This window comes from Fringilla coelebs (genome assembly GCF_963513975.1).
Source record: "Fringilla coelebs genome assembly, chromosome: 12".
NCBI classification, from domain to species: domain Eukaryota; kingdom Metazoa; phylum Chordata; class Aves; order Passeriformes; family Fringillidae; genus Fringilla; species Fringilla coelebs.
In genome coordinates, this window is record NC_140038.1 from 16,124,996 (window position 1) to 16,368,657 (window position 243,662).

General features: G+C 45.3%; 1 protein-coding gene across 1 annotated transcript; it reads left to right on the forward strand.

Moving 5' to 3' along the window:
• Window positions 1-70,447: 70,447 nt before the first annotated feature.
• Window positions 70,448-200,247, forward strand: SLCO3A1 (solute carrier organic anion transporter family member 3A1; the record flags this gene model as incomplete). The annotated part of the gene is made up of 10 exons (XM_084213540.1): window positions 70,448-70,621; window positions 92,940-93,405; window positions 170,823-170,921; window positions 173,646-173,909; window positions 183,411-183,575; window positions 185,450-185,648; window positions 186,521-186,659; window positions 190,903-191,078; window positions 194,269-194,333; window positions 198,741-200,247. The coding sequence occupies 10 exons, from the start codon at window positions 70,448-70,450 to the stop codon at window positions 199,118-199,120; spliced, it is 2,127 nt and encodes a 708-aa protein (XP_084069666.1). The 3' UTR covers window positions 199,121-200,247.
• Between the last annotated feature and the right edge of the window lie 43,415 nt (window positions 200,248-243,662).

Here is a 243,662-nt window from a genome sequence, read left to right on the forward strand (position 1 = left end):
AACTGGACACTTTTGGAGGTGGGAAGTCAGGAGACAAAGTCTCACTGAAGCACAGGCACATTTTGGCAAGTTCTGTTAAAGGAAAAACACTCCTTGCCTGTAGCTGCTTATGTCTCTTGAATAATTCTCTGCAAACTCATCACCATTTATCAACAGTACTTCAGCTGAAATAATGCATGACCCTCGTGCATTGATCCACTGGCTTGGCCAGGGTAAGCCCACAGCAGCAAGTTAAATTTCAATCATTAAAGTCTTAAATACAATCTATCTCTTGATCTTATGTAGGCAGCCTTTTAGAGCCCCTATCCATGCAAACTGGCTGCTTGCTCTCAGAACAAGAAAAGGGTAACAACTTATTTAACACCCTCTCAATCTGTCTTCTCAAAGGCCTTTTCTTTTTGTATTTACTGCAGATAAAAGGCCCTGGGATAACCAAACAAACTGTTAGTACTTATCCAAATTGAATGAAATCTTAGGAGCTTTCCCCTCTTTTCTTACAAGTAAATCCTGGCCACAGTAAAATGCAAGGCAGAATTCCTGTCACTTTAGTCATTCAATGCCCATGTCCCCAGCAATTACTCCTGAGAGTGGGCTTGACTCCTTTCTACTCCACATGATGAATTGATCCTTGTTCAGGACACAGAGGATCCCTTGCCAAGTGTGTGGAGTGAAGGGGTGAGCAGGGCTGAAACAAGACAACATGCTGTGCCAAGAGAGATGGTTTCTGTCCAGCTGCCCTGCACTCTGACTGAGCAAGCAATCAGGGTTGGGTTTCCCTTTTTGGGTTTTTTTGGGGTTTGTTTTTGTTTTTGTTTCTGCAGCTTCTTTTTAATTTTTTTCAGAAACTACTGGGTCTGAACAAAATTATTTGCAGGCTGGGTTGGCAAAATGCTTGTCTGCATATCACTCCTGGAGGGGCTGGCATCCTGCCTCTCCTAACCATGCTCCAGTGGATCACTCCCTGTGTAGGTACCAGCAACAAATTCACAATGGTCTGGGGAGAAGCACCTTCCTTTCACAGATAAACTCCAGCATTTATCACCAAACCAAGTGAAACAACCTAAAAAAGGTATCTAATAAATAGTGGTGTGTCCTATCTTCATAACATTTCATGAGCAGTAATTATTGATTCATTACAATAACACGTGCCTCTTGTTTTTCTGCACAGTGCCACGTGTGAAAGCAGCATCCACCTTGAATATTAATGGATGAATCATTTAACAGTTTACAGCCTCAGTTCAGATAAACAATTAAGCGCAATCCACGTCTTGTTAGAGTAAATGGAATATTTGGGGAGGAAAGAAAGCCTGCATTTACAGCAATGACTAAAATGCAGTCGTGTATGGGAATAAGAAGATGGGAAAAGGGTTTTAGGAGCTTTCAGAGTCAATCTGGGTCCTCAGCATCCAGATCAGCTGGGTGAGAGACAGTCATCAGCCTCTGCTTTTTCCTGGGTCCTTCAGTATGTGCCAGTTGCAGATCAGAGTCTGACCATCAGCATCCTCAGCATGGCTATCCCAGGTGCACCAGGACAAGGCTGCCAGAGGACACCTACCCCAAGGCAGCTCCCACAGTCAGGGAGATTCCAAGAGAACTGAGAGCCAGTGAAGTCCCACAGGATGAAGAGAAAGGACCATTTCTAAGTACCTGAGACAATATTGGTGTCAGCAGCAGAAAGGCCTCCACACAGATCAAGCTGTGATGATAAAATCTAGGGCATGCTACCCTGGAATCTTTTTTTTGCTCTCCCAGGTTACAGGCATTTTGAGCACATGCCAAAAGGAAAAACACTCTGATTGGTGACACAAATCCTGTCTTTCCAAGAAGTCCAGCCCCAGTCCTTTATCTGGACAGAGCAGCTTGAAGCACCACTATGTTCCCCAGCCCTACAAAAATTCAGCCTGAAGATAAAGAGCTCTGCTGTAATATAAAGGCACATGCAGCAACGAGCTGTGCTGGGGAAACCTTGGGAACAGACTCATAGCTCAGTGGATGGGATTAGTGAGGGCTGGAACTGCTTTTACAGCCTGGCTTCTGGTTAACCCTGTAGTGCACAAGGGGCTGCAGGTCTGTGGGAGCAGTGCGAGGCTGGAGGCAGCTTTGGAGATGGAGAACCAGCCTGCAAAAACTTCCTGCTTATTGGGAGTGAGGAGGCAGGAAATGCCAGCTGGGGTTTTCCTAAGGTAAAGTATTTGCCCAGCTGTCTGGTCACAATGTTGTGTCTTATCCAAACTAAGTTGTTAAGTGTCTCCCAGTAAAAGCTGCACAGCTGTGGCTCCAATTTAATGCAAGTAAAGGTGCTGCAGTAGCAGCATGGAAAATGGGGTGGCCACAAACCCTTTCATTCCACTGAAGCTGCAAGGTTAGAAGGTCAGGCAGCTTACTTCTTCTCTCTGCAACTCAAATGGGTCAGGAAAGAGGGACAGGGATGGTACCAATCCCAAAAAACTGTCCTAGCAATGCCTGTTAGGATCCTTTTCCCTATTTCCAGGCTATTTTATTTCTTGAACTCATTTTACTGTGTTTTGACATTTTCATTGGACATCATCCCTCCTGCAGAGAACAAATTCAGTGTTTAATGTGTTCCCTAATGGAATAACTCAGACCATCACCCTGGACATTCCTTCCCTATAACCCATTGGTCACGGCCTGGCTGAAAACTATGTTTTCCCTCTACTTCTGTTGTCCCCAGTAATAAACCATAGAAGATTTATTACCAGATCAAATGATGACCTGCTGTGAAACTTCAGACCCTGGCTATTGATTTGTGTGTGCTGCCTGCCTGTGTTAACAAGCCCAGGACAGGCTGAGTGGTGTGCTTAGACCCCCTGATGCTGCTGGGTGCAGCTTGCCCCTGGCAAATTACACCAAAGCAGCTCCAGAGAATGGATATTTTTTAGAGTGGAGAGCCAAGGATTGGGAAGGGGATTTCTGCCTCTCTGGGCTGTCTTGCTATTGGGGCAGATTTTTTGTGAAGCCATTTTAACTGTCACTTGTACTTTCTTGTCCTTCCTGTGAGTAGAAATGAGCTATGAGCTGGTGCCAGGACCATGTTTTTCCCATCTCCCCATCTATCATAATGCTCTAAAGAACTGGGATCAGGTCTCATGTCCATAGTGTGTGCCTGCTGCTACAAGGCAATGCAGAAAAGCCTCTTTCCCCTTCCTTTTGCCCTCTCTGCCTTCCTAGCACCAAAGTGCTGAACTTAACCTCTTTTCTTCAGTGTGAGAAAGCTCTTTTAGATTTCTTTATGGAAGCCCTCATCGCTCTTTTGACTTGTCAGGAATAATTAAGAAAAATGAGAATATGAGATTTGGCAAAAAGGATAAATCAATGTAATGGGAAATACCTAATCTGAGGGAAAAGTAGAGACCTTTGCCCAAGTTATTCTTATGCTGTAGCTGTTGAGCATCAATATTTCTTTCCTCCTAAGAAGCTGCACTTCCCTGAGGATAGAGACAGGAAGGCAGGATTCTCCTGGGGCTGGTTGGTAACTGATATACTGTCTGCTTTTTGGGAACTTGAGAGGAGGGAAGAGAAAATCTGTTTCTTTGCTAAACCTAGGCTTGACCAACTTCTCTGCTGGGCAGCTGCTTCCTGTTTACCCCTTGGAAATTTGCTTGCTCCCCAAGACTGTGACTTCAGCCCTCAAAGGGGTGATCCTCACAGAGCAGAGAGCAGATCCTGTGCTTTGCTTGCCCTACATGTGGAGTTGACACAAAGCAGTGCCAGAATTCTCAGCTGTGTTTCACATCAGGAAAATGACCCCATTTTCCATCCTGAGTAATGAAGTCTAGAGGAAGAATGGTGTCACACAGGTTTACTCTGCCCTGCAGAGCACCCTGTTGCCTGCTGTACAATGGCTCTGCTGCCCCTGGACCAGGAAAATCCTGCAGCTGTTCTCTGAAGACATGCTGCCCTCAAAGCTGTCTCTGGGTGTGGTTGGTCTCCTGACACCAGAGCCAAGAGTTCTGCTCCATGTGTGCAATTTCCAATGAGGTTGGGAGCTCTTCAGAGAGCACTGAGGAGGAATAAAGCATCAGATATTATTTTGCTTAGCTTTTTTCTCTCCCTCCCTCTGAGAATGAGGTTTTGGCAGTGTAAATTTGTGGCAGTAGGCTCCTTTAAAGCACATATTGCTCTATCCTTACACCAGGTATAATAACAAAAGGAAAGATGGACCAGTGTGAGAGGCTTTATTTGTGCATGCAATGTGGATGTGACAATAGAGAGTACTGACAAAGATTTTATCTGAGCAATTGTGCAAGTCTTGTACAAACAGATCTATCCATCTCTGCAGCACCAGGCAGCTCACTTTCTGTGGTCTGGTGAGGGGCTTAAATCAAACACAGAGCAAAATAAGACTGAGAGCATCTTGAGTTACACATCTCTGAAGAGAGTTTATCCTTTTACTGCTCATATTCCTAAGGACCAAGTATTTAAATGCTGTGTGAGCTTTGAGCACATAAAGATATGCAGTAAAAGGTGAAAAGAAGGTAGGATTACTGCTTCTGTGGGGAAAAAAAACACCATAAGGCTTTGTGGGAGAGCATCTCAGCTGGGTGAGTAACTGCAAACTGAGAAAAAGGCAGCTTGAATTCAGATACAAGTTCAGATCTTGCTGTTGAATGGACTAGAGGAGGTCCAGTTGATGAGCCACCACACTGATGTACCATTTCTGATGGGGGATGGCTCTTGTACAGTTCTGGCCACTTGCAAGGCCATGGTCCAGAGGTCCCCTCAGGTGCAAAGTGGACTAGAGATCAAAAGCTATGCCTTGAATCATGCAACATCACCTTTTACCACCAGCACAAAATTCTTCCTTTCTCTCCCCCTTTATTTCAGCAAAGGTTTAATATTTTTTGAAGGGAGTTGGGCATTAATTCCCTATTCCAGTGCCTAAATGCTTTACCTGATCCTTGGTGCCTAAACCCAGTAGAGATGTCTCTATGCCTTAGCCCTGCCTACATCCTTCTCTCAGATTGGCCTGGCTGCTCATTTTGTTCTCCTTCCTTTAACAATTGCCCACCCATCTGAGCTGTAATCTTTTGTCTTACTGCAAAGGTGTGCAGAGAGATAAAACAAAAGCACTCTAGTGAGACACAGAAAAGCCTGGCTGTGAGCAAGGCTCTGTTCTGTGTTTGCAGTGCATCCATCAGACATGCTTGGCAGGCCAAGAAAATCAGTCCCTGGCCTGTATAAATATGAATGATGCAAAAGGAGGATTAGATGCAATAAAAATGCCCTGGTTGTTTCTCCTGCCTTATTTACTTGGTTTTGTTGCTATTAATAAGAATTTTGTGCAGAAGATTGAAGTGTTGCTATTGTTCTACAAAAGTACATAAACGGGTTTAATAAAAATAAGGGCTGTTTATCCTAAAGTCTAATTTGCTTTGGCTAAAGGCACATATTAATGGTGTGGTGACAGAGTGGGTGTGCATTCGGTGTGCTATCCAGACATGAAAACAGACACTGGCAGAGGTTGAAGATGTGAATTGATGCTGCATCTAACCAGGACCCTGCTACAGAAAAGTGCAGCCATCAGAAGTGCAGCCCTATCACCCTCCCCCTGCTTCTCCTTCATCCACTCAGTGCAAACCAGATCAAGAAATGGATTCTCTGTAAGATTTCTTTCATTTTTTCTTCCTCCTCTTGTCAGCTCAGCTCACTGAACTGCCTCTGACTCAGGGGCTGCAGGTCCTGCAGTGCTGAAGAGCCTAAAACAGCTCAGTCTCTCCCAGCCCAGTGCCCTGCTGCAGGTGCAATGTGTGCTGAGAGCCCTGGAACATCCTGAGCTGGAGCAGGGTACTCACAAATGAGCACCAGCCAAGGCAGGAGCTGCACCAGCAGCTTCTCTGGAGCTGACAGGGACAGCGTGGCGAGGCTTGGATCAGGGTGCAGAGATGTGCTTGGAGGGAAGCACAGATTCCCCTTGCTCCCAACATTCACCAGGGAATCTGATGTCCTAAGCATGGGCATTATAATGTACAATTCCTTGTTAGAACTGATGCACCTCCTGGGAACCTCCTTTTGCAGCAGGGTGGAACCCATGAAGGAACTCAAAGCATGGGCTCAGTAACCCCCTTGTCACAGAAAAATCCTTTCTTTAGGATTTTTCCTCTTGAGAAGTTGAGAGGCCTCAGGAACAAAATGTACACAATGATTGTCTGCTGCTGTGGAATGCAACAGGTGGATCTGGGATTGTTCATTTTGTGTGCTGGGGGGGCTGTGCCTGGTAAATAAACAGGTTCTTTCCACTTCTCTCCAGGAATCCTTCCTGAACCGGCTGGGGGGAGAGGCCCTGTGGGTTTGCTTTCTGGAGGGGACCCCTCTGGAGGTTTTCTCCCAAATTTGCCCTAAACCAGGACACCCCCATGCTGGGGGAGTGGGGGCCATCAAGGTGATGGAGAGGGAAAAGCAGGACTGGCTGGCTGCGAAATTTTCCCTGGCCACAAGAGGGTGGCCTAAGGTGGCACTTATTCTGACAAGTATCATGTTTTGAGCTTACAAAAAGCTCTGTTTATGTGCATTTTTCTAATTCCAGCCAGAAGCACAAGCGCTGGAATAGAAGAAAAACTGATTTCGCTGTGATTTTCCTGCTGTGGCTTGCAGATCAAAGGAGTTTAAATAGTTTGCTTGGGCAAGTTTTGCATAAGCTTTCAAACTTTCTTGGTGCTTATCAGCATGATATGAACTCCAGCAGGAATGAAGGATGCTCCAAATCCTAAACAGCTGTTGAGTTGTTCTTAACCTCCAGCTGAGAAACAGTGCCTAAGAAGCTGCATTTGTGAAATGCAGAGCTCCAGAAACTGGGATGGTTTTTTATTACTTCCACATCTGGAAAAGAGGAAGCATAATAGAGTAGCTTACTTTCTCTTCTTTGTTTCCAATGAACTAAACTTCCTCAAAACACTTCTGTCTTCTCTGCCTGTATTTGGTTATTATCTTTGTTACCATACTTTTCAGGCCTCATGAAATAAATCATTTTCACATGGCAGAACAGTGAGATTTTGTACACTTCTCTGAGCTGGTACAGGCATAGCTGCAATTAGAGATTACTTGTTTTTGTGCTGAACCAGGGGTTGAAAAAACTCCTTTTAATGGGTACTCTCTCCAAGATAACTAATGTCAATCACATCATTACTGTGGCTTTGCTACTGTTCCATAGCAAAACATCCTATTTTCCCAAGGGGTTTTGTGATGGATTGGTTGAGTAGCAATGAGGGGAGGGATGTGCTGCATTTTGCATTGAAGTTGTAATTTTTAGTTTATATTTATCCTGGATTCTTTTCTCATGAAGAACAGTTATTATAGCTGATGGGAAGATCTGCAGAGATGCAGTTTAGCAGCAGGCAGCCTAGAGGTGAGGTGGCTGGGCAGGGAAGGGAGCTCTGCCTGGAATCCTCGTTTCAAAGGGGCTTTAACAGGTGGTGTGGGATGTCTAAGGGTGCCTCAGGTAGGAGGCAACAGTCCTGGAGGGGAAATGGGATCAGGTGGGAACTGAACTGAGCCCTTGGGAAAAGACCAATGGGAAGTGCTGGTGGATGGGGAGCAAGATGGGAAGAGACAGTAACACATTCAAAAAGGGTTCTAATGTGAGCTTTGGGGGTCTCATGGAGAGTTCAAGTCAAGCAGATTCACCCTACAAAGCTTCTGAGGCTGATTATGCTCATAATAGTACTTGGCTGCTTCACAAAGCATCCAAGGCAGATGTTCAGGCCCATGAACACAGATTTTTCCTGCAGGGGGTTAATTTACCTTCTTATTGCTTTATTTTTTTACTTTGCTAGAAAGGTGTTTTGCTTTGCAAAGCAGAAAAGCCATCACCTGCTATTGAAAGGACAGTCCTAGGGAGTGCAGGCTTCACAAAACTGCTCCCCACAAGCAGCTGCAGCCTGCCTGGGATTTCCATGCCTGCCTGGAGATTAGGGGAGCAGGGATGAAAAGAAGCTGAAGAGAATCTGGGTAGCCATTGTATCAGGGAGTTGAGCACAGATGACTGAAGCAGAATGGGTTCTGTTTCTGATTTCCCCCTTCAGTGCTTAATGATTACTAATGGAGAGGTTTTCCCTTGGAGCCTGGGCTGGGAGCACCTTCCCTGCAGCTTGCTGGGTTTTTTCTCTTTGAGTTGAGCTCTGTTACTGCAGCTGCAGTCAAGCTTTGCAAGCTGAACACTCTCATTAGTGGGGGTAATTTTGATGAGGAAGATGCCTCAGCTTTTCATTGCTCGTGGGTTTCTTCTCTGGCAAACTGAAAGAGGGATGTACTGAGCTTGCATCCACATCTTGCCAGCCCTGCCTCACACCCTGTGGTGGGATGCAGCATGTGAGAGGTGCTCATTTCACCCTCCTCACTGCACATCCCGTGCAGGCTGCAGGACCCAGCTCCAGGGCAGGCAGAAAAGGGGCGAGGGGCTGATCCTCCACTTGCAAATGGACACACAGCTCCTGTCCTGCATTGCACTGACAGCTGTACGCAGGTAAATGGACTCCTAAGACCCTTGGAATGATGCTTTATGTTCACTCTTGTAGGCTCTTTGTATTCTGTTACAGGGGCAGGTTCCATTTTTAGGAGGAAAGGGAGACATTGTCATTAGGAAGAATGAAAAAAAAAAAAAAAAGGGGGGGGGGGGGGGAAAGAATTACCAAAATAAAAAACCTTGCCCATTTTGCTTTTTTGTCTGGGTGTCACCATCACTGCTGCTGTTCTTGTATTCCAATGCGTGTTCATGCCCTACGCTTCTGTTTCAAAGTAACAAATTCAAACCAGCTGTAAGTGTGGCTATTGCTCTGAATTTCATTTGTTTCCATGTACTTGTTTCAACTGTGAATTCGTGTTGAGACAAGTGGATTTTTTACTCAAATGATTATTAAATACCTCTGTGCTGCAAATGCTGGGTTTTTTTTCAGGCATCTTTTTAAAATTATTGCCACTATCTCATTAATTTTATTCAAATTTCACATAATTACCTCTTCCTATCCTATTAGTGAATGTATAACAGCAAGAAAAAATCATGAGATGACAAAAAAATGTCAGTACCCAGCAGTCTCTACTTCTCCAGCACAAAAGTTCCTGCCTTTTTTAAGTAAAGCTTCTGTTTGTCTGTAAGTGAACCTGCTACAGGACTACAAGGATGGATTCTTTCAAGGGAAAACAATAAACGTGGTATCAGCTGACAGATGCTGTCCTTCCTGACTGCAGTGTTATATCCATTATTCAATAAGATGGACATGATGTTCAGGAGAGCAGGAGCAATGAGGTGTAACTGTATCTTTCTGCACCAGGAGGAACCTCCAAAGAGATTAATGGAGGAGGAAGGAAGGAGGGGAAGATTCTTCCCTTTGGGTTTCTGGTGTTTTATGAGTGCAGCTTTTGGTCTGCAGGCAGGACTCTGGAGGAGTCCTACTGGATGGAGACTGAGATACAGAAAGCTGCTTGTGAGTTGTGTTGGGTTTGGGGGTTTTTTACCACTTTAGCACCAAATGTGTTTTCTTTCTCAGTACTATTTTTTCAATTTTTTTTTTCTGCAAAAGTGAGGCCAATTCATGTTCAGTTCAGGTGTTCTTGATTCTGTGCATGAGCAAGAGGCACAGGGATAAATCTGTTAGAGATGAAGAAATAACCTTGGAGCAGCTCCATGCTGAAGGTTCAGCCTGAGGAGATGGATCAGCAAGTGAGACTCACACAAACATCAGCTGCTCTGGTACAATAGGGTTTCCTCAGTACTGACTGGAAAGTCTTGGAGAAAATGAATTTTTGAAGCCAGTATGCATATGAAATGGGAATATGTGTGCTCTGAAGTTGGTCTTAGTAGTTAATGAGTGGTGCAGGGACAATTAGAACAACAGGCAGAGTCTTTTTGACTAAAGAAGCTGCAGATCTTGGCTGTGCTGTTTTCAGCTAGATGGAATCTGGGAGGTTTCTAGCTCCTGGGGAAGTAGATCTAAGTCTCATCTCTAGGAATTGATCTGATACCAGTGAGTTTTTTCTAAGCAGTTTTCCAAAGTGCCTGCTAATAAATTCTATGGACAGGTGTAAAGTAGCTCTTAGATGTGAAAGATGATGATGCTCACATGAGAGACCAAACTTAGCAGGTAGCCCATATGTCTAGACTGGGACAAGAAATATATATACCAACCCCCTTGGTTCATGCAGGTCAGATCTATTTCAGAAGCAGGCTTTGTGCCTGCCGACTGGGATACAAAGCTGATTTGGCTCCCTGCCAGCAGAAAACAATCCCCAACCACCCCTGGCTTTCTTATCACAAGACAGCACACTCCAGGCATGCTGACTTCCTCTGATCTGGCTGTAGGTGCTCAACTGTCAGCAATTAGTCTCCCTGAATCTCATTTCTTGGGTATTACAGTTCTAAGGAAAGGGCTAGTGCCTGATCCTTAAGAGGGCAAGGGGTTAACAAGCTTAATAAAAATACCTTGACACTATAAAAAGCTGTATCCTTATCTCTGAAAGCAACATATTCTATTACCCTGGAAGTGACTGATTGGCCCTAATGAAGCTCCATGGGGAGAACACACAGCAATATGGCTGGCTCTGGTTACCTTAGCAACTCTCTCCTTGAGAATTTAGAGGCTAAATTTATATAAAATTGGAGATCTAAAAACACCTGACAATATTCCAACAGAGAAAAATGTTACCCTCTGAAATTAACCTTGATTAAGAAGGATGATGTTGCTGTAATTGACACTGTGTGCTCCTCCAGCAGAAGGGCTTTGAATGCTTTATTGTTGTTGTGAGGCAGGGAAAGCAACAGGCAGCTCTGAAAAGGGCCCAAAGGAATATCCAGGGGAAATCAGAGGGGAAGCTGTGGAGTGAAAATCAGTGAGAGGGGGAGAAGCTGGCTCCAAGTTCTGTGGAAGTGTCCAGCTGTGAGTGTTTTTGGTGCTTGCAATCCCCTATCACTGTTTGTATACAATTATTTAGCTTCAAAAAAAGACCCTTAAGATCAAGCCCAGCTGTGAACTTCCTATGATTTCTAGGACTGTTCTTCAGTTTAGAAATTCTCCAGCTCTCAGGCAAGGTCTACTCTGCTCTGCCTTGTGAAGCACCTACTTGGGTCTCCACCTAGAGCAGAACTGAAGTTTGTCAGTAGTGAATTTGTTATCATGGACCAGTTAAGTCAATACAAATATGACTGCTTGTATTACCAGAGTGCCTGGTCTTGTTTGTATTTCCCTGGATGTCAGTGCAGATCAAATCTTTTACATCAGCCCCAATAATACTGGATAACCCTTGAGAGTGCTTTTAATTCTTATGGTTTTACCAGAATTCTGCTTTCAAGCACGTGCAGTTTGTGATCATTTTAATGGTGCTGCTTATTGTCTTTAATAATTTTAATAATAGTCTGGACTGACTTCGCTTTTAAGGACTGAAAGGGAGTCTGAGGACTCAGTGGGGAAATGTAAAGTGGCCTGAGAAACCCTGAGCTCCTGTAGGTGAAGCTTAAAGAGATGCTCCTGGCTGGGATCAGGGACTGAGCCACTCTGGGCAGTGAAAGCTGTGGTTAATTTTACTTGTGGAATTTGTTGCTGGGGGAGGTCAGCAGGCCAAATACTCTGGTTGGATTTTAAATAGGGCTGGATAATTTCATGATGTCTAACAACATTTGCAGCTCTGCAAGGCAAGCTAACGAGGTTAATCAAATCTTATGCTTCAGGGAACTGCCTTGCCATGCAGGCCTGCTTCTCTGTAAACACTGCAAGATGGTGCATCATGGGTGTTTGACCAAAAATATCTGCATCAATGGGCCAGTTTCATCCTAAGCTAGAAAGATCAAGGATTTGATCTGAGATGGAAAAATGGCATAACCCTCGTTACTCTGCAGCTCTGCTGGCATATTATAAAAAATCACAGCATGTGTGCAGCCACAAAACCTTGAGGAATTATCAGTTACACTCCACTGCTGATGCAAGGCTCTTGGTGATTGTAGTCCCTGTAGTACTTCATGCTAATGCTCCTAGGACCCTGCTTTCCTGCTGTAGTGCAGCTTCTGCTGGGTCAGGAGCTCAGGAACAGATCAGGAAATGGTGCTAAAAACTGAAAGGCTTGCGCAGGTGAGGCAGGGCATGACTGCACAGTCTGTCCATTTCCTCCTCCTTCGCTTAGAAACCAGAATAGTTTCATTTAAATGGCTTCTCTGTGAGTCCTGCCAGTGACCCTGGCAGGCTCAGCTCAGCACAGGCAGTGGGGACCTCGGGGTGTCACAGAGCTTGGGAAAGTGGAGCAGATCCTCTGCTGTGTTAATGGGGAGCATCATTTTGATGAGCACCCAAGTTGTTTCTGATTTAGTGAGGAAATGGATGGAAGATCTCAGCCTTTTATTCCTATTTTGATCATTCACAAAGGGGTTATACTGGTATAAATCTATTGGCTCGTTTAGGATTTATGCTCTGAAAATTGGTGGCAGGGTTTGGCTGGCTGCTTTTGTTTTTGCTGCTACTTGGCTCTTGGATGTGATGCTTGTAATTGAGAGCTGAAAGCAAATGGAGTGAGCTTGGCCACTAAACAGCTTCACTTCTGGTCTCTTTATTTGCACAGTGTTTTCACTGTCTTGAAAGGAATACGGGGGGAAATGTTCCTGGCTTGATTGTGGCTTTAATCCAGGCTGAGCCAGGTGGGCTCCAGCTAAGTTTGGCTCTTCAGCTGTATCTAACAGGTCCAGAGCCATGGGAGAGAGCTGAGCTGGAAGGCAGAACACTTCTCTGCATATTTACTGGATGGTGTCCTTCCTTTGCCCTTGCTGCTTAAAGTCTCCTCAGTTACACTGAGAGTTAGGCTGGAGTGTGCTAGTGAAGGCTGGAAAAAGCTCAGGGTTTTCATGGGCTTTCCAATATTCTAACTGACATTTTTAAAGACCTGAAAACCTGAAGCAAAATCTTCTGGACTTCCCTAAATTGTCATTTCCTGAAAACTCACAACAAGCCAATATGTTTATAATTTCCATGTTTTTAAAGGGGGAACCAAAAGGAATTTAAAAGACACTTCCCATATATAGGTGAGGTCCAAGTTTCTCTGAACTAAATCAAAAAGGATTTCAGTTTTTGGGATGCAGATGTTTTCAGTATCACAATGATAAGTTCTTCACATATTCAATTATTGTTTAAACATAAACTAATAGATGCAATGTGTCCTCAAGTCATGGAAATATAATTTGATTGTAGCTCCCTTTTTTGTTTTACAAATAATTGCATGATGATCAGGCAACAAAAATTTTTGGAGAATTAATTATGGAAAGAACATTCAGTAAGAACCCCCCTCTGCATACTTATGCCATGCTTGTGAGCTTCTGGAGACAGCACATGATGCTGACTTCTGCTTAACTCAAGCCAACAGAGAAATACAATAACTCCCATAAAGTTACACTTTCATTGTGTGTGTATATATATACATGTGTATGTACGTATAAATGCATGTGTGTGTATATATATATTAAAATGTATATATATATATTTATATTTTATAATTGTTTTGCAGGATTGGACTATATTGTCCTTCCAAGTTAACACTGTCTCCAGTACTGGTTCTCAAGTGGTTCTATCCCAGCACTTGCATCTCAGCAGAGCATTGTCTGACAGTCAAAAGTTTCTAGCTATCCATTTTCCCACTTCAAAATAATCCTGAGAGTATTCCTCTTGAATGAAATAAATTACAAAGGTCCCTGATATATTAAAGGGAGGAAAAAGACCAAGCTCTCATTAGGGGCTAACTGATGATTAACCCAGCTGATAAGAGAAGGTGTTGCCAGTCTGATGGCTTGTGTGATATCTCATGGCATTGCTCTTCTGTCAACACCTCAGCTCAGAGCCAGGAGTCTGGCACAGGATTTCACAGAGGGAATCTTCTTGCTTGTCTTTGAGCCAAACACAGTCCTCAGGCTTGTCCTGCCTGGCCAATAATGGATTCAAGGATAGGTACACTGAGTTGTATTAATAAGGGTTGTTTTCCTCTTATGTAAATTATAATGGTGCTCCCTACAGAAAGGAAGGAAGTTGGTCCCTGCTGGGAAGGGATTCTGCAGCCTCCTGTGGGAGGGTCTGAAGTGCCTCAGCCAGGCTGTACCAGGAGCTAATGTAACTTTGGGACAATGTACACTTTGCTGAGATGGGTAGTCTGAAAAGGAAAATGCTCTGGAGAGGCAGATATCCAAGGAATGAATCCCCATATTCCCTTGCCCTGTCCTATCTAACCAGGTGATGGAAGTGAGAGGGTCATAAAGTCCCAGGAAGACCATCAGCAACATCAGCTCTGTTTTCTGTTTAATAAAGCCTGGTTACAGGGTGCTGCTAACCCCTCACCTGACCTCTAGCTACCCTTGATGCTTTTGAGTGATATTTTTAATCACATTTGACAGTGAGATGCCCAGCTGTACGGCTCAAAAAACACAAACTTCATCAGACAATCCAGAAACTCAACAAGATCTTTCCATTTGCAAAGGAGGTTTTGAGATGTTTCATTCTGCCACTGGCCACACATGTGGTGTCTGTCTGTCACCTTCCAGTGCAGGCTTGTCACTCAGGGAAGGGTGTTGAGTAGCAACCTGAATATAATAATAAAAGGGAATTGAAAATGAAAGTCCCTGGCCTTTGGGATTAAAGGATGAAGCAATCTCTGGTTAGCTCCTTCCCCCTAGGGACGTCCTCAAGCCTCTTGCAGCCTGCACTGTAAAGAAGCTTACAGTAAAATATGCATTTAATTTTATTTTGTTGAGAGGAAGAAGGGAAATGAATTGACCAGGGGAGAGATGGACAGAGTGGAGCAGAGTGGGCACTTTTCCATTATGTTTCATTTGTCAAGTCAGTTAGTCTTGCTGCAGGAATTATCTCAGGTTCTCTGCCTTTTCTCCTCTGGACATCTGCTGTCCTTTTGCAGTGATTTATCTCCTTGCCCCATTCCTCCTTTCTGGGAGGGCAGAGAAGATTGTTTGGGCTTGCCTCTTGTGCAAGCTCAGAGCCAAGATCTGCCCATGTTTTGATTGTGGATTGCTGCTTCTGTGAGGAACCTAAAGATTTCTCTTTTAGGGGGTTCTTGGCCAGCATCTAGGAAACACCTCCAGTTCTGTTTGCCTGGATTTGTCACAGCACATCTCCAAAGTACTGGGTGCATCCCCCAGAAACTGCTTTAGCAGTTAAATAACTGTGTGATGTTTCTTTATGATGGAGGTTGTGACAGAAGTGAGCTAAACCTCTTCCTTTCTCACTGATAACAGCATTTCCCCCCACATGCTGCCCTCTGCCCATAGAATGCAGCCTGTGGTTGGATTCTGTGAATTGCTGCACATCCTGTCTGATGCTACAGGCTCTGCAATCCATTCCCCAGCTGAACTTCATGCAGGTTCAATCCTCAGCAGTGCTGTGCTGCTGGGAGGGCTTAGAAGCTGTTGCTTACACAAAAGCTGGCAATTAGCAAATTTTGGTAGGGACATGAGGTAACAGTTGTACCTGTGCTCAACTCCCCTCAGGGGCCAGTTTACAGTCCAATTAAACAATTATAAGTCATTAAAGTGAATCTTCAGAATCCTCTGGGCTCTCTAAATTGCTATTTACATAATTCTACAGCTAAAAATAATGAAGATAAAGTAATCAGGTGGCAGTGGAACATCTTTTCAAGTATATGAGAAGTTAATTGCCTTCACTTTATTCCCAAGTGTGCAAACACTGTCTTGTTTGATAGTGACAAATATAATTTGGGGGGTATTTTACCCACCTGATATTTGCAGAGGGTATAGGCTGTGCTTAGTTGCAGAGTTATCATCTTGGAGAAAATAATATTACTCTATACAGGTCCATCACCCTGTGGTGTTTATTAAGGAAATATGAGATTGCTGAAAGATGTAATTTCTGAATTAGGCTCTGCCAGCCTTGACAGGAAAAGGAAAAGCTGGAGTGAACTTTCCAGGTTTAAAGCCTGGTAAAAAGGAGTTTTTCTTTTCCTTTTTCTTTCCTGTGTGGGGGCAGGAGTTGTATTTGATCCTCGTGGGTCCCTTCCAACTCAGGATATTTTATGATTCTAGGTTCTTGTCACCATTCAGATCAGAAAAAGCCCTTTGTACTCACGTGGATAGCAGACTTTCAACAGCTTGATTTGGAACTCTCTTGGTGTTCTTCCCTGCCCTCAAACTTTGCTAAACCCTGCTAGGCTTACCCTGCTTTCACCTATTTCCTTCCCTACAGTGGAAATACAAGGCTGGAAATAAAAAGATGACATTTATCTTAAAGGCCACACTTGACTTCAATTGGAGCTTCCCAAGTGCTCAGTGCTTTGGAAAATACATTCTTCAACTGACAATTTGATGGCTTATCCCATACAGGACATCTTAAATGCTTTATGAAACAGAATGGCTTAAGCTTCTCATTAAATGCCTTGCTGAACACAGAGTTAAATAGCAATTATTTTGCATGACTCAGTTTCTCTACCCACCCAGAAGGAAGTTTTTGAGCACTCAGTACAGCATTACAAGGAGATATGGTATAATGTAAGTGAACATTGTACAAAATCCGACACTCAGCTTTAGGTTTGCCTTGCTGTGGAAAGCTCAGATAATTGTTCTTTGCAGTCAGTTTTCGTGTTCCTTCAGAATGACACCAGTAAAACTGCAAAACAGAAGTGAGTGTTTGGAAAAGAAATTGCTGTGAACTGAAAAATAAATGCTTTTTTTCCCAAATACTTCTTGTCCAAAGCTTCAAGTACCTTTCATCATATTTTACAGAAACGAAAGCAAATTAACTCAAAGTAACTCTGAGTCCTCAGAGCTGAGGACTGGCACCTCAGCTGTGAGAATGATGTTTGTTCTCTTTTGCAAAGTGTTTCTAGAAAGGAAAAAAAAAAAGGCATTAGAAAAGTGATGTGGAAAGGAAAAGTCTCACAGTGTGCTTGTTCAGTACCTCAGCAATATCACGATGACTTACCTTTGTACCAAAGCTTTTTTAAACCTTTGGAGTCGTTCTTGGAGTCCCTGAGTTGTTCTGGATCTGTGACTCTGTTCCACAGCAAGGAGAAGGGATCCACTGCAGGGACCAAAGACAAAAGCCCCAGTTTTGAGGAAGAAGGAATTCTCTTCCCCCTATACAGATCTAGGGAAGGACTGACAGATACATTGCAGTGATATCTCTGTATTTCCCTGATTTCACAATAAGCTATGCCCTTGATGATAAAAAATTAAATTCAACCCTGATCTTAAAGCTCTTTGTTCCTTTAATCTGTATGTTAATTGATTGCTCACAGCATCCAAACTCTCCAGGGCAGCAGGGACCGAGGGCCAAAGACCCTGCCTGAGTTGTTTTGTTTACAACTGCTATCCAGTCTGGGCTGTGCAGGAAAAACATGTGGTACAGACCTGGATCTGACTCCTAATTTCCAACTCCTTCTACCAAGGGACACAAAAAGAGGCAGAGACATTATGTTAGAGAAAAGTGAGAGTGGCAGAGGTGGCCTCTGGAGATTCAGCACTGCACAATGTCTGTTCCCATCAAAGTGACACCCTGTGCAGGTGCCCCTGGGACACTGAACATCCCAGGAGCTGCTGGCAGCACAGAGACCTCGGTGCTGCTGGAGAGGGATGCCTGCAGGAGAAGTGCAGTGGCTGCACACAGCTCTGCTGACAGACAGATGGCACCTTCAAGAGGCACAAGCACCTGGATTTGGTGATGTTTCCTTATCCTGAGCTCACCTCTGCTCCTCCTCAAAAAGCACTGCTGCAATTAGAAGCACGTTTTCACTCCAAAGTGACCCTGACCTGTCACAGCCTGTGAGACACTTTATAAATCAAAAGGCACAGTAATTGCCAGCATTAGGCGAGTGATTTGGGATTGTTTTGGGTAACAGCATCGCTGCAGATTCTCCTAGGGATTTCTCAACTTCAGGAGAGTAAGACATAAGGTTCTCTCTGGTGTCCTTTGCTAAGCCTTTTATTGCATCTTTTGGGCACTTTTTATGATGATCCAGCTTTTCTCAGAGCTTGTAATGACCATTGCTGGCAGGGAATGGCATCAAGAGGCTTTTTTAGCTTGAACAATGTGACATTTTATTTACAGCATCCTTATGCTTGGCTATGATCTTGAGTGGAGGGACACATAACCTAGCAAGCTGGAGTAAGATATGATTTGAAAAATGTGAGGTTTTCCTGATTTCTGTACCTTTTCAGGAAGCATTGCTTACCTGACTTTAATTTTGCTATTCCTACAAACACTGGGATTATCCTTTAAAGGATAAAATTTTGCCATTTGGTGGAGTTGAGAAGCCCTTGAGAACAGAGATAAAGTGAGAAAAGCACCAGAATTGCTGGGCAGAAATGGAAACAGCACTTTGTATTTGACTGGTGTAATTCTGCTTGGTCTCACACTTCCAGGTGAATTAGAGCCCTTGAGACAGAATATTACTTGTCTTTTTAACTTATGGGGAATTTAACCTGCCTGTGGAAATTAACGTTTGCTCAGTCTCAGAGATGGAAATGCTGGGGATTCCCTGTGCAGAGATGAGTCAGCCATGGCCCCCAGCAGCCACTCCTTCAGAGCTCCAGCTCTCCTGTCATGTGCCTTCTGGCCTGACTAGGAGGATGAATTGACACCAGAACTAATAAATAGAGAAAAAAGTGAGTTGTCTGGAAGAGGAATGGGAAACCCCTGTAATCTCTGAAGCCCTGCTCCCCTGCTGAAATGCTATCCTTGTCTTCACCTGAGCTCCAAGACACTAAGGGCTTCCAACAGTCCTACATCATTTAAATCTCAAATGTCATCATTAGCAGTAGAAGATATTCTAGTAATAATTCAGAAATGGCTTAAGCCTTCCTGCCAAAAAACCTCCTCACCCTAAACCAGGTCTGTTAGAAACTCTTGAACTCATTCAACCTTGAAATCCCAAATTCTGTTTCAAAATCCTGTGCTCTGGGTTTTTTTTCTTCAGTGGCTCTGTCTGAAGCTGTTTATGCACCCCTGGAGGATGCTCACTCCCAGCTGGGGATGTCTGCACTGTGCTCCTGCCCTCTCTCATTTCAGGTGGAGGCTGGGGCAGCCCAAGTGACCCAGGCTGTGCCAGAAGACACTGCCTGAGCTGGGTTTTGTGTCTGAACCCACTGCCTGAGCTGGGGTTTGTGTCTGAGCCCACTGCCTGTGCAGAACATCACCTTGCAGAGTCCCTGCCTCTTGCTTAAGAGGCCAGGGTAAATCTCACATCCTGCTTTCTTGGATACAATAGCATCCTAAAAGAACAAAATCCTGAACTCTGTGCCTGACCTGCCTGACTCAGGATGTCTGTTGTAGAGGCCACTGGCTTTTTGAAGGGGTTTTCCTGACAATAGGGACAATAGGGCAGCCTCAAATAAAGCCCTTGCTCAGAGAGATGTGTGGCTGAAATTTCTCCAAACTGTTCAAGGAAGGAAGTTGAGTCTTAAGAAGAAGTCTGTCTTTGAGTCATGTTTCTTCTACTTCCTAGGGCTATTTTGGAATTAGACAGAAAGAAGGAAACAAAACAAAAAAAGCAAGGCTTAGGTTGATTTTTTTTCTGATTGAGCATGCCTTATGTCACCAGGAGCTTTGCAATTCATTTCAGTGGGAGCCCTTATCGCTGCCTTTCATTTCTCCAATTTCTCTCCAGCACTGCAAAGCAACCTGCAGTGTGTTTTGGCTTTCCTGGGGGGGTGTTCAACACCACATCCTCTTTTGCTGTTGTTCTCCCCAAGAACTGAACAGGGGTTTTTCAGTTATAAGCTGTTTTTTTACTGCATCAGTGAACAGGGCAATTCCCTGCAGTCCCTGGCCTCTGTATCCCCAGTCTTGTGTAGGAACAAAATGACGCTGTCTAAATGTGACAGATTCTCTGCATGGATGTAAAGGACCTCAAAATATTGTAGAGTCACTCCTGTGGTGGTGTGAGTGTTTTGCAGTAGTAATCCAAAATCTGTAGGAGTGTTACTAGTACAGGGAACCTGCAGTGGGATGCACGAGGTCTGTGTTTGAAAGGAAGAAAATTTGCAGTTGTAAATCTCAAGGTGGTTGTTCTTTCCTGCCAAGTGTCTCCTTGTAATTTCCAAAACCAAACTCTGTCTGCTCTGCATTGCTGCATGTCTCTAGGTCGTTCAGTGAGGGGTTTCTCTCTGATTGAGATTACCAGAGCTGGAAATCCACAACATTTTTAGTGGGATCCAGCTCCTGGAGCTATGATACATAAAGAAAAAATAAAATAAATAAATGAAAGGATATTTTGAGCCCTTTTGGCTAGGGGAAAAGCTCTCAGTGATCTCCTGAGGACTCCAAAGGAACAAACAGAACTTGGGAGTTGAATTATTTTTAAATTCCAAATTGGTAAGAACTGGAAAAAGAAACAAATCCCTGAAACTGCCTCAGAAATGCAGGGCACATAAGGAGAAATGCTGTGCCCAAGCAGCACCCTGATCCCATCTGTTCAACAGTGGCAGAGGCAGCTTTCCCATTTTACCTGTGGATAACTTCTTGCCCTCTTGATAATTTCCTGACCTGCTAAGGACAGGTTGGGAAAACTGCAGGAGTCAGCTCATTCCCATGGATCATCCAGCGCTGGTTTTTACCCTGCTGCAATATTTCTCACCTGTCCCATGCAGCAGATTCAAAGAAGTCATACAGGGGCCAGGTCTGCAGTTCCATTTATCATTCCAGACAATATAGAAAATTGTGTTGCAACAGAGCAAACTACTAAATCACACATAATTGCTCTGATAACGACTTAGGGAAGGTGGCAACAACTAGGGAACTCTTTCATCTTCCAAGGTTAAACATCTTAGAGGTATTTGATCAACTCTTCATGTGAAAACGGGTATTTTCAGCCCAGATCTTTTCTGCACAAAGCAACTCAGAGGAATAAAAAGAGGTTTGCTTATTTATCTGCATGTAACTAAGGGAGGACTGGCTGTCCTATGGGGTGTGTGTGACCCTGAGGTCACACTGTAGAAGGCAGGAGCACAGCAGTCACTGTCCCTGTGCTGCAAGCAGCAGTGTGGCACACTGAGAGGAAGGACCTTGCCCAAGAAGTCTTTGCCAGATGTCTTGGTTTGTGGCAGCAGCTCTCTGGCCACAGAGAGCAACAAAAAACTTTCTCAGGCCTTTCTGGGAAAGGCTGTGAGAAGATCAGAGAAAAGAATAATAAATAATTCTTATCTTCACTTGCTGCACCTGTTATTGTGAACAATGTGTTATGGAGATTTGTTTACCAAAAGGTGGTATCTTAATTAGCCAATAGTGATGGTGTTTGGATTAGAGGACCAGTTAGGTCTTGGTGTATCATAACTTCCTATAAAAGCAATGAGTTTGTTAATATAATAGAATAAGGAAATTCATCAACCTTCTGTAAATCATAAGGTCAATACTAATTGTTACTCAGCTAAGAACCTGCTATGACAATGGTTGGGTTCAGGCTGGTCCCAAAGCCCTGCTATGAGCCCCCTCATCCCTAAGACAGTCTGCCTCCTGGTTTGGTGTCACTGATTTCAAATCCAATGTTCTCAGTAACTGAAATCAGTTTGGTTCCTGGTGGGTGGAAAGTTACAAAGTTTTATCTGTGCAGGGCTCCAGGAAAAGGTTCCTCCAGCTGTTGACTGTTCCCCCACCCTCAAAATATCCTTTTTATTGCCCTGCAATATTGAAACTTCAGCAGCTAGAAGCTGTCATCAAGCTGCTAAGAAAATCAGAAGAATTTCACTGCTAGAGTTTTAACAAGGCTTTTTTTTTTTTTCCTGTGGCACTCCAGCTTGTAGCAGCCAAAAATAGAGCTGGCAATTGAGAAGCCTGCAAGGAACTTGCCTTGCTGCTCACTCCCTTTCCCCCGTGGCAGGGTGTGGGGTGCCCAGCAACCACCCATTCCCACAGGCAAAAGCTCATTGCTGGAAGGATTTCTCTCCCCCTGAACACTTAAAATCTTGTACAGCTTTCCCAGAGAGAGCTGTGTGCAATGGCATTGCAGCAGGGAGTGGGTTGGGTGTGCTGGTGCCTGGATTCTGGAATCACTCTGGGATAATGCCCTGGGCACTGGGGGCATCTGAGCATGTCCAAGTGGGGCAGTGGAGCCAGCCAGGGCTTTGCTCCCTTGGGAAATGCCTTCCCCAAAGGTCAGGACCGAGGGCAGGCGGAAGCCCCACCTCAGCCAGGCTGCTTTCCTTCATTGTGTCTGGCTCTGTGTCCAGCTGTGAGGCTTATCTTGGAGGAAAGGGAGGAGGTTTTCTAAACAGCTGATCCACTGCTGATTTTCTCACCCTTGGGAAGATGCCATGCTCCCTCACTGCCTCTTTGCAGCTCTGACTGCTCCAGCAATTTTCTAATTGCTCCTGAGAAAGCCTGCAGGAGGTTGGATGTGGCAGTGGTGGGAGCAGAGCTTTTAGGCACCTGCGGAGATCTGCTCCCTGTTTTTCCCAAAGAGGCACGGCCCAAAAGTAATTTGTCTCATATACACAACAAAAAAAAAAACCAAAAACAAAAAAAAAAACCAAAAACCCCCAAAACAAACAAACAACCACTACCACCAACACCACCACCAACAACAAAACACACAATCAAATGAAAGAAAAAAAAAAAGTACTTTAAGAAAGCAAAAAGATTGCAAGAAAGATAGAAAGGACGGCATGGAAAAAATCCCATCATAAATCGTTGCTAGGTGTAATGCAATGTCAACAGCCAAATCTGTCACTAAACCCAGGGACAAGGGTCTCCCCTCCACATATCCGTGGGTTTGGGAGGATGCTGAGCTCTGCAAAGGTGCTGCATTAGCAGTGACTTCCTCAGTGCAAAGGACAGATGAGATCCACACCATGATATTTTCCAAAAATGACAGCTAACACAATGCCTGGGTCACCACTGAGTGCTTCACCCTGTCAGGGGAAGGTCAGGTGGGGAGTGTGACTGCAGAGCCTCTGTGTTCTTGGGTTTGACTCACTCTCAATACCAAAAATGCAACACAGGCATGTCTGCAGAGGGTGTGAGCTGATGTGCCTCTTCTGCCACCCATGGGGAAGGTGTTCTCCCTTCATCTCATTCCCAGGTCACTAATTCAGCCAGCACAGCTTATTGGATCACCATGGTGTATTTGCAGCAAGCCCAGGATCTGTGCAATGCCACCAGGAATACCAGAGTGCCAGGTGGTGGCTGCATGAGCAGAAGTTGGCCTCACTTGGGAACACCTTGCCCTGGGTGTTTCTGCCCAGTTGAGGCAGTAGGGATGTCAGTCTGAATAGATCTGTTGCTGGCAGCACTGTCAGAGCAGATGGATTTGTTTTGGAGCAGTCTCAGCCACACAGCTCCTCAGAGGACACCTTTGCTTCTCCCCCAAGAAGCAGCATCACTACCCCAGCCATCATTATGACACCCACTTCTCACTGAATGTACCAGCAAACACCAGTGAGTTTTGTGTTATCCTCAACCAGGCTGCTGACCCTCAGGGTAGTTTTTCTGGACTCATTTTCCTGATATACAAAATAAAATTAATAACACTTCCTTCTCAAGCTGCTGCAAATCAGTTTTGCTTTGAAGATGCTGTGGCCCCTTTAGATTAAATCCATGGATCAGCTGCAGTAGCCTTCTTGGAGTTATTGTACCATTCTTTATTTTGATATTTGTTGTTGTATGGTAAGATGGTTCCTCAGGCCCTATAAAAAACAGGTGTGTCTGTGATAAAAGAATTTCCAGCAGTTATTTATCTCACCCTCTGGATTTTCATGGTTTATGTATGGGTGGGGAATATTTCTCTGTTTTTGCTCTGGGCTTCAAAGATGGGAACTGTGTTTTCCAAGACTTTAGTAAGAGTTAGTCTCAAGTCCTACTTCAGTCACAGTGGTAGAGCAGAGCAGGTTACTAAAATAGGGAATATTTAATGAATAGCTTCCAAAACAGACTGTGTAGATTTGTTCCACACCTAAAATAAGAAGTTCACAAAAGCAACAAAAACAGTCTTAGAAATAACCTTAGGTTTGCAAGACTGAAAGTCTCCGAAGTCAAGAAGTCACGTGTGGTAATTCAAAAATCTTTTCATCCATTTATCAAATCCACCATATATAAGTTGAAAGGGAGAGTTGGTTTTGATTGGCGGCTTTTCTGTATGTGAAATACCCCTTTTTTTAAATTTTAACCCTTTTGACTACCTAGGTTTCATTTAGGAGGTTGTCTGATAAGAGAAATTGGGCCCAAGACCTGCCACTTGTTTCCCTTTCCTTTCTCAGCCACCAAAGTCATTCCTGTGCTCAGTGGGGCTGGAGAGGTGAGAGGCACCTTCTGCTCCTGGAGCTCCTTCAGAAAGCAGCACAAATTTATACTAACAATGGTGGGGTTTAAATCCAGTGCAATTTGTAAATGTGCATTTCCATGGCAACACGTAGGTAGTGAAGTAATCCTCAATTCATCATCTTCCATGAAGTTCCAGCAACTATTCCTAAACATTCATCCTTTTCTAATCCCAGAGCTGTTGCCATGGAAATGATCAGATAAGATACAGGCCTTTAGGCAGATGGGTCTATAAAGGATGCTAAATCTTGGCCCATTGAAATCCTTATTTAAAAACAACATAGCTGGCAGTGATTTTTCTTTGGATTGTTTCAAGATTAATTAAATTAACTTCATATTACAAAAGGTTTCATTCCAAGTGACCCCTGGGAACTGAAAGTGTCTCTGGGCATAGAGACTCACCTCTTTGGTGTGGTGCCAGGGGCTTCTGCTGTCCCTGTTTCCTGCTCCCATGTTCCAGCACCTCTCTCCACACATGGAAAACTCAAATTCTCACTGGCTTTGCTTACAGTCTGGGGTTTAGGTCTGCTTTTCAGATATCTTGCTCTGCAAAGGAGCTTATTTTTATTTTTTGCCATTCATTGGAGCCGAGGACAGCATCCAGGAGATTACATCCAACACCCAGAGGATCTCTGCTTTCCAGTGCATTAAATTCCCCATTTCAAAAGCCATGCAGGATGAGAGGCTTGCACGTGCAGAGGCACCTTCTGAGCAGCTTTCCAAGCTGGACCTGGAGGTGTGTGGATGACTCTTAAAATGGGATTTGGTTTCTAAATCTCTATGTTCAGTGCTCCTAAGTCACAAAGGTGTGTTGAAAGTCTTCTGTCTTCACCAAGACATTTTAGTGCAGGAGGACACACTCACTTTTGCCTTCTCCTGAAATAAAAAGGAGAGAGTTTCAAAGACATGAACCACTCTTAGGCACCAGTTTTCCTGACTTTTAATAAGGGCTGGGGATCCAATTCCCTTATATACCTTAGGCATTTTTCTGCAATGTTTCTTTATCTCTCTGCACAGAAAAAAAAAAAAACAACATATGAATTAGTCTGAACAGAGAACATCTGAATGCAAAGTGGATTTCTTGTTATTTTATGAGACTTGAGGGACAAGAGTCAGAGGGTAAGAGGTACCCTAAACACTAAGACAAGCGCTATGGAGATAACAGTGGTGGTTAAAGAGCCCTCCCTCAAGCAGCCTGCTTGCTACCAGTTTTTGGTGGAGGTTTTCCACCCCCTGAAAGGTTGTGAGCTTGAAGGGGGGAGGCACCTGGTGAAAAGCCTGAGTTGAAGAACTGTGGGTGTTCCTCACCCCGAGCAAAGTCCACCAGTGTAGGCTGGCTCGTTAAGGAAGGGCTGGTGGATGTTCTCTGTGCTGAAGGACTCATGGAGATAGGATGTGAGAATCAGAAAGTGGAGGGCTGGAAACATCAGGCCAGCAGGGAGGATCTAAGAGGACAGGTAGAAAGTGAGAAAGGAAAGGAGAGAGATCACTGGGCCTGGAAAGCAGGCAGGAGGGAAGGAAGGGCTCTGCCAGAAGCTGCTCAGCACGTGAAACTCCAGGGAGAAGAGCAGACAATATTGCAGCATCCATCAGTGTCTGCACAGTCTGCTCCTCATCCCCTCCCAGGCTTTCCTCTCTGCTCCTTCCAGCAAGGCAGCAGTTTTGTTTTCATTATGGGGGGAAATTAGAGAAATTACACCCCCAGAGCCAGTGCCTCGTCCCTCCCAGTGCTGCTGGCAGAGGCAGCCCAGGGCATGGAGCCCCAAAAGAGCCTCTGCAAATCAAAAGCTTCACTATTTGCCTTCTTGCAGAGGGGTACTTTTGAAGATTCCCCCATGGATGACCTAATAATTCCCATTAAAAAAAAAAAACTCCATGCAATTCTTTATAGAGCTTAAAATAAATCAATATCAGCAGCTCTGCCTGTGTTCAAATCATTCATGGACACTGTTTATTGCATAATAATAATATTGCATGGATTGCAGCTCCTGTGCCAAGCACATCACATTCCCTGGGAGGGAAAAGGGGGGAATAAATTCAGGAAAAATGGCATGTTACAGCCAAGAAGGGCAGCCAATGGCCTCCACCAGAAAATCTGGCCAGTTCAATTTCTCCCAGAAGAGGTTAATAGCAATCACACCCTGGATTTATGTCATGCCCTGAACCCAAGGAACACATGGCCCCTATTGATATTTATTCCAGCTTTAACACACAGATGAGGAAGGAGCATCAGAAAGGGGCTGAGTCACAAAACTCATGAACACTGGCAGGAATCAGACACAGGTGGCTTGGGCTCTGGTCTGCAGCTGTAATTCAATATATGATATTTATCTAGACACCCAAGAGAGTTTGAATGGAAGAGGCTGATGTAAACAGGAAAGCAAAGGGTGATGAGTATGATGGGAAAGAAAGAGGAAGGGGCAGCAGAGGAGTGTGCAAGATTGGGAGATAATTTTCCAGTGTCTTCAATAGTAGGAGTCAGAGGAAGAAAGGAGGCTGGACCAGCAGTGGAGGAGAGATGGGCTAGAAGACAGAAGAACTACTGAGATGGTGTGTAGGAATGGTGCTGTACAGCAGAGCTAGCAAAGATTTCATGCTGTGGTAGCCAGTGGAGAGCTGCAGCCTTTGCATCTGCTCCTGGAGCTAAGATGTGAGCTGGGCACCATCAGAGCCTCTCACATTACTGCAGGAACATTGACTCTTCTGCATGGAAGCAAAACATCCATCTCCAGGGGGACAGCTTGGCTAAAGCCTCAGACAACATCTCAGTCCCCTTCCTTACGCCCTAAGTAGCAAACTGCTGTGATTTCAGCAAGACTTAATAAATTCCCTAAAATATCCCCTTGACCAGGCCTGGCCACAATTGCCTTGATTTGCAGATCTGCAAAAAATAGATGAAAACACAGGTATGAACCAGGTGCCGTCATGCAAATGAAAGGATGGAAATGCAGTGAAATTTTTGTCTGGCTCATCTACCTCCCTTTCCCTTTACCTGATTGCAGCAGTCCTGTCCAAATGCTGCTTGATGATCTGCTAGGACTTCCAAAGTGGCTGCTAGGACTTCTCCCAGTGACTTTTTACAGAAGAGTTTTTGTGAAGTGTTTCCCAGGTTTATCCTATTTTCCAATCATCATTCAAAAGCAGGGTACATTAAAGAGCCTCTGGTGCTCCTGATATCACAAAGACTGGTTGGGAATGTAGCAGCAAATGGCATCACCAGCAGGGTCTGAATCCAGAGCTTTTGGCACTATCTCTCCTGCCTGAGCACAGGGAACAGCATCTCATCTGGTAGCTGCTGGAAGTTATTTACTGTGTTTAAAAAATAACAAAAGTCCCGCTTTCTCCAAAAGTAAAACACTTTGAGAGTTTGATAGCAAGGTCTCACCACGTTATCTCTGCCTTCCAAAGCAATGCATCTGCGTGTGCTCCCAGCCAAGTGCACCAGGAGCTGCCTGGAGTATTTTACAAGCTGGGTCTGCAAGATGAAAACTCTGGAACAAGTAGCTTATCACTTAAGCTGCTTCGAGGATTTAGAGTGGTTTAAATTACTTAAAGTGCTCCAGGGACCCGATCCTGCACCCATTGAAACTCCTGGTGATTTTGCTGGAGACTTACAAGGGACAAGGATTTGGCACTAAAGGCTTAGAGAGCTGAAGTGGATAAACCCCTACAGCCCCTTAGAGATGGCTAAACCATTCCAAAGCCTCAGACCTGTTCACAGCACACCAGTGACAGAAAAGCCTTAGGAGTCCACCAAATGTCTCGCTGATGTTTACACCAGGCACATTTTCAAGCCCTGTAATTGCTGCAACTCATCTCTTTTACGTTTCCCATTGGCAGCTCTGGTCCCACCCTGCTCACAGCAGAGCCTGCAGCCCCACTGGGCACAGAGAAAAGGAGATGCCTTGTGCAGAGTATTGCAGAATCACTTTGGCATTTTGGCTGGTGACAACCAGGCAGGAGCAGAATCAGGCCCCAAGGTGGTAGCTCAATGTTTCCTCCTTTTGGTTTTTGCATAAGGACTCTTCTCTAGTCCTTTTTGTAGTCCATTTCAACACTTTATTGCCATTTGCTTTGATCCTGTCTTCCTTCCACATACCTCTTAGATTATTTTAAACTGTATTTAATACTGATCCTTCCCTTCTTGTCTGAGAAAGTACCAGCAGGCACCCTGGGGTTTAAGTTATTAGTTAATGTATTTCTCACAGGCAGAAGAAAAGAAAAATATGAAACCCTTCCAGCTTTTCACAATAGCAAGGAATAAAAAAAAAAAAAGTGTGTTTATTTATACCCATTGCAAACCTTGGAGGTTTATTGCTCTCCAGAGATCCAACCTTCCAGTTATGCTCAGGCCTATTCTGCTTTTTGTGCAGAGTGGAATATGTTCCCAACTACAGTGGCAGGGAATGTTAAGGGATCTTGGGAAATGCTGACATGGCCTTGCAGGCACAGATTATCATCTGCAGAGGACACATGAGACTGAGGGACTGAGCCAAACTCCTCCAGATCAACACCCAGGGACCCTCAGCAATGCCCAGAGCCATGTCATCCAACAGGATGTTTTTCCCTGTCTCTCCAGCTTTCTCCTACAGCCCATCCTCATGGGCAATGAGAGTGAAAATCTTAACTTCTTAAGGGGAATTCAGCCATCCACAAAATAATACACCAGGGGATGAATTCCTGAGAGAGACCCCTTTTGGTATAAAAACTAAGAGGATCTGGTGTTGTAGATGAGAGCATGGAGATAAGAAAAGTGTTTAAAACCTTCTTGTGCAGCCATTGCCTGATAAGGTGTTCCTCCTTTTCCAGTTGCTCTCACCATCTCAGCAATCCCCTGGGATTTGGGGTCTCATGCCAAAAAAAAAAAAAAAAAAAAAAGAGAAGAGCTCTAGGAAAACTAGAAAGAGAGGATTATATTCCCGGGATCTTCAGCAATTTTTTTCCCAGCAGTTTTCAGAATCTACTCAAATCCTGTCAGTGCAGTAAAAGCCAAAAGGGCTGTAGAGAAGCATCGAGGAACCATCACACCAATAGAAATGTTCTTGTGGTATTAAAGAAACAAAACATAGTTTAAACATTTTTCAGGTCAGGAGATTTTCCCTGGTAGAACAAACACAGTAATCTGGGCAGACTGACTAGAAAAATAAGTGAAAGAGACTAATCTATTTCCATATATATACCAACCTAGATGTATAGATTTTAGGTTTTATGGTGAATAGCTCAATAGTGTCCCCTGAAGGATGCACTGTAAATAAAAGAGGTTGGGAAAGAGGTAAAAGAAAACAACACCAAAAAAAAAAAAAAAAAAAACCCCAAAAAACCCCAAAAAACAGAGAGAGAAGAAAAGAATAGGGAGAAGTTTGTGAAAACCTTTCCAAGAAATAATTCCAGATACTTTTCTTGTAACATCCACACAATTCTGGAGTTTCCCAGACCAGTTAGTTGCTGCAGTGATGTCCAATTAGCTGGACTTCAGATAGCTGTGCCCAAGAAACCTGTCTGCCTTTTCAGAGGGCATTTCTGTCATGGCAAAGTGAGTCTGATGCATCTCCCTTTTCAGAGAAGCAACAGTTTTGGTCAAGTGGTCTCATTAAAACCCCATCTCAGTGTGCCCCAGGGATGCACTCAGTGACTTCCCATGGACACCACAACGCCAGCAGTTTTGCTGGATGGATGCTGAAGTCATCCAGGCATTGAGAGCCACGTCCCTCAGTGCCCCCAAGCTCCTGTCTGGGGGTTTCTTTGGAAAAGGAAGTTTCTGCAGCATCTTCCTCTGGGCACTGTGGAGACAGGACTGCTCTGTCCAGGTCGTGGCCATAATCCTGCAGCCAGCTCCCTGTGCACACTGTGAATTTCATGTGGGAATGCAGCTCTCAGTACCAGCCCCAGCAGGATTAGGAAGTTCCATCAATTCATTTAACACCAATGTGGGTTGTTTTTAAACAACAGCATCAATGAGGTTTTCCTTTTTTTTACTCAGAAGAGAAACTGACCACGAGTTCAGCTCTGTAGTTTTCTGTAGGGAATCCATTTGCTGAGCCACTGGCTTTGCAGTAACACCAGTGCTCAGTAAATATTGGCCACTGTGCTTCTAAGTACTATTAATGAAGTTAATTAGCAACAAAAGTTTCCAAATGTTAAAAAGCTACAGGCACAGCCACGGTTCATTAAGCTTCTTAGAAGCTTCAAACCAATCTTAACTGCATTTCTCAGGGGAAAAGAACACAACTTTTCCTAAAGAATTGAAATAATTTAGCAGGTCTTCTCTGCTTTATGAAAACAGCATTTGATTCCTGTGGGTATAAGGAAGATTGGTCCTGCTTTTCCTGGGAACACTTCCCTGCAAGTGGCCTTCATGAGTTACCTACAGAGATGGAGCTGATGGAGCGTTTAGGAAGGAAAGGAAACGATCATAACCTTTTTAATAAGCAGTTTGCCTTTGACAGTGCTGGCCTGTCCAGCACATCCCTCTCACATAATTAATCAAGACCAAGCATTAGACTTGCTATTGTCCCATTTCAGAGCATTATGGAAATCCAAGAGTTAAGCCAGTGCTTTGATGTCCCTGCCTCGTTTAGGACCATTACTGCATTATAGATTTAAGGTAGCTCTTAGGTGGTAAATTTTCAAAGCAGTGTGTGGGACTCAATGTCAACAGAAGTTCCATCACTAAGTCTTTTGCTCTGCTTTAAAAAATGTTCCTCTTAACCTCTCACCTGCAGCTTCATACCTGGGCTAAATGGGATACTTTTAGAGTACTGCTTATGTCAGTGTTTTCCCTGGTGAGCCACAGGCTCTGAGAGACAGATTTCAGCCTGATGGAGACATCCCCATGGTCCAGATCTGGGATGACAACTGATAAGCAAAGATACAATGCTCACCTATTAATTTTCTTTGAACTGCATGGCCTCTTTCTTGACCAGGAGAGAAGGGGGTTTGTGGCAGGCTGCAGGAAATGGGGAGAGGGAAATACCAGCTGCCTCTTCCCTTCCCCATCCAGGAGACACAAGCTTGCACAGAACTGGTGCTGTTGCTTCATGCCAGTGTTTGAAGTTTTTCTGATTCAGGTGTCAAGATCCCGCTGACAGCTACATGACAACATGTTTTCTCCTTGCTGCTTTCAAATAAAAAAGAAAATGAGATTTCCTTTGCTGCCCTGTAAGTCTGTTTTTCTCTATTTTTAAGTCTAAGCTGTATGCAATAATTAGTTCTTTAAAATCAAGTGTTATTGTACCACTTCCAGCTGTGTAGTTGAAATGTTACCTAAAACTCTTCAGCTGATAAGCTAGAATCAGCCTCTAACAAGGAGTGAGACTCAATTTCCCAAATAATATCCCTCCTTAAATAGAAACCTAATCAAACACATTCCACATTCTCAATGGTCACCTGAACCTATTTCCCAATAATCTGTCTTTCTCTGCCACAGTATTAAGTCTGGTAAAGTGAAAAAAGAAATTGTGGAGGAAATTAAAGTTGGTTTACTGTGGCAGCCATCACTTCTAGCTCAGCCAGCTGCATCACTCTTCACTGCTGTGAAATCAATTTTGGAAGCAAAGTTCTGTTATTGCACCCTGATATTTCCTCAGCAGTTCCCTGAAATATATGTGAATAAAACAGTGACAGGGAAGGCAGGGTCAAGCTAACATAACCAGAAAGAGTTAATATAAGAAGATATGCTATTCCATGGTCTATATCCCTGGAGCACTGCATGCACATGGAGCCTCCCAGCAAGTAAATTTTGATGCAGATGAAAATGTTTGTATGTGAAAGCAAAAAAATATACATATTTCTCAGCCAATTGAGAGATAAAGCCAGTATCCTGTTGTCTACAAATCTGGTAAGATTTAAAACCCATGCTGATCTCCTTGCAGATGCATCACAAATGGTTTTCTCACATATAATAAGAACAACACAAATCCTCCACCAGAATTATTTACTGAATTACTTTCCATGACCAGTTATCAAAGGAGAAAGCAAAGGAGTAAATGAATTGAGAAGGAGATGATGAGAAGCTAACAAAGTATTCATGTGGTTTTATTCCTTTGGGCAAAACCTTTATTCCACCAAAATCAATGAGAATAGAATAGGATGAGATATGATTTATTGCTACAGTCAGATCTCATTGTGCTGTATTAAAGAGGTTGTGATGATTACAGGTTTTCTCTGAACATGCCACAAACAGGGACATATTTAGAAAGCATCAGATGTCAAACACCAAACTGTTTCTGAGAGAACTTATAAAATGTCACATCACAAAATGGATCACAATAGTGCCTTTCCCAGTTTTTACTTTGTTTCCTTTTTGCAAGCACTAATTCCTCAATGTGCTAATCCAAATTATTTTTGATGTGTGGCCATTGTAAGTCATTTCTGAGGACAACACAGCCACACTAGCCTGAGCCTGGCAGAGTTTGGGGCATCTGGAGCACAAATCAACGTGGCTTTGCTTGTTTCCTTCCTTGATCATGCACCAGATAATCAGTGATGACTCAGAATTACTCAAAGAGTAGCCATTGCAAGTTCATTTTGTTCTCCTTGGTGCTGCCTTGTCTGTGTGTGCACTAATCATGCTCCAGGGTAGCTGGGTTTAATGACAGTGTCATCAGAAAGTGGAAGTGTCTTTTTTGAATTTTTTGTGACAATATAAACCCAGCTGATGTATTGTTAGTGATATTTTCCTGCTTATATCCTTAGCATGGATGGTACCAAGATGAAAGCAACACTGTCAAGCCTTTTTGGCTACAGCTAAAATTCCTATTTGCTATCAGAAGAGATTATGTTAAACCAGCCATAGAGGGGCCGGAGGTACCTCAAAGACATACTGCAGTGACAAAAAGCATTACCAACACAGAGATGCAATTGCCTTTCATGGGAGCTTAGCTCCCAGGTATGACTGATTGTTTTAGGGCAGCAGCACTGACAGGCTTGGCTAATTTTATCAGTTGGAAATTTCCCTCTATTTTTGATTTATTTTATTGGAAAATATTCTGAAAACGCTGGTGCAGGGATTTTGTATATTAAGTGTTTTTCTTTGCTGGAAGGGAAGTGTCAGGATGTTGAAGTCCATGTGGTTTTAAGAACCAGGCAGTGACTTTCCAAGGAAGAAAGAAGGAGCTGAGCGCTGTTCTCATCAGTTTTTCTTGTCACCAAGAAGCAAGGGAGTCTGCAGGGTGCTCACAGTGAGTGAACACTGGGAGCTTTGAGAGGAGCTTCCTCCAGGCTGGGAACCTCAAACCCTGGCTGCTGCCAATCACCTCTGCTGGTCTCTCCAGAGCACTTCAGCTCAGACCACCACCTGCTGCCCACGGTGCTCTGCTATCTCTGGAGAAGAGCTCAACAGCAGCAGAAAAGGAAAATGATCAGGAGCTGATGAGTAGCAGAAGTCCTGGATGTGAGCAGGGACTGCAGAGTAAGATCAGTGATGGTTTGTGAACCCTTTGGTGCAGGAGGAATTCCCTAGCACTGCTAGAAAAGTACCTCCTGTTAGCTGAGAACTGATGATGCTTGAAATGATTCTGTGAGGCAAAATAAGTGCATAAACTTGTATAGAGGTTCAACCTGAAATAAATTAATAAACAATTTCATTCTCTTAGCTGGTTATTTTATTTGAAGAGCTGAGTTCCCTTCTTTTATCCCTGTATTTACAGGGTCTTCTCAAGCATCTTCCTTCTCTGATTCACCCAGTAATGCCTGAGGAATATCCTTGGTGTGTGCATGGCTGGTGGGAGGCAGAGCAAGGGGCTGCTGGTGGGTTGGCAGGTGTGGGGAGCTTCTCTCTGCCCCTCTCTTCAGTTTGCTGCAAAGCAGTGGGCAAAGTTCTGTGAGTGATGCACAGTAAGGAAAGGAGGGGTCGAGCAGCTCTTGGCAGAGAGATGGACCCAAGTCCCACAGGTGTGCACACTGCTGTGTCACTAATGCTCTGGAGAGGCTGAAGGTGGAATGTTTCTCCTCTTCCCTGAAGAAATTCTTCCAGCTCTGGACTGGAACAGAGTGGACACAGTCCTGAGGATGCCATCCCAGCAATATCCACTTGCTGGAACTGAGGCCATGTCCCTGTTGATTGACCATCTTTGAAATGAAGGCAGTGTCTGTGCCTAGGGTGGAAAGAGAGCTGTCAAACAGAGAAACAGTGAGGTTATGTTTTATGATCATGGCACTACTTCCCTGATCTTACAGGAAAGTGTTCAGGCTGTGTTCCTCAAAGCAAGAGCTAATCTGCCAAAAGCATTTGGCATGGGCTCACTGACTGTCCTCCTCACATCAAATACTGATCTTCTGATGTGCTCATGCATTGTCTCTCCACAATGTATGGCAACACATTTCCCATCATTGGTAGGGAATATCTACTGATGTTGTGAAGGACACACACCCTTTGTGACCTTTCAAAGAGACCAAATATTCCATTGGTGCCTCCTGAGCAAAGAAAATAGGTAATGCTGGGACAACTCAATGCAAGGAAAGTTCACAGGTCTGCAGTCACATGAGGAAAGAATAGAGTGAGGAAAAAATTTGCTCATGCATTTAATTACCTGAGTCAGCCTAAATAAATTGGTCATCCTAGGAGACGGCAGGGATCCAGGAGCACAACCATCATCAGAGGTCCATCAGCAAACATTTGTCATCTTCCAATTAGTGCTGCTCTGCTGGCACAGATTCCCAGTCAGCCTGAGATGGGGCCCTCCCTGGAGAGCCAATGAAATATTGAACAGAGGGTTATAGGTTGTAGAAAAAGGAACACATGTGCAAGGGACTCAATTAGGATTGCTTAGGCAAGCTTAACTTGGGCATCTCTTACAGGTGGTGCACTTGACTGGACTGCATTAATGTCCTCTCAATGCTGTTTCTTTAAAGACAATTTCACAGATGAAGAACAGGGAGTATGAAGAGTTGTGCTCACAGAAGAACAAAGAGCAAGTCAGCAAGAAAGCAAATGAGACAGCCAGAGGCAAACTTTCTTAGTGAGAGAAGTCTCAGGATAAAGCCTGACACGGTTCAGCTGTAAAAGATATGTCTGCTGTGCTGAGAAGAAATGATAAACTTCTATGAGAAATGAGCTGGTTTTGCTCTGTATTGAGCTTGAGCTATTAAATACAGCACCAAATTCAGGTTAGACTGTGGAGAAAACATCCTTAGATCCTCAAATCCTTAGAAATCAATAATCTTGCTTTTTGGAGCAATCACTCAGATTAATATTGAGAAGTAGAAGAAAGACATTTGCACAAAATTTTAAGGAAGGAGATGGAGTTTGCTTTTCCTGAAAGCACTATCTTCCTTTTTGCAATCAAGAATAACCATCAAGAAGGCTGATGATTACCTCTGGTTTATAGTTCTCAAACTTTAGACAGCAAAGAAAGATTGACTTTGCTGCATGGTTATAGTTCCAAGACTTGGTGGCAGGTTGGTGAATTAAAAATTTTATTCTAAATTAACTGAACTATTTTAAGTATTGTGCACTTAGCTGTAAAGCTCTGAGGTAAAATTAACAGTTGAAAAGAGAAGTTATCTGACAAGTGTGGGAATGTAACAGGGGTGTGCATCTTCTCTGTCCTTGCTGGTTTGTTTCGTGAGTCATCGCTTTCTTCTTCCCTCTGCCAAGCCTGGTTATCTCAGGCTCTGATAACAGTGTGATTGCCATATTGCAGCCCTCAGCAAAGCCAGGCAGGATCCCCTGGGAGAATCTGGATGAGGGGGATCCTGCTGCTGCTGTTACAACCAACACCCAGCAATTGCTGGGGCTTTGGCTCTGATGTGGACACAGTCCCTGTACAAGGAGCCTTCTGCTGGGGAGATGGTTTGGAACAGGATGTCAGAACTTTTCTTTGCAGTTAGAGATCAAATACAGCAGTTTAGCTCAAGATTAGCACTGGCTCCCTGCAGCCTTCTGGATGGAAATGGGTATTTTGGCTTATTCCCCCTAGCAGCTGCCTAACCATAAATGAAGTCTTGCCAGTGGGGCAGGTTCTAATCCATGGCTCAGTGGCCAGAGCTCTCTGTGATTGTGTGTGTGTGAGTTCATGTCTGTGAAATGAGGAGCACATCATTTAATTTCCCTCTGTCTTGGGTCTCTATCACTAGGGAAGAGTTAACATTCCTTTTGCTTCTCTGGTAGAAATGCCATTCATTTTTAGGCTGATACCCTAAAGGCACCCAGACCTTGACTTTATAATTACATATGGCTAAAGGCAGCACTAAAATGTCATGTTCTCTCTCCAATTCTTGCAAGCTCTTCTGTGGAGGAAAATTCTAAGGGGGAAAAAAAAGTAATTCAGCTTATCTCTTTTTGTCTTTTCTTCACAGACATTTCCAACAATGGAAAGTTTCACAAGAGGTACACCCACAGGAGAGCAAGAAGGAAGGAGAATATTCTAAATACAACTTTTGCCAGCAAAAAAGAGAACTAAGTAAGTCTGTATTAAAAAAAGCTTGTATTACAAGTTTTCTTCTTGATCACACTGTAAAAATCTTATTCAGTTCAATGGAATTACCCAAGTGTAACTTCAAGGGGAATTTGGCTTACGTGGGATGAGGGCAGGAGGCTCAGGAGTAGAGGCTGGCAGGACTCCTCATTCCCTGTGGCTCCTTTTTCTGGGAAGGAGAGTGAAAGGGAGAAAACCCTACAGCACATGAACTCAAAACATTTCACCAAACAGATCACTCATCCCAGGCAGAGTCAAAAAGTCCATTCTCCAACTCCTATGATAAATACACAGAGCCCTGACTGAAGGGATACTCTGAGCAGGAAATCTGGGGCACCCCTCTCTGTAGTAAAATTAAGTCCAGTAGAGAGAGACAAGAAGGGGAATTTCAAGGAGGAACATTTCTTTGGATGCTGGGGGGGTCACAAAGGCAGCTGCTGGTGCTGCTGATGGCACACAAAGCATGGAGCCAGTGCTGCTCTCCAGCACAAAGCACAGCCTGAGCTGCTGGACCAGCTCTGCTCACGAGTGTGTCACCCTGTTCTTCTGAGTTCTTCTCAGCTTTTTGATGTTTACATTTTTGTAATGGAGTTCCTCACGCAGTTTTCATGTAAATAATGATTGTTTTGCATTCCATTCTGGAGGAGGAGAAATCTGATGAACTGGTGGTTTGACCAGTGTGGCTGGAGAGGTAGCAATTTCATCTTCCAATTCATGATCACTTTTGAAAGTCTATAAACATTGGAGTCAGAAATAAACTACTTTTTTTTTGCCTTAAACATTTCAACTGTGTGTATCGTTCATTTCATATCCTATAAGGACATCTGCAAAACAATCATTATTTACACAAAAACTGCATAAAAAACTCCATTACAAAAATGTAAACATCAAAAAAACTTTTAAAAAAACTTTAAAAAACCCCAAAACAACAAGAATAACTGCAATAAACCCCTGATCTCTGTACTGTGTATCAGCCAGTGGATTAAACACTCCCCACCAGTACCTAATATAGCTTGAAGTTATCACAGCATGGCTGCATATCTGGTTGACTAAACCTCTGCAGTGGTTTTGTCCAAAACTCCCACTGACAGCAGCCAGGCACAGTCTGGGTGGGGGGTCACTGGAATCCCCCTGAGGATGACAGATTACAACACTCCAAGGGATTAGAGCTAAACCGGTGGTGCTCATGGCCCTAGCTGTGTGGAAAGATTTATGAAGGGCTGGCAATTGCAGCCTGCCAGTGAAAATACATGTTTTAACAGTACAGTGACTAAAACTAATGTTGTATTTCTGCTAGCTGCTGCCTGGGAGTTTGCTGATGTACTTAGTTCACAGGTTCAGGGCTAGAAGACTTTACTCATCACAGCTCTTAATGCTCCTAGCCTACTGCAAAGCCTGGCACCTGATTTGATGAATAGCTGCTGGAATTAATTATCAGAGGAGACCAGTTTCTTCATCCTACATTTGTCTGAAAAATTGTTCTCTTTGTGGAAGCTTTTAATGGATTTCTCAAGTCTTTCTGAACCATGACACATAATTCCTGACATTCAATGGAAGAAACAAATGAAAGGGATGAAAACTGAGGTGGAAGCATAATTACTGCGTATCAAAATATGCTGTGGTAACTGAAATTCGTAGGTGATGTGGGACAGTTTAACACTGCCAGGGGCTGACAGTCCCCTTCTGCACAGCCATCCACGCTCCCACCCTGCTCTCCTTTCCCCAAACTTAATTGCCTTGCAATTATTGGCTAGGAAAAAACCTGTAATCACTAGTGATTAATGGCCCGTCCCTGGAACTGACAGGAAGAATGGTCTCAGGGCTTCTGTCCACAGCATCATTTAGCAGTGAAAATACAGCAAGTTGTTTTGGAAATGTCAGGGGGAAGTTGCCAGCTCTCCTCTTGGGCTTGGATGGCTGCTGGAGCACTTCGAGCTCTGCTATTTCCATTACAATGGGGCACGAATCATCTGATTTTCACAGACAACAATGAGAAACCATCTCCGGGCCTGAGAGAGATTCTGCAATGCATCTCCTCCTGCGGGGAAGCAGGAACAGAGCTCACCTTGCTCAGGTGATGCAGAGCATTGATCTGCAGTGGGACTCTGCCTTTTTTGGGGACCTTACTGAACCTGCTTTAGATTTTCTCACTTCCACCTTTTACACCCCGGCCTGCATCAAGACCCATGTGCCCTCGTGATCACAAGTGACAGCCCCACCTTTCTCTCCTGAGTGACAGGTTGTCACCATGAGCTCCGTTTGGTAGGATCAAAGCTGAGTCTTTCAGAACACCGTTATTTTATTTGTCATCCAGAAAAAAAGGGGAACAGGATTCCTTTCAGGTTATCATACCCACGTTATTTCTAATTCCAGCAGAGAGGAGCAGACCATATCTCTGCTGTATTTCCATGCCCATGTAGTTTCATTTCACACCTCACAAGCTCTCCTGTCTTGCTATATGTGGAGCAGTATCCAGGATATTGTCAACTACAATCAGGCACTTAGTAATACAGAAAAAAACCCCAACAAAACCACAAAAATACCCCAAAAACAACAACAAAAAAAGAGGGGCAGGAAAATCATGTATCCAGTTCTGAAATCTCAAGTGATTGGGGAAAATCTTTGCAAAAAATGTTACCAACCACATGTACAAGGATCCTGTTACTGGAGTTAGAAAAAAAGCAGCCACCACATCAGTGCAGAACCATAATTTAGAGGCTGAAATTCTCGTTCTGGGGTATGTGCCATAATTTTTAATAAAAACAAATCTAAAATAGAGCTGCTGCCAAGCAAAGCATTACCAGGGCTGCCAGAAGGCCTTCTGAGGAGCCAGCCCTACACAAAACCAGACACTGTTTGGACATGGCTGGTAAGAAAGGTTTATCTGGATAGTTTGTGGATTTGCAGGGGAGTTGCAGCAGATTGAGGTGCTTCTTTTTTTTGCTGAATTGGAAAATACTTGATGGAGAATGTGGTTTAACCGCCAAATGGCAACTAAACCCCACACAGCCTCTTGCTTCCACCCAGTGGGATGGAAGAGAGAATCAAAAGTGAGCAAACTTGTGGATTGAGATGAAGACAGGGAATTAGGTAAATCAGAAGCTGTGCATGCAAATAAAAAAGCAAAACAAGGAATTCACTTGCCACTTTCCAAGGGCTGGCTGGTGTTCAGCCATCCCCAGGAGTGCAGGGCTCCATCAGATGTAATGATGATGTGGGCAGACAAACAACATCACTTTGCCCTCCTTCCTCCCTCTTTCCCCAGCTCTATATGCTGACCATGACTCCACAAGGTCTGGGATACCCCTTGGGTCAGTTGGGGACAGCTGTCCTGGTTGTGTCCCCTCCTTGTACCCCAGTCCTGCTCACTGGTGGGGTAAAAGAAGAAAAGGCCTTGGCTGTGTTTAAGCACCATTCAGCAAGGAAAAAACACCCCAGAGTTATCAACAGCACAAATCCAAAGCAGCCTTACAGTGGCTACTGTGAAGAAAACAAATTTTACTCCAGCCAAAAGCAGCAGAGGGAAAAAAGTATTTCTGAAAATTCACAGCCTCTCCTACTGTGTTTTACACAGCAGCTGGGAACAGCTTTTCCAGATGGTTTGAGGTAGGAAAAGAAAAGCACATTTGCTATATGACACTGGAAAGTTCACAGAGCCAGATGACAGACATGAACCTGGTTTGGGGACAGGACTCAGCAATGACACATGGAAAACATGGCTTTTCCCACAGCACTTTCTGGATCTGTTCTTATATCTGTCTCTGTTGGGTACAAACTTTCCATGAGAGCCTGTTGTACCAAAAAATATCCAGTTAAAACCAGACTACTACAGCACAGAAAATATATAAGCCTTTTTTAAAAAAGGCAATAAGTGGGTTGTAAACCATTTAAGTTCTGCAGCCTTTGTTCATGCCAAGCCCTGAAGTAATGGAAACTGGATTCCAACTGACCAAAGCAAAATCTTGCCAAGAAATTTTTTGTCTAGTACATTTGCTGCTTTTATTAAACACAAAGTCCCTTCTGGAGAAGATCAAGCAGAGTAAGTGGCAGCAAATCCTGGCATCACCTTCTGAGATCTTAGTGCCCTCTTGCATTGCTTTGTGCACTGGATTTTTTCCTCACTTGCCAGAGCACCACTGAAGCTGAGTTATTAAATGACTGAGTCCCAAACACATGTGTGATAAGCTACTGGGCCCCCCTTCTGTCTTGATATTTGTTACATGACATGATTTTTTGTTTCTGCTCTGCATCTTGAAAAGGAAGTTCAGTGTTGGGGAGAATTCAAAATTGGCTCACACTGCAGAGGAGATTTCATTACCAACATATCAACCCTCCAGGTACGCAGCAATTCTCTCCTTTATATTACTGGAATTTTTTGTGTCTTTTCTAGGAACTAGGTATTGATCCCTGGAAAATGAAAAACCCTTAAAATAAAATAAAGATAACTGCAATCCCAGTGGCCCCATTAAAGGATGAAATGCTTCATTAACACCACATAAGAACATTTGGAACATGAGTGGACAGCAAGTTTCCTCTTTCATCACTGGGGCATGGTATCCACAAAGGAATGGCTTTTATACTTCCCAGGATTAGTCTACACACAAATTACTATAGTGTAACCCAGACAGATAGAACTTGCAGTGCTCTTTCCCACCATATCAAGATAGCTTTTCTGCTTAGAAATTATCACATTCCAGCCTAAATCAGCTACTTTGTAATTTAATCTTAAATGAAATAGAGGAAAAGTAAACCTTCACAGGAACCATAATTAGTTTGCCAAAACTAGGTTAAACTATCAATTAAACCAGCATAATTTCATATATCCACCTGCCCTTGAACTTCTTGACTGTGAAGAACCCATCTCAAATTGCTGGATGTGATCTCCCTTGAAGTTTCAGCTTGCAGGTTTTGGCTGGGAAAAAACTCTTCAATGTAGCAGAGGTAGCAAATCTGACTGACAATTAAGAAACATAGAAATGCTGAGTCTCTACATGTGACTACACAGTTTTCTTGTATTTATTTGAGCAATGACGTGAAGACAAAAAAGAGCAGTATGAGGTGTCCTGCTGATTTCCATGGCACAAAGGTACCTCTGAAAATTAAGTCCCCAAGCATTATGCAAGTCATAACTTGCACATCAGGTGGTGCCTGCCTGGAGTAGCTGGAAGCACATACTAAATTATCAGGCTTATGAGAGTATAATTAGTTTCCAGTGAGGGACCCAAGAGAATATGTCTCCAACATGATTTCAGGTGCTAAATAAAGCTTAATAAAGCCCAAGAGGTAAGTACTCAATATGGAGACTGGATCCACCTGAGCTAGAGTATCCTATATCTGCCAAGCCTACCAGAGGTCATAGGGGCTGTCCTAAATCCTCATCCATCCACCCAAACAATGCCTGGATCACAGCTGTCCTCCTGAGAGGGTGAGGGCCCTCTCAGAAACTCTGTCTCAGCCCAGAGAGACAGAAAATGGATCCACCCATGGGTCTGGCTTCCTAATGCCTGGAACAATCTCATTCTGCATTTTCTGCCAGCTTTCCTATCGATTATTTCATCCAGCTAGAGACTGATTATACCTGAGACATCAACGGTGTTATGTAAATATCTATCCTATATAATCAGTGTTATCTACCCAAGGCTTCTGAGGTTTCTAGTTCACTCCTGACAGGTTCATGAAGAGTAACTCAAGCTAATGATCCATGTCAGTTGGCTTAAATTCCTCAGCTGGAAAATGCTCAGGGGGGCTGCAAATCCAAAAAGGTTGAAAACCGAGGCAGTCAATAGACAGATAGTGTCAGTCAGTCTGATACTCTCAGTGTCTGACAGAAAAATATCAATAGCTGGCATGATTGATGGGGAATAAAGGAAATACCACCCACAAACAAAAAGTAAATAAACAGGATCTGAAAGGGCTGCATTGCCTTCATTTTGAGACTTCTTACTTTTTCCTTTTTAAGCTGATTCGATTTCACTCCTTGGAGTAATCCTTGGACCCAGGCATACTTTATAATGAAGAATTAAATAAATTCATACATACATAGTGGCCCTCATGGCAGCACCTTTGACATGGGCTCCACTCCCACCTGAGTGGAGCTTCTGTGAGCTGCCATGGAGAGGAATTCATCATCTTATATCGAGTGACCTCTGTGTAATCAATAGTGTGCTGCTCAATGCCTTGTAAACATGTAAGTAAAGAAATTAAAGAGAGGAAATTATGGGTAATTCAGTTGTTTTAAAAAAAACAACAAGGTCCTTCTTGAATGTGTCCACCTCCTCCTGGTGTTTGAAATTCTAGTGTTATGCCATTTGGAACCATAGATAGAACAGTTTTTGGCTGGAACCTGGGTGTTTGAGTTCTGCCAGGCTATAAATAAACATAGATTGATTTACATATCTGTTAATCTCATTTTGACAAGGTCACAAGCATTTCAGGTCTTTCACATACTGTGGTCAAAATGCCAACAAGGTCATTCTAGGAAATACAGAAATTCACCAACACATTTCCCAGTGTCAGAAATGCATCAGTTTAGGAGAAAGAAAAAGAGATGAGAGAAGGCACCACATGGGGTCTGTTATAGGAACAGTGGGGAGGATCTGAAGGAACTTCATGGAAGTGTAATATCATTAATAGGCAAGATACTGAGGGATACCTCAGTTGCTGGCACTGAGAGAGTGTGACCTAGATCACTTTGTGGAATAGCAGATCAAAGTACATGGAGGGCCATGCCTGCTCTCTCAAGGAAGCATGAAGGAATTTAGGGTGGAAAAGGAAGGAAAGAAAAGCATGTGAGCCCAAACATACACTGTGTTTGTTTAAAATGAGGCACTTCCAGGCACCTCTGAGAAAATAAAGCCCGGTGAACTGTGATCTCAGCTCTTGGCAGCAGCTCAGTCCCAGCCACACAGAGCATTTCAGCAGGAGCTCAAAGTGTGATTTCCAAGGAGCCTGGAGTCGCTTTTTCCAAGGAACTATATCTCCTCTCACATGGAACGAAGTGTTCTGATTTTTCAAGCACTACAGCCAGAGTCTTCTTGTACCTTTATCTGCCTTCCATCCAACAAGCCTTTTGGGGAATGTAAGACTCATCCTTTGCACCTGGAGCTTCAGCTGGCATTTGAGCCAGCCCTCAGCATTAACCACACTGTCTCCTCAGTGCCTTGCCCTAGGCTGGAGCAAACCACGTGGCTGGCACAAGTAAAAACAATCTGGGGTACCACAGGAGGAGGAAAAGCCTGGCTTCCCCCTGGCAGGACAGCTGTGAGCAGGTCGTGCCACAGGCTGTGACAAACTCAAGTACACCAGGACAGCACAAACACTGCCAACACGAGTTATGTTGGGAATGAGTGATGCAACTTCTTGTTGCTACTTCTCCTTCACACCTTCAAGCCTTTTGTCCAAGCTGCACCACAAAAAAAAAAAAAAGTGAGAAACATATCATTCTCTGGAGGGGTGAGGAAATACTGCTATTCTGAGCAGGAAAGAACAAAGTCAGTCCCTGAGCCAATATGTAGATCACTGAGGAGTTTACATATTGTCATCAAGAATAGATGCCAGAATCTGATGTCTTTGATGGCACATCAACAGTCTCATCAGCAACATAAAGCCATCTCAGAATGGAAATGATTTGTCACACTCTGAAAGACTGACATTTGACATCTGGTTTGACAGGTTACAAGGCACCCTTGTAAATTGAGAAATTCAGTTCTTTCATCAGAGTCTATAAATAACACCTCTGTCATCCTAGGGGTTCTGGGATTTTAAAAGGTGAATTTGGACAGTCACCCTCCAAGGCCACCTGGCATGCTGTACTCCTCCCTTCACATGAGGAAAGAGAATTTCTAATTGCCTCTCAACTCACACCTCTGAGAAGACCCTGAAGCCAAAGGATCAACACACATAGGAAATACAAGGGTGGACAGAAAATTGACTGAAATGTGCCCTGATTAACCTATCATACACAATGGTTGTGTGTTACAATGTTGGGACACCCCACTCACTGCAGGATGCTCTGAAATACTGAAAATTCAACAGCAGTCCTGGTGCAACTCTCCATTTCTCAGGGATGTAGGCACTGAGACAGAGTTTAGTATCTGGTACTACTGCAAAATGCAGAACAGTGAAGCACTTCACAACACTCATTAGAGATAAGGTACCCTGCTTAGAAGCTGTAACAGAGCAATATGACCATGCCAGCAAGCACCAGAACACCCTAATTGAATTATCTCTTAGAGAATGAAGCACTTGTGGCAGTCTCCTGGTTTTGTGTGCAGAGTTTCACAGCACTGCAATGTGCAGAAAAGGCTCCACCCTCAAGGTCACTGCTGATTTTATGCCCAGTGATGTTCAGGAGAGTTTTGAAAGGCAAAGACTGCAGAGATTTTTCCTCAAATCAATTGCCCTGATAAGAACTTGCACAAATGGCTGCATGGGATGAGAGCAGATGTCTGTCTAATCCTCTGTCCCCTTCCTCATCATGGTCAAAATCAACATATATGCTGGACTCCACCTGATAGCCTTCCTGGAACAGAGTCAAACTCAAATACATTTGCTTTGCACTTGTGCATCAACAGACTGAAATTCTGGAAAAATAACAGGGGACATGTATTAAAAGCTGGGGGTTTTCCAGCAATAACTCCTATAAACCAGTCACACCCATTGAAATCAACCAGGCATGCCATTTATTTGGTGCTTTGATAAATTACAGCCCTGGGGGGCACTGAGGGCCAGATTTTTAAAGCTGTTCAGCTGTTTAACTCTCATTGATTTCAGTGTAATTGATTTCAGTGGGAGTTAGGGGCTTGCATCGCTTCACACTTTGGGCCAGGCCCTCCTATGGTAACTGTACCAATTAGGCAGGAGAGCCATTTATCAGGAGCCCCATTAAACAGAATCAGAGGTGCCCAATTACATCTAAATTACCAGTTCAGCCCCCATGATGTTGGAAGGGAAGGGAAGGGAAGGGAAGGGAAGGGAAGGGAAGGGAAGGGAAGGGGTGGTTGTTGCTGCTGTGGCACAGGCACCACCACTGACAGGGGAGCATGTCTTCCACTGCATCCCACTTACAGCCAGCTCATCCAGGGAAAACATCCTGCTGCCTGCATTAACCCACGGGGTATTTTCACCCTCCCATCGGGTCACCCTGTCACTGCAACAGCCTAATGGTGTAATGGATACCAGGAAGAAAAGCAGCCTGAGTCCAAATCTAAATGAGTGGGGCTTACATAATTAGAGGGTGAGAGAAAGAGAAACTAGCATCAGAGACACGGCCTTTTCAGGGTTTCCAAGGCAGCGAGTGACTGCTTCTCACGCAGCACGCACCACAATCGTGTTTGCAATTCTAGGGCATCAGTTTCCCCTATGAGGAAGGGAAAAGAAATCCCCACTCTTTTGAAATGTGAGTGCTTTTGAAATAACAGAGAGAAGGTCTGGGACATTATGCTCCACATGAGTAGTTGTGGTGATATCTTCATTTATTTGGTATCATCTTCTGACATTTCATTCCATTTGCAGGAGAGTCATTTGTAACATTACATACAAAGGATTCTGGTGCCGTGATCTTTAGCTTTTGCCCTGCATTTAATACTAAAGATCACTCAACCATGATGAAACCAGCTGGATGAAATTCCTCTCCTGCAAGACACGAAGGCCAATGACAGTATGAAAGATGTGGGGCTGCTTCATATCCCATATGTTTGTCGGATTGGTGAAGGGAAAGGTCTGTTTATTAATGCAATAGCTCATGTGAATTGCAAGCAGCTGAATGGAAAAAGGAAAAAAGAAAAAAAAGGAGGGTTAAAAACCAGCCAGGAAGGCAATGCAATGACTGAGCAGGACAGCCTTAAGGGAGTTGCCAGGGAGCTGCTGAAATCCACAGAGAATGGCAAGTTTGGGTGGCTAAGCCTTCCCTAGCACCATGTTTTGAGAAATAATCTTGGTGAAAAGGCTTCTAGCAGGGGGGAGAAATATCCTTTTGGTGAAAACACTGAAAATTTCTGTTAGAACACCAACAGGTAAAGCAGGGGAAGAAGCTGAAGTATAGAGATATTCCCCTGGACAGATGGATCACTCTATATAGGTCAAAGTTTTGTTTTCTGCCAGCCTTCCTTCTCACTCCTAGGAAGACACCAGCTGCACCACATTGTACTGCTGGTTCCTCATTCCTGAAAGCAGCTTTTTCCCAGGTGCCAAACCAAGCAGAACAGTGTAGGCAGCTCAGGTGATGACAGGAACCCAGAGCCAATATATTGGGAAGAGTAAAATCCCTAGACATCATTCCTAGAATCAACACCATCAGGAGAGAGACCTCCTGGCCTGCCTGAACCACTCAGGACATCCCCCTCAGCTCAAACAAGCTGCCCTCCCTGGAGTGCCTGGAAAAGGTAAAATAAAAACAAACTAAAACAGCTTCCTTTTAAGATCAGCTGTTAATGAAAGCTCCTTGTAACCCAGAGCCTGGCTCTGCCATGAATGAGCCAGTTAACACACTGATGGTGTGTCAGTGCCTCACTCTAGTCCCAATTCAAAATTTAAGGCTTACTACTGTTAAGGGAAAAAATATGAATAACTCGTTTAGCTCGATTTAATTTCCTTACTCTCCGCAAAGTCTACAAATTAATTCCTCAGTGGATTTCTGTTCCAGCACTTAACCTGATCTTTTCAGACACAACAGTGATCATTTCTCACTTCCTGCCTCTTTCTGCAAGAAAATATCTCCACAATACCCTGCCTTCTCTGACCTACCCTTGGTAGAGCTCTCACACAGCTATGCCAGAGAGAACAAAAAATAATTTTATATATTTGGGTGGAATTTCCAATACTTGTTTTTAATCAGAAAAAAACCCCTTGTTCTTCATGGGACCAAGATCAAACACCACCTGGGGTTTTCCTTAGTGTGTACCCAATCCAAGCACTCATCTCATTTCAGCTAAGGCTGGGGGAAATAAATTCATTTTGCTTTCCTGCACCATATTATCCCAATCTATTTCTTCTCTGTTCTTTACCCAGCTAAATTGTTCATTCACTGTCGAGTCCAACTAACCCTTTTTACAATGTGCTGGTCTTCATAGGTGTGGGAAGGAGGGCATGGAGACTAATGAGACTCATAATAACTCCCAGCCTGTTACTTGTAGAATCTGGCACTTGGGAAAGGCTTCAATGGTATTTTTTCTTGCAATGATGAAAAAAAGGAAAAAAAAAAAAAAGAGAAGTGGTGCTGTTTGGCCAAAGGTTTCATGACTGAGGAAATCATCCATAGCTCAGGGTGAATGCTGGCTTTCTGCTTCCCTATGAGCTCATGTTTTCACACATTAGCCTGTAAAATTGTTATGTGGTGTTTTAGGGCCTCTGGTTTCTCACTGTGAATGCCACAGAAGGGCACCTCCATGCCATGGTAACAAGCCAAAAACACAGTGCTGTAGCCAGAGAGTGCACAGAAGGAAAAGTGTGGCAGAAACAGCAAAGGTGGTGGGATGTTCATCAGGAGGTTTTTAGAAAACCAGGTAGGGGTGATGGGAAAAAAGACAAAGTCATTGATATTGCCTGTTCACTGCAGAGAATGTGTCAGGACCTGGTGCTTCCACAGATGTTGGAGTGGATGCAAAGTGAGGCTGGGAATGCTGAGTGCTGCCACTGGGGCTATCTCAACCAGGAATCTTAAAGTCTTCTTTCTTCAGATGTTTTTTCAATATATTTTCTTTCACACTTGTAAAACCTCCCATCTATTATTCTTACTCATGGAATTTCTCCATTTCTCAAATAGTTTTTTCTACCCCATCCTTCTTAAGATTCTCTGGAGCCATAAATGCCCCTGCTTAGCTCTTTCTGAGATCAAACTCCTGTTGCAATTAATGAGTACCTGGCCCAAATCAGGAATGGTGCCAGGACCTCTGGCTCAGGAGATCTCTGAGCAAGCCTTCAGCCCAGGTTACCACTTTCATTTTTAAGTAAAACATATCTTCAGTGCCTCCAACAGAGAAGTGTGTGTTCTAGCCAAGAGTCTTAATCCTTCCCAGAGGCCTTTTGCAGTTTTTAGGCTGGCTAACAAGCCTAGAGCTTGTGCACAAGCTTTTAAACATCTGCTCTAAGAGCACAATTTTAGCCCTTTGAGTTTGGCCTTACACATGCTATTTTTGGCCTGTGCTAGTGACTGACATGCTGTCCTGCTGACTGTGTTATATCCTGGAAACACTGCAGGCTGTGAGCTGCAGGACTCTTGGTTTGGGAAAAACACAGGTTTCTTCTGTAAATCTCCAAAGTCTGAGTGTGTCTTAGCAATAAGAAGAAGGGAAAGAAATGAAATGGGTGGTGAAAAGCATTAATGCATAATAAACAAAACAGTGGCATAACAGATAGAATTTGATCAGCTGCAATCTCAAATATTGGTGTAGAAGTAGAGTATTTATAGAAAAAGGCTGCTCCAGCTCTATTTAAAAATACTGGCAGAACCTGGAGGGGAAACTCAGATTACTCTATAGGGTGGAAATGGCCAACCTAGTGTAACATTTACAAGTCTCTGGAAATGTTGGGGATTTCAAGCAGCTTGGGGCAAAGTGCAGTGCACACACATGGTGCCTGCCGTGTGTTCAGCCCTCTCCACTCACCAGACCCACTGCAGGATGTGCTTGGATGAAGCATTACTGGAAAGGGAACCTATGCAAACTTCCCTGAGCTCACCTGAAAAATTTCCACACACACCTCCAGCACAGTAGTTGTTTTATAACTCGAGCCCAAATGTTATCACTATAGAATTCTTAACTTTTGTGACTGTCCCTACATTTCCAGACAAGGGAGGGTGTTTTCCTGTACTTCACCAGCTCAAAGTTCATGCATCAAAAAGCTCAAACACCTCTGGCATCTCTTTCAGGTTCCCATTCAGGTGGCTTCAACCTAGAGCACACAAAGCCTGCAGCAGTGGTGGAGAGGTTGTGCCACGTGGCCACTCAATATTTCCCATTTCCTCACACCCAAGCGGAGGTAAAGTGCTCAGAATATTGGAAGGACAGCTGAGTTTGACACAGGTTTCATTAATTCAGTGGATAACAATCCTTCCTCTGGCAATGCAAATAGTCTTGGCAGTGCCCAAAATGTCTCTGTGAGGGCTGAGGAGGTGCCAGCTGCTGACATGGTGGGAGATTGAATTCAGCCTGGGGAAGGGGGAGGATCATTTCTGGTTGTAGCTGCAAAACAATAAGGGGTAAAAGGAGAAGGGCAGGAACATCACTTCAGTTATGTGGCTTTTCCCTAAGTTGACCCCTGTGGATACATTTATTCTGATTTCTTTGAATTTAGCACTTGTTTGCTGGCTGGCTTTTATTTATTTATTTTATCATGATTTTCTGTTTGCTTCTTGCAGAGCTTCTGAAGATTCTTGAGATCATCCTGTCTACATATCCTTACACCTACGTATCTCCCCCTAACCTGACCCCAAACTATCTCCAGGCTGGATGGGGCTCTGAGCAACCTGGCCTGCTGGAAGGTCTCTGGGGTACAACCAGATCTTTCAGGTCCCTTCTAATGATCAGTCTATGGGTCTGTCAAACCTTTGGGTCATGTTCTGCCAGATGTCAGCTAAATCCAAGTTTCAGATGAAGAAAATGCACAGCCATGGTTTTAATGTTTATTACAGCACTAGGGAGTGTGCTCAGAAGAGAGACAGCAATAGACTGGAGCAGGGTTCAAGTCTCTCAAAATACAACCAAATCCAACTGCTCAGCACACTGCTGTAGAAAGCCAAGCTCCACTTTACAGTGTTTGACTTTATTTAAAAATGCAAATGGCTGCAGCCCCCCATCCATCTGATCTGCCAGAGAAGAGGAGTTTGAGGAGGTACAGCAGAGCACACAAAAGTGATTTCAGTACATCTTGTTATGCTGCAGCAGAAAACTCCAAAATGAAGCCTGAAGACTTCATGTATCAATGAGCACTGATTTTGCCTTTCACTGAAGGTAGAGAAGAAGCTATAAACGCTTCTATAAACCCTGTAGAGAGTCCCTGCACGGTTGTTTGCAGACTCTGTCTCCCCAGATGATTAACAAACAGCAGTAATGGGTCTGTGTTTGAGCACAATGCTGCTGGAGTTAATATCCAAATCCTTCCCTGTTTGGGAAAGGCATTTTCTAGGTGGTTGAAAATGGGCTGGTTAATCATCAAAACTGGAGTCATTCAGGCAAGAGGTACTTCTGAGATGAGACAGCAGGGAAAAAAAAAAGGCTGCTCTGTTTGCTAAAGGTGACAGATTTGGCAATATTTTTTTTCTTCTGGAAGACAGATGCTTCATCTGTGTTGACATCAGGGAGTTTGGTCGTGTAAGATTGTGCAGACTATTTTATTCATACTGAATACAGGCAAAAAATGGTGGGATTTTTAATTGTAGTTTTTTAAACAGTCACATGTTGCAAGACATTGTCTATGGATAAAAAGAAACACTGCATAAGCAACTCTTAACAATTAACCAGAATTCTTGCACCAACAGTGCAAGAGGGCGCAAAATCTTCCCTCAATACACCCAGTTTAGATTTTCCATGCTTGATTTGGCTTTCTGCCAGCAAGAGCACTGGGCCAACACTATTTTCTTTCAACCTTTCCTACTAAAACTGCAAGACACAAATTTCTGTCAGAGAGCATTTGCTGGCCTGGAGAGGTGCTGTATGTTGGTGCTTGTGAAATGCCGTCAAGGTGCAGAACGCTCCGGGAGTGCTGCCTGCTCTGAAGGAGGACCAGGGCAGGTGGGGATGCACACCCAGAGCTCGGGGAGGAGGAGAGGTCGGCGTGCTGGCAGTGCTGAGGGTGGGGAACTGCAGGCAGAGCTCAAGGGCAGCGTGCTGAGGCGTTTGGGAGAGCAGAGCTGCTGTCAGCCCCCACCGAGATCTGAATGCATTTGTTACTGTGACGAGGCTAACACTTTCTCTTTTGTGCTAACTTTGGTTCCTTGCAGTGCACATCCTCCCCCTCTCCTTCTCGAGCATCTGCTGAGGTCACATCTTCTCCTCTGCTCCCCCCGCCTCCGCCTTTTGGGGATGAGCGCTCATTGTTGCTCACCCCATAAGCTCCCAGGACTCCCCCAGGACTGGGACACATGGCATTGCTGTCACAGAGGGGCACTTACTCTGGGGACGAGGACATTGTCAATCCCAGCACAGAAAGAGAGCTAAAGAAGCATCCACACTGTGCATGCTGAGAGGCTTGAGCTGTGCCCAGGCAGCAAGGCCAGCTCAGGACACCACAGTCCCTCCCTGGCTGTTTGCTCAGGGTCTGCAGCACATCCTCATGGCTTTGCTGCCACTGAACCCTCCTCAGCATCCCCCCAGGGGCAGGAAGACATTGGATCAAGAACTGCCCACCATTGCTGGGGTACACCCTATTTTTCTTCCAAATTCAGGATGAAGGGACAGAAATCAGATGAGAGCCAGAAGATACTGCATGTCTAATGGAACAACTGTCAGTATTTTTTCTCTGCTACAAGTTCTGGTCTGCTGGACATTGGGCCACCAGCCTTTCCCTGCTGCTTCATTTCAGATGCTTTATGTAAGCCATTTAAATTCCTTCCTTTGGCACCCATGCTGCAGGTTTCTTCTGTTGCTGCAGGCACCTCAGTTCAGTGACCAGGGTGGGATTTCTGTCCTGCACATCATTGCCTGGCTGGTACTTGCCATGGTCTGGATGTACCACCTGCAGACAGGGATGGGGAGCTGGCAGGCTGCTGAATCCTGCCCTGAGAGCAAAGAGAGCAGGAAGAATCTCCCCAACAGAAAATTCCCACTAGACTAAATCTAAATTAAATCCTTCTCTGTCCTTCCTAAGACCTAAGTAGCCCTTGCTGCAGCTTTTATTTTTCAGCTTAACTCCCCAGGTATTTTATATATTCTCTACCCAGGGAATATCCACTAATAAGGTCTGAGCATACTCTTGCAATTTCTTTCAAAGCTAACTAACACTGACCTATCCCTTCAGGACTCCACCTTAATTACTATAACTCCTACTCCTGGTTATGTATTGCTGGCCTGTGTTCCAGATTGATGCATTCTTTCCAGATGGGGCAGGTTCTGGGATTTGGGGGAGTAGAGATCATCTCTGAAGCAGGGGGAGGGGAGGAGGAGCAAGAAATGGTCAAACAAGTTTGAATTTCTCCAGTCTACCTACCCCAAAATTTCCAAAACAAGGGAATAAAAATGAAAACCAAACAAAATTGATATATTGGGTTTAAGGAGATCCAGAGAAGGATCCAGCTGATTCATTTTCTGCAAGAAAATTTCCCTAAAATATGGCAATTCAGATGGAGTGAGGCAATGCACGTGAGCTGACTTAGGCTAACATTACAGACTGGAAAAAGTGAGTGCAGCAGTTTTTGTGTATTAACTTTCATGTACACGTTGTTAAAACAATATATTTCAGTGCAGGCATGCCAGTTGCAGGGGTATGTTTTCAAGCTGAAAAGACTGGTCCCTTCACACTGAGACAGGAATTTTTACTGAAAAATTGACCTAGAAGTGATTTTCTAACAGAGAGAAAAGTTTATAATGGTGAATAATCCAAAGCTGAAGAAAACTATTTTTTTTTTGAAATATCCATTTTTACTTCCTCTGAACTGATTTTCTCCAACACTCTTATTTTCTGCTTCTGCCATTAAATCCTAAAGTCAGGTTTTTACTGTGCTTCAGCCCTTCAGGCCGTGCTGTTCTGACTCCTCAGCACTCCAAGAGCCTTGCAGGAATTAAGTGCCTCTCACAATAGGACACATTTCTAGGGTGAAGGTTTAATTTGGTTCTGGACTGTGTGACTAAGTGGATGAAAAAGCAAACAAGAACTTCCTCATGCCTCTCCATCAGTTCTGCTAATGGGAGCTCTAAGAGTAAATAGGCTGATTTGCTCAGTTATGGGTGGGAAATGAACTGAAGCAATCCTGCATCCACCACATGTCCAGCCAAAAGCAATTTAGCCAGCTAGGAGACAAGGAAAACTGGGATGTGCTGCTGGTCCAGGGCAGTCCTGTGCTGCTATCCTCCCCAGGTAGGAAGGCAATGCCATGAAAGTTCAGATCAGTGCCACTCCCTGGCACCACTTGTGCTAGAAGAGCTTTACAGTGAACAGGAGTGAGTTTCTGGGTTTAGACATTTGGGTTGGTCGTGGCTTTCTGGGGCAGCATATTCAATTTATCATTTGTTGAACACAGAGCAACAGTGAGCTATTTCAGCAGCTCAGTATCCCACAGACTTTGACTTTCCCTTCTGGGGAATCCTTCAGGGATCCTTCTTTATGGACCAGTGCAGTAATACCCTCCCAAATTCTCCCCCTGGATCACAGCAAAAGATGCCCAGAGTCTTTGCTGTCAGCTCTGCAGTGCCATGCACAGGTAAGGGGACACCAGGGAGGGATTGTATTGCCATCCTTCTCAGCTGCCTCACAACACCCACCTGAAGCAGGTAAACAGCTTTTTTATCAGAGAAGTGTGTTAGCTGGGTTGCTGTGGCCATCCCAGAGGCACATCCAGGCTGGGCTGCCCTGCTGCACAGAAGGCAGGGCAGAGCAGGGATGCAGGATGTGACTCCTGAATTTGTGCAATCACTTTGGTGTGTGCCATGCCCAGCCCACCCTGGGAACCAGCTTGGATAGAGCTTCCTTGGGGATCCCAACCAAGGCACGCCTGTCTGGGGCACACATTCCCTTAGATGTGAGCAGCACAGACAGGAGCACTGCATGAATTTCCTGCTTTTAGTCATCTTTGTCAGCAAAACTGTGCTTCTGTCCTGGGAATACCCCAGTGATGCTGATGAGCTGGGATTAGAAGGACTTTACATAAGGCTGTTTGATTAAGTGACTATTATCAACTAAAACTTGGTGCTTCCCATTAAGTGCTCTCAAATGGGTGTCCTCATTTTACTTATTTTGTGCTTGCATTATGCTTCAGAAGAGGCAGCCTGGCCTTTTTGCCTCGTCCAGGCCCTTTTGCCAACACTAATAAGATGTTCTCTCTTGTTCAGTGCTACTTTAAGGCATGCAATGCCCTGATGGAGCCCTTCCTTAAAGGTGCTTCTCTAAAACCAGCACATCACCCTGTAGTTTGCCATGCAGATTGGCCCAGCCCCTGTGAAATTTCTGCTCCCCACCAGATCCTTCAGCACCTCTCCCACGAGGCAGCTCTCTTCCTCCAGCAGATCAAAGCCTGCAGCACTGACAAAGGACTAAAACAATAAGGTTTTCACCTCTTGTCTTTGTTTCTCTTGCTGTGCCACTGCACTTTGATTTGCTCTTTTGCAGCATCTGTGCTCAGGCTGCAGTGATTTCCCATAATAGTCCAATATACTTTTCATGATCCATGTTCAATTTATACCCACACCCCACTTTAATCCTTCTGTCCAGATCACTTATTTCATACTTTTGTACATCAAATTGCTTTCACCATCTGTTGGCCCAGTTGCCCTGCATAAGCCAAACCCTCTGAAGGTATAATTGCAATATTGTTCATTATTTGCTCATTCCCCTTCCTCCCAATATACATAATGACAGCAAAATGAAGAAATAATTTAAATCTAATTTAAATTCCCTGCAGGTTTTTTACACTGTGCTGATCAAAATAGTAGCTAGGGTCTTCAAAAGAAGAAGCCATCCATCTCAGAAGAGCCTTGATGCCCTTGGATAGCTATCTGTGAAAATGAGTGAATTTTGTAGGACTGGAGCACCATGTACCAGCATTTAACTGAGCTGATGGCAAATGCTATCAGCACATCAGCATGCTGTTAAATCATTGCACAGAAGAATTCCAATCTGGTTAAACAGGATCTGATTTTATACTGCCGCTTCCATGAAATAAATGTACTAAAACAATTTTTTTTTCTTCTTGTCTTATCTATTTCCATCTCTGTTTCAGCCAAAGCTCGTTGTGCTGGGGCTGTGCACTGTGCATTGTGCTTGGGCAGTTTTTCAGGCATCCACAGAGAAAACCTGTAAGCACCAACCCTCTTCCCCAGGGAGAGCTATTCCTCGAGCTTTGATTTAATTTTTCCTACAGTCAGGAGGCCACCCACAGAGCTCCAGTTCTGCCTGACCTGCTTCATTTCTTCCCCAGCATCAACAGCAAGGGCGCAGAGGGGCATCAGTCTCTGGCAGGATTCACAGGTTAATTCAGACCTGGGTTTACACTCACCTTTAGGATTTCCAGTGGGGAGGAAACTGCTGCAGAGCTGGGGGAAGCACCCCTGCCCAGCATCAGAGGGAAACATTCCAGTGCAATTCCACCAGCACCCAGCTCCTGCAGGAGTAATGTCAGTGGAGATAAATAAGACATGTAATTTCTTGTCAGGCTGTTGCATTTCCCACCGCTCGTTTTAACAATTACACTCTGTGACTTTTTTTATTAAACAAGCGAAAAGAACAGATTTGTGTAACCCAGGAAGAAAAATTGCCTGGAGAAATGAAACATACCCAGACTTAATCTTCTCTCCTGCGCTTTTTGAGGTGTTTGAAATGAATGTGCTTTCAGTACAGCAGTCAGTAATGAGACCTGTGGTTTTGGCACTTCTCTGCCATGCTCCCTTCCTCGCCAGCCAATTTCATTACAGGCAAACCCAGGAGGAATAAAAGGGCCCATCCAAGCCATGCCACAACTTTCTCCTCCTGAAACCAGTGGAAACACTGCCACAGTTTACAACAGGGATTGCCAAAATCCCACCATTATTTCATATGCAGCTTCCTCCAAGCCTTATTTTTAAAGCAATTAATAGAAGGAGTGATTGACCTTTAGAGAGCCAGATCCCAGTGGGATTTGTAATCAATGCTTCTTCCGAGTGCTTCTTTGCACTGACATCTGTATCAATTAGTGGCTTCTTCTACAGAAAGGTTACACAAACACAGTTTTATTTCTTATTATTAATTATTTTTCAGACAGGTCCAAGTTTTAAGCAGCTGCCCGGACTTAACAGCTTCAATATTGGATTTACTCATGTGAGAAACAGGCTGCTTTTAAGACTGACCTGGAAAATAGATATTCAAGGAGCAGACAAGCTAAAAGAGGTGAAGCACTTCGTTTTGCTTTCGAGACCAGAAGGTTGCACATAAAACACACTCCAGTACTCATTACTACAACTTCAATGCTTTTTAAACAGTGATGATTCTGAACTCAAGAGCAGCCTGTTGTAAACAGATAATAAGATCAATCTGAAACCCTCTTTGTATGCTCAACTGGTGCACCTTTGAAACAAAAATAAAACATAGAAGAATAAAACTGAACTTTGAAGACCAAATAGAGAAGATACTGAGACATCAACCTTTCCTCTAGAAACATCTCTGTTTAATTCAAATTCAACAAAATGCAACATGATATCATGGTCTAGCCCCATCAGGACTGGGAGGAAGATTGAAAAAAAGTAAAGCTTGTAAGTTGAGAAAAAAACAGTTAAATAAGTGAAAGAAAATAAAATATACTAATAATCCTATCCACAATAATAACAATAATAATTGTAATGAACATATTAAAAATGGGGAAGACTGGGAAAGGAAAAAAGTTGGGGTAAAAGGCTTTTGTTCCACAGGATGTGCAAGTCATTAAAATGCATCTCATTGTACCTGGAATATTTCTCTTGTGAGGGACAGAATACAATCCCCTTGAAACAGCTGCAACAGTCCTGTTGGGTGTGTTTTTTCCCAGGCAGAACAAGCTGAATCTTCCCAAGTAGAGTTTGTTCTGCTGGAATTGGTAGAAGAGGTCCCTCCCCCATGGCTGGGGCAGGATGAGTCAAGACCTCCACAGAGATAACTGCTGCTTCAAAAATCAAGGATGTTGATGAAGTTGAAGAAGGGCTTGAAGGAATAAGTGCTCAGTCTTGCCACTACTACTGAGTTTCAGGGCAATTTTTAACGCAACATCTAGGTTATAAACATGAAAATATGGCACTCCAGACTCACAGCCATCTGAACGTGGCTGATGCTCATTTCTATCATTTCTCACCAGGGTGAGTATTGATTTCATTTCTCACACTACACCAGTCACTTGACCAAACTGCAATCCAATATTTAATGTGTTAGTCACACTGGCTTGTGGGGGCCTGTGGTCTGTAGTCTATCATATGGTGACCTTTATGGTGACTGGCATAGCCTTAATCATGATAGAAAATGCTGATATAGAGGTACTCACATCATTATTTCTAGCGCTGGAAATAGGATTGTTGAAGGAGTAAGGTATGAGCAGAGTAGCATTTACTGTTCCCTGTGGACAAGTGTAGTGATTTGTTGTACAGTTTAGTGTTGGGTGTTTTTTTTAAGGACAAGGACAAAAAGTTGGCTGCATAGGCAGCTGAGAGGAGGTAAATGATCAGTTTTAGGTGAAGGAGTGCTCAGAACAGAGGTATCAAGGCTGAAAGTCCTCACATTAACTGCTGGCACAGCTTTTTCCAGCCACCTCATTCCCCTCCAAAAGCACGGAGCAGAGTTTGAACCTCAAAATGAGGGATGAGCCAGTGACATTGTGAAGTCCTGTAAAGGCTTCATATTTTTTGTGCTGAAGATGGAAGATCCCAAATACTCTGGGAGCACACAGACATTAAAAATGGCCAGGAGAGCCCAGCCCACAGGGAGTTTGCAGCATTAACAGCTGACCTATGAGCTGGAAGGTCTCTGCTCCCTTCTGCTTCCCTGATAGCAGAAACTATTTTTCACTGAGACCAGTTTCACCCCTCAATGTCCTCTCCCTGTAAGAAATAAATGAAAGGGATCAATATTTTTCCATGCTAATTTTGCCATTTTCTAGGCTTGCTTGTAATCTTTGAGCTCTTTCCACCTTCCAAATTATCCTTCCCTTCCATAAACATTATCACCTGTCCAAAACATTTTGCAGTTATTACATGAGCAGTGTCAACAGCCTCCAAGAAGAGTAAGAAGCTTTGATTGATGGTGAAGGGTTAACCTGAATCTCAGGTGCTACTCAAGCTCCCAAGCTGACCCTCAGTGAAAATTAATAGCTTGTATCTGTTCAATATTCCTTTCCAGTACATTGTCAAATCATTTCATCTGTGCTTAAATGGATCAGTGGTTTTCAACCTCAGTGTTTCCTCATTCCTCTTTTGGGTTTTACTAATTCTTTGTTGATTGTAGGTATTTTTAAAATCAGAGAAGAAAGTTCATTGCTTTTATTTTTATTCCATAAGGTTTTCATACAGTTGGATGTAAAGGACAGACGTCACATTAACAGATCTATGTTGTCTTGCTCCAACTGAAAAAGTGGACCACATCTATGCCTTTTTTAAGTTGCATTACAGACATGGCAGTGTCATCATTTGCAGCTAATCAAATCATGCCAGTCAGGCACACATTTTCTAAACACATGTATCAGTCTTATTTGTCATGCAAGTCATAAATTTAAACTGATGCATCTGTTACAACCATTGGTGCAGGAGATGGAAAAGATCCATAGGGAGGCTTTCAGCTTTCCATTTAGTGCTAAAGTGGAACAGAACTCTATCAGATGTATTATTATTGCCATTATTATTTAATATCCCCCTCTGCCTCCCCCGTGCATTAGCCACTTAGCAGAAAGCATGAGTGCAGCCCTTGTCCCAGCCTGCTCCATCCAAGTGACAGACTGGTGTCCAAGGGACAATAAAACATATTTCAAAGAGGATGGCCAGGATCCTCCTGGAATGGCTGCATGGCTGCTCAGGAGAGGGGGCCAGCTGGCTGGTGGGCACAGAGGGATTTGGGGCTTGGATTTGCTGCTGAAGTGTAAACATGATGGTGCAGCCATGAGTTTTCCAGAATGGCACGACGGTGAATGAATTCAGGAGTGATTGTGAGCACTGGTACTTCATTAGCATGTACACCAAAGAGTGACAGAAAGAAAGAAGTATAAAGAAATATATTGCAGATGCTGAGTAACAGAGAGGTGATAAACTCACCCAAGTGCTGCTGTAAATCCAGTCCTTAGGACTGGGTTCAGATGCTCTGCAAGCACTGGGCAGGGTCTAAGCCTTGCATTAGCCATGCTTCCAAGCTCAAGAACTTTTTACTGTCAACAATGCTCTTGACAACTCCAGCTTGAGGTCTGTTCTTGTGCTGTTTCTGCAAGACTCACATGCCTGACTTGGAAAAAAAATCCTCCATTACACTTTGCAGGTCACAGAGTTAACAAGTTTCCAAGAAAACCTAATGTACATCAACCTTGGGCAAAGGCAGGGGACATTCTTTGTGCTTCCAGGAGACCCCTGGAGCCCAGTGATGGCCACATTCATCACCCAGATGAGCTTTCCCTGGGAAAGCATACTTTGAATTTGTTCAGACCTTAATGAGTTATCCAGGAACCATCAAATATTTCACATTCCATATGGATCATCCAGCTTTCCTAAATGACACCATCAGCTAGGGTGGCTGCAAGGAGGATCGTAAATAACTCCCTCACTTTAATGAGTTACAGTCTGAGGAAAGGCTGCTCTACCAGGTAATGAGTCACAGCTTCACTTTGCTGTAGATCAGCTGAGACACTTGATTTACTGTGAGGGTTGCCTGTATTAAAACTAATCAGGGGCTATCGTGGAAACCCAAACAGATCCAACCTACCACAATTTAATCTCCCCACAAATAAAACCTACTCATAAATCACAGATAGCATGTAAATGTGTCCCTCTAATGCTTCTTTTAGGAAACCTAAACCCACAAAAAGCTCAGAAGGATGTGAAAACTCTGGTCATGTCAGTGGTATCAGGTTAATTCATAGCACAGAAGATGTAAGATACATTCTGATGGCTAAATAATGCAGATAGAGAAAGCAATTTGACAGCTATCCTGAAGTCTGTTTTCCTTTTGAAATGTAAAATGGACACATTTTTACACTTTTATTGACTTTCCCAGAAAACCAGAAAAAATTATAGATAAAGGTATTAAATTTGGCATTGTAATTTTTACTTACTGATAGGAGAATTGTAATAGAAAATCCAGTAATCAAAACATGCTGCTTTTAATAAAAAATGGCATAAAAAGCTGAGTTTCACAGAAATACGTGTATTTATTGTGGTTGAAGCATCTCTCTTGATCAGCTCTGGTAATGAGCTTTTCTCAAGCAAACAACAGCAATAGTTCATGGAGGGTCTGTTCAGCTTGATTGAGAAAAGGCATGTTGATACAATGGAATGACTGGAGTGACAATCACTCTCTTGAATAATCATTATCACATTGTCTTGTCCAGGTGGTAAAAGAATCTCCATGTAGAGGAGAGCTGAGACTGAGCCTTTGCTCAGGAGAAAGCAGCACCTCCAGAACTTCAGTCCTCAACAAACCAGGTGGGCACTGCTGCCATTTATGTCAGTCAACAAAGCTGAATATTTTAAAAGCCATATCTTTTGTAAAGACCTTGATTCTCATCCTCTCAGTAGATGTACTACTTCAGTTCTCTGTTCCAGAAAGGCATTTTTAATTTTGTACAAAAGGAAAGAATTAAGATCCTTCTTGTCAAAAGATTAATGATACATGTCCACATGGAGGAAGTTTTGTTGAGTACAGTGGTTGTCTTAAAGTGCCCTGCTCCATCTTGCCTCAATGTGATGTGCACAGACTATTAATATTAGTAAATTATTGCATTTGGGACAAAAACTCAAGGAAATAATTCATAACAAAATCTGCATTCAAGCCATCTCTCAGCTTTCACATACTGGTCATAAATCACTGGAGAGACACTTATGATTGATTCACAGGAGAGTTTTATATTACCATAGAAAAATAAAAATAATAGTTGCCTTCTGAACAACTGTCCTTCATCCTAATTATGCACCCTAACATATCCTTCATAATTGACAGTTAGGATGTTTTTCTCAGAAAAGAGACTTTGAAAGTCAGAAAGGCAGCTAAGGTGGAGGTGCAAAGCTAGATCCTGAATGAAAGCTTCAATGTTTGCTAGGCAGTGGGAATTAGCTCCCACCCTCGTGGTGTCAGTATGGGTTGTGGTGTCTTTATGGCACCAGATCCCACTGAGCTCTAGGGAATATCCCTGGAAACAACATCTCAAGGTCACTTCCTCCTCTAGATTAGATCCTGTCTGTAACTTTCCTGGGTAGGTGCACATGGTCTCCTCTGGGAAAATGAACAATGTTAGTGGCAGGGTGAATCCCATCTCTTGATAAAAGGCTGGAGCTAGTTTCTTGATCTACAGGGGAAAGAAATTTAAATGAGCAGTAAGAGGTTTTTTTTTTAATCCAGTTGAACAAGCCATCCCATGCTCTGATGTGAGATAATAATTAGCATCCAAACCTCATTACTGCACCCTCAGCATTAGCAGAATGCCATTCTTGGCTTGTGGACAACCCTTCACAGCACAAAAATGTAGGAGATAGAAATTGTGTCTTTTTCTCAATGAAAAATACTTCCTTGAGGGCTTACCTGCAGGCCACTCTACCCAAACAGCAAACATTCATGTGAGAGCTTTCAGGATATTTCCTGTAACCCAATTATTTTCTTTTTAAAATAGCAATGAAAAGTGGAGCAGGAATGTAACGCTGTTAAGAACCTGTCAGGCTTTGCCTCTCCTTGTTGCTCCATTTTCTCCATGCTTATTGAGCATTCTAGAATTAGCATCAAGCCTCAAGATACCGAGCTCACAAATCTCCTCTAATGACACCTTCTTTTCCCTGACTTTTTTTTACAGGAGAGTTGTTCTGTTATGTCAACCAAACTATGGGCTCTGTTTGCTGCACGGTAAGCAAATGAATTGGACATTTTTTTCCTTGAGGGCCTTGCTTATTTCAAGTAGAGCAACTCTTTGCTGTCTTACTGAAGCACTCTCAAATAACTTGGTTTTTTTTCTTTGACTGCCCATTGCACTGCCCTGTTTTCATGTTGGAGGTCAGTAAGTGAATTCCCTTTATCTCTCACTGACTTAGCTAAGTTCCAGTGAGGTCAACAACTCCACTCTCTCCCCTGCATTCTTGGGTCCTGCATTTCTATCACTGCATTTCTATCATTGCTTCAGAGATATTAAACTCCTTCATACCAAACACTTCAAGGATCCTTCATAAGGGGAAGTTCAGCCTCTGGGGATGAAAAGATGCAGCAAGACTCCGGTGCTCTTTGGATGAAGTTTGCCTGCAGACCTCAGGAATGCTCTGCAAAGTCTTCTGCAGTGATTTCAGTAAAGGCTCCCCTCACAGCTGAGTTTTTATATCAGATGACCATTGCCTGAAATATCAGTTTGTTTACTCAGACATTAGGTACCACGAGAGGCTGTTATAGACATTTCATTTTCACAGACATGAAATAATGTAGGGATTCTCTTAATTCTAAAAGTTTGAACCAATAAAGCACAATAAACCACTAAACTCCCAATAAAAAAAAGTTTTTAAAAAAAATTCAATTCCATTCTTGAAGTTCCTACTTGCTTCCATTAGTCTCAGTGCAAACCTTTGAGGACCAAATGTTCTCAAGAATGCTGAAACTCAATTATAGAAGGCTATTACAGTAGAGTCCAAGACAAAAGAAAAACATTTAATTTTGGCCAAAATGCTCACTATATATTCATATTGCTGCCATTTTTCAAAGGCACATTGTTAGTTATCTACATGAACCTAAAAGATTACAGCTCAACTCAGGGTAATGTGTCCAGCCAAAACAGATTGTGACTGACCTTATGGTCCCCAGAGGCATTGGGACAGCTAAGGTGACAAAAGGGTGTTCTTTTACATCAAGCTCACCCAACTGAAATTACATAAGTATATAAAGTAACACCCAACAACACTGTTGGCTGCTCCTAAGATGAACCCATTGAATTGAACTGGGGTCGTGCATCAGTTGAGGGAGTGAGAGAACTCAGTTCTGGCCAAAAGAGAGAAAAAAAAAGAGGCAATAAAAGGCTGGCTTATGGGAGCTGGTTTTGTTTTGAGGAGCTGTTCCACAACATCAATGCCATCTGTGAAGTTCCTCCCTTTTCTGTCTGTACTGTCCTACTTCAAGGCTGATTGCCTTGGTTCTTTCATGGACAGCATAGGCCACTATTTTAATTATCATCTATAACTATTCAGCTTCACACTCTCTCATGAACACCTTTACCTCAGCCTGACAGGTTAAGGTGTTCATGACCCTAAGGTGTTCACCTGTTCTTAGTGGCTCACTTAATCTGTTACTACAGTGTGTCTCAGAGAGACCCTGCTACTACAGATTCACCTCAAAATCACACAGGAAACTCCTTTCCAGAGGCAAGAAACAGCTAATCCAGAAGAGCCCCAAGCCAGGTTTTTACCAGCTCAGAGATGTTAATGAATCTATTCTGCAAAGAGATACAACAGTCATTTCAATAAACCCAGGAACCAGTACAGTGAGACAAATACAAGGCTCTACATTATGTCTAGAGAAAAAAAATACGACTGGGCTGAAAGCAAGCAGTGTTTGATTGAAAGTGTTCACGCCAAGCTGCAAGATCCACTGAGAATGTGGTCATGGACAGTAAATAAAAGGCTCCAGGGGAAGTCAGCACATGCACCCGTGGCTGGATTTCAAGATGCCACTGAGCATCACTATAAACAACTTCTTCACTAAGGGGACAGTCTGATTTACAAGTATTGGGTCCATCAAGTCATTATCTAGCAAGAAGTGTCAGGGCACAACTGTTCAGTGTCTGGGTGGAACTCCACTTGCTTACCAAGTGTTTATAGCTCCCTTGGTCCAAAGGGCTTCACAAACTTTCATGTAGCTCTGCTACATTTTGCTATTAAAGGAAGTTACTCACAAGGTGGACACACAGAAGGGGCAAATTGTGTCCAGCTAACACTAAAAAAAACCCAAAGTAGGGGGCCAAAATGAAATCACAGCAATGAACTTTGAGCTGACCCACTAATATTAGTGCCCAGAACTGGGCAGAAGTGAGGATGTGTCACCAGCAACTGCGACTGTGTGAGAGCTTGGTGTGACTTCCCACACAAAAATGTCACCATCACTCCTCCTGTTACCCCACCACCTGGAAGATGAATTCTTGCAGACTCCAGGGAACATTGCCTTCTGCTGCATCATCAGCCACGGACAGGCCTGGCCAAGAATATTTTTCAGAGTGTGACAGTGACAGGAAAGCAGAACATTTGTAATAATGTGTTACTACAGTGAGTATCTTAGTTGTTTCACAACGCACATCAATGTATAAAATACAGATGACATTCCTTTTTTTGTCTAAATAGAATTATCTTCTAGAATTAGAGTTTCAAGGTCTCATCCTTACAAAAAGAAATTAAATATTTTTATTGTGTATTGACTTACAGTTTGGACAAGCATTGCTTTATGGGATGCTGATTAATAGTCAGGAAAGCAGCAGTCTATTGTCCAGTAATCTACTTTTCATTTTCTGATTCTGCAAATTAACTTTCCTACTAAATGAGGCGTTAGGCTGATGTCAATATTTGCAGGTACTTCACAATTATACTGTGTTTGCTAAATGACATTGCTTTAATTCAAAAGTCATTGGCATTTCCATTTAGACCATGATCCTGCTGGGTGCCTAGCTCTGCTGTAGAAGTGTTGCATGCCCTCAGGTCTCATGGAGTCGGTGGCACTGCAGATTACTCAGCTGCCTTCAGATGCAAGTCTCATTTATTCGGGAAACCGTAATTAGAGTTTAGGAGCCAGGTTTATGCAATGTAGATTGTAAACAAGACACCCAATTCTTGCATTCAGGAATCTCCTCTCTTTGTTAACTCTTTTTATAGGTGGAGATTTCAAGGTGAGCCTTGACCTCTTGTTAAACTAATGTGTCCTAATTTTTTGCATTTTTTAGCTTCAGTGAGGTGTTCTCCATCCTTTCATCATGTGGGGGAAGGAACAGCTATCTAATCTGCTTGTCGGAAGGAAATGCCTTTTTAATGAGTCCAAGTCTCCAGCAGGACTCAAAATAGCAAGGCAGCAAAGCCAGAAGTGTTTATAGAAAGAAATTGCTTTAAAACTGTTAGTGTCACGGTATCTCGGAAATGACAGCTGCTGATACATCCAAAAGCTGCCCCAGTCTCAGCTCTCCTTACTGCCACACACCCTTGGCTGCTGGGCACACCTACACCCCCACTCTACACTGGCAAGTGATTAAAATCCCTTCCTGTCTCCCCCCTCCTGTGCCAGCTGGTCCACAGGGGTTTGCACCAGAGAATCTCAAAACATCATTTCAAAGCCATCCCGAGGAAAAGCCTCTTGGCCAAAGCCCTGGGATCTCTTATTTATTTACATTTTCTTCCTTGTACTTTGAACATATCTGAAGTTATTCCTTATTGTCTTAATATGTAAGCCTTCCCCCAGACAAATGCACCAGGCAGGACCAGTCAGGGGTGCAGATCTGGTGCCAAGGGGATATGATTTACATTACATGCAGATCTGTTTTGGCAGCACATGAGCTCTCCTTTCATCCAAATGGCTTAAAGCAAATGAAAACTGGCCCAAACATGGATACACTGTCCTGGAAAGAAACCCAAATGCGTGTAGTCTGAGACAGCTGTGCCTGATTGTAACTTCACTGGTGGGATTTTGAACGGAGCAGAATGCAAACCTCTCAGGGACATTATTTTCCTGTACCTAATGCAGGGGTGTGACATCCTTGCAGCCAGGTGAGAGCATCTTCTCCTCCAGAGCCAGGGGCAGAACCAGTGTCAGGACCCGGCAGACTGAGGCAAGCATGCCCCCAGGGCGCTCTCACCGTGATGCTCCTCAGTCACCCTCGCAATTATCTCAGATTAGCAGCGATTTACAGCCGGGCTGGCACCCAGGGCCACCGGGCAGGAGAGCAGCCCCAACACGGCACAAACACCTGTCTGAAAGCATAGCCGTGGGCAGGGGTGAGGATGCAGGCACTGGGGGGAGTGTCAGGCTGCAATAGCTCCTCCTGACCTACAGCAGTGGAGAGGAGAGCAATGAAGTGCAGACGCCCTGTAGAGAGCATCCAGAGGAGTTTTGGTGGCAGAAGTCAACAGTTATGGTTGCAGCACTTCTTTGGTTGTTTTTTTCTTTTTTTTTTTGTAATATATATCACTGTTCTTCTGTAAGACCATAATTTTCTCTTAGCACCTGCTCTTGGTTTTCCCTGCTACATCCTCAGCAGGAACAGGTACAGTGCTGCAGCGGGGCTGTACTGGGTGAGGCACACATTAGCTCCCTGGACTGTAAAATATGTCTGGAAGGTTTGGGAATACGATTCCAATGGCAATTGTAGAGATGCCTAATGATACAGCTCAGCTGCTTGCTTTGGCACATTTCACAGGAGTGGTTTCCACCAGCTCTGCTGAAGGGAAATCATCCTCTCCTGTTCCTTCTCCTGTTACCCACACTGCTGATGGTCAAGCTTAGATTTTCAGTTTGCACTTTTGCCCCTTGAGGTGTAAGATACCAGTCAAGTACTTCACTAAGGTCCTCACCCTGCACAGCTCTCTCTCAGTTCTTCAGTGCCACACACTCCATATACCACAGGCAATGACTCTGCATATGGATCCAAAAAGTTGTGCCTGCCTAGTGCCAAGATTGCACAGCTAATTTGGAGTAATATTAACCATGAACAGGAAAAGTGAACTAAAGCAGAAATTGTTTCAGCATGGTGATGGGCCAAGAAAACTCTGCCTGCTAAGGTTACTCAGAGGTGAATGTTGACACAAGCCCAGGAGCAAGGAGATGTCCAGAGACAAGGTGTGATGAGATGGTCTCAGGAGAGCTGGCTTGTTTAAGATTGGAGTGCCCACCCTTATCTAGGGCAGCACGCTGCCTGCCAGCAATGAATGTCGGGGTGTTGATGAAAACCTGACAAGGTATCTGCAAGATGCTTTAGGAGAAATTACTGTGGGGGAAATGCTTGCTTTGGATGTGGAAAGAGCTGAGAATTGTGTTGGTAAAACTGCTGAGCCCTGAGGAGAAGGGACTATTCTAGCTGTAGAGTCATTTTTTATTCTAGGCTAATGATAATCCAAGAACATTAGTATTCCACACATTAGTAGTTAAAGCTGAGTCAATTTAGGCCAGAAAAGCTGTTTGGCTATAGCAATAATTAACTATTAAATCCAACTAGGTCACTTGTCCATCCCTGAAGCATTCTACTGAGATCTATCAGGAATGTGGTCTGTTCAGAAGGTGGCAAAAAGCAAACTCTGGTCTACCAATGTACCTCAAGGGGAGATGCAAGACCCTCACTCTTTCTTTCAGCAGAGCAACCCAGGAGGAATTTTTCTAGGGGAAATAAGTGTGAGTATACAACATAAATAAGAGAAAAAAAAAATCCAGGCATTCTGTCTCTTCTGGACAGAAACTGAATGGAAAATTGTATTCTGCTGCAATAAACCAAGCAACCAGATGTTTCAGATAATTAGTATTAGAGTCAAAATTTTCTAGCAGCTGTTTTCCTTATGAAAGACAAGCAGTGTATCAGCCTGAACAAACTCTTCCAAGAGGATGTCTAAGATGTGATCAAGACACATGATGCCATTTGCATATATTTTATGTATATATATATATATATTCTGAAGAGCTTTAAAGCATCAACTTGAATATTGGTAACTGCAGTAGCACATGCAGAAGTTTACTTCTGCCTCCAGATATATACTTGGTGAGTTAGATGAGTTTTTAGAACTCTGCTGTCTTTAGCATCTAACCTAGGGCAGGCAAAAGATGACTGGAAAGACTGGCATGCCCCAAAAATGTGTGTTGGTTCTGTTGGGTGGGGATTTTTTCAGGAAATTTTAAGACTTCCCCTGACATAACTCTGTATGTTCAAGTATTTTAAGAGACAACACTCTGGTTTCACCTATTTAAAAGTCTGTGAGCTTGTCCATCCTGTTTATCACGCACTACAGCATCCACCTGGAGCAAAGCATCTGTCTAGCCACACTAATTGAAATAGTCTGTGAATTCACCCATCTAGAGATAGAGACATTGCTAGCTTCCCAGCTTCAGGATTTTTACAGAAGAGGTGCCTAAATAAACATTTTAGGAAGGAGATGAGCACTTTTGTTGTCTAAAGAGATTTCCAGAACACTTGCCTCTTTGGGGTTTCTCTGGTGGAAGAACCAGTTTTTTCAGGATGGAAAACAAACACTTTATGAACTGGCAGAAACCTGTATGGAAGAGCCAGTTTCTCATGGGCTCATGCAAAAACCTTGGCAGTTGAGGCCTCAGGTAGCTTCGAATGTGCATCTTGTGAGGCTGGCAGTGTCTGGAGGACTGATCTGTATCTCATTAAAATTAAGACCACTCATCTACAAGCACCAGGCTGTTCTCCTCACTAATTATTTGATAACGATGCCTCAGGCCATTAATATTGGAGGCTGTGCCCCTGAGGTGGAGAGGACTATTGACTCCTGTCGATGTGGCACAGACCTGCTGGAAAAGCTGTGGCAAGACAAAGTTCGGCATGGGAGGGACCTGCTGGCAGCTGATGAGCGAAGGGCAGCGACTGAGCGTGCCAGGTCTCTCCCTTCTCTTTTCAGCAATGGTTTGCAGTTCTGCAATGTGCACCAGCTGGTCGGAGTAAAGATTCATCAGCCTGGGTGGAGACACCGCTCAGAGATTTTCAGCATCGCGTTTAATAAGGTTACTCACGTAAAAATAGGCCAAAATAAAAAGCCCCCAAGAGCTGAAAATATTTTTGGAGAAGAAACTCAAGAAGAGTACAGGGAGAAAAAAGGGCTCATTCAAAATATCAGTTCTCTTGACTTCCAGGTGCTGACTGGTTCATGCTCTGAAAATTAGAATGGTCGGTCATAAGTTCCATTTTCAGTGATAACTTCTGAGGTGTTCAGGAGGTTCAAGGCCTCAACTACCTTCGAAAATGAAATTACGGATGAAAATCATGGGATATTTCTGAAAAATATAACCTGTGTTTCCACAAAAAATTCTTCCTCTCAAAGGCCATGGGCATCCTAGTACTAAAGAAGTTGTGGACTTAAAGTTCCATATAACTTGGAAGTTTAATAAAGTTTAATAACACAAGCAAGTATAACAGCAGCCCCCAGCGTGGATCCAGAAATGAACAAGAAAAGTGCATCTCAAGAGTGAAACAGATCAGGTTTTGCAATTACGCCGACAAGGAATGTGATCTGTAATAGTAGAAGTGAAGATTAGTGGTTTTTAAGAGAAGATATCTCCTGAAATTAGAACTCGAGGTGGTGCTGACCACAAAGGGCACCACGGAAGGCAGGCGCCAGGGGCACCAAGCATGGCCAAGCCTGGCGCACATGGCAGCGGCAGTGCGACGCAAGTCACCTCCAGCCGCTCATTTCTTCTTACGTTTAATTTTTGTGGCGCCTCCGTTTCCCTTTGCAAAGGGGCCCCTACAACAGAACGGAACGGGGGACACAGGCCGGCAGGGAGCGGATGAGGGGGCATCCTGCCCTCCACCTGCGGGGAGAGCCCGCGCCGCCGGCGCCGTGCGGGAGCATCGCCGCTCGCTCCGATGGCGGGTGCGCGGGGCAGGGGCGCGGAGCTCGGCCCGGGCGCTGCCGCCGCTGCCCCCGCCGGGCCCGCAGCCCGGGACGGGGCCGCCCCGCCCGCCGCGGAGCCGCCGCCAGCCCCGGCCCCAGCCCCAGCCCCTCGCGTTCCCCGCCCCTCGCCGGCGGGGACGCGGATTCGGCCTGCGCGGAGCCGGCGGAGAGAGGGAGCGCGGCCGGGAGAGGGGAGGGGAGAAGCGAGGAGGCGGCGGCGGAGGCGGCGGCGAGCTGGCCATGGCAGCAGCCCGCGGGCGGAGAGGCAGCCGCGGGTTGCCGCTGTGATTGGCACCCCGAGGAGGAGGAGGAGGAGGCGGAGGAGGAGGAAGGCGCGGAGCAGCCGCGGGGCCCGCCATCCCGCGGCGGCGGAGCGGCGGTGCCCGGGAGGATGCCGGGGAAGCGGGACTCGGCGGGCGGCGGCGGCGGCAGCGAGCTCCCGGGGGCCGGCGCGCCGCGGCAGCGCAGGCGGCGGAGGAAGGTCTCCTGCTTCTCCAGCATCCAGCTCTTCCTGGTGTCCGAGTGCGCCCTGATGCTGGCCCAGGGCACGGTGGGAGCCTACCTGGTGAGTGCGGCCGGCCCGCAGCCCCCCGCGCCGGCGGGGCTGAGCCGCGGGCGGGGGTGCGCGGCGGAGCGCAGGGGAAGTTTCCCCGGCGCCGGGGCGGCTCTGCGAGCGGCCCCCCAGCCCGGAGGGGTCAGGGCAGCCCCGGCGTTGGGCGGCTGAAATGACTCAGCAGTGCCGAGGGGTCACCCACCCGCTGCCGCCCAAGTTGTGCGGCCGCTCCGCGGGACTCCCGAGCGCCCGGAGCGCGGCCGTGCCCGGGGCGGGCTGGCACCAACGCGGCTCTCCGGCTGGCCGGGCGCTCGGCTCCAGCGCCAGCCTTCCCGCTTCACACTGAATAAATACCGGCAAAAGCTAGTGGGGCGTTTATTTCGTGCCTCCCGCGTTACCGCTTTTCCTCATCCTCTTAAGTGATGCGGCGGTGCAAAGCGCAGCAGCCCCGAAAGTCTCGGTGTTGGGTACAGAACAATCCAAATAAGACTTTGGCACTCGATCTGCATAGTGAGATGTGGTGTCAGAGGCAGAAGTGTAGTAGAAGAGTTGGGAAGATGTCCATACGGCTGTGCTTGTGCCTTGAAGTGTACAGCCTGTGGAAATGTTCTGCTTCCAGCAGATATAAGTGTATAGTTGATTTAAATTTCTTAAAATAGCTTGCTGGATTTGAGAATTATAGTTTCCATGGAAAAGAAATGTATTCGTAATCTCTGAGGCTTTTTGAGGCCATACACATAATATATTCTACAGTAAATGTAAGAACTCTGCATTTGGTACTTGTATTCAGCATTTAGCATTGCTTCTTTCACATGCTCAAACTACTTATGCAAATTTGTACTGAACGTGATCTATAATTTTTCAAGGTATGTGACTAAACTAACCATGGTTAATATTCCCTCTTAATATGAAATGGAAATTAGAATTCATCTCCATATAATAAAGCATAAGTTTAGTTTGAAACATAGTTGTAATTCCAAAGGAAACTGCATCACATCTGATGAGATAAATTCAGCAGCTCTATACCCTAGGTGAGTATATGTGGATATAACTTAATATGTAGGAGCCTGACAGGAGCACGCCTGTTTTATGTGAGTAACACCTTAGTAAGTAAATATATTGTTTCCGATGAGCTACTTGCAAAATGAGCTGTCAGTGTGAATGAGTGTAGGATAATCCTTCCTCCCAGTAATAGCCAAGGAAGAGCCCACGGGTGATGTCACCCGGTGGGCACCGGTGTGCCAGGAATGCCTGGATCTGCTAGGGGGCTGTATATCAGCGTGCTTCGCTGGGGTGTTTCGAGCGTAGGATCAGCAGCATTCGTCCCTAGCGTGGCATTTCCCTCAAACTCCTTTGCATTGCTCACTCCTCGCCAGTTTCGCGTTTCTTTTCCTGTTTTCCCCAGCTCCTGGGGCGTGCTTTGTGGCGGAGTAGCGTTGCTGCTCCTTTGGAGTGTTCCACACACCCCAGCCCCACTGCCGGGAAAGGAGCGCTGCGATTCCCCTCCTCCAAGGGCTGAGCTCAGCTGAGGTGCTGCTGTCTCTCCTCTCTGCCTCTCTCCAGGTCTATGTCCTGAGCAGCATGGCCAGTGGGATCCACAGGCAGTAACAGACAACTGGGCAGTGGAGGGGAAAGGAAAAAAAAAGCAAACTAAACTCAAAACAATCCCTAGCATGCATAAGCAGTGGCCCAGCTGCACTGGGCAAGTGTTCCTCTGTTCCCCGTATAATTTCTCTGCCGTCACTGCAAATGCCATGAAGCTCTTCATACAATGAACAGATGCAAATGTGGAATTGCTGTTGCAGGGTGAATCTGTGCTTGAAGCAAATCTGCCCAGCACTGTGCTTACAGGTGCTGCAGGGGAGTGAGAGCAGGAGCAGCAAAGATGCTTGCTGGAAAGCACGGAGCACTTAATCATTTTTGCAGACTGAGTGTCCCACGGGGGCCAAGTGCTGTTCTCAGGTGCTGCCATGGGGTGGAATCAGCTGGAGGCACTGCACAGTTGCCCAGGTGTAGCTGCAAGTGGATATTCATTTGCTCGTGCTCCTGGGATGAGTGGGGCTCGGTGGTGGCTGCTTGGGCTGCTCCCCGAGGGACAAATTAGCAGGCGAGACAAAGTGGAGAGCAAACAGCAAGACTGGCAAATGGGGAGATGCTGCATAGGACAGGCACAGTGTGTAGTTCTGGACAGTTGAATAAACTACTAATTTTAGCCTGTCGGCAGTGAGGGAGTTCTGTATTGTAGTTCTGCTTTCCTTGGCCACATGTGTGACTTTCCCTAGTTATTTGTAACTCAGGAAGAGAAACCTTTTTTTGCCTTATACGGCGACAAGTTGGTTTCCTCAGATTTTTGTCTTGTTCGGTGCAGGGAGACCATGAGGGCAGAAACTCGGGCTTGTTAAGAAAACAAGCCAGGGGCTTGGCTTTTCAGGAGTGATTGAAGAGCTTAGTTTGGATTGGGCTTGGCTTTCATGTCAGTACATTTAGAAGTGGCTATTGTTATTTCTTTTTAGAGATGTAAGAAACCTCCCCTTTTCCATGTTCGCTATGCAATAGACTAGCAGCAACCACTTGTATATATATACAAAGTATACATTCATTCATTATGTGGTTTTTAAGCAAGGATCATTCACTTTTATTTGTTCATAAAACATTCTGCTTGCCAACAGGGTTTTATAAATAATAAATGCTGATAAAAATCTATATAAAGTCCAATTCTTTTCCCACAGAACTCAGCAGTGAAAATACCCCAGGATGCCAGCAGTAGATGTCTGTGTTTAAATAGTGCAGTGTCTCTGAGGTTCTTCTTGTGAAGTTTTAGGGAGTATTTGATCAATGTCACGTTCCAAAATATTTGTCTATTATTATGCTTGCTGTTTGCAAAATGCACATGTTCCAAAATTACTTGGTGCCATATCCTGCATAGTTTATGCAAATACAAGCCTGCGCTGCTGCTTTAATTTCTGGGGCTGCTGAATACACCCTATTATTTGCATATTCGTGTAAGGTTTTGTGTACACATTTATTTGGCTTCATCTAATTACTCCTGCATGCTTTTGGAAACTTGAATTTCCCAGCAACTGCAGTGGCAGTTGGGAAAATGCTGCTTGTAGTCTGCAGGCATCCCTGCTGCAGAAGTTACTCAGGATTTTTGCAGCAACTTTTAGCAGCCCAGCTGATTTCCACCTGCAGTCGCTCTCCTGCAGCGTTGGGCAGTGGATTAAAGAGCTGAGGGTGACTGGTGCAGATGGCACGAGGAGGGAAGGGCTGGAGCCTCTGTTCTCCAGCTGGAGCCTTGTGCCTTTTGGGTGGATGCAGCAGTGTGATCAGTGATGCCAGCCGTGCAGCGATGAGGATTTCGATAAGGCTGATTCACATACCTTGGCAGCACTTTCCTGCCTGTCTACCTCCCTCCCTCCCCATGAATTCCTTCATGCTCTATATTTTGGAATATTTTTGCTGGTAATAACGTTCCAAGTGCTCCTGATGGTTCATCTCTGAGGCATTTCATCACCCTGCCAGTCAGATCTTGTGCCTAGCCAGTGGTGAAATCACTGCTTGAGCAGAAGGCAAGGAGCTCTCTCTTTGACAGGCACAGTTTGTGGAGCAGGAGTGCAGTTTAATTTCTCTCCCTGGCCTTTAGCCTCGACTCACTCTGGTTCAAACTGACCTAGTTGCAAGCATCCAACATCTGCCAAAGTCATGGGCTCCTTTAGATAAAGGGCATGCATATGGGAAGCACGTTGGGAACCAGTTCTGTGGTGTGCTCTGGGGAGCTGTTTTTACAGAGCTTTACTGAGCTGTCTCTGTTTGCTACAGCTTTGAATGCAGCTATTCATGTGTTTTATCAAGTGATAGAGGATGACTGGCCTGAGCATGGGATGGAAAGGAAAATAATTGGTCCCTCCCAAGGAGGGTGCATTGGTGTTTGCGTGGGAATGAATGCCAAATTGTTTCTTGTTTTGCTGAATGAAAACTTTTGAGCCGTGCTTAACTTCCTAGGGAGAGCTTTGCCCATGCAGCAGTGTTCGACTGCAGCCTGCAAAAACTCTCTTAACTAAGTGTCTGCAGTAAAACTAGCGCTGTGTGACTCCAGGTGAGAGGGTGTGTATGTATGTGGTCTCTAAGACAGGCTCCTTCTGTGTGGGTTTATTGCTGCTGGGGTTTGAGATACAAATGAAAATCTTGAAATTCCATCTTCAGGAAAAAGATAAGTATCAAAGATAAATATAGAAGTTCATGACCAAAGGTTTCCTGGTGGAACAAACAGAAGTAGGGGCCCTGTGTGATGGACAGCTGGGAACTGAGGGGTTAACAGCAAAATGTGGCCTTTGGATTTTTTAAGTTGTTTTGCTATGCAGCCCTTTCCACTCTCATGTTAAATATAACAAATAGAATACTGTGTTCCGTGGTACAGACCTGATCAAACCCTCCTTGAAATCTGGCAGGATCTGCATGAAGGATGTCATTAAAGTCAGTTTTGGGAGTGCTGCAGTGCTTCAGAGCTTTCTGTTGTCCTTGGTGCTGCACAGTAGAATTTGCCTCTGTGTATTTGCAGTCTGAATGGATGGGGTGGGAGAAGTGTCACAGATGGGGAAACTGAGGCAGAGATTAAGAGCTTGATTCTGTTTCTGAAGCTATTGATAAAGCATTTGACTGGTTGGCAGCAGCAGAGTCTGAATGGCTTAGGCATGGGCAGACAACTACAAAAGTAGTTTTTCCTTTTTAATTTATTATTGGTTTTAATAAAGTATTTGTTTTTCTGGAGTAAGAATCAGCTTGAAAATATTGCTGCCTTTTTTTCCCTCTCCATCCTCAGCCGTGCTGAGTAATAAATTATCTGTAATGTTCATAATTTATTTGTCACTGGGGTAGTTAAAGGGGAAGAAACCCATGGAGTGAAAATAAACGTTTTAGTGGGGATGAATATTGCCAAGCATTGGCTAGTTATTGCTTACCATTCATTTTCCCTTGATATATCTTTGCTGGCAATGTTATTTCTGGAAAGTTGTTTCTAGTGTGCCTTTCCCATTAGAGAACATTGTCTGTTCTGCAGCTGAGTTGCACAGAAAGTTATTCTAAACTAGCTCTTTTGACTACATTCGTATTTCTTCTCAAAGAAGCCTTCTGATATTTTTGGGGGGTCTCTCACTGCAGGGTGGAGCAGAAACCAGATCCAGCTCTGGGTCCTGATGCTTTCAGGCTCCTGTGGGGGTGTGAGTTGGGAGTGTGGCATGGACACATTAACATAAAAACTTTATTGAAATGATAGAAACAAATTCCAATCCCAGTGTGGCTTTTTGAGTATCAAGAAAACTTGTAACTGGCATGTATGTGTTGATTAGGTGAAAAGGGTTTTTTTTTTCTCTGCTGCTAATAGATGAAACAGTGTAGAAGTAACATACTTATCTCTGACACTATGTATTATGTGTGACTTGCAACTTACAACCTGAAGTCTTCTTGGTTAAATCCATTTAAAGGCAAAATGCACTTGATGTCTAAATGTGGAATTTTAGTGTTTTTATTATTTTTTAGCAGAAAGTTTGGCAGTTCTTCAATTTCTCTGTGAGGGCCAAGTGATGTTCGTAGGCTCTGAAAGAAGGAACAGTTAGAAATGTTGTGGTCCACTGTAAAACCAATGTCCCATCTCTTGCAGAGTGCCTGTGTGACAGGCTCTGTGTGCTTTAATGGCCAGCAGTGTTCCTGCAGCTGAGCTTTAAAGGGATCTTGAGTTAGAGCAGAGAGTGCACTGGTCTGAAGGGCTGTGCCATTTGTGCTTGGGAATGTCATGCAGTGGGACTCTTTAGTGGTCCTGTAGCCCCTGTCCCAGAGAGGGCTCAGTGGGGCTGTGATCCCTCTGTTGCTCTGTGAGGCAGAGCAGATGCTCTCTGCTTCCCAGAAAGGGGAGTCTGTCAGGTTTGCATGGGTTTTTCATCCCTTCCTTTCAGGATGTTGTAAAGGACCAAAAGTCAACTTCTGTCCTGCTACAGCAGTGCACATTTATTGCTTCAGAAGGGTTATTCTGCAATTCATCAAGAAGAATTTGTCCTCTGTGTATTATAATCCTTACTTGTAGGCTGCTTGGTCTCCTGCTATTCCTGCACAGGAAGATCAAACAATGGCAAGCTGTTTAGTGGGTGAGGTTGCACCTTGGATGAATTAGTGTGGCTTTGTCTCCTGATCAACACCAGATGAAACTACAAGTGTTGCATTTTAAGCATCATCCAAAAGAGTTTAAATAAGCCTGATAGTACTTTGTGGAGTAACTCCTTTAAGTGCTCCGGTGGAGTTTGGAAGACTTAATTTTTCCTATTGCACAGAAAAATGGGCCACTGATTTTGATTTACAAGGCTTCATTATAGCTCTGCAGCGAAACCAGGACTAGAACCCCAAGAGTCCTGTCTCCAGGTCACCTTGGAGCAGCCACCAGAAGCTCTCTTTGTAGACAGGCAGTGCAAAGCAAACAGGGGTGCCTGCTCCACGGAGCAGAGATTTCTCACTGCCCTGCTCCATGTGCTGTCAATAGGATCAATAGTGATTGCAGGCTGGTGAGGAAGCTCCTGGAGTGTCTGGCACTCCTCCCATCCATGCTGGGAGGGCTCTGCCCTCTTATGGGAAGCATTCTGCAGTGTTCAGAGAGGTGATCCTGCATCCTTCTCCAGGGGCTGAAGGAATGTTCCTTTTTCCCAGATGTTAGGCAGGCATGCAGTCATAATCATACAGAGCTAAAGACTTAGAGCACAGGTCTGGATCTGCCCCTCCTCACTCAGCAAACCAGGAGACACCTCAGAACTAAAATCAGATTTCCTAAGCTCTCAAGTTAGCACCTTTTTTTCCCCCAGCCTAATTCTTGATTTGATGCGCTCCAGCATTTTGCCACCTGAGTATTCCTTGCTGAAGTGAGGCAGGCAGCCCCTCCTGCTCTTGCACAGTGCCCCCTGTATTGAAATTGAAGATCTTTTACTGAGCTTCTGTTGCAGCAGTGCCTGAACCCAGCCAGTTATTTTAGATGACTGGAGTGTAAAAGCAAAATATTTATTTCTGGTTTGCTGGAATGTTTATCATCATTGTGATTTTCAAGAAGAAAAGGAATGTGCTTTGGTTTCTGTTTTTCCCCTCTGCTGCCTCTCCCTTCATAGTAGCCTTTCCAAACCTCACCAGGCAGCCAGCTGATTTCTCTGTATTTTTTTAACACCATCTTGGTGTCTGCAGCTATCACTGGGATGGTTTCTGCGTGTTTGCAGGCACAGTGGCTGTGAGAGCACAGGGTGTGGGGGCACAGGAGTTGTTATTTCATGCTACGTCGGTTTCCTGGGCAAGGATTGCTGGAATTGGCTTATTTTTAATATTTAAGTGTCCTTTTGAAACACTTACCATGCTGTTCACTGGTATAATTCACAATTCCTTAGTTTACTGAAAGTGGAAAAAGACTTCACATTTAGTTTTGTGGTGATCCATCAAGTGACAGTGAAGTTTTTGACAGAACCTGGATAATTCAGTTGTATTGAGGTCTTCATGACTCACCCAGTTTCTGAAGCAACTATGGCAGATTTGTTTTTTGGTGCTTTGATGTTTGCATCCAAATCCAACATTGTCTTTAGTTGTTTGGGTTTTTTTAAAGGCAACTACAAACTCTCTTATTAGGAAACTGAAAGAAAGTTCTGCTGTTGAGAAGAGATGTGTGGTGTGGGTGTGGAAGAGTACAGAAACCTTTCAGAAATGTTTCACTTTTCATTTTCAGAGATGAATAGTGGTATATTTGTGGCATTTTTTTTTTTTTTTTTTTGTCTTCCACTGGCAGACCTTCTGGCTGAATTGAAATCAGCGTTGAGTTTGGGTCAATATAGAAGAAACAGCCTTGAAATGTGTGTTGCATGTGTGTATTTTAGGATGATACCTACCATTTTAATACCTGGAGAATTGCATGAAACAATGTGAAATCGCTTTAGTGACAGGTAGTGGTGTCCTCTGCATTCCTAAAACAGAGGAATCACTCTATGAATTCATGTTTAAGGTGAAAAGGAAATATTTTTCCTGGAGTCTTCTTGGAATATGTGTTAGATGGAGCACCTGTGTTCAAACACAGCAGGGCCAGAGGATAGCAGTGGTGGGCCCCTGTTTGCCATGGCAGGACAGAGTTCTGAGTGTTCTGTAGTTTCAGATTTATTTCATCCCTGTAATTCCCCAAAGCAATAGCAGGGAGTGAGAAAACATCATAACTTAATAGTTTTGCAGGCTGTCCTGTTAAACAATGAATGGTATTTGTTTTCTCTGGTGGAACTTTACCAGGAAGGGCTGCAGAAAGATTGTCTGGAGTTCTTGTTTTTCACTTCTGAAAAGGAGGATATGAAATAGTTGCTACCTCTTTCCACTTCTCAGCTTCATGCAAACGTGGTTTGGCACATCGTTAGCAGGAGACCAGAGATTTGCTGGGAATGTTTTGGTGCTGGGATGGACAAACCTTACACTTAAACTTGAAAGGAATCTCTGAAGGAAGATGCAGGAGGACTGGCATGTCCCCGTACCTCTGAAAAACACCACGTGTGCCTGTCTACACTGAGAAATGCCAAAACTTTCCAAGAGAGAAGCTAGAATACTGACTGAAAGAAAATTATTTTGAAAAACATGAAAGGGGAATGCCCCCAGTGGTGTCCTGCTGCTTCTTGTGCCCTGCTAATGAGTTTCATCTGCTGGAAACATGCTCACTTCTCATCCTGACATGGTCTGAGTGTTGTATGATAATGTATTGAGTTGCCATACTAGGGATGGATCCTTTGTTACCCAGTAATTTGGAAACAACAGGAAAATAACAGTATATAACTAAGATCTGATTTTTAAAGAGGAGAAGCTTAAGACTTTCAGTTTTACAATCCTACAGCTTGCTTCTCCTCATCTCACTGAGCTGCAGGAAGAGCTGTAATTGTGACTTAGGAAAGCTATTTTCTCCAAGTCATTCTTCAAGCTTTAACTCCTTTCTTGTTAAAGGGTGTCCACTTTGCTTGGTGAGATGTTATGGTGTGTTAACCTTGGTCTGCAGCCAGATCACCACCCAGCTTCTCTCTCACTCCCTCATCAACACAGTGGGGACAGAAAATGAGGTGAAAAAGCTTGTGGGTTGAGATAAAGCACTTACTGTCAGGGATAAAACAGACTTGACCTGGAAAAATTAATTTTCATCTCCCATTAAAATAGATTTTGATGTTTGAAACAAAGCCAAAAATCAAAACACCATATTCCCCCCATCCCACCCCTTTTTTTTCCCCCTAGGCTCTCTGGGAGTCTCTGTCAGATGCTCACTGTGCTCTGCTGGGAGAGAGCTAAGGTAAACCATTAATCATGTTTGGGCACTGATGTGCTCTTTGCAGAAATGTTGGCTGCCACTGGGTAAATGGTTTCCCTTGAGTTTGGGTCCTGTCTGCACTGGGTGATCAGTCACTGGTTTTTGTGGTGTCCCACTGGGCAGCAAGGTTCAGCCCAAGGAGAAGCATGTCTGTGTGACCAAAACCTGGTGGTGCTCTCTCTGTCCTGCAGGCACTGTCTGTAAAATGTGGTTTTTGTGGGAATTACCTTCCCATAGCCTATGCCAAATGCTCTAGCTTGTGATAGAGAAAGTGCTGGGTATACAGGCCCTTTATGAGAAATAGTGGGCAGTGTTTTAGGGCTTACCAGCAAAGGAAAACTGTGGGTTTTGTTTTTGTCCTGTCCAGCATACAGGGCTGAGAGTGGTTAATTACAATGGGCCTTTCAGCCCCTGCATGAGATGCACACTTTGTTTCCTGCTGCCTATAGCTAGTTATAATGCAGGTCCTTATGTCTGAAGTCAGTGCAGCTGCTGGCTGAGGGACAGGAGCTTCAGCTGAAGGGATGCCTTGTCCAGGGGTGCTTGTTTGTGAAGGGCAGTGGTGGCTGTTTGGGTGATCCTGCAGAGAGATGGTCTCATCCGGGGTGCTCAGTGCAAGGGGTGCCCACTGAGCTCAGCTGGAACCTGCCTTGTCTTCTGTTCTCCAACTTTGGTCCAAAGGGGGGTGCTTGGACCACAAGTTTCTATTTTTGATATCAAAATGTGACACTAAAACCACATGGCTGCTTGAGCTCTTGGGTCACAAGGTGCTAGTCTAGGTTGTGCTTTGGGTTTTGTTAGTTCTTATTCTGTAATCTGTGATATTTAATACTATTAAAAATTGTAACTCAAGGGAGATGTTCAGGGTTACTGAAAAGCTTTCCCTTAGTCTTTGGGATTCAAACCTACCAGCTTCAGACAGCTGGAGAGCAAAGGCTGCAAGTATTCAAGTATTGCATGGAGCTAGATAAACCATGCACTTCCATGAGTTAATTCACATAATTGAGGCCTCTTCTGCATTGACAGATCACTGTGTGAATGAATGGATTCCAAAATCAGCTTGGGAGTTATTTGATGGCTATTGAAGTTAAGCCACACTAGCAAGCCATGTGCTGGAGGCACAGTTTTGTGGGTTTGCTGTGTCATTTGGCACAGCTGCACAAGCTTTCTCAGATGCTGGCCCTGTACAGAAGTTCAGGGTTTTCCATGGATTAGGATGCGTCAAGGCTACTGCGCTGCACTTAATCTCAGTTCTTGCTCTTTCTTAGCAAGAAGGCAGAAGTTTCAAAGATCTTCTTGCTGTTTTTTGTGGAAGCATTTGAGCCTTATGGTGTAGCCTCCCTTATTTTAGATGGCATTTATTGATTGGAATTATTCAGCTTGATTCTATGCTGGACAAGCTTTTTGCCAGAATTTTTATTTTGCCTTCTTATTTAAACAGATCCCTAATGAATTGCTGTAGTTGTAAGATCCCTTATGAATTACTGTAGTTGTATATAATGACTCATGGGAAATACTGGATGCAGTCTCTAGAATCAGATCTGTGTGTTTTCAGATTGCAAACTTTTGAAGTCTATCCCTGAACAGTGCCCAGGGTCCCTTGTTATCTAAGTTTTCCAGATACTCCCACATTAATAGACTGCACCTCTGGTATCTATGGGCAGCTATCCAGTGAGCAGTTGGTTAGCAGGGTAAAAACTGGGAGGTAAATCTGGATGCAGAGTTCTTTCTGGGATTTGGTATAAGGTTGTATGGTCTCCTGTATGGAAGTTTTTTCTCCTACAATGTCTCCAGCTCAGTACTTCTGTATTTCCATGTTCAAACTGACTTACTCTGAGTTGGCATTGCAATTTGGGGGAGTGCTTGGCCAAAATGGACACAAATGTTCTGCAGATGTGTGGCAAAGTGTGGTCTTCTGGTTTAGCCAGGCAGGCCTTTTGGCATGAATGGGGTGTGTTACTCCAATAAGTGTACTCCAATACTTGTACTCAAGTTTCTGTGGATCAAGTCTTTATGGATTCCTGTTAGGCATCACACTGAGGCTTCAAGGAATGGGATCTTTAAGAGGTGCACGGAACTTTACTACACTGGAAGTGCAAATGAAACTAAAATGACATTTGGTTTTTTTCTTTATCTTCCTCCTGTACTTGATAGCGCATAGATTCAGACACTTTCAATTTGATTCTCAGCACCCTGATTGCATTCAGAACTCTTGGTATCCAGACAGTGTCACAAAATATTAGGTTCATGGAGTGTTTCCAGGAGTCCTGTCACTGTGCATTTCCCTGACCTCCTCCTCGCCACCACTATTCAGGCAAGTGAGAGATTAAATGATGGAGGAACAGCAGCTTGATTCCTCTGAACCAATACTGGCGAGGTAGATTTTGGTGATGGTGGCAGCTTGGCAGGAACAGAGGAACATTCCTGCCACATGTGGATAATGTTTTCAAGCCAAGCTCTTCCTCTGCAGCTGGCTGTCCAGACCTGTCACGCCCAACTGACTCCCTTCATCAGTCAAGGCTGATATTTGTGCCCAGAGAAATCTGGATTTATTTGCATTGGACAGTGTGACATGTGGCAGACTTGGGAGAGGACAGCTCAGCCCGTGGGGTAACTCTTGTTGGCTGAGGAACAGCTGCTATTTGTGTTCTGTGGTGAAGGTGCAGACCAGGCGTGCTTGGGCTCATTTCCTGGCTTTGTCATGGACCTCTCCAAGCCTTCTTTGGGCTTTCTCTCTCAATCAGCAAATGTGCTAGCTGTGTTATTGTCAGGTCCTGTGGTCATCTTGTGGCGTAGGATGGTGGGCACTGAGCTGCTCCAGTGATGGTAAATGGGATGAGAGTGCCTTGTGCCCTGAACCAGGTCTCTAGCAGTTATCAAAACAGGCTGAACTAAATTAATTAATGGGGTAGTAATTTTGTGCTATCCTACCTGTGATGATGCAGCCTTGTTGCTGAATGGCATCCCTGTCTCCTTCACACCTGCCTGAAATGTCAGGGCTGAAATGTTTGGCCTTTTGCTCTTTGAGGCTTCACTGGAAAAGGCTGCTTGGGGCTGCTTTACTCACTCTTTGGTAAGTGATGGATTTTAAAAGAGCCTGAGGGTGTTATTTTCAAGGATGTTTTCTGAGCCATACTGTCATTGACAGAAGTGACTTACTCCAAGTGTCTCTTTGAAAGTGGGACTCGTGTTCCAAAGCCACTGAAGTGCTTTTGAAAAATATCCTTCCCTGTTCCTGACTGCAGTGGACTGTCTCAGTGGTGTCTAGCTTCCTTTAAAGCAGGGCAAAATTAGAGACTAAGTGTTATGTGCCTGGCTAATAAACTGTATTGTAATTAGTACCTTGGGGAGGCAGGAACCAGGGAGAAGCTGAGTATAAAGAGAATTAACTTCATGTAGAAGCTGTCTGCAAAGGATGAGGGAAGAACTGGAAGGAGATGAAAACATGGGATTTGAATGGCTGTGGAGGTTGAGAGAACCCAGACTGGAAAAGTTCAAGCAGAGAAGAGAGAGTGCTCGTGTTGGCTGCAGTAACCATTCGTTAGTGGATGTCTCTGGCTTTGTCTTGAATGCTGAATCCAAAAGCATTCCCACTCTTTAGTGCCTGAATGATGGATTCTTACCAGAATTTGCCGTGTCCCTAGGAGCAGGGATCCTCTAGGGGAGCCCCTCTCCTGTTGTGCTTTGGCTCGTGTCAGACTCTGATGGGTGAATAGAAGAGGTGGGCACTTCTGTTTTCCTCGTGTGTGCTCATTAAAGTGTTTCAGGGTCTGGTGATTCTGCTGTGCATCGATTTAAGATCATCTTAAAGCCCTGACTCACCTGCTTACACCATGGCCCTCCTTGCTCACCTCCCAGCCTGCCTCTTCCTTTAGTGGGGAGTTTGGCAGCAGCCAACACATGGCTCCTGTTTGTACCCCTGGCACTGCACACAGACAAGGTGGAAGCAGAAACGAGTGGCTTGTGAGCAGCTTGGGAGGAGGGTGTTACTTAGCAAACAAGCAGGATGACAGGGACAGTGCTGGTGTGGGCTGCAGGGTGTGAGTCTCTGGGGCAAGCCTGGGGTGTGGCTGGTGAGACCTCAATTCCACATGCAGAAGTGTAATTTGTCGTTTCTTTTATGAGTTGCCCACAAGTGCTGTGGAATGGCACATTACAATGTGGCCATTTTGTTGTTTCCCTTTTAAATGGCTTCCTGTGTCCCAGGGCTTAATAAATTAAAGCATTTGATGCTCTGGTTGATGGGGAAAGCCTCAAACTTCTCCCTAAGCCGAGTTCCCATTTGCTGCAGCCAGGCATCCTTTCTGCTGGATAGGGAGTAGAGCAGGAGAGATATCAGCAGAGCCAGAGCAGAAGAGGAAAAAGGTAGCAGGACTTGTCAGAAAAGCTCCTCTCCCAGTATACAGCCTTTATATAATCACTGCTGTCCCCCAACCGTGAAAACTGAATTCAGCTTCCTTCAAAGCTTTTATTAATGCTGCCTCAGAGTGTCCTGCCTGTGTCACTTCTGCCCTGGGTCATGCCTGGCAGCTGGGAATGCTTCAGCACCCAGCTCCACAGGCCTTGCTTCTTCATCTGCACAACTCAGGTGCACCCTCAGCCCCGAGTGCAGCTCCTGATGATAAATTAAGCTAACATGAAGCCCTTCACGTGGCAGGTTTGCTGGGCAGGCTGGCTTCCTGGTTTCTGTGTTATAGCAGGAAGCCTTCTCTGCAGGCATGGAAGTGTTGTGTTAGGAAATGTTTTATTGGATGAACAAGCAAACCTGCGTTCAGGTGTGGAGGTGGAGAAAGGAGGGCATTGCAGTGGGACAGCTTGGGATTGTGCCTCTGCAGTGGTGCTACATAGTCCATGGGATAGTATATGGGAAGGGTTTTTTTCCTGTAAAGAATCCAACAGTGACATGAATTTCTTGAATTTCTTCTCCTCCTCTCAGCTGGAACCCAGCATGATGGTTCCCAGTTTTCAGAGTTCCAGACCCATGTATGCATCTTGCTGCCAGCTCTGTATGGGGCCAGGAGTGCTGCAGGAACCTAAATTTAAATTACACACTTTGAATTCCTCTTCATCTGGCTTTCTACACCTACTTGCTGCCCATGGAGGGAAAAAAAAAAAATCCATCTCTGAACATGTCAAAGATGTTCCAGCAGCTTTCCCTTGGCTGTTTACTTTGACAGAGAGATTGGCTGTCCCTGCTCACCAGCCCCTGCTGCTGTGCACTTATTCCACATGGAATTTTTCATCCTCCAGATCTGAAATGTGCCGGCAGCACTGTTCCATGCTGTTCCATGCTACAGTTTTTAAAGCATGCAGAAATGCAGCTACAGGCTTGAGGTTTGTGCCTCTTTGCGTGTTTGTGATGTGTTATTTGGCTGCCAGTGAAGATGACATAACATTTTAAAATAAGTAAGGATTCAAATACCTACTGGCTTTGTTGTAAGTGGGCTACTCAAGGAAAGTTTGTGCTAAAAATGGATTCTGGCACTGGGTGATTTTATGTAGATACCTTGTCAGGGACTAAAATACCACCTGCTTTCCCTCAGTGAGTTCAGTATTGAACAGCAGACCTGGAGGCAGAAAGCTTGTGTGGACACTAAGTCTGTGGTTGTGATTATAATATCACTGTAGGCTGGGGCTTTAAAAGGTTAAAAAACTAGATTTTGGCTGTGGTGTGCATCTGTTTCAGAGCAACAGAAAAGCCTTTCAGGCTCTGCTTAGGCAGTTCCCTGTGGCCTGGCTCTGTACCTGGGTCTGCCCCGAGCTGTTGGTGACTCAGGCTGGCTTTCCACGGTGGATGTGAGGGGGGAGCTGCAAGCAACCCCCCAGGGATGTTTCTGTTCACAGTGCTGTAAATGGGGCACTGCGCCTTCCCCTCCTCGGGGAGCTGGGAAAGGGGGTCAGCCCTTTGTGCCCCGTGCAGGATCTGCAGGAAGCCAAGCAGGGAGGTGCTGACAGCCCTGCCTGCCTCGCTGTTTGCTGCAGGGGCTGCCTGGGTTGGAAGTGAGGTTTTTATACAGCCTGTTTGGATCCCAGCTGCACTAGAGCAGTGGAAAGTGCACGTTTACCTCTGAGAGGCACGTGGCTTTTTTCTGGTTTAATCTATTTTGGAACAAATTGTGGCTTTGCACTGGTGTATCACTTCTGACCAAACAGGATATCTTCCATGGGTGCTGAGTGCTCTGTTTGCAGCGTGCAGCAGCCTGGAGCAGCTCTGTGTTTGTGGCACAGCTGTGAAACCCTGCGAGAGGTGCCCAGGTACGCTTGTTTTGTGCCTTGTGTGTTGGCCAAGGGCCAGGGGCACAGGATGCTGTGGCTGCTGAAATGTGGTGAGGAGATGCACAGTGGGCTACAGGAGGTGACAGGAAAGTTTTCTGCTTGATGCCAGAGAGAAGAAGGTTGCCAAAAATGTGTGCCTTGTCTCAGCTAGGAGTGTGATGTGCTGTTTCTCTTCCTGCATGGTGCAGTACCCTCTCTTTTCTCAGGCCCTGAAAATCCTGACCTTGAACGTGTGCTTAATTTGGACTGGGTCAGTAACCTCAGAGTTGGTCACTAGAATATAAAATGAATTTTTCACACCAATGAGGCACAGATCCAATCTGCAAGCTCCTCATGGCACCAGTACAGTAACTTGCAGATTTTTGGAGTGCTGGCCTAGAAACAGCGCAGGCACATGCAGCAAGAGCCAAGCTAATAACACCCTACTTTCAGCAGGGGTTCAGCTGTGGCATCTATTATCCCTGTCATGTGAATGCTAATTTCTCTGCAGAGATGATTTCCAGACCTTGAGCAGAGCCAGCTGGGTGTGTCCATATCACCACCTTTTTTTTGCTTTCCCTTATGTGCGTGTGCCCAAAGCCAGCACAGGTGTTGGCATCTGCAATGAAAATGTATTTTAAGTTTTGAATGACTTTGCTGGACCAGGAAAGGTGTTAAAACAAGTGATGAGCAGCCTGAGACAGGCAGTCCTGATGCCCTCACTACTTTGGTGGGGTGAGGAGCAGCAAGAAGAGCTGTTGCCTGCATTTGGGCAAAGGGTATTAAGGTTGTTGCCCTCTTCCCAACCATCCAGTGGGGAAGGAGTGTGCAAAATGCCAAGGATGTGGCTGCCTGTTGAAAAGTTTGGCTCAACCACAAGTGATCCATCTCAGCACTGGAAGTGTGGAGCAGGAGGATGTCAGAACAGAGGATCAGCACCATTCCCTTGGGCTTTGAAGCCTGGTGACAGTGGGAAGGAGGGGGACCAAGCCCCTGGGGACCAGCTCCACAGCAGGAGAGCTGTTAGGAGTCTCCCAGTGATGGGATCACATTTGCCCCATCCTGCACAGCTGCTGGAAGAGAGGATGAGGTGACACCTGAGGAGGTGGGTGGAGGCACCTGGAAGGAGTGGCACTTCTGGCAGGGTCCCTTTGGCTCTGCAAGGCACCTTGTGTTTCCCAGCTCTGTGATGGAGACTGCATTTGTTTTCCTTTGGGAACGTAGTTGCCAGGCAATTATTTTACACCCTGTAGCTCTGCAGACATGTCTCTTCAAGTCCAATCTCTTACCACATAACTGAGAAAATGTATTTTACATTAAAAAGAAGCCTTTTGAAAAGGCCCTTCAGGCATAAAGTCAATGTGTTTTCTATATATAACCCAGTATTATTAATACAATGAACTTAACTGGAGACTCTGTGCGTGAGTGACTTGATCATTGGAGATGGGAACAATATGATATTCATTTTCAATGTACTCTGGCTCTGCCTCCATAATGGTGCTCCCAGCCTTCAGTTCATTTCTTAGTGATAAAGTGGGGCAATAGGGTGAAGCAGGTCTGTGGATTGTATTTTTGCTGAGCACTAATATAAAATAAACAGCCTATAGAGAAAACAAATTTACTTTGGTTCAGAAAGGCCGAGGTCTGTAGATCCGGGACAGACAGGAATGATGAATGTGAATATGTATTACTGAAATAAGTCCAGAATGGCATGGCATGAGCTTCCCTGGATTTAGTTACAAAACTTGCAATACAAATTGCTTTGGCTGGAAAATTTTAAGGTGGTGATTGATTTCTTCTTTTTTTTTTTTTTTTTTTGATGTGGGTCATTTATCACTGTGTGAGTTACGTGAGACATTTTCCTTTTTCAATCATTGAAGAGTGTTTTAGAGTGCTGTTAGGAGGCCCCTTTAGCCCAGACCTGTTTGATGTCAGTCATCTGATCCAAATGTGTGTGTGCAGCCTGCTGTGGCTCACTAAGGGGAGACAGTGCAAGTTTTAATCACTTCTGGTTCCTGTATGTTGCAGTGTGCTCACAGAAAGCCAGAAGGCTGGGTTACGTGCTCTTTTCTGGATGCCCAGCCTGCTCTCTGCATGAGCAAGGTGTGCAGGTGCCAGACTGGTGTAGTTTTCAGTGCTCCAGTTGACTGTTCTGGTGTAGACCCAGTCTGGAGGAGCAGGAGCCTGTGGAGTAACAGCAGCCACGCAGCTGATCTGCCTCAGAGCTGCATCTTGGTGGAGCTGCTGTCAAAAACAGAGGGGGAGATGTCTGGGGTCGGTGAAACGGGAGTCATGCAAGAGGCAGCAAAGCTGGCACAACAGAAGGCTGAGTGCAGGGCTGCATTAAAGGACTGGCTGGTCAGAGCCCCAGTGCCCTGCTAAGGGGCAGCTGTGAGCACAGATGTGCACAGATGTGCACAGATGTGAGATGAGGGTGGCAGGCGGGCACACTGCCGCAGGAAGCTGTAGTTCCAGTGCTGTTCCCATTTTCCTGGGCACTGGCATGTGCCATGGATAGAGCACTGGCCCTGCCTCTGTCCTTGTGCCTGCTCTGGACCTGCCTGGTCCTGTGGGTTGTTTCACACCAGTGACTTCTCGGGCTCAGACTGCAATATCTGCTCTACCTTGTCTGCATGAGTTTTGCTGGCTGCTGTCTTTGCTTCCTGGTAACTGTTTTGATCTTGGGTTAGAAGCTTTTCTTAACTAAATACCCTCTTAGCTGATCCTTCCCATCCCTGGCTGAACAGCTGTGTAAGTTGACAGGAGTCAGGAGGCAGCAGCCTCACAGCTGTGGGCTCCTGGTGTTTCCCTGCTGTGTTTTAGCAGGAGGTTGTCCATCTGAGGCTGCTGTGAGGCTGCACCGTCCCATGGCCCACATCCCTGCTCCTGAACAGCATCCACGTGGGCTGTGCTCTGCAGTGATTGACCTGGCATCAGCACACAGGGACTTTTTATAATCCTCACAGCCTTTCCACATGACATCAGTATTTTACAGGGACCTGTGGTGTCTTTTACAACATTTTATGTAACTGTGGATAAACAGAGTTAGTGTCTGTGAGTGGTGATGGCTGGTCTGCTGGGAACAGGATTGTGAAAGCAAATATGGGCAATACAGTGTTTTTATCCCTCAGTGACAAGGGCACTGGAAACATCCCACACAGAAATGACAAGTTTAGTCAGGTTAAACCTTACATACAGAAAGTCCCATAAAAGTGGAGTATGAAGGGTGGGGAGATGATTTTAGCCATGAGCAGGGGTTTATTTTGCATAAATGCAGGTAACATCTGTGCTATGCTATTGCTGATTTTGTAGTTGGTCTTTGTAAGGTCACAGCCAATGTCACAGTAAGAGTTTGGGCTGTGCTGTCCAGGCTGCAGCCACCCTGGATAAAATGCACTTGTGTTCCTGTTGTTCTCTGGCTAAGAATCTGCATGTTGACAGTTTATTTCCCAGCCCTATTTTTATTTTGGGATTTTTTTTTTCCCCTCTCACTGTGACTGTCAGTTTTGGAGGCTACTCTGCTGCTGCTGGTCTCAGCATTTTGTACTTGGATGCTATTTTCTTCTGGATGCTCAAGGCTGGGATGATGGATTTGTTCTTTCACCATACCCCCTGCTCCTCATAACCCACTTAGCAAAGGCAGAGCTGGTAGCACTGGGCAGCAGTGCTGCAGCCAGAAGGAGCAGACTGGGAAATGCAGTGTGGTCTGGCCAGAGGAATAAGGAGAACTGACAGCTTTTATCAAGAGACTTGGAATTTGCCCTGTGTTGTTGTCCTCCTCCTGCTTTTGTTTCAGTATTTTCTCCAAAGTAAAGCAGGAAGGTATTAGGGGATGGTGAGACTCTTTTTCCCTGCTGTGAGTGGGTTAGTGTTTGTTAAAAGGAACAGAATGGCTGAAGTCCCACAGAAATAAGAGTGGAATGAGATTTGGGGCTCTGGTTTTAGTTCCCTGGTTTGTCACCAGTTTGCTGTCTGTCACTGTGAATTGCACCTGGAAATGGTGCAGTTTTCAATATCTGATATCCAGCTGTCCAAAATCTGACCCTTTTGAGATCTGGCACCCACATGTGTCTAAACACCATCCTGTTTTCTAGCCACTTGTATATATGTATGATAAAAGCCTAAAATGAGGCAGCCAGGTCGAAATGTGGGAGGCTTCCAAAACTAGTTAATACCAGTTGGCCTTGGGAAATCACTTCTGTTGGCTTTCAATCTTCCAGCCTAAATTATTCCATCAGAATTTAATTTTGTTGACTGTACTTGTCTCATTAATAGTTGGCTCTCTACCTCAGTTTACACAGCTGTAATGAGTAATCATGAGTTTCCCATCTAGGTACAGCTCAGAAATGAGCACCACAGACATAATTTTGCATGCTCAGAGCTACATATTGATCTTGGAGAGATTCCCCAGTCTGTCAGAATTGGTGTTCACAGGACCCCAACTCCAGCCCTGTCAGACCACACCTTGTAATAAAACCATGGATGATAAATCCTTATCCATGGTGAAAGGTTTGGCACTATAGATGGTCTTTAAGGCCTTTCCAATCCAAACCATTCCATGGTTCTCTCTGCCATGGGTGCCTGGTGGATCTGCCTGTGGCTATGGGATGTTTGTACCCCCTTCCTTGGCATTCCTTGCCCTGGAAACACCAGCATGATGTTTTATAGCAGTGTCTGTGCTCACCTGCTCAGCTCCCACAGAGAGAGGGCTGGGAGCAACAGTGTCCTTTAGATTGGGAGCTCCAGCCCTGCTGGGGCAGGGACAGGCTGTGCTGTGTCCTCTCACAGAGGACACCCTCGTCCCTCGTGAGTCACGGGGCTCTTTCATCCCAACAGGCACCTGCACCTGGTGCTGCAGGCAAAGGGGTGATCTCCTCTCCCTCTGACACACACACCTGGCTTTGGCATGGGAGGAATTACTGCTCTTGCACTGCCTTTATTCATGGGATTTGATTTAAAAGTTTCTTTCTCCTTGCCTTCCTCAGCTCTCTGCTCTTTAGTCAGGGAGGATTGCACTGGTGGTAGTATAAAATGAGAGCTGCCTGCATGAGAAGAGAGCTGGATTTTCAGAAAACATTAACACAGCCCAGGTTTGGAGATCTGACTTGGACATCACAGTCAGGTTTGGATGCTTTTGCTTATGCAAAGCAGCAGAAGTGGGTTGTTTCCATTTTCCATTTTGTTGCCAGTGGGGCTGTCTTTGTCCAACTGTGCCCTGGTGTACCCTGGCAGAGGCAAACTGCCCCTGGAGAAGAACTGCTGTCAGAATACTTTAAAGTCGGTCAGGCTGGCTCCTGCTTCGTGAGGTTTATCAGCAAAGATTTTCAGTGCCTCCAGTGGGAGGCTATTTTTATTCTATCCAGGGGCTACCTTCTGCTCTGAGGTCTTTATCACATTTTTTTGGAATAGAGAAACCTGCCTCTTTTAGGACAACCCTAAATACCTTCATCTTTTGCAGTCCATAAAAACTAGATAGTTTTTTATTCAAAGGTAAAAGTTTTTGGCATTTCTGTGACACATTCAAGATTTCTTTTGTTGCTTTTTTACTGTAGAAGAGGGACACTGCCGTAGACATGAGAATACTCAGTTTTCTCCATTGAGCAGAGCTGACAGCAAGTGAGGTACTTAATGGTTCATCCTTCATGCTCTGATCAGTGCTTGACTGTTGCAGAAAATCCACACTGTGTTCCACTGCCCATGCAACCAAGATTGGAAGAGCTCTCAAGAGATGATCTTGTTCATTTTCCTGTCCCATGGCAAGATCAGTCATACCTGTGTCTTTCCTGACAGATGCTGGTCTGTGCTCTGTTAAAGACCTCTGCAGCCTTTCCAGGCAGCATATTTCAGTGCCTCACAATCCCTACCAGAAAAATCTGGTTTCTCCCCACCTTGTATCTAATCTGAATTATCTCTGCTGCAGTTTAAACTTATCACTTCTTGTCCTGTCCATTTTTAATTCAAGGAACAGGTCATTCCTTTTTGCAGCAATGTTAAATATTTGAAGACTATTCATGTGCTTCTCTCTTCCTAGTGTTAAATACCCACAATTTGTTAAATCATCCCTTCTTCATGGTGGATTTAAATCTTCTATGTAAACCTTAATTGACCCGTCTTCTCAAAAATACTCTGTGACAATCCCAGTCATTAACTAATCCACAGTTTAAACCCTTTGATCAGCATTTTATTTATATACTTGAGTAAAAGCATTCAATGCCAGCTAAACTGCCTGTTTGTACATCACTGTCTCTTAGTGGCTCGATAGCCTTGTGCAGGCAAAGAACCTGCAGGTGTTCTGCTGCTCCCTAGCTGCATTTCATTCCAAGGGGAAGGCTGGGTGCCTGGCAGGGTGTGAAGCTCAGTGCCTTGGTTCCGTGGGACAGGGCACCGTGAGGGTTGTGCCTTCAGATAGAAAGGGAGCCCAGAGACAGAATCATGGAATCCTGGGTGTCTGCAGGCATCCAAAATGCACACTGATGGGCACAGGAATTCGGAAGTGACATGTGCTCAGACAGGTGGCAGGCTGTGAAATGTCACTTGGTATTAGGACCTTCTGGCCTGGCTCTATGTGAACAGTCAGGTCATGCTTGGAGCTCAGCTACTGTACTGTGATTTGGACGTCCTTGATGGCTTTGGCTTCAGCTCCAAGGAAAAGTCAAGGAAATTTGCATTTTAGCAGCAGGTACGGGTAGAATGGAAGGCATGGAATGTAATTTTCTCTGGATCTCTCTGTTGCAGGTGAGTGTTTTAACCACCTTGGAGCGGCGGTTCAACCTGCAGAGCGCTGACGTGGGCGTCATCGCCAGCAGCTTCGAGATCGGCAACCTGGCCCTCATCCTCTTCGTCAGCTACTTCGGAGCCCGAGGACACCGGCCACGCTTGATAGGATGTGGAGGGATAGTCATGGCCTTGGGTGCCCTCCTTTCTGCCTTGCCTGAATTCCTGACCCACCAGTACGAATACGAGTCGGGAGAGATCCGCTGGGGAGCTGAAGGGAGGGATGTGTGCGCTGCCAACGGGTCCAGCAGCGATGAGGGACCAGACCCAGACCTTATCTGCAGGAATAGGACTGCTACCAACATGATGTACTTGCTGCTCATCGGGGCACAGGTCCTCCTGGGCATTGGTGCTACCCCTGTCCAGCCCCTGGGAGTTTCCTACATCGATGACCACGTGAGGCGGAAAGATTCCTCCCTGTACATAGGTAAGGCTCTCGGAACCTCTCCTCCTGGAAGGCTTTCCTGGTGGGCTGGCATCTGGCTCCTGTTGCCTGTTTGATGCCAGTGGAAGGGATGCCTCAAGGCCTCTTTTCCATGTGCTGCTGTGCTTGTGGAAGTCAGTTGGCATGGCTCTCTACATCAAGCAGCAGGGAAGCACAGTAGTGCTTGCTTATATCGTACCAGTGGTAAAGGTTGGCAGCTGTGATGATAGGGCAGATGCTCATTCCTTCTCTTGTGTTTGCCCAGATTGCTTTTAGTTCTTATATTGGTGGCTTTTGGCTCACCTTTAGCAGAAGAATTTTCAAGTGGTGTGTGTGATGATGATTGACTTTTTTATTTATTTTGGTTTTTTTTCCCCCACATGATACCCTAGTTCTCTTCCTGTTCCAAAGCATGTGTCTGTGTGATCACTGCAGTCTGAGGAGACTGAGAGGACACACGTGTTGTCACTACCACCGTCACATTTTAGCAAGGAAGTGCCAGTTACAGAGTAGGTGCTGTGACCCAGGATGCTGTGGCAGGACCCTTGATAATATGATCCCTGTAACGGAATGGGATGTGGAAACTGGTGAGGGCTATTTTGAGATACAGTAGAACTCATGGTTCTGGTGATCATGTTGCAGAATTCTTTCGTATGGTTACACTGTGAAATTTGCCTTTGATTCCCCAGTGAAACATCTCAGTTATTGGGATAAAGTGCTTGTGGGTTTCAGCAGTAGATCCCCCCTCCCAGCAAGTTTAAAGAGGATGTTGTTGGCAAAGTTTTTTTTGAAAAAATGTACCAGCATGGCACATTTCCCCTTTCTGCAGGATTTGTCACTAGGTGAGCTGCTCCAATGGAATAAATCAGTGGAGTGTGTGCTGCCATTGTTAGTATAATCCTGTTAACCAAAACTGTGCACTTGTCCCATCATTCCCACCTTGATGTGACATTCAGCTGAATGGGTGATCCTGTTCCCCTTTAGGTTTTTTTTTTTCCCAAAGACATTTTTATCAAGTTTCCAAGCTGACTGTGGCCACTGACAGCAGAGCTGAGCAGTCCTGCTGACTTTCAGAGTGCTTTTTAATGTCTTGGGTAGTGCAGAAGCCTGGTGGAAGCTGCTTCACTTAGAGTTTTGTCTGTGTATTCAAAACATGTCCCTGCTTTTCTGTAGCTGGCCATAAAATCATAGTATTTCAGCATTTAGCTTTGTCCTTGGGTCATTACTCATCCTCACTTGATCCTGTGTTTGTGAGGGATCCACTGGACAAAGAAGGATGATGTATAAAATACAAGATAATGTACAACCCAAAGGTGAATAATGAGACTGAATTCACTGGAGCAACTGTGCCAACACCATAAATGATGAGCTGGAATTAAGAGTGATTCTAAGATTATCTATTATAAATAACTATATGGAGGAGCAGCAACTTCTTTCAGTCTGTTCTGTGGGCATTTTTTAAGCAATGCTTCATATCTTGAGAACAGGCTGGAGGAGGGTGCATGAGAGGAGGATTAGGAAGAGTGATTCTTCTTCTTCCTGAGCTACATTCATCTTGTATGCTAAAATAACGTGTTTAAAGTTGGCAGTTCAACTGTAGCTGGGAAAATGCTTCCAGAAAATTATTTCTGCTTACTATGTGCTGCTTTTTTATTTTTTCTGCAGAGATAAGGATGTTGTCTAACTGTATTTGTTACTACATGTGGAGTTTAAAAACAAACAAAGAAAAAAAGCCACACCAAAAAAAACTCACCACAAAACCCCAAGCGTTTTGGGGTTGTTTGCTTTCTGGCTTTAGCTATGGAAATCATAACCTGAATTTCTACATCTGAATTGTGGATTACAGAGGAGTGCCTGTGTATGCACACTCAACCAGCAATGAAGTTTAATTTCTGCCCTGTCCTAGCCTATCCATCACAAGTAGGGTTTCAGATATTGGATGATTAATTCATCTATCAACTTGCAATCAATTTTGCTAGTGAGAATAAAAGCTACCAGGAAACATATCTATTCCATGAATGAATATAAATGGAGAAGTAACAAGTGGAAGTGTCATCTTACATTGGTGGATACTTGAGAGGGAGTCAGATTGCTCGGTTTAAATGTTGAGAATTATTTGCTCAGATTTGTCTTTAACTGATTATTTTTGTTGATGTCATCAATGCAGTTTTCAGTGGCCTTAGAAGAAAGCTGGCTGAGCAGCTTACCCACTTCATTCTGCTCTGTTTCACAGAGGAAATAACTGCAGAGTGGATACTGTCACTGTGCTATATTTATATCAGTTTGCTTTCTCATAATAGCACACTCACTCAGTGGGGGATGTGTGTGACCAGATGAAATGTTTTTGGGTAAGTTCCCTTAGTTGAAATTAGGGGCAAATTGGCATAGATTGTTCTCTCAGGATAGGAACTAATTAATAACAGTGATAATAGTCTGGCTGAACTTTGTAGAATGACTGGCTGCTGCTGAGAAATGATCAGCTTGACCAGTTTGTGCTGTCCTTAGTGTATTGCTCATGTTGAGTCTGTGTGTGCTGCATTGGGCTGCACTGTTGCTGAGGGTTAGAAGCAGTCTCTCAACCTGACAGCTAAGCACTAGTCATTGTTCACCTCTGCAATAAAAATCCTCGTGTCCCAAGGCAGTGAATTAGATAGAAATAACCGTGTGCACTGAGAGGGTTTTTTTTTCCTTCCCTCTGAGTTGTATGAAAGTTAAGTGGAGTAATAATATAATATCTAATACAGTCACTTTGCAGTGAAATAACAATACAGGACAGCTTCTCTGGTTAGTTAAAAAAAAGTCCAAACCCCATGACCCCCTCCCAAACCTTCTTTTTTGTGTGTTAATACTCATGTGTACGCAGAAGAATGCAGATGTGATACCATATGGAGTTTAAAGTGATGCTTTGGCTTTAATCATTAGTGGAACTAATAGCATCTGGGGAGTGTAATATTCTCGTGGCTGTGAAGCCCATCAGATTTCTCCTGTGGTTTCTCTGCAGTGACAGGCACACAGGAGGTTGTGGGCACTGCACCTCTGCTGTGCATCCTTTGAAGTCAGGGGTTGCTCAGGCTTGTGCTCTGCCAAGGAGGTGGGGATGCTTAGAGTTTCTTAATTAGAGAGGCAGGGGTGAGCTGCTACAGGAATATTTCTCTTCATGGGCTGCTGACTTGCAGCTTCATGTTTCTTGCACTATTGGCAGATTTAATTTTTTTTTTGTTTGGTTTTTTTTTGGGTTTTTTTTGCTGCCTGCAGCGTGTTGCTACCAAACCCAAAAAGGTTCTGTTGCTGTAGTAACCAGGCCCAGGAAAAAGGGGCTGTTTTGGTAACCCAGGGCAAAGTCAACCCAAGAGATGAGTGTGTGAAAGTACACACCAAATTATGTTCCAAAGAAAACACATTTGTGCTGTAGCAGGGTTAAAAGGATCATAGCACCAGGCCTGCTCTGGTTAATCACAGAGTCCTAGAACAGTTTGGGCTGGAAGGGATCTCAGAGATCATCCAGCTCCTACCCTGCCATGGGCAGGGACACCTTTCACTGCAACAGGTTGCTGGTCAGGAAAAAACTCTCCTCCTGTTTTCAGCATCTGAGCACCTGCTTGACTCAAAGGTCATAATGCTGGCAGTGGCAGCCAGGAGATGGAAAAAAATAAAGGAATTTTCTTAGCAGTTTCAAATTGGGGAAAATGTTCTGGTTTGGTGCTGGTTTGCTTGCTTCTTTTGAGTCTGATCTTGTATTTAGTACTGGAAGTCCCATCTAGAGGTTTCCAGACAAGCAGATTAATTTTACCTGTGTGCTTATTTGCATCTGGCATTGGCACTCTCCCCTTTGAGTGGAGAAATTCATCATTCCTACAGACTATGCAGGGCTTGTTAGTGCTCCATCTTCACTAGTGTCAAAGGATTCCTTCAGTTTGTGGCACTATTTTAAAGGAGTAAAGACTACTTACTATACAGTTCTTTTCTCCACCCACTAATGACTCACTTGGCATTTCCTTTTTTAGTTCTTTTTCTGCTCAGTCTTGCTGAGTTCTCTTGAAATCAGTGAGGACTTTGTCATTGGGAGGGGGATCAGAGCTGATCCAAAAAGGGGAAAAAAGCCCTGACCTGACAGTGGTTGTATGGATTTGCTGCCTCTCAGATCAGCAGGAGCTTGCAAGTGTTTTCTGGTCACTGGAGTGCCCGTGCTGCTCCCAGCAGTGCTTTGTGTGTTCCCTCAGAGCCACTGCACTGATGTGGCTGGTTAATGTTTTTAGCAGCCTGAGACACACCTTCTGGCCTTCCTGCTGCATTTAACATTTGCTGATAAAAGTCCTTGCATCTTGTCTAGGACACAGTTACCTGTAGAGCAGAATGAATAGCTTCTGGGAGCCAGTATTTGATCTGGGACAATTAAGGGCAGTATTAAACAGAGGAAGTTGCTATTATTCTGTCTCCAGTTGACAGAGGAAATTGATATTGATGTTGGAAGGAGCCCTGCCAGATTGTGAGACCCATTCAGAAGAATGCTGTGCTGATCTTTTAATGCATTTCAGAGTGTCTCTGTGCATTTGTTGAAGTTTGGCATCGTGGGCACACACCCCACTTGTTCAGGCCCCATGACTTGGGGCTGCTCACTGAATTGCAGTAATGTGAAGAATGGCTTAAAGGAAAGCCCAGAAGGGACCAGTGTTGAGTGGAGAAGTTTGTGCTGTGGAGTGATGAGTGTGCTCCTTGATGTGCAAGGGTGTATCTGAGCACAGCATCCTCTGGGGCACAGAGCTGTCCTTGGCCTGCTTCATGACAGGGCAGAGGAATGCAAAAATGGATAACTCAGCTCTGCTGGATGTGTCTGCTTAGCTGCTTTCTTCTGTCTTACCTATTTGGCCTTTTCTGTGTGTATTTTGGTTTTATCATATGGTTGTTCCAGCTCTTACCTTGGTGTGAGAGGAGAACTGAACAGAATGGTGTGTTCTTACCACATCTGCCCTGACTAACCCTGTATGAGGGATGGGACCCTGCATTGCAGCTGCTGGCTTTGACCTTTGTATTAGTGTGGGGATATTTTGCATCAAATGTGTAGAAGCACTTTTTGTTTTGTGATGACAGAGAGAAAGCTCACTCTCGCTTCTGGTGCCTTCTGTCTTGCTTTAAGCACCAGCTCAAGATTTGCTGCAGAGGAAGACAAACATGCCCTAATTGGAATCTTGCTGTCTCCAGGGATAAATTTGTCCATTTGAAAAATCATTTATGGTAGCTTACGTCAGTCAAAATGATAGCAGCCATTGTGCTTTGGAGAAGGAGAAACATTTTCTCAACTGACAAGAATTAAATCTGAGAGTTGGTATCTATGCTGGTGAGTTAATGGCAAGTTATCAGCACAAGCTGCTGAAATCAGAGTTTGAGTCAACATTTTATATGTTTGAGGTTTGCTGGTTTTGTCTCTACCTGATGAGAAGTCTCTTACAAGGAGGATGAAAGTATTTTGATCAGTCTTAGCCTTTCCAAAGCTCTCAAATTTCTGGACATGTATGTCTGAACCTACATTTCTAAACCACAGGAAGTGGAAAAATAAACACAGAGTTTTTCCATACAGGTCATATCATCAGCCCTTTGAGGCTGTCTGTTGATGTCTATTGATGGGAAGGCCTTTAGGACCCACCTGAGAGGTCTGTACAGCTCTGCCCATCCTGGCTGCTTATCCTCTCACTCCTCACAGCATTTCCCACTCTCCTTCCTGTTGTGCTCATTTGTGGTCTGCCAGCAACACGGGTGCTTTATTCCCATTAGCCCTTCCTGCTGGAACACGCTTCTCTGAGCTCACCACCCAAGGCTCTGCCAGCCCTAAGCTTTCCTTACCCTTTTTCCTTTTAAAGCCTGCTTTATGGGGGCTTTTGTAGTGGATTGCAGCTGACTCCTATCTGTTGTATTTGCTCTGTGCCCACTCCATACCCATCAGCTGCCTGGTGAGTTTGTCCACCCCCACGTGGGCACAGAAGTGAGAATTGCTTTTCTCCTCGCTGCCAGAGGCAGCTTTATAGGTGTGTCATATTTTTAGCCCGGAGACGGAATTCTGCGATGCTTTTGTTCGGTAAATGCATCCTCCTACGGGTGATTTGGAGCGCCTTTCCTTCCTGTCACAGCCTCCCATGGGCTGGGAAAGGCACAGTATCAGCTCTGAGCTCGGAGCAGCGCTGCTGCCAGCTCCAGGGCTGTGATGCCTGTTCATTACTGAGAGGTGTCTGTGTGAAAGACTCCCCGGGCTGTCTCCCCCGTGGACTGGCTGTGATCAGGTGAAATTACACTGCTGCACACGAATATCCTGGTATTAACCCACTGATCCATCGATAGCCTGCAGCCTTTTATAATTACAGCTCTCTGGGGAGGGATGGCTGTTCTCATTTGCTGTGTGTCTCCCTTACACGTGTCCCCTTTTACAGTGCTGGTGGTAATACCCTGGAAAATTAAATGGAAACACAAACAAGTGTGCAGGGTGTATTAGAGCAGTAACAATAATCAATTAATGGGAATAACCTTTCCCACTGCAGGCGGGAAGGCTGGTGCAAAAAGCAGTAGCTGAATGGATGTATTTATTCAATTAAATAAATATATGCACCAAGTCCTAACTGTTGTGGGCTCCATTATTTTACAGCAATTGTTTCAGTTACCTTAACCTTCTGCTAAAAGCTTTTTTTTTTTGCTGTTGTTATGAGCTGAGTAAATAAAGCTTGGGCCCGAGCAAATGACTTTGTGTGGAGGCATATTGAGGGTGGGAGCTGTTTCCATGTTACTCTGTGCTCTCTGTGTACTCTGCAGCTGATTTTTGCCTTAACTGGGATTTGCTGACTCTGATGTCTTGTAAAAATCACTCCATTTGTTGAGTTTGTTGGGTTTTTTCCTGTGGTGTACTTTAAATAGCCATCAGCTGGGAGAGCCTAGTGAGGTACATCATTCCTGGGGCAGCCTGTCTGGTGCAGTGCCCTTGTCATTTAAATGGCACGTATGCAGAGGTCCTAAGGTTGACAAAATTAATTAAATAGATTGGAAGGTGGTGAGTTGCCCATGTCAAAAGCTGAGGGCTGTATTGTGCCTCCTTGATGGCACAGGCAGGAGTGCTGTGTGCCAATCTTGGCCCTTGCTCTGGGAACTTGACTGAGACTCCCCAGCTTACTGCACATAAAGAATGTCCAGATGTTTTGGTCGCAGTTTACAGCTGGCACTGAGGACAGCTGGGGCTCTGCTTCCTATGGTGGGACAAGGCTCAAAATTTTCCCCTTTGCCAGCACAATTCAGGGCACTGGCTGGGTGTTACTCACTTATCTGCAGGACAAGGTGCTTGTGTGTGTACAGGAGAGTGCAGAGCTCTTTCACACAGGTTCCTGCCTTCCCTCTTTCACAACTGCCTCTCCTGTGCCTGGGTGAGGTGCTCAACCGAGTTTTCCTGCACTTGGAGAAGTTGCTGCAGGTCTGAGCTGGGTTCTGGGTGAGCTGGCACTTACACCCTTTGGGTGCCAAAAAAGTGCTATTGGAGCAACCTCCTCAAGGTGTTTGCTTTTGCAAAGTCCCAGGCAGTGCCATGGCACAAACGTGCAGCTCTGCTGACCCACGGCGCCTGGCAGCACTCAGCTGCCAAAGCTGTCACAGTGTGGTTTTATCCTGGCTTTGCTGGGCACTGGGGACTGTGCAGGGCACCCCACCACCTCTCTGCCAATGTCCCATGTGCCACTGTTTGATGGCCCTCCTCATAATGCATTTCTTCTGTATATCTGCTTGGGATTGACCCTGCAGTAGTTTAAAATCTTTATCTCGTGTCCTATTGCCACAGGGAGGGCGTGTGATGGCCCAGCAGTGTGGGACATGGGGCAGAGCTGCTGTGGGGACATCAGTGCAGCCTCACTAACTTCAATTATCTAATTACCCCTCAGCCTGGAGGAAAAAATGTGGCCAAAAGTGATGGGTACCTTGTAAAACAAATATAAAAAAATTCCTCTGCATCCTTTGTGGTCATTTTAGCAGCCAGTGGAGTGGAAGCTCTTCCTTGGTTTGGTGAATGTTGAAAGTTTATAACTTTATGGATTTGTTTTGCATAAATGATAAGCTTGCATAAATCTGGGGTTGTTAAGCACTTTCTCGTTGTCTTTGGAGAAATTCTGGTTTTGCTTTCTCCGTATTTGGGTGTTTGGTTCAAAGCTGGAGTCTGCTCCCAAAACTGCTTCTTCAAACTTTGCTCTTTTGAAAGGACTCAGTCTGTTTTCAGATTTCTTTTTGCCAGGGTATGGCCATTCCATTAACTATGCTGCTAATGAGGTATTTGGCTTTTCCTAAGAGGGAGGCCTGCTCCTGCTAAGCCCCCTTTTGATTCCAGTAATAGGGATTTTGTATGGAGGAGACAATCCAAACTTGGCCCTTTATTAACCAGTTAAAATGTGAGGTTTAGTTTCTTGGATAGAAGTTAACAGCATGTGACTTTACTCTTTGACTTAATACCTCCGAGCTCTTGAGTGCAGCCAAACAAAGCTGTGTCCGTGACAAGGAGCAGGATCTGGCTAAAGGCAGCTGATCAAAGCAATAGTGAACATTCAATGTTCAAACTGGTAGAAGAGCAAGATGCTCTGTGCACCATTCTTTCCTCTCTGTGTCCTTCTGCTACCTCACTTTTCCCCTGTGGTATTCTGTACACTCCTGCCCTCAGTGTTAGACAAACCAGTCCCACTGTGCCTGTTTGTACAAGACATATTGATGTGATACTGCTTATTAGAGTTTGAAAGAAATAATATTAGGGGGGAGAAAAAGACAACTGGGACAACTTTGCTGTGTTAGTAATTGCTGCAGAGAGCAATTACCATGTGATGAAAAACCACCTCTATCTTGTTAGCCATCAGCTACAACATATGGATGTCCTAATCCAATCAGGCTGATCATCAAAAGAATAAGACTTGTTAGAGAGAGCTTTTTCTCAGCAGACAAAACTGTGTGCTGGGGTTAGAGACTGAAGGGGTGGTAGTATGTGAGAAGTGGGCTACCAAGTCCCCTGGTTGTGTTTCTGAGGTGTCTTGAGCGCTTTTTAATGCTTTACTGGCCTGAGCTGTCAGTTTTCTCTGAGCTTTCTGTTCATTCTGGGCACTCGTTGGTTTTGTGGTGTAGAGATGTGTGTGTGTGTGTGTTTTCAGTATTCCCCCCTCCCCATTTTACATAAAACTCCTGGAATGCAAGCATGCAGATGTTTTACTGCCGCTTGTGTTATCACATCCTCTGTAAATGTGCTGCTGTGGTGCTGGTGGGAGACAAGCACACTGTGTTGTAAACTACAGGAAGCAGCATTGCAGGAAACAAAATTATTTGCAGTGGTTCTGGGTGAGAGTTCTGAGATGAGTTTCCCACAAGTGCCAGAGGGTAAGAGGTTTGTAGGGAGAGATAACACCTATATAATACACACATGTTCGTGCTTGGTGGATCTTGTTCTGATCAGTGTGACTAATCATGCTCGAGAGTATTTACATTTTGTTTCTCTGTTGTTACCTGATCTGGTAAAATAACATCACTTCAAACCTTGCTTTGCTTCATGTGTTGGTGAGACTTCCCTGGGAAATGGAAACACTCTTCTGTAATTGTATACCCCCCCTCATTAGAGCTTAGAGTCCTGGAGGTACTTGATTTATAAGTAGGAGCAAAACTTTAATTAAGCTTAGGTTAAGCAAATACTCCTACTCAGCAACGTCTCAAGGGTTATAAAACAAGTTAGTAAGAGGGTGAGAATAGACCCCAGGAATTCTGACTCCAGTGCTCTGTAATTGCTCGGAGAACTAAAGCATTTCGCTACATTCCTGCAAAGCAATGCATCTTCCGTGGGTGCAGACATTCCTTTCTTTTCAGTGTCAGAGGGGTTACAAATCCTGGCTTTTTGTCTGCTAGCACTAGCCTGCTCCACCTCTGCAAACTATGTTTAACTTGCCTCCAAGAGCTGGATGATTAAATTGAGACCAACACTGTCTTTGCATAGTGGAGAGAGACTATTTACAAGAGCGTGTAGTGACAGGACAAGGCTTCAAACTGAGAGTAGGTTTAGATTAGATATTAGGAAAAAACTTGATTGTGAAGGTGGTGAGTCACGGGAACAGGTTGCACGGAGAACTGGTGGATGCCCAGTCCCTGGAAGTCTTCAGGGCCAGGCTGGATGGGGCTGTGAGCAGCCTGCTTTAGCAGAAGGTGTCCCTGCCCATGGCAGAGGTGCTGGAATTTGATGTCCCTTCCAGCACAAACCATCCTGTGGCTGGGGTTGGTGAGCTGCAAGAAGCATTTTGAGGACAGCCAGACACTCTCCTGTAACTCATTCCCAGGAGCCAGCAGCACAGGGATGAACATCCCCGACTTGTCCAGTCACCTCTGAAGCTCACTTACAGCCTGCACAACAAAAATGGGCAAATTCCACAGTTCCCTGTGGCTTTTCCCATCTCTGAGTTAGGTTGTGCATTTTTCTTCCCGAGATTGTTGCTTTCTTGAGTGGATGTTTAGGATTTTGGCTTTAAGGCTGTGGAGGTGTCGAATTGGGCACAGAACTTCTCTCGGAGTGAAGATATCTTAGAAGTGGCATCTGCCTATCAAAAATCTGCTGAATTGGCAGTCGTGCCATGGCCCTGCTCTTGCAACATCCTGCCACAGATAGGAGTGCACATGGAATTCCTTGGGCTGGTGAGAATGTGCACTGGGGCTGGGGAGATAAGGCACAGGCTGGCACAGCTGGCAAAAATCAGGGCAGGCAATCCCATTAGGTGAAAAATACAGGATTTAATGGGTTTTGCCCATGCATAAAAGACCTGTTGAAGTGAAAATTTCACATAAACAAGAGAAGTGAAAATGCAGCTGTGCTGCTCTGCAGATTGCTGTGCAAAATGCTCCCATGTGTAGCTCCCTGAGTTCATCTCACATTCTGCACCCCCCAAAACTGTGGTAGTGTGGAGATGAGAGCAGCTGAGTGAAGCTTTCTGAATAAATTAGTCTTGCTGTCCTGTGGTATTCTAAGTCTGAGTAAACAGAAGAGACACTCTGTGCCTTAAAATCAGCAAGTTTGGGTTTTATTAGCCCTGGAGGGGCAGTAAATTCTAGAGCTGAGCCAGAGGAGCAGAGGAATGAGAGTCAAGTCAGGAGGTGTAGGGCTGGCTAAGGATGTGCTCGAGAAAGTCCTTGCTGCTTCCTGCAGCCCAGGAAGGCAATTGGAAATTGAATCTACAGTGCACTGGGGAGCTCTTGGAGGTGGCTTAGGATGGGGTAAGGATTTGGGAAATCTGCTTGAGCAGAGGCAAGAATAAGGATGGTGGTGAAAGGCAGGTGGAGTGTTGATAACATATTAAACATTTTAAAGCTGGGGGTGGGGGGTCAGGTATTGAAGCAACCAGAGTTAAGACAGGAGCCCAGTCAATACAGCAGAAACATGGTATGGGCCATCTCCATTAAGTCTACAGAAGCCTGGATCCTCACATCCAAAGATTCCCATTTTTTATTAACATTCAGGCTCTTCAAATAATCGACACCCACCTGGGAATCAGGTGTCCAAGTGGAATCTGTGCTAAACAGATCCCAGACTCGGGGTCACAGCTGCTGCAGGGTGTTGGTGTGTGCCTCCTCCTGGACCACAGGGTGCTCACATCTCCCTTCTCTCACGAGGCAGGCTTGTTTTGTGAATAAACAGCGTGTTTTGATGGGGAGTGTGGGTGGTGTCAGGAAGCGAGTGTGCCAGAAGCCTTGTTCCCAGAGAGATCCAGTGTTTACTGAGGATGCTAATTGCTGCCTCCAACCCATCATTATTTGTCTTCTGCCCGCAGCACAGCGATCAAAGGTGCTGATAGTGCTTTTGCTGGGTAAAAGGGTTGTAAGAAGGAAAAGGGATGCTCTTGGATTTCAGGAGTACCACTGGCTGCTGCTTTACTTTTATTTTTTCTTTTTTTTCTTTTTTTCTTTTTTTTTTCTTTTTTACTTTTTCTTTCTTTTTTTTCTATCCTTTTTTCTTTTTTTCTTTTTTTTCCCTTTTTTCCTTTTCTTCTTTCTTCTTTTCTTTTTTTCTTTTTTTCTTTTTTTTTCTTTTTTCTTTTTTTTTCTTTTTTTTTCTTTTTTCTTTTTTTTTTCTTTTTTTTCTTTTTTTTCTTTTTTTTTCTTTTTTTCTTTTTTCTTTTTTCTTTTTTCTTTTTTCTTTTTTCTTTTTTCTTTTTTTTCTTTTTTTTCTTTTTTTTCTTTTTTTTCTTTTTTTTCTTTTTTTCTTTTTTCTTTTTTTCTTTTTTTCTTTTTTTCTTTTTTTTCTTTTTTTTCTTTTTTTTCTTTTTTTTCTTTTTCTTCTTTTTCTTCTTTTTCTTCTTTTTCTTCTTTTTCTTCTTTTTTTTCTTTTCTTTCCCCCCCTTTCCCCCCCTTTCCCCCCCTTTCCCCCCCTTTTCCCCCCTTTCCCCCCCTTCTTTCTTTTTTCTCTTTTTTTCTTTCTTTTTTCTTTTTTTTTCCAAGGGATTTTTGAGACTGAAGGTTGCAAAGGAAGGAAATGCTTTTGGTTTTTTGGTTTTGTTTTTTTTTAATGCCCCATATGGCCGTTTTATTAACTGGAAAACCTCCAGCTGAGAATTGGATGATGCTACAGAGCAAAACTCATTCCCAGCCGTGTGGCAGAGAGTACTTGTGCCTTTGAATGTGAGCCATGCCTCTCCCAGCTAGGGTTAGGGTGAAAAATAAAAGCTGCCTTTGCCCTGTTTTGCTGACCCAAGGAAAACATTGTTGTTTTTCATGCTGGGGATGTTGAGCTTTTCAAACTAAATGCAAACCTTGAACAAGTGAGTTGTCAGCACATCATCAAAGAGCACTTTGAGATGAGGCTGTGGGAGTGACAGGTACAGCAAAGCCCCAAGTTTGGGGGTTTTATGATTGCAGTGGGTTTATCCAGCACAAAGTTAGTAGCAGAACAGGTACATTTTGACATTATTCCCTGTTTGTATGAGTGGGTTTTTCTGCTATAATATGACAGAAGCATTGAGAACCAGATTTGTGTAACAGTGATCTGTGCTTTGCACTTCCCAAGGATTGACTCTTTGATTCCTGCCTGAGCAGCATTTCTTCACATTGTCTACAGATTTCTGCCCTGTCTCCCCTGCTGAGACAGAGAAATTACTTGCTGTCTGTAGCATCTCAGTTGGCAAATGAGACTGAGAATTTAGAAACAGCTTGTAGGTGTGTTTATCATCTTCTGTGAGTGTTGAAGTTACTACCTCAGTTTTCTGTCCAGGAGACTTGGAAACAGAGCATTTCTCCAGACCTGCATTTTCTGTCATGCCAAATGGGGAAAAGGAGGGCTGGGACCTCTTGATTTTTCCACAATATCCTGCAGACTTTCTGTCTCAGAGGGATGCAGGAGAGAGGAATGGAATTTGTTTAAGTGGATCTCTTTAGATTTTAGGATTTGCTTCCCTGTCAGTTGCGAGTGCAGAAATGGGTTTTGATGTTTGGGAGCAGACCTTTCCCACTGCACATCCCAGAAGCTGTGCCTGTGGTTCTGCTCCTCACAGCCTCCAGAGCTGGATCCAGCACAGCAGAGTCCACGCTCACACCCTCAGAGTTAAGGTTCAGCAGATGATTCATTGTTTTTGCTGCCAGCTTCCCTCTGGAGCTGTGCTAGGTAGCACAGAGCTGCTGCCTGCTTGCCAGAGGTGATGTCCAGGAGTGAAAGGGCTGCAGGAGGTTCCTCAGTGGGCAGGCAGAGCCCCCCATGCCTGCCAGCAGTGACTGGGGGCTTTTGCTTCTTTTCCCTGCAGATGGGAGACAGCCTGCCAGAGACAGAGTGAATAAATAAGCTGTGCTCTGGTTACAGCAGGTGGATAGTATATCAGCAGGGTCCTCACAGCAGTGTCCAGGGTGTGCTGCCAGCTGGGCCAGAAGCTGAGATAACCTTTTGCTGCAGGAGCAGGGTCAGGGCTGTGTGACACCAGGTGCCACTGGGGACAGTGAGTGTGCTGGGTGGCATCACTGGGGTGCTGCTGCCATGGGGAGCTGGCACAGAGCAGGCACAGGCTCAGTTCTGCAGGGTCTGCACCTTCTGCTCCTTGTGTAACCTATGGCAAGAAGGCTCTGGAAGAGAAGCAGGAGGTCCAGTGTTGGCCACTGAGGCTTACTGCCTCCAGCCCAGGTTATGGGCACCTTAGTCACAGCCTGTCTGTTCAGCACCAGGTGGCTTCAGCTGCCTGAAGGGACCTGTCCTTTGCTGCTGGTCACAAACATGTCATCTGGTAGAGGCTGTGTGTTGTAGCTCTGTGTTGCTCCAGGCTGTGTTGCTGCACGGGCATCAGTATCCCTTTTTCAGCCAGTTGTGTTCCTAACAGCTGTGCTACAGCTGGAGGGAAGGGGAGATGTGGAGGTGAGGCTTAAATTGTTGTTGAACAGACTCCTCTGTGCAGCAGGAGGATGAGGCACCTCCTGTACAGAGATTGCTCTCTCTGGGAGAGCTCAGATCTAACCCTGAGTGAGCATGGAGGGTCCATGTAGCTGAGCCTTCCTCCCCCATCAGGTGCAGGTTAGGGTTTGGCACCAGGCTTGTTTCTGGTGTCTCTTTCTGCTCTTTGTTAACGAGGCTTTTGGGGTTTAATTACAGTTACTGCCTAACTCCAGTCCCCAGTGCCCACAGGTTCTCAGTAGTCAGGGGAGAGACTGGCTGCTCTGGAGCTGAGCTTGGGGGCTTGGGGCTCCTCTCTGGAGATGCTGCTCTCCAGGAACTGCTCCTGCATCTAGGGATGCCATCGACTACCCAGGTCACTGGCTTTGATTTTGAGTATGGGTGGTTCGAGTGCACTCCTTACACACACACTTCAAACCCAGATTGTGCAGGATTACTGCTGGATAACAGCCAAATCCCAGGCAGTAGAGACTGTTTAATCACACTCCTCTGTCTCTGCTGGATTAACATAATTAATGTAAGCCCTTTTGGAGGGGCGACCTGTTATTTGTCTGGTGCAGTCCTTAATTTGTGTAGTGCTGTGCATATACCCAGCATGCTCTAGAAATGGTGATGAAGGTCTAATTCCACTTGTATACAACTGTTAACCAAGTAAATCTCCATTGACAACCAAAAAGTTTACAACCCAATGGTTAACCAAGTAAATCTCCACTGACAGACAAGAAGTTTACAATCCCTTCAGAGGAAGTTGTAGACTACTTAAAAAAAAAAAAAAAAACAGAATGCCAAAATTATATTGGAATGATCATTTTCCAAGTTTCTTCAAGGGAAATTAAAATGCTCTTTTTTATTTTTAGGGTAATTTCTTTAGGGAGCAGAAAAAATCATTAATAAAGCAAAGGTTCATCGGTGCTTTCTTATCCTGGCCAATTTCAAGGGTGACACAGAGCTTAATGTGCAGTGGAGATAATAGTGATTGTGTCCTTGCACATCCAGCCTGAGCACAGGGGGCAGGAGCTGTGCCTTTATCTTCTGCCTTCTGTGGTATCATGGCAAGAAGGCAAAAAGTGTTTCTCTAACATATGACATCCATTCCATGGGCCCAAAATCCTGTTGGCTGAGTTGTTCCCTCCTGTTTATCTATGTTCTTATGCAGCTGGACATGATCTAAACCTTAACAGGATATGCTGGCTGCCTTTTATTTCCACCGTTTCAGGGTTTTCTAGCAGCAAATTGGAGGGAGTTTATTTAAGAAAGGAAGAAAACCCAATAAAACAAGCCTTGCAAAAAATGAATCTAACTAGTCAAATGTTTGACTTGAATAATAATTTCTGAATTTCAGTAGTCTTTTTGTGTGGCAGAAGTAATTGCAACATTCTGAGTTAGTTTTTATTTTAATGCAAGTTGAGTTCTGCTTTCGTTGTCCCAAGTTTTAACTGTAACCTTTTATATTCAGAAAAATCACAGATACAATAATTTCACAAGGAGGAAAATCAAGTCTCATCAGTTCTGGTGGGTTGTTTTCTAGATCTTGGCTGTACCCATCTGTGCAGAAGGCGAAGGCTTTCTGGAGCATTCCCTGAAAAACAAACACTTGTGTCCAAGCTTGAAAATTAGTATGAAAGTGACATTTAATATTTGGCCATGAGCTACAAAGGCTGTTCTTGTCAGTGGGGCTCAAAGGACCCTCGGCTGGGCAGCTCTGCCCCCGGGGTCCCGGCGTGCTCGGGTCCCTGCTCCAGCCGTGGGAACTGGCAGCGTTCCTGCTGGGAGCTCTGCAGTGGGCAGCGTGTCCTGGGCTGCCCTTCTCCCCTCCTGCTCCTTCCACGTGCCCTTCCAGAGGCAAGAAGCTCTTTGCAGGGAGTGCAAGCAGGAGCTGATCACTTAACAGGCGATCCTTGGTTGTGTGTTGCCTCTGATTTGTATTCAGCGCTAGTGGAATGCTCTCATCACCCAGTCTGTGCTCACAAGCCTTTTTATAACTAATGTCGAGGCATTTTCCTATAATTTTTCTCCCTGGAGCCACATGGTGTAAAGAATTTGGGATCCTGTGCAAGTCCCAAATGCTCTGTGAGGGAGCACAGACTGGGGGAGCCGACAGCAGGAGCATCATTACACCTGGGCCAAAACCTGTGGGTGTCTGTGTGGAGCGTGGGGTGTCTTATTTTTCAGCTGCAAGAAGCCCAGTCTTTCAGGGTTCATGTGGAGCATCATTTGCAACAGAATAAATAGCTTGGCATGTCACGTTTTACGCAGCAGAAATGCTTCTGACTTTCCAGCCCTTGGTATCTGTAACTCGCTTGAAAGAATTGCTGACATCTGCCCAAATGCCAATATCTTCTCAGCTGTATGAACCTTAATATCACAGCTTAAGCTTTAGTCTTGGAGCTGTGCAGCACAGCTAAAATCAAACTGTGTTCCCAGCACTGAAGGAGATCCTGACTTTTAACCCACTGGCTTTTTTATTTATCTTCCTTCTGTGCTTGCTGTTGAATTGCAAAGTCAATTTAATTCCAGGGTTTCTAAATGGCATATGATTTCTACACCACGATGGCAAATCTCCTTTGGGCTGTTTATACCATCTGATGCTGGTGGCCTAAGCAGGGGCAGGTCAGCACAGCACGAAGCAGGGCACTGGTGTTGTATTTCCTTGTACCCTTTCTTTATTCATAATAAAACAGGCAGGTCACAGCAGCGCTTAATCTCCACCTTCCTGTTAATCTTTACATTGCTCTGGTTCAGTCTTCTTTCCTGTGCAGCTCCCTGCTGCCAAACTCTCTCCCTTTTCAGCCTGAGTGTGTTTTGTGTTCAGCCTCCTAGGCTTGGTGGCTTTGTCTTTGCCTTCCTGGAGAGATGCTCCTGAGCAAGGGTCTGGCTCTGTGTTTTTCTGGCTGGGGGTGGCTAATGGGGGCTGTCCCATCCCACCAGGACTCCCAGCAGACCTGCTGGTGTCAGCCTGTCTTATTCAGTCAAAAACACCCAGATTCAGAAGTTTAAAGTTGTTGAAAGCATTAAAGCTGGTATGGATTGGTTTGGGAGAGGCTCTGAATGCTGTAACCATTGCAATCAGACCTGTATTGGGGGCATGTGATGCTCAGCTCTTTTTTCTTTTTTTTCTTGCTTATGGTCATCAGAGATGCATCTTTTGGGACCCAACCCTTGACACTGGGCATACAATGGGAAATGTCAGCTTCACTTAGAGAGAGCAGAGGCACCTGATACCAATCACTGCAATTTATTCTCATTTTCCCCTCTTTTAAGTGGACAGTTTGTTTCTTGCGTTTTATTTCTAATGACTAAAGTACTTTTTAACCTAGTAATTAACCTCATTAAGCTCCTAAGCATTTTTAAGACTTCCTCAAGCCTTCTGCCAACACCCTCACATGTTGTGAACGTCAGTCACAGAAGTCTCCTGGCTGTGTCTTACAGGTATTCAGGAGTTTGGGATTTGGGGCTGACCAGTGTGCACCAGTTCACCCCAGAGTCCTTTGCCTGCCCTGGAGGAGAGGACAGAAGTGTTCTGTGGGGTTTGGTCCTTGTGCCTGAGGTGTAATTCCCCTGGAGTCATGCAAGGAACTGTTACTCCTGTTCCTTCCCATCCCACGCACTTTGTTCAGTGTCAAAAGTAAGGTCTCAGAAAATGAAATTAATTTCATCTTGGTGCAGCTATTAATGTTACACACTGCTGGAAAGCTCTTGAAGGAGGCCGCCGACCTTCATCCATGTGGAATAAGTGCTGAATAATGGAGAGCTTTCATATTTCCACAAAAAGAAAATAGCTTTTTAAGTCAACTAGAGATGTTACAGACGTGGAGGAGGGGAAAAAAAAAACCAACAAACTGCATTAGGGAATAGTGGGCAGAGTGTGCATGAGGACAGAGCAGCGGCTCCCTCCGTTGCTGCTCGCCTGGTACCTGCAGACTTTTATAAGTCAGTGTGTTCAGCTTTTCCTCCTCTCCAGCCCAGAGACCTGCTTGGTGTCTGCACTGCCAAGCCCTGCCCCAGGTTTTTCTCTCTTTCCTTGAACTGCTTCACATTTCATGTTTCTCTGATGTCCTCTGGTAACCTGTGGTGTGCTTCAGCCGTTTATTTAAGGAAAGAAATGCACCCTGAACAATTTATAGATGGCCTGTTTTGTCTCCCCACCTGTTCTTGCTGTGAAGAAATCACGTCCTGGGAGCAAAGTTCTTGTTCCCTGATGGTCTCTTAGTGAGGCTGTTTAGAATGGCTCAGGAGAAGGATCCTTCTCCCTCACCCTGTTTGTTTTGTGGGGTTTGCCTAAACTTCACCACCTTGTTGATAATTGGGATGCTCAAAGCCTGAGCTGCTCCCAAAGAGTCTTCCAGATTCAATCCCTGACTAATGCATATTCAGCTAAATAATTGGAAATATCCATTTGTGTCTCACTCCATAAGGTAGGAGCCTGTAAGAACTTAGGATCTTAGATGGAAGCTTTCAAGTGACTACACAGAAGAACCAAAATCCACTAAGAAAGGGTGGAAATTAAGACTCCCACCCATCCCTTTGAAGCCCTGTTACTGAATATGAGACAAGTTTGATTTTGGGACTATTATATTTAAACTTTGTGACATCATTTGGTCCTTAGGCACTTCTCTATATTTTGTAGTTGCCTTTCCTTTTCTAGCCGTATGTTGGATGCTGGGACTTGCCTTCAATCTAGGAAAAAATATGAAAGCCAGCAAACAAAAGGCAGTTGTGGTTTCTTCTGTGTGGCTTTTTGTAGTGTTTGCATGCTTTTGGCAGTGTGACAAGAGATCAAGCAGTTTCCCTAGCACACAGTTGTGCTGAAAAAGGTCTGAGAGAACATAACAGGCTTCCTTGAGAATGCTGAGTGAAGGTACAAGGAGAGGTTCTCATCACATGAGAAGAGGAGCTGATGTTTGGACCTTGGACAAAAGAAGCTATTAAAATTTTGGCTTCCTGACAAAGCAGCAACAGCTCCTGTGTCTTTGCAGTACTTGAGGACTAAGCAGCCACGTCCCAGTGCTTCAGAGGGCCACTTGTCAGTGTGGCTGTCCCCGAGCAGGGGGGACTGGGGGGGACTGGAACATGTCAGAGATTAGGAGGTCCTGGATGGACAGACAAATTCTGCATCACTAGCAAGGTAACCAGGAGCTGTTCCTGTGACTCTGCTTCCTTCCAGCAGCAGCAAAGCTGGGTTTGGCTCGCTTCCCACAAGTCACTGAACTTCATTTTGCATCTGTTTCCACAACGTGCAGAAAGGAAAGGCAATAAATATTTATTACTCTCTAGCCTGGATCCAGGTTTTATTCCCCTTACTGTTCTTCCCCTGCTCCTGTGACAGTTTATCTTGTGGCTTTGGACTGCTCCAGCTTGGGGAAAATTGAAGAAGGGTTTACAAGAGGTGTTGAAAGAGGCCACTGCCTCCCCAAGAAGCATTGCTCAATAAGCCTTTCTAATGTTTGTCTCCTGGAAGAGAGGCAATTATTTGCCTCTGCCTGCACGCTTTGCTGGTAATTACAAGCTCTCCTCTAGCATGTCAGATGCTAATCTGCCATTTATCATTGCACAGCTCTGCAAAGCACCTGGAAAGGATTTCTGAGATGGGAGCACTGCAGTCCAGCTGTGGCCCCTGTGCCCTCTGCAGTGAGTCACCCTGATCAGGCTCCTGAAAAACCCTCTCTTGCAGAAGTTTAAGTAGGGGGAAGAAAAACTTAATCTTTCATTACTTAGATAATGAGTCATTCTTATGAAATTCATGGTGCATTAGGAGCATCAGTGTTCTCAGGAGAGAAAACCAAGAGAAGTGGGACTTTTTATGCAGTATTGACCTTCTGTCTTTTGGGTTTTTTTTTTTTCATGGAATTCAAATGCAGTTTCTTTACATCACATGAAAAATAAGAAAATGAAATTGATTGCAATGAAAAGGAAAATAGAGAGTGCCATATAGCTACCTACCCTTTATCTGTGTATACCAGTGGGACTTATTAGTTTGGGTCCTGATCTCTGCTGGCTTACACTTTTCTTTCTAAGTTTAAAGAGAATGGGCACTATCTTTTGCTGAGCCACAGAAGCTGCTGCACACCAGTGTTTTATCGAAAAGCAGTCATTAGATTTTTGGCTCATCTTGATTTTTTTCCCTCTGGACGGCATCAACAGCAAGGAAATAATTAAATGGTGATTCTATTCCTTTAAATTGGGGGGAGTTTGTGTCCATCTTTCTCTGGTGTTTCTGAACTACCCTTCCTCTCACTTGTTTGTGCCATTGGTGCTGGCAGTAATTCAGGGATTTCTGTGCTGCATTAAACGTGGGGACACCTGTGGCCAAAGTCCCTCTTAGCCTGCATCCTGTCTCTCATAGTAACCAGCAGGAAATGTTCAAGTGTGGAAAAACACAGGGATGATCCTGTCCCAGTGTAACAGTGCTGGCTGGTCAGTGGTTTGGTTTTGGAGGCTCCATCTGGACCATTGCCATATTAAGTCAGTCTATACTTTCCAAACTCATCTAACCTGAATGTGGGCTGATTTGTATTTCAGGCCTTGCAATATCTTGCAGCAGCAAGTTCCACAAACTGAATTCTTCTTTTTAGATCTCTTTGACAGCTTCTGCCTGGGTACCCACGAGCCCTGACAAATTAGGAATGTTTTGTTCATCTCTTCCACACAATTCAGTCATATTAAGTTCCCAAAGCAATGGTTCTCTCCTTCCATGTTTCCATTCTATATTTCTAGTTTCCTTGTCTCTATTGTCTGTCTTTTCTAGTTTTTTCTATTGTTTCTAAAGCTGGATGGCCAGATGTTCACATTTGATATGATACAGGTTTGCTCTGGAGTTGGATGGTGACATCACAATGACTTCCTCCCTTCTTAATTGCCCTCCTCCTCCCTCAAGTTTTGCAGAACACATTCTGAGAGATTTTTTGGTATCAAGATGGATTTGTTTGTTTATTTGTTTCCTATGAGAATGCAATTAACAGCTTGAGCATTGTCTAGCACTGAGACATTCTGGCACATCTTCACAGCCCCTCAGTTGTGTCATTGGGTGGGGTTGGTTGACAGGATTCCAGGGATGTTGTCCTTCCTTCTAGGACCCAGGGCCTTCTACAGCATGACTCATTTCTTACTGAGACTATGATAAGTACTTATGAGTTGCTAAACTGGGATTTCTGAAGAAAGGAAGAGAAATGGAGAGGGAGAAGAATGCTGTAGGCAGAATCCTGGTCTCTGTGGAGGTGTGTCTCTGAATGGAGGTATTAAAGCATTGTACAGTATGAAATTGGTTATTATTTTGAAATCAATGCACTGAAAAGATAGAGCCTCAAAACTTAGCCTTACACCTGTATTCCTTCTGCAGTAAATATTTTTTTGTAAAAATCAATGGAGGGAGCCTACTCAGCAGTGTAAATTCTGTGTAATTATTGAGCAGAGAATTATGGTTGTCACGTATTGATTCCCCCCTGCTTGGTAAGAGCTTCCTCTATTTTCCAGGGCTGAATTGCAGTCAGTGTTGGCATTAAGGAGCTGGAGGAAGGACAGAACACGCTGCTGCTAATCAATATGTGAGCGAGGGGCTGCGTGTGAAAACGCACATGTGTACACAGATTGCTTCAAGAGCATCTGACTCACATAAACAAAACTGCTCAAGGACTGGAATTTCCTTCTGTGACCCCAGAAAGCTCAGCTGCTCCAGCGGTTCGCGTGAGCTAATCTTGAGCCATTGCTTCGGGGACAGCCCTAGAGATGGGCACTTGTGCAGTTCTACCCCCCTGTCAGAAATGTTAGAGCTGTGTTTTGTCCTCAGAGTCACGCTAGGATGGGATTTTAGTCTGCTGCTTCAATTCTTCTTGGAGGTGTTTGCAGGGCAGAAGTGAGCAAAACATTTCCTGCGCCGCGTGTGCGGAGGCTGGCGGAACCTGAAGGAGGGACGTCCCCTTTGTGCTTCAGTTTGCTTTTGTTTTAGAGCCAGAGGATTACATCTGTCATCTTGGGATGGGTTGTTAACATCACAGAATCACAGTTCCCAGTGATCCATCCTGAGGAGCTACACAGGATTTTTCTGCTTTTAAACAAGCAACTGCAGCTGCTCAGGGGAGCGTTTTTCCTTCAGCTGCGTTGTGTGCCAGAGCAGTTTAAGTCCACTAAAATGAAATACTGGCTAGGGATTTGTGATAGAGTAGCAAAGTCATCCTCATTTTCATATTCTCAGGAAAGGCAGGTGTGGCTTGCTCAGAGAGCACCCTGTCCTGAGATTCAGGTCACACCTTGGTTTTGCTCTGTTCCTTTGGAACATCCCAGAAACACTGGTGGAGTTTCAAACTGCTTGGGAGCACAGGGGTTGGGGATAAGGAAGGGCTATAGCTGGGGATATGTGCAAGATCAAGCATTCTTACTGAGCAGAAAGTATTTCAAGGGTTAAAAATAAGAAGGGGAGGAAGAAAGCTTTAAAAGGAAGTATGTCGAAGTTTTGTTGGCCTGGAACATCCCAAGGCAGCAGCAAGGGTTTTTCTGGGGTTTGTTCCAAAATTAAAGGCACTAAGAAAAGGGACACTCTCAGTTTGCTGCACACCTGTTCATGAGGTGTGTCTTTAGTCATGGGATGGAAGGGCTGCCTCGCTGCTGCTGCTCCTCACACCTGCACCATCCTTCACTTTGCAGAAACGTCACCATCCCCCAGCCCCATGGAGCTGGAGCTGGGGAGCTTTGCCTCCAACGCTGTCCCAGTGCCTCTTACTCTGCCTGCACGAGTTTGCTGTGCCTGCTGAGATGGGGACTCCCTGGGGCTCCAAACAGGTGCTGAGGTGACTTGTTGCAGAGCACAGCAGCACTGGGACTGCTCCAGTCTTACCCTGCTGGGATGCAGAGCCAGCAGGGGATCGGGATGGGGAAAGGAAAAGGAGTGCTGCCTGAGGCTTTCTGGTACGCCACAGCTTAAAAAAAACCCCAAACTTATCACTTGACCTTGCCAGTTTAACCTACTCTGAAGAAGTTTTGAAGTGGCTGCTGTCTCTGAGGCACTTGAAGCCAAACTGGTTTGTAGTTGAGAAGATCCACAGCTATTTTGGGCAAGCCTTGCTGGTGCAGGCTGCCAGCACAGGGTGGGCTGCAGGCTCTGCTGCCAGGATGAATGCTGCGGACGGGGGTTTCACTGAAAGGCACCTCCTGCCCACAGTGTCTCATCGTGGAGTGGAGGATGAAGTGGTTATTGATCCAGCTTCTGCCTCTGAAAAGGGGCTGGGGAAGGGAAAGCCTCCTGTTGTGAATGAAAGGATGGCAGCAAACTTCCTGGGGCTCGTTTCTGATTCGTGTGCGTGTTTCTGAAGTGGCTGAGAAGGAGAAGAAGAGAATCCTTCTCCATAGCACTTTCTGCAGCTCTTTGTTTTCAAATGTAAATCTTGCATTTGAAATCTTGGATTTGTGGACGATGTGAATTTCAAAAGGGAAACAAAAAAGAGAAATTTGTTCAGTTTCCTCTTTATTCCTGAGGAAGTGGAAGAAAACTTGTAGAGGACTTGGTATTGCTGCACGGGGTACTGCTAGGTGTTTCTGGGAAAGAAAGAAGGGCAGGCTTTTCTGTAACTGCAGGAAACTAATGTGTACCTTGTGTACAGTAAAGCATGGATAACTTCCTTCCTTCCTCTGATTGTGCCAGAGCAAAAATGTATCGCTTGTCTGCCGGGATCTCCTTAGCCAATGTGTTTGGGTGCAAGCTGTCTGCAAGGGAGAAAGCCAGGTCAAGGGTAAAAATCCCATGCTAATCCACTGTCTATTTAATTTCAGCTAAACCCTCGTGCTTTTCTGCCTTTTTACCTCTTTGGGGTCAGCAGGGTGGCTGCTGCTTTGTTGTGTGCTGCCTTCTGCATTTTCTAACCTGATAAAATACCCTGCATTTCTGTGACAATCTGGCCACAGCATCTCCCCATAACCTTCATTGCTGCTGGGCTCCTTCTGTAGGGTCACTCCAGGTAACTGCAGTGTTGCTGCACAGGCAAATCAAAGCAACATTTGTTGGGTATTTTTGCTTTGGCTCCACATTTAAATCCTTTTCTCCTTCTGTCTCCTGGCCTCAGCCTCAGGCTGCTTTGCAAGCCTACTGCAGTCTCACCTGTGGCAAGAGGGACACTTAGTCTTTTTTTAATTGTGATTCCTTTTTCTTCTGGAAATGTTATTTAGAGATCTTGTTCCAGTTTTTGAAATTACCCTTATATAAGGTCACACAGTTTCCAATCTTCTCTGTGTTTTGTACACACCAGTGGGACTTGCCACCTAAAAATCATTTATGCCCTATTAGCCCTTTCAGTTCTTAATGCACCTTTTATTGACTAGTAGAGAATACAGATTTTAATGGTGTCCAGGTCTGGAAACCTCCATTGCTATTTGATTAGAGGAAAGAAATAAAGATGGGAGGGTTTTGTTGTTACAGTAAGTAGAGCAAAGCAAGCCACTATATACACTGAGCATTAAGGGTTATTGCAAGAAATTACCTTTTTTCAGGTACAATACTTAAATGGGAAGAAATTCAGCTTTATGCTCTGAGAGCAGAGCAGGTGAAGCAGAGCTTTGCTGCCAGGCTTCCATCCCAGAGGACTCTGAGGCTCTGTCCAAACTGCTCAGCAAGAAAAGCGAAAACATGCTGATCTACGTGTGCCACCTTGCTACAAAATGTAAAGGAAAAATCTCAGAATAACACACTTGGTGCTCATTTACTGAGCTCTGCTTCCCACACAGACAGCCATAATGAGCTGAAACAAAAGGATCAGGTGAGTGGGAACAGGCTGGCAGGGAAGGAGCTGCCTCTCCATGGCCAGTGAGAATTGGACAGAGGAAAATTAAATAGCCAAGCTAATGTGTTTGGAGGACAGACCTGCTGCACTCCAGTGAAGGGAGAGGCAGGGAATTGGGCATGCAGGCTCTCCTCCTGCCTGGGAGCTGTTTTGTAGGGCCTCTGTAGCCTCAGGGCTCGGGAAGAACTTTGGCTTGTCAGTCAGGTGTTGTAGCTGGCAGGGCTGGTCTGCGGAGCTTTTACAAATTCAGGAAACTGTGGAGCCACAGGGCAGGTGTCCCCTGCAGCCCTGCCACATCATCCACAGGGCAGGTGTCCCTTGCAGCCCTGCCACATCATCCACAGGGCAGGTGTCCCCTGCAGCCCTGCCACATCATCCACAGGGCAGGTGTCCCTTGCAGCCCTGCCACATCATCCACAGGGCAGGTGTCCCCTGCAGCCCTGCCTCATCATCCACAGGACAGGTGTCCCCTGCAGCCCTGCCACATCATCCACAGGGCAGGTGTCCCCTGCAGCCCTGCCTCATCATCCCCCCATCTGGGCAGGGGAGCAGACCTGATCCAAGCCTTTCTTGCTCACAGACTGAACAGCAAAGCTTTTCCCCTGGCATCCATCAGCTTCTACAGTGGCCCCAGGGAGGCTTTCCTCACACAGGGACTGTGAAGCACTTGCTGCTTTCTCTCCCCCTGAGGTTCCCATCCTGCTTGCAGCATGTAAACTGAGTCAGAAGTGGCCCAGGCTGGGTGTGGAAATGCTCTCTGCATGGTAGCTGTTTAAAAGTGGCTGTTGCCTGAGCAACAGCTGAGATTTATGAAAATCTAGGTCTTGCTCTGTGTGCTTCTGACAGCAAATCAGTGTTTGTTACTTTGTGTCTTGACTCTCAAGATAAATGTCATTGTCATCAATTTAATATATCTAATCTGTTTCTATTTCAGCAGGAAAAGCATATAAGGTACTGGGCTCTTGCTTAGTAAAAATCAACCACATTTAATTTATTCTTCTCCTCCCTGTCACCGCAGTATGAAATTCTGGCCTAACTCAAAGCTTTGTGTAGTTGAAATGCAGTTTTTCTCTCTTGAAGATGTTTAACCTTTGGCCCTTCACCTGTGATTTTCTGCAGCACCCTCTTGTAGCCCACACCCGTGCCCTTGTGCTGTAATGCAAAGTCATGCTGGATAATCACACACCAGCCCAGGAAACACACTCAAACCTGTTTCACAGCTCTGTATACTCTGTACTAAAGGTTCTTGGCTCGTAGAAATTAGCCTGTGCTGCCTCTGGGGTACTGTTTATTTTGGGGTTTTATCCTTTCAGGCATTAAGGACTTTTGGACATGTTTTGAGGTCTTTAAAAAAAAAAAAAAGAAAACTATTATTTGCTCATGTTCGTATTTTTTAATAACTAAACCATTTTCTAGTGGGTGTGATGTTTACTTGGATTTATAAGAGCAAGACAGTAAAATGTCCAGCTCAATTACTTCAGTGCCCTTATAAATATATTCAAAACAACCCAGATAGGAAAACAGGACAGGTGACCACCTCCACTGTGTACAGCAACAGGAGAAGGAACCACTGGGGTCTGTCCTGAAGGAATCTCACCCTGCTGGGTGACAGTCACACATCCCAACCCAGCCAGAACTGGTGTGTCAACAGATAGGAGCTTTGGGGCTTGAGGGGTGAGCATCCCCAGGGAGATTTGAGGTGGTGCTCGTTGGAATAATTTTCAATATTTTCTGAAAGCAAGACCCACCTCTTGCTGTACTCACTAAGCAGCTTCTTGCTTAACGCCATCAAATCCAAGCAGAATTTACCTCTCACATGAAGCTGGGTGTAGGTACCACTCTGTGCATGAAGGTGTGCATGCCCTGCTCCTTCCAGGACACGAATATCTAACCCCACTTGCAAGTGATATGATTGTTTAGAGGAAGAGATCCCTTTCGAACTTTCAGGATGCTTGTTCACTTACTCACTCATTCATTCATTCACTCATTCTGCTCACCTGCTCATTTGGAAATAGTGGCTTTGACTTCCTTTACTTGTTTTAGCTTTGTCAATGAAATGGAAATGATAATACTCATTTGCTTACCTCACAAATTTGTTAAGAGGATTAGCTGATGTTTGGACAGAGTTTTGAAACCGTATGCAAATATTAAGGTTACTCTTAATAGGCCACGTGGAATAACAGAACTGTCAAAAAAAAAGAAAAGAAGCTTGAAGTTGAACTGTCTTCATGCTTTCCATCAGTCTGGATTTCCAGGTTCTCACTGTGTGTGCTGCTCTGGAGGTGGGATTTGTAGGGCTCCCATGTTCCTGTTCAAAGGTGTGCACCATGGGAGGCTCCTCTGCTTTAAAATACCCTTCACAACCCAGTTCTCATGTCTGTTGCCCAGCTTGTCAGCTTGGAAACAGCTGAGCTTTAGGCATTTTAAGGAGCTTCAGAAGTGTTTTGAAAATCCTCAGTTACAAGATTGTTTTCAGTTTTCCTAAATGAAATCTCAGACTGTACTTTTTAGGGATTTTCTTTCTAAGTATAGGTTCGAGGGGGTGAGTTTCCATTTCAGAATTCAAGTTAGCTTGAAACGTGGTGGCTCTTTGGAGAAGCCTTTCTATTTTTTCTCTCTAGCTCTGGTAATCTAGATGTGCCAGCCTTGAACCACTGGCAGTGTATGTAATTTTCTGTAAGATATTTCTGAAACCCAAGATGTGTTTTCAGCTTCCGTGCTTTTATCTTGGTGTGGTCCTTTCAGGGTGGAAGTTGTTCATCCTAAAGGAAGGAGCAGGCCAACATCTCTTCTGAAAATTACTTTATTGCCTTGTTGCAATGCTTCAAGAACTAATTTGAAGATGCATTTCAGGTCCCTGAAATGAGGCAGAGAGGCATATCTCTTTCCCTTCCAAACATGCATGGGGAAAATTTTTTTCTGGTTTTCTGTCTTTCTCTCTACTCTTGGCCTATTAAAATAGAAGTTGCTTCCACCCACCATGTTCTGGAAAAAGCTGTTGCTGTTCTAACCATAAGGCTCTCATTAGAGTCAATGGGAGGTATATGACTAACCCTTCATGTGAGCCACTTAAGGAAAAAATTGTAATTAATAACATGGCTTTTGTGTGGAAAACATTTTTGGTGTTAAAAAAGGACTCGTTTTTGTCCTTGATCTATAGCATATTTATGGAGGAGTTTGCATGCTTCAGAGTGCTCTGTATATCCTGTAAGGAACATACACAGATCTCCTCTTAGAATGGTGATGGAGTTTGGCCAAAGTGTGACAGCTCTGGAGCCTCCCATTCAGGATGTTCCAAGCAGAGCTTCCCTGGGCACTCCCTGCCTCCTGAGGTGATGGGATTGCTGGTTTCCACCTCCTGCTTGGGCTCCCTCTGCTCTTACTTTGGTGCCCCCAGGGAGAAACCCTCCCCTTGCCTGCAGGGTGTGAATGCTGCTTGTGGGTTTATGTTACTTCTCAAATTTCTGTCTCTTTATTACCCAGACAGGCTGATGATCTGTGAACAGACTTGCAGATGTTGGGGTTTTAGCACTGCTGGGTTTCTGCTGTTTTCTCGTGGAAGTTGGTGGCTGGCTGGCTTTTTAAATATCTCGGTGCATCAGTATCTGGCACTGTGGAGGGAAGAAATGAGGCTTTCTGTGAATGTGAAGTGTGCTGAACTAAAGCCAGCAATCTTCAGAGTCTTTAATTACCAAGCCATTCAAAACCTGCCACTTTTGAGAGAGATATTTTGACACCACTTGAAGGTTTTAACATCTGCTCTTTGTACGGAGCTGAAGGCATTTGGTAGAATCTGTTTAATTTTTCACTGGATATTTTCCTTTGCATTCCTACCACACTAATATAGCGTGCAGAATGGGAGCTCTGTCAGCAAAGACAGCTAGGTTTTTGTGGTGCAAAAATTAATTGTTATTGAACCCTCAGCAACCAAGTATGAGCTCATGTTTGGGGAGGAGGGTTAGAGAAGAATTGCTTGGATTGTAGTCCAATTGATGCACTGCTCCTCCAAAGCCCTGGCTGAAATATTTCAATTAGGCTTTCCCTCTTCATGAAACTTTACAGGGTGCTACAGGTTTTGAGTAATATTTTCAAAGAGGTAAAAGCAGGAGTTGGTACAAGGATGGAAATGTCTGTCAAACCACAGCTACTGGTTGTTTGCCATGCTGGACATTTCCTGTGTTCAGTGAAGGTTTTATTTGTGGTGGTGAAATGCTCCCATTTAGGATCCTGTCAGATGCTTTAATGGGCAGTGACTGGTATGCAGTTTATCCATGTGGTTTCTACTTTGCAATCAATGCAAAAAAGCTGAAGTGCTTCAACATGTGGCACTTCCTTGGAACCAGAGAGGTGTGCCACTTGGTGTGATTTGGAAGACTTGCAAAAGTGGGAGATGGACCCAAAAGTTCTTATTGAGATCCATGTTTTCAACCTGATTCTTCAGCTCATTTGGTGGAGGAAGCAGAAGGGAGATGCTCTGCTTTCTGCTGGGCTGTCCATGGTCCTACAGCCCTGAGGAGGAGGAGGGAGCAGTCAGTGCCTTCCCTGCTGTCACCTGCCCAAGAGTCACATGCCCTGGTGCCAAATGAGTTAGTGGCACAGTCCTCCAACTGGGCATCCTTCATGCCAAAGAGGCAGAGCAGTCATATTTACTGCTTGTAATTCTGTCTTTGTAGCACTGGCACAGAGGGTGAGGTTGGAGCAGAATTCCTGCATCCTGCCTGGGCTTAATCAGTTTCTCTGTGAAACTGTACTATGCTGTAGCTCTCCCCAAACAGGCTGTTTTATAAATGGCTTTTTTCTCTCCTTGGCTTCCTACAACTCTCCCCAGAGCTGCCAGCCAGTTTGGTTTCACACGTAGGAGGTCCAGCTGGGCTGTGGGGTGGGATCTGGGGGGGATTCTGCCATCCAGGCTGGAGCCTTCCTGTGGAGCTGCCTCCCTGTTGTGTCACCGTGATCCTCTGAAAGCTGCTCTTGAAGTCTGCTGTGGAAGGGTGTGGGAAAGGATGCTGATCAAGTGGGAGATGATATTCTCCAAAGTTCTGCAGAGCCAAGCTGTGTCTGACTCCCCAGGCTGATTTCTAGGAGGAAAATACGGCCATTGCTTCTTCAGCTGTCTTATTTTTGTATGCAGGCTGCTTGCTTGCATGTGCTGTCCTCCAGCTCTGTCAGTTTGAGAGCAGCTTACTATTTTATTTTGTTCTAATATTTTCGGTTAAATGAAGACTGGCCTTGAAAAGAAGCTTGCAGCATTTTCCCACTGTTGCACAGAAAAAAAACAGCCCCTCCTTGCTTCATTTCCAGCACCTCTGCTGTACTCAAGCTTTTGGAGACTGCCAGCTTAACTCTGACCAGGTTTCCTTGGTATCATGACAGGATTTCAGTGTTGCTGTGTGTCTCCTTTCCTGCTGTAAAAGCTTGCTTTTCCCAGGGATCTAGTGATAAATTAGGGAATAAATTAGGATAGTTGTCCACACTTGTGCAATAAACAGCTGATAATCAGTATTTTAATAGCCAAAACTAACATAACCCTCCCTGAAAATACAGGGTCAGTCAGGATAGAGTCAGAGTTCTCTAATTGTCAGAACGAAACCTGAGGAACATCTAAGCTGAATTTTGTATATATGGCCAAAAATGCTTCAGCTATGCAAGCAACCATACTCCAGAACAGAAAAGCTGATGTTTATTTTCCTTTTTTTCAACTGCATTCTTCTCTGGACAGCTCTGTACAGCTCTGGAGGCTGTGAGAGTAAAGCTGAGTGCCTTCTGTGTAGATGAAGGTGATGACTTCTCATTCCATGACAGGAATTCCCAAATGTTGTTCCCATTGACAGGGACAGAATGTGCAGCTGCTCAGGGTCTTCCTTAGTATCAGATATTCACTGGCCTTCCCTGAATGCTCCAGTGGCACCAGCATGGGTTTGCAATCCATGCCTTTGGGAACACTGTGCATGACAGAGGATCCTTGGTCTCAAAAGCATGGCTGGGCTTGTCCTTGGATGGGGTGGCTAATCTGTTACTTTTCCCTATGCTTTGTCTCTTTTTCCTGTCTTTATCTCCTGCATTGGCTCTGTCATCCATCTAAAGCTAGCTGGATAAAACTATTACCTGTTGTCTTACTCCTAGTGTAGTGTACAGGGCTTCATACCAGCTGGACAAATGTAGGACTGAGGCTCAGAGCTCTGGAAAGGCAATTTTACCCTGTTATGGAGCCTCTGGTTTCACTACACTTACTTCTAGAGATAATTTTTATCAAGTTTTATCAAGCCTGGCCCTGACCTCAGTTTTATAGAATGTTCCCTGTTTCCTGCAACTCGTGGGCAATAATGACATTTAGGCATGAGCTGGTTATTAGATTTAATTTGGAGTTGGTCAGGAAGGCTGCAGTTAGGATGGGCATGTGGTGAATTTCTGTGGAAGGCAAGGATGTGCAAAGTCAGGAGGGCATGAAGCTTCCAGAAGAACAAGGGAGGCTCGTGGCACCTGCTGTCTGCACTGAATTGTGCTCAAATGTCACCTCCCTTTGGGCAGGATGTCCATGAAAGCCAGGCTACATCTATTTGCATCTTTAGATGTCAAAAGAAGAATGTCAAAACGTGTCAGTGAATGCAGTAACTTCTCAAACACCATTCAAAACCATCCACTTGCAGGACACAAACGTGACTGCTGGAGAGGTGCTGCCCAGCTCTGCAATTCCTCCTGATCCCAGGGAGCACCTTGAGAGATCCTTGCTGGGGACTGGTGAGGTGTGGGCTGGGGATGGGTGTGTGAAGAGAGGAGACACCCACCAGTACTGTCAGCAATTAAAGCTGGTGCTTCTGAGCTGTAGAGGCTGCAGAGGAGAAGCAGATCCTCAGGGCAGTGGAAGTGCCTTGCTGTCACAGCAGCTGTGGGAGAGAACTGCTAGGGATGTATATCTCGAGGGAGGGATAAATCCTCAGTGCTGGGCAGAACATGGGGAGGTGAAAGAGCTCTTTGCACATATTCCTGCCATGGCATGCAGGCACTGACTTTCAGTTATGACAGTAAAAGAAAATCTCGTTCCTCTGGGTCTGCAGGTAGTCCTGCAGTTTGACTAACCTTTCCTTTGAAGTCTTGGCAGACTGCAGTGGTTCTAAGAGGCTTTCAGTTTTGATTAGGCACAGAGCTGAACTGTCAGCACGGCTCCCAAGTGTATTTGGGCAGAGATGTGACCACAGGGGTGGAGCTGGTGCAGGAGCTGGAGCAGTGTGGGGCTGCATAGCAGTCCCTATAAGGGCCCTAGTGCAAGAGCCTGTGCTGTGTTTGCATTGCTTAGCACATCTGCAGTCTCAGTCCATACTTCTGTGGCAGACTTGACCCTTTGTTGGTTAAATGCCAAACCTGATGCAGAGGAGATCCATTGTCACCTTCAGCAGTCCTCTCCTGCCCTGGATGGGCAGATGGAAGTGCAGGAGTGAGCTGTGCTCCTTGCAGCCAGTACTGCTTCTAGTTGGTCTTTGTCAGAGCAGCAGAAGAGGCCACTTTGCTTAATCTTATATTGTCTTAGATTCAACCAAAAGGAGAATAGATAAGGCTAGGCTGAAATTCTACAAGTGAGTATGTCTGAAGCTTAATAAGAATTGTCAGTTCCAAGCCAGTGGGTCAGATGGATCCGTGTCCTAAATGTTTAATCTGCAAGTAATGGCACAGTTGGAAATGTCCATTCTGCACCAAAATCAGTGGTGATGAGGAGGCTTCACATTGTCAGTGCTTGGGCACGAGGGGAGGATATTTCTGGCTGTGTTCTGGGCTGCTGTGCAGCTGCTGTGCTCCTCCCTGCACAGCACACTTCAGTGACCTGTAAACGATGGCTGCGCACTTATCGTAGGCAGAAATAGGTCATGGGAAGCCAAGTATTTGGGTCAACTTAAAATGCTGCTTATTCTCCTTCAGAGCTTAAAAACCAAACTGAAGCAATTGTTTCTGCCTCTGGTGGGACACCCTGCAAAGCACAATAGACTTTGTCTTCTGGGTCGAGATCAGCTGTAACATATGAGCGCTTAAATATAACTTCAGCGTTAGAAACAGGCTTAGAAATATGCTCAACTGACATTACCTTTCTGGGCCATAAACCAGCTTTCATCTGCCTTTAGAGGCCATCATATTTTCCAGCTGAGTCAGTGTAGATGAAGTTATTAATAAATCAGAAAGAGCAGAGTCACTGCGAGCGCCCCTTGGCAAACCACCTCACCTCCATGGTTTCTCAGGTTTCCAAGCCCCCAAACTGGGAAATGATACAATTTCCCCTGAAGATCCGCTGCTGAGAGCCATCTGTTGTTAATAACAGCCCGTCAGCTTCTTCCTTTGGCTCCTCAGGCTCATCTCAGGGAAAGGCTTTCCTCAAAGCTGAGCCTTGGCAGTGAGGATGCAGAGGTGAGGAGTCCTTGTGCCTTCACCTGCCAAGGTTCCTCTCCCATCTGGGATGTGTGAAACCAAGCTGTGCTGGAGCTCTGTGGGGAGAGGGGTCCTGGAGTGCCAGCCCTGTTTTAGGGGAAGACACAGAGGTGAAGCAATCACTCATTCAGATGTCATAGTTTCCAGAAGGGTTTGTGCAGGTCATTCTGCTGATCAGAGCCGGTGACCAGTCAGTGATTCCTGTCTCTTCTTTGCAGGGCTGCAAGGCTTCTGTATTTTTCAAAGTGATATCCAGCTTCCAGTATAAAAATTGGTCAAAATTGGCCAAAAAACAATATTCTGTGAGAAATACTAGATAAATAATTCATAAAAATATGTCATGTCTCTGGTTCTTAGGAAATTCCAAGGAATAAAGTAACTTTGGTAACTTTGCAGGCAAGTATGTAGTGCTACTGCTCTTCAAGATTGCATATTTCAAAAACATCTTGTAACTGAAATTAACTTCTGGGATGAATTTTAAGATTTAGGTGGCATCTCTAGATGTATGCAAGGAGTTTCTGTGTTTCTCAGGAGATATATAAACCAAGAATGCCATTTTTGTTCATTCATACTGCAGAAGGGGAGAGAACAAAAAAAAATTCATGTCCTGGAGGTGAAACAAAAAGGCAAATTATTTTTTATAGCTGAGGATAAAAATTTGCTTCTGTGTCCTGACAGGTACAGAGCTGCCCAGCATCTGATTTTAATTGGTTGGGTGCATTGTACACATTTAAAACCCTGTTTTATGGCTCTCCTGACATACTGCATTCGAAAGCCTTACTCACATGCATTTGCCTAGGGTCAATTTTGGCTTATATGTCTCTTCCAAATCCCTATTTTCTCTTTCTCTCCAAGCTGGTAATAAGATTTCTTATTATCTTCTTGCTTATGACTCCTTCAAGGCTGCTGACAAAGGGGCCTCAGCTGCTCTCTTGATATTATCTGGGCAGATATCAGTTGAATTTGAAAGGGTGGATTAAATAAGTGCTTCACTAATGTTGCCAGGCCTAACTTCATTACTGTGATCTTGCAGAGGAGGAGAGGAGAGGGGAGAGAAATGAGCTGTCTGTAGAAATCCGAGTGCCAGGATAGCAGAGTGTTGTGCGTGCAGATATATTTCTATACATAAATATGTGTGTGAAGGCATATGGTACCTAAATTTGTAAGACCTTCCCTTCTTTCTTACAGACATATAAATTATTTATAGATGCAAGTAATATACATGACATTCTCCTTCGGGAGGAAACACTGAAATGGAAAAGAGAAGTGGCTGTTATTCACATATATGCTTTTCCACACATTTCTTCCTGGCATTTATGGTGGAGCTGTCTCTGTGCATGTATTGGAGCCTTGGCTTATCCAGGAGATATCTGGGCACTTTCCTTAGGAGCCAGGGAAATAAATGTCTGTTCTTTGACTTCTATACTTCCTGGAAACCAGAGTCCCTTTGCCTCTCCTGTATGTTTTATGGGGATATTCTGCCTCTGGTGTGGGGAGCTTGGCTGGGATGCTCAGTCTGATCCAGTGAGTAAGAGTGAGCAGAATTGGCTTCCTAATCATCTCAGTGGATAATTGTGTACAGGTTCCTTTGCCTTCATTTCCTCTGATGCACCTGGTCTGTCCAGCCTGCTCAGACCACAGTCTTCAGCACAGGGATGATGCTGCTTTGTCTGTATCAATTTCCTAATGAGGCCTCCACTCTCCTGGGTCCTCTAAACATTAACAAAACAAATGCTCAATGTTGAGTGCTTTGAAAATCTCAGATGAAAGGCAAAGTATTACTGGGAAGAATTAACATCTCCTTTCCCTCTACATTTGTCCATGGGGGAAGTGGTCCCCGTGGAGGCTGGAGAATGGAGACAGCCTTGTGGATGTACTGATTTGTTCTGCATGATGATTTCTCTTGGAGCAATCTCACTGTCAGGGTGTTTATCAGCTAATGAAAACCTACTTCAATAATACAAAAAAAAACCCCAGCAGGCTATGTGAGCCTTGGCTTGGTTTTCTGATGGTTTTTTCCCCCTCCTGAGTGTCTGTTACTCATGTGCCACTTCTGTTCCCCACTCCAGCGAGTTGCAGAGGAAGAGGAAACCTCATCCACCAGCCTGGTGGAACCCCATGTAGAAATGGGGATCTAGATAAGAAGAATTGCACTTACCCAAAAGCAGATGGGGTGGAAGGAGAAGCCACAAAAGGAAGTTTAGACTTGAACAGAGCTCTAGTTGTGAAACTTTGAATTAGCCCATTTTCTGAGCTGTGCCATGGTCTGCTGTGGTGTCTGGGCTCTCCTTTGCCCCAGCCCATCATGGTGCACATGGCAATTCTACCTGGCCAGCAGGGTGTGAGTCCAGCTCTGTAGCACAGACAGGACTTTGCTGCTCAGGAAACTTGGATGCTTTTTGCAGTTCTTGAGCTTGCCCTGAGACTGAGCCGTGCTCCGAGTCCCCACATCCACACTGGCCGTTCCTGATCTGCATTGTTACACTGCAGACTAATGACAGTGCTGCAGATCCAAACAGCTAATTATGTTATTTAATGAACAGGGTGTTCTGGATCATCCCCACAAACACACAGAGCAGTTCAACAACAAAGAAGAAAGCTAAGCAGGAGGATACTGTCTAGGTCATGTGTTGCCTGCTGGCTGGGTTTGCATGGGGAAAAGACAGAGTGGTTTGCATGCATCCAAGAAGCCACAGCAGGCAAAAGAAGTAGTGTGGATGTGTTTGGAGAGAGAAAGGCACTGTAAGAATAATAAGCTGAACAGCTCCAGCACAGAAACCACGTTGGTCAATAAAATATGTTTTAGATAGGCATTTGGCTAGGCAGTGCCACCCAGCATTTCTGTCTGCTCCTTGAGCACTGGCACCCTCCTGCTGCACTGGGAGCAGGGGGGAAGGAGGCTGGAGTTAAACACACACCAATCCCACAAAAACTCCAGCTGCAGAAGATACTGCAACCATGTGGATAAAGGAGAGAGTCAGCAGGAGGATGGGGTTTCTGGCTTGCTTTGCTTTCATCCTCCAAAATGAATCTGTGACTTGGTGAGATGAAAAAAGCAAGTTCCTAATACTTAACCAAAGGTTATATTTTTGACTGTTTATTTACTTTTTAATTTTTATTTTTGTTTGAAATTTCTGAGCAGAACATTGCTTCAGACTGGAAAGGATGATATTGCTTGTTTTGCAGGCATCTTGGAGAAAATATAGGAGCAATTAAAAAAATATTTCCAAACTGTGTTTGGAAAGAGAAAGGATTTGAAACCGTCCCTTTCAGTTTGCACTATGAGAAACCAAGTTTTCTCATGTGAAAATGGCTCAACTAAATTATTAGCTGCTAATGTGACATCCTGACCAAGGTTCAAAGCTACATGAAGAGTTGGTGTTATCAGGAATCCTCTTTTGTGCCTGTGGGTCACACCATAAATGTTAAGAAACTGGTGTGAAGGGAACAAGTTTGTAGTTAAAATTACAGACTCTTGAGCTAGAAGAAAACTTACTGTGCTATGAGGAAAAGTTTTATTCGTTTAAGGAGAGAGTTTATTTCCATTCAGAGCTAATTTGGAGGTGGTACAGCACAGGGTGGAAAAGATAGTGGGATGTCAGCCCATTTCCTCCTTTCCTGGGGGGAAATATGCCACGAAACATCACTGCTGGGGCACTAGTAATCCATGCAAATTGGAAAGGAGGTATTTTATCTTCTCTCTGGTTCTCTGCTCACCTCCTGTCTCTGCAAGTGTTCAGATACTGGCCTGCTGGAACACACAGACTGATCAAAAACCGTGTTGTCAGAGATGGGATTTTATTTTTGTACCCATGGTTTTCCCAGTGCTGGGCTGGGGGGAACACTGTCTTATTTAGAACGGTTTATTTTGCCTAAAAAAAAGCAACTAAGCCCTACAAATGCAATTACTATTACATGCACAACTGCTCCCATATTGAGGCATGTGCCTAGCTGAGCAGGATGCCACTCCAACCACCGCAGGCAAGTGAGAGCAGTGAACTTCTAGCACAGGCAAACCCTTAAATTGGATTGTCTGGGCCATGAAATGCTGGTGCTCTGTCTAAAATTTCCCTTGAAAGCCTTAAAGCCCTGGACAGGTTTCATCGGGGTCTTAACAAGGCGGATTAGTTTTTAAACCATAGTTAAGGTTTCTTGACTTTTCTGGAAATCTGAAGGGTTTTTTTTTCCCACATTCATGCTGTCCTGTCAGTAATTGAACCTGTAGAGCATGGATATTTCTTTTCCCATGAAAATGTGATGGAAATAGGATGCTTAAACCGAAGTTCACACTTCCAAATTTCTTGTCCTTAGCTGGGCAGCTTATGGCTGAGTGTACTCTTCCTTCCTCCCTTGAGCTCCCTCCTCCTCTTTCCATGCTGCTGACTTGTATTTGCACGTCCTGTTATCTATATGGGACTAAACAGAGGGACAAAGTGTCTAATTGAGATGTTTAAATAAATTTTCTTAGTCTGAGGACTGTTTAATCTCTGTCTGGTGTCAGGCAGGACTGATTATGCCATGTGGTGCTGCATCCATTTCTACAGGTTTTGAGTAGTCAGTATTCTGCCAGCACCTCTGGAATACAGCTCAAGATCCTGTTTTAGCTCATTAAGATGTTTCTGCATGTTCCTAGTGGAGAAGATGTTGTGGGAAAGCAACTTTTTTTAAAGCTTTTCTCAGCATTTGGGGATTTTTTGTTGCTTTGACTTTTGGCATGAAGGAGCACTATTGTCAGAGCAGCAGGGAAAGGGAGGATTTGTTTGTTTGGCTCTCTTATCTCAAGATAATACTGAATCCAAAGGGTGTCCTACTCATACTGCTTAGGCTTCCAGTGATGTGTCATCTTCCAGTGCTGAAATTTATGGTAAGAAAAGAGGCTGAGGTGGCAAATGCTACAAGGTTGGGAACAAATTCAGACTAGAAAACTTCCAGTACATAGTGTCACAGAGATCTCATTTTAGCACACAAAATCAGGCAAATACTTAGGATTAGGACCTGACTCAGCCTCATCTCCCTTGTAATCCTCCAAATCTTCAAGTTTTTAGGCCTTTCATTTATCTGTAAGCAGCCTGCCTCTGTGGCTGGGCTGGTTGATGTAGGTCACTGCACAGCACTGGACTTCAGAGTGTGTCCTGGGGTCTGGACACATCCCTTCTGGCATGTCTGAGCTCAGGCAGCAGCTTCATCTCAGGAAATACCACCCTGCCAATTCTGGGAAGCTGCTCAGGAAGTGGAAACTCTTGCAGCAGATGTGGAGCTTGAGATATGAATGGATCAAAGCTGTCTGGCATGGCTTGTGGGCTTCTTTGCTGCTCCTGCAACACCTGGCAGACCGTAAATCCCTGACCCTTCATCGTTGTCGTCATCTGTGCATCGCCACCTATTTATATCATCACTGGTGCTGTAATCTTAGAGTGTCATTTTATACACCCCACGTGGCTCTGGTGTCACTAGTGCATGAATGTGGACACAAAGCTGCAAGTTCTGCCTGAGATTTTTGTGAGCAGCGGCCCATTTTAATGTGCTGTTCACTCCTTTCCCAGTGAAAGGGGTGAAGCTTTGGGAATTCTTGTGCTGGAGAGTTGCAAGGTGGGAATAACATTTTCTCTGTGCATGAGAAGCAGTGATGTATTCCCCACTGACTCGCTGCCAATATTTTTCTTCACGTACTGAACTTGCTTTTTGAGTCAGTAGTATTTTTTAATGGTACACAAGTTGTGCAGTGGGTTGAATCTGGGATTTTTACTTTCATGGCAGCCCAAATTTGTGTGCATCAAGGCAAGAGCCCTTGTTCTGTTGTCCTCAGTACGAGAGGCTGAGAGTTTGGCCTTGGGTGTGATAGGGCAGGACAAAATAATGGTATTTGTGTATCACAGATCCTGTTGTGTGGGGGGAGTTGTTGTTGTGACCCTGTACGTGCAGCTGGGTAAGTTTGGTCTGACTGAACCATTTCTGCAGTTATTCCTCAGGTCACAGTGACTTAAGACTCAAACAGGGGTTTTACTGTGACCTCCAGAAAATTCCATATGAAGGTCATCAGACACATCTGCCTCTGACTGCCAGTGCTTAAGGCAGTTATTTTAGGCTGCCTGGATCATGTATTCACAGATGTATGGAGGGAAACCTTCCCCATCCATAGGAACCAGGCACCTGGCTTCTCACTGAGGCATTTGGCAGAGTCTGTAGAATACCAGAATCACCAGGGAAAGTTTCCAAATGGCTTATTTAGATCTAAACTGCAAGACAAACACTTTATTTGTGGGTGGCTGAGAGCCTCCCCTCCCCATGGCAGTGCAGCATCTGGGCTTGTGCATCATTACATGGCCCCAGTGTGGGAGGACCAGGGGGCAGATATTCATCAACAAGACCCTGAACAAGGGTGGGTTTTGCACTGACACTGGAGCTGCTCAGAGGGCAATGCTGTTATCCACAGCAGAAAGGAAAACTTTGCTGTGTAACCATCTGGCACTCCCATCAGTCCCCACTGATGCTCTCCACAGCCTTTCTGTCCGTCTGTCTTCACTTCAGTGCTTGTGGTTGCTGCTCTTCATCCTGCTCCTGGTGCTGGCTGTTGAGCAGCACGCTCCCAATGCCATGGACAGGCACCCAGCTGCTTTGAGAGCTTAACTCACCTGCTGCCTCCAGAGTTTTAATTCAGTTTTTCCATCGGAGAGTGGGAGTCACTGCAGTGCCCTTGGGCTGTTTCTGGAGGTGGCCTCTGCACTGGGCAGGGATGGGGGGACTCAGGCTCACATCAGGAAGGGAGATGCCTCTTCTGGGAAGAATTCCCTGCTTGGGAAATGTGGGCATCTTGTTAGGGCAAGGCAGAGATGGGATATTGGTGATGGCAAGCTGAGAGATGAGGGGCTGGCAGCTGAGAGAGAGGTTTCTGCAGATGGAGCCGTGGGGAAGGCTGAGCTTGGGTTTTGTTCTGCAAACAGCCATTGGTGATTTTTCCATCGTGACAGATCTTGGTGTGCACAGTTTCCAGGAGATGAAAGCCTTCTAGTTCATGATCTCTGTAGATAAGCTTCTGTTTTCCGTTTTGCCAGAGAACAGAGGGTTAGCAGAAGGGGCCAGGTGTTACCACAACATTAAAGGGCAGGGACTGGACCTTTGCACCTAGGCTGTTTTTATTGTTTTTACCTGTAAAAGTGATGCCACGGAGGTTATAGCTGTGGGTTGCCCCCTCCCATCTGCATTTGCTAATACAGTTAATATCTCTTAGCAAGCTGGAGAGCCAGAGCAACAGCTGTCAGTGAGGTGCTGCTCCAATGGGCCTAAAAACAGGGGACTAAGGACCCACCTTACAACAAAGCCCTGCAAGGAGGTTGTAAAAATTCCTTTTTAGCAAGAATCTCAGGGGAGAGGAGAAGGAAGGAGGAAACATGGCAGTTAGAAGCCTTGGTGATCTTTACCCAAGTGTAAATTTTTAGATATTTCCTCCCTCGTGTTTTTCTGAGTTACAAAACCATCAATACATTTCCCCTTTCTATTTCTAAGTGATGCTTGTTCCCCTCCCCTGCCATATCTCCTCAGACAATGCCATGGATGTCAGGGGTTGTTCTGCTTGGCTTGGTGGCCATTGCTTGACTGGTCTTGCTAAGCCATTCTGTTAATGGGGTGTCTCTGAGTATATTTGCCTGAGTAAATTATTCTACTTGTGAAATTCTGTTTTATTTAGTTCCTATTTTTCTTCCTTTTTCTTGTGCCATTAAGATAATATGGGAAAAATACTAATTTATCAGCTGATACAAATATTAATTTACTCTTGAACTGATTCTTGTAATAAAATACCAAGTAATTTCCTCCAAGAGGAGCAAGCTGATTCCTGCACTGTATGTTCTGATGCTGTGCTACAAAATCACCCCAGAGCAGCCACTTTGGGGAGCCTGGAGCTCAAAGGTGGGAGCAAAATGCCTCTGTGCTGCACAGTTTGCAGCATCAGTTATTGTGAAAGACTCAGTGTTACTGTACCTGCTGACTGGGCCCAAAGTGTACCCATCAAAACCAGAACAAGTATATTTTTATTAATGTTCTTTGGAAATCTGTGTTATTCCTTTGAATTATCGCTACAGCAGTAAGGCTTTACTCTTAAACACCAACTGGACTTGCTTGAGTGTGTGTTCAGCAGCTGCAGTTTTGCAGGTCTGTGGTCATAATTTAACATTTGGTGTTGCTCTGAACCAGTCCATTTGTGAAGAGGCTGTAATAAGTTTGCTGGTGCAGTTGTCATAGCTTTAAATTGAAATAAACACAAATGCCATATTCAAATTGATTTTTTTTTTCGCTTTTAAATAAGAATTATTTATTTTCATTATTCTTTGTTTCTTTGGCTTTCAGTACATGTTTGCACTCCAGCTGGGGCTGTGGCAGCCAAAATTCCACAGTACTCATACAGTGAAGTCTACTGCAGCAATGCCTACAAACTTGAGCAGAGATGAGAGCTCCACTCTACTGCCTTGACTCCTTTTTGTGTGGTTTGCTCCCACCTTTGACTTCACAAAGAAAAAGATAAATGTTCTTTAAGTTTATGGAAAAGTAAAATTCTGCCGAATTTTTGAAGCTGTAGCTGTTGAGTCTCTTACAGCAGTTGGGTCTCCAGAGCTATTTTTGCTTAGAGTGAGAGTTCCTGAAGTGCTCTTTGTCTGCTTCTAGTTTGAAAAGACTTTGTGACCTGCCAGGGGACTCTTTGAGTGTGATCCATGTTCCTGCTCTTGTGGAGGTCTGGCAGATGAATTCAGCCAGTTCCCTTGTCTGCAGAAAGGATTTCTTGTGTGAACAAAACACGGGACACCAAGGCTGCATAAATTAGGGATGAGAAGCAAAGAAATGTGTTATCTGTGCATAAACGGCAGGAGGAGAAAAGTCCTTTTTGTCAAGATGCTGAGTGTGAGGTAAGGCATGGGGCAAAGAGAAAGAGGGCAATGAAGAGGCTTGCTAGCAGGTTGCAGTCAGGGTTGCTGGCATCAAGGGCTGAGTGAAGCTTCCTGCCTGAGCACAGGTCCTGTGACAGCCTCACGAGGTTTCCTCAAATCCTGGCTGAGGGCTTGACCAGCTGGCCAGCATCAGGGATGCACATTTCCCCTGTGCCTTCACAGTGCTGCCAGGCTGGTGTCACCTGCTCTGTGAACTGTGAGATGCTGATACAAGCTGGATAACACTAATGCTTTGCATTAATTTGGCCTCTTGGAGAAATCAATCCATCACACTAATTGAGTGCAGTGCTTTGGTGCCAGGTGGCTGTCTTGAGTCCAGAAAGTTGGATCACATATGGTCTGCACTGACTTCTAATAAAGAAAAGAATTAGTGCTGAACTCTCTTATTTTTTTCCACATGCAGAATTTTAAGATAATATGCTGAGCCACAGCTCCTCTGATGTGCATCCTTTGCAGTGGTTTGAATTTGGGATGGAGATTCAGGCTGTCTCACATAGTCCACATCTCAAAAGAAAGGTTTCATTTGTGCCAGCTGCCAGCATTAATTACTTGCCCTAATTTCTTTATCCACTGAACAACTGGAACAAAGACATCTATCCAGGTCTTTGTGCATCAGCTTCATCCTCCGTGGTGGAAGGAGCACTTGGGACAGAAAGAGGAACCTTGAGCTTGGACATTATTAACAGTGCTGATGAGCAGCCAGTCTGTGGGACTGAGGCCTCCCAGTGAATGGCATTGTGCTCCCACAATGGCAGTAGGAAGGGGATAATCTGAGTTTTCTTTCTGCCACTTAAACAGCTTTTTGACAGTCCCCCTTCCCCTCTCAAATTTCCTGATAATTACTTTTTGTCTCTTAAAAAGTTTTTATTAGGAAAAAAAAAGTGTTGAAATTATTCTTTACCCTTTTATAGGAAAACTTCTTTTAAATAAAATAAGATATGGGAAAGTTTTGGCCAATTTGTAGCCTGTTGTCAGTTGTGGTGTCTGAGGCTGTGGCTGTGGCTGGGAGCAAGAAGAGGCTGCTCCAGCATCTTGTGCAGGTGGTGACAGGAGAGCTGTCTGGATCTAGCTGTCCCTGGAACCTGTTCACTGTTTTGTGGACATGCTGCCTGTTGATGTATGACTTCCATACTTTCCCCTATGCAATGAAAGTCAAGAAGAGCCTATATATAACGGTGTGGGACAGCTGGGAACGTGTGGGAAAGTTACTTGGAGGAATCTTGTTTGTTGTGAATAGCAGACCCTTGAGCCAGCCATTCCTTGGTGTGTGGAAAGCAGTCAGGCAATTGCAAGAGCTTGATGTATTTGAAAGATGAATCACTCCTTGTGTTATTTGACCATCAGCATTTTAAACCTGACAGAAGAGTGTTGATTGCTTGGTCATGGCAGTTCCTGAGTAAATAAAAGCTAGGAATGTAATTTGTCTCTGCAAAGGAAAACATTTGATTAGAGGGGGATGACAAAGAAAAGAGCTTCTAAGCACAGTGGCTGCAGCCAGAATCCACTTCAAGGGCTTTCATGCTGGTATGTCTAAATTACTGGATTGAGCATCCTTGGATTGGGATCCAGGTTGTTGTGCTGCTGCTTTGTTTGTGGCCATGTAGCTCACCCTGCATATAAAGAAGTGCTTCTTTATTCCCCAAAGCTGTCTGGGGGCTTGCTGGGGTTCTCTGGTGCCTGTCAGAATCAATGTCAGCAAACACGTTCCTCAATGCCATCGATATAGACTTGGTCACCAGGAGGAGCACACCTTGTGTGTGCTGTCACATTTCTGTGGCTGCACGAGAGCTTCTCCATGATGGAAAATCCATGGGCCAGCTGTTGAGCAAATATAAAGGAACAGAGTACACTAGGGTTGTATAAACTGAGTGTCTGTCTCTTCAAATTCCTGTACCAGGCCTGGGATTCTGAGTGCTGGTGGTTTGATGTGATGTGAACTCCTCCTTGAATTGTCTTTTGCCCCATCTCATAGTGGGAGAAATGAAACCCTGCTCTCTCCTGTCTGCTGTGTTACTTGGCAGGAAGAGAGATTTCTTATTTTGTCCAATTGCTTTCTTAATCCATCTCAACTTTTGGCGCTCACTGCCTGACAGTGAGTTCCCCAACTTCAAAATTAATTGGGGCAAAAAGGTAGTTTCTTCCATTTGTTTAAGCTCCTTGGAAATACGTAGTGGTGTTATATATACAATAAATATTAGGATTGGCTGAACTGTTCCCTTTGAGCTATCTGCAAGGAGCAGCTGACTCATCCCTGCTTGATCACTTGGTTCTTGGTCTTCCTCTGAGTTAAGAGGCCTGTAATCCATTGCCAGGTGCATACCTGGTGTTTCTGTTCTTGGGAAGGCATCACTTTGGTTGGCACTGTGAGGGGCTGGCAGGCTGTGTGATCATGGGTCGGGGGGAGGTCATCTCCAAAGCATCACTTCAGCAGATGAAAGCATTTGGCAATTGTCTTTGCTGGTCTCTCCTCCTGAATAACTTCTCTGATGAGGAAATAAAAATGAGAAAAGCGCAGACTTGTAGATCCGAGATTAAATTCAACGGATTCGCTCAAAGGCTGCTTCTGCTAATTGAGGGCACTGCATTTCCAGGCCTTGTGTAAAGGCAGTTCTCCTAGGAGAGAAAGACACACTTGAAAACAATCAATTCCATTATTTTGTAGCCTCTGTTGCATTGTATTTATGTTCCAGGATCCTTGACCTGGATGGATAATGCCAGGCATTGCCTGCAAGTGGCTGTTTTAACTCCACTTGTTCTCTTACCTTTTATCTTCTTAGCAGAAGTACATGGAATGGAACCACAGGAATGAGAGTTTGGAAATATTTATTACAGCTATCCTCTCAGGGTTGAATGCAAGATGATTTTCAATAGTATGTATTCTCAGGACCCCTCCAGTCCAGTAAATGACTCGTGTGCTGAGGTTCTCTAGGGAAGCTGGGGCTGCAGAATGATATATTGTGATTGACAAAGTGTATTTGTCCTGGCTTTCTCCTGGGAGCTGAAGAAGGGGATTACTCATTTCAGTAGTCAATGAAGAAGAAAATGGATGCTAACTTACAGCTGTCATTTTAAACTATTTGAAATTAGTTTAATGCTCGTGGGTGCCAGATTGTCTGACCTGAAGAGTGTCCTTCTCCATCGTGCAGCTGCTGATGTTCCTCTCTGTGCTCCTTCAGTGGGCATCCCAGGGCAAACTCAAACCTTGCATTTCTTCACATTTATTCTGGCATTGGCACCAAGCTTTCAGCAAAGACTGCAGTTATGCCATGGTGGGATTGGCACACGGGGCTGTGGCAGGAGCCCTTCCTAGGCATTTTTACACAAATCCATGAATAGCCACAGGATGATCATCATCCCTGGTGTTTATTCATGATCAGGTTCTGAAATCTGAATCTCTCCACGTTCTGTGATTTTCTGAGGCTCTAAGAGTCTCCAAGCTGTCTTTCTCCCTCATATTTTATGTACTCATAATTGTTTGTCAAGGGACACATTCTTGCTCCAGTTGCAGATTATTTGCTCTTTTACAGTGAGGTTACATCAGACACTTCACACAATGAATGGCTGAAGTTAATTGTTGAATCCCAGCACTAATTGGAGAAACTTCAGCCAACTTACTTCATAGTGCTCATGCATCACTTCAGATGTTTCTGTCTCTTGTCATTGATTCAAGTACATGAGTGAGTGCCAATTTATCCTAATGGGTTTAACAAGTATCTTTGCTACCTTTTTAGAAGAATATTTCTAGCAATGACACTGGAGGTTCTATATTGCATTTTGGTTCAAGAAAATAAAATAGACTATGGCAAGTCTTGAATGTCATCAAATTCTTTGCAGTTCTGTCTTTCCTAGCTAAGAAAATACTCTTAACTTTCATCTTATCCATATAGAAGATCTGTGATTTGATCTTTTTCTAAAGTCTTAGTTTTCTCTCTGAGGAGTAAAATGATCAAAATAAACACATCTCCTTTTCTCAGCAGTGCAAAACCATCAGCTTAGCTTTACTGAAGATTTTTTTTGTGCTACCAATAAAATTTCATGGTCAAAGTCAGCTCATGAAATACGAGATCAGGACTGATGAAGCTCAGTGTGCACACTCCAGAGCAAGATATAAGTTGTTGCCATTCCAGCTGAAAGGACTTCATGGATCTCTGGTGTGTAAAATAATTTTGGTATTGTATCACAGACAGAGTCATCTTCAGGGAGGAATGAGAATATATTGTTTCTGACATCTTTTTTTTTCTGACAGTTTTACTCTTTGACATTTCGCTATCCCAACTTGTTTTCCTACTCACTGACCCAAAATATCATAATGGTCTGGTTCAAAGGCTCCAACTAGCCTCAAATTTTGTGCTCTGCTGAGCCTTCATTTCAGTTTAGTTTACTGAATTGTCAAGTTTCTACCTATGAACGTTGGAGAGAGCTGGAAAGACACCTTTAGAATTCTGATGATTGAGAAACCATGATGGGGGCAGAAGGCATAATGTAATACTGCTGCCATTGCATTATTCATGAAAAAATTAAACATAATGTTTTGACCTTGAAATATTTTTTTTTCTTTAACTCTTTTTTTTCTTTTTCTTTTTCTTCCTGCATTTAGAGTTAGATATATAGACTGTAGTTAAGGAGCCATTAATGGGATTTGAGGAACTGGATAAAGCTGTCTTTCCCAGGCAAAAACTTGGCATAATTTTGGAGTTGTCAGTTTTACTGAGTTCTAGGGTCCCCCTGAACTTGGACAGGTGGGCACAGCTCTGTCCAGCCCCTTGAAAGAGGAGTTTGAAGATCAGAGTAGTCAATCCTGCAGGCCATAACTGGCTCTGCAGACAGTTAGGACTGAAATATCCTTTTGTCATGGTGTGCTGGTTGTTTTAATAGAATTCCTGTAAAAATGAGTTCTAGGTTCAAGCAGAGGCCTGCAGTAGAAGCGATATTGAAAAAATGATACCTGTCCATTTGCATTTTTTACCCTGGAATACATCAGCATGAGATGCTGTTGCATTTAAAATCCCTTCAGAAAACAATAAATGTGTTTTGAACCACATCCTATGAGGCCACAGTCCCAAGTCCAAGGGTTGAGGTGTGGAGTGGGACCACCCTGTGACCCTCAGGTCTGCAGAATGGCCCCTTGGAAAGAGCAGAAGTGAAACTTGTGGCTTAGAGAGATGTTGGAATAAAAGGTGTAAAGGATGTTAGACAAGTGGAACACTTTATCACAGACCTGTACCTCGCTGCCCTTACGCGCTGAATGTCTTGACTGCTAAATGTATTATTTTTTTGCAACCAAATGCAGGGACTGTGGCCCAAGCATGTGATGCTGTGATGGTCAGACAGCTGAGCTCAGAGCAGCAGTCTCAGCCAGCTGCAGAGTTTGCTCTAGGCCAGCCACTGTCCTGGACACCAGGCTAAGGAGGGCACGGGAGCACACTCCCACGGTGATGGGGTGCGTGTGGATCAGCAGTAAGCATCTGTATTTCTGTCCTTCTGATGCAGCACAGTTCCTCTCCAAATGTTGTGGCTCAGCACAGGCAGTGGAGCTCCCTGCAGAGCCCTGGCAGGTGGGTGGTGGGTGAGCTCTGAGAGGGAGCTCCCCCTGCCCACCCATGGGCAGGGTCAGCCCGGCGATGGGAGACACGTAGGCAGCCAGCGAGGAATCCTTGCAGGGGTGGGAGGGAGCTTTCTCAGCTCTGCTCTGCTCTGCTGCTGGCAGGGAAATGTGCTTTCAAAGCACAGCTCACAAAAGAGGCACAAGAAAACAAGATGCAAATTAGAGGAGAAATAAACTTCAGAAGAGTTTCCTTTGTGATTATGACTCAGTTGTTCAGAGGCGGACAGAGTAGCTTTGGAGGCATCAAAGGCATGTCACTGTATCCTTTCATGAATTCCTTTCTTTCAGTTCCTTTGGACATATGGGGAGGCACAGCGCAGGAGCTGCTTGCCCAGACTGTAACCAACTTTGCCCTGTTGCTGCAACCAAGGCAAATAAAATTCAGAAATCTTCTTGCTGCTTTTTCCACTCTGCTGGGTGTTGGTGCCTTGTGGTCACTTGTGTCTCGGTGGTGGATCTGATGAGATGCAGTAGGTGTTTGTGCCCACAGGTACAGCACAACCTGTACACTACACCTGCTCTGTCTTTCAGTCTTAAAATACAAACATGGGCCCTCAGTGACATCTCTGTCCCAGGAACAAGCAATTACTTGTTTTGGCCAAAGAAAAGTCCCTCTGATTTTTTCAGCTTATTATACAGGACAAAGGAATTGCTAAATGTCTCCTCCCAGGTGGAGCTGATAGATCTGGGCTTTTTTCCAACATAATGCAATAAGCAAGCTCAATTGCAGGTGTCTTCCTCAGACCTCCATTGTTTGTTCTTCCTGAACAATCTTTCAGCTCTTGGAGAAAGTTGCAGGATGAAGTGCTAGAAAGTGCTTTGCCAGACTGGTCAATAGGGAGCCAGGACATTGCCTAGAAGGAAACCTGCTCATCATACATCAGCTTTACCAGTGCTTTTCCTTTCAGTGCTCTGTCATTAACATGTGGGCAGATCTGTGTCCAAAGATGCTCCCAGGCCGTTCCACCCTGCAAAATGCTAAAGCTGAAAAGAAAACCCTTGAGGCAAATTTCTACCAGGTGAACTTTTCCTGAGCTACCTCCTAGAGCTCAAGTGGGAGGAACAAGTAGTGCCAATGCACCTCTTGTCTGCCCTGAGTGCAGACCTGGAGCCCTGGTTACACAGCAGCTGTATCACTGTGTGGAGTTTATCTTCATTTGTCGCTTGAAGGCGGCTGTTGAGAAAATTGAGGCTTTTTCAGGTTATTCCCATGAAGACATTTGGACCAACCTGTCAGCAATCTGTGTGGCAGTATAAATATAGCCAGCCCAGGAGGTAGGAGAGAAAGAAATGCTTATATTTGTCTTTCCTTCCTATTCTGCCAAAGGCTAAGTCAGAGCACCTATAAAAAGAGTCTTTAGAGCTGTGTTTTGAAAGACACTAATTCTGGTATCCTTTATACCCTGTGTTTTCTGGAGTCCACCTGTCTTGTAGTCAGGGCTGTGGAACCCACTGAGAGAAAGCCAATATCCTTTGGGCAGTCCAGACTGGGGCAGCTTTTCCTTTTGGAAATCTGTGCTGCCCAGCATTTTTGTCAGATGTTGCTGGTTACTGCACTATTTTAAAATAGATCAATACATTCAGTGCTCTTATTTCATTATGCCCAAACCAAGGAAAAACCAAACCCATAATTTTTAGTGGATGCTGTCAGAGTCCTGTGGCAGCCTGCCAGCATCATGGCTCGTTGGCTACTGTGGACAAATGAACAACTGGAGGAATTCCACTGACTCATGCATTTTGCTTGGGTGGTCCCTGCATTTTTATTGGCCCTGAGGCTTTGCTGCCCTCATTTTAGAAACCAGTCTAGCTCTTGATCTTGCATGGATCTGAAAGATCTTAACAGAGAAGCCTGGCTTTGGAGATTGGGAAATTATGGCACAAACAGGCAGGTTTCCTTGCACAGGGCTGGGAGCAGCAGCTCCATTGCCAGTTCCATGCTTTATCTGCTGGGTCACATTCCCTTCCCTTTCTCCCTGCCCAGCTTCTCCCTGGGCTTCCCTTGCTCCTGTGGAATAACAGCTCTGATGCTATGCATCAACATCAACTTTAGCAGGGATGCTGGCAGAGCAATAGAAGAAGGCAGGAATTGGGAGAATAATTTCTTTTAATCCTGCTCATCTCAGTCTGATTTAGCAGAGGTACTCCCCAGCAGAATCAGCCCCATGTAAGCAGTGTCACCCAGCGATCTGTGCTTTCCATAAATACCCAGTCCTGTGTTAGTGGCTCTGCCCTGCAGACCTGCTGTCAGATGAGCCAGCTTTGTACATGCTTTTAAGCACTATATCTGTGTATTTTAAATGTTAGCTGTGTATTTTGGTGGCATAACAGCTGGAGACCATTATGGTGTGACAACACTGCTCTCCTGCACCTCCTAGGAAATTCAGTTTGGTCGACCTACATTTATCCCAGCCTCCACACAAACCTGCTCTGTAATCTCTCACTTCTGTTGTTGCAAATCTGAAGCACCAAATCAGGAAACAGAGGCTCGCCAAAATTGTTAAATAAGCAGAGGCTGTGCTGTTTGGAGACTGCCACTGTGGTTCCTTGCTCACATGGTCCTGGAATGTGTCTCCTGCTAGGGGGAAGGGAGCATTTGTGAATGCAGTTCTCAGAATGAGTCACTATGGCAAATCTTTTAATTTTTTTCTTAAATTTGTGAGTTAGGATTTCATGTTTCTGAAGTAATAATTTAGGACCAGGCAAAAATCCTGATATGACATCTGGTACTTGCTGAGAGGTCTGATACACATGTGATATGTGAGCAAGGTAAAGAGCATCCTTTTAGGGAAGACTATTTTTAGAAGTTACAAATCCTACCTCTTGCATGCACTGTCCTATTTTTAACCAGGAGTGCTTCTGAGCTCTCAGCCCTGCTGCCAGCTGTGATCTGCAGGAGCCTGCTGCACAGCATCACTTTGTTAAGAGCTTGTTGCCTGTTATGGAACACGAGCGTTGTGGTAATTGCTCTGTGTTAACCACTGACAAGATGGCTACACGTTAATTTCATCCTCCCTTTAATATCCCTTAGTACTGATCCAGGAGGAGGTTTTCAACCTGTGAGCAGATTTGGATCAGCAGGTAGTTAGCACAGAGCAGCCTGACAGGAGCTATGAGGTGTTTGCAGAGGAAGAGGAAGGAGGAGATCCTGCACAGCCCTCCCCTGCTTCTTCCCTACCTTCAAGAGCCTTCAGCCTCAGAAGCAGCTCTGACATTTCTGCTTTTTAGGCCCAGGAAGGAGCATCCCACAGACTGTAAGGGCAGGTTTTTGGTAAGCAGTGAGGTGTGGGACAAGACAGCCCATGGGCACGAAGAGTTTCAGTGACAAGTGATGTGAGCTCTTGACTGTTGGCAAAGGAAGGCAGGCAGAGATTGGCAAAACCCATCCAAGCTGTAGAAAGATTTCTGACCAAAAGGGGAGCTTTTTGCACATAATGACTCCTTTTTTACACATACAAGATTCACAGCACAGTGATGCACATTTTTGCAGGCAGACAGATGTTGCCTGGTGAGAACTGGGTCAGAAAAGGTTGCATCTATAATGAATGTGTGATCAGTAATTACCCTGAATTGGGCCTGTATGAAAAACTTGCTGATTTCCCACAACTCCCTATCTGCTGGGTGCTGTCGAATCCCACTTGTAAGCTCTTGAAAGTCTGGCTAACACTGCAAGTGTGAGGTGATGAGCATCTTTGCAGTGTTGGGATCTGAAGAGATGGGATGGGCACAGAGCAGGGTGTGATACAGGGGGGGCTGAATAGGGTGTGTAAGAGTTGTGTGTCAGAAGGAGGGGGAGAAGAAGGAGTTTCACTAAAAGCAAGAGAGGGAGGATGTAAGATAATGATCCTCTAAAGGCAGCTTTTAAGTTTGCACTCCTTCAGGTGTGCAAGAACTGCCCCATCAGTGTCAGTGCTGTTCTGCTCTTCCTAATGTGTTTGCTGCCTGTCCTTCAGCTGGGCTGGATCCCTCCCTCTCGTCCTCCCTGCCCTTTCTCTTGGGTTTGCACGGATAAATTGCATCCACACTTTTCTGGAGGAGAGGTGGGGTATCCACCCCCACATGGATGAATTTCTCAAATCTGATTTCGCTTTTAGGTGCTCTCAGTGAAATTGTCCTCAAGAGAAGTTCTCTGAGGATAAAATGGGTGTAAAAAACTTTCAAATGGCATACTAGGAAAAGAAAAAAGAGTGTTTCTGAGGGTGATAGTGCCAAAGTGTTATGCTTTTTTCTGCTCCATTCACTTCTGCTTTTCCGTTGTGGCACGGCCTGGGAATACAATATGCTGCTCTGTGATGGCAGAGGCTGTTCTTGCAGTGTTTCCATCACACTCAGAAATAGGAAGAACAAGATGTACCATGGAGAAGATTATTTTTGTGAGACTTCAATCCAGCTTTGCAATTCCAAGTGCTTCAAATCCACGTCTGATCTCTGGCATGTTTGCATATATCAAACCAGCTTTGAGGCTCTGCCCATTGCTGGCTGTGCAATCTTGCACCCAGTTTCCCACCCTCTTGTTCCAAATGTATTTTGCTCCTGACTTCCACCAGGAAGTGTGGCTTGGCAGTGTCCACTTACTTTGGAATATAGGGTGGCCTTGAGACATCCTCCTCTGGAGGGGCAGAGGCACTTTTTTCAGAACTTGAAAGCTGAGTGTGGAGCCTGTGGGACGACTCAGGCATTGCCAGAGGGTGGTTTGTGTTTCAGGTGGACTCATTTGCTCCTGAGTGTGTTTCTTGGTCCTGGGAGGATGATCTGTCTAGGGATATATCATTTACTTGTCTAAACAGAGGGGATGCTGGAGAGAGATAACAGACATTTGACCAATTCTTGGGTTAGTTATACCAGTGAATTCAAAGCAGACAAGTTCTGTTCAGCAGCAGGAATTACCAAAGTGCTGGGGAGTTCTTTGTTTCCAAAGTCTCCAAGACTGAGGTTCCTGTATAGAGGTGTCACCCCTCAGGAGCTGTGGCTGCAATTCCCACATTAGTGACACATTTCAGTGACACCCCAGCAGAGATGCAGACTCGACTTGTTGGGGAAGGGGGCCTCTTCTGTTTGATTGTGAATTATCTGCCTTTAATATAGTTCAGGCACACAGAGCTTTATTTTTAGATGCTGATTCCTTTTTGTAATTGGGTATAATAGCTGAAATAGCTCTTCTTCAATGACCCAGTTCTCATCAGGAGTGACACTGACACCAAAAGAAATGTTCTGATCCTCCTTTGTGTTTCTGTATTCCTTCTTCTAAAAGTCTGGGCTGAACAGACACGTGAATGTTGTCCAAAAGCTGCAGTGCTCCAAGGAGCTGGAGCCACTTCTCTTGGGCTGCTACTGCTGTGCCAGGCCAAGGCAAGAGCAGAGCCTTGACCCAGCCTTGGCAGCCCAAGTGCATGGTCATTGTCATCATCATCATCATCCTCATCATCCTCATCAGAGATGGCCCTTCAGTGCTCCCCTCCTGGCAAAGCCTTGCTCCTCCTGCCCACTTCCATTGTGCTAACATTCTCCCTAATTAAAGTGTTGTGAAACTCATGACTCAAAGATGAAGTCTAAGAAGGAGTTTGTCAGCCCTAATGTTTTCTGACTCTGTCTGGTGACCTAATCCCTAAGTAGGAACCTGGCCTCCTTGGTTATAAAACATTGCAAATAATGATGCCAGGGAGCTAAGCTTTATCAGCCGCCTCTTCTTAAAAAAGATTTGTTGTGTAATGGTGTGTCAGGTGTTCTTTTGCTGTGATTTAAGGGTCTGGGTCTGCTCGTTGATTTAAATATTTTCCAAGAGCATTATAAACCTGGATATTGGGTCAAATTTCTGGCTTGGAAAACCTTAATGGTTCAGTAACTCACAGGCTCTTTTTAATAAAAGCCCTCAGGAGAAGAGATGTGCCAGGGTGCAGTGAAATATATGCTCTGTTCACAGAGATGGCAGCAGCTGCATCAGATGATTAATATTTTGTACATCCTGACACTGAAATGCAGGGTTTGGCTGAAGGATCCAGGTATTGTTGTGTCACAACCATATTTTATTACATTTTAAGATACAGCCACTGAAACGGCACCGTTGCTTCCACATGATAAATAATGGAAATAAAAGCTGATTAAATAACAGCCCTCCAAGAGGGGAGAAGCTGCTAGGAGCTGGTTTGCTTTGTCTTGGCCTTCTTTTTTCTTGAGTTAGTTTATGGTGTATGGTAAAATGCTCCCTGGGAACTGAATTATGTAACTTTTAGCAGTGTTAATGTGTGATGAAAGGAGCACTCAGCCATTCAATTAACACTGTGCTATTACTTACACTGATAGACATATTAATGGCATCTGCATTGATGGGGGACCATAAAAATGCTGCCATTGTCAGCAGTAGGAATGGCTGGGTGGATGTGCAGAAGGGTCACCATAAGACAGAATAAAATCCTGGTGGTGCTGGTGCATTCCCTGCCTGCCAGGGGACCTGCTGCACGTTCTGCCAGCAGAATAAACCTTGGATGGGAACTTTCTGTGTTGCTGAGTAGCTGCTTCAGCAAATACTGAGTTCTGTTTGGTTTTCTTTTTTTTTCTTTTTGTTTTTTAAAAGGAGGGGTCAAACCTATCATCAGTCCAGTGGTCCATGTCTCAAGCTCCACTGCTCAGAGAAAGCACAGGGACAGCTTGACATTTGTATTAGAGAAAGTAGGGGCTGAACAGGTAAAGAGAAATCTTTGATTCAGCAGAAAGAGAACCTCAAATTGCCTGTTCCTCTCCAAGTTTTTATGTATATAAGGAAGGAATGAGATCTTTGGTAAATACACATGGGATAACTTGACCCTGATATTTGATTCCCTAGAACACACAAGGGTTTGAGGACAGTTTGAGCTAAGTAACCTTTGCAGACTTTTCTTTAAACATTAAATTCTAATACAAACTTTGTCATGTCTTCAAGTTCCATCTTCCTGAGAACAAGGAACAGACTGTACTTCTGCAGTGAAGTACAAAATCCCAGCACCACAGACATCTGAAACTCCATCTCAAAGGTCTTGTATGGCACAAAGTAATATGGTCCCAGTGGCTGGGTGGTTGAAATCACAAGTGCTTGGCAGATGGAGCAGCCCTGAAACAGCTTTAAAAACACATACCAGCAGCACCAGGAGATGAACAAAAGGTAGGCTCCCTCCAAACTCCCCACTGCATTGTGTTTGCACAGCTCCCACCAGCAGTTTATGTTAGCAGATTTATGGAGCTGGCTGAGATTTATGGCAGGGAAGCAGAGCATGGAAGCCCTGGAGGACAGCATCCTCCTGAGCAAAGTCCTGCCCTTATCAGCAAGCCCTGAGCCAGGTGCTGGGCTGCAGAGAGCTGCTGTTTGTGACCCCTTCCAACAGGAGCTTGGGGTGCTGCTGCCCAAACCCTGTGAGTCACCTGGGGTGCATCCCATCCATTCCTGCCAGGGGTTGCAGTGCTTCTCTCACAGCCTCACCTGCCCATGGTCCTTGACACCTTCTAGGAAAAGTCTGTGGTTTTGTTTAGTCTTTTTTTTTCCCTTTTGCTTTCTTTTGAAAGTGTTGTGAAACAAGAAAAAGGGAGAGGAGTGAGTTAGCTTAATGCCCACAGTGCTGCCTTTCATCCCCTCTGATCTATTGAGGGGGTGGTTTGTTTTATCTTTTATCTTGTTTTATTGATTGTTGGGCTGGCCCCAAAGCAGGAGTTTACACCTGTTAGTGGTTTATGTTGATACCCATCACCTCAGTTCCACAGGTTGGGTATTTTAACCCATGCAGTGGGGGGATGTTCAGGTCAGTGCTTGTCTCACCAGAGCAGCACCAAGTGCCCACCACATAAACCAGTCCCCAGCAGTTCAGACACCTTCCCCATGTGCATTGATCATCTCAAATGTTGGTTCTGCAGTGTTGGAGGTGGATCAAGCAGCTTCACAGCTGATTGTGTCCCTTTGCACTGTGTTGGTTTTAGTGCTTTTCCAGCTTGCAGAGCTTGACCTGAGGTTTCCCATGCAGAACATCCACCTCAGGGTGAGATTTTAGGGAGAAATTCAATTTTCAGTGCAAACAGCTGCAGCTCAGTGTTTTTGGTTGAACACATTGTTATTTTACCGTGTTCAAATAGAAATATAATTCTTACAGTTATCATGTACTCCCAAGCCTTGCAGTCTGGGGAGAGAGAGAGTGAGTTTGGTCACCTTAGAAGAGCAATATTGAATCACTTAAGTATGCTGAACTTTACAGTCTGAAAGACTTTATTTTTTGATGAAACTCTGAAATATTCTATATTTTATATGCTTTGTGGAGGTGTGAGTAATGCATCTTCTCCAGAAGCTTCTCCTGTGATGGGCATGCACATGCCATGGCTGAAGGAGCTAAGGCAGAAGTTTCTTGTTCTTAGTCCTTCCTCAATGGCTTAGGAACCAGGAGCTGAGTCAAAACCCCACTCATCTTCTTCTGCAATTCCTTTAGTTTCTGGTTTGCATTTTGACCTAAAAAGAACTTTTCTTTCAGGTCTTCTTTGTGGTAGGATCAACTCTTTTGAGTGCTGATTTTTGAACCCAAACTTGTCTTGTTTAACATCAGGTTTTCCTAACATAACCTAGTTCTGACTAAGCTACATGGGTTTTTGGGTGGTTTTTTTTTCTTGTTGCCAAGAACAGAGAAAGGTGAATTTATTTGTTTTCTTTTTCCTGGTAAAAGAATGAACTATAAGCTGATGTGTTTGTCTGGACATTGTCTCTGCCATACTGTATTTTTTCTTCCAGTACCACCCTGGCATTGTGCCCATGTAATTAAGTTGAAATGAGTAAGCAACACGTGCTTTGACTGTGCCATGTGGCTCCCTATTGTGTGTGTTACAATGGAGCTCCTCAGAACATGAGGGTTAATTAACATCTTTTAGGGACCTGAATAATAGATAATGGTGCACTGGGCTTTTAACGTGTTGGGCTCTAATCAGTTTATTAGAAGACAGATGAAGACAACACAGCAGGGCTGTATTATTCTTGTCTCTAGCCTTGGAAATTAAATTGCATAGCATTTATTTGAAATTAACCAAATGTGATCTGTTTAAAAATGTACTAGGACCCGTTTTGTTCAGGTCTATACTTTACTTGTTTGTTTGTTTTCCCTGTTTCTGGAGGGGAAAGACAACCACGTTCAGCCCTTCCAGCACAGTGTAGCGCTCACCAGTATTGCTTTTGAAAAGTCCCCCTTAGCTTCATTAACAATGCAGTCTGTACCCAGGCAGCATTAATTAATCACTTGCAAATGGCAATTTTGAAGATGGCAGTGGTGACTACTGTTAGCAATCTGCAATCAGCTTTGCTGCCCGCACGACGGGGATGGCCCAGAGGAGCTGGGAGCAAGCAGCAGGCTCTTTGCTCTTTTTCTTTTTGTAATGTCAGAGGTGAAACTCCTGCTTTGTTCTGCACTCACAGATCTCTGTCTCCACAGGGCAGAACCCAGTGGTGGGAAGGACAGGCTCTGATGGTCTGACACTCTTGCATGCTGATGAGTGAATCTCCTTTTCTTTTTTCTCTGCTGCCTTGCAGCATCCTCTGCACAGACCAGAGAGCTGTCACACTGCCTGCTCTCCCACATCTGCAGAGCATTTCACAACCAGATGGAGGTACCTGAGCACTGACCCACGTCACCTGTCATTGCAGGACAGAGGCTGCTCTGCCATGTGACAGGGAGCTGAACTGCCTTTAAACTTTCCTGATGCCAGCCAGGACTCACAAGCTGGGAATCAGGCTTTACTTTCATCACTTAGGTTGCTTTAGAGATCAGTTCTCTGACCCTTGGCAGGGTACAGGGATACGAGTGCTGGCAGGCTGGAAGCCAGCAGGAGTGACTGTGCTCTGGTCAAAACTTTGTCACAGCCCTGTCTGTGGTGGCAATCCTCAACTTGTGCCTTTGTCACCCCATCCCTGAGATGACTTGCAGAACCTGTGAAGTACGTGGTGGTACCCAACGTGTCCTCATTTACAGCGGCAGCACTGAAAAATGAATCTTTATACTCCTGAGGATAAGAAGGAAAAGTGCTTTCCCTGTGGTTCTTTGAAGGGCTTTACTAGCTGACAGTCCGTTTTTAGGCCCTTTTTTATTTATTAGGCCTCTGTGGATGCCCCTCTCTCTCTCCCTCACCCTGCTGCTGCCTTAGATGGTGAACTCAAAGCTTCTGCTCAAAGCCCTGGTGCTCGCTGGCTTTATCAGCAGCAGCCTCCATTCTTGAAGGGCTTTAATGAGTTGAGTGGAAGTGAGATGCCTTGGTCCTGGCAGTGGGATGAAACTTGAGCTTTCATCTAGGGGAGAGAGAGAGAGAGAAAAGAATGGCTGCAGGGTAAGGATTCTGTGTGACGGGGGCCAGATGGACCCTCAGCTTGGCTGCTGCTCTCAGGTCCTTGTAGAAGTAGAGGGCAGATAAAGCACAGCAGCTTCCCCACAGGAAGATAAACATGATGTAGGATGGTACCCAGCACAAAGTGTGTGAGATGTTTGGTGATGGAGTGCTGCGAAGACCCCAAAAATCTTGGCTTGTGTGGTCTCCTCTGCTGTTGGCCAGCAGTGGAAAGCAGTGCAGGTATTTTGCTCTCAGTTTGTTCTCTCTTCAGAGGGGAGAAAGGAAATATTTTGACCTTTTTTTTTCCCCAAAATAATCTGAGATCAAGGACTGTGGAATGTGCAGTCCCTGAAATGAGTCTTGTTACTAAACCAAGGCCATTGAGATGTGACCTTTCTAGCCTCTACTGTGTCAGCTGCAGTTTATTTCTCTAGCTGGTATTTAAGAGATGCTGACCCTTGATCCCAGCAGGCAGAGTTGCTCCTCTGATCCATCCCTAAACCAAAATGAGCCAGGTGACTGGGCATGTGAGCAGGTCTTTGCTAATCTGCCTCCTCTTGACTGGAAGGAGGTAGGATGCCTTTGCACTGATGGCTCAGCCAGCTGCCCTGACTGCTAGCAAAAAACATAATGAGAAGTAAAAAAGAGGGCATGGCTGCACTTGAGATGGAATATCTGTCTGTGGCTTAAGTCTTAGAGGCACATTTGTTGCTGCTGTTGGGCAGACCCAGGGGTGTAGGAATGGAGAACCCCCCATCAAACTGTTCTTAAATAGTCCAGGGAGTTTGGACGCGACTCGGTCGCTGTAAATACAGCTCCAGGCAGCTGCAAGCAGAATGTGATGGAGCTGTCTGCTCCCTTCTTTATTCATGCCAGCTCTAATTTCTCTTACAATGACAGGTAAAGGGAGAGGAATTTGCATTGCCTCTGCCCTCAAAGATTACACGGAGCCAAAAGGCAGCGCAGAGTCACTTTTCAGAAATGACAGTGCCCTGTTCACATATATTAACTTCTTTTGCCTTCTGCCTCTGGATTATTCACGAGGCAGGCAGTATGCTGCCTAAATACCAATAGTGAGTAATGAGGATTAAGTGTTACCTCTAATTCCATCGTTATGAATATTTCAGAACTTCCTGTTCAGGCTTAACTGCTATTTTGGTGCAAAAAAGGCAAGTCTTGGGAATTGAGCTGCTGCTGGCCGTGACATCACAGTGCTGTGATTTGGGTCTGGCGTGACACATATTCCAGAGAGCTAAGCTCAGTCAAGCCTCTTATGTAGATGTGTCTGAGAACCTCTGTGGAGAGAGAAGCACTCCTTAGTGAAAGGGTGGATTTCTAATGTGTAACAAATGTGATTTTTCTGACTGGTTTTTTTTCTGCCACTTTTTTCCCCCCCCTCCTCGGTTTGCTTTCTGAGCAATAAAATTCAGACCCTAAGCCAGCATATGAGGTAGGGAGAAACCTTTAGCTTGGTTCCAGTTCAGGAATAGTCATTTGTACAATCTGGGATCAGACAGAGAGTGGGGCAGGTACTTCCCTGGCAAGGGAAACAATTGAGATGTGGTCTCCTGGAGGCAGATGAGGGAGAAATACTCCAATACCTGGGCTAATAATGGTAAAGTGGCCTCTTCATCCTTTGGCAGGTTATAAAAATGTAGTTCTCACTGGCAGTTTTTTCTGGAGGTGCTGAGTGAGCAGCACCCAGGAGGTTTGGAAGTAGAGTTGCTCAGTCTGGAGAGGTTTTCAGGTCTCATAATCACCCATGACAAAAGCTGTGAGAGCAGTGAAACAAAAGCCAGCTCCTCCTTGCAAAGGGGTGGACTTTCTGTGCCCATCTCAGGGGCAGTGGGGAGATCTGTAGGTGTTGCATCTGGGATGAGCAGCATGGCTCTCATCAAGCTCCTTTCCCCCCTTTCAAACACATTAAAACCTCTCTTCAGCTCCAGCCCTTCTGTGCAAGCCCAGAGTTACTTCAAATGCCATTATTAAAGGGCTGTACAGGTTTGTGGAACGGCTTGTCTCCTCTGTGTGCCAGGAGGTGACCTGGTTTCCTCCACATGATCTTTCCTGGCTGTGACAGGACCACAAGCACTTTGTGAGCTGAGGAGGAGGAGCAGTGGCACAAAGTGGTGGTTTGGGGGGACAGGGCTCTGTTCACTGCCTGCCATGGCCAGATGGGGAGGTTGCAGCACATTTCTTACCCAGCAGTGTGTGGAAAGTGGGATCAGTGCTCGAGAGCACTCAAAAAGCAGGATTAAACACACTGTCTGCAGCAGTGCCTGTGCAGTGTTGTCACTTCAGGATGGATGAAGGGACCTTTATAAACAGCATCATAGATCTCTGTGTGCCAGAAGGGTTTTTGAATTTCAGACTGTGTCAGCCAGCACCTCTTTGTGTGTTACAGCTGCTGCTGAAAGGAATAGTGGTTTTCACATGCAACATTTTTTCCCTATCTTCATTTTCTCCCCTTGTTCACTAGTCCAGTGTTAACAATGAGCATGAATGTAAAATTGTACATTTGGACACCTGAAAATAATCCCCTTGCAAACGCCAGGAAGAGCAGTCCTACATTGACTGCTCTTGTGATAAAGCAGATGTGACCCAACAGCTTTGCCATGATATTGCAGGGCAGTGATACACTTACTGAAGTCATGAACTAGATGGATTCTAACCTATTTAGACTGTGAAAATTGCATATTTCCTAACGTGGCACACACTTCAATTACCATTCTGAATGGCTACTGTCCCCTATTAGTATTACATGCTAAATGGTCATTTAGTGTCAAAGAAAACTTTTATCTTTCCTAAGTGGAGAGGTGTAATAATTTGCCTGAAGGCTTCAGTTAGTCACTGGAGATGAAAACACTCCATGACTTCGGTGCCCAGGTAATTTCCTTTAAAGAAATGCCCTGCTACAGTCTTGTGCATAGTCTTGCCAAGATGCAGTGATCAGAACTTTCTGCTACCATCTCCCTATTTAAGGACATTGATAAAGGACACATCCAGATCAGAAACCCCTTGTGATCCTTGCACCTTATTGCTGGGAAAACAAGGCACATCAGGTTTGCAGAGGGAACCTTGCAGGGTGCTTGCTGGGTTGTGTCTGCTGGACACTTCTCCCTGTGGTGTTTTGTAAGGTAAATTCGTTCAAATTAAAGTGTTTTGCATCAAATTTATCCAAATATTCAACAGAAGGTTGCAAACATTATGTATTTGGGTGGAGACAAAAAGATCTCTTTATATAATGTAGTACTGAGATGAAACAAACTCTTGGTAGTTACTTTTCCCCTCTATCAACACATAATGTTTCAATAATTTCAGTGAAGTGTCTTGGGAATGTTTCTTTTGGCAAAATAAATCACAAGGGCTGATGATTTGTCTCAACATTGGGCTAAAGGAATTATTTTCACAGAGATGGAAAAATCTTTTCTTTTTACTGTTCTACTTTGCCAAACCTTCCACAGAACAAACTAAGCCCCTAAATCTGTGAGGGGTGGTGTGCTTTCCTTCTCTTGGCAACTCCACGTGCACTGATGAACCTCCAAGGTCTGTAGATGTTTATCTCCATATTAAATCATGGATTTCACCAGGTAAAGGAAAAAAATTGAAGAGAAGAATTAACTTTAAATGCTTTTAGAGTTGAGAAAAGGAGCAAAACCTGGATCATGTGAAAAATTAAGTCCCCTTCTCCTCCCACGGTTCAGGTTACGCTGGCAGGGGCAGAGCAGGGAGCTTTCTGGCAGACATATGGCTGCTTTGCAAAGCAGAAATCATCACAATGAATGCAAAGTGCCTTCTGTGTGTCTGCTCTGGATCCTTACAGTGCTGGCTTTATTACTAAAAACCTCCTGGAGATGATAAAATAATAGAGTGAAAGCGAAGGTGGAATGTTCCCCTGAGATGGTCATTCCACTGGGGAGGCTTTATTACAAAAACCAAGTTAGCAGTTTTCCTGTAGCCCCTGCAGGATGCAGATCTGGTGGCACACAGCAGAGTTTCACATTAATTTTTATAAAGGTCCTGTGGGTAGCTTTATTGAGATCTGCTCAGAGGGAAGCTGCACACCAGCCCTGGCAGGCTGCAGCTGCAGCCTGAGAGGATGAGGGGTGCCATGGAGAGCCTGGCTGGAGAAATCCTGATGGCTTTGAAGGAGTGAGAGGGTTGTCAAAGAGCTTGGACAATACATACTCAGGACCAAGCCTACAAAGAAGTCTGCTATTTAAGTGGGCCTAAATCAGGATGAATGGGGATTTTTTGTGAGTTTTAGATGCTGTGCAGGACATCAGCAATGTGGTTGGGTACATTTCCTTAAAAATGTGGTGGCTGTGAAGAATAGAAATTCCTGATGAGTGTAGTTGTGATTACTCACTTTGGGGCAGCTGCTTTGAGAAGGTTCCAGGCACCTGTGTCCTTTGTGCCTGTGATGTGTGCCAAACCCTTGACTTGTTTCTGTGCTCAATGAGTGAAAATAAAATTAAGACTTGATTATTAAAAGGAGAAGGACATAAACTTCAATGGGTGACAGCGCAAACTGTGAGAAGGGATCCATCACAGCAGATTTTAAAGTATCTAATATGGAAGCTGGGCATTTCTGGATACCAGCTCAGGAGAAAAGAGGTGGAATATTAGGATCCTCATTCCCTGAAGCCCTGGGAATAACCTTGGTCATATGCATTAGCCTCTTGGTGCCTCAGTCCTCTGTGGTTTAATGAAGAAAATAACTGAGGTATGTGATATGCAGTGACAAGAGCCTCTTACAAGGCCTCAGCAAGGGACAGTGTGACTTGTCCTCATGCAGGGCTTGATCCACATGTGCCACTGAACCATCATTTCTTTTTTTGGAAACAATGAGGTGGTAAAAATTAGACAGTAGAAATTAAAAGGTGGAGGAAATTAGAGGTTTTCTCTAGACTGAAAGACCAGTTTTCCTGCCAGGGTGAACTTGTTACATCCTACCAACCTTCAGATGAACTTCTGTGCTTTGAGATCTCTCTGTGATACCCTATAATAAGCACCTTCAATATCTGTAAATATAGACAACATTTGTGGCCAGGCTGTTGCTACTTGGGAGCTAGCACAGACCTATTCCAGGACAACATACCCATGCCAGTCATAAGAATTTAGTGTATTTAAGACCCCTGCTCTCAGTCAAGTAAGAATGAGCTCATGAAGCTGATGTTTGTTGGGTGGAGGCAGTCAGAAGGTGCCCAACACCTGCAGAAACCCAGTGCTTTCAAGCCTCCCATTCCCCAGAGTCAGCTAGAATATGAGAAGAAAATGGGGGCCTGATATTTATTGGGTGAAAAAGACCCCGGATTTTTACAAGGAATTTTGTTTTTAGGTATCATTAGCATTGGGCTACTCAATCCCAGCTGATGTGGGAACAGTGGGGACAAAGCAAGTCCCCACTTAAAAACTGGTCCCCACTCTACAGAATCTCTATGGTTTCTCTACAACCTTCCAAATTTCTGTCTTTGCTGCTTAAGGTATTTCCCTGTTCTCCTTTCAAGCCTCCCTCTCCCTGAAGCCAGCCTGGTAGCATACCCAGAAAGGGTGCTTCTTGCAATGGGTTTCCACAGCACATTAATAACTAATCAAGGCTGGAACCGTAGCAGGTGGTTAAAAAGGGCCTGTTGGTCATCGTTCCGAGCTCTGGCAGGAAGCCTGCCCTGGAAAATGTAATTACTGTCCAAAAGAATGCGACAAACTCTGCCAAAAATAATGAAAGTAGATCATGGTCCAAAGCCACACCAGCTGAAACATGTGGCAGCTTGCGGGGGCCGGCCAAGCGCGTCCCGCGGGGCTTGGCAGCGGCGGCTCCGCACCGCGGCTCTGCCTCCTCTGCTGCAGGGAAAGGGGCAAGCTCTGCACCTTCCCACACTGAGCATTTCGGGAACAAAGTGTCTGAGAGAGCCGTGGTTTTTGTTAACTCTTTTTTTTTTTTTTTTTTTTTTTTTTTTTTTTTATTTGGCTCTGTATCACGCACTCGGAGAAGTAACTGGTTTTTCGGCCCCCAAGTAAATAGCGTGATCTGTTTTGAATTTACTTTCAACATCCTCTTTTTTTTTTTTTTCCCCCCTCACAAAAATTGAAGTAAGGATAAGCAGCCACAGTCTCATAAAGCTGACTTCTTCCCCTGCGTTTTTCCAGTGGTGCGCTGGTCCGTCAAAAGCTTTTTGACCAATTCCACATACCAGGACTTGGAAGCAGAGATGAACCTTGTGAAATGATGATAAAAGAGGCAGCTCTATTTGCTGGTTTGGAAATTGCTGTTTCCAGCTTCCTGTCACAGCCTCTCTAGGATTCCTTGCTGCAGTAGTTTTTTTAGCTGGATTATTTTAAAAGTATGAGTATCTTAACTTGGATGGCTTCACAGGATTGGGCTTGGAAATGGCAGCACTGGCAGTTCAGCTGGCAGGATGTGCAGCATGTGGGTGCTAACAAGTTCTATAAACCTCTGAGTCCAGCTCAGATCCAGCCAGAATAGCATGGTTATCTGAAGCTAGTTTCATTTTCTGAGCAGTTCATTTGCCTGTGCAGTCCTAAGGGGTTCACATCTTCCAGGAGGTGAATGCTGGAAGAGGGGTAATAAACAGAGAAATGAGAAAGTCGACATGAATTCATTAATAGAGCCTCACTGGAGATGAGCAGGAGTGACAGCACCAAAAAGACTCTTAGAAATACTATTCAGAGATATTTGCAGTTACTTGGTTGGTTGAAACTCCATTTTTGCCTAATCAGGATGAAGGGATGCTTGCAAAGAGAAGCCATTTGAAGGCAAAAATTTGGAAATTAAAAGGCTTGTATTTTTTTTTTTAACAAGCCAACAAGAAAAGGCAGAACAAATCCACACCTTCACCCTTTTGAAAACATAAAGCCCATCAAAAAGTATCAAATTCCGAAGTGGACCTCTCTGAACAAAGTGGAAATCAGGTATTTATCATTAAAGCCATTATTCCCAGAAGAGTGACCTTGCAGAGTCACACTAGCTCCTGAAAGGTCATTGAGGAGGAGTAATATGAAGAATTTTGAATAATCTGTTTCAGTAATAAGATGCCATCATGGACCTTCCTATGTTCATCCCCCTTGGCCAGCTAGGGTTGCTTTCCTAAGGCAAGAGCAGCGTCCCACTGAACACCCTTAACCAGGCCATTCTGATGTGATTGATTTTAGATGGGATATTCAGCAGCTTTTAACTTATTTCTCAACTTAAAACACAATTCCAGGTCTACTGTGGGAGAATTGCTGTCTTCCCCCAGAGCCTCCATCCAGCCCCTTTCCTGGAGGGCTGGAAAAGGGCTTTGTTTCATCTTTCAGCTCTGGCTGTGGATGTTTAATTGAGGGAGACAAGCCCATAATGATAGCAGCAGCTGTTCTCTCCCCTGGGCAGAAAGAGACTCTTCAGGGACAGGGTCCTCCCTGGCACAAAAGAAAAAATATTCTTGTGAAAGCAGCACTGAAGAGGCTGGCAGCTCCCCGCAGACTTTGTAAGAAACCTCAAGAAAACACCCATGTGGCCTTGTAGCTTTGGCAAGAGGCGGGAGGGCTGTGCACCAGGGATGAAATGCTGAATAACACTCTCTGAGGAGCACAGCCCTGCGCATCCAGCCTGCAGGGTTTGTGCTGATGGTGCGAGCGACCGCTACACAATCACGCTGGAAGTAATCTTAGACTGGGGGATTATCCTGCATCCAGCCAGTCTCCCCATCCCCCAGGACAGAATGGCATCTGGCATCCCTCAGACCTCCCCACGTGGGGTAATTGGGGGGGATATTTGGAGGGGGTTGTCAGACTGGATCACCCCCATTGCCTGCCTGGAAGGGTTTTTGTCCTACCTGTAAAGAATATATATTTAGACTTCCCAAATTTTTCTTGCTGAGAAGTTTACATAGAGCTTGTTGAGAAGTAGCATTGCCATGAAGCAAAGCACAGGTAGACCCCCAGCCCCACATTTCCCACAGTGATCCCCACAGATGCTTTGGGACACCTTTGTCTACTCCTGCCAGTGTCCAAAGGAAGCAGGTGTAGCTGCAACCTGTGCATGGCCCAGGGCTGAGCAGCCTCTGCATGGGGTACCAGCCAAGTCTGGCAAGTCCCAGGCCAGCACCCTAAATGTCTGTAAGAACAAATATTTATCTGCTCTAAGAAGCAAACGGTGGATTTGATCCAAAGCCTGTTAAGATCAGTGCAAGAGTTCCCCTAAACCTCAGTGAGATTTGGGTCAGGGCACAGAATGACTATTGTCACAAGCAAATGCTTTTTTCTGATGGCGTTTGCAATATGAGGAAGCAGAACAACACAAGTTTTGTTTTCAATTTCCTTTCCTTCCTGACAGCTCAGCCATTACCAGAGTAGATTTAATCTATTGTGCAGAGGAAAGCACGGCACTTTCTTAAATGGTGGGTACAGATAACTGTTATCAGCACTGGCTTCCCAGCAGCTTGCCTGACGTCACTGGTGATTCCCAGGCCTCTCCTTGCCTCAGAAATTTAGGATGGGCTTACCCAGTGCCAGCTGCCTGTGAGTCATCCTTCACCATGCAGCAGTCTGTACCTGCACAGCAGCCAAGCAAAGGAGATTTGAACAGACATCTCAAAATGTGTGAAAACTGCTCTTGCTAAAAGTGAGAGTTTACAGTTTTGCTAATGGCTTTTGGGAGGGCCAGAGCTGCCCTGGCAGTTCTGAGGGAATTGTTGCTTTTTGGATGCTCTTTTCTTCCTGCTTTCCTTCACAGATGAGCAAACCATAGAGCGCGTCTTTAATTGTTCTGAGTTTTTCCTCCAAGACCTTTTGAGAAAACACAAAACAAAAGGAGAAAAATAAATTAGAATTGCTTATGTTCCCAGGGAGCCATCAGCTGAGCTGGAAGCACTGGAGCAGGGGTGATGGGGGGCAGTGGGAGGGTTTCCTTGGCACGGAAATGCCTGCACAGCAGGAATATGAACTTTTCACCCATTGTTCAGAGCGTCGCATTCTGTAGCAGGTGCTGTGTTTGGGATGGAGGATTACTCATGTGTGTGTGTGTAACAGCTTGATCAGCTGGCAGGGGAGCAGGATTTGGGGAGCTGTGGGCTGTTGGGGTATCCAGCACCATACCTGACCTGGCTGGATGAGTCTGTGTCATCCAACCCTGGAAAATCCTTGCTCTGGAGGATGCTAAGAGGAAAGGTCCTGAAATCCCAGGTGCTGTCAGCTCAAGAAAGAAATGGCAAATGCTTTTAGAGGCATGAAAAAGACTGGAAACACAGCAGTGGCCCTCTGCTGCAGTCAGGTGAGAAGCAGGAAGGAGCAGAGGGGAATTTTGCAGGAAGAGTTTTTCAAATGGTGAGGCAGACATGTCAGAGGTCCAGTAAGGAGAAAAGAGCTGAACTTTTCTTCCTGACTAATCACTGCATCAAGCTGCCTGTACTGACATAAAACCTCAGTTAGAAATTGAACACGTTCTCATTTAGGGTATGTGGGATGGGAAGGGATACCCCTAAGACTGAGGTTAGAGAGAGAGGGAGTTCTTGCAGCTCTTTCCTCAAAAGAACATGTTGTGTCTGTTTTGAACTCAGTACACAGACGAAAAGAAATAAATAAAAAGCGAAGGTGATGTTGCAGCAAACTCCAAATGCCAAAACTCACGTTTTACAGGCTGTGAGAACCATGTGGGAAGAGCTCATTGTACTCTCAGTTGCATGAGCTGTTGGGGGCTTTTTTCCCAGTGTATTTTAGAGTATAAGGAGGTGCTTGACTTGTGCAGAATTCAAGTGATGGCGGGTAAAATGTGCAAGAGCCTCAAAAGGGTCTCTCTATTGAGCAAAATCAGGCTGTGTTCACAGGTGGGGGGGACAGCTCGTCTGAGCAAGGGGGTGGGAGAGGGCTGGGAAGAATTTTGTGCAGATCTTTAATGTATCCCTACGCTCTTCTGTAGGATCAAAACCACCTAGCATTAAAGGGGCCACCAGCCAGCAAACTCAGAGCAGAGTTGCAGTCCTGTAGACAGAGAGAGGGAAGTCCCCTGGAAGTATATTTCCATACAAACCTACAGTTGGCACAATTCCTGGGAAATAGCACAAGGAAATCTGCCCATCTGTAGCTGCAGAGCCATGGTGGGTTTGCTGAAGCAGGTGTTTAAGGGCTGGGGGGAGACGAGCGCAGCTCGAAGGCGTGCGGCTTCAGCCCTTCAAAAAAACCGTACTTGGCGTTGGAGCACGTGGCTTTATTTCTTCCAAAGCCTCTCTGGTGGCTGCCTCCCAAGGTAATTAGCACAAGGGAAAAATTGCTTACAAGGTGGAAATGGCTGGTTCAAGCCCACGGCTACGGCTGGTGTGTCTGCGCCGTGTGTTGGAGGTGCGGAATCCGTGGCTCGTGGGCTCGTGCGCCAGGGTGGAAACAGCCTGCCCTGGATTTGCACGCTATAGTTAGGAACGTGCTTGTACCCACTTCTGAAACGGAGCTGACTCCTTCTGGAGTGATAACAAGCAAGCTTCAGGGACAGGAATGTGAGCCAGCAGGGTAGGTGGAACGAGTGGCTTGTCCTTATTTTTCAGAGATCGCTCAGCATCGGCTTTTTGTGACACACCTGACTGGACAGGACATAGGTTCATACTTTTTTTCTTTGTTTCCTTTTTGCAGAAAGTGGCAGAAAAATTGACTATTGAGCTTCTTTTTCTGGACTTCTCCTAACTCGGCCTGAGTCTCTAATCTCTTGCAATGCATGTCCAGCTACCTGTAAAACCTTTGCAGAAGGAGACAAATCTTTTGTGAGGATTAAGCAATATGCCTCTCTTCAGAGATGCTGGTTTATAGAAATAGCCAGCATTTTGGAAGAGGGTGGAGGCAGCACTAGGGGCAGGGAGATATATTAAATCACTGTGTGGTGTGTGTGTTTTTGTATGCACCTTGTTTGCATGCACAGATGTGATTCTGCACGCTGTTTGTGCGTAGAGTGTGTGTAAATATTAAGAGACAGGGCAGCAGAGTGATTGCAGCTCAAGTAGGAAAACACTGCTACAACAATGCCACTGCGTTGATAATCCTCTGTGGGTGTTCCCTGCTTTGGTTAAATATGCAGAGACTGATGGAGATTGCCAGTGGATTAGCTCTCGTGTGGCTGGTGCCAGGGATTGATTAGCATAAGCAAATTTCTTCTCCAGCTTCCCATCAGTAAGGAGAGAAATGCAGCAAGAGGTCCCTCCACTGCCTGGGAGAGGACTGAGACGGTAGGGAGGAAAACTGGAGTGGGAACAGTTTGTTCCCAGTGTTAACTGGTGTGACCAAATAAATCCCAAGACTCCTGTAGTGAGCACATCCTCACAGTTTACCTCGCAGAGCTCACAAATCAGCTGCTTTAGTTTTTGTTTTGCTTGCAAACACAATTTTGAGGGTTGTGGAGTTTTTCCCATGGTGTCATTTGTTTCTCTGCCATCTTTTTGGTGATCCTGTTTCAGCAGCTGGATAAAGGAGGAGCCTAAAAGCCAAAATGCATAGAACCCAATTCTGGGTTGGGTTTTTGGTAATTTGGGGTTATGTTTTGGGTTGTTTTTTTTTTTTTTGGGGGGGGGGGTATTGGTTTTGTTTGGCTTGGGTTTTCCTTATTTCTGTGCTCATCAGAACGAGGGCACAAACCAGTTAATGGATGTGTTTTGAGCGGCTGCAAGTTCATCTACTCATTATGGAAAATTTGGGTCTGGATGCTGAGCTTGTGCTCCTAAAGCAAAAATCCCCTCCTGTGCCACTCCACAAACATTCTGTGTGTGCATCAGGATCTCCTGGGACTGTCAGTTGTTGATATAACATTGATCCTTTCACATGTATCCTCGATAGTGCTGAGGACAGGGATTTGCTGATAAAACAAACCTAAGGCTTGGTAATAATTGAAAATGCAGGGTGGTTCACCAGGCAAAATGCCTGCTTATAGAAAATAGATTTCATCTCTAAGTCAGCAGACATTTCTTTAGGGAAATCCCGAATTCTGATGGAAATAAATATTTAAAGGGACCCTGATAGTCTGGGAAGAAGCCTCCATGTAAGATACTTTCAAGTCCAAGCAACCCCTTTAGGGATTAACAGCTGAATGTTAAATATAGGCTAGAACAAAAACTCTACTGGAGTAGTGAAAAGGTCTTTTCCAGCAGGCAGGGGGAAGGCCACTGCCATGGGCTCTCTCCAGCCTTGGAAGAATCATATTAGAAGTTTCTTACATCTGTAGCATGGGTACATGTTTTTATTGCCTCTTGTAAGTAAGTAAATGAAACTCCCCAACCAGCTTTAGCTACAGTTACTAAGTCTTATTAAACACAGGGGTAAATAAGTCAATCTGCAGCATTTGCATACAGTGGTGAGTAGCTTGCTTTAAAAACCCAAGTATTCATTAAGCAAGAGCAAATTTTACAGGCTACTGAAGCTGATTTGGTATATTGATAAAAGGCTTGATCAGAGAAGAGGGGAGGATGGGAGATGTCCAAGGGCTGCCTGATTTCAAGCTCTATAACAATATCTTTCACTGGCTGAAAGAACTAAACCCCCATATGGCTTTCCCATCACAAGTGGTTGCATGGAAATGGGAGAAGTCAGATTCAATCCCATGCTTTTGCTTTGCAGGCTTTCTGGAGCTGCTCTGCTGGCCCCAAAACAGCTGCAAGTCTGTCAGTGAGAAGTAGGATGTCTTGGGACAGCGCTGTCAGATCTTTCTCCAAGGGCTGTGCTGCACACAAATGCAGGCAGTGAGATGTAACAGTGGAATCAATGGGAAGAGCTCAGAACTAAAACTCAGTTTGTTCTAACACATTTGGTGTTCCTGGTCACTAAAGCACTGCATAGTATTTGTGCATCTTGCAGTACATCACAAGGAGGGTCTGTTAAAAGGTAGGGAGGTAATGAGATGCAGTGAATGGTCCATGGGAAGGGCATGGCTGAGCAGGGATTTCAGCCTCTCACTGCCTTGGGACTGCCAGGACATCTGTGCCTGTCTTTGGATCACTAAATAGGTGTCTGAGGGGTCTGCTGGTGTTGAGCTCCTGAAGGCAGAACTAATAAATAATGTGTGTGCTTCTGTACAGATGGAATGAACCCCCAACCTCTTCACTCCTCCCCACCTCATGTCAATACAGGGCTGGAGCTGCTTTGATCCCCAGCAGAACAAAGTCTGAACAGTAAAGTGAATTGTCCCAGAGTTGTTCCTCATTAATCAACAGCTGCAGGCACTTGGAAACATCTGTCCAGCCTGTTTGAGCATTCCCTTTGCTTCGGTGGGTGCACTGAGGAGGCAGAACAAATCAAAACCTGCTGCAGGGCCAGCCCCACCTCTTCACCTTTCCTGCAGCTGGTGCAGTGAGCAGGGGGTGGTGATGGGCAGCTGGCTGTGTGGACAGGGAGCTGAGTGGCAGGGAAAATGATGTCTTTCCATGGTAAATGAGCAAAGCTGGGAATGAGAGACCAAGGGCTGAGCAGGGATGCAGGCATCCCTCCATTCCTGTGGGCATGCCAGAGAGCATGGGCAGAGCTGGGTGACTCCAGCAGGTGTTGCTGTAGAAAGAAGTCATCTGAGTAGGAAACAGCCTCCTTCTACCCTCACTGTGTGTTTTTGAGGCTAAATCAACTGATGGAAGTCAGAGAAAACCCACTGAAGTGAGGAGCTTTGCCCACCGGGTGTGAGCATGGATCCTTTATCCCTTTATCCCCTTGAGAGCCACTCCCTGGTGTGCAGGAGGATGCAGCATCCCCAGTCTGTACACATCCCACAGGCTGTGCTGGGCTGGTGTCTCTTTAAAGGCAGGTCACAGAGCCCCTGAATTACAATATTCCAGTAATCCCTTTACACTGGGCTGCCCAGCCCTCCACGCAGCAGGAAATGTGGGACAAGCAGGGTTTTGAGATTATCTCGTGCTTTGCAAAGCCAGTTCCCTTTGTGCTTTTAGAAGGAGCTTGCTCCTGCGCAGGCAGGGGGCTGAGGGTGATGTTCCTGGCCAGATGCTGTCCCATGACCACAGAGCACCCCCAGGACCATGACAGGTGGGGTCTGTGCTGTGCCCTACCCCACACACCCCAAAACTTCTGCTTTGTGATGGCCACTGAACCCCCAGTTGCTGACAGAGATCACATTTAGCTCCTTCATCCCTTCCTCCTCAGTGATGCTGTTATTTGATGGAAGAACAACGTTTTGCAGCAGTTTCCCACACCTGATCAGCTTTCTGCCCCCCAGAGCTGTCCCTTGGGATGGTGCAAGGGGAGGAGGTATTTCTCTGACCACGAGCCTTGCTGAAGGAGTGCTGCTCCTTGGGAGCACAGTGAATAATCTCCCACACTCTTTGATTTCCTGGAAATGCCAAGGCAGGAGCAACCTGGCTGCAGGGGACCCAGCAGATAGCAGTGACGACTCCATAGCTAAATAAAGCAGTATCCTCTGCACACCAGGGGTTTGCCCATGGTTGGGAAGGGCTGTGTGAGTCACTGCTGATGGTTCCTGCTCTGATAGCCAGCCCTGCTGTTGGAGATGCTGCTTTCCCTCCTCCTGTCTCACCTACCCAGCTCACCTTTGCCTGGAGTATGCTGGCAGCTCTCCAGAATAAATCTCCTCATGTCTTCAGCCCCCGGTGAGGCCCGGGCTTTGAAGTGAAATGACTTGGTGTTCTTTTTCCTCAGTCCATGACTGCTGAACCTGTTCTTACTGCTCACTGAACTGTGCCTGAGGTGTGCCTTGGTGAGGCTGGCAAGCCTTGCAGTGGTTCCCTCCTGCCTTATTTCCAGGCAGGAGGGCTTCTCCTGGGAGTTACTGTCCCCAGTTAATTCATGACAGGGATCGAGTCCATGCTTCACCTGTTTTACCCACCCTGTGAACAGCACAGGTTTGCTCATGTTTCAGGATCCTGTTGCTACTGGAAAGCAGCTTGAAACACCAAGGGACCAAGCTCTTTATTACTGGAATACTGACAGCCTTTATCCCTCTTTGCAATTTGCTTTCTGTGCACTTTGTGTGACTCAGAGCATCTCTGTGCCACCGTCCCTCCACAGATGTGGGACCTGCTGCTGCTCCTTCCCTTGGCTCTGATGGAAAACTGCATTGTCAGTCTTGGGGCCTTCCTGGTGATAAAGTCTCATCACAAAATGTCAGATCTAATACTGGCCTCTGTCCCAATCCTTTCCTCAGCTCTGGGAAAATGTTATTTGACAGGACAAAGTAGGATCTGGCAAATCGCTCCATTTGAAAAGTTGAGGAGGAAAACATTTCTGATTTCTCCATGTAGCCTGCTTTGCTGCCTTTTTTTTTTCCCTGACTTTTTGGAATGCAGGCAGGCTGATAAAGGAAGTAGAGCAGGCAAACTGAAAAATATTAGCTGTTTTCAAGCTAAGATCTAATTGCGCTCTAAAAGGACACAGACTGGAAGGAACTGTTGGAGACTTACCAAACAAAGTGTTTGAATTGTCTTAAGACAAAGTTGCCTTTTTAAAAAAATCTCTTCTCTGAAGTATTTCTAAGAACTGCCATGATTTAGTAAAAATTAAAAAAAAAAAACAACTCAGAGATTAAAAATAAAAATACCATCAAATTTCAGTACTAATTTGTATTTTTTATTACTGTTTTGTATAATATACTGTATGTATAATTACTGTACTGATCACTGGTTTTATTGACATCAGTGGGAGTTCCCCAAGAGCCTGGTGGAGCCAGGATAGGACCTTTGATCTGTTTGCTCCTGGTATCAGAGTCCTCTGGCTCCATCAAATCAGACTGATCTAAAAGTTAGAAGGAAACATGGGAAAAGACCAAGGTATTAAAGCTAGCCACGGAATTAGCACATTTTAATTCTTAGCAGCAGCCCCAGCACTGGGAGAAGGGCTTTTGCAAGACCTCCTTCTTGCTGAGCAGCAGCTTTGTGGTTGCATGGCGAGGTGGGGGATGTGGAAAGTGTTCTCCTACTAGCAGGGGTGGTGGCACTCGTGCAGGACTTCTCAAAAGAGGAAGGATGTCTTCAGCTAATTCAAACTTGCCTAATTTCCCCTTGTGTCCTCAATTCTGCATAGATGTTCAACCACAGGCTCTATCCCAGAGCCTGGTTAATTAGCCTGGTTTTTGTGCCCAGCAGTGTGCTCCATTGATCCTTGAGCGTGGTCCTGCTCTGTGCAGACCCTGGACTATCCCCTGTGAGAGTCCATGCCTTGGGTTTTTCCACAAGCTGCTTGATTTGTGAATTAAAGTGTAAAATACCATTATTGCAACCCTAGGATTTTGTTGGAGGCTCAAAAAAAGATAAAAAAGGGCACAGGGTGAACCAGTTGTTTTCTTCTTGATTTTAGAACAAACTACAAAAAAAGAGAAAACACAATTAACATGGTTTCTTAAAGCTAGCCTAGAGGTGAATAATAATTTAATAGCTTGGTGAGATGTTAGATAGGTGTTTCAGTGGATGCTCTATCCCACATTGCCCTCTAGTGAGGACACGGCAGAGCAAACCGTGCCTTCCTGCAGCCACCAGGATATGAAATGAGGGTTTTTAATAACTGAGGACAGGGCTGGTTTCTGACATGGTGGTTTTGAGATGCAGTAGTGTGGGGAGGGGAAGTGTTCATCCATCACCTGTGCCTGCACTGGCCACAGCTTTCTTGATGTTTGCCTTTTTCTGAGGTAATTCTGTCTGCAAGCATCTCCCTCCTGCTGCTGGATCACCAGCCACAGGTCCCTGCTCTTGGAAAAGGGGAAAATATTTCCTTTTTGCTTTTGGTGAAGGATGCTTTTCCATGGTCTTAGTCTTGGGCTTTGCTCCATGAAGCAAACACCAGTTCTGTGGTTTTCCCTGTACACACATGGTCAGACAGCTCTGTGGTTTGGAGCTCATCACAAAACAAACTTCCATCCCTCCTCAACGCAGCACTGATGCATCCAGAGGTGTTGCCTAGAAGGTAGAACTGGCTGCTCCTTGTCCTTCTGCCTGAGCAGCTCCATTTGTCATTGCTCCAGCTGATAGGGGGCCCAGCATGTCCTTATGTGCTTGACCATATTTACATAGAAATTCATAATTCATGTTCATTTTCAAAGGTATTTGAGTGCTGTCTCGTTCATCACAGCCCTGGCAGTCTCTGCTACACGCTGTCTCCTTGCACTCTGTGCCTGAAAGCTTCAGTTATAGAACAGTTTGTCCTGAAACCTGTGATTTCCAGCATGCAGACAGAGAAGGGGCACAGCCTGAGTGTGTCTGTGGCAGATGTGGGGGTGCTGGCAGTGCCCTGTGTCAGTGCCACCCTGCATGGGCTGCAGGGAACACCGTCGGGTTCTGGGAGCAAGGCTGAGCAGCACTGTCACCCAGGTGTCACCTGTGGGCTGAATGACAAACACTGATGCCATCTAGTGACCACAAAAAATGTCACACGGGTATTTTATAAAATCCTGGTGGAAGCCACAAGTGGGGCTGGCTTGGGGCTGGGAAGGAGGGGGAGATGGGGCTGAGGTGTACTGGGAAAAGAAATCCATTTTTTTCTGCTCTCCCAGCCTGTCCCTTCCCTCATTTCACATCCCTGGCAACTTTCCTGCAGGTGAGCAGGGATCTCCCCTGTGAGGCTTTGCAGGAGCAAGGCACAGACTGAGCAGCTCCGTGGCTCAAGGAGTACAAATGTACTGCTGGACCATGGCACCCTGCACTTTAAAAATGAAGGTGAAGTTGCCTCTGACCATACCAGTTTATTCTGCTTGGCTAAGCTGTTGTTGGCAGGTGTGGTTTGCCTTGCATGGGGGTCTCTGGGAATTTTTTTGCAGCTCTGATAATTTCTCCAGCTCCTGAGAAATGCACAGAGAGAGAGCTTGGGAATTAAAAAGTTTCCAGATAAGGAACTTGAGGGCTGAGACAGCTGTGATGAAGTGCATTATAAATGCACTGAGATGCCAGGCAACACCCCCAGAGAGATTAGGAGAGTGAGCAAAGCACCCAGATGCAAATAAACTCTTTTTTGGGCCATCTCTGAAGTGCAGTGACACCAGGACTGGTGCTGGCACGTCCCTGCTGAGGTGCCCCATCCCCAGGCACAGGGGTCCATCAGCAGTGCCTTCCCCCAGAGGGAACCAGCAGGCTCTTGCTCTGCTCCACACTGCTCAGTCTGTCCCTGCTCCCTTCAGAAAACCATTTACAAGGGTCCTTGGGGGACTTCTTGGTGTTTTTCCCAAATGTTGTTGTTATCCCAAATGTTAAAGTACCTAATATGTTCTTATTGTCTAATTCACAAATGTTTTGTGTTATCTTTGCTGCTTCTTTGTCTGAATTATCCATGTGTCCCTGCTGCCTTTCTGCCCTGGATAATTGAGAGCTGGCACTGTGCCTGTAGCATTCCTGTTTCAGGGCCAAAATGGGAGTGAAAATAAATGCTTCTAAATACTGTATTGAAACAAATAAGTAATTTACTCATAATGGCTCTTCTCCTGGCATTACACTGGCAATTTCATGCAGGTTTTTTAGAAGGAACAAGCAGTTGTGAGGGGCTGGAAGATCCACAGAGCATGAATATCTGTCGTGGGTGTCTGATGGGGAGAAGGGCTTCACAGATGTGGAAAAGTGCTCCTACTTCTGTGAAGGGACTTTATCCAGCAGTCTGTGACGACACTAGTTTCACAGATTTGCTGTCCCTAATGTCTGAAAATTCTGTCTACCAGGATTTTAGCTGGAGGTGGCAAAGAGAGGGTTGCCCATGAGGAGAAGGCAGGGCTGCTTTACCTTGTGCTGTTGAGTAAGACATCTTTTAGAGCAGCCAGCCGACCAAAACACAGCATATGTCCACACTGTCTCCTCAGCTCAACAGAAATCCTTCAGCATTATCACACCTCCATCTGTTCATTTTCCTGAAGAGATATGGAAAAGCAAAACACATTTAGGGTGCTCTTTTGCTTGGAGCATTCAGCACAGAGGCTGTCCCTATCTATTTGGCATCACTAAGGTAATACCATCTTACAGCAGACAGGCAGAACAACTTGCAATGAATAACCAGAGCCTGGTGCTAATCTTCTCTTTTCTCTCTCCTTGTAGGGATCCTGTTTACCATGCTGGTATTTGGGCCAGCCTGTGGATTTATCTTGGGCTCCTTCTGTACCAAAATCTATGTGGATGCTGTCTTCATTGACACAAGTAAGGAGAACTGGGTTTGGTTTCAAATCAAATGCGCTGAATTTTTATCATCAGGACAAAAATGTTGATGCTCACAAGCAGGAAATTGTGATTCCGTCTTCAGTGCCTCTTGCATGTATGAGTGTCACTTTTAGAAGGGTTTTAAGACTGGGATTCAAAAGGTGAATAACAGATTTTTAATGGTTAAAATTTGTTCCTTTCTGAGTTTTTTTTCTATGAGATGAGTTTCATCCCATCTCTCAAAGGGCACCTTGCAATGGCACTGTGGCATTGTCATGCCAGGGCAGCTATGTCCAGAGCACAGGGTGAAATCTGGAGAGCTGGGGGAGCCAGCCAGGTTCTGATGGAGGCACCCCAGGAAGATCCATGCCCAGCACCTTCTGCCCATGACCCTGGAGGGGATGGATGGATGGGCAGCATCAGTCCCACAGCATTATTGCTTTTCTCCAAGCATTAAATACTTATTGCTCACCTTGACTTCACTCGGGTTAAAGCAGATTGTTTGCAAATTGTCCTTTTGCAAATTCTCCTTTTGCAAATTGTCCTTTTGTTCGAGTAGACCGAATTCTGCTTTTTTTGCTGCCTGCACTGTGTGTTCTTCGCCATGAGAGGGCAACATGAAACAGGCTTTTCTCTGTGCTCCCCTGCTACCCACAGCAGTCCTGATGCTTCTTTCCTTTCCCTCAGTTGTTCAGGTGCTTTTTCCACAGTTCTCAGCTCCATGGGATCCCACAGACCCTTATGCAGGGGTTTTGTCCCTGAGAGGAGGGTGTATTCCAGCCCTGTGATGTTGTAAATGTGTTGTCACAGAATGCATTGGGATGGAGTTGAACCTTGCGGGACTCAGAACAGAATTGTGCAAATCTGCAAAATTGTTTTTATGATCTCACATGCACATGGCAGCTGAAGAATTGTAAATAATATCAAATGGGAAAGAAGTATCTTTTGGGATGGCTGAGGCATTTGGCTGCAGTTTGGTCAAACACCACATGGCCCTTTTTCATTCCTTGGCTTTACCAAAGCCTTGTTTGGCAGAGGAGCTGTTTGAAACCTGTTAGATATTTTACCATTTAGTATAATTTACACTAAAATATGAATGTACAGAAGAAAATATTTTATCTCCCAGTAGATGAAGCTGTGGAACTCCTCTCCATAAGGTGCTAAAAATCTCCAAATGGATTTTAAAGCAATTGGACAAGTGTATATATATGAAAAAAATGAACATGACACCAAATCTAGCTTAGAAAGCCCCCAGGCCACAAGAATAATATATGCTGACTTTATTCTTCCAGGCTTTCTGGGCAGCTGCAGTTGGTTGCCATCAGAGACAAGATGCTGACCTAGCTGAAAAGTTAATTTGGTATCTTCTGGCCATTTTTAACATAAGACATTGCTCAGTATTTGCAGCCCCAAAAGCCCCAGACAAATACTGAGCCACGGAGAAGAGCTGTAGAACATTACTGCTGAGAAGCCTGCAAGGGCTGTGGCTCAGCCACTTCCCAGGGAGGTGCAGTGCTCCCAACTCTAAACCTGGAGTTTGACTGACTGGCTTTGGCCACGGTCAGTCACTGTCATGCAAAAGCTGAGGCACACATGGCCTCTGTTTGTTTTTGTACGGGAAAGAGTTTCCCCTTTGCGGCTGGCTCTGCCTTGCAGCTTGAGGTGGCATAAGGAGAAGAAGCTCCAGGGGGTTCAGCCTTGTCCTGCTCCCTGTTTTGGGCAGGTGTGGGGTGCCAGGGCATGCTGCTGCACTGCCCACCCAGCAGCTATTTTAAGAAGGGAATATGGAGAAAACTCTGATTTGCCTGACTCTTCATGCTGTGAAGAACCTGAAAAAAATGCACTTCAGGCAGGAGGAAATGACAGCAGAAGAACCCAGTCCCTCCACCAGACTATTTTTCAAACTTTATCTGTATTTGAGAGCTACATGTTATTTTCCCGAAGGAGAAAAGAGTTTCCTTCTGTCTCTGCTTGAGAGACAACTTGATTGCCTCACTTGAGACAGATTTTTCTGAGTGGCAGTAACCAGACAGTCACCATGAACAGAGGAGCTTGTTATTCCAGCCACGTGGACCTGGGTCTCCCCCAAGAATCAGCTCCAGCACTGGGCACCCTTGTGGCTGGTCTTTCATTAAAACACCCTTTGCTAAACAAATCTCCGTAACACATTCCACATGTGCACGATATCAGGCGTAGCAAGGGGAGGTAAGAATTGTTTCTCATTCTTTTCTCTGATCCTGATTGGTCTTTTCATTAAAACACCCTTTGCTAAACAAATCTCCGTAACACGTTCCACATGTGCACAACATCAGGCGTAGCAAGGGGAGGTAAGAATTGTTTCTCATTCTTTTCTCTGATCCGGATTGGTCTTTTCATTAAAACACCCTTTGCTAAACAAATCTCCGTAACACGTTCCACATGTGCACAACATCAGGCGTAGCAAGTGGAGGTAAGAATTGTTTCTCATTCTTTTCTCTGATCCGGATTGGTCTTTTCATTAAAACACCCTTTGCTAAACAAATCTCTGTAACACATTCCACATGTGCACGATATCAGGTGTAGCAAGTGGAGGTAAGGATTGTTTCTCACTCTTTTCTCTGATTTTCTCACAGACATTTCCCAGCACCATGCCTGGGCAGGTTACCTGTGGCTCTCTGCCACCACGCAGAGCTGCTCACAGCTCCCCGCGGCCAAACCCCTGACCGCTGTTTGCTCCCCTCGCAGGCAAGCTGGACATAACCCCGGACGACCCTCGGTGGATCGGAGCCTGGTGGGGAGGCTTCCTGCTCTGCGGTGCCTTACTCTTCTTCTCGTCCCTGCCCATGTTCGGCTTCCCGCAGGCGCTGCCGCCGCGGCCGGAGCGCGCCGGGGACAGCGAGCAGGCCATGCTGCCCGACCGGGACTGCGCGCGCCACAAGCCCAGCAACGGCGTCCTGCGGCACCCGCTGGATGGGGACAGCAGCACCACCTGCTTCCAGCAGCTGCGAGGTGAGGCCAGCTCAGCAGCGGCTCCTCCGTGCCCGCCAAAGCCACCCAAGAAATCAGCTGGCTCGAGTTTCAGTTCTTAGCTGCTGTTTAGTTGTCTCTGGCGCTGCCCGTGTCTGAAAGAGAGGCTTTGTTCCAGTTGAAAGCTGTGGGTTATTTTATTTTTTAAGCTGTGAAGCTGGGAGTTGTTTAGCCTGGAGAAAAGGAGAGTCAAGGGTGACCTTTTCACTCTCTGCGGCTTCCTGAAATGTGGTTGTGTTCAGGTGGGGTTGGTCCCTTTCTCCAGGCAGCGCTGACAGAGCCAGAGGACACAGTCTTAAGCTGTGCCAAGGGAAATATAGGTTGGAAATATATTAGGAAAAATATATTTTAATATAAAAATATATAATTTTTATATATATAAGATATAATTTTTATATAAAATATATAATTTATACATAAAAATATACCATTTTTATATATTAAAATATATAATGTTATATATAAAAATATATAATTTTATATAAAAATATATAATTTTTATATATAAAATATATTTCCTAATATATTAGGAAAACGTTTTTCACAGAAAGGGTGACAAAGTTCTGCCTGGGGAGGTGGTGGAGTCACCATCCCTGGATGTGTTCAGAAAAGGACTGGATGTGGCACTGGGTGCCAGGGTTTAGTTGAGGTGTCGGGGCATGGGTTGGACTCCATGATCTTTAAGGTCTCTTCCAACCCAGTGATTCTGTGAATTCTGTGAGAAATGCATGATAGTCCTATAGAGTTGCTAAAAAATTATGAAGGGGAGCACAGTTGCCAGAGCAGTTTGTGAACTTTTCTCCAGTGTACTGTCCCTGTCCCCTCTGCCTCCCAAAACAGAGAGCAAGCCAGCAAGGGCACTTAAAAGAAGCTGGGAGCTGCCAGTACCTGAGCTTCAGCTTAGTGCAATCCCAGATACAAAGCAATGAGTGCTGGGCATCACCACAGCTCTCAAACTGAGATGGGAAGAGGGAGATACCAGCCCAGAATAGCAGCAAAATGGCAGGGCAGATTTGTACCAAACTAGAGAGAAAGCCTCACATCATGCCCTACAGTGATGGAAATGGAGGTGACTCAAATTAAAAGTCAGCTGAGGATCCAGCATTTCGTGGGAGAGTGTGGGCAGGTATCCTTTCTCTGGGCTGTACTGGAAAATCCTTCATCTGAGAGGGTGTTTCTGTAGCACTGGTGGCTGCTTCCCACTCCCTGTTGCCGTGGCAGAGCAGGTTTCATTACTGCCTGATGCATTTAGATAAATGAGGAGAAAATCACTTACTCCCTGTGCAGTCACCTTAATTGGGAGTTGAATGAAGTGCGGGTGGGAAGGAAAAAGAGACTTTGGGGAAAAAAGTGTTGTCTAAATATATAAAAATGCCTTGAATACTAGATGTGGTTGTTCATTAAGGGAAGGTCAGAGATGTGAAATTTTGACTTGATGAGGAAATTCAGAAGAAAGCTAAAGGGATAAATTGTTTAAAACTCAGTAAAATTCATTTCTTCATCCCTTCCATCCTTGTTGCAAGGATTTTCTCTTGAATGGGCTTTTCCCATGATATGTCCATATGGATAGTTCTGTGGCTTTTGCTGTGTACACATCAGAGTGCCTGCTCCTGGCCCCTGAGCTTTTGGAGTGGGCACTGGAAACGTTTGCATGTTTTCATATAGAAAAATGAAAGAATGTGACGTATCCCCGCTGCATGGAGGGGCAGCAGTTCAGCCTGAGGATGGTGCTGAGCATCTTGCACACAGGGAGGCCATGGGGGGTTCACTGAGCATCTGTTGCTCATTGAAGTAGAGAAATTAAACTGCCACATCCATATGCTTCAAGTATTGATTACATCAGGAGGCACCACAGGCCTCCACGTTAGCCCTCTCACTGCAGGTAACCCCATTTCGGATCAGTCAGTATTCCAGGAGCCTCTTTGGAGATGGACTTTGAAATAAAACTTACATGACATCAAATAAGACAAGGAATGACCTTTTTAGATATTCCTTTGAGGCTATCACAGATGACATGGTAGCTGACATCTCCTTTCCAATCCCTTGCCACTGTTGTCATAGTCAGAATGTGGTCTGGAGTCTGAATGTTGCTGAAGTGAGGCAAACACACCTCATCATTCCTGATGAGCAGTGTTTCAGGGGATGGTTTAATCTTTCTGTGGGTATACATTACTTTGGTGGCAGCTGAAATATCTGCAGGCATTCTTTTGTGGCAGATCTTAGTCTCCCTAATTTGTTGATTCTCCTTTGGAGAAAGTTAAGACTGCTCAGGGAGAAAGTTAAGACCGCTTGGAGAAAGTTAAGACTGCTTTTTCCTAGGGTAAAAAAGGCTCTTAATTATATACAGAGGTTAAAAATATGTGTGTGCATGCATAGTCGTGTCTTCTGTCCTAGTATGACATTGGATTTTGCATGAATTTGTGACGCTGAACAGAATCCGTGGAATCATAAAACAGCATCAGTTGGAAGGGACCTTAAAGATCATCTAGTTCCACCCCCCTGCCATGGGCAGGGACACCTTTCACTAGGCCAGCTTGTTCAGAGCCCCATCCATTCTGGCCCTGAACGCTTCCAGGGATGGGACAAGCACAGATTCTCTGGGCAGCAGCAGGGGATTTGCCTGTACAAAGGGTTGGGACCAGAGATGCTCCTTGGGGTTTGTATGGCCACAACTCTGACTCGTTTTTAGCAAGCATTGTCTCTGCAGCTGGTCCTGGACAGGGCTGTTCCTGCTGTGTGTCCATGTCTGCATGGAGGTGGGGATTGTCCATCTCTTGTCAAGTGTGGGGAGAAAGAGCTGTTTCTCTGGATTGATTAAGCAAACACCCTCTGTATCAACAGCACATCCTTAGAGGATGAACTGCATCTCCTTTTTGGCTACTGAAGGAGCTTTATTATGTTTTCTTACATTTTTTTTCCAAGCCTTACAAGAGAAAGGTCATGGTAGGAGAGGGAGCAGGGCAGTGTCAGCTGGGGACATGCTCTGAGCTGGGTCATGGCTGTCAGCTAGAGACATGGCACGGCTGGCACGTGGGAGGATGCTCCAGACACCACAAGATCTGCTGGAAGTCAGTGAGATGGAGGGCTGGCTGAGATTCCTTGGCTTTCTCTAGCCTTAGCATGCAAAAAAAAAAAAAAAAAGCCAGGACTAATATAAAAGGAACATGCTCAAAGTATTGATCTTTTACATCTCTGTCAAAGTCTAAGCAGGAGGGAGGGCCCAGCTTTTGGGAAGCCCTGGCATCTCTTCCTGTGGGGTATTTTCATGCCAGGAAAGAAGCAGTCTTAAGAGGAGCTCTAAGCTTGAGATGAAAGTGGTGCCTTTGAAGAGCAGGAGGTGAAGAGGCAATCAAAGGCAGTGGAGGCAGCAGGGGGCCCAGCACAGGGGCACGGCAGCTCAGGCAGGAAAGCCTTGGGACAGTCCTGGGAGCTGCTTCCCGTGGCTAAACTGGCACATGGATGCTGCACCGCTTTGCCCGATTAGTATTTCATTTCAGCAAAGCAAATCCATTTGGGAGCGCAGAGAAGTGAAGGATTAACAGCAGTGGAAGTCTGAATAAACGCTGCCATTGCTCTTTGCTCCCTCCTGGCAGGGTTGTTCCAGCCCTGTGCTCTCCGTGTGGTCTGTGAGAGCGCTTCAGGCAGGGGCTGTGCAGTCCCTGCTCTTCTGGGGGGCACAGCTTTGCTTTCCTGCCTCTGCTCTGCCTTGGGCACCTCTCTGCCCCTCAGGCCAGAGAAGATGCTCAGCCCTGTCAGGGCACCTGTGCCCTCTGCTCGAGTCTGTCCACATCTGCCCTCTCACTCGCTGCCTCTGACACAGCACCTGCTCTGGGACGTGCTTGGAAAGAGTTCATTAGAACCCTTCCTTTTTTTTTCACGCAGAAATGTCACATCTATTAAATTGAGCGGCCAGCTCTGATGAAATTTGATTTCAGAATGCTTCCTCTGCATGATCTTTAACACCCCTGAAACATTCTGCCCTAAATGCATTCTGTTTTGCAGTGATTTAAACCAGAAATTCGTTATGTTCTGCCGCTCTGTCTAGCAAGAGAGATTAAAACCCTAAAAGGATTGAAATTGATACGGAATCCTCCAGGTTTGGAAAGGGAAGCTCATTCACGAGGAATTAAAAGAAAACTCACTGTGGAATTAAATGAATTTCAGAACCGCAAATTCCCTGGATTTGGAAACATTTTGGTTTCTTTCCAGCTTCATTTTCAAGAGTGTAGGAGAGCTGGGACGTACAGCTGACAGCTGCCTTGTCTTCTGTTCAGTTCTGTCCCGCTCAGTGTACCAATCTGCTGAATACCTAGGGAGGGAGCTGCTCTGAATCCGGGATTTCTCTCCCAAAAAGTGCTCACTGGGAGCACAGTGCCAGGCCAGAAACTCCCACTTGTGCAGGGAGGACCTGGACCATGGGGAGCCTGTAATCCTCAGTGGGAGTTCATGGGAGTGGACAGGATTAAAGGCTAACAAGAGTAGTTTTTAACTCCTGACTTCTCATGACTGATAGTGACAAGCTTTTGGAGAGGGCTCCATCTATGCCTTCATTCACAGCTGCAGAGGTGAGGCTTTGCCCCAGGTGGTTTAGACTTTAATGCCTTTTTGGATTTGGGTCTTGTCCCCCTGCAAACACTTCAAAGGCTTGCTGAGAAATCCAAGTCTTAGGTGAGAAAGTGTTGATCATAAAAGGCATCAGGTTCTGTCAGTCTGAGTTTTCTTTGGCTTGGGTTTCATGAGGGTGCAGATATTGCTGTCAGCTTTCTCTTGGCTGTTTCTGAGCCAGCATCTTGTTGTCAGCACCATTAAAAAATTCAGAAAGGCCTTCAGCCTGCACACCTCAGGGCCAAAGCTGAGCAGCAGCTGAAGGCAGGCAGAGCCTGTCTCCAAAATATGCTTTTCCATGACTTCTGTGTCGCAGGAGAGGGAGGCTTGTGTCCCCTCTCAAGTCGAGTAAAGGTGGTTCCTGCAGGGAAGATGATGGGGACTAGAAGGACCTGCTTTCCATGCTTGAGCATGTAACTGCTGCTTCAAGCTTGCATCTTGTCTGGAAGGCTTTTTTGATCTGTGTGTCATGCTTTTCCTTCATATCCATTATGATAACTTTGCCAAGGCCACGTGGAACTTCAGCATGCTAACTTTACCTGAGATATCTTCAGTGCCTCTTGCCTTACTCCATATTCTCTTTTACAGGAGCGACGTCTTTCCAGATTGTGTTTTATTCTTGCTGCCTGTGCTGTTTTCTTCATCCCTTTTTCCTCAAGCCAGGTGGAGGTTTTGCCTTTTGCTTTCTCTTCAGACCTGAGGCTTGCTGCTGACGTGGGTAGTAGAAAGTCATATTTGGCTCACTACTACATTTTGCCATTCCCTCACCACTCTGTCCTAGGTGGACTGGGCTGTAAACCTCCCTCTAATTTATTACTTTGCTTTCTGTGTTCTTCATCTTTACTGCAAATTGAAAACATGTCTCTGTAGGGTGCTCCAACCAGAAACAGGGGCCTTGGTGATTGTAATGTTCCAAACAATTCATTTCAAGCACCAACGTGATGATTATAGTTTGTCGTTTCTGGAGAGTAGTTAAACTCGTGTAATGAGGTTGCCAATTATCCCCGCTACTCCCCGACGTGCAGTGACAAATCAAAGCTACTTGGTGTACATAAGTGTGTGCATTTGTCAAGCCCCTGGCCTGTCATCCACAGAGGCCCCTTGGAGGGACACAGGGAGGGGGTTTGGATGCCTTGGCACGGGTGTTGCTTGAGTGTGAAAAGGTGGGAAATCAAGGGATTTGTGGGGGATAATGGGGAGCTTTGAGACATCCACCCAGGTCCCTCCCAGCTTGTGGATGATCCTGTGACCACACCACACTCTGAAGAGGAGGGTTTAAAGTACTTTTCACTACTTTTCAGCAGTGAAAAGAGGTCTTGTGTTCTCCTCAGTGCATCTTGCCAGGGCGGTGGGAATCGCTTTTCTGGAGCGTGTCGGGTGCGTCGGGGTGAGGCTGGGAAATGAGCTCATCCTTCCTGGAGTGGGAGGCTGAGTCTATCTATGCCATGTCTGCTGCACCTTGTGGGCTCTCCAAGTAGATTTTTGAGATTCTCTGGACTCCAAAAGACTTTTCCCACTGTGTAAAAGGACTTCATCTGAGCTTTATAGCTGCAAAGGGCTGCTCCAAAGTGTTCAGGTAACCTTTGGGCCCGTGAAGCTGCAGGGTGACATCCACTGTGACACCCTGCTGGGTTGGCTCCAGTGGAGGAACACCATCCATAGCTGTTGTGTTCCCCAGGGCTCCACTGTCCCCCATCAGGCATTTCCATTCCTACTCCATACCCAGCACCATATGCCAAGCAGCTGAAACCATGTCACTCTAGTCCATTGAGAGATTTTTAAACTTTGCTGCTGACTTTTTACCTTTTTCCCAGAGGTATTTCACCCCAAGATCTGAGACAGATGAGGCAGCAGCCGGTGTCAAATGATTGATCTTAGCAAATGGCAGTAGCAAGATGAAAGGATATTCAATTCTATAGGGAACCCCGTGTTATTTCCCTTAGAAGATGAAAGAGAATGAGTTGGCCCTGGCTGAGGAGATGGTGGAGGCTGCCAGATCCTGCTTGAGTTGTCTGTGCACTCTTTGCATGGGGTTTTGTGTCCCACATGCCTGATGGTACAGAGTTGCAGCAGACAGTGGTCAGACATTCAGCAGAGGACAGGATGTGTCCCAGAAAACTCACAGGAAGGAGAAGCAATGATTGTGGAATCAAGGAATCACAGAAAGATTGGGGTGGGAAAGGACTTTAGAGATCATCTCACCATGGGCAGGGACACCTTCCTCTAGACCAGGTTGTTTACAGCCCCATCCTGCTTGGCCTTGAATGCTCCCAGTGGCATCCACAGCTTCTCTGGGCAACCTGTTCCAGTGTCTCACACCCTCACAGTCTCACACCCTCACAGTAAAGAATTTCTTCCTTATATCCGATGTAATCCCTCCCTCTTTCAGTGTAAAGCCATTACCTGTTGTCCTGTCACTACACACCCTAGTCAGAAGTCCCCCTCCAGCTCTCCTGTAGCCCCTTTAGGTGATTAACTGCTGTGACTTGGAGCCCTGCACTGCCACACAAGGTCCTTGTGAGGGGTTCCTCTCCTGTGTGAGATGCTGCAATAACTCTGCAAATTTTTTTGTTGTCCACCCCAAGCACAGAAGATGGATTTTGACCTTGGTAGCACATGATGGTTGAGTGCCGACTTCAGAAATAAAGGTCCATGATCTTTAGCTCCCTCCTGCAAAAGGCAGGCTGTCATCACTGTTGTTTGGTGGATGAAGTTAGAGCTAGACCTTAGTGTCTTTGGATTTAAATTGGCACAAAGCTACATCTCAGGGAATCCATTAATCTTGAACAAACTGAACTCCCGAGGCACAGCAGCCATTAATACCTTAAATATGGCTTTTCAAGCTCACTACTGCCAAGTCCACCTTTTCATTTTCTATATTTTTCCTGGCAAGAAGGGGAAATTCTGTAGGTGGCCACCAAAGAACTGAAGGAAGCAGCAGGTGGCTTCTGAAATTTATCCATGTCTGAATTCCCCCATCCCCATTCCTCCCACACAGTATTTTTCCCCCTTTTTTTCTTTTCTTTTTTCACCCGTTCTGCTAAAAATTGCTATGCCTCTTGTGCCTTAATTGTGTTCAGTAAATCTTTAGGAAGCAGAAATTTTATACAGCTTGAAAAAAATGTTTCTGATTTAAAGAGACCAGAAACTGTGAAGTGACCTCTTCCGAAAAGGTTTGATCAAACCTAATTATAACCCTTTTTTCCACTGTCCCCAAGAAGGAGCCAAGGGCACCCAAGCAGAGCCTTGACAAAGAGCTCTGCATTCTCTGCTGAGGCCAGTGCAAAAAAATCCCTGAGGGAAAACATAAGCCAGCACCAGAGGAAGATCATCTGCCAGCCCCTGGTACACCACAGGGGATCTGGGGGATGGATTTTCAAAATGCAAATAGGGGTCCATTGAGGCTTCACTACACTACTTCAAGGTAATTTTCAAACTTAATGATTTTCACATTTAATTCAGGGAGAAATTAGTCATCAGGTATGGAGACAAAGCAAGGCTCTCTTCTGTACTGGGATGCTCTCCTCTTCAAGCTGTGTTATCTCTACAATAATTAAAATGCTCGCTGGAGTAGAAAACGTGCAGTCTGATTCATTAGACAGATTTCCCTTTGTAGGGTAACTCTTGTTTGCCTATGTGAAATTGAGATGGGCTTGGTAGAGAGAGGGCTCTAGACACAGATGATTTGGAAGGGGAGAGCCAAGGGATCATGAAACCAGAGTTACATGTATGTGTCCTACACAGTGAACAGCTCAGCACATCCTCTTCCACCCTCTTAAGGATGGCAGGGTCCACATGGGATGCACTGGTTGGCTGGAGAAGCTTTAGGTGGTGGGAACACACAGACTTGACCAGCCTGTCCCAGGCAGGAGCATCCTTGTGCCATGGGTATCCATGGGCCAGGCTAAGCCTGAGAGTTTCAGCCTGCTGAAAACACCCACACGTGCTGCAAGGAGGTGACCATCAGTGAGTGAGCCAGTTTGGAATAGGAAAATGAATCAAATCTGGATGGCAGGAGAAGGAAAAGCCAGATGTGAGCTGGGTTAGTTTGTGTCTGAAAGCTTGCAAGGATTTATGCTGAATCTGATGGCACCTGTCAGCTGGCTCAGCTTTGTTCATGGGGAGCAGGTATGGGAAGGAGAAGGGGAAGAAAGAGCACACCAGGTTTTGATTGACTTCCCTATGGGGGAAACAAAAAGCAACGTTGGAAATTTTTCTCATTCTTCCAGTTTTCTATAAGAGTAAATAATCACTGATGATTTCTTTTTGCACCTCTTGGTTCTGGAATCTTCAAGTGGCACTGTTTGGGTGTTTCACTTTGTTCTTGCGTTCCCACATTTCGAGCAGCTTGTGCAGAACAGGAAATTACTCCTGATGTGAAATGAGTGTACCCTACAGAAGAGAAGAAAGGCACCTCCAGCGCCTCAAGTCTACACAAAAACACCTCTGCCACAGACATATTTTATGAAAAATCCTTTTGCTAGGATTTTTTCTCCTGAGAAGCTGAGAACCCTCAGAGGAAAAGAAAAACAATAATTATCTGCTGCTGTGGAATGCAACAGGTGCATCTTTGATTGGTCCATGTTGGTTGTTTCTAATTAATGGCCAGAAACAGTCAGCTGGCTCGGACTCTCTGAGAGTCACGAGCTTTTATCTTTCCATTTTTCTTTCTATTCCTTGCTAGCCTGCTGATGAAATCCTTTCTTCTATTCTTTTAGTATAGTTTTAATTTAATATATATATTATAAAATAATAAATCAGCCTTCTGAAACACGGAGTCAAGATTCTCGTCTCTTTCCTCGTCCTGGGACCCCTGTGAACACTGACACAATTGGTGACAAAAATTCCACAGAGCTCTCCCTTTTTCCTCTCTCCTAGTGATCCCCAAAGTGACTAAGCACCTGCTCTCCAACCCCGTGTTCACCTGCATCATCCTGGCAGCCTGCATGGAGATCGCGGTGGTGGCCGGCTTCGCCGCCTTCCTGGGCAAGTACCTGGAGCAGCAGTTCAACCTCACCACCTCCTCTGCCAACCAGCTGCTGGGTGAGTAACCAAGGGCACACCCAACCTCCCAAACTCTGACCTCCAAAGGGATTTGGAAGTGTTCAGCATGGCTGGTAACTGCTGCTGGTTAGGCTGCCCAAAAAGTGACTTGTTTGAGCTGTGGAAATGTGTCTGTGAGTGGGAGGGCTGGCCTTCAGCTGTGCCCCGGCTGCCTGGCCCAGAGCAGACCTCCAGCATCCTTTCTCCACTGCATCCTGCTGCCATCCCTTCCCCTGTGGCCCAGCCTGTTGTGTAGGAAGCAGTATGGGACAGCCAGGATGTGTAATTTGTCTGTGAGAGCCTTGGGAGCAGCAGAAATGGGGTCTGGCTGCCCAAGACTGCAGTTGCTCTCCAAGCAACAGTGTGGCCATTGAACTGCTTGTCTCATGGTTCTGGCTCCCCACAGCTCTGCAGCCCATCTCAGTCTGGGTTAGGAAGCCCAGTGTCTCCTGTTGGTCACTGCTTTCCCCTTGGCCTGGAAGTGACAGGATTACAATGAGCACTTCAAGTACCTGAGTTAGTGCAGCTTGGTCGTCTTTCAAATGTCCCTTCTCTCTGACCATTCCATGCTGCTGTGATTTCACGTTCTACATTTCTCAGTGTTCATTTGTTCCCTGTCAGGACACTGATGGCAGAATATTCATTTATTTTCTGCTGCTGCTCATCCCAGGCAGGCCCAGCCATTTGTTTATGACAGCCCCTCTCTCAGCAGCACCCAATTAAGATATCTGCAAGTTGATCTTGGATGATCTGCGACCACAGCTTGCCAGATGGGCAGCTGGCAGTGATCTGTCAAAAACTGGGACATCAGGACATGGGTGGATCTTCATATCATAACAAGGAGTTTGCAAGCTGCTCTCCTGACAGTTGTTTATTTCCCTATTAAACTCATTGATATCTTCTGGTTTTGGCCCGGTTTTCCAAAAGAAACAATCCCCTGCAGTCAGCCTTGCCTCCCCCAGCAACCCAGGAATTTGCCAGTGAATTTTAATACAGTTTGACAGAAGGCCAGAGGTCTCAAAGTTGTTAGGCAATTCCATATTTCCTGAAAATTAAAGGCTTGGCAAAGGAAAGTAACTTTACTCTTGACCCAGTGGGAGAAGGGAAAAAGCTGTTTGGTGGGAGCTGGCTGGACAGTGAGTGCAGCTGGGTGGCCAGCAAAGAGGGGATCACCCATGAGCCAGAGCACATCCTGCTTCTGACCTGACAGGGGGAAAGGAGACTGAGATACCTCTGTGTTTCTCACAGCAACTTGTTGAAACAAAGTTGTGATCAGATTTCTCACATGGTGTTTAAGGGAGTCTAGAAATGCCAGGACTGGGATTCTCTTCTAAGCACAGTCCAGGCAGTGAGATCTGGAGTGTAACTGGCAGCAAAGGGATAAAAGGGATCCCAAACAAGCACGGTGTGGTAATTTCTGTCTGTGCTGGAAAGGGAGTCACTTCTGGCAGTGATTTTGCATTTCACAGTTAAATGAAATTCTTTTAGGGAGATTTCATATTTTCAAATGCTGCTCCTGCCTAGTCTCTGAAGATCAGACTCCTGTGAGTCGCACCAGCAGGGCTCATCCAAAGCCTCCAAACACCTCGGAAAATTCTTGACTTTATTTGCTGCTGCTTAGGTCAGGCTGGGCCAAGCTCAGCCAGTCTGGCATTCCCTCCAGCCTGGGTGAGAGCTGGCAGAAGATCCTGGTTCCTCCACCAGGGCAGCATCAGCATGGCTGTTTGCATCTGTTCCTTTTTTTGGTTAACCCCAGCTTGGTGCCACTCCAGCAGCTGGGCATTGCGAGGTTTCCTGGTGCCAGTGCACAGCTCTGGCTGCTGGAGAGTTCAGCCCTTTCACTGGGCCTTGCTAACTGCCTTTTCCTCTTGCAGGGATGACAGCAATCCCGTGTGCATGTCTGGGCATATTCCTGGGGGGTCTCCTGGTGAAGAAGCTCAGCCTGTCTGCTCTGGGAGCCATCAGGATGGCCATGCTGGTGAACCTGGTGTCCACGGCTTGCTACGTGTCCTTCCTGTTCCTGGGCTGTGACACAGGACCTGTGGCAGGGGTGACTGTTCCCTATGGAAACAAGTGAGTCCACAGAGAGTTTCAGGGAGCTTTACCAGCAGAAATCCATGTTGGTGTCCTTGAAAGGCAGTGCTGGCCTTCAGACAGCCACAGGGCAAGCACAGGGAAGGCAGTGTTGTGGGGCTCCTGGTCTGACATGTTTCCATGCCACTCATCACTGAGAGACCTGAGTACCTGCAGGTGACAACAGAGCTTCACTGAAATGTGAAATTCAATCAAACTGAATCAAAAGGTGCCAGACCTGAGTGTGTACCCACAGGCACCTCTGTAGCACTGGGTCTGGTTTGTTCTGGCAGTAAGGGACATGCACTGCTCTGTACATTGATTTCAGTGCCTGAGGGGAATCTGTAGAACCAGATTTTAGATGCCTGGAAATACAGATATGGTGAAGAGAAAGTGTTTTTGGCTGCAGGCTCATTTTAATGTGAGAAGTGAGGCCCACATAACCCTGTTATGTCCTGTGCTCACAGGACTTGGAGAGAGTTTTCTGGCATTTTCTTCCTGACTGCTCCTGTATGCAGTGGCAACTCTTCAGATGACAAAATCAGCCTGTCAGCTCCTTACAGTGTTGCAGAAAAACCCAGAGCAATCTCCACAGCATCTTTTTCTGTTTCCTTGAGGCTTCTTGTTGAGGTAACAGGGCAGCCCAAGCCTTGCATTAGATTCTCTTTGGCAGGGAGATAGTGGCCATGGCATTTCAGTCTCCAAGGAGAGGCTGTAGCCTGGATTTCTTAGAGCTGGAACCCACTTTTTAATGTGTTTGCCTTAACTATCCCCCTCAAAAGCACCTTTGTGAGGCAACACTTGGGAAAGCTGGCTGATACCACACTGTCCATTAATTTCTTCATTAATTTCTTTCTCTCTTTGTCTTACAGCTCAACTCCAACCTCATCTCTGGACCCATATTCCCCGTGCAATAACAACTGTGAATGCCAAACTGATTCCTTCACTCCAGTGTGTGGGGCAGACGGGGTCACATACTTATCTGCCTGCTTTGCTGGCTGCAGCAGCACGGTGAGTGGCCTTTCCTGGGATCCTCTCACCTGTAGGAGCAGCTCTGGGAGCTCCAGTGAGTGAGGTTCCTGCGTGTCTGGTAGGGTAGCTCACCCACAGGCAGTGGCTGTGCCCCCAGAAGCTGACCTCTCAGTTCTGGTGGGTCTGAGCCCCTGCTGTTTTCCACTCTGTTCCATCAATGCCTGCTCTGTGCAGGGTGGGATCTCACCACCTCCTGTCCTGGTCTTCCTCCTCAGCAGGGAAGCAAGGAACATGGTGGGAGATCTGCACAAGTGTCCAGTGGCAGAACACATCCTCTGCAGGAGATCCCTGAGGGGAGAGCTGAGGAGCCAGCTCCTCTTTTACTCCTCATCTCCCCTCTTCTCCACCTGCCCATGTTCGCCCTGCCCAACCCTTTTAGTCTCTTTCCTCTGGCTCTTTCCCTGAATTTGGTTCCTAGATAGTTGTGAGCACTTGCTGGTTTTATTCACCCTTGTTTAAGCTTTCCTTTAACTCTACTTGCTTATTTCTCTTTCCTTGCTTTGCTCTGAAGCAGCAGCAAGAGCAGTTGTCAGGGGAGCAGAGTTTCCATCCAAAGACATTCTGCATTTTTCAGTTCTCTCTCTAAGAGTTTTTTTCCCTTAGAAAACTCTTAAAGACCAAACTATCTCCATATAAAGAAGATGTGGGGAATTTTTAACAATTTCTTAAAAGCCAGCTTTTTCATTTTTTGCTGCTGAAATGTTAATGTCTTCTGGGTTATACTGAAAATGAGTGCCTGCTGGTGGGATTCCTACATCCTTGCTCACTGCCTGGGGCTGTGTGGAGTCTGTGGGAGGTCAGCCTGGTCACAGGCACTGTTTGTGCCTACACATCAGTGCTCACCACATGCAATTATCCCCCCAGGGCCTCATCCTTCCTCTCTGAGGAGATACCAAACCTCCCTTGCTGCCCTGGGGACAAGGCACACAGGAGTGCTGCTGAGCAGGCACTTGCAGCCTCCCCACCCAGATCACCTGTGAGCTTGTCCTACTTGAACAGACTGTCTCCTCCATTCTCAGAGATGCAGGCATCCCTTTGAAACACCACAATTTGAGCTTTCAGCAGCCCTGCAAGGATCCACATCACCGTGTGACACGGGAAGGTGTTACCTCCCTGCCCTCCTCCTCCTCCTCCCAATAAGTCAACACCTGAGATGGCAGCAGGATGATTTTAAGAGCTTGTTTCAGGCACACAGAATCGTGTCTCACCAGTTCTCCAAGCCTTCAGCAAGTGTTCAGCTGGTGGTGGCGTGTGGCTGGAGCGTGGGAGAGATCTGTGCAGTGCAGGGCAAAGCTCTGACTCCTCTGGAAGGAGCATGGCAATGAAAATTCAGAAAATTCAGCTCTGCCCCTTCAGTCTGCAGCTGCCTGACCTTGTGCTCTGCAAGAGCAAACCTCTCAGCAAAAAACTCACTCTCTCTCATGCTCTCTCTTAGTCACTCCTTCTCATTTTGCCTTTCTGTTGTCATCCTTGGGGTTCTTCTCATCTCTTTGTTTTGTGGGGGTTTTTTGCAGTAACATTTTGAACACAAATTGGTGAAGCAATAGCATCTGCTGGGAAGGGCATTATCAAGAGTTATGGATCAGTTTGGCCATGCAATGGCCTTGAGGCAAAGCCAAATTGCCAAACCAAGTTTTAAACCCATAATCCAGGTAATGACCTGTCTGGAGGGTCTTGTGAATGTTATGTGCTTGTGATGAGGCAAGGGTTGCTTTTTACTGGGACATAAAATTCTCTGAATGCTTTATTTAACTTTACTACATTTTACGTTTCTGACTGCTTCTCTTCACTTTTCCTCTGTGAACAATTTCTAAAAGCAGTGTGTAGCTCAGGTATTTTTTTCTTTTTCATTCCTTCTCTCTTACTGAGCTGATTCCAGAGGTGCACTTGTCCAAAAAGCCATAGGAATATATCAGTGCTGGTAGGCAGAGCTCTGGCACCCCCAAGAACTTTTCTTTCAAGCCATTCCTCGGAGTGACCCTTGCATACCACATGTTGGAATGTGCATCTTGTTTGTTTGATGCCATTTTGGCTGGAGACACATGAATTCCAGCCTGGAGTTACTGTGCTGGCACCTCACAGCTTTGCATTGAAACACCAGCCTGTCCCTTCCCTGTCAGAGCCAGAGCTTAAAAAATGAGTGATTAAAAACATGGGTAATTTGCATGGATAATCACACCAAAGTCAGGATGCTGTTAAAGGTGTAAACTCTGCATCTGTGTAGCTTCACAGGCACACATAAACCTGGGTGTGCAGGCTGCTGGGCAGCAGAAGGTTCTGATAACAGGTGGTTGAATGCAGTGGGGTTGCAGACAAGGGGATCTTCAGAAGTTTGGCACGGGTAGCAAAAAATTTCCTCTCCACAGGACAAAGTTATAACTCCATCTTTGATGTTTCCTTGTTTGATGTCTGTGAGTTGCATACTGTGTCAGTAATAAAAGATCAAAGATCTGCCAGGTAAGGATGAGGTGCAGTGCTAAGCAAGCTGAGGTGGTTGGTACAAACCACTCACACTGCTTCGGGCCAGCACCTTGAAGCAAAGTGGCCAAAAGAGCAGATTGAGGGACAAATTTTCAGGCAGTGAAGGCAGAATCTGCCTTGTGCTTTGTAAAATATCCCACCAGTGGGAGGACAGCCTGCCCCACCACTGCCTGAAACAGGTACTTTCTGTCCCTTGATGAGAGCCCATGGGAAATAAACACCCAGTTCTGTGTGTTTGCTGTGATGGGAATTTTGCCCAAGGGGTATTCAGTGCAGGTATATACTTTTCCAGACTTTCACGGGTTTTGATCCACAGGGCCTTGTCCAGGCTGGTGGCTAGCAATGCACTGCAGTAAGAGCCAGGAGCTACAAATTCCTGTTGTCTGTGCAAATACCACCTCAGTGGTGCTAATTGTCACCATTCTGGAGCCTTCAGGTGTCAGCCTCTAACTCACAGCGCAGGAATTTGTTATTTTAATTACTGCTTGCCAGCAGAAAGGCACCTGCATGTCTGCTCCAGCTCTCCTAGAGTTCTGCACCACAGTCTCTCTTGTCCTCTGTGCACTTAATTGGAAAAAAAATGATTTGACTCCTGTGCAGAGGAAAGAGATTGGTGTCAGAAAGGTTGGAGTAGTATCCCTGCTGATCCTTATCTTTGGAGGCAGTGAACCAGAAAGTGTGCTTTTGTATGGTCCTAAGGGGACCCCTTTGGCAGAAAAGCAAAGGAATTTCTGCTTGCACATGGTAGAGGAGAAGGGGAGGAGATTGAGCTGCTTTTCAATATGTTATATTTTATGACGTTACTCCTCATCCAAACATGTGACCTGCAAACCCAGCGGGCTTGTGAAGACAAGCCATGAATCATTAATGACTGTTTCTTTCTGTATTTGTTAAGGGATTTCTTGGTAGTATTGTGTGCCTTAATTGCACTGACATCCCCCACTCAGAAATTCAGGAGGGTGAGTTGCAAAATAAGGGGAAAAAAAAAATCCTTAAATCTGTGACTGGCAAACAAAGCTTCTTTTCACATCCTGCACTTGCTGGAGAGATCAAAGCAAAATGCAGTCATTCCACCCTCCTTCTGATCACATATTGATAAAGTTTATCTTGCTTGACTTGAGCTTTTAGCTCAACACAAATCCCTCTGAACCAGATGTCATTTATTAGCCCTGGAGTGCACTGAGGTCCAGCAGCATCCACGCTGCCAGGCTGTGGTGGTTCAGCTCTGGGTGAGCTGCAGCATCCATCGTGGGTGGCTCCTGCCCAGGGTTTGAGGTGCTGGAAGCAGGCCCCAAAGCTGCAGCCAGGAGCAGGGCTGCACATTTGCCTGCATTTAATGTACTTCAGTTTAATTGCAACAGCCAAGAGGACGGAGGTAAATAAGAAAGTAATTAGAACCATAATGGGGGGAATCTTCCTTGTCACAGAGACACAGATCGTTTCTTTATTCTCCTCCAAAGAGGTAGAACTCGGTAATAATTTTGTCACCATGACATTTATGGGAGAGACTTGAAAGGAGCAGAAGAAAAGAAACAAGCCAAGGGACAGCTTTCCCTTGCTGGCAGCATGCGTCAGCTCTGACGCTCCCGAAACTCCTTCCAAACCCCCCTCCAACAAGCACTTAGGAGTTTTTTAATTGACCATTAGAGGATTAGGAGTTGCTGCTGACAAGCCCTGTTGCAGAGGGCAGCGGTGGGGATCAGAGCTCTCCCTTCTCCTGACTCCTTGTGCTCCTTTGCAGAACCTCAGCGGCTGCTCGTGCCTCACCTCGGTCCCCGCCGAAAACGCCACCGTCGTTCCTGGCAAATGCCCCAGCCCTGGGTGTGAAGAGGCCTTCCTGACATTCCTGTGTGTGATGTGTGTCTGCAGCATGATCGGGGCCATGGCGCAGACACCGTCCGTCATCATCCTCATCAGGTGGGCTTTGGTCACCATCCTCATCAGGTGGGGTTCAGTCACCGTCCTCATCAGGTGGGCTTTGGTCACTGTTCTCATCAGGTGGGCTTTGGTCACTGTTCTCATCAGGTGGGGCTTTGGTCACTGTTCTCATCAGGTGGGGCTTTGGTCACTGTTCTCATCAGGTGGGGCTTCATCACCATCCTCATCAGGTGGGGCTTTGGTCACCGTCCTCATCAGGTGGGGCTTTGGTCATCGTCCTCATCAGGTGGGGCTTCAGTCACCATCCTCATCAGGTGGGCTTTGGTCACCGTCCTCATCAGGTGGGGCTTTGGTCATCATCCTCATCAGGTGGGGCTTTGGTCACTGTTCTCATCAGGTGGGGTTTTGGTCATCGTCCTCATCAGGTGGGGCTTCAGTCAGTATCCTCATAAGGTGGGGTTCAGTCACCATCCTCATCAGGTGGGGTTCAGTCACCATCCTCATCAGGTGGGGCTTTGGTCACCGTCCTCATCAGGTGGGGCTTCATCACCGTCCTCATCAGGTGGGGCTTTGGTCACCGTCCTCATCAGGTGGGGCTTCAGTGACCATCCTCATCAGGTGGGGCTTCATCACCATCCTCATCATGTGGGGCTTCAGTCATCCTTCTCACCAAGTAAGACCATCAGTCACCGTCCTCATCAGGTGGTGGGATCTTGTCATAGGATCAGGGCTGGAGGGACCCTAGGACGGAGCTGAGGGTCCCACACAGCTCCTGACTTCTGCCTTATACACCAAGCTCACTGTCCCCAGACCCATGACTTTGAACTGAACTTCCATTCCAGCCGTTTTCTCTCTAAGCCACTTTTTTTCACTTGTTGGTGTTCTCCAGTAGCTCCATCCTGCAGGCATGGCCCCAGTTCAGAGCCTGCAGGATGGAGCTACTGGAGAAAACAGAACTGCTCAAGCTCTCCTTTGGTAAAGTGAGGGAGGGAGGTGGAACTGGGCCCCCAAACAGACAAGATTCCTGCAGGGATGTTTCAGAGAATGGTGGCAGGAGTTGTTCTTCTGGGATTAACATGGAAATACAGATGTGCAGTTTCCAATCCAGCTAGTAAGGAGGTTACGGCTGCATGGGGAGAGGGGCAGAATTGCCACGCCATGTTCTCAGCACGTCATGGCTTAGAGAGAGGCTTAGGCTCATCTTTTGAGATAGTCAAAGAGAGAGAAGACCACAGGAGAGAGAGAGAGACCACAGAAACCACGGAAAAATTTAAAGCTAGCTTTGGTGAGTACCTCCCTGACTGGAGTTTAACTTCTCTCACCCTGGACCAAGTCCAAGAACATAAGGAACTTGGAAGTCTGAAGGACATGTCTGAGTTAAACCAATGTGAATAGGTGGGCAAAAGTAGCTTATTCAAATAACTGACCTTGTGTTATTTCCAGACATATGGAACACTTCACCTTATGATATACATATATATCTAAGCCCACATTTATCCAAAATTACTTAGCTGTCCAAGCTGTCACTTACTGAGACTAATAACCAGAGGCATAAATAGCAGATCCATTCTGCTGCCTGGAAAATTCCAATAAAATTCAATCAATAAGGTCTGTATTAGAAACACACTCTTGAGTGGATTTTGGACAGAACAGCTCTGTGAGGGCATGTCTCCCTGCAGGATACAAAATGAGATATTCCACCTACTAGTTCATTTCTCTCTTTGCATCTTCGGTAGCTAAAGGGAAATCAAATTTCCTCATGATAAATATTGTGACAAAAGCAATTTCAAGTTTGAAGAGTTCTTTGTTCAAGGAAGCTGCCAGCACCTTTAGGATACAGCATGGAGACATCTTGTTGCCTTCAAATGAGATAAGCCAGGAAGAAGAATACCAGGGAATAAGAAAAGCACAGGGAAGATTAAACATACTCAGTTCAGAGATGTAGGAAATAAACAATTCACACATCCAGATTTGTAACTTCACTCAGAATCACTGATAGCTGACAAAATGTACCAAATGTACAGCAGAGAACTCTGAGCCAGATACCAACTTGTGCTGTCTTGCAACTGCCATCTTCCATTGCTTAAAGAAAGTTGTGGCATATGAATGTGTCCTTGGTGTCCAGAGCAGTGACAAGTGACACTGGCAGCTCCCATGGTTATTTTAAAATGGACTCAGTGTCTACAAATTAAATGTCTTGTCTTAGCAAGTCATTTGGTCACTGCTGTAGTCAGTGAGAAAAGGAGATGTCTCCAAGTGGCAATTTTTACTCCAGCCTAAGGTTTGGGGATTGACTTTGGTCTTAAATATAGAAAAGTGGATGGAAGGATACCACCACCAGTTAAAACCCCCCTGTGAATATTCCATGTGATAATCTATTTTTTCATTAAAATAAACTTTTAATGCTCTGTTTCCTTCATTTCTCACCCAGCTGTAGAATCCTATTTGAGCCAACCCATTACCCATTGGAACATTTTTCCAAGGTCATATAATTCCCGGCATAAAGGCTTTAGATATAAAGAGTGGGGGCCTGCCTGGAAACTGCTGAAATTCATCCTGAGGTCACAGGCTTCACACTGAAGTCATGGTGTGGTATTACATGGCCCATGGATGTGTGAGAGGAAGGCAGGTGATCAGAAGGATCTTCTCCTCACTTAAAAGCTCTCACTGATTCTGTTTCATCAGTTCTGGCTGGTGCTCCTCCAGCGTATTTATACAGAGAACCACCCCTGCCATGAGTGGTTTTTTAAAGCACCTTTGAAGGATAACTCTTAATGCAGTAGTGGTTGTGTTCATAGCAGAAGGCACTGCAAACTGCACGAAAACTAGTGTTGAGCACTTCCTCACTGAATCACCAGGCTGACTGAACCTTTGGTCCCTCCCTCTCCTGTTCCCAGTAGTCTGGGGAGTTTCAGAAACAAAAGTTTTCTCTCCCTCCAGTTCTCAACATCTGAAGCCTTGAAAACTTGATGGGGAGCTTATAAACATGCGATGTCAACATTAGCTGTTGTTATTAATGACTTGGCTAATTCCTGAACCTATCGCCAATGCAATTACTTTTGGGGCTGTAGGCAGTTCAGGAGAAGGCAGAAGAAAAGCCCCAGTAATGACTTTTTGAAGAGGTGCTGGTGGCATCCTGGCTGACAGCACAGAATGGCCACGGGGTGTGTTAATCAAAGCACAACAACAGGAATTGATTTCTCTCTCTCCCTCTCCCTCCTCCCTGCAGGACCGTGAGCCCTGAGCTCAAGTCTTACGCTCTGGGGGTGCTTTTCCTGCTGCTCCGGTTGCTAGGTAGGTACAAAAGTTGTGTCTCCTCCTCTCCCACCCTCTGCTCCCTCTTGGAACACTCCATTTTGAACGTGCAGAAGTTGCTTTCTGCTCCCTGTAGTGCTGTCATTGTCGTGAGAGGGGTGTGACACACTGGGGTCCAAGCCCTCTCCGCGAGGGATGTCACATCAAGGCTCCTGAAGGCACTTTTCCTGCCATTTGTGTTGTGCTAATGGAAGAAAATGCAGTGTTGCATGAGAAATGGCTGTTTCTCCCATGGTCCCACACAACCAGTTTCTCTTGTGTAGCTGTTAATAACGTGTCAGCAGCTTGCAGAATTACTGCTGTACTGCACATTGCTGAAGTAGAGGGATATGGATTTTCACCCTCCTTTGAGGGACAGGACTTGTGTTACATGGTGAGTTTGCCCCTTCCTTTGGGTGTCTCAGAAATGAAACCAGGAAAATGAGACAAGCTGAGTCCTTGTTTCCTCCTGTGGGTTAATATCCCATTAAAATGCTTATGGCTCCTCCTCTGGACCAGTGTGTTCTCCTTATGTATGAATTAAAGGGAACATACCAGGCTGCTGCTTGTTTCTGGCTGTTTTTTTCCCCTCTGGAAGAGGTGGCTCCTATTTTAAAGCTCCTCTATTTCAGCTCATTAGTCTCAGTGGTTCAGGGCAAAATCCTCTGATCCATTGTTGTGTGGGACCATCTCGTGCCCAGGGTTTCTGCATGTTGTGGGAGTGGAACTTATTTTTTTAGCAGGACACAGAGAGCACCTTCCCTGCGTGGCTCCCTTGGTCCCAAAGGAATGAGCTGGAGACCAAAGTGCCATTTCTTAGGCTACAACAAGACACTGGGAAGTACAGGACTGAAAATCCAGCAGTACTAGACATCGCTTTAAATACGTGACTTCGTTTTTTAATTTATTTTTTTAACACTTTATTCCCATGAAGCTGAACAGGAAATTGTGCTCCCAGACCAATTTTACAATAAAGCCAATTAGATGTCCATTGGTTTTGGTGAAGTAACTGCAGCCACACAAAAAGCTCCCTCAAGTTAACTTACCCAGAGCTCAGATAAGTCAAAGGGAAGTTTTTGGGGTGACCCAGGTCAGCTCTGGTTCAAGCCTTGCAAACACAGCATTTCCTTTAGCTGCTGGTGCTGCTCGTGGGTTTTGGCCTGACTTCAGCTGTCAGTGGCTGATTGTGGACTCTCAGCAGGCAAGTGTGCAAGGAGGATGGCTGTGGGCTGTTGTTTCCAAAGGAAAAATACTTAAGGGGAGAGATTTTTAGCTTTTCTTTTTTCCTTTCAAAAGAGAGAAGCCTCCTGAGATAGCTGCATCCTGAATTCCTCTAAAACCAGGCTCAGACATGTATGCTTAAGTTGAACAGATTTCTTTTTTTCATTCCAGTAGAGAAGCCATAGTGAGAATTTAAATTCAAATCTTTATGTGTTGCTCTGTCACTAAGGGATTCCCATGAAATAAGACAATACATCCTGAAGCATATCAGCAATGTAGCTGGAACACACAGAAAATGAAGAGAAAGATACATTTCTGTATGAGCAAGGGTATCCAAATTGTGCCTCTATCAACCTGAGGTTTGAGAATAGCTTTACTGATTTATTTTAAAAGCTTTTCAGTTCACCTTTAAGCTTTGACTTAAGAAGACAGCGATAATAGCTGCTTCTTACACCAAAGGAGAGAATTAAATGCAAGAGGTATGAGACCCGAAGGTGCAATCGTAGCTAATAGATTTCAGTAAGACAGAAGCACCTTTTTTTATGCAGCCTTACAGTTTCTGCTATGAAGAATATATATAGAGAGAGAAAGAGCAGAAATTTTTGCAACACTTTGCAGTAAGAGGTAGAACATGATTGACTCTCTTTAATATTCACTGTAATAACATGAAACATGACTGAATTCTCCCGGTATCCTCCTGTATATATTGTCTCATTTCATAGGAATTCTGCTGTGAGAGGGCAGCCTAACAGTGTCTTCATATAAAAACATTACTGCAGTATCCCAGAGAAGAGAGTAAAGCTGTGCCATTGGAGCCAAAGGTTTGGAATGGATTTGTCTGGAATGGCAAAGAATTTCAGACCTTTAAGATCCTGAATGCATCCTTTCTGTGTGGTGATCACCATGCATCCTAGAAGAGCCTCTGCTTACCAGGGCACTCCCTTAGAATTTTTTTTTTCTCCAAGCTCATGTTGTTTGCCTCTTATTCTAACATGACCCCACAGTTTTGGGGTTCACTCTCAGGAGGAGTTTCTGGTGTGCAATGCAACTGCTCATCTCCCTTGTCTCAAGGATTCTGAGCACCAGCTTGCTCCTGTGAGTCTCTCATCCTCTCCTCTGCTGAAAACAACCTGAAATACTCACTGGTTGCTAGAGGTTTTTCCACATGACTGCATTCACATGGGAGTAGCTTTGGAGTTCAAGGGAAACAGGTCCTTCCTCAAGTCTTACAAGGAGCACTGTCCATGCCAAATTGTTGTGGACACCAGGCTGAAGCCAGCAGGTGGGGATGGCAGCTCTCCCTGAAGTTCAGCCTGCACATCTCCAAAGCTTTGTGTCAACATCTCCCAGCATGTTAACAAGTAGGGACTCAGACCTCAAAATTATGATCCAAATGTGGTTTTCTATCATTACAGAAAGAATGTGGCTACTCAGTCACTTCCAGATCTGGGTATTACCCCTGAGGTGCCGTCCAGCAGCACTGGGCACACAAACTGCAGTCAGCAGCCCAGCCTCTTGCTTCTTTGTGGCAGGAGCCAAACTGAATTTTTAAAATCCAGGTTGAGCGTGTGGTTGTTCGCAAGTTTCAACTAAAAAAGCATCTTTGAACTTAGAAGCAGAACCAGCCCAGCCTGGATTTTTCAGTCCTTGAAATGATGAACACAGAGCTGGTGCTGATATTTTTTTCCAGAACATAGATAGGTTTTTAGATATAATGACTGGAACAAGTATTTCTAACAAACAGATTGTCTTGTGTTTTTATCATCTGGTTTTACTTACTGCATTTGTGCTATTAATGACTGGTTCAAATGAGTAGCAAAAGCCCATATAACCTTTCTTAATTCCTGCATTTACCAACATATAAGGAAGATCAAACAAAATCTGCAGAGCTCCAGTCATCAAGAAAATAAAATAAAGAGATCTCAGTTACCACAGAGAACGGTGAAGACAACCAATTTATTTGTAGTCTTAGGATACATGTCATGAATGTCACTACTTCGCTCGTGACAAGCTGAAGGAAGGTATCTTTTTTAAGCCTGGAAATCCAGGTTAATGATGAAACTGGATCCAAGATTAAACACTTTCCTGTCTAAAAACTGCAGTCCTTGTGTCTGCTGTCACAGGTATTTATAGAGTCTCAGGCATCACAGCACCTACGGATGCATTGATACTGTCAGGGGGGTGTTGTGCCTGCCTGCTGTTGGATTTCAGTAGATGCAATGCTCTCCTTTGCTCACTGTCTTAACCCACAGCAGTGACTTTATCCATCAGGGCTTTTTGCAGGGTTTATCTCCTTCCAGCCTCTGCCCATAAATACAGCAGAAGGTAGAGAAATGGTTGCATTTTGTAGAATGTTCACATTTTCCTCCCAGTGCTGCACACGCTGGCTGGGGAGTGCAGAGCTGGAGCGTGGATGTCCTAATCACCATCAGGCTAATGGGAAATGGGGGGTTGCTGCAGTGTCCCTGCAGGATGAGGGAAAGTAGACAAGAAAAACATTTCTTTTATTAGTGAAATGAGATTGGAGTGATTACTTTGCTTGAAGATTGCAGCTCTTGTGCAAACTATGATTGAGAAACACTCGTCGGTAGTTAGCTGCAGTGGCTGTGGGAGAATCCTGCTGTGATATTTCATTTAATGGCACTCTGAAATTTTCCCTTCTTCTCTGATGGCATCTTTGACATCTATTAGGGGCTATTGTTTCTTTTCCTCTGATCCAGAGAAAACAGTTTGCTATGTTTTGATATCAGGGTACAGTCCAAAGCAGGATCTCAGTGCTGAGGCTGATTTTAGGTGCTGAACTGGAATGCTGTGAGATCCTCCAGGGCAACACTCTGAAGTGCAGAATTGCCAGTTTCTAGAGAGTGATCTGCAAGGCTGTCCTCCTCTTTCATTCATCCCTCCACTTAGTCTCATTAGGCAAACAAGAAGCTTAATAAAAGCCACTCAGACTTGAATAAGATTCTCGCTGCATGTTGATATCAGCAGGAATCTCTTCCACAGACGTTAAGTCCAAGCTAAAAGCTCATCCACAAACTTCATTCAGGTTGATGTAGAACTTCAAAAATTAAAATCACAGGCTGCAGCTGGGACTATTAGCCTTGATAAAGTACCCTCTTTCCACCCACTGCAGTCACTTTATCACAGGGATCATAGAAGCATGATTTGCCTCTCTTGTTTTGGCAGGTTTTATCCCACCTCCGCTGATTTTCGGGGCCGGCATTGACTCCACGTGTCTGTTCTGGAGCACGTTCTGCGGGGAGCAAGGAGCCTGTGCACTGTACGACAACGTGGTCTACAGATACCTGTATGTCAGCATTGCCATCGCCCTCAAGTCCTTTGCATTCATCCTGTACACAACCACCTGGCAGTGCTTGAGGAAAAACTATAAAAGATACATCAAGAACCACGAAGGTGGTCTCAGCACTAGTGAGTTTTTTGCCTCTACTCTCACCCTAGACAATCTGGGGCGGGACTCGGTGCCCCAAAATCAACCACATAGGACAAAATTTATCTATAACCTTGAAGATCATGAGTGGTGTGAAAATATGGAGTCTGTTTTATAGTGACTGTGGAGGAGTGAACTATATTAATAATACAAGGGTCCTTTTTAATAAAAACAAGGAGAGAGCACGAACGAAAGAAGAAACAACTGCAAAACAGCAACGGCAACACAGGAAACTTTTGTCTTTTTCTCAAAGCCAGACCCAGCCAGGATTCTTGAGAACAGAGTCTTTTAATGGGATCACTTGTGCCATCCTGCAGGGTGATGGAGAAAGCAGGGAGCCCTTGTGGCTGGGCACCAGCCCCTTTGGTGACAGTACGAGCTTCCAAGGAGGGCACCCGCAGAGGTTCAGCGGAGAGTTTGGCACGAGGGGTAGAGAAAGCAAGCTGATAACAGCAGGGTGATAACAGCAGGGTGATAACAGCAGGGTGATAACAGCAATAGGTTCGTTCCCAGTTGAGATGGGGTGTGTGGAGCCCTGCAGGGCTGGCCAGGCTGGGTGCTGCTCCAACGCGCTGCGTCCGCGATGGCAAAGAGGGAGCGGTGCTGGAGTCCTTCCACCAGTCACACTCTGTCACCAGCCACGAGCCCAGGATGAATTCCTTGAAAGCTGCTGGAAACCTTCCCAGTGGCCAGTGATGCTGTCAGGGGTATCCAAGTCCTTCCAGGCCAGGCTTATTCGCAGATTGCAGCTCGGGGGCTGCCTGTGAATAACCACGCTCAGATCTCAAACCCAGTAGAGTTCAAGACGTTTGCTCACACTTGCCAAACGTGCTGTCATTTTTAAAGGGGGATGAGTTCCAAATACTTATCTGTGTAGTCCTCTAATAAGATGTTTTTTTTGAAATGATTTTCGAGTATGTGTTAACCCTTAAATCGCTGACACTTTTCCATGAGGAGGATTTATTTATGCTAGTTTGGGGAAGGATCCTGTTTAATTCACCCAAACGTAATGTGACTCAAGGGGTTTGTTTAATCCTCTGCATTTTTTATCCATACGCCTTCATTCTAATATGCTACCAAGCCAATGAAGACACATAATATGTTTTTAAAGAAGAGAATGAATGCACTGTGTCTCTATAAAAACAATTGTCTGTTGGAGAATTATAGATAATATGATGATTTACATAATATAGTTTTTTCATATTCTATGTGACTCAGTGAATACATATATATGTGGAGAGGCTGTTGATGTTCTCTCCAGTTTTTAAAGATATATATATATAATTTGCAATCTAGAAATTGTGTGGTGGATGTTTTCTTTAAAGTATGTGTGTGTGCGTGTGTGTGTGTGTGTGTACAAGATGAGAGGAATACTGACCTTAATCCTTCAGCCCTCACAATTGGTGTTTCATTTTTCACCTGAGAGATTCCACTGACTTTCAGTGGAAGCCATGTGAGGAAGATGGAATAATCTCTCTTGGATGCCACATTTTGTTTGTACATTTGGGAATAGTGTCCCTCTGGAAGGCTGGGTTATGGGAGCAGAGGCTGGCCAGCACTGAGCAACTCAAACTTCCATTCAGCTCCCCACAAAGCACCAATGCAGGAGCAGATTTGACTTGGCTCCTGCAGTGCAGTCTTACCTAAACCTGCAAAAACCATGGGGAAACTTTCATCTGATTACAAGAAACGTGGGGGTCAGGCTTATTTTGTATGCACACTTTTGTTTTCCAAAACATTCCTGCTGGGAAGCAATGCAAATTGGTGGCATTTGATGAGTTTTTTTCCCAGGAACCAGAATTGTTTCCAATGGACTAAATGTCAGAAGGGCTTTAAGGGTTAGCATCATAATTAAAAGTTCCTTTCTTTGTGTGAATTTCGAAGCTGTTGTGAACTCGAGGATGTTCAGAGGAGTAACCTGGCATGTTGACTCAAATGTTGGGTGTCACTTCCATGCAGGTGGCAGAGGGGCTGATCTTCCACCAAGTCCTTGTCCATTGCTGCAGTGGACACCCCAGAGCTGGCACAATTACAGAGGGTTGGTAACTTGTCACTCATCTTCAGCACCTTTATAGCAGACTTTGCTCTTATCCAGGCTTTGCAAAGTGGGTGTGGAGCACCCAACTGCTTCCACTTAATTGAATTTATATGTGTGCTTGCAGCTTATGCACAGAATTACATGTTCAGCAACAATAAGGGCAGGAAAAAAGGGTGTATCAAATAAACTCCATTGTGCCAAATACTCAACAAATATTGTAATTGCAGATATTTAATTCTTGGGTTTCAGCCATGTTAAGAATCACTCAATTGATGAAGGAGTTTAAGGAAAAAAAAATATTAAGCTATGCAGTGCCATTGTTATGTTGGGTGGTAAGTGATGCTTTTTAGACATTATGTTGGTTTAGTATATCCTATCTGCTAAAATAGAGATACTGCATCCATAAAACAATGAATTCAGAAAAGGCACAGGGTGCATAACTGTCTCATAAAATATATATAATTGTCAAGTATAAGCCTTTGAAATCATTCTGTACAGTTCTCTTCATTCTGCAGATTTATTACTTAGACTGCTGTCTTTCCAAATGTTAGCTCATAATTTTATACTATACACACACTTTCAGACTCCAACACAAATGTCACACAATAGAACCTTTCTAAAAGCCTGATTGCTTGAAATTTCATAACCCCTTTCACAATTTCATGATTTTCCCCTCTGAAAGTCCAAGGTGAAGGAGAATAGCATGCTGATTGATGTGATGTAAAACAAACTCCCAGTGTTCATGAGCTGTGGTTTGTTGCTGCCGTCAAAAGTCTCCCTTGACCGGAGTTATAGAAACAGGATTCCAGGGCACATAACATTTTCATTTTTGTTTTTCTTTACTTTTTTCATTTGATCTCTTCTCTTAGTATGTGTGGGAGATGCAGTTGAATGGGGTTACTTGTGTTATTTTTAAGCTGTAACTTGAAATTCCTGCATGATTGTTTTTTATTTCTTTTGATAATGGAACTCTTGAAAATCTTTTCCCCCATCCCACTCTTTCCACTCTTTTCTTTTTTTTTTTTTTCCCCAGGGTTAGGTCTCATGCCTGCATCATGAAGGGCTTTGCTGTCAATGCTTTGGTACAGATTTAAGAACAGATCTTTAGTTGAAAGGAAATACACAGACCAAACCCTTCATCCCCACCAGCAGGCATTTTGGGTGTTTTTTTTCTGATTTCGGAACCACAAGCCATTTTTGCCTGCAACCCAATTTTTGTTACAGAATAACAAAGGAAGAGTGTCAGACATCCTCTCTCTTCCCAAACTGTGTCATGGGCCTTCACCTGTCAGCACTTCACCTCCATCCTGCAACTGCCTTAACCATGCAGGAAACTTAAAAAACAAGGATGGAGTTAGAAAAACACCCATTCCCAGGAACAGGGGCATGCTCTGAGCTGTGTGGTCCAGATCCAGTGGTGGAAATTGTTTCTTCACATTCAAGGGCATTGAAATTCAGGGGGTTGCTGAGGCCTCAGTCCCAGCAGAAATGTTCTTTTGGGGTTTCCAAGCACTGTGTTCCCCACGTGGCTGTCTGCTAAGGAATGGGAAGTTTGGAAAAACAAACTGCTTGAGATTCTGCAGTCTCTCTGGGATTGACCAGCTGCCTTGCATGACTTCAGGTTGGGGTTTCCTTTCCCTTGCTCAGATCCCACTTTGGAACAGCCCCAGTGGAATCAAAAGGGGACCCCAGTGTAAAATTGGTGCAGATGACACTGGAAGTGTTTTCATTGCACCCTTGTTAACAATGTGATGCATTTCCAGAATCTTCTTTTAATACCTATAGAAATCATCCATTTTTCTGGCTTTACCCAGCACGTCTTGGATGTAGAGTGGGACTGAAAAGTCCATCAACTTGAATTACCACTTGAATATCACAAACCTTCCATTCTTGGCAATTCAGCTCAAGAACAGGGACCTCCCTCTGTCACTCCCCTCTGAGATGCACTAAACTCCTCAGTGCTGCTGCTCTTCATCGTGGTTGGGTCTCACCTTGCTCAGAAGGTGAGAAGGGAAAGATGCAGAGAGGAATTAGCTTCCATTATCTGACTTAGCTACACTTCAAAATGCTTCCAAATTTGAACTGATGGTCTGCAGACATTTGGAAAGTGATTGGAGTATTTCCAAATGGCTGAGATGCATTTACTTCTTTTGCCTTGCAAAAAAAAAAAAAAAAATAAAATTAAAATTATGGGAATGAATGTGATTTGAGCCCCCTCCTATCCCCATCAGTTTTATGCAGTGCAAGCAATGTGCTTAAGGTTCACCTTTGTGTCTCAGACTGACTTTTTTTCCCAGTAAATGAGGTCTTAGGACACAGAAAGGCAACTCCATCTCAAAACCAGCAGTTTCTCTCCACAGCCAACCCACAATAACCTGAAGCCTACCAGCACTGTGAAGCTTTAGCCCCCAAGCAAGCCCCAGCTGTTGCTGCCAGATGAGAGTTTGTCACAGCTGGGTGTGCTTGGCTTGGTATTTTCTTCAGACTTTGGCATTCTGGGTGTGATGCTTGCTTTATTCTTGGCAGGTGATGTGGGGGATTGTCAGTATAAAAGACACATGCAAATGCTTCACTGGACTGATGTGATAACAGCTTTGTTTCTTTATTCACAAGGGTTTCCAGACTTACTCCTGCTCTGCCTTTAAATGCAGCTGTGCTCATCTATCCCCCTAATTTCATGTGAGCTGTGTTTGCAGACAGCAGCAGGTTTGTTGTTGTTCTCTCTCTAGATCTGATTAATATGTGCAAAGCTCACAAGCCTCCTGTGCACAGGGCAGAGCACCCCTGATTACAAGCAATAATACTGACCTGCTCTGGTTTGCAATAGGGCTTCTGGCTTTTCCTACTAAATCTGGGTTCACCTCTCCCAGCACCCCACAGTGCTGCTGTGCCTCACCTGTTTTCTTGGCAGCCAATTTAGAATTGGTGGGAATATAGGAGCAGTTTAAGATGGGAACCTTTGGTGTGAGCCAGGTTCAGCCATGCTTATCTGATGGTTGAGACTGATCCAAGGAGGAAAGGAGGAAAGCAACTGAGCCACTCAGTGTCTCTGAAGGGATTATCCACCTTTCTGTGCTCCTGGATAGCCCTACCTCCACCACACCCATGGTTTGTGGGTGTTTGCTTCCAAACTGACCGTCAGCTCCCTTTCTCCAGCCACAGTTCTTCCTTCCCCCAGTGGCAGAGCACAGCTTGGCTCTACCAAGCCAATACAAGGTATCCAGAGAGCCTTTTAAATTTGCCTGGCATGCAAATATTACTGGGAAGCATTTAAATTTGCCTGGCGTGCCAGCAGGTCGCACTCAGTTTTACATATGTTCAAAATGTTATAGTTTTTTCTGCTTATATCCCCCAAATCTATAACCTCTAGGCTGCAAATGATGTTCTCTATCATTCCATTGACATTTCTAGCCAATCTGAGTCTTAATACAATTGCTTTGCTGAAAAATGGCCTTTCAGCAGTTCTCAGACATGAGGTACTTCTTTATTAACTAGTGATGCCAAGAAAAATCTGTGGCCATTGTCTGTTCCCTGAATTCAGGGGAGCAGAAGGAGGCTGTGCCTGCCCAGCAGCAATACTGATGTTTCCATGGGCTGCTTTTCTTTCAGCCTCAGTGTTGCCTTGGCTGCTTGTCTGTGAGCATCTCTTGGTCCCAAAAGGACACAGGGAATTCAGGAGAAGCCTTGTGGACAGAGCAATCCATTTAGATGGCTGCCAGAGGAGGACTTCAGGATGTTTGTAGTGTTTATGTTGTTTTGCTTGTCAAAGCTTTGCTTCAGTCTCTCTTTCTTTGATGAATGGGGTTGACCCCAGGGATGGGGTCTTTGGGATGGGATGAGTTTGTGATCTTTCCCCCATTTATTCAGATTAAGTGTGGCAGAGCAGGGTGTCCAACCCTAAGAAGGAAAACTCTGTCATACCCTGAACAGTTTGTAGTGCTGGACTTGTTCTGCAGCAAAGTTGGTATCTGCATATGGCGAGAAGCAATAAGAAACTTGTCAGCTGCAACTTGGCAAATAATTTATAGCAACTTCATACATTAATTTTCTCTTTTATTTCTTCCTTGCAAATTGCTGAGAAAACCAAGAAAATGCCTCCAGTGTATTTGGAAGGTCGTTTCTGCATATCATCTGTGCTCTGGAGAAGCTGGAAAAGCTTTCTTGTAATTCATGCGCAGGGATTTGTTCTGGATGGACATGAAACTCACAGGGGTTATTTCTGCTCCCTGAGCTCCCTAAGCTGGAATTTTCTCATCAGTGAGAATATTTAGTTCAAAGGTATGTGATTAGGAATTGAGTAAGAGGATCCTTGCTCCGTGTCAGCGGGCTGAGTGCCGCTGGACACGCCGTGCTCCAGGACAGCCAAAGCTTCCAACTCACAGTCCACTTCCCAGGAATATTCCCTCACAGATGCTTGAAATTCTCAGCCTCTCCCAGTATCCCTGCTGGTTAAAGCACTCGTTTGAGTGATTGCTGAAAGCAAACACCAGAAGGGTATGAACCCAGACTAAAGTGAATTGGTACTGAGGTGAAGCAGGTGGTGGAAATTTTATTTGCGATGTTTGCACAGCTCCTGGATCAGAAGCAGAAACCTCTGGGGCATCAAGAGAGTTGCATATGGCCTGACATATCTTAGCTCTTCCCAAGGGAATTGCCCATGGGTGGGACAGCAAAAGGCATCTTTCTCTGCCACGGATATCTGAGCCCCCAGAACCCGTTTTCCCTTGCAGTACGGCATCGCACAAGCAGCAGTGCATTTACCCCTCGGTGCAGACAGTGCTGTGCTTTTTGGTGCCTCACAACTCTAACTGTGAACTTGAAAGGAAGAAATGACCCCTGCTCTTCACCTGTGACGCCTCCTGCTCGACCAGAGGAGGAGGAGGACGATCCCTCTTGGAGACTCAGCCGTTTTCCTCAAGTCTCACTGCAGCAGGACCAGCTGGTGCTCTGTGATCACCATGGGTGGCCTATTCCCTGTGCTAGGGGTCTGCAGCTCAGCTGCAGCCCCACCTTGCCTTCACGGTGTTCTGGTGCAAAGCACGGTGAGGAGGCTGCACATGACTGCCCCTGACAAGTGCTAAGGTCTGCCCGTGGTCTGTGACCACCAAAGTTTTGGAGTCTCCACATTAGCACATGGAAGCAGCTTCCCTCGCCTGATTTTGGGGAAGAGCCAGCCCAGAGCAGGTTCAGGGGGAAGCTGGAGCAGCGCTGGGACCGCACAACAGGGAGCTCACATCCACAGGGAGGAGGGGTGGGATGGAGCAGAGGAAGAGCTGTGACATTTTAAAACCCATAGTGCCTACCACTGCAAATGGAACGCTGTATTGTATTATATTACACGTGACTACCATGTAAATAAAGTACAATAAATGTGGTGTTCATTAGGATTTTGATACCAGTCAAATGCAGTCTGCAGAAATGGTTTTTTTCCCTGCTGTATGTACTTATATCACATTCCAGGCACGGGGACGTTTGGAGTGGTGGGAGCTAACACTGCATAAATGGCATTAGATGGGCCATGTTTGCAGTAGGGCTATTCTGAAATTCCTTTTGCCCCGTGCAGGTCAGACATGAGCTCCATCTGACATCAGAGGGGAGGGAGTGGGGGCAGTTTACCCAGGCAGGAGGAGAGCAGCTCTTGGTGTGCTTCATGAGCAGAAAAGACTGCCCAGCCAGCCCTTGGCCTTGCCTCATTCATGGTGGAGAAGCAGCCAGGTTTCAGTGGCTGATCTCTCTTTCCTTGCCCTGCCTGTGTAACCTGGTTATTCCCCACCCCTGGCAGCCCTTAGTGGCAGCTACACACAAGAAAACTCAAGAGCTTTAAATTCAAAGCATATTGGGAAAGAAGTTCTTGACCAGCTGGCTCCTCTGTGTCTCTGACAGAGATTGAGGGGCTTGGAGTTTTGGCTAGTAAGAATATTAGGAACCTACTTTGTTCCTTAACTCACTCCCTTAGCCATAGTGTAAATAAAGGAAATAATACATTTTCACAGGCAGGCCTGCCATGTGCCCTCCAAATCCTGGTGCATCTCTTACCTGGGTTGTTGTTGGGAGTTTCTCTGGGCTTCAGAAGCTCAGGACTTCTCTGACAAGTGTTTGCAGCTGGTGTGTGGGTGTAATCTCCCATCAGTGCACGGAGGGCACTTCCACACTGATTGTCTTGTTGGAGAACAAGTCCACCCCATGGAGTTTGTCACACCTGTGCTTGAAACTCACCTGCAGAGCTCTGTGCAGGGTGCACACAGCACTGGAGGAGTATCTACCTGCCTCTGTACCAGACCTGTCCATGGTGTTTGTCCCTCCAGCCACTGCTGTCCTTCACAGTCCCCTGGGCAGAGCAGCATTTGTGGGTTCTGGAGAAGAGGAGCTCTGTCCTTCCTGCACAGAACATCCCCACAAATGGTCTGTGGGACCTGGATGAGCCCAGGTGCCACTGCCCCTCCTTGGGCTGGGGGTTGCTGTTTTCCTGCAGTGCCCAAGGGAAAGTGGTCCTCAGAGAGCTCTTTGAACTGTGCTGGTAATTTGACTGCTGGTAATTTTTCAGATGTTTAGCAGCACTTCCAAAATAAACCAAAACCTGGTTTGGAAAAGGAAATGTTTCACTGTACAATTGACTTTAAAAAAAAAAAAAAAAGAGAAGCCACATGCTCGATATATTTTGAGTACTGTGTTCTGTATTTTTGCAGCTTATATTTTCCAGATGAGCAGTTTAGAAATATGTGATGTGAAATACATACTGTAAGTTTGCTGTAAATGATATTAAAAACACTATTTTCATTCTTGTCCTGTCTCACTGGATGATCTCTTTGGTTCTCCCAGGTTGTCTGGCTGGGCTCTGACTGTTCCAGAAGGTTCTCAGTTTCAGTAAAAGCAGGGTTGAGAGTTCAGGGTGGAGGTTTGCTGGAAGTGGCAGTGGGGGTGAGTGAATGTGTTCTGTGCATGTGCAATGCCTTCAGAGGGGAGGTGCAGGGGAGCAGTGGTTGTGGCAGAGAAGGTAAGGCAGGTTTTGGGGAAGGGCAAAATGAAGTTCAAGGAATGGAGAAAGGAAAGAGAGAACAAGGACATCCTGAATTCTTGCATAACAGAGGAACACCTGGAAGACACTAAAATGAGGAGGAGCTCAGAAGAAACTTGATTTGAGCAGGAAAATGCTGGATGTGTCAGTGGTGATGAATATGTCTCACACTCTTTGTGTCAGTTCAGCTGTGGAGGGGGAAAAAAAAAGAGCTTTTAGCTGAAATAGCAACAGCTGAGTGAAGTGGCTGAGCCCTGCCATGCACCCTGAGCCCCTGCAGCTGCAGAAGCTTCTCCAGCTCATCAGAGGGATCAGGCCCAGAGGGTGACACGTTCCTGAGGATTCAGTGACACACACTTCCCCATGTTCCAGCTGCTGGACTGGTCAGAATAAAAGTAATCACTTCATTGAGCCTTTATTTTTAAATGCTTCAACTCTGGTGTATCAAAGTTTTCTCCTGAAGCTTCTACAAAATTATGCTAAATGAGGCAATTGCATGCCAACTGAGTTGAATATTCACTTATTCCTTGTTTGTTCCATTTTTTTATCTTTCCCTGTTCCAGTTCCCTCTTCTGAAAGGCAGTGAGCAAAACAAAGATTAAAAGTCAGAAAACAAACAAACAAAAAAAACCAATTTTGTTGCACAGGAGTTGAATCCAACCACAGTTGCTTTGAATTCACTTTCCAACAACAGGGGCTTTGGAGGATAGTTCAGGAGGAATGAGGGAGGAAGTCTGGGGAAAAAAATGTTTTGTTAAACGTTGACAGCGAAGAATCTTTTCATTTATTTCACTTCATTGCTTTTCCTCAGCCAGGCTCCCGGTAGTGTTGAGGTTTGTGCAAGCTCCCTCTGAAGGCATCATTCCTGCTGGCTCCTCTGGCCATTCCTGGCAGGTCCCCTGTCCCCCACAGTGGGTGGACACAGCAGCACACATCACACACCCCCAGCATTGCAGAACCTCCCTTCAGCCAGCCCAGACCTCTCCTTTCTGCTGCCACCTCCATCAGAACCTGGTTAATTGGGTATTTACCGAGCTGAATTCTGTTGTGGGTGCAGACTATTAACCTTTATGTCACCCAGAAGAGATTACAGCAGGTAGAGTTAATGTGTTGAGACTGGGAGGTTAATGTGTCAGTCAGTGCCCAGCCCTCCCTCAATTAGCAGCAGGGCTGTGCTGTGAGCCCTGCTTTACTTAGGAAGGACTCACAGTGAGGTCACATCAACAGCATCAGTTTAGCTGCCCCTTTCAGCCTCCTCTGATCCTTCTCTCCTTGGTGTTCCAGGGCCTTGGCTAAGTCTTGATGTTGTGGTGTCCAGCCCAGAAGGCTGGGATGCTGGAACCCTTCCTGAGCTGGGCTTAAGGCAGTGCCTGGTGATGGAGATGGGGATGGGGAGCTCCAGGTGGAGAAGGTTGTGGTGTTCCAGGCAGAAGGGCTCAGCTCTGCACAGCTTTGGATGATCTGTGTGCTGCTGAGTGTCCTGGAGGGCTTGGGAGAGCCTGCTCTGGTTCTGTGTTGTGTTCCCTGTGCTGGCAGCAGCCCAGGCTGTGTGTGTGACTGCAGAGCAGTCTGCTCCTCTGAAACAGAGAATGTTGGAAGGATAAAACACAGAATTGTGACTCTCTATCACAGACCTTCCTTGAGGAGCCTTTCTCAGCCAGCCAGAGAAGAGGGAGAGATCCCATGTTCGTGGCAGGGCAAATTTAGGTGTTTGTCTTGTTTCTGTTTTCCTGTCGCTCCTGTGACAAATAGGTGTCCTTCCACACAAATGCCTTTGGCTCTGCAGGCAAAATGCAAAACCAAGCTGCTACATACAGCCAGTCAGAATATTCCCTGTGAGGGGAAAAAAAATGTAATTTCCTCCAAATTATGACTTTTTGTGGGAATATCTCCGTTTCAGTGCTATTTCATTCAAACAAAAGCTGATGAGCTCGCAGTATCTTGTTGAAATTGGAGCATTTAGAGTTTTCTTTGGGAAACTGTAGCTTGAATTTTTTTTCAGCATATAAAATAAATTGGAGTATTTGGGCTTTTATCAAAATGAAATGTTTTGATTGCCTCCGAGCAATATTTTCTGCTTAACATCACACTTCTGTGGAAAGTCTGAAATTCAGTGTTTTGTTCTATTTTGAGACACAAGTGCACATAAACCTTCTGGAACTTTTCACAGATGCCTTTTGCCAATCCAGACCCCACCAGAAAAATACTTGGAGTGCCTGGTGGTCGTTTGGGACGTGGGAGCAGGCACAGCTGCTGTGAGGCAATGCAGGAGCACACAGCCACCATGCCCTGGCCAGGCAGAGTGAAGATGAATCCTCCTTCTAAGCAATTAAAGGTTTATCCATTGCTCACCTTCATTTTTCCATTGATCCAGCCTTTGAGAGAATAACTATTTAAAAATCAAAGCTAATGGTGCAAATTTTTTTTTCCTGTTAGCTTGAGCCAGTGTTGGTTTTAAAATTGGCTTTTTGTCTGCTCTTTTGCAAATGAGCAGACCTACCTGGCAGGGGAAGGTGCTTGGGCAGGGCTCATCCTCAGCCTGGGAGTTCAGGGGCTGAGCCTGCAGAACCCCAGCCTGTGTTTTTTTGAAATGCAGAGTTCCCAGGAGGAGTCTCCTTATTGTGGCAGTGAAAATCCATAAAGCTGAAGGGCAGCTGTAGCAATAGGGTGATTTTACTGGCCTTGTTAGGTGTGAAAGAGCTGCTTGAGGAGAAAAAAGTGCAGCTCAGGGGAGTTTGCTCCCTGCCTGAGGTCTGTGGGGCAGCATTAGCTCAGCACAAGGACCTTGTGGCTGGCTCTGCTCTTCTGCAGAGCCTTTCCTCCACCTCTCAGGCTGTTTAGTCCATTAGTCACCTCACTGGCCTTAAATAAAGGAATCTGAGGCTTTCATTAAAGGTCTTGAGCCTGGGAAGCTGATGCTCAGCAGAGGGCCCATTTTCACCTTTAGGAGATGGGCAGGAAGAATAAAAATGGTCTCATTATACAGCAGGTTAGGAAAATTTCTGCTGAGAGGCAGGAGAGCAAAGGGGATGGAGGTTTTTATCTTATTCTCAGGTGGGCTCAGGATGGCAGTGAGGAGTGAAGGTGCCCCAAAGGCTGCAGGGATGAACAGGGGTTCTTGGGCTGCTGCCAGCTGATGAGTGCAGAAATCCAGGAGTCTCAGAAATGCCTGGGATGGAGTGGACCCTCCTCCTGATTTTCTGTCTTACAGGTCGTTTCTGGAATTAAACTTACCTCTCCAACCCACCCTTCATGTGCAGGAGGAAAGGGACTGCTCAGCCAATAATATGAATAATGTTTTTGTGTCTTAGAGCATGCTGGAGCTACCCTTCCCTTAGATTAATTAGGAATGCTTCCACCTGAAATCCTGGAGACCTTTTCCTGCAAGCCTTGGGTGTATATACAAAGCATCTTCTCCATTCAGGACATGTACAAATTCCCCACTGAAATCAGCACTCATCCAGTGCTAACACCCACACAACTTCCAAATGTGTCTGGAAAGGAGCAGAGCAGCTTAAGAAACATCTAGATTCCTGTATGAAGCCAGAACATAACCCAGCCTTTGTTGAAATGGCACAGAGGTGTTTGACTTATTTTATTTATTTTTTTTCCAATATTGTGGAAACATGCTGCTGGACCATAAATGCCTCTGGAGGTGCAGAAGAGGGAGCTGAGCTGCAAAAACCAAAACCTGCTCAGCACAAGAACACTCTTTGTAGTTGAAGATAAGGTTTTAGGGGGCTCTCTTTGCCTTTGTATTACTTCTAATCTGTTTCACTGCGGGTCATAAAGCCTGGTGTGCTGAGTTTTTCAAGTGCCATTAGTTTATGGGCTTGTTAAGAGAAAAGATTTTGTTGGTCTTTCATGGTCTGAATCTCACTGAACCGGAGATCCCTTGGTGTAATTTTGATGGCAGAGGAGAATCAGGTTAATAACATTTGGGATCATCTTTCAGACAGTATTATTTGAGCTGGTTCCCTCCTTTCCCTGCTCTCTTGCTGCCATTGCTGGGGTTTGCTACCTGGTGTCACTGGAGCTGTGTTTATGTGGTCATAGTTTGGGTTAAAGCTTTAGAAACATGCAAGGAGTCTGCAAGCAGCATGTTTGTTTGTTTTTGCATGTGTACCTCTATACAAAGCTGCAGATGGGAATGCCAGGCTGTTTAAAAGCCAGGGGACAAAAAACAAGTTAGATTTTCTAAAGCATTGTTAGAGCACAGCAGGCCCGGTGATAGCAGAGTTGTGAGACAATGAAAGGGGGAATCAGTTAATTAGGATGTTTGGTTAATATACTGCTGCAGTCAGAACTGTTCTGCTGGCAGAGGAACTGTGGGACCTGAAGAGGACAAGTGTGTTATAGGGGCTGGAAATGGAACTGTGTGTTTCAGCAAGGGCAGGAAAAAATACCCAGAGGAAAGCCTTCAACAAAGGATGTAGCTTCCAGAAGTTTGTAAGTAGCTCTCGATCCACATCATACATTCTGTCTTGGGCTTTTCATAATGCTGCTGCTGCTGAAGGAGCCTTTTGATGGTTAAAACTCAGAGACAGCCCGGCCTGCCATCCTGCACCTTTTAGTTCTTCTCCAGCTTTCTAGTTAAGTGCAAACAAGTGCAATGCACCGGGAAGAAAAGTTTTGGGTTATTTCTGGGGAAAGCAGTCTTAGAACCTACTGCCTGCTTTCATTCATCTCCTTTCTCATAGGAGGGAGCAGAGACCTTGCTGATTTCTGTAAGACATTTCTCTTAAAAGGTGCCAACCTTTGCAGCAGCCTGTGTTTTGATGGGACATTCTTAAGATCTAATGCACAGACACCCGAGACCTTTCCTTCTTTAGAGAGGTGAAAATGAGGTTTTTGCCTTCTGGAAGCTCTGTGTGACTAAACAAGCTATTGACTCGCCTGCTCCAAGGTGTCTGCTTTCTCAGGATGTATTAAACATGACAGACACTCCTCTAGTCCCAGGCAGTGCAGCATTAACCACGTCTGTGCTCTGCCTCTGCTGCAGGATGCTCTTCCCAATGACCAAACTGACACGGAGGAGCAGAGGGACACTTGTAGCTACACACACTACATAAATAGGTCAAAAAATAAATGCTTTAGAGAGCAGAGTAAATGACTTTGCTCTCATCCATGCTGCCTCACACACCACCATCTCATCAATATCTTCCTCTCTATGACAACCCTGAGAAAAACAAGGCAATTGAGGAGTAAAAGAGGTTATTTAAACAAGAATGCCGAGTGCCTTGCCGAAGTAACTCTTGTTCATTATTGATCTGCTGGGATTTTTTTGGATGCACTTTATAGAGCAACAGGTTAAAACAAAAACAAAAAAAAAAAAGAAAAAATAATGAAACCAAGAAATAAAAGACCACACTGGAATCCTGATCAGCTGAGCTCAGGATGCACAGAGCTGCTTGTCACCAAGGAGGAGCTGCCTCAGGTGAGGTGGTGGGAACAGGCTGGGGCAGGGGTGAGAAGGCTGTAGCCAGAACCCAGATAAATATCTTTTAGACTTGTTACAGTGCAGATTTTATTCCATCTTTAACAACTGCCAATGCTGGCTGTGAAGGTGCTGTGTTTTTAAGAGCTGCTGTCTCATCAGCTTTGGGTCAGACTGGCTTTGGCAGAGAGGTCTCCATCTCACTCTGCAGGACCAAAGAAGTTGCTCTTCAGCTTAATCAACTTTCTTTCCTACTTTCATTTAATGGTCTGTGTTTCAAATGCTGCAACAAGTCCAGACAGGTGGCCATTTCATAGTTACAGTAAATAATTTACATGACAAATTCAGACCTGTTCCTTGGTCCTGTATTATTCATGGATGAACAGGCTTGTTTTTTGTGACAATGTTGCTTATTCAAACACAGTCTGTGATGTATCTCAGTCCTCGAGTTCATTTCTATGGCACCTGGCTGTTTGCCAGCCTTTTGTTGCTATTTTCTGGTTTGCAAAATGTATTACCTAGATTGTATTTCTACAATTCACTCTCTGAGGGACTGAAACTTTTATACACCACAAAGATTTCTTTGTAGTGAAACTCAAATGCATATTCCTGAGCATTTTCCTTTGTACAATTGGTCTTGCACACAAAAGTATCATTTGTATGAAGATTCGTGGCAAAGGGCAGGAATATCCCCAAGGAAAACACTCGAGCACCATTTCTATAAATCCTCACAAACACTTCCCTGTTGTTTGCTCATTTTGGCTTGTGCAGATCTCACCCATGGGGTTTAGAGATGGGAGAGTTGGGCTCCCTGGTGACCTCTGTTATCTCTGAGCATCTCCACTCCCGTTCATTTTGTGGGAGGTGGAGAGGACACAGCTGCGGTTTCCCAGCTGCTCCCTGAGTTTCTGAGGTGTAGATCTTCCTGGGAAGACACACACTGTGGCTGGAGCACAGGAGTCACCTCTCAGTCCTTTACACACTTCCACTGAGCCTTGTTTCCTCACACCTCCACTCTTCACCCATGAAATGGCAAAATATCAATTCCTTTCTTCCAATATCCCTTGTCCTATCAGCTCACCCTGCAAATGCTACAAGACACACACCCAGGGTCATCTTTACACCCATTTGTACAAATGAACCCTCATCCCAACAATGACAAATAAACATCAAATATCTGTGAGACACCAGGCAATGTGAGAGCACTGAAACCTTTTGTATTAATTTATATACTGCAGAAATATCTTATTTAGGGGCATAATTGACCCTGGTTGCTCATACCCAGCTGATTTGCTGCCTCCATGCTTGATTGAGTAATTGATGGTGCTCTCTGTTTGCATTCATCCCCTGAAATAAAATGTGTATAAAAATAAATTCTATCTGCTCCATCCCCTGAAAATAAGCCCATTGTAAATTAGTGAGAAATTAAAGATAACGTTATCTATTTCTTCTTCTGGGAATGTGTGGCCACAGCCTTGAAAAAGTTAAAATTCAAGTGAGAAAACTGGCCAAGCATGTTATTAATGCCCTCTATGTCTTGAGAAAAGCATTGATTAATTTGCTACCAAGATCCCTTTGGATGAAAAGGGTCATGGGTTATTTACAAACAAGTGTTATTTCTCCAGCTGTCATTATTCAAAATTGTGATGGAGGAAGCTCTTTATTTTCTTTACATTTCTCTCTGTGTTTGAGGAGGCTCCAGTTTGTTGGATCTCTGCTTTTGATACAGAATTCCTTTAAAAGCCAGAGGATTCACCAAGCCCTCTCAGGGGGTGATGAGACTGCTGATCTAATTAGGAAAGGATTGGAGCATTGCAGTCTCCTCAGATGACTTCAGTAGAGATTGTGGGAGCAGAGATGCTTTTGAAATTCAGCCTGTGCATCCTTTATGTGTCTCTGGTCCACAGACCTCCAAGGAAGCCCCAGGACACCACAGAAAGTGGCAGCATCAGCACAGGATTAGCAGAATTTATGGTTTCTGAAGATAGTTTCAGCTTTCACATGGGACCAAAGCATGTGCTTTGATCATTTAGCATCATGAGCCATCCTCTGCCATTTCTGACAAATGCCAGGTACTAATTTTGCCTTAAAATGCACTGCAGTGGAATCTGAATATTTTATCTCTGTGTACATGTTCTTCTTTATACTTTTGAGCAGTGAAGCTGCTTGGGTTACATAGGTGGGATTTTTTTTTTCTTTTCCCCCATGGAGCTACTCCCCAAGAAGAAATTTGGGATTGTAATGTTTGGGTTTTTGGAGGAAACATTTTCTGAGAATCTCAGCTGCAAGAGTCAGAGCATCCTATCCATGTAGATATTTTGCAGATCAGGGGAGCTGAGCTCAGCAGCACTCTCCTTCTGGGCTGTGAGGGATGGGGAGGCTAAAATGGATCATTCAAGTCAGGACTGAAGGTTATCAGTAGGGACTTGGAGAATCAGGTTTGGAGCAAAACTAAGGTGCTGATAGAGGTTTTTTGGGGACCTTGGAGTTGAATGAATGCAGTAAATAATTTTGCTTAGAATTAGGGAATGACCAGAGCTCCAGGAGTGGAGGAGAGGGGCACCCCAGAGCTGAGAGCAGGAGGAGGGCAGGCACAGCCAGAGGGTGCCTGTTGGGAGCCAAGTACCTCTGCAAGCTGTGCCCAGGGGGTGACTTTACACAGAACTTCATCTGTTCCAGCCTGTGCCGCTCCTCCCTTCATACCCAGCATCCAAGCAGCAGGATCAGCAGGAAGGTGTGTTTGCCCAGGGCCAAATTCAGTTCTGCTCTCATCACCAGCAGCAAGGACTGCCTGCTGAATTCATACCCGACTGTTTATCCACAAAAGCAATGCTCCTGTGGATTCAGCGCAGGAAATGACAACCCAACCCTGTACTCAGGCATCTTGTGCTTTCTGCTGCTGCTCTGCTAACCAGATTAGGTTCCCCTGCTGCCTTATTCATTTTGCACTCATTAAATCTAAATTTAGAAATGAAGGCAACTCTTCTCCCCTCTGGGAAAGGTAGTAGGGAGAGTCCTTGTTGCAACAAGCCGTGAGGAGGAAAAAATAGCATCTAGATTTTCTCTCCTGTGAGATGGAAATGTGTTTCTGCTGAGGCAGAGAAATAAACTTGTGTCCAGTTCCCTTCTGCACAGAGCACTTGTTGGACCCTGGATCTAAAGAGATTTGTGCAAATTGTTGCAAGCACGCAGCAAAAGGTTTGTTTGACCCAAATCACAGGCATGTAGCAGTGGCAGGAGATGTTATTTGCTCTGGCCAGATCTAGAGGAGTTGTGGTTTGCTGCTGAGTTTGGAGTTTGGGCTTATCTCCAGCACTAGCCTGGCAGATGGGCAGCAGCTCCCAGATTTCAGCTAAAGAGGCAAATGCAAAGATATTTCTTCCTCTCACTGACCTTTAATAATCAATGATGTCAGCATTTTATGAAAAAAAAAATAATGTGGTGTAAAATCTGCCTTCAGGCTCTTAGAAGCAAGAAGTGGTGGGCAAGAGGGCTGAGCTCCCCCTGTGCCCATCCCAGCTGGGCATCCCTCCAGCTGTGCCTCTGCTCCCACCACAGCTGGAGTGAGGGGGAAGAGCTCAGGTCTTCTGGGCAGTCCAAAGCCATCACAACAGCAGGGAACCTCTGAAGGCTTTCAGAAATCTGTGTGAAGAGGTAAATGTGAGCAGCAGGGTAACTGGCCGTAAGGAATGTGGGGAGAAACAATCTGGGCATCTCTGCACGTGCTGAGCTTGGGCTGGGCATGGCTGGATTCAGTTCTGACATTTCTCCAATATCATTTGCTCAGTGGGCAGTGGCAGCCAAAAGAAGCTTGTGAAATACCAGGGATTCCTTGGAAAAGGAGAGAGTTGTTTTGCCTCCATGTAAAATCTTGGGATGCTCCCATTCTGGGGGTGTGGACTCCACATTTTCAGCTGTGCCTTGCAGATCTGGACAGCTGCTGAGTTCTGTTTCATGGAAAACTGAGAAAAGGATGGGTTAACTCTGGCTGTGAGAGAGAGGGCAGCCAAGCCTGAGATGGTGGCAGAGCTCCCAGGGGCTCTGAGCAGCAGCCATGGGCTGTCACTACTGTTAAACCCAGAGGGTGGAAGGAGATTGTCAAAAGACCAGCTCTGTGTCTGCATCTGCATGAGATCCCTGCTGGGTGCTGGGGAGCACTGCTCCCTCCCCAAAGGTACAGACTGAGCTCCAGACCCTCTGCCACTGCTGGGGCCTGTGTGATGCCGTTGTGCCCTGCAGGATTGCAGGCAATGTATTGCAGGAGCAAAAATTAAGTGTTTGACCATCATGTGGGGGGGAAAAAGCAGTGAGAAGGACTGTCAGCACCAGATTAATGAAGTGTTTCCCTGTGGAAGGATCTGTGCACAGCTTCCTGCAAGGGACCCTGGCAATGCCAAGAATGAATTTCTTCTCTGTGCTATGAACTTCCTCCCCCTGGTCCATTTGCACTTGGTTGGCACTGGGCTGCACGGTGGGCTGAGAGTGCCAGTGCAATTCCTTTGGGGGAAAAAAAAATCTGCTCTGACTTTCAGGCAGAGATTGTGATTTTATTTCTAGAAAATAGAGCTATAAATTCGGCTGATGCCAAACAAACACTATGGGATGTCTGTATTAAGGTGGGGTGGGGAGTTCTATCAGAAAAGGATGATATTTGTCACTTACCTGTCTGAGTGCTGAAAATGCTCTTGTCTTCAGGTACTGACTGCTTGATTTTCACCCTGCTTGCATCCCGGCCTCACTTCTTGCTCAGATGAATTCTGATCTTAAGACTGCAAAGCTCAGTAGAAAAATATTTCCTTTTCAGCTCAGCACATAAGTTTGTAGCAAGGAAGAGCTGTGGGCAAAATTGCCAAACAGGCAAATAAAGGAAGGTGCTTGGGGTGGTTTGTGGCCTCAATAGAGCGTGTATGGCAAAAAAGAGAAAGATTAAAAATCATATTTTTAAGCGTCCATCTACCTGACAGACACCTGGATGGGGGCATTATAGACCTGATTGATAAAACAGGCAAGGCAGGAGTAGCAGGCTGCTAAATTACATAAAGTGCAGACACAAATTGCAGGCACAAAAATAAAAAGGAAGGACAGCTCAAAAATTGTAGCTGAAGTATCCATTTCTAGACCAGTACTTGTGGTGCTAGGAAACAGATCTATCATTTGGGTCTGAAGGAGATGAACTATTTATTTAGCTTGAAGATTGCCCCCAGCAGTTGTGAATCGAAGGTTATCTAATGTCTTTGCCATAGGCTCTAAGTGTCTGGACAGTTAGCATATGCAAGGGAATTACTCACAGATAAGCATCCAGTAATTTATACAGAGCATTCCAGATAGAAACCTCTCCTGTATCAATTCCTGCCTGCTCTGTAAACTGCTCCCATTTATCAAGGTGGATAAATTCACAGGCGGGCTGTGAGGGGGTGCTGGGACCTGTGCATGCTGTATCAGTTAAAGCTCACTGAGGTCCCTTTGACATGATTGGAGTAAATCTTTCTCTCCTTTTCTTTGGTTATGACCAGTCTATAATCTTCCTGGCTAAACACCGTTCCCATGAATGAAGAATAATACTGAGAAGTAGGGGGAAAATAATAATACGTAGGGAGAATGCATTTCATCTCACTTTGGACGTAATGAGGCAGTTTAGTGTGACATGTCATTTAAAACCAGGCTTTTCTTTTTTATAGATTCCATATCCCTGAAGAAGTGACTGACAGATCAGTGCACAACATATTTTTCCCATGGTAAAAGAAAATGAGGCTGACACAAAGGGGAATCAGCAGAGTCGTGATGATCTTCAGGAAGACAAAGGGATGAGTCTTTCTCCATCAGGTAAATAACACAGACATGAGGTTATGCAAATTAAGATAAAAGCTTTAAAACCAGAGTTTGCTGGATCAGGATGTGGCTGTGGTATCTCTTTCCTTTAGCTGTCACCTCTAAGAAGTTCCCTGACCAGCTCTGCCACGGAGTCAGCCCCAGAAATGAGCCCTAAGCAGTAAAATCACAAATTCACAGGATGGGCAGGGCTGGAAGGGACTCGGAGGTCACCTGGCCCAACCTTCCTGCTCAAGCAGGATCCCTGAGAGCACTTCCCTCAGGGTTGTGTCCACACAGCTTTTGAGTATCACCAAGGAAGGAGATTCCAGGCTCCATTTGCCCTTTCCTAGGGCTTTGCTGGCCACCTGCTGCTGTTTGCCAGAAAATTCCTACTCCGTGCCCTGTTTCCCCTGTGCCACAGGAATATCAGCTGAGGGAGCATTTGAGGTTTTCTTTGGCTGGGAAGATCTACTGAGGCTGGGAGTGTACTGAGGCCTGGATGGGTCCCAGCAGCTGCATTTTGTGTTGGCTGCCAGCAGCTCACTCCAGGCTACCCAAAAAGAATGCACAGCTGTTTGCTCCAACCAGACAGATGCTCCTCTCCCTTCGAGTGTGAGTGAGGACCGTGGAGCACATCACACACGAGACACACCTTTGTTATACAAGAAAGGAGCTATCACCATGACCCCAGATGTGAGAGATGTTGCCACATACTTGGACAGAGTCCATACACAGCTCTTAAAAAATAAGAAAGAAAAGAGGTGCATAATGAGTCCTGGCACGCGTGTACTCGAGGCCATCTGTTAATGTGATCCTGTGCCAATTTGTGGAGCTAGGAACCAGTCTCTGCAGGTGATGGATGCCAAGAAGAGATGGGCTTAGAAAAGGCACTTGCAGGATGTGCTAATGGGCAGTGTTTATCAGAAAAATCTTGCTAGCAATGACTGCCATCATCAAAGGAGACAGTGCTGCTCTTTGGTGTCCGGGAGCACAGCAGCCCATACAGATGGAGTGTTCCTGCCATGTCCTGATGTCTCTGCCCCTGCAGTGAAAACAGGAAAGTTTTAACCTTTGTAAACACAGCAAGAAGTGAACTTTTAACCAGCCTGCTCTATAAGGTGTTTCAGTATTTATCCCTCTGCTGCCTGACTAGGTGCACAGGGGGAGGCTGGAGAGGAATTGATGTATGTGTGAGCATCCTTAGGAGCAGGAACACAGATTACAGGATGCATAAAGAGCCACTTCCCCTGTGGCAAGCACAAAAACCACCCTGGCCTGTTCATCAGCCGTGCCTGGAGCCTCACTTGCAGGACAGCCTGAGAGCAGGAGCCTTCCTTCCTCTGCTAATTTCCAAATCTCACCTCGGGGGACAGCCAAATACGGAGGAATGAGCCAAGCTTACAGCCACCAGACACCTTTTAAAAAACAGTGGATTGCTGATAAAAAGAGCCCTAAGCAAATCAGATTTATTTTCTAATCAGCACCTGGTAATGTCATCATCATAGATTTGCATAAGCAGGATGTTTTATGCATTGTTTTCCTTTGAGCAGGTACCTTCTCATTTGTGTGCGCTGGCTGATGTGCTCTCTTAACCTGCCACAGGCTTCCCCAAAGCTACTGTCTGTGAATGCTGCTCAGATAATAATTAGCAATATTCACCTTCTCTACATTCTTTTTCCAACAAAGACTTGAAAAACACAACATGACTTTTTTAAATTTTTTTTTATTTTTTCCAGTCTTCTCTCTCTTTGTCCTTGTTCAGGCAGTGGCTGCATGGAGGGCAGATGCCTTTTATCAAAAGACAAGGAGTCATCTTCTCCTTAGGAAATGTTTATGTGCCTTCCACAGCACCAAATTGAGAAAACAGATTACCTCTCAGAAAGCCATCTGTTTCAGCACCATGTGAGCTCTCAGGTTGGTTCTTCCCTTTTATGAGACGTGTGAATCCTCCTGTGATTTCTCCCTATCACCTGTCTGCCTGTTACAGAAATTGCTCTGAAGGCTCAGCACACCCCTTCAGACACTCAGTGCCTGATTTCCAACTGTTGTTTTAGGGTTGCAGTGTAAAAAGCCAAACCCCACCCAAAAGAACCCTTCCTATTGTGCTTTAATGTGGATCAGCACAGACTAACAGGAACTGGATGAAAAAATGAGAAGAGGTGGAATTTGGGTGGGTTTTATTATTACTTCAGAGTAAATCAACCTTTCCCCACCCCTAAACCACAAATGATGAGAAAAAATTCATTTCCATAAGCAAAACCATGGCTTTCCAATGAAAACTGGAAATCTTGGGAGGATGGCTGATGTACTGTGTGGAAGGAGATGTTTACTGAGAACACAAAGGATTTTCCAGAGAAGGGCTTCAGCCTGACACAGCTGCCATGTGCTGCTCGTGTACTCATCACTAGTGCAGACCAAGCATTTTTCTTGCTGAATGGTGTCGTTGGGAAATGTGAGGGTTTTCCAAACTCTAGAGTGGTTCTTCTTACAGTCCTCTTCGACTCTTGAAAAGTTCACCTACTCCAATTATGCTTTCTTCCATTTGCTCATCCTCCTCTACTCATGTCAGAGCCACTTAGTCTCTTCTTAAAATCCAAGTGGGCATAAGATGGACTAAGGCCAGAAAAGCACTCATTGCATACCAAAAATACCCAATAAAAAGCTCTCCAAGCTTTAAGACAATACCTTTTCTGCATAAAAATAAGGAGTGTGTAAGGACTGTATGCTGGAAAGAGAGTTGTCACAAAGCACAAATAGAAATTACTATTAATTTAAACATGTTTATCTTTGGAGTCATTAGTTGATGCAAGAGATATGGTAATGGGGTACAAAACATTTCCCCTCTGGGTCATGGGTTATACTGTGATACAGAGAATTAGTGGCTAAAATGAGAGCCACTATCTGTTTGGTAGCATAAATGAAATCAGGTGAAGATTGTCCATCCCACTCCACACAGACCAGAGTCTCCATTGCCAGGGCCACCAGCACATTTAGCACTAATGGGCATCTCCTCCTGAAGAACTATGGCACATCTGCAGCCATTTCCTCTGTAGGAAAGTTGTTTCATTGGTAAATTTTCATCCTGGGACATAGTTGGGTTACTTTTCACTGCACAAGAGGCTCAGAGTGATGCTGTGAGGAATGACTGTGGGTGGGGGAGATGCTGAGAGGTTTTGTGATCTGGGGTGGTCTGTGCTCCCAGGAGAGATGCACATTGTTCCTGCCTGTGCTGCACCACCCTGGGCAAGCCCCATCACCCCTCTGGGGCTGTTTCCCTTGGTGGCCTTGCTCTTCTCACATCACACTGGCACTTTTGGGAAGGGATCCCCTCACACCCCACACACCCTCCCTCCCAACACGGGGACTCTGCAGTTCACCTCCCTCCTGCCTGATCCAGCAGGGACCACCTAATGCAGCCATTATTTTCAGCCCTAATTGAACAGTTTCCTTCTCTCCCCCTCCCTCATTTTTTTCTCTCCCCCTAAAAGAAACGTCAGTAAAATCAACCCTTTAAAAAAGAAAAATAGATGGACTGCAGCATCCAGAGCAGAAGTGCCAGCTCTGCTATCTTTAGCAGGGTCTCCCCCTGTGGCTCAGAGCCAGAGCAGGCAGGAGGTGCTGGGAGCTGACCCAGCAAATCCCCAGGGTGGGCAGGGGCTGCAGGGGTTTGGCAGCTGTAGGGGCCAGTCAGACAGCAGCGTTTTACCTGGCTGCACAGAGAGGATCCTCAGCACCTCTGTGGCCAGGGGAGATGCCAGCACTTCGATTAACCACGCTGGGTGGTGCCCACATGATTATCTGTTTTACAGGCAGGGAAGCTGAGATGCAGGGAGATTAATTGACTTGCTAGGATGAGGTGAGATGAGACAGAAAGCCCAGAAGTGTAATTGTCTGTGCTAACTCTCATTTCTGTCTGGGAGAGGCATCCCCAGAACAAAGCACAAAGCCATGACTGAGGGTACCAGTGAGGCAGGAAAAGAGGTTCCTCTTTCTGTGTCATGCCATAAGTTCAGGGACTGCCTGGTGTCCTGAGCACTGTTTAAAGTATGGAATTAGCAAAAAACAGAATTATTTATTTATTCATTATAACTAAACCCTATGGAAACCATTCTCCCTCCCCCCACTGCCATCTTTTATTTCACTGTTTTCATACTGGGTATTGTCCCTGTTACCTTTCCACTGCTTTTTACAGTTCCTGCCTTTCAGTCATCATTTTTTAACTTAAAAGAAAGCAAGCCATCAGTGGAGCAACCAGCCCTCACCCCATCCTGAGTCTGTGCTCTCCAGGCTGGATGCACTGCTGCATCCCTTCTTCCCCTCTGGAGCAGCTTCTGAGCCCTGCCAGAGTTAATCCTTTGACTCGAGTGTTTTGCCTCCTCCCAGGTAAAAGAGAGGGGATATTGTTACAGTGGCAGCATCCCACTGAGCCAAAAGTAGCATGAAACCCGCTGGCCTTGTGCAGACAGCACAGCAGACTCCAGGTGTCCTTTTGGGAGAGACCCTGAGCCCTCCAGCACTGCCCCTGCCACCCAGCCCTGTGTGCAGGGCAGGTTTCAGAGCTGCCTTGGCAGGAGGAGCAGCTTTTGTCACCATTATTAAGCAAATCACTGCACTGCTGAGCATCAAAGGCACCTGGGAACCCACGGGGTGCCCACGTTTACACCTCCACTTCGGGAAAGCTCTGCTCTCCACTGCTCAATTGAGGCAGAAAGAAAGGAGAGAGGTTTTCTCTTCCCATTCAGCAGCAGATCGTGGAAGAGGCAGAATTGAACAGGAGTCCGTGGCCATCAGAAGTGATGGAGGGCAGCCCCTGGGTGTCCCAGGGGAGAGCTGGAGTCACTGGGAGTTTCACAGAGGTTTGTCCCCACCTGAGACCCCGAGTTTTGCTGTGCAAAATGGATTTGGCAAGAGCTCTGTTGCTGCAGGGGCCGTGGCAATCCAGGAGCGTTGGTTTTCATTGTACAGTGTTACAATGAATGAATGAATAAATCGATAGCAATTAAGGCAGATAGTTTATTGATTGACATCCCAAGGCAAACACTACATTTATTGCCAGGAGTAAAACACACTCCACCATATACCCCAATAACCACAGAGCCATAATTTGATACTATTAATGTGTGACACAGTAAATCATGGCCCTGTGTCCTGCTCCATCCCAGCTGATACAAATATACAATACCAAACCTCCCAGAAGATGTTTGTTTATCTGAACACAGCAGCTGAAACTCTGTATGAAGCTCCCCAGGGACTTTCCAAGAGGTTGAAACATTTCATTAGATCTTTGATTATGATTCTTGAGCACAAAACTTTGCAGAGGAACTTCCTTTTCACCCTTGCCAGCAATTCTCCCTTCTGCCTCTGCCAGCACTCTTTCTTTCTTTCCCTGTTTGTCAAATAGGATTTTGTCCCTATTCCCCTCAGCTTCCCTTTCTACTGGCTTCAGTTCCTGATTTTGTCCCAGCCATCATTTTGTTTGGACAATTCTCATCTCTACGTCTCCATTTTCCCAGTTTCCCATTTATTCACTTCAAAAGCAAACACTCAATCTGTGTTTCAGATTGTTCTTGTGGTGTAGCCCCTAGTCTATCCATCTGACACCTTGCACTCAGTGAATGCTCTCTTCTGTTTTTTATTCTCTGCCCACACTCTTTCCTCACTGTCCATCCTACTTAGCCTGAGAGATCCACTTGACAAGAAAATGGAATCTGAACTTGCATTTATTAACTGGAATTAGCCATTCATGTAAGCAAGCAGTTTTCAGCTCCAGATTTCTCTGCAAGCATCTCTACCACTCTGTCATATGTCTGGTTTTTTTAAGTAGAACAAGTCCTGGCATTTTAGTTTTTATCATTTCCGTTCTATTTAGTGAAACCCCCTTTTTCTACCTGCCAATATCCTTCACTTAGCACAGAATTTTCTCCCAAAGACCACTCCTCAATCTGTTCTTCCACTATCCTGCATATTTCTTTCATTCTTTCTCCAGATTTCTGTCTTCCCCCTTGGACAACAGCTTTGTTGATGGATGCTTCTTGGAGCCATAACTTCTTTACCATGTTGAAGCAGCTGGGTTTTTAAAATTATTTTTTAATGGGCACACTTTATTTCTAACTTGCTTTTAAAACCTGGTGACTCAGAGGTCTTTTAGTAATTTCTTATGTTGTGGTCCCACAGCCTTGCACTTGAGGTGAGTCTTTATTGGATGTACAGGAGGTCACTTGTGGTCCCACAGCAACTGCAAAGGCTTTTTATTTGAATAATGTGCCAGCAAAGAACAGATGGGGCATGTACACCAGTGAAACTCAGTTCTCCCTGCCCATCTTCTCTGCTCTCTGGGAATCCCAAACTCCTCTGCCTCCGGCTATATTTTGGTTTACTCTCTCAGGTCAGGGATCCTCCTTCCATTTTCATTTCAGCAATAAAAGTTTAGAATAAATGTCTCCCCTGTAATTCCCTGAGCTGGTTCTTGATCAAAGCCACAGTGAAGGAAAAAGAAAGAAGCACATTTCATAAGATTAATGGCAGATTTTATGTGCTCCAACAGCAAACCCCACCTTGAAATTTAATTCCAGTCTTCATCCAGGGTATCCTTTCAAGTCTGGGTCGAACAACTCCAGCTGTGAATTTGACTCCCTCTCTCCAACTCAGACTGACTTTGGGGCACTTATTACATTACCTTAGATCAAAATACCAAGTTATTAATCTTATCCTTATGTCTAAACATTGCTCAGGTTGTAAAACAGGTATTCTGAGAGTGCTCAAAAACTCTGTTGGCATAGAAATAGGGCATCATGGTAGAAAACCATTCAAACACAAACCCTCAGCACAAAGCTGTAGCTAAAGGGACAAATATGAGCCATGAATGAATAAGGAAGGAGATTAAAAATAGTGCAGAGATGTTACATCTAAATGAAATGTCAGTGAGATGAGTTTGGCTCTTTCTTCAGTTTGGGCATCTAAAGCTCAAAGAAAGGTGCTGGGAAAATTGGAGAGAGTTCCCAGAATGATTTAAGACCTTGAAAACCTTCTTTATTGTGAGTGGCTTAAACCCTAATCTATTCAGTTTATCCACCAGAATGCAAAGAGCTGGCTGCAGCCTTCCACCTGGGGTAGAGATTGCTCCCATTTACAGCTCTTTAATCCCATCACAGTGGGAGCCCATCCCGGCTATGCTCAGACTGGCAATGTGGTGTGTGTTAGAGAGGCAGGTAAATAAACCTTTCAGCAGCAGACCTGCAGGTGTGATGAAGTCTCTGTCACTTGAGATGTCCAAGTCAAGACTCAGCATCTCTTTAGATGCACAGGTAGGACTCACAGGCATGCCTGAAGTGCAGACACTGCTGGAAGAGGTTCTGCGGTCTGGTTAACAAATGCTGTTTAAATAAATTAGCAGAGTCATTGCTTCAGGCCCTAAAAATCTATTAATACTTTCAATTCCTGATTTTTTTTAACCATCGTGCCTCCCTCTCACAAACCACATGCCCAAAACTGCGGTCAGACCATGAGTTAATTATGCTTGAGTACAGCTCCGGATTGTACAACTGAGAAATCCAAGGCAGCAAAACTTAATTGGCTTTTCCAAGGCAATCCAGCAAATCCCTGGCCAAGCCAGCCACTGAGCCCAGGGGAGCTGCTGCTTTCTCACAGCATCTCACACTTCCAGCTGCTCATGACAGCCACAGCATGGGGCAGGGGTGGAGGCCTTGGAAGTCTCCTGAAGGCTGTGGTTTGACTCAGCATTATCTGATTCTGTGTCCAGGGGAATATCTCACCACTGACAGCCCATCAGTGGCAGCTGATGAGCCTGGCTCCTGACACAGATGTGCCATCTGTGATGGCCCCAGCCCTGAACTCCTGTTCTTTGATCTGGGTGGAGGAGAGAGGGTCATGTTCAGCCCCTCACCTTCCATTTCAGCAGCTCAACAGAGCTGCCATCACATTCTGCTCCTTTTTGACCATATAATTCGTTGTGTTTCAGATTGTTCAATTTATTTCCCAGATCTGCTGCCATCAAAGGTTTAACAGCCCTTGGTTTATCCACTAGAAGTGGCAGCAATTAGTTCCCCACACTGACTCTTAGAGAGAGCTGGGAGGGAATGAGGTAACCCCGTCCCCAAAACTGCTGAAGGGGATGGCACAAACACCCCAGTGCCTTTGTACAGCTCCACAGAGGGAGTGAGGTAACCCTGTCCCCAAAACTGCTGGAGGGGATGGCACAAACACCCCAGTGCCTTTGTACAGCTCCACAGAGGGAATGAGGTAACCCCGTCCCCAAAACTGCTGGAGGGGATGGCACAAACACCCCAGTGCCTTTGCACAGCTCCACAGTGATCACTCACCTTGGAGGAAGGGAATTTTTTCCCAAAGTGCAAGCAGTGGAGTGAACACCCTCAAAGGCCCAGCAAGCACCTGCTTTGGATAAAAGCCGAGGGAAAAAACTGCAAGTTTGGCAGGGCTGCAGCCCAGGCGAGTGCCTGGGGGCTGCTTTGTGCAGAGACAGTGCTGGGAGCTTGACTAGAGCTTGTTGTGTCACCTCTGCCTGGCAAACCCAGCAAAGGAGAAATGTCAAAATGACAAAGCTGAGAAAGCTTCCACAAAGCCAGAACAGTGCAGAAATTCAAGCTGTTGACAAATGCTTGAAGGAGCCTGCTGGAAGCAGAGCCCATGAGCGCACCAAAACCTGGGCGAGGAAAACACCGGTCCCACCCTCAGCACTTTGCCTGGGCTGGCCAGGGAAGTCCCTCCTATGGATTTGGGGATTTGTTTGGTGTGTTTCCAGAGTGATTATTACTGTCAGGGTCACATGTTGGCTCTTCTGACCCCTCTGGAGACCATTCCTCAGCCCGCCACAACTGCCCTGCTGAGAGGTTAATTCTCACTGCCAAGCACTTACCTGAAACTTCCATCTTTGCCCTTTATATTTTGTACTTTTTCAATTAGATATGCAGTGATTTGAAAAGAAACAGTTTTCCAGGAGGTTTAACCAAAAGCATCAAGCTCTCCAGAGAGTCTCCACAGGTTGGTGGTGGGATGGGATGCTGTGAGAAAGGGCAATATCAGTCATGCATCATCAGAGAACTGAGGTGAGCTGTGAAATGTCCCAATCTGTGTTAGGCTGGGTGATGCAAAGTTCCTGCCTGGCTTTAAGCACTACTCCTCTGCAAATCTGCAAAATGGAGCAAGCAACCCTCCCTTCCCCATGGGGATCTGGGAAGAATGAAGACTGCCAGGCAATGGATGGTAAAGCAATCAGGGCTGCTGTAGGTACGGGAGATGGTTGGATTGACTGCCCTCGTGAAAGCAGCAGAACCTTTCTGTGCAAGACTGGTGATAAACTGAATGAGAAGGCTCATGCAGCCCATCTATTAACAGCTGGCCTCTGCAAGGGCTCCAGCAAACAAATGCTGTTGCAAGATGATCTCTTTTCACAGGAAAAGAGCTCATGTCTTTCCCTTTTCCCCCTCTTTACATCGAGAACCACCAAAGAGCAAACACACCACCAGCTTGTTTTTAAGTGGCTGTTTTTCAGAAACACCACTGGCTCACCTGTTGGCCCTCCAACTTGCTGGAAATGGGGTTAAATCTAGGAGGTGAAAAAAGAGAAAAACAACCTGAGAGTGCTGTGCATGTGCACCAGGATGAACGAGGAGAATCAGATGGCAGAACAGACGACACGCGGTAGCTCTCGGCTCTCCCATCCATCCTCCTTCCCAGCCAACCAATTCCCTCCAAATGACAAAAATACATGCTATTTTTGCCTTCCTGATTAGTTTGTTTCAGTAAATCCCACTTCACAGATAGACCCAGCTCACTTTAATTAGCTTTGGCACATTGACAAGGAGAGGAAAGAAAACACCACAGGACAGTGCTGTCTGGACACACATCGCCAAGCAGTGACAAAAATAAACCATTTTGCTACATAACAGCTAAGTGCTTCCTGACTGCCTGCTTTTATCCTTCTAGCTGGTGAAATCAGTCTGACCAATCCAGTTCTTTACTGAACAATACCTATTTTTCATCTCTTACTAGTAAAAGGTTCTAAGCCCAGCAAAATCAGTGCCCATTTGGAGTTGGTTTTGATTCTTTCCTCCCCACCCCCTCCTTTCACAATCTCTCCCATAGTTCCCACATCCCATAGTATATTTCATCTCCTGCCTGTTCAGGGCAATCTGGTCATTGCTAGGCAACATGTCATCATAAATATTTCATTGGCAGAGGAGTGTTCAGAGATGCAGCCAAAAATCTTTGTCTGGAGCTGCCTCCGTGGTCTCCTTTGCTCCCATTCCCTCAGGGCTGCAGCAGCACTGGATCCCACACAGAGAAGGGATGACCAGGATCATGCAGGACAGAGGTGTGGGCTTCTCAGCCAGCATCATGGCTTGACCCAGTGCTCAGCAGTTTTTGCAGGCTGCCCTTTAGCTGGAGCAGCTAAAGGAAAAAATTGCTGCACCTTGCCCTGTCCAGCCTCCAGGGGTTTGGACTTCATACTGTCCCTCAGAAGCAGGGTTTGAAAATTTTTAGAAATGTTTATGTATGGTGGAGAGAAATTGGATGGGAAGAAAGAGGATGGGTGCTTGTAGATGAACACCCTGCCCATGACCTCACTGAAAGTGCACTTGGCATCTTCCAACAAAGCAAAATACAACCCCTACCCAGATTTCACAGTGCCATGGGCATGCTCATCCTTACTTCCAGGACCCCCAGAGCTCCCTACCCCAAATAAGCCACATCTCCCATGGCTTCCACTCCCTGTATCCTTTTGCTTGGAGAAGAATCCCACCTGGAAGGTGTGAACTGAGGGACACCAGCAGATGAAGCTCTGGAGGTGACTGAGCAGCTCTTGCTGGGAAAGTTGCAGCATTTTGTCAGTAAAGCCTTAGCTGTGTGAAGAGCTCTCCCTCGTGCAGTTGTCTGTCATCCTGTCATTTTTCACAGTTCCCTTATCTAAAATGACCCTGGCCTGCCTGTCTTTCCAAGGCTCTGTGGCTGATTATTGATGCTCTAAGAGCTAGAGATTCAGTGTTGGGAGCCTGACATAAAAGTGGAACCACTCTGCCTGGTGGGCTGCCTGTTTCTTAACCACGCATTCAGAATGGGCAGCCAGATTCCCTGGTGACCCCCAAAAGGGTTTGTGTTGGCTGGTCAGAGCTGTCTGGGACTGTGGCAATGTTTGTTTCTAAAAGAAAGCAGCCATGTGGTGAGCACTGCATGGCAGAGGTTACCTACAAGTGCCAAAAAATGTCACACTAGGAGGGTGGCAAAGATCAGCCTGGGAGTGAGAATTACAGCATCATGGAGAGCACTGCAATAAAACTGCAGCTGTTTTCTCCTACTGCTGATTTTTGCAAGCACTAAAGGGACCCAGCTTGGGTCCCACTGGGCTGTGACCCAGTGCCTTACACAGACATATCCTTTATAACTTTTGTAAAGCAAGGTCTAAAAAGCAACCTATCCATTCACACCAGCATGAGCAGCTTTTAACTTCACCAGTCCTTCCACTCATGATTTGGAGAGAGGTTTTGTGGTGATGACACCCTGGAGCTCTGCTCCAGAGGAAAATGAGCTCTTTCCTGCCCTGCTTCCAAAGGAGTCCTGGCATTGTCTGCCAGGACCTTTCCTCAGGGCTGCTCTGCAGCAAAGCCTCTGCCTCACCTCCCTGCTTCACCTCTGAGGCCCCAGCTCATCCAAGATTTGCTCAATGCATGGCAGAGCAATGGGAATTTGACAGATTAACTGAGCACTCTTCTGTCTAGACTCCCTGTCAAGCCAAATACAACCTTAAAACAAATGACCTCCTGCAGCAGGCTGCTGCTCACGCCTGGATGTTAACAAGGGGAAAGACAAGTGCAGGGAGGTGTTTTGAGTTTGTCTATTCGCTTTCTTTAGCTCAGTGACGTGAACTTGTGGCTGTTTATGTAGATGTGATGGTGCAGAATTTTGCCTGCCAGAAGAGCAACCTCATCACTTGGTGCGTGCTGTGCCTCCTGTGGGCGTGGGAAACCCATTACTCAGGCACCAGTGTTGTGCCTCTGATTGGAATGCTTTCATCACGTCTGCCTGCAGATCATCAATCAGGAGTTTTCATTTCTTTGCAAGCCAAGAAGTAGGTGATGTTGGAAGAACCCCTCTGGAGATACTATTAGCTGAAAGAAGTGATAAAAATATGAATACGTTACTAAGCACGTGGGAATGTAATGATTTCAGATCAAAACCTCGGTGTTTCGTAACTCTGTGATGTTTTTATTTTAAATGCTTTACGAGAATTTTATGGCCAGATGAAAGTGCCCAGCCCTAGAAAGGTTCTGATGCAAAGCCATGCTTTAAGTAAAACTTGTGGACAAGGCAATTCAACTCTTCCCAGTCTCTTTCCTAAGAGAAGTGCTACTGGGTGTCCCAGGCTAATGTCCTTTCCTGACCTTCCCTGGAAAGGACAAATCCATGAACAGAACTTTTTATTTTTTTATAAGGATATAAAAATGGCTGTAGTCATCTGAAGCAGACATCAGCTTTGCTCTGGTTTCTGTCTAACAGCGAACAGCAGCAGAAGCTTTTTGTATTGGAAGAGAGGAACATCTCTGTGTCCTTTCACCTTCAGGCTGTAGTACTGTATGCACTTCTTCAGGCAATGTTAAGTCCTTCTTTTTAATGACTCTTGACAGGTTTTTCTGGCCATGAATATTTTCAGCCCCCACATTATCCCGTGGCAGTATATTTCAGTTTAACTATGTGTGCAAAATGCTCATTTGCTTGACTCTGCAATTTCAGAGTTTCACATAATGATCCCTTGTTCTTCTGCTGCAAGAACAGCAAATAATTGTTTCCTACTCACCTTCCCTCTGGCACACTTGGCTGTAGCTCCAGCTCTCCCCACATTTTTTGGTGTAGCTGTGCTGCCATGTGAGCAGGGTGATTTAGCTGTGCTCAATGAGCCCAGCACAGGTCCCAGTGAGGTGTGACAGGGGAGGGATGTGGATGGTGCCAGGGGTCAATAGACTGAGTTTGTGCAGCTTGCACAGCTGTCTGTACCATGGCACCTCTGCTGCTGCTGCGTGTGCTGGGAGCATTCAGCCTGGCACAGATGTGCCTCCCAAGATTACAGCCCATCTGAGATGGACAGCATTCCAGTTCAAGGAGTCACCCTTCAGCGGTGCTCTCTGGGCTGTGAATGTCTATTAGTGTGATGACTGAAGGTGTGCTGAAGGCCCAGCTGATATTTGGAGACTTGGGCTGGATATTGACTGCAAACAGCATCTCAAGATGGGAATTGGATGCTTTGAAAACCCCTAATTTTCACAAGTCCCTGACAACTCTGAGCTAACCTCCAGCTTACTCTAAAAATGAGTCCAGCCTGGAAGGACTCTGCAAGCACACAGCCTATTGTTGCCACCACCTTTCCTTCCTGTAAAATACCAAGAAGAATTAAAGACCCTGGTAGGTATTTTTGCCCCAAACAATCACATGTAATACATAGTGCAGGGCTGAAATTCTGCTTGCCTGCTTTGGTATTGTCAGAAACGCAGCTGAAGTCTACTCTTACTTTGCCACAGAGCACAGCCAGCCTCAAAATACTCACAGCAATTTGTGTTGTCACCCCTGGAGTTAAATGCCTTCAGACAGTGAGGGCAGTTCAGGGCTGAACCCATCCTGTGTCTCAGCTGGAGAAGCCAGTCATGAATCATCAGGGCTTAATGAATGCTGTGCTGAGGATTATGCATGGATGCAAGAGGCAGCATCCAAATTCTCCATCAGAAATGAGCTGATTGCTTTCAATTTCTCATTCTTGTTTGTAGGGTTTTGGTTTGTTTTTTTTTTCCCTTGAAATATGCAAATTAAGGGAGTTTCCCCAGCCTCAGAGTTCAGGGAACAGTTTTTGTGTTGGGACCTTGGTTATGACATTTGATTTGGCAGGGCAGCCTCACCTGATGCTAACTTTTTGTAAAGGCAAAATACAGACTTACAATGAGGTCACTATGCACTGAAATTTCTGTTTAACTTGTCACCTTTAATTAAATCATTTCATGTATTTAGAGGAATAGCCAGTTCCAGTACAGTCCCTTTGAAGGGATTTTTTCCAAATACAAGACCATTAGACAAATGGTTTCATTTTATGCCAGCTGAGCTTATTCCTCAGAAGAAACAAAGACAAGAGAGCTTTTTATTTCTCCTAATTATGGGCATGGGAAGGCATTGGGAATGATGTGGTGAGGCATGGCATGTGAGGCTGGCACCTCAGAGAGGATGCTGGAGAAGGACATGGTCTCTAATCATGTAGCACCTTTTTCCTTTGAACAGGGCAGAGAAATTGTGAGGGGACAAGTTCCCCTTGTTTCTGTGGTTCATCCTTTTCTGTCTGGTCTGGAGTCATCCTGCTTTAATCCCCAGTGGTTTTGTCCCTTCCAGTTACAGGGTTATGTCCATTTCCATCAGGTATAAGACTATTTCTTCATTGACTTCTCCCATTTGTCTCAGGTTCATTTGATTTCATCTTACCCTGACAGTGATTATTTTTCTTCCTTTCTCTAAAGAAAAATCCAAACAGAACCACCTAGGAGCCCATACTGGCAGAGGAGATGGGGCAAGAAGGGTAATAAAGCACTGGAATAACCAAGGAGAGAGCTCAAAGCTAATGTCAGGGGAGCAAAGACATTATTCCTGTGAGCTTCTCTCAGGCCATCTTTGTTTTGAGTACTCCCCAAATTCCTCTCAGCTGTGGTGGGTGAGTCCCTTGTCACTCCTCAAGCGCCAGCAGTGTTTACCAAGGACCACTGTGGCTCAGATGGGTGGCAGAAGGTCTTGGATGTAAAACATCTGTCCTCCCATCACAGCAGCATCCCGGAGAAGGGGTGGCATCCTCAATGCTGAGGTGAAGTCAAACAACACTGACTTCCACCGGGAGCAGAGCAGAACATCCTTATTTGTTACAGAAAAGAAAAAAAAAAAATCCTCTTTAGCCACATCAGCAAAGTGATGGCCAAGTGTTCTCTTTAATCCTCCTTAATCATGGTGTTGCTGATTAACATTTGAATAGAGCTTCTAATTAGGAAGAAGACACACAGACAATCTCACCCTGCTGAGGAGGTGAATTCTCAGCTCCTACCACTCATTCCTGCATATGCTGCCCTGATTAGGGCTTGAATAGGACAGTGATTAAAGAGGCCACTGCCACCGTGCAACCTCTCAGTAGCCTAGCTACGTTCAAGGATTTATTTTCAGCTGAGACTTGAATAAATGTTTTGCAAATGTGAGCCACTCCTTCGGAATGGGAAGAGCTTTTAAACACTTCTGAAGCACAATTCCATCTTGTTCCTGGTTTTATCACACTGATCTCCACCTCTGTAGAACATGCCCTGTTTGACCATGATGTATTTCAATTAGGGTTGTGGTTTAAGCATATGTATTTTACTTGCTCATCTCTTTCATTATTCAAAAAACATCTGAAGCCTGGTGAAAACCTGGACAGTGTGCTATTGAAAAATCACTTCTACTTTCTTGAGTGAAGTGTTTTTTTCAAGTTCTTCCATCCATTATATAATTTATTTTGCTTATTAATTTGCATTAGGGCCAACCAAAGTCAGGGCTGCCGTGCTAGGAACTATTTGCATTCCAAGAAGATCACACTCAAAGTCTCCTAGGAATTTCTGATGCCTGCTTCTGTCAATTATATCAATCCACTTAGAAAGACAGCTTTTCTGTGCCTAACCACATTACAGAGCTGGGCAACAAAATTATCACAGTTGCCCTAAGTCTTGCTGGACATGGGTGTGCAGCTCACCAGGTCACAGAGCACTGCCAGGGGAATTCCTGCTGCAGCAGCCTAAGGCAGGGCAGCCCTTGGCTGTCCTGCTGCCCCTCTGCCAAGGCTCAGCACCTGCAGCAGCTCTGAATCACACAGGGAGGCTTTGCAGGATGCCAGAGCCTGCCTGGGTGCAGCTGAGGTCCAGGTGCCTGTGCCCTTCTGAGGAGGGGGCACCACCCTAAACCACCACAGAAACATTCATGTAAACCCATCTTTCCGGGGCCTTTCCCTCCCAGACATGCTGATTTAGGAGGGTGGGAGATCTCCTGCAGCTCAGGGCATTGTGAGCTTATTCTTTCCTCCAGACATTAAGTTAGATAAAGAAGATGGAGAGTGTTTTGTGGCCTGCAGCATGTGGAATGGATCTTTTTAGGTCCTTCTGCACTAAATTCCCTTTGTTGTCCTCATTTTTCCCAAACAGAGCTGCAAAATCATCCTTCTTTCAGAATTAAAAGCATTTCCATAAATGGGATCTGGACAATATTTTTCATCCAGGTACCCAAAATTATGCTTTGTGACAGAAGTGGACTCATTATGAGGAAGGCAGTGAGCTTTTGTATCTTGGAATCATTACCAGGCTATGTGGGAACAGAGGCAGGAACAGGTAAAAAGGGAGAGGCAAAGCTTGCAGTGTAAGATCAATGATCTGATTCAACTGTGGGGAAGAAGCAAAGAGATTTTACATAAAGCTGTGGTAAAAAAACAATCTCAGAGAGATGCTTCATTTCAGAAAACCCTTTTCTGTAGATCTGGGCCATAGTCACCTAAATCTGCAAAAAGGCAATTTAGCCAGGGTTTTAAAAAAATTTCTTTATTTTTCATCTCATCAAAAAAGCAGAAACTATGCTGTGGTGCTCACCAGGACCTGCCAGGTGCACATTTAGGCTCATCTGAGAGGGAGACACTGGTCCCTTGGCCTGGTTCATCTCTTGGGGCCACAGGATCTCCAGATGGCCTCAAGGACCTGCAGCTGTCAGGGCAAAATGGAAAATCATTCAACTGACATGAGATTTAATGTCCCACAGCAACAGCAAGAGAGTGGGGAGAGAAGAGAAGAGAAGAGAAGAGAAGAGAAGAGAAGAGAAGAGAAGAGAAGAGAAGAGAAGAGAAGAGAAGAGAAGAGAAGAGAAGAGAAGAGAAGAGAAGAGAAGAGAAGAGAAGAGAAGAGAAGAGAAGAGAAGAGAAGAGAAGAGAAGAGAAGAGAAGAGAGAGAAGAGAAGAGAAGAGAAGGACACAATTTGTTGAAAGACCCTTTCTGAAGGAAGAAGCAAAATGATGTGGCACCCTCCCACACTCAGAGCTTCTCTGCAGGAGCTGAGTTCACACCCTCCAGTAATGATCATCATATAAATGCAAAGCCATCTCTGTCATTTAGCAGCTGTTTCCTGGATTTCAGGATAGGTAGTTCCTATGGGCTAGAGAGTGACAGTTCCTGCACAAGTACAGCAGAAAGACAAGGGAAAAGGCCTCTCCTCCATCCCTCTCTGTGCCCTGGGAGCTTCCCAGCTCTCCTAACTGGGTTTGCACCAGTGGGTTGTTCTTGCTCAGTGGCCAAGATGAAAATAGACTTTAGAGGGACCACAATACACTGGAAACACTCTGAGCCCTTCCAGAGCTGCTCTTGGGGAGGCAACACTCATCAGCACCCCCCTACCCAGAGAGGTCCCAATACCCTCCCTGAGGCAGGTGAACCCCCCTATGATGTGTGAGAGCAAGAGCTGCTGAATCCCCTGCTCAGTTCCTCAGCACATGTGGCTTTGGGAGCCCTGGTGTCCCTGCTTGAAAGTCAAAACTCTCAGTGACTCTTTTCCCCTTCTGCTAAGTTCCTGACATCCCAGCTATTCTGGGAGTATGCCCTGTCAGGACCAGGGGCTATTCTTGGAGCACTCTGCTGATCACACCCAGCAGCAGCAGCCTGCACTGACAGCTCCTGCTGTTCCAGGGCATGGAAAGGCAGGCAGGAATAATTTCCCAAGCCAAGGCAACGTGAGGAGTGCTGTGGCTCTCTCTGCTCAGATGGTGTAGCTCCAGAGAGAAGCAGCTCAGACACAGCAGCAAGGCAGGGAGAGTGAGTCTGGAGTTTAATGCCTCTGAAGGAGAAAACAGCAGCAGTTGAAAAATTGATGCAGCAGTGAAAAGTTCCTTGCTTCCAAGCAGAAACCAGGAGTTTTTCAGGCATGTGATGAGGTGCAAGGTCTCTGTCTTAACTCCTCTGCACCCACTATGCATGCAAAGATGTTTTTAATGACAAACTTGCTCACTTTAGACAGGAATATATTTCCAGCCCATGCTAACAGGGAATCAAATTACTGCCCATGGTAGCAGGAGGAGGTATGAAATAAATTGGTCAAGGGAAACCTTACTTTTAAAAGCCAAAAATAACATGGTATATAACGGTAAGTTCAAAGTTGAGCATTGAGGTTAGGGACTCCTGTGCAGTATAAATTCAGTGTCATAAAAGAGCAAGAGTGGAGCAAATTGCTGCAAAATGCAAGACCTGGTAAGTAGCAGCAGGATATTGAAGACAAAGCTCACAAAGTGATTTTAACAGGTTTTGAAACCTGCTGCCATAGCTTGTTTTCAATTGCTGTGATTTTATTTGGGCTCGTTAGAGTGTCAGATGCTCGGGCTCTCTGTGGAGGTAAGGGGTGTATTCAGCTTATGCTCATGCTACAACCAAATCAACAATAACCTAATAAATGATAACTAATAAAAACCAAGGTTTAATTATGCGAATCTGCGAGCATGTTATGAACAGAGCAATCCTCCCAGGAGCAGAGGCAGCCAGAGGAAAGATGAAAGTAGAAGATGTGCAACTAGTGCTAAAAAGCTGCTTTGCTGCCATTTCATTGAGCTCCTTGGGCATGTGTGTGCCATGATCCACTTGGCAAATTGCTTTGTACAAGGCACTAAAACCACAACAAAATTCCTTATAATGTCTGGATCAGGATTACAGGTACCTCAGAGAGAGAGCAAACGTGTGCACCTCAACACTGGGGAGCTTTTTTGGTTAAATCCAAGTGCAGTGAGTCCTCTTGTCTCCAAGCTCTAGGCAGGCTGGGTGCACAGAGGAGGGAGGATATGTTCATTTTGCTCCAGGACAGAGAAGGGCGTGAGAGCCCATGCCTCCAAGTGCCAGCCAGGGAAAGTGTGGTTGCCAGGCTCTGGCATTTCAATGTACACTCTGTTATGAAGGGGAAAGTGATTAGAGAAGCCCCAGGAGGTCCTGCCACTCATTAAAGCCGGATCTAATGGCAGGAAAAGATGGAGCTAACGTCACTGTGTCAGGTTTGTCTCTCTGAGCCCACTTGGGCCATAGGCTGAGCTCTACACAAGCAAGGAGCAGCAGCTCTGGTTCTTGCTCCATGGCAGCCAGACTGGCCAAGTGGTCCAGGCTCTCCCAAGCCTGCCTGCTTGGCTTCCATCAGGGAAGGTGACGTTTTTATTCCCCACCACTTTACCAGGGATGCTTTCAAACCTAATTAAGCTTAGCGTTATCATTGTTTTTATCACATTAAGATCCCACTTGGCTCTCAGCAGCACAGACCACAAAGTCAACACTGCATCTTTAAACAGAAACAACAGATTTTGGTTCAATTAAAAATTCATTAAAATGTAAATTACTTTGTAGGGTTTTTTTCCTTCTAATGCCTGTTCAGTGTGACACTCTAATGGCACAAAGCATTAAGGGGAGGTTAACTGGCAGCACAGAGACAAATTGCTCTCCATATACTCACCTGCTTAAGTGATCTTGGAAAAGAATTTAACCCTTTTCTCTTACCCACAGGGGTTTCTACCTTATCCCAACTGTTTGCTACAATCTTTCTTATCATAAAACCATAACAGAATGACAGAATGGTTTGGGTTGAAAAGGACCTTAAGGATCATCTCATTCCAGCCCCCCACCATGGTCTGGGACACCTTTCACTAAACCAGGCTGCTCAAAGCCCTGTCCAACCTGGAACTATCATGCTCTCTTATGTCTTATCTCCTTATCCTGCAGCTCTGCTTTCCCTTTTCCTCTGCAGATCTTCAACAGCTCTCAGGGAATTTTTTTCCCCAAGATGACCTATCCTTAAAGCCAATTGTTTCCTCCCAGACCCCTGCTAGATGTGCCAGAATAAATTTCCTGGCTGTTTCACTTCCAGTGGCTGCACAAGATGATGATGATTTAACCACGTACTTATTAAATAATTTGTTGCCTCTAATGCTCTATGAAACCACGTGTGAGTACTATTATTATTATTATTATTATTATTATTATTATTATTACCCTTATCACAGTAAACTCAGTCGCTAGCGCAAGTTCATTAGGTGTCGTTAATTGCTAACAACATATTCAGGACGTATGGTAAACGCAATTTAATTGAGAACTAATTAACTTGTTATAGTTATCTCATTACATGCCAATTAAACTTTTCAACATTCCTTTTCAGTAGATAAAGGAACAGTTAAAATCCCAGGGACCAGCTTCTGAGCTGGGGTAAGGGGGGCAGCTCTGCTGCCTTCATCTCTAATGCAGTTACTTTGCTTCTTGCATTTTTGGAAGATTAAGGGAAGCCAAGGGAGTTCAGGTTAATTTAGTGTGTCTCTGAAGAGGCTGAGAACTTGGAGAAAAAAAAAAAGCCTCTGATGGTGGTTTTGTGTTTCTTGAGAAGAACCGAAGGACTCGGGTCAGGAATTTCTGCTCTGCGGCTGAATCAATCTGCGGGTTTTGGTAAACCAACCTCCAGCTTTAACACATCTGCTGACCAGAGGGGGGGACAGTGACACACTGCACCAGACCCAGAGTCCATGCAAAGGCATCACAGCCTTGGGATTGGCATCATTTCGAGGGGCTCTCCCCAAACAAGCTCCAGCTGACGGCACAGGAGAGCGCTCATGGCAGCGTGATTGACTGCGCCTGCCCCCCACCAGCTCTGTGATCAAACCACATTTGTCCAGCTCAGGTTTCTGCCCTTTCTCTGCACGAAAGTGTCAAGCAAACAAAGGAGAGGGAAGTAATGGAAGAAAAAAGCAGAGCCATGTGAGTAAAAAGTGCTTCCCAAAGCCACAAAATAAGCAGCTGGGGAAAACTGGGAACTGTATTGCCTTTAATCTCTAAGATAAACAGGTTCAGTCATTTCAGATATTACAGTAACATCTGTGGCTTTAAAAAAAAATACAAAAATCAACCTGTAGCTGAGCCATTAGGTCCGCAGTATCACTGTAATGCTTCCTTCAAACCGAAATGAAAATCTTTGAAAATGAGAAGATTTCAAGAGGCTCTTATTAAAGTGAGAGGTGACTATTCTGGCACTGTCGAAGGAGAAATTCACTGTGACAGGTTTGATGATTAATTTCTGGTTTATTCACTCACTGAGACAACTTTGTGAGAAACTTGGAGAACATGTGAAGGGACAAGTGGGCAAGTCCACTGGCCAGCCACAGCAGGCTCTGACCTCAGCAGCTTTCCCACACAGAGGAGCTCCATCCACATGGGCTGGCAGGAGAATTCCAAGAGCGCTCCTGCCCTGCCACTGGTACCTCAGTGCCCCACACTGACAGACAGCTGAGATGAACCACAGCAGTTCGGGTCCAAAGCAGAGTTAGCAGGGACCAAAACCTTTTATCAGGGTGCAGAACCATCTCAGGGTGTTGGTTCCTCCACACTGAGCAAACCACGCTCTGCTGGAGCAGGGATTTATGGAAAAGTGTCAGGGAAATGAAGAAAGAGCAGGGAGGCAGAACGAGCTGTTTGCATCCTTCAAGTGAAGCAGGGAACTGACTGTGAAGATGAACTTTAATTTAAACCACAGGGAAGAAGAGTGTTAATGCAACACCCACCTCATGCAGCTTTTCCAATAAAGGCTATAATACAACAAAAGCAGCTGAAGAGGCTTTTCTCATAGAATCTTCTAACTAACTTTGTAAAGCCAGGAAAGCACAATTCTTCTTGAGATCCTTCCATAATTTGCTGAACCCAAATATTTACAGGCATCTTCTATAACCACTGCAGTTTAAATAGAGAGCACTCCTCAAGTGGGAAGGGTGAGTGTGATGTAGTGTTATGGAGGCTATTAGTACATACCAGAAGCCTCAAGAATTCTCCAGCATTTCTATCCAGGATGTGCTAAGATGGCAATACTTGCATGGTGAATGTGTTTTTACTGTGTGTTTTTATGATGTTTTCATTATATGCTTTTATTATGTGGTTATAAGCTGCTAGAATGGAAACAGGAGCTATAAAGTTTGATTGATTGTTATATTCCCATATATAAAAGGAGATTATTTTTTTTTCCACTAGAATCTATGAATGACAGATAAGTTTGATTGAGATGCAAGTTCAAGCATTAAGTCCACTCCTGGACTAATCAAATCCAGCTCCTGAAATCAAGTCAGTGCTGATGGAATCATAGAATATGCTGACTTGGGAGGAGCCCACAGGGATTATCAAGGTCCACAGGATAAGCCCAGTGATGATTGTGAGCTTTCCTCAGGTCATCAGAGCCCAGCTGGAGAGGCAGCTGGGACACTTGGTGCTCTGTGTGTCCCCACAGGTCTCCAGGAGCTCAGGCCACCAGGGTTCTGAAATCCCTGAGGCTGAAGCAGGAGCTAAATTCAGAAACCAAAGAGGGTGTGACAGGCTCTTGTTCAAGATCCTATTTCTGATGAGGTTTAATTTAGACAACAGAGCCAAGAGCTCCAAAGTGTTCTCATTTAGGGATTAATATTTTGTGATGTGCAAGGTTTGATGGATGCTACCAAACACCTTGTGTTCCCCCTGCTCTCCCCTGCACTGTGCTGCTCCAGGTCCCACTGACTGGTGGGATCAGGCTTCACTCCAGTGGGATGTGAAGGAGAACCCCTTTGATAACTTCTATTTACAGTGGCCACAGTGATGGCCTCTTCCCCAGGGCTGCAGGGTAAATCTTTGTGCAGTCCCCTCCTGTGATATTGTACTTTATAAACCTTCCAGAGCGGGGATTTTTGAGGCTGATGAACATTGCAGCTGGTTTCAGCTGACACAGATTCTGCTTTTTTCCTGCTGTACTGGAGGCCTATTCACTGCAATGCTCCTTTTGTTGTTCACCTACCCTGGAAAGAGCAGCTCACCGTGAAACACCTCTCAGGCACCTCATCCCAGACAGAGCCTTTTCTTTTACAGACCTGAGAGGGCTACCAGCATCCAAAATTCCCTGCTGAGACCTTTGAAGTTGCTGGCCAGCCCAAGGATGAGGCACAGTGAGGTGTTTGCTGGGAGAGGAAACACCCTGGCTTTCAAGGCAGCAAACCCAAGAATCAACCTGTAATTTATTTATAGGAAGAAACACAGGAAATCTTTGGTGTTCCTCCAAATAAACCTCTCCTCTTGCTTGACTCAAAGCATTCAAAAACCTTGCAAGGACTGGAAGCATTTCCCCATCCTCTGTAGATTCTGTGCTTTGTACTCCTGCTTGCTAAATATATGCCAGCACATATACAGCACTTACTGCAGCATGGCTCATGATCTTTGCATGGCTCCTTCCCCTCTAGGACTGCCATAAATAAACCACTAGGTCAGGGAGGCTGCTACATGCCTGTGGTCTCTCTCCCCCACACTGGTTCTTTTTCTCTCTCCTTCCTCCTTCTGCATTTGTGCAGAGCACTCCAGCCTGCACGGAGTGTTCCCTGCAGCCCCCCCTCCTGAGGCTGTTCCGTGCTAGGTGTGATCTGGCAGCAGATCATTCATATTCCTCACCACACAGGACACTAATGATCCCAGATCAGAGCAAAAATCACATTTTGGCACAAGCTGCACTCAAGTTTTCCCTCCCAGGGAACGTGCTCGCTGAGCTGACAAATCAGATTCCCACAGAAGAGGGTTTTGGAGCGTGTGGTGCCGCACAGCCAGGAGCAGGTATTCAAAAATTCCATTTTTGGAACCTAAAAGGGAAGTATGATCTTGAAAATACCCTGTCCTGCCTGCTCCTAGTGTGATTGGGGTGCTTGCAATTCCTTAAGAGTTTTTTTGGGTCGATATAAGTGCTTCTTTCTTGGTGTTGGCCACCAAGAGGTGAGTTCTGTTCTGTGAATTCTAGCCAAGAAGTTCTGTTCTTGCTTCACAGGAGCACCTAACCTGGGGGCCATGCTCTCCCTGCACCTTCTGGCTAGAGCTCTTCAGGGGAAAGCCTTTTTGCCCTACTTTGCTCTTTCAAAATTCCCTTTATTTCAAAGCCCAAGCAATTCCCTCGGCAGCTCTGCCCGCCACAAAGGACAAGAAGGATGAGAAATATTAGCAGAAAAGAGAAGAAAAAAAGCATTTATTATTGATGGGGGGCAGAACGACAGTCACTGCAGTTACAGAAATCAAGTGCCTTTCTAGAGCTGAAATGAGGTTTCACATTAAAGGCCTTTTGCACAGCAGTTTTTTAGCTGTTAGCAAGAGGTGGAGAGAAGAAAAAGTTACATTCTTAATGTTACCCTTTTAGGTTTTGTCATCTTTGCTAAATGGAACATATTGTCAGATCTCGTGTTTTCCTGGCAGAAGAGTTCTCATTTGCAAAGGACCATGTGTGCATGTGAATTTTTTTTTGTTCCCTTT